Source organism: Canis lupus, chromosome 1 (genome assembly GCF_048164855.1).
Source record: "Canis lupus baileyi chromosome 1, mCanLup2.hap1, whole genome shotgun sequence".
In the NCBI taxonomy this organism is placed as follows: Eukaryota; Metazoa; Chordata; class Mammalia; order Carnivora; family Canidae; genus Canis; species Canis lupus.
Window position 1 is genome coordinate 12324735 of NC_132838.1, and position 288358 is coordinate 12613092.

Here is a 288358-nt window from a genome sequence, read left to right on the forward strand (position 1 = left end):
AGTTATTACAAATTAAATTACTACATAAAGTAATGGATATGTATAAGGCTCTCGATACATATTATAAATGTTTCTTCTGGAAATAGTGATTTTCACTTTCATTTAATGTACTTGAGTGACCACCTGAATTTCATTTTTGTGAAGATTTGTTGGTTTACTTGAAAATCAAATAATGCTCAGGAGAGAGAATCATATACATACATTTTATAAATGATCTTATCCACAGTTTCTGTCTCCAACTCTGTGACGAGAAAGATCACAGGATATACGGCAAGCAGATAAATTAATACAGACATTAATACAATCAATACAAAGTAGTACATCCAAGATATTCTATAGATCCATGTTGAGAAAATGAAAATTAATGCATTTATTTTCATGACTCATTTATTTTGTATGAGTTATAGAAAAAGATTATAACAAGCTCTAGTGAACCATATGTTATGCAGTGAATCCTTGGTAATACTTTCTATCTTGAATTGGTTAAAAAAGATAACTCAGAAAAGTCCATTGAGAAATAATACCTAAGCAGCCAAAGAAAAGATAGAAATCAAAATTCCAGAGTGATACCCAGAGATAATTTTCTTTGCTTAAATGTAAGACAAAAAAGGCTGATGGATTTAGGCGTTCCTTAGGCCTTCATTTGCTGAAAGCCTTCTGGATACCAGATCATGTGAAGGGCCTGGGGAATTATGAATATTCCAAAAAAAATACTTATTCTTAAACCACAATCTAATGGAAAAGAAAAATAATAAGTCAAAATGGACAGAAATTCTGTAATACCAATGGTGATGTATATTGTCAAGGACAAATGAAACAAGTATAGTTGGTTATATGAATGTATAATAGAATAATCTTGACATGAGAATGTAGGAAACTGAAATTTCCACAGAGTGCTAAAAGATACATATGAGTAGACAGAGAGAAAAACAAGAACTTTTCAAGCACTGGAAAGGGCTGGTGTAAAGATTTGAGGCAGACAGGAAATTTGGAAAACTAAAATAAGTGTAAATAGGATGTAGTGAGTTAGGAATATAGGAGTTAAGATTGTAGCTCAAGAATTAGAAGTCGAACAGCAGAAGGCTGTTGAAGAATTTAGAATTGATCTTAAAAAAATGCCCATTCACAAAAGAATTAAGAAAAATATTAAAGAAACAACGAAATAATCTGATTGAAATTCTGTGGAAAAGGTGCAGAACTGTAAAAGAAATCTCTTCAAAGTGTGACACTACCATTTGTGCATGTGTGTGTGTGTAATCACTGTAAATAGAACTTTGAGAAGTGGAAAGGATATTTTTGAAAAACTTCATAGTTTTCACATTTGCAGGTTATAAAAGCCATAATTTCCTTCATGAAATTTAGAGTGATATGAATAAACAACAGGTTTATTCATCTAACTGATTGATCTAAACCACTGTGAGAGTGGATGTATTTCTCACACGTAAACATCATCTGATTACTTGGTATAAATTTCTAAAATGTCTTAGTTTTACCTTCCTTCAGTAACAGTGGTAGACAAAGTCCTTCAAAGAAACAAGACTTGTACCATTTTAAAACAATACAGTAGATAAGAAAATAAAGGCAAACAGAGCCTCTTGGAGATGCAGACACGAATAGTAACATCACCCAGTTACATTTTTTTGTAACTAAATTTTGTCTCCGTGAAATTACACATTTCCTCGTGTTATTCAGAAAATCCTAATGATTAACCTATTAAACCTTAAAGTAGCTATTATTTCTACTTGACTATTTAAAAATTTAATTTATTGTGGTATAGATACAAAAAGGTGTAACTAGTACATGACCAATAGCACTTCTGTCTCCAGTTAGATTGTAGAAGTTTATGACAAAACACTGTAACGGTGAACAAAGTCAGATGGGTTTAAAATCTTATTTTTTAATTGATACTTATATTATTGATATCAATGATAAATGATTGGTATAGGGCATCATTGACACTAAAAGCTGTCAGAGAACTGTGGTTGTGAGGGAACTTGAACTAAAATCTAGAGAGGCACATGCCTTTGTAGGGAGCAGGAGCCAGGAGGCTGTGGTCCTGCCTGGGAGCCCCAAACCTGAGCAGGAGCTGGCCTTGGAGGCCCTGCCACCCTCAGAAGGAGTCTGGAAGAGGAAGAACCAAAAAGACATGCAGAAGTGTTTTTTCTTTCTACTCCCAGTCCTCCCCAAATCTTAGACTTTTTTGGCCTTCCTTATCTGGGGGGAAAAAAAATCTCAACTTTTAGCTATTCACATTTTATCTTTCCCCCTAATTTCTATATTGTCTTCTGAATTCCCAATTCTCACTTTCCTTCATCCATTAACCACTCCTTTAACGATTCCTGGTTTTTGCCCTAAGAGGTAGTTGTTTTATACCAACTCTGTCTCCCTGGTGCTGTGCAGCTGCTCCGTGTCCACTGCGGTGTGATGTCCCAGTGCAGGGGCGTCTCTGCTCAGCCTTAAAGTTCAAAGCTGCCACTTTATTTATGGAGGTGCTCTGGTGGTCTCCCCTGGGCCTGCACACTTCAGCGCTGAAAGATTTGGCAGTTGACACTCACAACTGTGCACTCATCTCTGCAGCTCCTATTGCTCTGGGGCTCTCCCAACTAAATTTCCTGCCATTGTGCCCGCCTTGATATTTGTCATCTGACACCCCAAGCCGGTAAATCTTCCATTTTCTGCTGTTTAATCTGCATGTGGGCTGATGAATGCATTCAGAAAAAACCAAGAAAGTCTTAACTCAGTTCTGTCCTTCAAGGATAGAATCTTAGGTTTTGATCTGCTTTTCACTGTGTCCCAGGAGTCTCTCCTGTTCACTCACAATTTAGCAGCCAGCTAGGGCTTGTAGGGAGTTTATATTCAGATTAGTATCTCATCCCTTCTTCTGCTAACTTACTCAAGGCTGGAACTCCAGCACCTAGAAAGTATTTGTTGACTGACTGGCTGGTTCCTGTTTCAACAGGGACAAGGTATCAACATTGCAAAAGTCTGCCTAAAGCCAGTACTCTCATTTAGATATTTGTGGCATTTTATGGAATTGGAAAAAGTTTTAGTGGAAATGTTAGAAAAAGAGTTTTTAACAGACCAGGAGGAAGTAACCTACTTCATAATTCATGGGCATCATTTGATTAGGAGATCATGAATAAAATGAGGCAAATTACACGATTCGGCATTATTCTTTATAAATGCCATCAGAGATGAGTTAAAGAATATATGTTCTCCTTGTAGAAAACAAAGATATTTTTCCAAATTCACTAAGAAATTGGTTGCTCTGCAATGTAGATACATAACAGTATCAGCTTTCAATCTATTCTATATCCAACTTTTATTTAACTAAGAATTATACATGATAAATGATTATTATATGATATTTTATGGTTCATTTTGTGGTATTACCCAGTAATTCTAGTTCAGAGCTTTTCTTTGCAACAAAATATATAAAGTATCAGGTTATAGAATTGAATAAAGTTATAGGTCAATGAAAGAACAAAGCAAAATAATGTTGCACATTTAATATGCATTTACAAAACACTAATTAGGGAGTGGTTATGTCTGAATCACAGATGTATTACATTTCGCAAGAGTTAATTTCATGCTTCTTCTAATACTTTATTTAAATGCTTGGTATAACATAATTGATTCACAATGTATGAAGGGCAGAACAAATTGGAATAAAAATATAAAGAGTCACTATTATCAATTCAAGTGAAGGTGAAACAACTTTAAAAATTTATTAGAAATTGACTTGAAGTTATGATTTTGCTACTAAACACTGAGTTCTTATTCAGGAACATAAAAAAACTAAGAAAATTTCATATATATATGTGTGTAAAAATATAGAACATTTTATTTTGTATACGTATATTATATATATATATATAATTTTTTCAATGGGAAAGGAACTAATTCAACTACTCAAAACATTAAGAGACCCCAATTAAAACCAATTATTTTTTCCCAGTAATATTATTTAGAATTTCCAAATCATTCGTTCAGCAATTCTTGATTATTTATTCAATTCAAATGGCAACAGCATCATAATAAGTATTTTTTAAAAGTTTTATTTATTCATGAAAGACACACAGAGAGAGGCAGAGACTTAGAAGCAGAGGGAGAAGCAGACACCTCACAAGGAGCCCAATGCAGGACCCAGTGCAGGATTCAATCCTGGACCCCAGGATCATGCTCTAAGCCAAAGGCAGACACTCTACCACTGAGCTACTCAGGTGTCCCTAGCATAGTAAATACTATGTTAAAATCTCTTTTTGTGTAATTTATCATCTCTGTGACCCATTAAAAGCAACTAATTTTTCTAAATCTCGGGTTCTATTCATTAACAGGAACAGAGCTCAGTCTCCTTGTCCATATGTGAGAATCAATTACATTCATTTTTATAAAGTACACACCAGTAGGTGCAGCCTCTAGTCAACACCAAGAAATAATTTCATTTGAATCAATAAATATTTTATTTATAGCTCACAAATTATTTACATAAAAAAAATCTCAGAAGTTCTAAACTAGAAGTTTAAACTCTAAAGAGTTAAAGCTAAGTCAGTTGGGAAAGCCTTTTACTGAAAACACAGGTGGCAGAGGAGTAATTAACATCAACAACTTGTGTTGTTCCAGATTGCAAAACTGAAAGATTACTTACATGTGCATTGGTATGAAAATAACTTGGTTTACAACGGTGAAATACAAGAAAGCAAAATATGGCTCAGATGATAATTCATAAATAACTCATTTATAAATTCAAATGATGAAACATCCAAACCAATATCAGTGCTTAGTACTTCCATAAATAAATTTGGTAATCTAGACCAATGGAGCTCTCCTCTTCTGGCTCAATCCTACTCTCAAATAAATCCCATGGCAAGGGCAGCCCGGGTAGCTCAGCAGTTTAGTGCCACCTTCAGCCCAGGGCCTGATCCTGGAGACCCGGGATTGAGTCCTGCGTAGGCTTCCCTGCATGGAACCTGCCCCTCCCTCTGCCTGTGCCTGTGCCTCTCATGAATAAATAAACAAAATCTTTATAAATAAATAAATAAATAAATAAATAAATAAATAAATAAATAAATAAAAAGTTTCCCATGGCAAGCCTGATGAGAAAATGCAGCGCATTGCATTTTTCTTCCAACTTTCAGCCTCCCTTGTGATTTATCAATACAACCATTCATTCTTCCTCCTTCATATTATTTTTTTCTTTGATTGATTGATTGATTGATTGATTTGAAAGAGAAAGAGAGCTTGAGCCAGGGTGGGGTGGGGCAGAGGGAGAAGCAGGCTCCTCAGAGCAGGGAGCCTAATAAGGCGCTGGATCCCAGGACCCTGAGATCATGAGCTGAAGGCAATTAACCACCCGAGTCACCTAACCACCCCTCCTTCATATTCTTCTTTAACTACTCAAACTTATGTGCTTTGACCCCAAATTAAGATAGCTCCAGGGCTTTTAAGAAACTCCTATTTTCTATTTCCTTTTATTCTATATTGGAATAAAATTTTTCCCCAGGAGAGACAATTTGTTCTCATGTATTATCTTTAATTTAATCCATGAAAAACAAAAGCCCTTTACCTTCACTCCTTTTTTTTTCCCTAAGCAATGTTTTGAAATCAAAATTACTACATTTTGTTGTATTTAATCATTATTATGTGATATAATTTCATTTTTTAAATATTAAGAACTTGATAAAGTCCAGAAGCTCCTTTGGTATACTATAATGATTGTTTAAAAAATCATGAATTAACTAATAAGATATATCTTTAAAAATTCTATATGAAATGCATAATGATGCAAAAGAATTATTGATTCATTTTCATTGTTACTCTCTGCAGTCAACAAAAATAAAAAAAAAATATCGAGTTTATGTTAATAGAATTTGAGTTTGATAAAGTTACTATAAGTATTTTCAGAAATAGTTACATATTCTATCAAAATATTAGAAGTATAGAGACCAATTCACTTTTTTCCAGTTGCTTTTAATGGATTTCCTAGAAGGACAGCCTGAGACAGGGATTCAAATAAATGTGATTAATTGAAGAGTGGCAAATTGGTCAGTCCACATATGTTCGTTCATTCCAAATGTTCTCCAATCTCCTAACAAGAGTTGAAATCAATTTCCCTTCCCTTTAAACCTGATTGGGCTCATGACTGTTCCAACCAAGACAGTGTGGTAGGGGCAATTTATGTGACTTCTGAGACTAACCTATGAGAAGAATAGAATTTCTACCTGGCTCTTCCTGTTGTGACTCATGCATTCAGGGTGTTCAGCTAACATGTAAGAAGTCTGCCTACTTTGACATCCCCATGCTAAAGGGATCATGCAGAAGGACCACAGAGACGGCAAGAGCTGTCTAAGGGACATCTCTATTCCATCTTGCAGCTTTCTGAGTTTAACCAGCAGCAGCGTGAACCAGCCTTCAGGGGATTTTAACCATCCAAATTACTGATGAATAGAACAGATAAAAGCTGTCCCCACCAAATCTTCTCAAATCTCAGTTAGTGGACAAAATGAATGCCGTTGTTAGAGAGCTATTCAGTTTGAGGGTGCTTGTAACACAACACTGTGACATGAAGGTTGCCCTTCTAGTAAAGAAAATAAAAAAGAGTGAGAAAATCAGAAATGGCTGAGCTAGACTGAGACTCAAATTTTGCCTTGCCTTAGGCTGATCCATCACATCAAATGTGATGACTGTAGAGTACAAATTACATTACAAAGGAAGGTGTGCCAGCTTGAGGTAAAGAAATTAGCCTACTTAACTCCCATAAAAGTTAGTCATTGATTTGGCATGCAAGGTGTGGGAGACCTGTCAGATGAGGTGGCTTCAATTGGTCAAGGGAAATACTTTGTAGAAGGCTTCTCGATGAGCCATTAGCAGCCATGTTTACAAAAGTTAATAGGTTCAGGTCAGTCACCAAAAGCATCTGTTATCCTGAGAAACCATGAGATAGAGATAACCTATCAATGAGTCTAAGTGATAACATATTAAGAATTCCTTGCAAAAAAAAAAAAAAAGAATTCCTTGCAGAAATAAAATAAAAATGTGGCTACATGGCATAGTGAAAGATGTACAGGATCATGAGATCAAAATTTGAGACTTGGCTTAATAGTAAGCTTGAGTAAATCACACATACTCTCCTTTCTTATTCATTAAACACCTATGGAGCATCAAAATCTGGCCCAGAATTTACATTTACAATTCAACTACTTATTTGACTTAACTGCTTGAGAAGGCATCAAGTACCTTCAAATTGAAAATGCTCAGAAACAGTTACAGAATTAATGATCTTGACTGAAAAATCAGTCTTTCACTGTTCTGTATTTTCAGTTGTACATGCCAGAAAAACAAGAGATATTCCTGGCACTTCTTTCCCAATTCACTAAGTTCTACCTTCTTAAGTAGCTCTCTGATGAATTTCATGTTTCCTTCTCTTCAGCTACATCCTTAATCCCAGCATACTATCTCTCATGTGAAGTCCTTGAATAGCTTCTTAAATTCCTTCCTAGATCTCCACCTAGATACTTCCAAATCTGATCATATTTCCAGCATGCTCAAAACCCTGCAAAGATGCTCCATTAGTCTTATGCAAGACGATCATCTTCAGCATGCCCCACAATGGGCATACCTCTCTTGTGTCTTGCATCTTCCGTAGATCCAACTTCCTTTTCAATGAGCCTGCCATACGTCTTTCTTACATTTTCTCCAGAACCAAAGCCTTTGCGTGGAATTCCCTTTGCACATTTATTTCCTTTTCATCCTTCAGATATTAGACTCATGATCAATTTTCCCCTTTTCCTTTCAATGTAGACTAGGTCAGATCTCCAAGTTATATCTGACACCATATACCCCCCCCTCAGAGTATACATCAAAGTCACAACTCTAATTATGTGATTATTGATCAATCTTTATTTTTTTCCACCAGGTTGAAATAATAATGAGAACAGGAATTGAGTTCATTTTTGTTTTCTAAAGTCTCCCCAGCACTTAATTCTATTCCCAGCAAATGGTAAACATCCGATAAATATTTGTCAAATGAACCAATCAATAAAAATGAAGTCATATTTTCTGACTTCAGAAACTTGTACCTATGGCTAATACTACTCTTTGAGAAAATTAAGGCCACTTACTTTCAGTGAACATTTTATGTTCAGAAAATCCTATTAGTTACACATGTACTTATTGCTTTTTCATTGCAAATGGACAAAATAAAGTACAAATGCTTTGCAATATAGATTTCTCTTTCAAAAATGTATTCAAATGCTTTAATATCATGCATTCCAAAAAATTACATGTTAATAATCGAATGTACTTAGTAATGTAAGGAATAATCATCAAATAATCTGTAAAAGCATGTAATTACTTTGTGCTGACATGGCACTTGTAATTGCTTGTGGAGGATGAATACTTGAGCACACATAAATAGAAATATAGAACATTGGCTTAAAAAAGAAAAAGACTTGAAGGCTATTTGTTCTCTGCCAGAATTAGCAATGTCATAACGAGGAAGAAGGAAGGACTGGATAGACAAGAAAATGACAGGAAGAGCAGAAAGAAAAGACTAGGGAAAGAAAAGTAACCAAAAAAGAAAAAAAAGGTATTTTTAGTTCCTAAATCTATCCATTTTGAACCTCTATACTAGACTAGTTACCTCAACTTTTTGTTTCTGAAAAAATAAAGTGTATCATCAATGAAAATGAAAGCATAATATTCCTGGATTGTCTTCAAATATGTATAGACATAACATACAATATTTTCACATGTATTTTGAAAAATCTAAATGATGTATAATGGAAAAAATCAGATTACTGCACAATCCAGTAACCTTCAATACAGGCTAAAAAAATTTAGTCTGTTGTCTTAGTTCAAGTGAGCTATTCTAAACGGCTCATTAGCATCTGTAATCCAAGAATGACACTGGCCCATCTATCAGAGAACATGTGATTAGGAAGCAGGGTTTTACTCTAAGGCTTCATTTTTTTAAATTTTGGAAGGCAGTGGGAGTGTCTGATTTTTTCATATTGAATGATTATGATACTTGTTTAGATAGAAAATGTGATGTGTACTCAACAAATGAAAATAGATGATAAACGAGGATCTTCTGAAAAATAAATCTATCTGAAAATTAAAGAAGTCTGCCCTCTTAAATACATTCCTGTATCTTTCTAGTTTGCTGATGCTTGAATCTCAGATCACCAACTAATTCAATATAGTTTTTACCTTAAAGTGGGTAGGGGTTTCATTTTGCTTAAGTGGACAGTAGAAAGTGGGGATGATATAGAATCAAGGTGTATTTCCTTTGATGTTAGTCTGAATTTGGTTGTTACAATTTTTTCCAATGTGTTACATGCTTTTCAGTAAATTGGGACATAACGCCTAGGAAAGAACATATTTTAGAAGCTTAATTCTGGCCATAGATCTGCATTCAAAATAATGCAGTGGGATGAATCTTCTGACAAGTTATGGTCAAATTTACAGTGTTCTAAATATTTTTAAATAGAAAGGTAAAAAATGTAAAGCCACTATGTATTAGCCAGGGTTTATCAGAGAAACAGGGCCAATAGAATATGTTTAATATATATGTGGAGGGATATTTTCCTGTCTAAATCTACTTATCTGTCTATGGGCAGAATTTTATTTTAAGTGATTGACTCATGATTGTGAAGACTGGCAAGTCCACATTCTGCAGGGCAGGCTGGAGACCTAGGGCAGAGGAGATGCTGCAGCACAAATCTGAATGGGATCTGGAGGCTGTCTCTTCGTCACACTTCTTCCTGTATCACGGGTCTAGTCCAGTTGATACACAAAACTTACCTCCACAAACTATACTCCTTAAATTTTCAGGAACAGAAAAACAATTTGCTAACTTATATGCCTTTTAAAGCACAGCCTAGGAAGAAAGTTGTGGCATTTAAGGCAATGAACAGGTTACCATTTAAAATAAATCCTTTGATGTTTAATGTTCCCGTTAGAGATCCTTGACCACTACATGTATGATGTATGGAATGGGAAATAACATGAAAATGAAACCCATCTGCTTATCAAATAACTTCTATGTTAGAGATGCCCATTGCTGACAATAGTTTTATTTTTCCTGAGTTCTGGGTAAGGAGTAAGCTGTAAAAGAGTAAGGAAAATGATCTAAAAAAAATCATGTAACAAACACATGCCCATATCAGTCATATTTAGCAATCGTTATATAGGCTTTATGCTCTAGGATTTAAAATTTAAAATATGTACATGAATAGTTCCATTTCAAACTGTTCTTTCCAGAACTCCCATGCCGGAGTGAATTACCACCATCTTTGCTGGAATTCTTTCAGTCTATTTCCTGTATTTTATTTCATGCTTATTTATTCTTAAATAATTTCTTATTTTGATTTATAATAGTAATAATATTGCATTACAAACTGTAGCTATAGTTTCATAATCACTGAAGAGACTTGGCACTACATAAAAGATATATTTAAAAGATAACTACTTGTCTCACAATTAAAACAAATAGGTAAGTTTTCACAATTACTCTTAAATAATCTTTTATTATATGCTGAGGTTGTAGATTACATTGCTACCACCCATGGAGAAATAATACATCAGGCTATTCATTAGTGTTGTAAACAAAAAATAAATAATGGATAATTCATTGTTTTCAAAATGGTAGAAAAATACATATTGATCCTCATGGTGAAGTTGTAAAATAAATTGTGAATAAGATTCTAACTCCAACTAAAAGGTAACATAATTTTCCTCTTGTTTTTGAATCTTACTTTCATGATAAGCATTTAACCTGAAGACAGATTAAGTGCTCCAGAATATAAGCAAACATAAGCAAAATAAGCAAAAATAAGAATGGCCAATAGAAAAATGGATAAAATATGTGAATGAAAATAGGACAAATAAAAATGCAAAAAAAAAGCTCATTCATATATTAAACATATTTAAAGCACTAATATTTTACTTGAGAATAACTATTTAAAAATAAATCTAGCAATTTTCTTCTCATTATATTACAAATCTGTCTTACCAGATCAATTGTTTTAATATGAAATTTTAATATAATCTCTAAACATATAAAATAGAACTATTATTCAACTATCATAATTTCTTTTACTTATAATCTCAACTCATAAAACACCTTCTGAAAATGACCTGGGAGAGTGTCCTAGAGAGGAATAGGCAGTGATATGGCATAATTTATGATGTGTAATGGTACGATATGGTACAAGAAAAAATAGCGCGCTCTATGTGCTACACAAGACACTTAGGTTTAAATCCCAGCATTGCTACTTCCTAGCTGTATCTGGTTCATGAAATTATTTAGTCTATATATGACTCAATTTCTCCATCTATAATTGGAATCTATAATATGAGAATAATAATATGAGGATATATATGGGAATAATAGTAATTATAAATTACTATGTATAATAAATTACTATAGCATAAATCTGTAATATGGGAATAATAATAGCAATACCTGGTAAAAGTGAGAATAAAATTAATAGGTGTGGAGTGCTTAAAATAGTGCCTGACTCAAAGTAAGTACTATAAAGCATTAGCTACTAACATCCTTAAAAGTAGCACCGATAACATTTCGGGTATTTTTTTTTCCAAAATAAGTACACATTTTCAAGGTGGAATTCAAGACTTTCCACAGTGTTGCCCCAACCTAATCTTTCAGACATCTTTATTATAAATATGCCTGTAAATAAACTAATGTTTAGCAGCATTAGTATATGCTTGAATTGTCAATAAAGCGTCAAATTTTAGCTTAGAATTTAAAACCTCTACAGGAATTTACTATCTTGTTGAAAATCTTTCTAAATTACCATCTTATTAATGTTTTTGAAAACATGGCTAATAATCTAATATTTAACGAAATCACTAGGTTATTTTGGGAAATAGTTTAATGTGATAATAAATATATATATGCTTTCTCTACTGAATCAAATCTATGCAGTGGTCATGCTGAACTCACACGCTTCATACGTCACAAAACAAACTAGAAACAGGTGGATTTGAACCTCTAATAACTTGTAATCATTTTCATATTCAGTAGCAAGTATGGAAAGGTTTTGTTTATTCAGATTAGACCTCGCTCTGCATGGTAATTCAGGACTGTGAAAATAGTCTTTGTGACCTAAAACTGCAAAATGATCTTAATGGTCAATGGGACATAAATGATTATTCAGTGACCTTTACACACTTTGTCAAAACATTATTCTATTATAAATGCGTAGGGAAATGAAAAAAAGTAATTACTTCACACACTGAAGTTTAAAATATTAGAAAGTTGGGGCATCTGGGTGGCTCAGTGGTTGAGCCTCTGCCTTTGGCTCAGAGTGTGATCCTGGGGTCGTGGGTTCAAGTGCCGCATCTGGCTACTTGCAGGGAGCCTGCTTCTCCCTCTGCCTATGTCTCTGCCTCTGTCTCTCATTAATAAATAAATAAAATGTTTAAAAGATAAATAAAATATTAGAATGTTGGGAATTAGAGCATTTTATTCTAAAATCTTATCAAGACTAGGTGAACAGTTCTTTCTTCCTCCTCATTATATAATTGACAGTAGGAGAGAACTTTCTTGGGGTCATTTAAATATTTTTAGTATGCCATTTTGTGACCCTACTCTAGCTTGCTAGTTTTACATTTTTGTTACTCTTTTAGTAATTATACTACAGATTTAAATACACATTTGATTTCTTAAAGTCTAATACAATTTAGCTCTATTACCATTTTCCAGAATATTTTTTCGTATGTAATTTCCAGCATTCGATCCAGCCTTACTATCCTTACCAGGAAATAAGGTTACATGACAGGAAACAGAGCAAAGAGCCAATACATGTGATATGCCCATGAATCCGAATAATCAGGCACAGTTTCTAAAATGTGTGTGGTTTATATAAACAAGAAATTAGATGTGATGATAAGGAATTGCATCAGAGAACTCCAAACTATGAAAAACATCAATGGAAATTTTTAACTTGAATAATGCAATAATTGAAACTTGGAGCTGAAGAAATAGATATAATAGCATTTTAAAATAGAAGAGCAAGGGGTATCCCTGGGAGGCTCAGCGGTTTGGCACCTGCCTTTGACCCAGGGCGTGATCCTGGAGACCCAGGATTGAGTCTCACGTCTGGCTCCCTGCATGGAACCTTCTTCTCCCTCTGCTTGTGTCTCTGCCTCTCTCTCTCTGTGTGTCTATCATGAATAAATAAATAAAATCTTTAAAAATAAAATAAAATAAAAAAGAGCAAATTCATGAACTGGAAGATCAATGCCAAGTAGGGTTTCTTCTGGCAATACAAATTTGGTTTACCATTCAAAAATCTAATACTGTAAGTTGCCACGTGGGTAGAATATATGAAAACATATTTGCATTTCAATGCTTAAAAATTCATCCAAATATCCATTCTTGAATAAAATCTTAGCAAATTAAGAATTGAAGGAAATTTGTTCAATATTGTAAAAAAGATGTGTTTTGGAAATTACAGCAGGATAATCCAATTATACTTTGCCCTCATATTTGGCAAAAATATTTGGGTTGTACAGAAGCCTGCTCTTTTACCGTCTTTGCCCATTACTGAAGCTTAATTGGCATTAGTTGTTTGTGTTGCAATCTCGAACACTCCATCTGGTGGCTACTTGAAGGTAGAAACTTGTGCTCCTGTGAAAACCCAAGCACACAATAACTATACTTGTAAATGGATTATTCTGGCAACCTTTATTTTTCCAAATCTCATTTATTTTTTATTAATTTGTTCTGAGCTCAGAGGTAGGACAAAAAGATAAAAAGTATGTAAATCTTAACAAATTGTATTTATAAACTTGGGAAAGATTATTATTTATTTATTTATTTATTTATTTATTTATTATTTTTTGAAAGATGATTTTCTTAAAAGATACATATCAGAATTTTAAGTGTACAGTAATCCATTTGACAACATCCAAATTAAAATTTTTTTATGTAAACAAAGAAATAAGAAACAAAATTATATAAATACTGCCTATCTTTTTGGATAAAACATTAACATGTAGGAATATTTACAGAGTGCCTACAAATCAATGAGGAGAAGTAACAATATCAAATAGCAATTATTTGAACAATATCAAATAATCAAAAGAAAGCAAAGGGAAAACTGGAAATAAATTAAATAGAAATATTTCTCACTCATTCTTGCAAAAATTTCAAAGTCTGAAATTATCAGTCATTGATGAGGATGTGGGGGAAGGGCATGCCTACATTGCTGGTGAACAAATTAAATGGATCAGCCATTTTGGAAAGCAATGCTGTTACAGAACACAATTGAAAATGCATAATTGTGCTACCAGAAAATAGATTCTCTTTGGGCAAATTTCATAATCTTTTATGTAAAATTGGAATAATATTGGTACCCATCATAAAAATATTAGAATAAAATATGTAATCTCATGCAAAGCACTTGAAATATATTCTTATTACAAACTAGAGGAAACTAATACCCATCCAAATGCAGACATTTACAAGTAAACATTGCAACATTAAAATATTCCTAGATATAATTCAACAAAATGCAGAGAATTAATTCATATGTACCCATAAAAATGTACCTTCAAAGTTCATTGAGACTTAAATGATATGGCTTTCTTTATAGTATGAATTGCCTTTATTGGTAAAAAGGCAGATCAATCCATGTTCAGCAATGGCACAGTGATAAAAACTGGAAAAGCAAGTTTGATTTTACTTACATTATTGCAATGGGGAAGGCACCCATGATCCTAAGATCAGTGTCTGACAGAGGGGTTTTCCTATGATATAGGAAGGAATAAACAAGTTACAGATGGGTTGGTTTACCACTGGAGCTCTTCTGCAAGTAGGGGAAGTCTTAGTAAGCTCATGGATTTTGAGACTGGGAAGTCCAGGATAAGGTACGAGGCAATTTGTTATCTAGTTGAGGGCTTTCTTCTTGGTTTGCAGATGGGCTGCCTTCTTGCCATGGCAGAGTGAGAACTCTCTTCCTCCTCTTCTAAGGGCACCAGCCCTTTCAGTTTAGGGCCATATGCCTTTATGGCTTTACTTAACTTTTATTATCCCTTCAGAGTCTTTATCTTCAAATAGTGTTGTATTGGGGCTTAGGGTTTTGACATATAAATTTGGCAGGGACACAAACATTTAGTCCATAACATACCCTGATGATCACAAGAAGTATTGGAACCATGAAATCTTGACAAGGACAATGGTGCATTTTTACTTCATTTTATCCTTGATGCTAATACGGTGATGATCTGGCACTTAAGCTGAGCTCAATGGCATTTGTTAGACTAAATTGAATTCCTTAGATAGGTTCTTTATATAATGAAGTGGTTTCTTTGAAAACTGTATATAACTGGGTCTCATTATTTTTGTTTCTTTAATCTAACATATGTTGTCTTAATTCGTATATTTAAACCATTCACACTTATAGTGATTATTGATATGGTTGGATTGATACCCACCATGTTTGTAACTCTATTTGTTGTATTTTGGGTCTCAATTTATCCTTTTTTTAAAGGATTTTATTTATTCATGAGAGACAGAGAGAGAGAGAGGCAGAGACACAGGCAGAGGGAGAAGCAGGCTTCATGCAGGGAACCCAACATGGGACTCGATCCCAGATCTCCAGGATCACACCCTGGGCCAAAGGTGGTGCTAAACCGCTGAGCCACCCAGGCTGCCCTCTTTTTATCCTTTATTCTGCCTTTACTGGTTTGGGGTGTTTTATGGGATTCCTCTCTTAGCAGAGCAATTACACTTCTTTTGAAATTTTCTCATGGCTCCCTGAAGTTTGCAGTGTATATTACTAATGAATCAAAGTCCACCTTTAAATAATAGCAGCTGCCTCACGTGTATTCTAGATAATTTGTAACACAATATTCCCAATTTCTCTCTTTATAATACTGCTGCTATTTATTCCAATCATCCATATGCTATTATCATCCCATATACTGTTGCTAGTATTTTACACAGTTATTTGTTAGATCAATTAAGAATTAAAATGTATTATATTTCATTTTCTATTTCTAATACTTTTCCTTTTTAAATGGAGATCCAAGGTTCTGAAATATCGTATTTTTCTTCTGCTTAAAGATCTTTTAGCATTTCTTATGGGGCAGTTCTGCAGTAATAAATTTTCTCATTTTGTGTTTTCTCTGGGAGATTCTCATTTATCGTTTAGTTTTTAAGGATAATTTCACTTAATATAGGATTCTAGGAATTTATTATTATTTTTAAATAATTTAAATACTTCACTTTCTTCTTACTTGCATGGTTTCTGACAAAGAATCTACTGTAATTCTTGTAACTACTTCTGCATAGCTAAGGTGAATTTTTCCCTCTGTTTTCTGCAGAAATCATTGTCTCTGGGTTTTTGTACTTTGAATATGATATGCCTGTGTGCACAGTTTTTGGTATTTAATCTGTTTCGTGTTTTCTATACTTCTCAGATCTATAGTTTGGTGTCTGTCATTGATTTGGAAATATTTTCAACCATTATTATTTGAAATATTTTCTTGTATATCCACTTTCTTCTTCCACTATTCCAATTATGTGTACATTATATATTTTCAAATTGTGCAATAGTTCTTGTTCTTGCTTATTCTGTTTTTCTTTTGTCCTGTGTTTTATTTTTTTTTCCTATTTTTTTTTTCTGTGCATTTCAGTTTTGGAGGTCTCTACTGACATTTCTTCATTTCACTGATTCTTTTCTTGGCTGGATCTAGTTTACTGATGAGCCCACCAAAGCCAAAGTGTGTATGATTTTTAGTATTTCCTTTTGATTCTTAGTTTTCACCTCTCTGCTTTGCATGACCCATCTGTCCTTGCATGCTGTGTACTTTTCCCATTAATGCTTCAGTATATTAATCATAGTTATTTTTTTAAATTTCCTGTATAAGAATTCCAAAATCTGTGCCATATCTTAATTTGGTTCCCATGCTAACTTTGTCTCTTAAGACGGTGTTCTTGCCTTTTATAGCCTGTCTTTGAGCTTTGTGTTGTTGTTGTTGTTGTTGTTGAAAGATAGACATGGTGCATTGGGCGGTAGTAAATGTGGTTATAAGCCTTTAGTACAAAGTTTTATGTTGACTGGTTGAGTTGGGCTGTGTTTAATGTTTGCTATATTTGTAGGTGTCAGAGGCTTTGATTTGTTTTTGTCTCTCTTGTTGTCTTTGGGTCTTCCTAAAAAATCCTTAAATAGAATCTGAATTTTATCTTTTACAGCTGTAATCCATTCATATTATACTGGAGTCCTGTTGGTGTGGTGGAAAGATGTAGGGTTATTTATCTTATAAAATAATGATTAAATCTCAGTGTTTCCATTGTTCTAATTTCCTTTGTTGTGACCTTCACAGCTATGATTTAGATTTTTTCATCCTTATATGAGACAGGAAGGCTGGAGGGGAGTGGAGAGAGAGAAATGCCCTGTCCCACCTGTGATAAGACTCTGGGAAATTGTTACCCCTTAGAGAGTAGGCTTTAGGTATGGAGAAGACTCTTGGTATATCTTGTATGGTAACTTCTCCCTCCCTGCCACCAGAGGGTCTTTCCTCTCTCTTACTGTGAGAACTTACTGGGTCTCCTTTTAAGTGAAATCTGTAAAAATGTGGGGTCTGATGGAAAACTGTGGCTCTTGAGTTTTTTGTTCTCATGCTAGTTCACCCATAGCCTCCAGCAATTTGTCAAAAGTAGTGTATGACTGTTCCTATCAGCTTATGGCCCAGTGGCTTCTGTTCCAGGTAAGCTTATCTGGGCCCTGGCATTCTGGATTTACCTGTTTCCCCAGATTTCAGGGGAAAATCACCCTGTGATTTCAGGGTGGTGATTTTTCCTGTGCCCTCAGTTTTCAGATAGTTGCAAGAAAGTTTACTGATTTTCAGGTTATTTGGTTTTTTACTTATTATAAGGACAGAAGAAAAGACTGCTTATTCCATGTTGGGTCTTTACATGAGCTCTTAATATCTTGATGTTATAAACACACTGAGTACTGGTCTCATTAGAAAAGTACCCTCTACTTGTGAGATTTGAGGGAAATGATCAAAATTATTTTTAAAAATTTGGCATGGCAACTGAAACTTTAACTGTAATACACAATGCTTTTGATGAAAAATTGCTGCAAGAAAGCCAGTGTTAAATGAAAAAGTCCTACTGATTTAAAAACTGTTAAATTGCTTTGCTATAAAAGGCAGAAAGACATAGGTCCAATTCTTGGACCTGAGCAATTTTTCTGCACCTCAGTATATACAGGTTCAGTTTTTAATGCCCACTTTATGAGATATATTCATGTACTGGCAGTGACCATTTTTCTTTTTTGTTAGTATATTATGTACCAAGTGTTATTTAGGCACTTCGAGTATGCAAAACAGGCAAAAATTTCAACCCTCACGGTGCTTATATTCTAATGAGAAGATAGAGAAAAATGAGAACAATGAATCACATATATAGTACACTGGATAGTAGTGAGATCTAAGGGAGAAAAGAAGTGGAGAAAGGAAACTAGGGAATGTAATTTTATAGCACAAACAGGAAAGGGGTCTTCTAAAAAAGGTGACATTACAGCAAAGCCTAAAGAAGGTCAGGGGTTCAACTTTATAGATCACTGAGAAATAGTATTTTGGGAAAAAGTAAGGGCAAGAACAGAGGCTCTGACCAGAAGTATCCCAAAATGGTAGAGACCCTGAGGAAAGCAGTGTCACTGGAAATGAATGCAAAGAGATGAAAAGTCAGAGAGTACAAGCAGGGTGGGCGGAGAAGACTTGTTGTCTAATTGCAGATTGCATCAGGTTTTGTAGAACATTTTAATATTGCAGGGACTTCAGTTTTGAATCTAAGTAAGACAGAAATCCATTGGAGAGTTGTGATCAAAGAATGGATATAATTTGACTTCGGTTTTAATGAGAGCACTCAGCCAGCTGTGCCTGTGTGGAAAGTAAAGAATTGAGAGAAATTGTGTTTTTTTTCTTCCTAGCATTTGCTACGTATTTATCACAAAATAAGGGGAGCTTTATTTTATACCAAGAGCTCTATGGCCATGACAAATGGGGAAAGTAGTGGACTCTGGCACATAATAATATTTTACTGGAAGAAGATGGAGGAAAGGGAAGGAATACAGAAAAGAGGCAGACCCATGTGCTCCATAGTCAGTGTCCTGAGAGTCCCAGGAGTACCATGATGACCTGGGGCTGGGGATAGAGGTCAATGAAGGAGAAGAGGAGCCAAGGGAAGGGGGTTGGGTAGAGTACTTTTACAAAAGTAAAAGACCATAAACTTGGAATTCTGCTAAGATTAAACTCTATAATAGCATTCTTATTTTGATTACAGTGTAATATCTTAGATTTTTCCAGATTCTCTGATACAACATTAATTTTTTCTTACCTGCTACCTAAGACATAGTTGCCTTGCTATTTAGTCTGAAAGTTCTTTAGCTTGTTTACTTGACTCATATATAATTTTTATTATACCCTGGCCCACATCCCCAACCTCTTCATATAAATACTTCTTTCAGACACATTAAAATGTGACCTCGTTTTCTGATAACTATGCTTCTCATGTGTATCATAGCACAGACTGTTTAGTAATTCAAGAATGATATATTTTATTCTTGCTGAATATAACTTTAATTTTCTATGGCGATCAATAAAAACAATATAAATTCCTTTAGGAAATGTGTCCCTGGGAGAGGATAGAAACATCGGTGAAACATGAAACTGACGAGAAATGAGAATCCAATAAACATTTGCCCATTAACTTGAGAGCACTTTGCAGCTTGTTGCTGCATTTCTCTAAATTAGGATTTGATATAGTGAGGCTTTATGAGAGATTTTCCCCTGTAAGAGCATTATTAAAGTTATTCATGCTATATCTAAAGTCCTAGATTATTGAGAATCATCATCTCTCTGTCAAAGCGAGTATTAACTAATTGGTAACAGGGGAATAGAAGGTGTGAAAAAATACACAAAGTATTAGAGGTAATTTATTTTTTGAAAGCAGTTGTTGACAGTTTGACATTACATTCAGTTAACACTTCTGGGGACATTTAAAATTATTCTCTCTGCCAGGCAGGACACAGGTTCTATGCTTTCACAAGACTTATGAACAGACCTTTTTTTGATTTTCTTTCCATGCATTTGAATTGAAAATGAAAACCATTGCTTGCTGTCTTTGTGGATGCTATATCAACATTTTTAACAGCCATAATGCCTTCTAGATACAAATTTAACATTTTACCTTTCAAAATGACAATTATTTTCAATATTTCAAATTTCTCTTTGGTTAAAGAGGGGGATTCCAGAATAAAGCTGAGAGTCTCTCCTGAATAAATTCTTGAAAGAAGGAAAGCTTAAGCAGTTGATGGGCATTATGAGAAAAGGCTATATTTCTTGAGTCCCTCTGCTTGCTAGTCTAGTGGCAACCTTTTCTGATAATGAAATTTTTGTAACTTAATTCTAATTTTTAGATTTAAAATTAGCTGAAACTGGTCTTCAATGGACTATTTTATAGGTTGTAAAAAAGTGCCCAATACTTTTATCTCCCTGATCCCATGGCCACAACTATGCTATCAACCCAATGTGTAAAACCTTAAATGATTAAGAATGGAAAAAATTTTGTTCAATAGAGATAAGTGTGAAACTGCAAAGTATTCATTGGCTGGATTTTACATTAAAAATTATTCTAATTACTTCTTCTAAGCAAGTAAATTTTGGTAGATGGAAGGAAGGATTTAAGAGCCTAAAAGGGAAGAGAACTATGGAAGTATAAAAACTGAAATCAGGGGGAGGAAATAAAGTTTAACTGAAATGAATGATATAGATGATTTTAAATCATTAAAGGAGAACTAACCATATTTTATCACCATATTGTGAGGCATGCTTCCTACCTCATCTGCCTTAGTAAGGCACCATCTTTCTTTGCACATACCCAATTTCAATTAATGAAGTACTTAGGTATATGTGTAAGAAATATACATGCATATAACTTGTCCTTTAAAATTTAATGGAAAGATAGAGTTTAAAATGAAATATCCATCCCAGTAAATAGTAGTTATCATATAGACACACAAAATTATGACTAAGATACGGATTTAATTGTGGTGTGGCTAGATATGATGTTAGATTCAGTTTATCTTTACTAAATAATTCTGGAAAATAATAGAAAGGAATAAAGTGTGTTATCTCTCAGTATACTGACTGCATCCTCTGCTTTTGTGACATCAGCAATTTTTTCCCCCAGGAGATGAAGTCACATAACTTTGTTGCATCAGAGCTTAGAAATCAAGTGACATCAACTAGCCCTTCAGAGCAGGAAACAAGATAATCTGGCCCACACTTGAGGCTAAGCACCTAACAGGCTATACACACTGGTAGTTAGAGAACCAGAAGAGCTATTCTCTCTAGCGCTTTAGTTCGCCTTTACAATTTATCAATGGAGTTCAAGAGTCCCATACTGTCAGCACTCAAGGGGGTTCCATGAAAGTAACTAGAAGTACTCTCTTGAGGAATAGAATGTTATCTGAGGACTCATGTTATTTATATCTATTTTTCTTAAAAACAATGTCTTGGGGATCCCTGGGTGGCACAGCGGTTTAGCGCCTGCCTTTGGCCCAGGGCGCGATCCTGGAGACCCGGGATCGAATCCCACGTCGGGCTCCCGGTGCATGGAGCCTGCTTCTCCCTCTGCCTATGTCTCTGCCTCTCTCTTTCTCTCTGTCTCTGTGACTATCATAAATAAATAAAAAATTTAAAAAAAACAACAATGTCTTGTATAAAACCAAAGATAATCAGGAACAGACAGGCATACAACAGAATGACCAACAATAAGAAATAACCTAAAGTCAAACTTGAAAACCTCAGAAATGATCTAGAAACTCTAAAATCAATATGGCACATTTGAAGAAAAAATAATTTCTAGAAGAGAAAAATACAATAACAAATTAAGAAATTAATGGATAAATTTAGTAGCAAATTAAGCAGAGTTGAAAAGAACTGATATATTTAAGGACAAGTCAGAGAAAGTCTACAAAGTGAGAGATGAGATGGAGAGAAAAGGAAGAATGTGGAATAACTACCATGTGTTTTAAAGGATTCACAGGAAAAAAAATAAAAAAAAAATAAAGGATTCACAGGAAAAGGAGAGCAAAAATGAGGCAGAAACAGTGTTTGAGTCATAGAATGTGCAGACTAAAACACCAATTCTCAGATGTAAGAATTGCAGTATATTCAATAAAAATAATAAATCCACAACTTATAAAAACTTCAGGAAGCCAAACAGAAAATATCTTTATTTTTTAAAAAGATTTCATTTATTTATTCATGAGAGACAGAGAGAGAGGAGGGGGGAGGCAGAGACCTAGGCAGAGGGAGAAGCAGGCTCCATGTGGGAAGCCCAATGTGGGACTCGATCCCAGGACTCCAACCTGGTACTCCAGGATCATGCCTTGGGCCAAAGGCAGATGCTCAACCACTAAGCCACTCAGACATCCCAAGAAAATATCTTTAAAATGAGCACACACACACACACAATGCAGAGTATTTTCAAAAAATTTAGAGTATAAAGTTGTCATTTCAAGAACAACAATGGAAGTCAAGAGACAGTCTAGCCTATGCTTGATAATAAATTCACCCAAATTCTTAAGATAACAAACTAATAAAATTTTATTTCTTGCTCACATCTCTGTTCAATTAGGACTGGATAGGACCCTAACTTGTGTATAGTTCCCTCTGGGATGTGTCACCAGATAAGAGCGAAGAACAGCAGGATTCTGAAAGATGGGTTTGGGAACTATGTTGTAAAGTGCCTTCCTTCACTTCCACTTATATCTCATTGGCCAGAACCCTGGTATATTGTTCATGCCTAATTTCCAAGGAGTCTGAAAAATATAGAAAAACACATGATTTGGTGATCCCTTGCTGTATTTCTGGGTATAGGGCACTCTTCCCTTAATGTCCCACAAAGAGAATGTAATTAACCTCTTTTTGAAGAGAGCACAAACTCACTCCCAGTCACCAAATTTTGTTTAAAGTTCAGAATCTATAAATAACATGTAGTCTTATCTTCAGGAAGTGAGAGAATTGAATAAAACAGTAGTTACTTTTCCATAGCATTATTGTAATACTGAAAATAATGGATTGACAAGTTTTCCTGCTGTGGTCAAGAGGGGACTAACTAATAATACTGCCCTACTCTTGCCTGTTTTTCTCTATAGCAGCTTCCTGCACTGTGTACATTACTTCTCATCTTTTGTGATTTATACCACATCTGAAGTAGACATTTAGGATTAGGCGGTTCTGAGGAAGCCATACATCTCTTAGCTATCTGCTACCAGTGGAAGGATGTGTTCCTAAAGGATGTATAAAATTAAAGTTTCAGAGGCTTTTAAAAAAAACCCAGGCTTGTGTTTTGACAATTTGGTCCTCTCAAAATACACATTGAATTTGATTTGTGCAAGAGTGTTTTCATCTGCCAATAATAATATCCAGATTTTTTTATATGTATCTGGAAAGTATGTTTCATTTCTTTCGTTTTTGGTTCTCTGTGTGTGTGTGTGTTCCTCTCTCCTTAATTCAAGCCTACCCTAAGCCTACAATTCTGATATTTTCCATGTGTTTTTTTTATTAAACTAGGTAATTTCATTGGTTACAACATCCTAATTATGTTATAACATTTTCCCTGAATCACTTTATTCAACTGAGTAATTTGGCTCATGCTTTGTCTCCCTAAAGCTTCTTAAAGTATAATCTGCTTTGTTTTGGGGTTTCTGACTTTAAGGCCTTAATTATCAAGCTCTTTACATTCCCATTCTCCCCCACCCCCTCCTCCCTTGGCTAAGCTCTTTATATTCCCATTCTTCCCCAACCTTCCCCCTCTTGCCCTTGGCTTTCAATGTGGTCAAAAGTTTTCTAAAATCAAGTCTTCATAAGGGCAGTCAGAGAAAGCAACATTCAGTTCTAAGCTTTCATCTTGTGTGTTACCTCCAGAGTTTAGGCTGAGCCAGCACCACCAATGTTACTGCAAGACAATGTCATTGGGTAGGCTATACAAATTACTGCATAGGGTAGTTTAATTGAACATTTTATCGTAGTATAACATGGATCTCCAGTCTATCAATATCTACCAGATTATCTAGACTCTTATCTAGACAGAGGATGCATGATACATTTCGTTCTTTAGCTGTTTTTAAATAGCTTCTTTTCTTTTTGTCCAAGATCACATAGGAAACCTGAATCTTAAGCTTGGGCTCAATTCAGTATAGGTTTCCGCCACTATCTGCAAGTAGCGTGTTCTATGAAACCTTTCATAAGCTGAAATGGCATAAAAACTAATCGCCATTAATTTAAATGGAAAATGTTTCGAGCATTCCCAGACCCCAAAAATATCTCTCAAGCTTTTCTGATATCTTAAGACACGTCTTGCTAATGGATGCACTAAATAAATTGAGATAAAGCACAGATGGTCACAGACACAGTTCAAATGTCATGGCTTGAAGCTGAGATGCTGATTGTAGTTCCTGGGAGGCGGCTGGGCTGTCCCACTCTCACTGCTCAGGTTAGCACTGCCTCTGTACTGGCTCTCTGAAAATCACATGCTGAAGGCTATTTGCACTTTTCATCTTTTTAACTAAGATAAAATCCTCTTCTGATTTCATTCAGATAGCAAAAATACATACTATTGCGGGTCTTATCAAACTGAAGTAGAGTAATGTAAACTTTTAAAAAGTGGGGGAATATCTGTAACTTCATTTGGAGAAAAAAATATATCCAAGTTTGCATGAAAGTGGCTTTCCAGTGAGATGTTCCATACACATGGAATTTCAGTATCACGATACACAAAATGAAGAAGCAGAGAGATAACAAAAATCAAAATTTAGTAGATAGATTACCAATTCCACAACCTCTTCATTTTCCAAATTTATCACATATTCTGATTCTTTTTTTTTTTTTTTTAATTTTTTATTTATTTATGATAGGCACACAGTGAGAGAGAGAGAGAGGCAGAGACACAGGCAGAGAGAGAAGCAGGCTCCATGCACCGGGAGCCTGACGTGGGATTCGATCCCGGGTCTCCAGGATCGCGCCCTGGGCCAAAGGCAGGCGCCAAACCGCTGCGCCACCCAGGGATCCCACATATTCTGATTCTTTATCGGGAAAAATTAAAGTCTTTTGAATCATTTTACACTTTATCCAACAATGAACTGATCAAGAGGAAGGATTGAGTTATTGAATCTAAGAGGAAACTATCTCACTTCTATTAGCAGAAAAGTTATTTCCACACTTCTCAATGTAAAAATTGAGCCTTGCCCCTAGGCACATAATGAGCAATCAATAAATTCTAGCTGATTTTTTTAAAGAAAAGAAAGACACATTGCTTATTTAAAGCCCATATATAAAACTAAGCCATCTGTATGGTTTTATTGTTCCCTGCGGTGGGGGAACTATCAGGGATTGCTAAAGAGATGGTTGTTTAAATATAAACATTGAAGGCCACCACATCTAAACATTTGAGTGTGTTTGCATGTAAACTGATTAATACATATTTAATTTATGCTCAATAGTAAATTAGAACTACCATCAGGACACACTCTGCTGAACTGAAAATTAAGAGAAAAAGCTAGAACATTAATTTCAGGGACCAGCTTGTATTCAAAACATGTCTAAATGCAGAGCTATGCATTTAAAATGTGGACTCTCTTCATGTAAGTGAAGCAAAATAAACTTCACTAAGACCCACTTACAAACTTACTGGAAATCCATTCAAGTTACTGATATCTTTCCCAATAGCTCTACTATATTACCACCCAAAATAATAATGTTATGAACAAATACTAATGAATTTATCATCCTTTAACTACAGAAATTAGAAGCCTTTTCATATTTAAAATGTTGCATATATATTTCTGAATCCCCAAATAAGCAATAAGGTAGAATTTAAATTCTAGGAACATCTCTGAAAATCTTAGATTGTTATATTTACATTCTTGATAGAAATGGTCATTTATCTAAGAAAATATCATTTATCAAAAAAAAAAAAACCCTTTTTGTACTTCTTAAAGAATGAGCAAAATCAATACAATATACCTCAAATCGGTGGTGGCTCTTACACATACTGGGAACAATATGAAATCTTCTAGCTATTGTGTGATAAGAATAGTCTGAATGCTTGATGAATATATTATGGTATGAATATTCTAGAAGATGGCTGAGATTTTTTCCCCTAACAATTTTAAACCACAAATGCCAGATTTAAGTATTTCAGCACTGGGTTAACCCATCACACAGAAGCTTGCTTATAGCAACTGTGCCAGACCTTCCCCTTAGACATTGAAATAGCATAGATGAGCCAGCGAAGCAGAAAAGCATTACAAACAATTTAGTTCAAGTCTTTTTTTTTTTTTTTTCAAAGAGGAAAATTGAGTCTAGTTAGATAAATTTCCAAAATCTCATAATTAGTGGTAATATTGAGATGGGCCTGATAATAGCACTCTAACATCTATATAGTTAGGGCCCCACATCAGATAAGTAGAGGGAAGGCTCTCCCGAGATCTTCCAAAACTATCTGCTCATAATATGGTAAAAAACATTATTGGAATATGTAATAATTTTACACTAATATAAGCTGATAATTGTCCTCACCATTAGTCGATCAATAAAAATATCAGAAGTATGAATGCAGGAGGTATTGAATTCCTAAAAGCATGACTCAGTTACCTATTCTTTCTATTTAAAGAGTCCCATGTTTATATTATTGACCCTGCAAGCATCAATTTTCTGAGATATTTGAGGAGTAAATAGAAAATCCATTTACATGATTCAATGAATGAAACCTCTGTCAACTAAAGAGTTATCTTATGAAGCACAGCACATTTCAGTGGCTCATTTAGACCTCTTGTTCTGCTTGGGATTGACTCCATTAAACTAAAGACTAAATATAATTGGCCACAGATCTAACATAAAATGTAAGGATAACCATTCTATTAGGCATCTGCTCTGCACGCACGGTTTTATGATCTACATTATTTTAAAGCATGTTTCTTTGGTTAATTTGAGTCATTTCAATGGAAATGGAAATGGAATATTACAAATTTTCAACAAACAGCAAAAGAATTTTTTAACAAAGAGATTACCTGCCAACAAAATTCAACATGTGAAGATTTAGGACAAGAGATTGCCTATAAATGACCATTCTTTCTCTGCTAGAAAGTAACCAATTACATGTTACTAAAAGAAAATATGACTTACATGCTTAGGCGTATAACAGATACAAAAATTAAGACAAACCATAACGCAGAGTATTATGGTAGTCCAATGGGAGTGTTTTAGCATATAATTATAATACATGGGCTGGTTTACACAACATCATCTAGCATTACACTTAAGAATAAACTGTTTTAGGGCACCTAGGTAGCTTAGTGGTTGAGTGTCTGCCTTTGGCTCAGGTCGTGATCCTGGGGTCCTGGGACAGAGTCCCACATCATGCTCCCCACAGGGAGCCTGCTTCTCTCTCTGCCTATGGCTCCACCTCTCTCTGTGTCTTTCATGATTAAATAAATAAATAATCTTAAAAAAAAAAAGAATAAACTGCTTTAAAAATTTAACAATATAGGAATGGACTAGATTAATTTGCTTAATCTGAGAAGATATTTTAAGAGATGAAAAAAGAAATAACATCAATTTTGAGTTCTTACTGTGTGCCAGAGTTTAGTACTTCAAGAAGTTTCCAACATAATTGATATTGTAGTTGTATGAGGTAGGTATACATGCCGAATCTCCAGCTGAGAAAAGTGAGATACGTAGACCTTGCCTATGGTCATAGTCAATAAGACAAAGGACTGGGGATTAAGTACAGGACTACTAAACTCCAAGGGTCAAGCACTTGCCTATTATGTGCAGAAGGGTACTGTAATGGGTGAAGGTAAAAGAGACTGGTTGACTCCTATGAGAGAAACTCTAGCCCCAAGGCAGTCTTAAAAGAACTCAAAGAAATGTTAACTGTTAACTCTGTGGACACAGAGACTGACTCATTAATAATTCACTGAAAAAATATCTAATGAGTTCCTAGGATGTATCAGATGCTTTTCTAGATGTTGGAAATATTAGTGAGAAAGAGGCAAAGTCCTTACCAGCAGAGAGTTTACATTCTAGTCAGAGGGGCAGGCACTAGATAAATAAATATATATTAAAGTATACATTATAATGCTATGAGTAAGTGATGAATAAAATGTTAAAACTATGATTACATATTGTGCGCTATATAGAGGCTAACCAGAAAAAGCATTCTGAGGAGATAATGTTGGAGCAGAGGCATGAATGAAGCAAATGAGATAGGGAGCCATGAGAACATCAAGAGGAAAAAATATGTTCTGGGCAGAGGAACAAGTAATAAAACCCTGAGGTAAAAGGATAAAAGTAATAAGAAATGATAACATAGAAATAATCAGAGGCGAGACCATGTATGACCATCTGAGTCTATGAGAAGAATTTGGATTTTGTTCTGTACAGTATGAGTATTGGAGGTTAGAGAGATGGGAGCTCTATGATCTTATGTACATTTTAAGAGGTTCACTTTGATAGCTGTGTGAAAACTCAATAGTAAATGGCCATGGCTTGCAATGAAGGCATCTATTAGGGGGCAGAGGCTTCCCTTAGAGGGATTAGGCTAGTAAAAAAAAAAAAGGATATATTGGCATTCTATCATTTCTGTGTGTCCTATGAGACTAGACAATAAAGATTAAGCTGGTGAGAAGTGGTCAGATTCAATATGCTTTTGATTATAAATTCAACTGTACTTGCTAATGAATTGTATATGGAGTGTGATTTTTTTTAATTGAAGAAAATTTCATGTTTTGATCTAAACATTCATCTTCTGATAAATACAAAAAAAAAACAGCAACAGCAAAAAAAGAAAACTAGAGGAGAAACAGATGTAGGGTGAGGAACAGTCGAGTGTGGGCATGTTAAATTAGCAGTGTTCAAATGTAGACATTGAGTAGAAAGTTGGATGAATGACTCTAGAGTTCTGGAAGAAGTTAAGGCTGGGGATTTATCTTTGTGGGATTCATTGAATTGATGTTATCTTTATGTTAAAAGATTTCACTTAAAGACTCAGTGCTGATTAAAGACCAAGACTTGAGGCCTTTATAATGCCTTGTTTTGGGAAAGAGTTGGAAGATTCAGTCATGGAGAATGAGAAAAAGTGGCAAATGATGTAAATAAAAGGGCAGAGTGTGATGTGTTGAACATGTGAAACAAGTGTTTCAAGAAGGGAGAGATCAACTGTGTCAAATGTTGCTGAGGGGACATACAAAATGAGGGCTGAGAATTTGTCATTGACTTTGGAAACATGGAATAACTGGTGGCCAGCAGAGGGGCAGAACTCTTAAGTTTCATAGTCCTAGTGGATATAAGGGGTAGAGAAATATGAACGATCCTTAACCTGAATTGTTTCAGAGAAAAGAGAGAAGTTCAAGAAAGCTGCACCCAACCAGGATAGGAGGGAGGTATTCCCTCTCCTGGAACAGCAACACCCTACTCAGGCTACTAGGTGAGGCCCCTCCTGACCCAAATCAGAGGGTCAGAGCAAGTTGCAAGTATGATGGTGGCAAAAAGAACATGTTGTTTGTAATGAAAAACTGGGATCCTTGGGGCACCGGGAGGGTCAGTGGGTTGAGTGTCTGCCTTTGGCTCAGGTCATGATCTCAGGGTCCTGGGATATAGCCCTGCTTTGGGCTTTTTGCTCAGCTAAAAGTCTGCTTCTCATCCCCCTCTGCTGTCCACCCTCTTGTGTTCTCTCTCTCTCTCTCTCATAAATAAACAATCAAACAAATATAATATTTAAGAAACCAAAAACTGGGAGTCTGAATTGAAGAATTGGGTTCAATATTTAGTTGCCTGACTTACTAATTGTGTTTAATCTTCACAATTTACTTAACTTCTCTATGCCTTATATTCTTCCTGTAACAAAATTAAAAAAAAAAAATAGTTCTAACCACATAAACTTGCTTTAAGAGCTTAATGAGTAGTATTTTGGTTATTGTTATCATTATGGCAACAATGGCAATAGGTGAGACCCACGGAAGAAGCACGCACACACGGAGCATCATCCCTCACACACCAGTCCATTTTCCACTCTGAAAGCAATTTTTATAAACTTAAATGTAAATTATTTTAAGTAACTTAGTGAATTTCCATATTATAAACATAATTACCATGTAAACATACATGCCTTGTTCTGCCCTTCACATTCTGGTCTCATCGAACTTGATAGTTTTATGGACAATATACACCCACGTTGCTCTAGTACTCCAAACCTTGTGTTCTCCTTTTAATGCTTGATTTGTGTAGATCCCACGTGTCATTTGCACACTCTGTCTGGAATCTTAAAAGCCTATTCTTTTGTGTATTTGTAATATTCTAGCTTAAACATCACTGCCCATGGAAACCTTTCTTAAGCTGAATATTTAGGTCATATCCCCCAATTATACTCCTTTGTAACTTTTTTGTTTTTTAAGATTTTATTTATTTATTCATGAAAGACACAGAAAGAGAGGCAGAGACATAGACAGAGGGAGAAGCAGGCTCCATGCGGGGAGCCCGATGTAGGACTCCATCCCAGGGCCCCAGGATCACGGCTGGAGCCAAAGGCAAACACTTAAATGCTGAGCCACCCAGGTCCCCCTGCTTTGTAACTCTTATTAGAGTTGTGATTGAATATTAATTTGAGTCAATCCCTGATTTATATGTTCCTCTTCCATAAATATAAATATATTATATTTATATAATGTATAAATATTTATATAATATATATTTGTATTTTTATATTTTATATATTATTATATGTAATTTATATAATTATATATTGAATTTTATATAAATTTATATTATATAATATATAATATATATTTATAAATATAAAATAAATATAAAGCTGAAACTGTGCCCCTAATTCTGAGAGCTTTAAGGAACCAGAGAAGTTGACAGTGCTGACAGGCTGCTGTTTCTATTGAAATATAGGTGTCTTCTGAGTGATATGGGATCATGCAATTAGGTTTTTAGAGATTCTCTCTCTCTCTTCTTCATTTTCCCATCTTTCCCCCAACTCCCTCTTTCTCTCCTTGCCTCCTTCCCCCTTTCCCTCAACTCTTTCCCCCTCTCCCTTTACCCCTTCCTTCCCTCCTTCCTCCCACTTATCCTTTTCCCTTTTCCTTCCCTCCCTCCCTCCTTCCCTCCCTCTTTCCTTCCTTCTGATACATAGACTAATTCATATCCTCTTGAATTTCCCCCCCAGTTTTGGCAGAAAATAAATAATTTTTAGAGTTTTAATTGGTAAATGTTGTACATATAGAGCAAAACCCCAAATCTGAGAATTATTCACTAAAAGATCGTAAGAGAAGTTGTCAGCATTAACATTTTTATTGCTTTCACATACAAGTGAATGATGAGTTCTATAGTAAAGCTGGCTCTAATTTACAAACCTGATCAATGAAAATTACCAATTTTATATTCATATTTAAAAACTGAAAAATTAGAGTATCATTCATAATCATCCAAATGTACAATTAAAAATTCAGATATGGAAATGAAACTAAAATATAACTCCATATCCTAAACTAATGCTATCTAAAGAAAGGTGTATCTCATGTGTAAAAAAATACATTATTCATTGAAAATAGAATGTTACTGTGATTGAAGGTCATATGATTAACACTAAAAAACATTTGACATATATAATAAAAGCTTTGTGATATTAATAATTTCAGCAATTAGTTAAGTATGAGGCAAACTAGGCCTTCAAAATAAATATTTAACAAAAATAAGCATCCATAGAGTGCTTTGTCAAGAGATAAGATTAGAGAAGAAAACAGTTTTATAGTATGTTATAGAAATTACAATTTAAATATGTTTTCATGTTACAACATGAAATTATCTAAGGCTATTTTATAAAAAGAATATGTCATGTATTATTGATTCTGTCCCTAATCTACGAGAATTCAAATACCAACAGATTTATTTACTTATAGAAAGAAAAAAATCTGTTCCAATACCAATCTCTGAAAACATATAGATCTTTTATTTAAATAAAAAAATTTTGGGGCCGAGTTCTCATGAATTCTCCCAGGAGCCACCGCTCTTCCTCTTCCCCCGAGCGGCCTGAGGTGACCTCCGGAGATGGTTCGCTACTCGCTGGACCCAGAAAACCCTACAAAATCATGCAAGTCGAGAGGTTCAAATCTTCGTGTTCACTTTAAGAACACACGTGAAACTGCCCAGGCCATCAAGGGTATGCATATTCGAAAAGCCACCAAGTATCTGAAAGATGTCACTTTGCAGAAGCAGTGTGTGCCATTCTGTCGCTACAATGGTGGAGTTGGTAGGTGTGCGCAGGCCAAACAGTGGGGCTGGACACAGGGTCGGTGGCCCAAGAAGAGTGCTGAATTTTTACTGCACATGCTTAAAAATGCGGAGAGTAATGCTGAACTTAAGGGTTTAGATGTAGATTCTCTGGTCATTGAGCACATCCAGGTGAATAAAGCCCCCAAGATGCGACGTAGAACCTACAGGGCTCATGGCCGGATTAATCCATACATGAGCTCTCCCTGCCACATTGAGATGATTCTTACTGAAAAAGAGCAGATTGTTCCTAAACCAGAAGAGGAGGTTGCACAGAAGAAAAAGATATCCCAGAAGAAACTGAAGAAACAAAAACTTATGGCCCGGGAGTAAATTCTGCATAGAATAAATGCAAAAAAAAAAAAAAAAAATTTTGGGATGCCTGGGATGGCTTCGTGGTTGAGTGTCTACCTTTGGCTCAGGGCCTAATCTCAGATCTGTGGATCGAGTCCCACATCGGGCTCCCTGCACGGAGCCTGCTTCTCCCTCTGCCTGCCTCTGCCTTTCTCTCTGTGTCTCTCACGAATGAATAAATAAAATATTTTAAAATAAATAAATAAAACTTTTGCAGTGTACTAAAAGCATTTAGTAAATTATGTATGTATATCAAACTTATTTAAAGATTCTCTTAGACAAAAGCTTAGAAAACATAAGTATTGGTACTGTTTTTATTTGAGTTGCTATGAACATATTCAAGATAAGTTCTCTGATTTAGGAAGAAAAATCAATCTCTAGGTCAAGAAGGATCTTCCTTTCTAACAAATAAAAGGGATTAGAATTATATTATCATTTTAAGAAGGGGGCGGCTATTTGTGCATGAACGAACTCTTAAAAGGAAATAATGCTGATTCACCTATATATTTTCTGAGGATTGAGAAACTAGTAGTGCAGCTGAAGGTTTAAGAGGAAGTGAAACATAATGAGGAAAACTCAAGTTATTTCCATCTTGCTCTTGACCTAAAAGGGTACTATTTTCATTGATATTGCTGAAATGCAAAGACAAAAATTAAAAAGACAAATCACTTGTAAAATATTCTTACATTTTCTTCCTGCCCAAACTGCCACTGGATGTTAAAGAATCTGGGATATTATTAAATAACTTCCTGCTTTAATTATTCAAATATCACCTTAATATCTTGAAACAGCTAATTCAGCGGGCTAAACTCACTGGGATCAGAGAATGTTTTAAACACTGAAACTCTATTATAACATTACAGCAACTGAAAATTATGAAAATAAGCTTTAATGGTCCATCTCATGAGAAATACCCTAGCTCTATTTTTTAATATGAGTAACCATTAGCACCCATTGTAAATGGTATCCTGGTAATATAAACTTTAAAAAATTTAAATTCTTTGTAATGAGAATTTGGCCATTTTAAATATGCTTCTCAAATAATTGAGGCTCCTGGCTTTGCAGTTCAATAATGTCCAGATAATACCACTAATGTATTTAAATGTGTAAAAATGTACCTCATGACTTTCTGCAGACCATCTTTTTATTTCATGAATGTAAATGGCCTCATTAGTCAAGATTGCCATGGGCATAAAGCACCAACCAGGCCTAAAAGTGCATCTTTAAATGCTTTAAGAATTCTTGGGCACCTTTTGAGAATTTAATGTTTTCTTTTTAACTGTCATTCATGAAATTAACAAAAGAAAAAAGAAAATCACAATGTAGAAGGAACAAGGTAAAACTCAGAAATTCATGTTGGAAATGTAAACGCGGTTCCTCCGTCTCCTAACTAGAGATACTGTTTCAAATTATTTGAAAAGATTTTAGTGGGAAATGAAGAGACTGGATTTTTGAAGTAACATCTCTAAGGGAACTCTTGAATAAAAAAGAAAGCTCAAAAAAAAAAAAAATCCTAAGGGAAATAGGAAAGTTGAAATGACAGAATTTTTACTACCCACTCCCCATCTGCCATAATCTTTTGTCATAACTTGTAATAAATAGCTGTGTTTCTAATTGAGATTCTAATGAACGCAAAGAGAGCCGGAGTGCGCATTCAGTATTCAAAGGGAAAAAAAAAAAAAAACATGAATCTTTTGAAAAATCTACAAACTGTACCGTTAATCAGTGGTTAATTTATAAATCAAATTAGTAGTCCCTCAATTATTATAAGTTTGCTTTTAAAAGATATACATTAGTGGTGTTCAAAAGTTGGGATGAGATCACCTGTTCTATCCAGTGGTAAGTATGTAGATATCTTAGCTCCTCCTTATCCACTAATCTATTTTAATGGGTGTAGGGAACCAGACAATTTTACTACTAATAAGGTAGGACCGCTGGCCTCATCACTCAACTCTGTCATCTTCTACTCATTGCTGGTAGCTAAAATCTCATTACCAAATTAAATGCTGTAAAGAAACTTTTCTTCTTTTTTTTATAACAAACTATACCATCTTCAGGCAAATTATATTATTGCATTAATAATAGGCTTTTCTCTAAGTCCTGGGAAGTCATGACCTCCCTGGGGTCTAAGTCCTTGAAATAACTAGAACATTTTTGATGACAGTGTTGAGTCACCAAGAGCAATCTAATTAAGAAGGAAATGCTGTAGTGAGGTCTTCTCTTCTGATGCTCAGTATATTGAAACCTGATAGGATGCCTAATATGTACTGAATCCATGATCCAGTCAGAGAATGAGGCTGGAGAAACCAAGACAGTTTATTTATTTATTTTTTTAAACCAAGACAATTTTGCCTGACCTCGAAGTCCTTACTTCTATCCAGCACAAGACATGACAGGACCGCCATCCTTGGGCCCTCGTTCATATGTCACATACTCACCTGAGAATTTGTTTGACTCTATTTTCCAAAACTGAAAATAATTTATTATTTCTCTTCTGCTGTACCTAAGTTGCTACGCCATTTTTCTTTATTCAACATTAATGATATAAATAAAAGTTTTATTTTGTAAATAAAATGTATTAAAAATGGGGGAATCCCTGGGTGGCGCAGCGGTTTGGCGCCTGCCTTTGGCCCAGGGCGCGATCCTGGAGACCCGGGATCGAATCCCACATCGGGCTCCCGGTGCATGGGGCCTGCTTCTCCCTCTGCCTGTGTCTCTGCCTCTCTCTCTCTCTCTGTGACTATCATAAATAAATAAAAATTTAAAAAAAAATGTATTAAAAATGAAACATTCATTTATAACGAGAGTAAATGTTGGATTTGTTAAAATCACTTTTGAGTGTAACAAAGACATAAAACCACTGAATGGAATAATGTGTTATTCTCCCTAAAGTTGTGGCAGAAAACAAGAGCAGGTTAATTGTTCCCAGGTAGTTTTGAGCGTTTTCCTACCATTGAATTTCTCACTCCACAATTGATCCATCTCTATTATGCCTTCTATTAGGTTTGCTTTCTTGAGGAAATCTTTCTCCATTTTTGGAAGCTGGAGTTCCCACGAGCATTGTAGTTTTGGAAGGATCTATCAATTTCCTCTCCTCAGTCCATCTAACCCAGTAGGGTACAATTATGTGGGGATTCAATGAAAGGGTCTACAGAGCATCATGTGTGGATTAGAATTAAGGTTCCTAGTACATGCTAACCAAAAACATGGGCAAATTGCTTAATCTGTATAAGCCTTACTTTCTTAAACTACAAAAACAGATAAATATAGACCTAACTTATTAACCTATTACAAATATGTACTCTGTAAAATGTTATTTTGAAAATATTTTGTGAAAATTTGCTTCTGTAAAGTCTAGTAGATAATGAGAATATACAAGTGAAGAAATATTGTGCCCTCTCCTTGTTATGGAAATGTTTCCTTCTTATTTTGAGATTCACACAAGTCTGTTAGGAGTTACTATATGGGGTGAGTTAAATCTTACAGAAATGATAAGTGAGGGCTCAGCTGGAAGCTTATATGTGGGGCACACAGCCCAGTCTTTACTTTTAGTGTGTATTTTGGGAAGCAGTGATAAATAATGGAGAGTTAGGAAAGAGAGGAGAGGAAATGAGAGCCTTCCCGGAAGATCCTTGAGAATATAATCTTTATCTATGAAAGTGATTATTACTAGCCATGTTTCTGTTTAGTGCAGCAGCATCTGTCATAAAATGGAACAGAATTATCTAAAAAGGAAATAACTGTGAACCTTCTATCAAGAAGTGAGTAAAATGTAAGTAGGAAATTAAGTTTACATAACTGTACATTTCACTTGTAGTTGAAAAGTGCCAAATTATCACAAAGACAATGTTCAAGAACCTAATCATGAATTTTAAGATAGAACTCTAATGCTCATCTTATTTATTTTCAATTTTAGTTTTTTTTAAGTTTTATTTACTTTGGAGGAGGTGAGCAGAAGGAAAGGGAGACAAATCTTAAGCAGCCTTGCACTGAGTGTGGAGCCTGATGCAGAGCTCCATCTCACAACCCAGAGATTATGACCTGAGCCCAAACCAAGAACTGGAACACTCAGCTACCTGAGCCAGGCAGGTCACTACCTAGTGCTCATTTTAAGCCACTGGGGACTAAATTATTTAAAGAAGTTCACACATTTCAGGAGTTCTTTTCCTTCTTTACCAAGTTAGTTCTCACATGCTCTTCAGGACAAATTCATGCACCACCTTTTACAGAAACACTCCTGAATATCTTAAACCATCACTCATCTCCATTCAACTGAGTCTGATTTAAATGCTGACATATTATGACATCCTGTTATAGTTGTTGGTTTACTAAATGGTTCCCTTTATGCTTTCCTCCATTGAAGTAGTATAATTTATTTTTATCTTTTTGCATTTCCTAGTACAGTACTTGACTATAATAACTCTTAACAGATGTTTGTTGATTTAATTAGTGACACTGTTAAGCTAAATTCATCTTAATGAAATACATGTCATGAAGATCCTGGAGATTTGAATAATGCCTCCACTCCAGAAGATATCCATATCCTAATTTTCTGAACCTGTAAACATGCTACATTTTATGGCAAAAGGGACTTTGCAGGTGTGATTAAGGATATAGAGAAGGAGATGGGGAGGTTATCCTGGACTGTCCTGGAGAATCCCAGATGTGAGGAAGGATACTTAAAATGGAATAAGAGGCAGAAGAGGGGGCACCTGGGTGGTTCAGTGATTGAATGTCTGCCTTTGGCTCGGGTCATGATCCCAGGGTTCTGGGATCGAGTCCTACATCAGGCTTCCCACGGGAGCCTGCTTCTCCCGGTGCCTATATCTCTGCTTCTCTCTCTCTCATGAAGAAATAAATAAAATATTTAAGAAAAAAAAGAGGCAGAAGGGGAGAGTCAGAGGGAGATGTCACTTTGGAGAAATGATCAGAGGTGATAGGTTGTTGGTTTAAGATGGAGGGAAGGGGGTTTTGCAAACTGGAAAAGCCATGAAATGGATTCTCCCCTGGAGATTCCAGAAAGATACCCAGCTCTGCTGAAGACTTGATGCTACCCTGGTAAGGCCAGTGTCAGAACTTGTAGAAATGTAAAATAATAGATTTCTGTTATTTTAAGCCAAAATTAGGGATGATTTATTATGGGGTCAGTAGGAAACTAATACATTTAGTCACTCTAATTGTACCACATATACATTGATTTTAACTAAACAGAAGGTCTAATATTTCCCATTGTCATTTATATCCACAAGAATAATAAACATTATTATGATCACTAATATAGCTTTCAAGTCTCTTTTCTGTAATTTTATTTTATTATATATATTATGATTGTCAAATGAAGAGCTATATTTTTTTAAACCCAAGATTTTTTTTTTTTTTTTTTTCAATTAACACTTGTCAGGGCACCTACGTGGTGCAGTTGGTTAAGCCTCCAATTCTTGGTTTCCGCTCAGGTCATGATCTCAGGGTCATTAGGTCTGCATCTATCCTGCTCTATGTTCAGCACAGAGTCTGCTTAAGACTCCCTCTCGCCTGTTCTCTTTCTCTCTCTCAAATAAATATTTTAAAAAATGAACATTTGCAAGTAAAATTTTGACCTCCTTTTCTTAGAAATAACAAATACTAAAATAAAGAGTAAATAAATTCCATTGATAATATCCATTACAATATTGGGCTTGCAATATGTCCAACACTTTTCTATAAAAATGGTATTGACTACTTGTTATAATGTTATTAAATAAGTCAAGTGGTAAATTATGCTAAATTCAAAATTAAGCTTATTCTATTTAATTTTATAAAATAACATTATCACACAATAAAGATTAAAGTTAGTAGTACAAGTCAACATATGCACATAAATGTTTCAGTGTGCTCACCTTTGTATATATTATGAATTATCACTTCTTGATTGAATTGCTATTTCTTAGTTATGCACTCCTATATAATAACATGGCTTCTATAAATTATTCCTCCCACATCTAAGTCATTTTAGACACTGTAGAAATGGAACTGTACACAACCCTTGTCCTTCAAATCACAAAGTTCCACAATATAAATGATGTACTTGTGCCAAAATATATATGAATCATATCTGAAAATAAAATGAATAGTTGATATTATTTCCATTTCCTGCATTTATTTATCAAAAAATCAAATTACTTGAACATGCATGATATCTGTGAAAAATAAAAATATGTCACTGAGAATATTTGTAATTAATGATATTTCTTCTAATGACCAGAAGCAGTTATTAGATGAATGTTTTATGATTCCATAAGAAGCCTCTTTACGATCCATTTATCAGAATGTTGCTATAATTGATGTCTACCTTCCACTTGACTGTAGTCAATCTGAGAACTAGGACTGGATTTGATACACTTAATGTTGTATACCCAGCCCTGGCCTAGTGACTGACACAAGGCTATTAGGAATCCGATGGGTACTTTTTAAATAAATGAATAAATTAATTAATGCAGTGCAAAACAGAATATTGAGAGGTTAGTAATTCTGAGAGAAACAATTCCATTAAACTACCCTGAAATTCTGATTATTCACTACATGCAATTATCTGGCATTTACCAAAATAATATGTTCATTATTATTGCCTTCTCCAATTTTTTTATTTATGGAATACACTTGTTAGTGAAGATTTAATTATATTTCACTTAAAAATAAACTGAGACTGAATTGTTATATGACTCAGCCAAGCAAAACCAACTAGACTGGAACTCAGATTTTTTCTGATTATGATAAAAAATAGTTTTCTTTGAACTAGATGCATGTTCCAAAAACAGCCTGACTCAAATATTGACATGGTATCTTTTGGTATTCTGGACTAGTACCTACTCCCTTTTATTTCTCTTGTGGGACACAATCAAGATCCTGTCATCCTAAGATCTGAAGAGCTGAAAGAGCACATAAAAACTGAATAGTTTAAGGTGACATATTCCAAGCCCATTAAAAAGTTTATATATCAACAAGCAATACAAAACCTAATGTGGCATCAATTCAAGGTGGAGAAAGAAAGGAAATGTGGCTGAGTTTATCTAAATGATGCCAACATCATAAATGCAATATTTGTATGAAAAAAGTTATCAGTAGATAGTAAAAGGTCAAAAAGGAGAAAATTTTAATGAAATCAGATAAGTTAGGCTTCTGTTGAAATCTTCAGATTTGTTATTTTAATAAGCCTCAAAAAGAGGATGTAGATTAAATTAAGTATACAGGACCCTGAGAATATTACTTAACTCTGTTTTAATCAATTTTATTAAATATAATTTATATAAAATAAAATTCACAAATTTTCAGTGCATAATTTGACTAATTTGGACAAATATATACAGTAAGTAACCACCATCATCATGATATACAGCATTTTCACCACTCATTCGTGCCGTTTGGCGGGCAATGCCCCTCCTGGTCCCTGCTAACTATAATCAGCTCTTTGTCCCTATACTTTTGTGTTTTTTACAGGTTCATGTAAGTAAAACTATGTACTCAGTAGACTTTTGTGTTCCGCCACCTATTGCTTTTGAGTTGCCTCTATGCCATTGTATGTATCAATATTTATTTTCTTTTTTGATTGGTTCTTACTTTCTATTTTCTACCAACTTCCTTGCCACATTTGAAACAAATAGTTTTATGTAAAAATACTTTAAGATAAATGATGTAGTTAATTAAAATTGATTGCTTTGATTTTGGCTCCAAAGGAAGGATTCCCGACTTTCTGCTGCCATGTCCCCCTCCCACTGATAGCTAAGTCTGTAGGACTTTGATTTTCATTATCCAATTCTAATGCAGGACCTAAAAAGGAAAACGCTAGCTCATTTCCATTCTTGACCATCTAGATTCAGGTGCTCCTCTTAGCTGATCTTTAATCCCATTACTATATTAGTTTATATACTGAAGATTGACAAAATTACCTTCTCAAATCTGATGGTTTTCCTGAGCATCTGACCCTCATCTGTCTTCTTCTTGGTCATATCATTTGTAATATTCCACAGATAAGTCTGTCAAGAACTGTGGAACATCTAAAATTGTGTGCTGTTTGCAAGTTAACAAGTTAGTCTGTCACATTTACAGGGATCCTGGTACAAGACATGAGACAAAGGACTTTAGTAGTCATGGTGGAGCAGAGAGCAGAAACTTCTATCACAACTTCAACACAACTTGTGTTGCTCCTTCTTCCCCTTCACGTCCCGTGAGGCAATATGGAGTGGCTCTGGTAGATGATGTACGCATGGTGAATTGTGTAACAGTTGAGGCACTGTGACCTTAGGAAACCCCTATTTTTAAAGAGACTACATATAAACCTGCCCAATCCTTGCCCAGATAGAAAAGTGACCTTAGTATCCTAGACAGTAGCCAAATGGGCCCTCTAACCTGCAAGGAGATACTGTAGCTGTATTCAGTACACCTATATCCTTAAAAGATAACCTAGTATGAGAGCTGCTACGGGAAGAGCAGAAGCATGAGAGACTCATGAAGAATCATCTCTTTCAACCCTGTCAAATTTCAAAATCCCAAAATGTGACAAATTCCTTAGTCTTTCAAAAGTGGTCCCCACTGATTTCTTTCTCTTCATTAATACTGTCACCCAAACCAAAATACATGAGAATCTTACCAGAGTTGTTTTGTTTTTTAATTCAAATGCAGTTGTTGTTTCATTCCTCGAAAGTGAACTTGTAAAGTCTAAATACTTTTCAAGATCTCCTCTTCTTCTGCAGCCTTATTGTGTATCCTAAAATCAAGTCTTTGGCATGACTGTCCTGAACTATGGTGGTAATTTGGATTGGTGCTTCTCAGAGTGTGGCCTTTGTTTTTGTTTTTGTTTTTGTTTTTAATAAATTTATTTTTTATTGGTGTTCAATTTACCAACATACAGAATAACACCCAGTGCTCATCCCGTCAAGTGTCCCCCTCAGTGCCCGTCACCCATTCACCCCCACCCCTGCCCTCCTCCCCTTCCACTACCCCTAGTTCGTTTCCCAGAGTTAGGAGTCTCTATGTTCTGTCTCCCTTTCTGATATTTCCCACACGTTTCTTCTCCCTTCCCTTATATTCCCTTTCACTATTATTCATATTCCCCAAATGAATGAGACCATATAATGTTTGTCCTTCTCCGATTGACTTACTTCACTCAGCATAATACCCTCCAGTTCCATCCACGTTGAAGCAAATGGTGGGTATTTGTCATTTCTAATGGCTGAGTACTATTCCATTGTATACATAGACCACATCTTCTTTATCCATTCATCTTTCGATGGACACCGAGGCTCCTTCCACAGTTTGGCTATTGTAGAGTGTGGCCTTTGGACCAGCAGGCATGAGCATCACCAGGAAATTTTAGAAATGCAAAGTCTGGGGCCCTTTTCAGACCTGCAGAATCTCTAGGGATGGTTTCCAGCTCTCTGCTTTACAAGTCTTCCAAGTGATATTGATGTGTATAAAAATCCAAGACCCACTCTTCTCTATTATCTCTACTCTTACCTTCCTAAGCAAATTCTGTTACCACAGTTGGCCAAAAGACTCTCACAAATCTGACAATATTTGATCTCTTTAAATCTTTATAACATCTTCATAGCCAGGGCATGAAGTCCAAGACGCAGCTTAAGGAAGTTCCTCCAGAAATCCCTTCTGGAAGACTTAGCCTGTGGAAAAACCCCCTTGATATCTTCAGAGCATCTGTGCTTCTTTTTTAATAAAACACTTTAGAGGTATTTATAATTTAGGTTCAAGTTAGGCTCACCTGGGGATGAATCTTTGCTTCACCACATTGTAACTGCATATCTTTGATGAAGTAACACATCCTCTTAAAACTAGCTTCAACTTCTGTAAAGTGAAGACAATAATGACATCCAGCTCACGGAGAGTATGAGTATGTAATTTAGCAACAGCTATTAGTCGTTAGGCACAGTGCATTCTGCTTTATAAGACAAATTTGGTTTTGGTACTTATGTATTAACTTCAGGTATTACTAATAGTATTTTTGATACTATGATTAATCATTATTATGACTATTACTCTGACAATATTTGACATATTTTTTTAAATATTTGACATATTATGTTGAAATACATACTTACTTAATTGTGCTCTTCCTAGCCTGATAACAGCAACCCTGACAGTGTGTTTTCAATTAATGTTTGTGAATTAAATTCAGTTAATATATATCATCAACCAAACATAAAAAAATACAGTATGAAGGAGATAAGCAAAAAAGTATAAGACCTGTATAAATAGAAGCGCATTCAGGTGAATAGCAGTTTATATGTTTGAATCACTCTAAGTAATAACAAAATTACAGGATTCCCTCACTATACAAAAGTAGAGCAATTTATGGAAACTTTTGTGAGTTGAAAGGGCATAAAGCAAAGAAGAAATTACCATGAATCTATATATGTTTTTGAATACTCTCAGCCCTCCAAAATAATCTCTCTTAGGTTTTCTTGATCCCCCTAGGACATGGATGCGCAAAATAAATTGAGATAAAGCACACCTGCCCTCAGGCAGGGTTCCAAGCTCTGGTGGTTTGATGCTGAGCACAGTTCGCGAGGATGGCGCCAGGTGGCGCTGCACTCGAGGCTCCGGGTGTGTCTTGCCTCCCTCCAGGAGGGCTTCCTGCTGACCTAATGTGGAATGCTTTTCACCTTTTTTTTCTACAAGAGAAAATCCTCTTTGGATCTCTCTGGGATAGCGAAAACAGGCACTAATGCGGATCTTTTTGTAAAACCAAAGTTGTGTCATGCAAACTTTCAAAAGTGAGGGATGGCTAAATTTCAGCTGGTATCAATTGGCCACTTATGTGCTACCCTTGAGAATACAAAGATTGATAAAACATAATTCTTCTCAAGAAGTTCAAGGCCTGTGAGGAAAGTCATACACATAAATAGATAAATTACAATGATGTATTGTATAAGGATAAGTGCTATTGAAGTTGCACAAAAATAATTTGATAGGAGCATAGCCTGGCCGGTAAGAAGTTGGGGAAATGTTATATCCAAACTCATAAAATAAGGTACCACATATTGAGGACATCAAAAATACAAACTGGCAGCAAAATGTACGATTTAGTCTCTTTAAAGCCTCTTCTTTACTGCCCCATAAAATTGGTGACAACAGCTTCCTGTTGTATGGAGAAGAAATAACTCACTCAGGATATATTTCTCATCCAATTGGGACTAAGAATTGATAAGATCTTGACAAATGTTGTGTTGGGAGGTTTGCCAAGAGATATTTCTAACCGGGTGGCACCTCAAAGAAGTAGGACATGTGAGTACATAAAAATCAGGGCAAGAACATGCCTGCCCTTCCAAGAGTAGAACTCATTAGCAGGGATGAGGTTGTGCTTCCCAAACAGGATCTATTTTAACGTTCTGCTAATCATCTCAGATGTAACTGAGGCCATCAGATATCATATATAAAAAATGATGACTAGGAACATTGCAAATTCAGTTATCCACAAAAATGAATAAAATCAATGTCCCCAATGAAGGTTTTTAATCTTAAAATTTCAAATATTCATGAAAATAAAAGGTCGAATTTTCTGGAGGCTTGAAAATTCACTTAGTATCTTAGTTTATATAAGACACTCCCAGAAAAAAAAAGACACTCCTTAAGACCTGAGAATTTCACCAAAACTTCTCCCTGAAAATCATATGACAATGTCATTGTAAATCAGGTTAAAATGGTGATTTTCCTTAACAGTTGGATTTTATAAGCATTCCATTTTTAAAAAATGTTTTGCTTTGCATTAATTTTCAAGTTGGACTATTCACTTATTGACTAGGTTTATTTCATAGAAGAGAGTGGCTTTCCAGAGTAAATGTTTTCTTTTAAAGCTGCACATCCTTCTAAAAAATGCTATGGAGACACACTCTAGGGTGCCGCTAATATAGAGCAGTATCTGCTATTTTCTATCACCTTCAATCACCACACATTTTCTTATAAAATGCAATCTGAATTGTATTTGCAAAGAGTTTGTAAGAACATACTGAAAATATTTGGACAACCAACTATGGGCAGGTGTCTCACTCAATGTAAATGATAGCCATTGCTCACAAATATCCTCCCATGTGGATTAGGACACACGTCTGCTAACATGAAGTTTTCAGGTTTTTTTGGTCCCCTTGCGCAACTAAATATGTTCCTGCATAACACTCCTGAATGCTTCAGGCCATATATTATTTTGCTGCCTCCCTCTGATGATATGTTACTATGATAAATCATCACAGTGCACTGCTGCTCTGATGAGCTGTTGCTTCAGCACACCATTGAAGCTGTCACATAGATGATGTATGAGAAAGGCATACTGATGATGTTTTACGCAAAAGATGGTGCTGCCCGGGGAACAAAAGGTTTAGGAGAAGATTCAACATAATTACCCGATAAAAGTCAACCCGCACACAGCATGCTAGAAAATGCATTCGTGGGTATGGTAAATCACTTCCCTTTAATGTGTGGTATTTCTGGTGCTCCTGTCATAAGCCTCCTTCCCTGAGCTGTAGACTGATTTTGTTTAAACATTTTTTTAAGTAGAAACAAAAGCTAAAGGAATGAAATTAAAATTTACCTGAAACTCAAATGTATAGATTAACTCTGAGAATATGCATTACTATCTACTATAGGTTAATTTGCCAAAGGAGTTAATTGGTGCTGAAAGTTTTCATTCATCATAGGAAAAGGAAATAATCTCTATTTGTAATAACTGTGCAGGAGGACTTTCCTAGGAAAATATCAGTGTCCTGGCAAAAATCAGAGATTACATCAGATTTACACTAAGCCCTTACCATGTAACATTCAAATGTCAGAGCTACCACCTATGACTGCTGAGACTATATACTAGATGATTGATTGAATCTAAAAATAGCCACCTGATCTTTATTCATCTTCCTACGGAAAAGGAATATAAGAATTTAGGAAAAATGTATTGTTTTTTCAAGTTCTCAGAGAAGTGAAAGATCAACTCTTTCTATACCCAGTTCTCATATGGTTGATGCTGAACAAATAATTGTTCATTTAAGATAAATGCCATAATTATCTGTCTCTTCATCATCTCAGTTCCATCCCAAGATGCAGTTCCAACCCAATCAAGTGAATGGGATGAGCAGAGAGCATTCCGGAGGAGGAAAGGCATTTCTTGTTCTCAGGTTTAGGATTTTTCTCTTTTAAATTTCATTCTGACTGAGGTCTTGCAAAGAAAGATATAGAGAAATACCTCAGAATATCATGCAAACTATTACTTACTATTTTACTTATTTTTTCCATAAAAGTAAGTTGCCAGGAAGTTTAATATTTGTTCATATTCTTCTTTTATTTTCTGTGAAAATTCATCAAGACTGGTAGATGTAGTTTAAGGAGAATCTCCAAAAGAACAGTTTTGAAGCTTGCATTTGCTAGAACTCTTAGAAAAAGTAGACTAAGCACTCAGTGTTATGCGCAACTGATACATTATTGAACACTACATATGAAACTAATGATGTACTAAATGGTGGCTAAATGAATTTGAACTAAAAAAGAAGAATAAAAGGACTATTACAACAACAAAAACAACAGCAAAAGAAAATGTAGGCTAGTCTCAAAAGAAGCCACTAGAGTTATTTTTAATGTTCACTTAATTTTATCTATCTATCTATCTATCTATCTATCTATCTATCTATCATCTATCATCTATCTATTATCTATCTATTATCTATCTATCTATTCATTCATCCTCCTGCAAAGTTCTTAAATTAGCTTTTCTCTGGAAAGTTGACAACATAAAATATCTTATAGGGTTTTGTTAACCTCATAATTCTGTTTTTAAAAATCTTTGTCTATTGTTCTCGGTCATTAAGAACTTACCTCAAACACCCTGACATCCTGAAAGATGCAAAAGAGCTGACCACTTGTTGGAATGAACTTTTAAAACCATCTACTTTGTGCTAGAAGTCAACCAATGCTCCTGTCAAATATCAACCCCCAGCCTGGGAACTAGTGACCTCTGGGGTGATACAGATAAGCACCGTATGACTCAATTTTTGCCTCTCTGACTGCTCAATATTTTGTATCAATAATGATATTGGAAGGGGCAGTCTATATGAGAGCAGCTGGAGACAAAACCAGTTACTTGCTCTTATTCTTGACTCTGGTCTTTGTGGTTCATATGTTTTGGCAAAGGTCCAAAAAATGTAGACTCAGAGCCTCAAGTATAAAATATCTAGGAATTGAATGCAGTCCACTGTGATCTGTCATTCAATAGTTTGGAAGGCTTCCTAAGTGTTGGGCATTGTGCTATAAAAAAATAACATCCCTAGGGTTGATAAAAAGAGCCATGCCACATTGATACGGTTTTCTTTTGTTACAAAAATAACTAGAATTATTTTTTCAGAGTATCTCTAGATAAGAAAAGACAGTATTGAAAGAGGTCAGTGGATGCCAGAATTATTCAAGAAAAGCAATATATCAAATAATATACTTGATATTTTGTGTGTAAAATAATATAGATTTTGTTTCATGCCATTTTTATATATGAGGGATGCTCAGATTGTATGAGAGTTGAAAATCACTTTTTTTTAATTCTGCCAACTTTTCTTAATTATAAGGAGTATGTTAGAAAAAAATGAAGGAAACAAATTTGAAACATGAAAGAAGAAGATCACTTTTTTATAGTAACTGTAAATATAGTTCTCCACTAAACTGTAGACGCTTAGGATCAAGCATATGTTCTTTTCTTAAATTCTCTTCACCAAGTCAACATCAGGAATCAAGTAAGTCTTGAGTAAGTGGAGAAAGAAAATCATTAGAAATAAAATTATGGAGTATCAACATCTATACACTCAGTACTCACTTTTAGCATAGTTTACAGGAATCTACACATCTACTTAGATGCATAGGTCAGTTTAGACAGTGAAGATAATTATAACATTACCCACATGTAGGTGTTTGGTAAATATTGGTTCTTTTCCTTGGAAAATGCAAAAGAATCTACACATGTGGATACAGTTTAGAGAATGTAAAACGCTATAGCCAAAAAACATCTTCATATGGAAAATTGGAGCATGCTATTCAAATATTGATAAGCATAGTATAATGGAAAGAACATGTACTTTGGATTCAGCTAGACTAGGTGTAGTACCATTCCAACCAGTTTGTAAAGTGTGAATTTTCTTAGTTTCTTCACATTTTTGAGTCTTACTACATGACAAAAATAAAAACACCTACATGGAAGGTTTGCTGTATGTGTATAGTAAAATGACACAATTCTAGCTGGGAGTAGGTACTCCAGGTGCTAGTTGCATCCTTAACTCAGTTAAGTTAGTTTTGCAGATGATTATTATATGCTTAGAATCAAGATATTCTGTTTTGAGGCTTCATTCTAGGTTATTAATATCTTTAGTATTGTCAAAAATATACATCTGTATTTACATAGCACAATTGCTGACCTATCTAGAACACAATGACAATTCAGAGCACAATACCAAATATAGGAGGGGAAAACGGTCATGATTTGAGTCTACAGAATTGGGAAATGGCTAAAATAATTATTAACACTTGGTCTGTACAAATCTGAAGCATACACTCTTCCGATTATACTAGGTATATGTGTGTGTATAATCTGCCTTTCTGTACTTTGCAAGACTGTTTCAACCTATCAGAATATGTCAGAACCTAAGTGACTAGCTTTTATATACTACTAAAGTGCTCCAGATATTATCAACTTATTTGCTGAGGTTCAAAACCATCATGTGAGTTAAGTAAAAATCTCCTGGTGAAAACTAATAAAAGATATATTTTCTATAACTTTTGTGATTAATAAAATCTGAAAACTCTATTTTCATAAGAAAACCTATAATATATCATTTCTGCACAATATGGTGTGTTTTTTAGAGGATGTCACTTTTCACTATCCTTACATTTGGCCTTATACGTATGTGGTTCAGCAATTAAGCAAAAGCAAACATTAACAAAAATAATTTTAAACAGATTGCAATCTAAAATAGGAATCGTGAAAATTGAACAGTGCTGCAAGAATGTTATTTAGCTAAAGTAGTAGATGATTAAAGTATTTCCAAAATTGAGGGAAAATAGAGAACATAAACAGAAAATACCTTGTTATAATAATTCTAGGTTTTAAATTATAGCAATTCAGCTGCTTTTTACAGGAGTGGTGATAATAGGTATCTTTGATTTTAATGCCCCAGTAAGAAATACCTTGATATTTGTGAATGTCACAAATACTGTTTTGTATAATCTACATTTATCTTTCCAATCAACAATATAGATATCTATATAACTTGAAAAATAGTTATCATTTCTATCCTCATTCATCAATATTTCAGAAGTCATTCCCTTGATAGTAGCCTTTAGTGTGAAAAATCTAAACAGAGTTTAGCATTGAATAGAGTTCAAGATTCACTAAAATGACAATTCCATTATTTTCCAGCTTCATTTCTTTTAAGACCATCCTAACTTTATTATAAATAGTCTGATTGATGCTTCAGGCTACATTACTTTGTTTTGCCTGACTTCAGTTTTCTTTTTTCATCAAATGAGTCTTGTTATAAATAACATGACCCAGTGAAGTGCAGTCTAAGGTGGTATCATTTTTATAACATGAGAACTTCATTTTTGCGTATAATACAGTTTTGCCATGTGGATTTGGAGTATGATAGTGTAGCAATATGCAAGCTTACAAAAAAAGATTTTTTGACAAATGTAAGAGTATATTACTTTGGTGTAAATCTTGTACTCTGATTTATTTTCTCATTAAATAACAACACCCTTAATACATTATAGCTAATAAAAATCTCAGCAGAATTGTTGTTCTAAATATGTATGCATCTATGTTGTAGAAGAAAAGGGAATTAAGGAGAAGAAATCTAAGTACTGCCTACTCATGATGCATCTCAGAGCAGAGTTTATAAACAGGACTATGGTTGCAATTGTTTTTTTCCTGTGGCAGTTCCCCTCTGCATTCACACACCAGAAAGCCTACACAAAGTTTGTCAACTTTTTCCTCTTCAAATATTCCTCCATAGCAGTTCCCACCATCTGTCTAAAGCATTAAGTTCTCTGCTTTCAACTTGGTACGTTTTTATATACATAAAAAAAGAAATGAGGGGCATTGAGGTGGCTCAGTTGGTTGAGCATCTGCCTTTGGCTCAGATCACGGTCCCAGAGTCCTGGGATCAAACCCCACATTGGGCTCCCTACTCAGCGTGGAACCTGCTTCTCCCTCTCCCTTCTGCCTCGCCCCCCTCTCTTTTTCTCTCTCTCGTTTTCTCTTTCTCTTTCTCTCTCTCTCTCTCTCAAATAAATAAATAAAATCTTAAAAAAATAAATTAGTGAACAGGAAACATGAAAGAGGTGGACTGAGTTCCAGTAAACAGGATTTAGGTTTAAAGCAAAGGGGAAAAAATAAGTATTTATAACCCAGAAGTGATGTTGATACATGTCACATTATTATTTGTAGTGAATCTTGGTTGTAGAAAGCAAAGATTCTGAACCACATGGAGTCAGAAAATTTGGTTGCAGCTCTGATTCTACCACTAAATAATATATGATATTTAGTAAATTATTTAATGGTCTTTGTTCTGAATTTCATTATATCCATAAAGGGGATACAGAGTTTGTGACCTTTATTATCCGTTCCAGCTCTAATGTTCTATAATGTTGGCATGATTTCAGAAGAAAAAATAGAGGCAACCCATTTTTGTTTCAGCACAATTTTAGATTGAAGGATTTTTCTGGCACTGTGTAGATTAAAAAGCTCAAAACAAAACTAGTGAGTCAGCAGCAGCTACAATACAATCTTGACTACGGGATAACAACCACTCAAAGGGACTATGAAATGCATCCATTTAATACTCTGCAATTTGTTCGTCTTCAGAGCTATGTTTTTGAACAAATCTATCTAATGCTTTGACCCTACCCTCTAATATGCTCCTGAGTTTCAGATGATCATTGAAACATGCAGCTATATTTTTTTCTTTGTGTTTCTTTATGTTTCATATTTTACCTTACTTTTTTTTTTTGGCAGTAGCAAACAGTATATTTGCCTATTTCATCTCACGTTGAATGGCCCACTATGCTCAAAATTGAATCTGATGGAAATTACCATATCAATTATCAAGCCAATTATAAAATACACACACACACACACACACACACACACACACACACACACACTGATCAACATCTGGCAAAGCAGGACTTCTGATTCTAACTAGCAAGAGTAGATGGTGGCAGACCAACAATCTCAATCAATCAATAATACAGAGATAATTATTTAAATCAGGGCTGAAACAAAACTTTAAAGTGTTGAGGTTCTAAAGGGAAAAGCGACTCAGAAAGGTGAGCTGACTTTCTGGGCGTAGTTCCTTCTCTGGGGACAAATGCTAAATCTCGGCACAGGACAAGAGACTAAAACTTCACGTTTTGTCACAGCGGAAGGCTATGACTCAGGATAAAGACCAGTAAAGCCCTTTGCGATCATTGAAAGTTTGGAGAGACAAAAATTTAGAATAGGGGGTCTCTCAAACTAGAATTAATAAGTAAACCTCACAAAGAGTTAAATGAAAAGTCCACTAAAAAACTCCACTTATCAGAAACAAAGAAATAGTCAAATTTTAAAAGTGATACTGTTTGGAAAAGCATCAAAACACTTTATATAGAAAGTCCAAATCTAAAAAACACTGCAATTGTAATTGAAGACAATTGAAGAAAATCTAAGTAAAGGGAAGGAGATTTCAATGTGCATAGATTGGAAGCCTCAGAATTACAAAAATGTCAATTTTCTGTAAATTACCTAAAGATTCAAACCAATCCCAACCCCAATCTCAGCAATGTTTCCTTTTTTTTAAACTGAAAATTGGCAAATTCAATGTAAAGAACCTATAGATACAAAAGCCCAAAAACATTCAAGAGAATTCTGAAAAGACCAAAACAAGAGTACTTGCACTACCATCTGTTAAGGCTGATTATAAAACTATAGTGATTAAAACACTGTAGTTGTGCGCCAAGGGCAGATAAATATATACATGAAATAGAATAGAGTTTGAAACAGATCCACTAAAATGGTCATTGAATTTGACTTTCCTTAAAAAATGAACATTAACCCACTTTCACATCACAAAAAAAAAAAAAAAAAAAAAAAAAAACTCTACATTGAGTGTTGGTTTACTTTGAAAGGTTAAATGATAATAAAAATTTTAGAGTCCCACATGGGAAAATATCTTCATATCCTTCAGATAACAATATTATATTTTTTAAAAAAGATTTTGTTTATTCATGAGAGAGAGAGAGAGAGAGAGAGAGGCAAAGACACAGGCAGAGGGAGAAGCAGGCTCTATGCAGGGAGCCCGATGCAGGACTTGATCCCGGATCTCCAGGATCACACCCTGGGCTGAAGGCGGTGCTAAACCACTGAGCCACCTGGGCTGCCCAGATAACAACATTATGTTAAGTTGAGCATAAAACATACTAGCTTTAATGGGAAAAATATAAATTGGATCGCATTAAAATTAAGAACTCTGATGAAAAGTCACCATTGAGTAAATAAAAATCTAAATCACGCAGTTGAAGGAAATATTTGAGAAATACATATTCAACGATGACTTAAAGGAATATATAACTCCTAAAAATGAGTCTTAAAATGACAAAAGTTTTAAAATAAATAAGGAATTTGAATACACATTTCACAAATGAAAATCCTAAAAGCCAATTAGTACATGAAAAGATGTTCAGTTTAGTGGTTGTTAGTGAAATGAACGCTGAAATTCTAATGGGACACTACCATATATTCACCTGAAAGGCTAAGAGAAGGGAAGCAGAGTGTATCCGCAAGCATGTGGAAGGAACCAGATCTCTCCTACACTACTAGTGGACGTACAAATTGTCCTAACCACTCTGGAAACCTGGCACCATCTAAAAATCTGAAATATATATTTATGAACTAGCAATTCCCAAGATGCCAGGATATCCAAAAGAAGTGCGTATGTATGTTCACCGAAAGACATAACCTATATTCTTAGGACCACTCATGGCAGCCAAATGAGAAAGAAAACAATCTATAAATCCATCCATAAATGGATGACAAACATGTGACACAGTAATACCATGTTGCAATGAAGAAACAAACTACACTTAACAACATGGATGGATCCCACAAATATAATGTGGAGAGAAGAAAGCCGAAACACAAATAGTACACAAATTTCATGATTGTAAAATAAAAAACAAACAAACAAAAAAACAACAACAAAAAAAAACAAATTTCATGATTGTATTTGAATCCAGTCCAAAACCACACAAGGTTGTGTGTTAGAAGTCAACATATACACTGCCCTGAGAGGAGGCGACCCTGGGGGAGCTGGGGACCTTCTGATTCCTCTCTGGTTACTGGTTATAATGGAGTCTGAGCTTGAGGAAAAGTCATTGAGCTCTAATTTATTATCTACTTTTCTCGATATATTTGTTCCAAAACTGTTTACTATAAAAACAAAAACAAAAGCAAATAGCTCTAAAGGGTCCTGTGTGTGCTGCAGCACAGAGCAGGCCGGGAAGCTGACTCTGAGGGCCTGAGATGTTTCTAGGGTGCACTCTGCAGGGAGATCCACACCCTCAGTGCAGGGGGAGGATGAACAGGGTCGGATGGGGATGGGGCGGTGGGGGGGGGAGATGGTGACCTGTGACCCGCAGTGGGGGATGCAGCAGCATCGTGTGGGACTCCAAGGCTGGAAGGTGACCCTCAGAAGGTGGGGAATAAGTCTTCATGGGGTGCACGGGGCTCTGGGTGGTGAGTAGTAGCGGTCATGGCAGAGAAAATCCTATCTGAGGACTTGAAGAAAATAAAGTGAGAAAGGGAGTGGGTGGGAACATTCAACAATGCGAAGATGGGGAGGATGTCTCCCATTTGACCATCCTAAATTCTCAGGGAAATTCTTCCCTAGAACTAATCTTAATCTCTTATGGGGCGCTTTGAAATTTGTTTAAATTTGGCATCTAAAAGCTGAATAGCTGCCGAAAAACAGAACACTACTTCTCTCCCCTTTCAAAGCGAGCACTACAAAAATACAACCCAGCACAAAAGATTCAAATTGCTGAGCTAAACATTTCGATTCACAAAGGCTTCTGCGTTCTCTCTTAACTTGTAGAAACCTTTGAAAGAATTCAGTGGGGGTAGCAAGCTTCTTTCATTTGTCATATTTATCATAATAAGAAATGAGACACATTAGAACATAGAAAAATCACCTTCTTGAGCAATTAAGCGAGGTTTAGACTTAATATTTTCCCAAATTCTAACACAAACACTTGGACTTTTTTGTTACAATGTATCATTTGGCAGTAATCAGAGTCATGGATGAAACTAATTAAATGACTATTATGCTTTGTTTCCTTAAGGTTGATTGAGATGGTAAGAATGCCTCAAATATTTACTTTATACTATGTATGCATATTAATTACTCTGCCTATTATCATCATAAATCATCCTTTCCACTAATGACACATTCTTCACACTAATAAGTGAAAATTACAAGAGCAAACAAACTAATCTATAGCAGGAAGGCACTTGGTGATTTAGTAAATGAGATGAAGCTGAGCCCTATGCATTCTCTCTCTAACAACTGTCTGGGTTATTTTGCTCCCCTGCCCCTTAAGATACCACAGGAAAGTGGGGGATATGCTTTTGCTTGTAAAAGGCCAGGCTATGGGGATCCCTGGGTGGCACAGCGGTTTGGCGCCTGCCTTTGGCCCAGGGCATGATCCTGGAGATCCGGGATCGAATCCCATGTCGGGCTCCCGGTGCATGGAGCCTGCTTCTCCTTCTGCCTGTGTCTCTGCCTCTCTCTCTCTCTCTCTCTCTCTGTGTGACTATCATAAATAAATAAAAATTAAAAAAAAAAAAAAAAGGCCAGGCTATGATGTCAACAAGTTAATCAAAGCTGAATAAGACAGAGCCTTGGTAAACTAGAGCTTTTCTAGAATGGATGTGGCCAAAGTCATACCAGGTAATGCATTCTCTTTCTTGGAATTTGTACATATTCCTAGGAGTCAAGAATGGCTTTCCCCATTGACAAACCCTTTCCATGTATACATATTACCGTCGTCAACAGAAAGCTTTCATGTTGCCAGAAACCATTCTAAGTTTTCATAATCACCAACCATTTATACCTTCCAAGCCCTTACTGGATAGGTTTCTGTTTTATTTCTATTTTAGATATAAACTCACCAAGAAATATAATCCCTTGCTCAGGTGCCCCCATAACCAGACAGTGATGGTAGGATTGAAACCCAGGCACCATCGGGGCAGCAGGGACTGTGTGGTTAGCTGATGAACTACAGGGCCCTTGCTTGAAAAGGAATTTGAAAAGGAGTCCTCGAAGAATTCTAGTCTCAGTCAGCTGAATTTTTCCTTTCTGGTGTTTCCACATTCGTTCTGTATAGCAAAGGGTATGTTGTCCGCTGTTTGGTGGTAGGAGAGGAGAGAAGACGTTGTAAATGGAGCTCCACTGATGAGGAGACCGTGGAGTGCACGCCCAGAGTCTCCAGAGACACTTTACCAGGCTTTTCCGAGGCGTGGAACCAGGGCTCATCCAGTGTCATCATCATCATCATCAGATGGCTTTCTGTTTTCCCTTTACAGGAACACATGATTTCTTGCAAGGTGAAAGCCTCATGATTTTTAATCACTTGAATGATTCCATGATCTTCAGAGTTCCTGTCCTGAGTGGCTGCAGGTGATAGTGCAGATAGTGTACTTGTTATACAATCGTTGCCTGCTGTTTTCCCCCAGAGAAGGAAGAGAGAGGACCTCAGATGAGCTGGGCCTTCAGCAGGTGCCTTTGAAATGAGAAATTCAGAGCTTTATTTTCTTTTTTCTCCCAAAGCACTCTGCAGCATGGTCCACAGTATTCTAGGAACTGTAGTTTTAAAAAGAAGAAACCATGATAAATACTCTAAATCAAGACATAATATTTACTATGAATTTTTTAGGAAGAGGGAACTCGCATTATAATTATAATTATACTCCTACTTTATTGTGTCTGTTCCATCATCCATCATCATGGTCACTGCTTTTGCTGGCTTGGGCACATGTAATGAAGAAAGAAGAAGATCACACAGAAAATCAATATATAGTTTTCATACAAACGCGCAGAGTAAATTAAATTGGTCTAGATTGAGTGAAAATTGTGCCTTTCTAGAAGACTGAATTTTCATATTTAGGAAAATATCGAAAAATAAACAGTCCATTTCCTCTTCTTTTCCAAATTTACTTTCTAGGAAAAAATACTTGCTAATATAAATCATCATGCTTTCCTTACTGCCTAGAATCCAAAGAATAGTGCAATCATTTTAAACTCAGTCTGAAACTAAATAATACTTTTAGGTAGCTTATATGAAATCTCCAAGTTTTGGGGGGTTTCTTGTTTTTAATTTTTAGCTTCTGGTAAAAAGTGAAATCAAATGTGTTTTGGGAAGGGATAATTAAAAATACTTAGATTTAGGAAGTCAAAAGGCAGAAAAAAATTCTTTTTAGATATGAAAATTGTACTTTGGTATATACAGAGATCATACATGTTTACATTCCTAGAAGTAAAGCTTGTGCAACTTTAGTTGAGATGCAGGTACAAACATAAATATGAAAACCGTGCAACCCCGATTATGTCCATTATTCCTCAAAATATGCTTATGTGTTAGCTGCATATGCCAATTCTGTGTGGAAAATACACTCACTGTAGCTATAAAATAAATTTCAGTAGGTGCAGGTGATTTTAGAAAACAAATATATTCTTTTTTATATTAGAATCACCATTGCTTCTAATAAAAATAATTTTTGATTATTGTTCCAAAGAATCTTTAATATATTCAGTGGAAAAAAAAAACTTGACACTTCATAGAATTTATTTATGGTAAAAGGAAAGCCATAGAATGTGTAGTGAAGTAGTGCTACGTTGTGGTGCCGAGTGTGGGGGGTGGGGGCTTCCCAGCAGAGAGAGTCTCCTGAGCCTGGTTGTCCAAGCCTCTTTGGAGTATGAGAACAAGTCTAGAAAGTGGCTCAGATTTTAAAGCAGATCAGGAAATTCGTCAGCAGAGCTGCAGAGGTTGGAATGCCCAAGACTTGAACAGTTCATGTTCAGTTCCTACAGTAAGGAAACTGCTGTCCCGCATAGAGAAGTGATAATTATGTGAACAAAAATAAAAATATTTCTTAGTCCATACTTGCCTCTAGACCCAACTTGTTCTCCACTCTGTTTCTGCAGAGAAAGAGCCTTTTAATCTAAAAGAGTCTCTCGAAATCTAATTTATCCTCTTGTGTCCTGTGCCTGGGGACAAGTGACAAACTCACTCAGCCTCAGTTTCCTCAAATATAAAATAGGAATAGCAGCATCTAACTCCCAGGGTTGTTGTAACGTTTGTATGTGTCACTGCATGGACAGCGCATGTGTGCTTAGCGCAGCATCTGGCACGTAGGAAGCCTTAGTAACATCACCCAATGTTATGTTATGTCAACACTAAATAAAAAGCACCTTGAGCTCATATATACTTACAAGTACAGTGACCACTCTCTTTCCTCATCAAAATCTAATGGTATCTTTTGCAACTCAAATATATTAAAAAGAATTTAAATTGTATTTATTTGAGAGAGAGAGAGAGAGAGAGAGCATGCGTGCACATAAGCAGCGCAGAGATGGAGAAGCAGGCTCCCCACTGAGCAGAGAGCCCCATGTGGGGCTCGATCTCAGGGCCCAAGGATCATGACCTGAGCCAAAGGCAGATGGTTAAACAACTGAGCCACCCAGGCGCCCCAAGTTTCTCTGATTTTAAAGTTTACGTTGTCCAGTACAATTTGTCCTTTGACCCCCTCCAATGTTTATAGATTTCCTAGCATCGCACTCAAATCACCCTAGCATCACCCTAAAATATGCCGTCCATACTCTGCATGTGGCTAAATCCAGTCATGGTTCCTTTCTGTCATCTGACCTGGCCACTCGGCTTCTTCGGACTTGGCTGTCACTGCCTTCTTGGCTTCCACGAAACTACATAATTCAGGTTTTCCTTTACCTGATCTTTAAATTTTGAGTATTTTGAGCCTCTTGCACTTTTATTTTCTCTTGCACTTTTTTAAAGTAAGCTTTTTATTTTAATTCCATTATAGTTAACATACAGTGTTATATGAGTTTTAGGTGTACAATATAGTGACTCAACACTTCCATTCATTACTCAGTGCTCATCGTGATAACTGTGCTCTAATTCCCATCACCTATTTCACCTATCACCCCTCCTTCTCTGGCGACCATCAGTTCTCTATAGTCAAGAGTATGTTTCTTGGTTTGTCTTTCTTTTTTTCCCCTTTATTTTGTTTTGCTTCTTAAATTCCACATATGAGTGAAATCATATGCTATTTATCTTTATCTGACTGACGTATTTCACTTAGCATAATACTCTCCATCAATCTATGTTATTGCAAATGGCAATATTTCATTCCTTTCTTTTTGGTTCAATAATATTCCATTGTGTGATATATACACACATCACATATTCTTTATCCATTCATCTGTCAATGGACACTTGGGCTCCTTTCATAATTAGGATATTGTAAATAATGCTGCATTAAACAAAGGATGCATGTGTCCCTTTGAATTAACATTTTAATATTTTCTGGGTAAATACCCAGTAATACAATTATTGGATTGTAGGGTAATTCTATTTTTTTAAAATTTTGAGGAAACTCCATACTGTCTCCCATGGTGGCTGCACCAATTTACATGCCCAACAGTGCACAAAGTTTCCTTTTTCCCCACATCCTTGCCAACACTTTTTTTTTTTTTTTTTTTTTTTTTTTTAGCCATTCTGATTCTGACAGATTCTGACAGGTGTGGAGTACTGTCTAGTTTGTATTTCCCTGATGGTGAGCAATGTTGAACATCTTTTCATGTCAGGTGACTGTGGGATGTCTTCTTTGGAGAAATGTCTATTCATGTCTTCTACCCATTTTTTTTTTTTAAATTTTCATGATAGTCACACAGAGAGAGAGAGAGAGAGAGGCAGAGACATAGGCAGAGGGAGAAGCAGGCTCCATGCACCGGGAGCCCGATGTGGGATTCCATCCCGGGTCTCCAGGATCGCGCCCTGGGCCAAAGGCAGGCGCTAAACCGCTGCGCCACCCAGGGATCCCTCTTCTACCCATTTTTAATAGGATTATTTGGTTTTGAGGTGTTGAGTGGTAACAATTCTTCATATAGTTTAGCTACCAACACTTTATGGGATATGTCTTTTGCAAATACCTTATCCCATTCAGTAGGCCACCTTTTAGTTTTGTTGATTGTTTTCTTTGCTGTGCAGAAGCTTTAATTTTGACGTAGTCCCAGTAGTTTATTTTCACTTTTGTTCTGCTTGCCTAAGGGGACATATCTAGAAAAGTGTTGCTACAGCTGATGACAGAGAAATTACTGCTTATGTTCTCTTCTAAGATTTTTATGGTTTCAAGTCTAACATTTAGATCTTTAATTCATTTTGAGTTTATTTTTGTGTATCATGAAATAAAATGGTCCAATTTCAGTCTTTTGCATGTTGCAGTCCATTTTCCCCAACACCGTTTGTTGAAGAGACCAGCATTTCCCCATTGTATACTCCTTCCTCCTTTGTCAAAGATTAATTGACCATAGAATTGTGGGCTTATTTCTGGGTTTTATATGCTGTTCCATTTATCTATGTGTCTGTCTTTGTGCCAATACCATACTGTTTTGATTACTTACAGCTTTGTGGTATATCTTGATATCTAGAATTGTGATACTTCCAGTTTTGTTTTTGTTTTCCAAGATTACTTTGACTATTCAGCATCTTTTGTGGTTCCATACAAATTTTAGGGCTGTTTGTTCTAGTCTTGTGAAAAATATTGTTGGTATTTTGAGAGGGCTTGCATTAAATCTGTAGATTACATTGCATAGTACAGACATTTCCACAATATTTGTTCTGATCCATGAGCATGGAATGCCTTTCAATTTTTTTCATATATACATATATAGTATTTAAACATTTATATTTAAAACATATAGTTTTATAGTTTTCAGAGTACAGGTCTTTTACTTTAAGTTTATTCCTAGATATTTATTATTTTTGTGCAATTTTAAATTGGATTGTTCTCTTAATATCCATTGCTTCATTATTTTTGTAAAGGAGTATAGCAGATTTTTGAACATTGATTTGTGTATCCTGAGACTTTATTGACTTCATTTAGCAATTCTAGTAGTTTTTTGGTCGAGTCTTTTAGGGTTTTCTCTATGTTGTATCATGTCATGTGCAAATAGTCAAAGCTTTACTTCTTCCTCATCAGTCTGGATGTCTTTTATTTCTTTTTGTTGTCTCATTGCTGTGGCTAGGACTGCAATAAAAGTGGTAAGACTAGACATCCTTGTCTTGTTCCTAACCTTAGGGGGAAAGCTCTCAGTTTTCCCCATTAAGAATGATGTTCACTGAGTCTTTGCACATATGACCTTTATTATGTTGAGGTATGTTGCCTCTAGACTTGCTTAGTTGAAGGTTTATTTTTTTTTTATCATGAATGGATTTTATACTCCGTCGAATGCTTTTTTCTGTATCTGTGAGCATCTTGTACTTTTAATATCATATATAAAGTTCACTCACCTATTATTGCTTAGATACCAATTGTCCGTCTGTATCCTGTGAAAATGTCTGTGACTTATTTTGAGGATGAAGACATATGTTCTTCAAATACTACTATATTTGTTAACAGTTTATTTTGTAGTAGAAATAAAGATGTAAGGTGATGCTTAGCATCACTCACTCAATGGGTTTTTTAAACAAAATCCACGGTCTTTTCTCTGCCTATGAGGACATGTGTGGTCTCATGGTTGCTTTACCTCTTCCACTGAGTTTTTATTAAGGGTTATTAAGCCTCTGTGAGATTCCAAGCTCATTCTGCTTGGGGAACCCATAAAACTTAGACCGACTCTGAGTGGGGCAAAAACTATCATGGTCCATGCTTCAAAGCATATAGGGATATAGCTTAGTGTGAAAGACAGACATTAAGTGAATGCACCAGTGAAATACTGTACTGTAGTAATATTTGCAAATATTACCATGCTGGAGAGGCACATGATATCATGAAGGCTTATAATAGAGAAGATTAATTTAAGCATTTAAATAAATCTGTCAGGTAAACAAGAGAGATATTATCAACTCTTTTAAAGATAATGAATCAGAGATTGAAAACATATGGTCTTACTAGAAATCAAAGCAATGCAAATGAAAATAATGAAATGCTATTCTTTACCTCTATAATTAGCAGGATTGGAAGATAGTATTAAATCATGGAGAGGCAGCAATGGAACACTATCTCCTGGAGTTGGGAAACAATTACTTGTATGTATCATGAACTTTCAAAGGCTTTATAGCTATCTAGCAACCTCTCAAGGGTAGGAAAAAATTTTGTACAAGCATCCTAGACTTCAATGTTATTTACAATTGCACAACTTTGACAACTGAATTGAGTAATGGCTAAATAAATTGTATTACATCCATATGAGAGCCAATTCACATTTAAATTTTAATGTTAACTACTGAAAATAGAAAACATGCATTGTATAAGGCAAAATAAATGAAGAGATTGAAAATCTATATACATAGTAAAATTTTAGTTTTGTATGATCACTGGAGACAAATATACTGAAATGATGGTGGTAATTATCTCTAGGCAAAGGGATGATCCATTGTTTTTATTGTTCATTTTTATTTTTCTATGTTTTTATTGTTCATTTTTATTTTTCTATACTTCAATTTTTTGATAAATAATATTTATGGACCATGACATAAACACTACATCATATAAGTACTTAAAGACCTATTAGTAGAGAAAACATACTCAGAGTGCAGGTTTCCTGGATATAGATGGAGACCACTCATCCAGTCAGAAAGCCATGCTGAAAGGAGACAGATTCGTCCTGAGGAAGGATAAGCCCTTCCTCTGTCAGAGGTTCTTTTCTTTGATATTTGGGTGGTACTGGATCATTATTAGCATGATGCTTAAAGATGCTGACAAGAGATATTTGAAACAAAGTTTTTGAATTATTAGTGAAACTCCATGGGCAGAATCAAATGATTCAATGGAACTTGTAATCTTAGAAAAGACCAATAACGAATACTAAATTTTAATGAAGTCCACAGTGTCACCGAAATGCATCATTTCATTTGCTGTTAACCTTTCTGATATGCTACTCAGAGGCCTTTAAATTCTTAGGAGAGGGTACCATTTAATACCAAGGACAGGCAACCATTTCATTTACATGAGTGCACTAACTGCAACATGGCAGAGGGAGAAAACCAGGGAGGAATATATGTGAAGCAATATGGAAAACTCAGAGGAAATAATTAGAAGCAAAAAGACAAATGAAGCAGTGTTTTTCACAGAATTTAGCAAGCTAGTGATACTCTTGTACATGTTTCAGATATAACACATCTTTTTTAAAAAAGTAAACGAATAAGTCTTTTTACAGATATCTGACAAGAAACATTATAATCGAGTTGCACGCAAAAAAGTGTTTATTCAAATGAAAGACAAATCATTTAACATCTCAGGAAAAGTCCTGCAAAGGGAGCAATTCAGCAGTGAGGTCTGAGTTGGAACACAAATTGTCAGAAACTGGCGGTGTTCAAAAGAGTGATTTTGCAACATGTCCTCTAACACATTTCATGGCAATAGAATATTGTGAAATCAAAGTTACACGTTGCAGCCCGGGTTCAGGATGAGCCAGGTGGCATAGTAGCATGATAGATGAATCAAAAACACAGCGCACTATTCCACACTGAACTGAAGTTTTGAGTTGATTTTATTTTTAGCTTTGTAGTTATTATAATGGGACTGAGAATTCAGAGGCAATGCTCCAGTTGAGAAGAAAATAAGTGCGGCAATAATCCTCTTGCTCTCCATGACTCCCAGCCTTCCCCCCAGCCAGGGCATCTGATTCATGCCGGGGCCAGGCACTTTGCTGAGTCCTGGTGACCCCCAAAAATGCCTGCTTCCTGAAGCAAGGTGGGTTTTTGTTTGTTTGTTTGTTTTTGTTTTTTGTCTTTCACTGCTGTAACAACTTCCCATAAGACGAGGCTTGAAAACAACACTAATATATTACCTCACAGCTTGTGTAGGTCAGAAGCCTGGTAAGCTTGGGTGGGTCCTCTGTTTTGTATCTCACAAGCCTGAAATCAAGGTCTCCCCAGGACCAGCATTCTCCCTTGCATGTGTGGGAAAGAATCTGCTAACTAGTTCATACAGGCTCTGTAGGATTCATTCATTGCTGAGGTCCATGATGCTTGATAGCTGCCCACTAGAAGCTAGTCTGTTCCTAGAAACTGCCCCCCACTCATTTTGGAGCGGCTCCCTCCAGGAGTGGAGGACAGGACCTTTTCATGCTTCACAACTCACTAATTCTCCTTTGCTGCATTTCTCTGACTTGAGCCAGAGAAAGTCCTCTCTTTTTAAGGGCTTCTGTGATTACCCATGAGAGTCTCCCTATTGGAAGTCTGTAACCTTAGTTACGTATGCAAAACTGTTTTTGTTGTTTAAGATGATATATTCAGAAGTTCCAGAAATTACAACACAGAGAGCTTCAGGGGGTTATTCTACTCTACAAGAATACTGAATGGATGTCAAATAACTTATTATTGACTTTCTTGTGTGTGTGTGTGTGTGTGTGTGTGTGTGTGTACTGAATTTATGAATAATTAGAATGAATTGAGGAAATTCAACCAGTCTTGTAATGTTTTGAATCTTTTCAGAATAGCTTTAATTGCTTGGTCATTTAGGATTTACCACAAAAATTATAAATCCATCAAATCTGTCAGAGCCACAGGATTTCAGAGAAAACTTACTGCATTTGCTCTGTTTCATTTATCAGTATTTTGACAAAACCAATAAACAAATCAGCTGACAAGAATTACTCAACCCATAGTAGCTGCTTTCTAGTCATTAAATTTAAGAAACCAGGCATATATTAATAGCTGATATTTTATTACTTTCTCTCTACCACAAAACACAAAATCTTTTCCTAAGCAGTTCTATATATTAAAAGAAGGGCTGGCATATATCCAGTTAGTAAAGATTGAGTCTATTTTGAATATAGAAACCATTTTTGTGATGCCAACCCAAGTGCCCTGAGTCTATATATTATTCAAGTTGGAACACACACGTTGGGCCATATGGTTTATATGCTGACATGCGAAGGTCTGTTTCTCACTTTGGAGCTGACCATCCCTCAGAAAGAATCTGGGGACCTTTTCTCCAAGGGGCTTAGCACCAGTTCAGCCTTGCTTATCACTCCAACCCTGTATTTTTAATTGGGTTCCTGCTTTTTTCCTCTTTGAAGAAGCTCTGTCTTCATATTAAGTTACGAAAGACAAGCTAGCGTTTCAGAATGTTTCCTTGTGCTAGCATCCTACTTTCCCACTGTTACTTTAGCAAATGACCACAAACGTAGTGACTTAAAAAAGGACTAAATTATTATCTTGCAATTCTGGGGATTAGAAGTTCAAAATGAGTTTCACTGGGCAAAAATCAAATTGTGAACAGGGCAAAACTCCTTTCTGGAGGCGGTAGGGGAAAATCCAATTCTTTTCCAGGCTCAAGAGGCAACCCGCATTCCTTTGCACATGGCCCTGATCCTCTGTCTCCAAAGCTAGCAAAGTCCAGTGATATGACTCTATCTTGGAGAACACCATTGTCTCCCTCTTCCACATTGAAGGACCCTTGTGATTATATTAGATCCATCAGTATAATCTAGAATGATCTCATTTTAAGGTTAGCTAGTTACCCACTGTAAATCTATTGGCTGCCTTAATTCCCCATTGTCATGTAACCTAACACATTTACAGATGTTGGGTATTTGGACATGGGCATCTTTGGGAGAACATTATTCAGCCTTCCATAGAACTGTTAGAACACTTTATGGTGATAAGTTTATCTGAAGATATCACCATGAATGAGATAACTGCCTGTAAAAAAATTTTTGCAAAGAAAAAAATAAGTAAAACTTATGTTAAAAATCTACCATAATTCAACACCTTGTCCTAAACATCACTTAATATTTCACCTCAGTTGGCTTTTCTTTCTAGGTTAGACCAGTATCCTTTTTCACTTTCAAATTTTCCAGTTCAGTTTCCTCCCACACACTGAGGGAACAGACATAAACTTTGTAAATATAATTTTTTTTGTAAAGAAATCAAAACTTGGCAGCATTTTTATATTACTCAAAATGATTAAAATTGAGTAACTCTCTTGGGATTTTTCCTTATCTGCATAAATCCAGATATATTCCCTTTACTGTCATTATCGTTTAAACACTGAACCATCAGGATGTTACAGTGATCCTCTCTCACATATGCCTGAAGCTACTTTAACTCATTCTCTCAGGGGAGGCAAAAAGATCTTTTAGAACAGAGACCACTCTTTTTACATTGTCTAATAGAGAAAGAAATCAGTCATAATAATGTTTTATATAGTACAGTTGGATAGGAAGATTGGTTTACAATGACTTAGAAATATATAAGATTCATATTTGAACTGCAATTCACATATACACTAAAATCTATTAATTGTTAAAGTATAGGCCCAGCACATCATTCATAAAAACATGAGTTATTATACATCACATAATCAGCAAAAACCATAAAGGCACTAAAGTTTTAAGAATTATATTTAATCAATGGTAATTATCATTTAAAAAGCAAAAGGAACATTTTAATAAACACCTCAAGATTACAGTTACAGTGCACCCTTAGGAGGAAGTCCTAAAATTTCCAGAGTATGGTATCTAGCTATCCATTCATCCAGTTATCCACAATGAGAGTCACACACTTGCTAATGATTTTATAGCAATTAAAATTTATAGGAGAATACTGATTTAGAATCCTTAGTAAATATACTTTTAAGACTCTACAATTATGAACACCTAATTTAAGTGACTTTAAAAAACTGTGGATTTCTGGCTGCAGCAAGATGATCAGCAAATACTAGAGAATCTTTCCACTTCACCTCTGGCTGAGCCGCTCCACTTTGTGCAACATATTAGATCTACCTTGATGTTTTTAAAAAAAACACCCATCTCCAACCAGTGCACTGTTTCCTGGAAACAAAGCTCTGCTCTACAAGAAGAATGAAGGTGGCTTATGGGAAAAGATCTCTTGTCCAGGAAGCTGAACACGGGAACACCAAAGAAAGCAACTTGTTGGCCTGACAAAAACCACAGTGGGGGCTCTAGATTTAGCAAAGCCAATAGTTATAGGCAAAATGAATTTTTGTGATATATTAAAGAATGAATTCATATTTTTGGCCATTTCATGGCATAATTACAGTATATTCATTGCCAGTGGTATGCAGGTAAACTGGTTCTCTGAAGTATAAAAGCTCTGATTTACCTATATCCATGATAAAGTAGTCTTACCACGGCCTATTTCATGATATCCACATGACATCACTGAACAGATTGCTGAAAAGTCATGCACACAATCAGCCCTCCTGAGCTGGTTGGAGCCAACTATAGCTACACATTACACTTTGAAAAAGTATTATTCAGTGGTTAGTGTATATCCATCATAATTAAATCCCAGTGTCAGACAGACTGGGTCAATAGTGCAACTCTCTTCTATGATATCAAAGAATTTAACACCCTCTATAAGCCAGTTAACTCATCTATTAAATGAGGATAATACCTTCTTAATGGTTTTGTTGTGAAGATTCAATTATGTAACATATGTGAAACATAATATCTACTGAATGCATTAACAATGTTATCCTCATTGTTGAAGATCTATTCTAGAGAATCATGGACTGTGCTACCTCAGATCTAGCATATCAAAGACAAGTGCTACAAAATATGATTCTTCTAACAAGCATGATATGTACAAAAAATCACATAGCTTCAAGACAAAGACACACACACACACACACATTCAGCCCAGCACCTTCAGAAAAACCACTATATAAATGCCTTTATTGGCAATTTTAGCCCTTAGAAATAGAAAAGGATGATAAATGTACAGACATGGTTATTATAAACATCTTTTCTCAGGGCACCTGGGTGGTTCAGTCAGTTAGACGTCAGACTCTTGGTTTCAGCTCAGGTCATGATCTCAGGGTTGTGGGATCCAGTGTGCATGGGGCTCCACACTCAGCCTGGAGTCTGCCTCAAATTCTCTCTCTGTTCTTCTTTCCCTCTCCCTCCCTTTCTCCCTCTCCCTCCTTCCTGTCTCCCCATGCCCCACATGCTATCTCTTTCTCTCTCTCTCACTATTTTATTTCTCTGTCACTATTTTATTTTAATAAATAAAATCTAAAAAAAATAAGCATCTTGTCTCTACATAGTTTGACTTGTTTTTCTAAAACATATGGAAGTTTTCCTTTGTAAAGACATTTAGATTAAATGCTTCAGAAATGGTTCTCTACGAGTCACAAAAAGAAAAAAAATCGTGAAGTATTTTGAAAACCATTTTGTTACACAAAGAATCTCAAACATACTATTGTGCTTGAAAAAAAAAATACTCATACTCTGTATTTCACAAAATTGGGTAACTTCTTTGCTTGAGAGCAAATGGCATTTTCTCTTAGAAAAAAAGTGTGACATCTATAAAAATGCTTAAATTTCACACTGCCCTTACCTAAAATTTGAATGCCATCCACATAATTATACATAGCATATATTACGAATCTATATGCAATAGAAATGATTATATGTTAATATGGATGCTATTTATGTAATTATAATCTAGATGCTATAATCTACCATATTGGACTATAATAAGCATAAGAGAAACAGATACTTGTGTGTTGGTGAAGAGTGGAAGACTTATGTTCTGTTTTTCTGAAATCTCATGTGGGTCTAAATTAATTTCTTTTTCCAAGATTTCAATACATGACTTGTAAGGTGTATTTCATTCCAGAAGGGGTAGGCTTGGTACTGATGACTTGAATAAATCCTAATATCAAGTCATTACTATTTTTTTCTAACTCTTAATTGCAGAAAATGTGTATTTTTATATACATGTATCCGTCATAATCCAAATCTATTTTATTTCAAAAGCCAAATAATGAGTTCAGATGCTCTGTTTTGATTGCAAAGAACATTGTTGAATTGTCTTTGATTCCTGAATTATAAATAGCATGTAGTGAGAGCTGAAGATATCTAGCAGTTCATCTAAAAATGTGTTTGCTTCCAAATTTGAATAGTGATTCCTGGAACTAGAGTAATGATGATAATAACAGCAATAATAGCCCTATTATTACTTGCTTTGTGCAAACACTATGTTAAATATATCTTTTAATTCTCTTGGAAATCCTATAATTTAGTGGTTATTGTTATAGTTGTGTTATAGTTGTGAAAACAGCCACAAAGCAGGGTAAAGTAATTTTTCATTCATAGCACAGACAACAAGTGGCAGAGCTGTGTTTCAATCTTCAGGTGTATGTAACTTCAACTTAAATAATATAAAACATTATGCTGGGTTGTCTCTTATTTTGATCTTTGAGTCAGTCCTATTTCTGTGACATAATTTGAAAGACTCATGTTATGTGTTGATATTCCTCCATTGTGAACTGTCTTTTATTTATTTTTTATTTTTTTTGTTTGTGAACTGTCTTTTAATCACCAAATATGTACCTATTATTATTTATTGCATTTGGCACGGTATCTGCTCTTCAGATGCTTAGAAAAAAGTAGAGTAGACACAAATTAAGAAACAACTAAAATTCCATATGATGAGAGATAAAATCAGGTTGAAATGGGAATATCTTCATCAGATATATTAAGAGATTGTTCAGAAGTCTCCCAAGGAAAGTGGCTTTCCAGTTGAGTTTTGAAACATAAGTAGAAACTAAGCAATGCAGTAATGGTAGGGGACCTGAGGTAAAGAAAATCAGAGACAAAAATCAGAAATGTATGAGATGAGATCACCTGACTCATTTGTAGATTGCTTCTGTCATAAAACATAGAAACGGAAAACACACTAGAGCTTTCAGCTAAAATATTTAATGTAAATATTAGGTAATTGCAAGACTTTTGGGCTGAGTGAGCTTCCAAGAGGACAAAAAAGACTTCTAGTGATTTTAGAAAATTGGGATGTCATAATATTTGCAAGAAACTAAGTCCAGTGATTTCAAGTGAATGCAGCCACTGCAGTAGGAGACAGTGTACAGGAGACATCGTCATTGTCACTATTAAATTTGTATCTGTTTTAGTCACTCTTAAATTTCTATATGTTGTCTGCTGAGTGTCACACACCTAACAGCTGATGTCAGAGGAACACTGGTGCTTTCTGCTTCTATTTCATCATCCCAATCTTTTACCAATGCCCTACACTGACAATTTCTAAATTGGAATACTGCTGGCAATGGTGTCTGAAAAATGTGGTCTCTAGCCCGTGAGTTATAGAGGAAGGGTTAATTACAAGTGTGGGAATAATTCTGAGTAATAGCAGAAGGCATCCAGCACAGAAGTCAAGGGTGCATGTGGCTAGGCAGTGGGAGAGAGGTAGAGAAATGGCTAGAGCTGTCCACCTAATGGGCACCATATATTGAGGAGGTGAGTTTTATTTTATTGCAGGGATTACAAGAATCCTTTGAAGGATCTTAAGCAGGAAAATGCCATGCCATGATCAAATCTACATTAAAAAAATAATGACAGGAGAAGATTTCAGGTTGAATTGTTTGGGATGGAGTGTGGGGAAGGGGAAACAGATGGGAGATGAGATTATTAGTAAAGATGCTATTATAGTAATGTAATAGGTACAAAACTAAACTATCATTCATGATAATAGAGAAAAAGTAACAGTTATCCCAGGTCTTATCAAGGAAGAATGTGCCTAACTTGGGGATTGGTGAATGAAGAGAAGAGTCCATGTGAACCCCCAGCATTTAGGCTGTATGTTGGGTTCCAGTATGTTTGCTGTTCTCTCATGGAGGCCATTAGGCTGGAGGTGCTGTGGCTACAGGGGGCAAGTTCTTCTCCTGGCTGATTACATGAGCTATACAACCCTTTCTAAACCTCTGCTTGTAACTAGTCCGCTCACATTGGCTAAATGAAGTCACATGATCAAGCCTTTAATTAATAGTGAATCATATAGGCTTTTCCCATTGCGTGAAAATCAATGCAAAACCAGTGGGCAAAGTTATGGGTTTATAATTCTACCAAGAGAAGTTAAAGGTTCGGAAAAATAATTTGACAAAGCATTACCAGTTTGCTGTATAAAATGGCTATACCATTCCCATGGTTACCAGCAGTCTATGGCCTCTACTTGCCCACATTTCTAGCAATACTTGACCCATCTTTTTTTTTTACAATCGGAAGAGTATGGGTTGAAATCTGTATGTTTTAGCAAGCATTTGTTGATTGAAAATTTGTAGCAATGACCTTTTATATTATTTTGAATCATTTGGAGTTTGCCCATTCATAAATTTAGGTTTTGTCTCTTTTCTTGCTAACTTCCAGGACTATTTTTTTTCCTATGTTCTGAATGTTAGACATTACTTTACCTTGCAAGTGTGCACATGTCATCTTTGAAGCAGCTCTTGATCTTTTAACCTTGTCTATACTATCCTTTTAAACAGAACTCTTTAGTTTTGATATAATCAAATCCGTTAATTGTTAGCTTTATGTTGTAGGGTGCTGTTTTTTTTTTTTTTTTTTTTTTATCTTGTTTAGGCAGTCCCGTGTGGAACATAATGATATTCTTCAAGTCACACTACCTGCATGGTAATATTTGTCACATTTATGTTTTTAATCCATCTAGAGTCAAAAGTAAGTTTCATCTTTTTGACAAACCAGTTTGCCTTAAACATTTACTAGTTCATTCTTCCTTTTGATTTTGGGCTACTTTGTCATAAGCTAAGTTATTATAAACTTGTATTTTCAAGCTAATTGAAACCTCCAATGTTTTCATATACCTTAAATGATAAAGTCTTTAATATGTAATTTATTCTTCATTTCTTCTGAAAACATCTATTGAGTTTCTATGTGTTAGGATTAAATACCATCTCTACCTTCAGGCATCTTCCTGGCAGGTATGATTGCTATCGATTGAGTAGTCACAAATGGATGGGGTCATGAAGGAGGAGGACCGGAGTGCTATGAGTGTGCCTATGGTGGTCTGGGGTCAGGAAATACCACATTGTGGGAATGGCATTTTACTTGAGAAAGCTAAGTAGGAATAAGATGTGGTGAAACGAGGTACATAAGACCTATGGAGCAGATTTCAAGCAAATGAAACACTGCTTTGAAGGTTCCAGGGTGCAAAGAGGTGGTGGGCTGCTTCTTTAGCACAGTTAAAGCAATGAAAATGACAGAAGTCTCTTACTGTTTGGAAGTGAAAGATGTCTTCTTTCCTCATGGGCTGTGATCTCAGAATTCGGGTGTATTTTAAGATTTTTTTTTTTTTTTGAGAGAGAGAGAGACAGAAAGTGAGCAGGGGTAGGGACAGAGGGAGTGAGAAAGGGAGAGAGAACCTTTAAGCAGACTCCCCACTGAGCACGGAGCCCCACTAGAGGCTTATTTCACAGCTTATGAGATCATGATATGAGCCAAAACCCAGAGTTGGACACTTAACTGACTAAAGCACCCAGGCATAACCCAGGTGTACGTTAGATCTCTGGCTACCATGGCTCATGAGATTGTCAGATTTTCTCATTTCAAACAAAAATTTATCATGATTGAAGTCAATTACTGGAATTATGCTGAGTGATAATCTAATATTTTTTCAATGCCAAGGCATCCAGTTATAGGTTCCTTACATAGTAAATCCATATTTATTTTGCCATTTGATTTTACACAGAGCAGTTAAAAATGTTAGTTTTAAGTACCAAAGTAACACTATAGAATTATGAAATTTATGAAAAATAAATTCCAGTGTTGAATTACTTTTAAAGGAAGCTTAAATGTGCATAATATATAGTCCTTAATAAGTTCCTGTGGTAATGATGAATAGATTAAATGAAACAATGGTAGCTCAGAGACTGTGGAACATAGATAATGTGGAACATAGATAATTTTATCCCAGGGCCATAAGCCTAGAACTAGTTATAAATCATTGTATAGTTCAATATACTATATGTTTATTGTTCAGATTCTAAAGAGATGAATCCAGATGACAGTCAACCATTTACATCCTGTTAGCACACTCTTTTCTTCATTTCTAAGTTGTGTTCTCAGTAATAAATTGATTGCTGCTTGGTTCAGCCACAGAATGGAGCACCAAGGGACCATGACTACAAAGTGATGTTAGAAGGTCAGCATGAATCATAGAAGCTAATTTGGACTCCCATACATGAAAAAAAGATAAAAGAGACAACCTATCCATAATTTTCATATTATTCCAGAGTGGAGGACTAACAGATAGAGACAAACTATTGATGTCATGCCAAGCATTTATTTTTCCAATCCACGGAAGTTTATATAAGCATATAAGTTATCCTTTTATGTTGCTATGGCAGTCTTTGGAGAATGCACACGAAATGTACTGCCAAGCCACACACAGGAGAATTGAACTTGTGCCTTTAGAGGGAGAGAAGATAGGAAATGTGGCAATTGGCCAGAATCGAGAGTACAGAAGGTTAAAAATAAAAATACAGGATTGGGATTTTAGAGACTTAAGCATTTGACAACATTTAGATGATGTTAATTTTGAAACAAGGGACTGAAGAAAGAATCCATGTAGTGCCATTATTTATACATCACACTTTAAGGAATAGAAAAAAGTGTGGTAGTTAAAGAAATATTTAAGCTAAAGTCAAACATGAAAACCAGAGGGCCTTCACTAGGGATAAGAAGAGGGCTAGAAGAATGTTAATTTTCTTTTTCTTTTCAAATAGGAGCGGTCACCCTGCAGTACAAATGAGTAAGGGAAGCAATTAGCATAGAGAGTTTTCAACTGTTGTTAAATGATCATAGTATTTGAAGGAGTCATAAAGTTTCAATCATTATATATGGCTCTTACATATTTTCAATGCACTTCATGGTCATTAACTAGCAATTAGCAGATAAAGTTTCTTACTCCAGGGAAATAGATGAAAATATGTTGTTTGCCCTCCTTACCATATGAAATCTCCCTTGTAACTTTATTTAGCTTGGAGTTGATTTAATTCCTTGTTTTTCTCAGTATCCAGAGAAGTCTAAACCTCTATGATTTGTACCGGTGTATTACAGAAATATTTAAAACATCCTTAAGAAGTTAGTGTTCAAACATTATTAAATATTTAATAGTAGAGTGGTAAAAGTTAGCCTTTGTTTCATGAGAATAGCATTACAGAACACAGCAAAAACTTATTAAGACTGCAGAAGGCAAGCACCACTAAAGTATGAGAGTGAGAAATTAAAATCATTGTCTCAGGGAAAACAATGACTAATGAAAATGGACTGATCATTGCCTTGCAAGTAAACTGCTTTTATTGACAACCGCATAAACTCACTACAGGAGGTAATGAGTGAGGATGGAAACCAACAAGAACATTAAATCTCAAGTAACTATTTAAAATGAGTATTATGCGGTTAAGTTATAGATGATGAAACTAAGAGGTTAACTTAATAGTCCCACAAAATAGAGGAAATGAGTGTCAGAACAAAGATTCTAAGTTTATCTGATTGAAAATGGACTCCTTTCCTCTGTCTTCTGTTTGTACTACATCCTCTCTGCCACCTTGTTATATGCATGAACAGCCCTAACTCTGGGTCATGCTCTAAGGATTCTGGCCCTTGGAAAACACAGCATGTCTCCAGGTTCCTGTAATGTAAGCTTCCAAACAAATATCCTCCAAAATGAGTGGAGTGATGGAATAAAAAGGAAAACCCAAATGTATATTGCTAATGAAAATTCTATCTTGCAGCAAAGCAGAAGTGATCATCCTATACTGCCCGTGTTATTTATACAGACAGGAATACAGAGGCACATTCAAATAGAAAACTGGAATAGTATTTAGTGCTTCTGAAATGATTCAGCAGCTGCTATGAGTGATTCACATCTATGAATTCTTGAACCTCAAACCTGGCTTAACCTGAAGCCTCAAACATGACTTGCCTCTTACTGTCTCTGTAGGCTCATGCCCAAGCCCTGTAACTAAGGGGAGACTCTGATGGAATGATCACAGCTCCAATTTCTATTGCTATCACTTTTCAGTATATTGAAAGCTGCTAAGTATTGGAATCAGCTGTACTAACGTTGCCATTTTATCACAGTATATTGAATTGGATTCTTTGAGATTCTTGTTTTCTAAATAAAGGAATAAATGTAAACTATGTGTGACAGGCAAAGCAAAGATCAATAACTTGTTAAGGTATCTTTGACATAAGATATTATCTTAAGATAAAAATTGTATAGAATGATTTAGCTTTATCACCTTCACTGGGCAGCATTTTTAAAAATGTTTTCTCATTTAGGGTGTGTGTGTGTGTGTGTGTGATAACAAATACATGCCTTTTAAATTGAACAATTTTCACTATTACAGCTATTTCTAGCTCAATATTTAAGTGCATTCAATAGAGGTTGATAAGCAAATTAAAGAAAGGAATTAATTTTAGGAGAGAAATATGTTTATTGGCTCATTCTTTTGCTTAAATTTTTCAGAAACAACTATCTAAACTTATCTTACAAGATGTGGTATTTGCTATATCCTTAGGTGTCTATACTACATTTGATACCAGATAGTTTCATCTGTGTGAAGGTCTATTTCAACCATATTTTTAAATTGATTTGATGCAAAGAGGTTTTTGTTGTTTGTTGTTGTTGTTGTTGTTGTTGTTTTTTGATGCAAAGAGTTTTGTATAGGTCATCAGTTAAATAAACTCACAGGCTAATATTTGAATAAAATCAATATATAAATAGTAGACATTTCCCATGATGCTTCATTTTATGGCAGTCTCAAAACTGTTGAGAACAAAGTAAGATTATATATAGCAGTGGTTCTCAAACTTTGGCTTGCTCAGAATCACCTGAAAGGCTTGTTAAAAGATATGTTGGGCTATGCTCCAAGTTTCTGATATATTAGGTCTGGAACAAGGTATAGAGTGAGACAATTTGAAGCAAGAATTTGCATCTCTAACAAGTCCTAGCAGAAGAGAACTCAACTCCTATTGAGAAGTCACTGAAAGTATGTAGCCACCAGAGCATTACATAAAATATTTCATAACAAAATTCACCAAACCTATCATAGTAAAGTAGTTGTGCACCCTTTTTAGAAAAATAGGAGGGACGCCTGTGTGGCTCAGTGGTTGAGCGTCTGCCTTTCGCTCAGGTTGTGATCCTAGGGTCCTAGGATCGAGTCCCACATTGGGCTCCCTGTATGGAGGCTGCTTCTCCCTCTGCCTATGTCTCTGCCTCTCTCTGTGTGTGTCTCTCATGAATAAATAAATAAAATATTTTTAAAAAGAAAAATATGATTTTAATTAAGTTAAAATTTACAATGTAGTTATTCCCCAAACATTCATTATGAGGTGAAGACATTTTATGATCTGAACATATTACTGAAGTATTTCTTTGAACTGATTAGTCAGATTTGAGGGGACCACACTGATGAGTCCTTTCAGCCAGGAAGTAACTCTCTAACCTAAGCTAGACCTTTCTGTTTTAAGCAAAAAGGCTAAAACTTTGCTATGCATGAAACCCGGAAGCCCAGGTGGTATTCTCCTCAACCTTTAGTCGTGAAAAAAAATAAAGACAAAACAAAAATGACAGTTATTCATTTATTTCTACTCTCTCTGAGATTTTTCTAATCTTATAACCTGATAGATTTTGGTCTTCTGTGACCTCTTGTATGACTCATTCGCATCAGATAATTTCTTGATGGGAGATAAAAATGGTAAGAACACAAAAAATAGATGAGACACAATGTTGGCCAGCTATTCCCTCATATGTGTTTGACTATGATCAATATGACAGAACTTGATGAAATAAGACTTTCTCAGTGTATCCCTGATACAGCTGAAGAGGTGATATGTTTGAACAAAACAAACTTGATTCATTAAGAGAAAATATTAATGTGGTAAGTTTATTACCTTACAATGAATTTCTATAATTAATTTTTGTTTATAAACTCTGAGGTAGCAAATTAATGGAAAAAGAGAGCCTGATAAAATAATCATTCAACAAAAGGATGAATTAAAAAAAAATTCCCTTTGACCAAATAAAAGACAAATTATGAGTTAATTATCCAGGAACTAGACCCAAGGCAGAGAGATAATGTTTAAGGCCCAGAACAGACCTAATATGTAGCTGATCAGTATCATGGGAAATAAAATTTAGAATCTTAACATATAATTAGGAAGCTTCTAGTTGATTTTCTTTTTCAACCATATTCCTCTCTCCTTGTTACTCGTGATGATAGCTTCTCTAGTTTGAGGTTGTAGCTATGGATTCATTTTATCAGAATCACCCAGCTCCCCTTTTTATATAGTCCTATAGTGTGAAATAATTTCAACAGTGTGAAAATTATAATGAGAAGGGGAATAGCCCTAGTATAGGTATCTGGGATTCACTATATATATATATTTTTTTTTCCCTTAAATTGGGGTACTCTATAAGCAGATTTAGCCACAGATGCTAATTATTAATTATCAATCATTTGCCTGGGCCAAATGGGAATACATCCGACTGTACAAAACACTAAACTGTTCAACTGTAGTAGTTAGAGAAGATAATCAGTGACTTGAAACAAAGGCTAATGATAGTTCTGTGAATAGATCCAAAGCTGGCATCTAGGGAATCTGGGGAAATGTGTGCAGAAACAGTAAAAATGCTCACTATAACAACTCCAGAAGTATTAGAGAGTAAATTCCACATCCTTAGTGGCAGAGAAATTCAGAATAAATGTAGAAACCCCACATGAATGTATTTAGTTCTATCTCAAGGGTGGAAAAATGAATCCGCATGATAAAATGACTGCTATGTAGGTAAAATATACATGGATTCATTGCAAGAAGGCTAAACATTTAATGGTGCAGATAAAAACTACTTTGGCCAAGATGGGACTGGACTTACTCTCCTACCTGAAGCAATTCCCAAACCAGACAATAGATATGAAACAAGAGCTTTCATAATGTTACACATCAGGCAATGAAGAACAAATTAGGTGAACCATACAATTTCCCCAGACATTTCACCTAAAAAGATAAGAGATAAAAAAAAAAAAAAAAAAAACAGCAACAGAAACAAAACACGAAAAATGCCCAAGGTCATTGGTGTTTAGATAAGTGCAGATTAAAACTAAAATGAATTCCTACTATGCATCTCTTTAAATATCTAAAACTGAAAAGACTGGCCATACCAAGTATTGGTAAAGATACAGAGAACCACTAATTGTGGCAACGTAAAATTGTAAAACTAGTTGTAAAACAGTTGGGAGATCCTTATGAATTTAAATATCCACCTACCAAATGACATAGTCATTCTACTCCTAGAGAAGATGGAAGCATATGTCCATACAAAGACATTTAGTTAAGTATTCCTAACAGATTTCATTTGCAATAACCAAAAACTGGAATCAACTTAAATGTCCACCCATAGGATTGTGGTATATTAATACAATAAGATAATACTCAGAATTAAAAAGGAAGAAAGTATGGATACAGATAATGATGTGGATGGATATTTAAATATTTTTATTAATGAGAGAAGCTTGATAAGAAAACATTTGATTCCATTCACATACAATTCTAGAAATTCAAACTAATCTCCAGAGACTTAAAGCAGACCAGTAGTTGCCTGCAGGTGGTGGAAACATAAAAGGTCAAGAGAACAAGATTACAAAAGGGTACAGAGAAATTTTGGGTGCTAATGAATATTTTCATTTTCTTGATTATGGTGATAAATATGTGTGTGAAAATATATTCTATACTTTAAATAATGCATATTACAGTTCAACTATATCTCAAAGCTGTAAAAAGTGTAAAACTTGAGGTTGTGAGGGCAATCTGGCTGTGACATCCATCATCCCATTAATCATCAGGGTTGATTCAGCTGCTCTGGCTGACTAGGCAAGTCCCCTTCCTCCCTCATGGCTCCACGCGCACCCCTCCTGAAGATAGGATGATGTGCCCTTGGTCAAAGAGGACAGCCTTCCCCCGATAGAGAAGGACTGATCTTGGTTGAGGGTATACCAATAGCCATGCTCCCTTGCTAGAACTTTCAGAAAAGCTCTTAAGGTCCATTTGTAGGAGAAAGTAGTCAAGCTTCCAAGGCTTCAGACACATCCAAATGAAGCACTGTATGTGTCATCTGCCTTTCTTTAAAAAATAAATAAATAAAACAGTAAAAAAAAAAAGTACTTTCAAACATAAGATATTTCTATTGGAAAAAGTAACCATTTTTTAGGAGAAAGAGACAAGTTGTAGGAATCCAAAGTCATAACCATAATATGTAAGAACCTTCGGTTCTATAGAACTCTAGGGAGTTATCTGCCCAATGATCTACACCTTTGGATTCATAAAAATGAATCTTAACTTTATGACTGAGAAGGTGGAAATAATTTGTCAGGAATAAACTCTACAATTTGAATACTTTGGCAGGAAAAAGAATTAGCAATAACTGGAAAGCTCATAAGAAAATTAGATCAAAGTTGTCCTTCAATTTATTTAGACTGACAAATTGTGCAAGCCTAGCTGTGTGAAAAGAAGTAAGTCATGACTGGGAAGTTGCAATGTTCAACATTAGCAAAGTCTATCTCTACATGTTGGTTGCTTCAAGCTATTATATTAAAGGTAAAATGGTTGAAAAATCTTATTTATTTATTTATTTATTTATTTATTGGTTGAAAAATCTTTGTGCCACTTGTTACACAGCATTACTCGCTGTGAGTTTGATTTCTCTGTTCAGCTTGAGAGATGTAGCATCCCATTCTTTGAAAGGTTCATAAAAAAATCTATTACTGCTCCTAGGAACAACTTGTGGTATATTTGACAGTAGAAGAAAAATAGAAAAAAAATTCTTACATCAGATGGTTTGATTACTGCCTAAAATTACTTTAAATGTGTCTGCAAGAATAATGACCAGTAAGACTAACTAATAACATGCATTTATTAATTGAAAGATAATGATGGTCTTTATGAATCCAAAATATCTGGGTTAAAATATGTAGGGGTAAATATATCACCATGATCCCAAAGAGCTAAAGTAAATTGGGATATACAGAGAAGGTTTGTAAATCAACCAAATTTTGATCAAATGAATTAAGACAAAGCCCACAGAGTTTAAAATTTACAACTCCATGGCAAAACGTATAAAATTAATAGGAATTTAAAAGGAACTGCAAACATTAAAGTACCCATTATGCTTGACCATCCCTGGCTTGTGTTTAATAAGATGTCATTATTTTAATAGTCTCATTATATTGACCTGCTATCTTTTAAATTCTGCCTTAGGTGAAATCTCAAACAAGGATGCAATTGTGCATTAAAGTGTATAGCATACAACCTTTATAAATTATGGGTAGAATTAAGTGAGAAGTATTTCAAAGATTATAAAAAGTGAAAGGAATGAAACATAGATTGTCTTATATGTCACTGTTACTGAGAAATTCTAGGGGTTTGCAACTTAAAATTATTAATATTGTAAAGAAAGCCAGCTTCTCAGTAGCCAAACAATAATAGCAAAATGTTATAATCATTTTTGTTACAGGAGAGGGCCTACAACCCCTTGACATGAGCAATGAATCATTTTACATCCATGGGGATGCCTGCAGATCAGGGTTTCTCTGCTCATAGACCTCTTAAAACCATCTCTGGTTTAGTTAATTAATCACTACTTAATGTTGTTCTGTTTATAAAATGAAAAAAAAAAGTAGAAAATTTGGATATAACTTGGCATTGTGAATCTTTTCTGTATATCTTATGGGTAATGAACTAAGTAATCCAAAATAGTGAAGAAAGAGGCCCACTCTCTTCTTGGCCCAATTAATACCCTTGACATCTCTTTTCTTGTTAGTGTACTTCAGAGAACAAAAGAGTTTTTTCCTAGGACTAGATTTACTTCTGTAGCAGTCTAAGTAGAACACTCAGTGGCTAATGTCAGTTTATATTTAAAATCTCCAGTAATTCTTTTAACTTTGAATTCAGAGCAGTAGAGTCGCTGTTAACTTCTAAGAATTCTTTCTGAATAAACTCAGGTCAACATTTGGAAGTATCCTCTTTTAATATGACAATGCTTTTCCTTCTTACTGCCCCAAAATTTTGATCCCAAACATTCCACCCTATGTCAAATTTTGCACAATTGTATTTACTTCACAAATAGGATAGAGTCTACATAGAGCCAAAATGATCACCCCTTTCTCCTCTATGTGTACTGTGTGAGCCAAGTGTGAATTCATGCTCTATATATGACTACTTTTATCCAAGCATTACAAAAATACATCCTGGCTCACAAATGTGACTGAGCGTGCTCTTCCACTTGTATGACATCAATTTGATGTGCACTGAGTACGGCCCTTTGACAAATAATCTTGCTAATAACTCATTTCTACCAGTTTACAAATTTTTTCTCCATAGCATTTCTTGTTTCCATTCTGGATATAACACATACCACTTTGAATGCACCTTCATAATTTTGTCTACTCTTCTAACTTTTGATGTTAAGTAATTCCATGCAGTAAGCGTATATTATTATGCTTATTCTGGGGAAAAAGCTACCTACTTATCCAAGATTCTGTAAATAATGCTAAGGTATTAAAAGTTCTTCTCATGCTATTTGGATAAAGTTTTATATATGGCACTTCTGTGGGAACTAGAGCTCTATGAGTTGATGGTTCAAAAAAATGTGATTTCTGTGTTGTACTTACCATTTTTTATAGCTGCTTGTGTGAATTATCACCTCCACAGAATCACCTGTGCAAGAACATACAGATTTACATTCTGTACTTGCACCAGGTCTTGATTATTTCCATTAATAAATTTAAGTTGTAGGGATCCCTGGGTGGCGCAGCGGTTTGGTGCCTGCCTTTGGCCCAGGGCGCAATCCTGGAGACCCGGGATCGAGTCCCACATCAGGCTACCGGTGCATGGAGCCTGATTCTCCCTCTGCCTGTGTCTCTGCCTCTCTGTCTCTCTCTGTGTGTGGCTATCATAAATAAATTTAAAAAAATAAATTTAAGTTGTAGTCTTTATGTTACTAATAATCACTGAATTTATACTTTAGTAGTAACCCACTCTTTCACTAGTAACCCAATTGATTGATTGAGGGTTTAATATAATACACTAATAGTGATGAAATATGCATGTTTAACAAAATAAAAAAAAACAGTGACACACAAAAAAAGATGTAAATTAACAAAATACTTTATTTTACTTGAATATTAGCTGAGACCAACTCAACAAAGCAGGCCACATAGCATGATCATTATTATTATTATAAATGTGATAGGGCTTCCACAAAAGTTATAATAAACCTTTGATTTCATTTTGTGAAATGAATGTAAGTTTTTGTTTCAATCTTTTTTTCCATATAAAATCACAAAACTGCACAGGGACCATCCAATTTAGAGAAACATTGCCTCAAGGACCTGCTGACTCAATGTTAGAAATTCATCTTCTAAGAGTAACCTTACAATTATTTTTTAAAAATTTATTTTAGAGAAAAGGTGACAGTAATCCACTTACACTCTCAAGCTGTATTCTACCTAAATTCTGAAAAGATTTTTCCATATATATATATATATATATATATATATATATATATGAAAGTTTCAGCGCATCTATTCAGTCTTAAAAAAAAATCTTGTTCAATCAGTAGTCATACCAAAGAAGTCAATAATACCATAGTTACCTGGAGATTGTGACAAAAAAAGAATAACAGGGGGGATTCCTGGGTGTCTCAGCAATTTAGCACCTGCCTTCGGCCCAGGGCGTGATCCTGGAGTCTTGGGATTGAGTCCCGCGTTGGGATCCCTGCATGGAGCCTGCTTCTCCCTCTGCCTGTGTTTCTGCCTCTCTCTCTCTGTGTCTCTCATAAATAAATAAATACAACATAAAAAAAAGAATAATTGGAAAAACAGATAATGAAGCATAGTAAACATCTATGCATCAACAAATATATAAACCTACAACTGAATGTGAAGCTGTTCAAGATTATTCATTTTGTTCCTATATGGTTTTCTTGGGGTCCACTTTGCTTATTTTTTCATTTTTTTATTTTTATTTTTGTAAAGGCAAGTATCACATAGATAAAGTTTATAAATTTCTATGATAAAAATAGTTATAACCAATCAGATAATGTTTTGGATCACACCAATATCTAAATGGGATAGAACAGTAGGATATCGAATGATCTCAAAGAAAAATAAATAGGAAAGTCACAAATCAAAACAAACAAAAAGAAGGGGGATAGACCTGTTTTCTAAACAGGGTAAGGTGAGGCAAGTGTAGCCTACAGAAGTAAATCTCATCTTTCCTGACAGTGAGAAATGAAAGCATTTCTGCACGTTTCTCCCCTCACATGTTTATTATCAGTACTGCCATAGAGGTATCTGCATAGAGAATTTGCAAAAAGGAATCTGAACTGAGCTGAACTGACACTACCTTCACCTTCTTGGCTTATAGCCAATGGGACTGAAATACAATGAAAAAACAGAGTTAATGGTAGTGTTTTCTACATAACACAGAAAAATCACCACTTTTTTTTTTTTTTAAGTCAGACTTTATTTTTCTTTTTTTTAAAATTTTTATTTATTTATTTATGATAGTCACAGAGAGAGAGAGGCAGAGACACAGGCAGAGGGAGAAGCAGGCTCAATGCATCCTGGGTCTCCAGGATCAGCGCGCTGGGCCAAAGGCAGGCGCTAAACCGCTGCGCCACCCAGGGATCCCAGAAAAATCACCACTTTCTAACAGGTTGTGAGACGTGCCAACAGCCCTTGTTTCAAATTAAATAAATACTGATGGGGGAAAAGGAAGTAAAAATGAGTGGTTTTCAAGTAACTTTAAATATTTATACTTTGAACCATAGTGTAGCATTCAGAATCTTTTTTTTTTCTCTAGATGGTGATGAGGCATAGCCACAAATATTAACAATAGTCATTACTTCATTATTAGAATTTTTGTAGTCTCTGGGATTCTCTTTTGCTGCTTTAAAATAAAAACTTTAAGTGAACCATTTCTTCCATCTGTTTTGTCAAATGGTAACAGAAAATATTGAATAACATTTTAAAGCAAAATGCTTGGTTCATGGAGAAAAAAGGGGAGAGTGACTGTCAAAACTTACAGTACTCTTACCCCTACCTCACCCCACGGTCCAGCAAAAGCTGGTTCTGCAGGTCATGTAGAGCTAATAATCACATATGAGTTGTCGGATATTTGAAATTTAAGAGATTTCAGATTCTTTAGAAATATTCAGAACATAAGTCAATACTTGATTTTATTAAGGAACTCTTGAATTTCTTACAATATCCACGTACATAGCTTTAAATGAGAAATCCAATAATCCTCCAACTGATAGCTGACCACAGCAATGAAATGGCATGTGGCTATTTTTGAAGTCATCATCAGTTAATAGATTCAGTCTGATTTGTAGCACTTCTATAATCAGATCACAACTCATACTTTAAACTGACATTTCCCTGGGATCCCTGGGTGGCGCAGCGGTTTGGCGCCTGCCTTTGGCCCAGGGCGCGATCCTGGAGACCCGGGATCGAATCCCACATCAGGCTCCCGGTGCATGGAGCCTGCTTCTCCCTCTGCCTATGTCTCTGTGCCTCTCTCTCTCTCTCTCTGTGACTATCATAAATAAATAAAAAAATTAAAAAAAAAAAAAGAAATATTCTAAAAAAAAAAAAAAAAAAAAAACTGACATTTCCCTTCTGCTCCTATTCTACAGAATTGTATTCTGTTCTACAAATTGTCCATTTTAACATTATTCTCCTAAACAGTACTTTTAGAGACCAGGAAAGACACAGGATATTCAAAGTCCCAGCTAATATTTTATAGTTCTCCAATGCTTGTTTGAAGTGAGACTGATCCTTTAAAAATGATAGATTAGTAAATGCTGCAAATCACTGTTTCAGAAGTCTATTTTGATCAATTCTTTAACATGAAAAATGTTAACATTATTCAGAGACTTTCTTCCAATATATATCAGTTTTTGAACAGATACATTTTTTCGGCCCTAGGCCATGTCTTATTTAGTACAATCATATGCAAACTGTGATTATAAAAATATCATAAAGATATCAAAGTCTGAATCATAGGATTTAGAAATACTGACTCTTCTCTTACTCTGCCATTTTCATCTGTCTTCTATGAAGATTCTGTATCATTCAAGGCAAGTGCAAGAATTGTAGAAGCCTGTCCACATGCTAGTTTGGAAAATCCTTTAAATTTGCAAATCCATTATTTTTGAAAGTCAACAGCATATAACCCAAGCATTGCTTGCACGATGTTTTGCAGAGGAAAGAAAGAGTTTTTCAGAATAAATAAATAATTGCTATTGAGGGCTGCTAATATGCCCACTATGGGCTGTAAGCATTTTAAGTGCATTAACACACTAATGCTAATAATGGTACAAGGTCATTAAATAGGAAAATTTAGTCATAAAAAGCACCAAGCAATAAGAAAACTCCCAGGAATAACAGATACTAACAGTTGAATTTCTAAACTCCCTTTCCTGGTTTTGTTTGTTGTTTAACTGTTGCCAATTTGAATCCTGTTATCTGAGACGTAACAGTTCTCACTCTCTTAGGGAACCTGTTTCTTACCTTACAAGGTAAGAATGTATTTCCCTCTACTTCTAAAATTCTATCTTAAAATTCCTAGAAAGTTGTAGCCAGTGACCAAGATGGCCTTATGGTTCTCAGCTTGACTAACCTTTCCACAGGCTTCTTTGTGAATCTAGGCCTCATCTCTTATAGTATTTACATTAGAAAATTTGTAACTGTAAATCCTTTCTTCACCCCTTTGAGATGTAAATTTTTAAAAAACCTCTTGCCAGTTTTACGATTCAGGATTTTATTTTATTTTTTTTCCCCCAAGGATCTGGGCCATCCCTTTGAAAAGTAATCATTCCTATCTTCCAGCATGTCAGAGGACAGAAACCTAAATTTCGAGGTACTTTGTTTGCTCTAGGTTATAAAAATCACTTGCTGTAAAGAAAAAAGGGAAGAGTTTACTTTTCCCTAAGTAGTTGCTAAGGCCAATTAGCAAACACAAATGGCCTTTGATACCCTCATTCCGGCACTTAAAATCTACTTAAAATCCTTTTTGCCCTTTGTTCCAGGTGAGTTCCGACATCTCTCCCTATCCTCTCCCTATCTCAATAGCCTTGACTACAGTCTTCCTTTCCTGCTTAACTGCCTGCCCAGACCAGTTTTTGTTTGAGATAGTGTCTCCTAATAACAACGTTGCACACACTTAATACTTTTAATTTTGAAAGCGTTGTCTGTGCACACTCTACAATGCATCTTCTGCACAGCTTGTATTTGAATAAGAAAAGTTCTTTGAAAGGACTGACTTTGAATTGTTACGGAACTTGCCCAAAGTCACAGTGAAACAATGACTACTATTTGTGGATTCCTTCACAAGTGTTAACTAGAGGTGTTCAGCCTAATGTCAATGTTAAATTATTTAGTTCCAATTACTGCTCTGTAATGTGGGGGATTCAGCTGCACCAGTAGGAAAGTCAGTACTTGTAAGTGGGGCAGGTTTCAGCTTTGAGAAGCAGCAGAGACTGTTCTAGGGAAATGATTTCCAGATTTTGTCTTTTGTATATGACTAATACTTTTAAAGGGAGATGAGGTTAACACTTGACTTTGAGTAAAACAGATTGCCCTCCCTAACGTGAGTGCAACTCATCAAGTCAGTTGATGGCCTTAATAGCAAACAGACTGAGTTCCCTTGAGGAAGACGGGTTGCTTCCAGCAGAGGGCCTTCAGACTTGAATGGCAACATCAACTCTTCCCTATATCTCCAACCTGTTGATCTGCCCTAAGAAATTTAAACACGGCAGCCTTCACAGTCTTGTGAGCCAATATCTTAAAACCAAACATTCTTGAGAGAGAGAGAGAGAGAGATTGGGGGAGAGAGATTTCTCAATAGTATCTTACTTTTTGGAGACTTTTTTTTTATGTATGTTGGTTGTATTTGAATTATAAGAATGTTTGGGGATCCATGTTATTACTAAGTTATCAAGTAGAAATGGATACAAACAAGTCAGTTTACTCAAATTTTGTTATAATTAGCTTTTGGAGAATCTTGATACTACAGGGCATTAGGGCATTTTTATATTAAAACATTATTCTTTATTTATCTGAAATCCAAATTTTAGTTAAGTGTCTTATGTGTTTTTTTTCTGGCTGCCCTAGTTTAGAGGAAAGTTCCAGGAAAGGTCAGAGGTACCAAATGATTGATTTCATTAATGTCCCCAATTCTTTACCCTTCAAAGACCTTTATCATGTGATTTTGAAGCTTTCATAAAGACAGAGAATTTTGCTCCCCTCATCTGAGTCTCTTTGGCCAGTAGAATGTGTTCTGCACTGCAGAACACAACCTCAGCAATATGTGTTTCTGTCTCCTCTCTTGTGTTCTTGTGCTTCAAATATCACCATGAAAGCACATTGGAGGATAAGAGAGAGGTGCTGCCAGGCTAAATCCAGCAGGTTGTCCCAGGCGAGGCCAGCCTAGATTGTCGACAGGCTGCTGAACCTCAGACGTGAACACGATCCCACATAAGATCAAGGGGAGATGCCTAACCAGACTCCACGGACCCCAGATTTATTACCAATAAACACTTCTATTTGAATGCTAGAAAGATTATGTGGCTGTTTGACATCCAACAATACTGTGGCAACAGTAACTTAGGTACTGGTTTATATATTAATTTGGTCCCTTGCTAAAGGGCATCATCCTGTAAGTAACCAATCATTATAGTAATGGACGTTAATAAGTAGAAGGGACTAATACTTAGGAAGATTTTGAGGTTTTTCTATGAAATGATGAGGACCCAGTCTAGACTTTGAAATACTAAAAGCATTCTTGAGTAAAACAGGATTTGGTGACAGATTACATATGAAGTAAAGTAAAATAAGGCATTGCAAGTGAAGAAAGGATTTCTGCTTTGACTGGACAGATGATGATGTTATTAACTGAACTGAGACAAATAGGAATAATAAACTTGGTGCACAAAGTCTGATGCAACAATATATTTTTTCTTAGATATTTTGAATTTGAAGTTTATCAAGGCATCTGGTTTTAGAAACTGAGTTCAAATTGTGTGTCAAGATCTCAGGATAGAGAATGAGATGGAGACTTAGATTTGAACCATCTTCATACAGATATGAAAAATCAGAACCTTCCAAGAAAAGGGAAGCTATTGCTGGAAAGCACTGAAAAATATTTCATTTAAAGAGGCAAGGAGATGAAGGAGAGGAATAAGAAGAGTATGCTCCTTTAAAAAAAAAAAAACATCTAAAGAATTCTCTTTAATTTCATTTCACCTGTTTTTACCCTCAAATAATGACTTTTCATATATTTTCTGTAATGTTCTGTTATCTGAAGGGTGATTTTTATACTATAAGCTATCGCACCATTACCAGGAATGGAAGTCCTCATTTGATTTTATACCCAGCACAGCAGAATTACTAGGATTACAAATTTCAGAATAAATAACATTTATTAATTTATTAATAAATAACAAATAAATATAAAATATATCTAGTATATTGTTAGGATTCCTCCACAGAGGTTTCATTTTGTTTTGTTTAGCTTTTTTTTTTTTTAATTTTACATGGTAATGTTTATGCTAGATCTGGGATTCACTACTTTGATACTCAGGATTGAATGAATCTTTAATGATTGAGAATGCTTATTCAAACTATATTAATAGCCTTATCTTTTTTTTGTTAGTCTGCTTGTTCAAAACAATAAATTTTACATGTGTGCTACATGTAATTCTTCATGCTTATTGAGTGGAAGAGGACATAAGAAAGGACATCTTCTCTTCCCCAAAGGAGTTTGCCATTTAGTAGAGTATTTCAAACATGTTAAACTAACCTTCAGATTTTTTAACTCAGCAAAAATATGTACAATGAGAGTACAAATTCATTGGTCATAAGGTTGAGCAAAGGCAATAATTTTTATTTTAAACATATCATTCTATCTTCTTTTGCTCTAAATTAAGGCCATTTCAAGCTAAGACTCTTGAAAACCACTCACCAATTAGAATTTTGCTACAGTAATTTGGAGCCATGCAAAAGGTACATTGAAAAAAACCCTTTTTGAATTGAAATGAGGACTTCAACTCTTTTATATGCATTCATAAAAATCCCCAAGAGCATAGAATCAGGAGTTCATACTTTGACACATTCTGCTTTTCTTTGTTCTGTGGGAACATGTGCATCCATTTATATGTGTGTATTTTGGTGTGACCTAGAACCTTTTTAGGTTTTTCAGATAATTGTAACAGTTATCTTGATAAAAACAAAAAAGCCCATAAGAATAGTACTCAATAAATTTACCATGCATTTATTTTTACACTATATCTATTTAAATGTTACTACATTATTATGATTATTAGGGAGCTAAATCATCTGCATGGACAATTGAATTTGAAATATTTCATCCAGAATTGAAATATACTTGGTAGATATAGCCCTAATCTGAAAACTCAGTTTTTCATTCTATGTAATGGACTCTGGATATTTCTGAACTATACTTTTTATGAAGTTTGTCATCCTTCTTCAGGAGGCTATGTATTTCTTCTACATGATTATATGATTTGTTTATAATCACCATCAAAACGCAAGGGAAGTTTTAGAATACAATTGGCATCATGCATCTAACTTAGTTCCTTTTTAGCACATTTTATATCATAAATATCAAACCTATTTCACATAAACTTAGCTCTTCACTGCCTGGAGTGTGAACATCTCATATAAAAGGTGAAAGAGCACAACACAGAGCAAAAGAATCATGGGTCATGTGAGCCACCATATATTTTCTAGTTGCTGAAGGGACAGGCAGCCTTGTAAAATCAGCTATTGTGTTCTAACTTGTCTCTCTTCATCCCTCTGTGTATTTTATGTTTATTTTGGAGGCTCAAAAGAGCTGTATTTATTTGCTTGTAGAATACAATTTATACTTTAATCTCCTGTGTTCAATTTTACATTTTCCAAAGTGCACTAAATTTAATAAATCTAAGTTAGCAGTTCTCCAATGAATACAGGCAATTGTCAACACTACATCCTATTTCTGAGCTGTTCAGAGGTTGTGGCACAGACTCTTGAATCATGACACTGGGGCTATCTGAACACATTATCAAAATGTTGCTGTTGCTTGCAAATGATAAACAATTAAAAATTAAATCATTTGATTTTATCTTAGCTTTAATTATAAGGCTTGAAAAACACAGTACATTTAGAAATCGAAGATTAAAGACTAAGAATACCTGCAGAAATATTCAAAGAAATATATTAATACATTTTCAGATAGTTCTATTATATGAATCCTTGAATTACATCCTGTTGCTCTGCACAAAAATAGTAAGTATGCTACTTGAAACAGTATGCATTTTATGAAGAAAGGAACTCTTTAAAAGTGAACTATATCCACAGCTTCAAAACAGATTTGAGAAATAAAAATAGAGGAATTTTTTAAAATTTTTTAAAAATATTTTATTTATTTGAGATAGAGCAAGCAAGAGCACAAATGGGGGCAGAGGGAGAAGCAGAGGGAGGCAGAGAAGCAGATTCCCCACTGAGCAGGGAGCCAGACCTGGGGCTCTATCTCAAGATCTTAGGATCATGGCCTGAGCTGAAGGTAGATCTTAACTGACTGAGCCATCCAAGCTCCCCTAGAGGATTTTTTTTTGTATTAATTCACAGAAGCAACTAGAAAAAGCAAGTATTCATGTAAGATCTTTTTAGTGTGATGTAAAAGCTTGTCCCTAAAGATATCAAAAATTCTTAATCAAGTAAAATAAATTTCATGGAAGCCATTATATAAATGTCTTTCTTACGAATAAGAAAAATGGTAAGGTATCTTTAAAGACCTTTTAAAAAAATTGTTTACATAACACTCTTTACACACGTGACCAGGTTCAGTAACACATTCAGTGTGAGTTTGCTTTATTTTCTGTGAAATATAAATAATTTAATTATACTAGCTATTGCAAAGGGAGAATAATCTCTTGGTTTGCAAAATATTCCATTGCTTGTTATTCAGAATCAACTCTAGGAATCCAATTTGAGTGTAATGGCATAATACATTATACATACACATAAACACATATACATACACACCTACGGAGATGGATATTTGACATCTAGCTACTTTTCCTTCATGAGTAATTCTAGTGGTATTTGCAACATTAAAAAACTTTCTAAATCCCAGTGGTTCACATAGTCTGATAAGTAAAACAATGCATTGAATTTTTTATGAGCTGTAGCCTAGAAAAATAAAACTAATTCTCAATATTAAATATTTGAAATAAGTTGCCTTTTATTTCTTTGTTCAGGTGATATTTCTTATTTTTAATTTGTTTTTTCAGAAAGGTAATTTTGCATAGTTCAGAAAGATTTTTTTTTCCTTGAAGACAGTACCCCTAGGTCACAGACTCCCAGAGGGTTTAAAGTTATTAAATATTTTCTTTATTCCCATATTTCAGCCTTGTTATCTAATTAAGCTATATTTACACTATACATACAAAAATAAATGAATGAATAATTACCAAGAAGTTTAAGATATTGTTTTCTTAATACATTTGCCATGATCTCTAGCCTTGGCAGAGGAATGGGTACAGAAGAACAGAAACAGACATTGTTCAACCTTTTATTTGTTCTTAGAAGAAAAGAATGTTTTAATTTTTATACAATTCACAGATTCTTACAGTGTCCTTGAACGTAAAATGCAGTGTAATATCACACAAAGTAACTTTCATTTCTCTGTGGGTATTGCCTGTAAAGCAGGGCAAAATTCTTTGAGAAGAAAAGGAAAAGCTTTGAACAGCATTTTTTAAAGTGAAAAGAACTCCATAACTAATACTTCCCATCGAACATATCTCCAAAGAGAGTAGAAGATCAGTACACTTAAATGCCCTGTCGTATTTTAATGGAAACTTATTTCTCCTGGGCAGACTTCAGCTCTTCCTGTGAAGCTTCTAGGCAGTTCTGAGGCACTATTCTTTGTCTTAATGCTTCAGTTCTAGTATAGGTGGATGTGGACAACTTTAGATTATTGCTAGCTCCAAATACTTCATTAATAAAATTACCACATAATGTTTTACTTCAAGAATTTGTGGATGCTTCGAAACCTGGGATCAATAAAATCCCTAAGAGAAATCTTTTCTTTTAGAAGTCTGATTATTTGATTTTTTTTTGGACATGAGAAATAATTTTCATTCAGTAGACCTAGATTTCCTAGAACCTGTCTTTTTAAACAATCTTTAACCATATAAAAACAAATATTTAAGCATAAAAATCATTAAATAAATGTGTCCACAGTTCAAAATTGAGTATTAAAAATGGAGCAGTCAGATAGTAATGAATAGTAATTTAAGCTTTCACATAGGGGCTGTACTTTGATATCTCAGAATAATCCTTAAGAACATGTCCATTAAGTGGACTCATTCAACATAAAATAATCTATTATTAAAGGGCTATGTTTTGGTGGTAAGTGTAGAGAGTTGTTGGATAATACCATCATAGGCTCTCTCTCTCTCTGTCTAATAGAAATAAAGAAGGAAAGAATGCATTTTTCACCTTAGAGTTGGCCAAATTAGTAATGTGTTGATGTATTTATAATCAATTGCTTCATTATCTGGAGCTCAAATTTTATCTTTTAATTTTTAAAACAAGTTTCTAGGGCAGCCCGGGTAGCTCAGCAGTTTAGCGCTGCCTTCAGCCCAGGACGTGATCCTGAAGACCTGGGATCGAGTCCCACGTCGGGCTCCCTGCATGCAGCCTGCTTCTCCCTCTGCCTGTGTCTCTGCCTCTCTTTCTCTCTCTCTCTTTTTCTGTCTCTCCCTCTCTCTCTGTGTGCCTCTCATGAATAAATAAATAAAAATCTTTAAAAAATTTAAAAAATAAAACAAGTTTCTATTAATGCTTTTCTAGACATAAAATAGAAAATGATGCAAGAACGCCTGAGCCAATGGAAAGAGTATTTTCATTCATGAATGGCTTCAGAGTTCTATGTTGTAAGTTATTTGAGTTGCCACCAGGATACAGACCACTAAGATTGTCCCAAATGACCATCAGAAATAATCATGTCAAGGGATGCCTGGGTGGCTCAGTGGTTGAGCATTTGCCTTCAGCTCAGGTCATGATCCCACGTTCCCAGGCTTGAGTCCCAGATCAGACTCCACTCAAGAGCCTGCTTTTCTCTCTGCCTATGTCTCTGCATATCTTTGTGTGTCTCTCATGAATAAATAAATAAAATCTTTAAAAAAAAAGAATCATGATGGCAAATAGATCGTGAGGATAGAGTACTTCTACTGGTTTGCCCATTTGACTTCATTTTTTAAAGGAACTGAGGAAAAAAGAATGTAAGACTTAGTTTGATAAGGTTCTGTTTATTTTGCAAATGGAGTACCTGCTGTTTGAAGTACTTTATAAGTATTAACATATTTAACTCTCTCAGCATCCATATAAAGTAGATTCTATCCCTAAGCCTACTGCATAGATGAAAATTTTGAGCCACAGAGAGGCAAGTCTCTTGCCCAGAATCACTCAAATAATTGGCCCAGATCCAGGAATTTACATCTAGAGGCTATACCTAGTGCTACTATGCTGTCCCTCGTAACAGCTGCTTTTGAAAAATCCACCTTAAGAAGTGTGTGCGTGCACGCATTAACAGCTTGATAACTCTAGTAAATAAAAAATTTATTTATCCACTATTGTTTAAATACTATATTGAATGTGTTGGGATTTGGGAATGTAGGGATGCTTTTACTTGATTTCTGATCGTGATCACTAAGTTCAAGGGTTCTGAGCTCTTACTGCTCCCTGAGGTCCCACTGAATTTCTCTAGTTCTTTTACTTTTTTTTTTCTCTCTGTTAGTCTGCTTCTTACCTTTTTCCTTCTCAATCATCAAAATGTCTTTTCCCTTGATCACTTTCTGCCGATGACTGCCCTTTAGTTTACCAAGAACAACCAAAGCAGTTAGAAGAGAATGTCCACATGTTCTCACTACCACATCAAGCCAATAGGCAATATGCCCTATTCTCCTTCATAATACTAGATATGGGCTATCTCTTTCTCTAAGGCCAACCATTAGACACTAGACCCTTCCTCTCTCACCTCAGAAATATCACTTAAATTATCTCCCTTGTATCAGCTTCTAAAAATACTGTCTTTGTGAAATATAATTTGGTGAAAAAACCTCCTTGACACTACATTCTCTTCCAGCTACTTCTTCATTTCTCCATTACTGTTGTGATATAACTGCTGTCAATGCCCTACTGCCAAAGACCCCCAGGAATACACCTGTAGGTCACCAAAGTTGGCTTTAGTTACTCATTGCAGCAAACATGAACACACACTGCAGAGTGGCTGGGTATCTTAGTAAGATGTTAGAAAAGGCATTATTTTTATTTTTATTTTTTAAAATAGAGCTACCCTATGACCCAGTAATTACACTACTAGGTATTTACCCCAAAGATACAAACGTAGTGAAACGAAGGGGTAATTGCACTCCAATGTTTATAAGATCAATGTTCACAATAGCCAAACTGTGGAAGGAGCCGAGAGGTCCATCAACAGATGAATGGATAAAGATGTGGTCTATATATACAATGGAATATTATTCAGCCATCAGAAAGGATGGATACTCACTATTTACATTGACATCGATGGAACTGGAGGGTATCATGCTGAGTAAAATAAGTCAACTGTAGAAAGGCAATTATCATACAGCATCATTCTTTTTTTTTAAAGATTTTATTTATTTATTTATTTATGAGAGATAGAGGGAGAGGCAGAGATACAGGCAGAGGGAGAAGCAGGCTCCATGCAGGGAGCCCGACGTGGGACTCGATCCCGGGTCTCCAGGGTCACACCCTGGCCTGAAGGCAGGCGCTAAACCGCTGAGCCACCAAGGCTACCCCATATGGCTTCACTTTTATGTGGAATATAAGAAACAGTGCAGAGGGTCATAGGGGTAAGGAAGGAAAAATTGAATGGGAAAAAAATCAGAGAGGAAGATAAGCCACGAGAGACTCTTAACTCTGGGGAACAAACTGACATTTGCTGTGGGGGAGGTAGGGATGAGGTAACAGGGTGATGGGCTTGAAGGAGGGCATGTGCTGTGATGAGCAGTGGGTGTTATATGCATCTGATAAATCATTGAATGCTACGTCTGAAACTAATGATGTACTATGTGTTGGCTAATTTAATTTAAGTTTAAAAAAGACATTGGAGCTTGTGTTAGATGATCTGGGGGAGAGTTCAAAAGAGCAGGGCTTTGCTATGAATTAGATGCTGTCAGGAAGTGAGGATAATTCCCTGGATATCTTAATCTTATCGAAGGCAGAAAGAATGAAGGTAAGATAAAGCTGTCTAGTAAGTTATACACATTGATAGTATAATCAAGGGTTAAGAGATAATTTAAGCTTCTTCAGAGAAAAATATTTAACAATATTATTATTTGCATCTAAAACTATAGTATCTTTGCCATCCATTAAAGTAGATAAATTATGAGATCTTCCTGTCTTCTTTCACTTTGTGAGAGCATACTTTGCCAATGTTATCATCTGCTTAGATGTAATAATTTAAATTTGTTAAAATATTTTAATGTACAAAATGCTTCACTCACATACCATAACCCTATCAGTTTTTTTTTTTTTTAAAGATTTTATTTATTTGAGAGAGAGAGAGAGGGAACACAAGGAAGGGGTGGGGACATAGGGAGAAGGGAAAAGCAGACTCCCTGCTGAGCAGGGAGCCCGATATGGGATACATAACCTGGATACATAACCTGAGCCAAAGGCAGATGCTTAACTGACTGAGCCACCCAGATGTCCCAGTTTGGGTTTTTGACAACAAATAATTCAATGACTACTTAGCAATGGCTCAAACCATTAGGCCTTTTATTATTTGCTTAAGTACAATGAATGATAGACAACTTAAAAACCACATCATGTTACAGCAGTTATAATTCTACAGTAAGCATTTTCTAAATAAAATTTCTTATTTTAATATATAGATTTCTACTAAGTGAATCTGTCCCAGTCCAGTCAGACTCTGTCATTCATATCATAGAAAAATGATAATTGTTGTTACAAACTATATAGATGCTTATTTGAAAAACGAATGGATTTCTGGAAAATTAGCTATTGCCAAGTCATATTCTGCTGGTGGAATAGAAATACCTTATGAAACATCTCTTAGAATTTTATAACAAAGAATGTACTGGTATATGGAAAAAGAACATCGTGATTATTGGCAGCTTGGTGATCACCATAGAAACTACTTCCAAGCTTGAATTATATGTATTAGCATTGCTATGTGAAAGTCTCATACTCTGCTTTGTCCTATTATTTTAATTTATCTTGGGCACTAAGATAATGCGATCTCTATGTAATATTCTACTTCTGCTGTACTCAAAGAGTTCATTTGTTATACACAAAATATATGAGTAATTTCACACTGTCATTTGACAGAGGCTAAGTTGGCCTTCATGTTATAGTCTCATAAAAATATAGTTTGAAAAAAGCATACCTTCTAACTTTGAAAGCAGGTACATTGCATTTATATCACTTTATTTTCCTTTAATCAGGAAAATCCTTTAGCTTTTAAAAATTTTTTGATCTTAACATTTTTGAAAAATACTCATTCACTATATCAGAGGTTATTTCTCAGTTTGGGTCTGCACCATGCATTTTCTGATTAGCAACACATCATACATATCTCTCAGGAATACCACAGAAGGGATGTTGTCTGCTGCTCAGGTAATAATATCGAGAGGCATTTGACAATAGTTTGTCCTAATGTTAGTCATCAGATCATTAGCTGATTAAGGTAATATCTGCCAGATTTCTCCACCATAAAGCTATTATTTTCCCTTTGTAATTAATAAATTAATTGTGGGAAGAAACCTGGAGAGTATGTAAATAGTATGATCAAGTATTAAGACACTAGTTTTAATATTCATGGATAACTTCCTCACTTTATTATCCTTTCAATATTTATTGATTGTCATTTGATTGCAAGGAAGTACATTTATTTATTCCTATTCTGTTTTATTATTGAAGTATAATAGCATACAGTGTTATATTGGTTTCAGGTGTACAGTATATTGATTCAGTAATTCTATACATTTACAGAATAGAAGAAGATATTTGCAAATGACACATCTGGTAAAGGATTAGTATCTAAAACCTATAGAAAACTTACCAAATCCAATATTCAAAAAATAAATAAGCCAGTTAAGAAATGGGCAGAGGGCATAAATAAACATTTTTCCAAAGAAGACATAAAGATGGCTAACATTCACACGGAATGACGTGAATCTTAATCCTTCTATAAGATTGCTTTTGGTGGGCAGCCTGCGTGGCTCAGCAGTTTAGCGCCACCTTCAGCCCAGGGTGTGATCCTGGAGACCCAGGATCGAGTCCCAAGTTGGGCTTCCTGCATGGAGCCTGCTTCTCCCTCTGCCTGTGTCTCTGCCTCTCCCTCTCTGTGTGTCTCTCATGAATAAATAAATAAAATCTTAAAAAAATATTGCTTTTGGTAGTGTGAATATTTAAACAATACTATACCCCTTACACTTGAAACTACGCATTACTCAGTGCTCACCACAATAAAGTGTAGTCACCATACAATATTATTATAATATTATTGACTATATTTCCTTTGCTTTAGTTCTCATCTGTGTGAGTTATTTACTTTATAACTGGCAGTTTCTATCTCTTAATGCTTTTCATCTATCTCACTTATCCCCCCTCATATGCCTTCTGGCAACCATCAGTTCCCTGTATTTAAGAGACTTTTTGGAAGTGTGTTTGTTTTTTAGATTCCACAAGCAAATGAAATAACATGGTGCTTATCTTTTCTAGTCTTATTTTACCTAGCGTACTACTCTCTAGGTCCATCCATGTTGTTGTAAATGGCAAAATTTCATTCTTTTTTATGGCTTGGTAATTGCACACACCTACACCCACACACAACATGTCTTCTTTATCCATTTATCTGTTGATAGACACTTGTGTTACTTCCATATATTGGCAATTGCAAAAAATGCTGTAGTAAACACTAGGGTAAATACATCTTTTTGCATTAGTGTTTTTATTTTCTTTAGGTAAATACCCAGCAGTGGAATTATTGGGCAATAAGGTGTTTCTATTTTCAATTATTTGAGGAAACTCAATAATACTGTTTTCCTCAGTGATTGCACAAATTTACATTGCCGACAAGAGTGCACAGGAACCCTTTTCTCTACATCCTTACCAATACTTGCTACTTCTTGTCTTTTTGATATTAGATATTCTGACCAGTGTGAGGTAATATCTCAATGCGGTATTAATTTTCCTTTTCCTGATGTTGAGTCATATTGAGCAACTTTTCATCTGTCAGCCATCTGTATGTTTCCTTTAGGAAAATATCTATTCGTGTCCTCTTCCATTTTTTAATAGGGTTGTTTGTGGATTTTTTGGTGTTGAGTTACATAAGTTCTCTCTGTATTTGGATATCATATATTATTTGTAAATATCTTCTCCCATTCACTAAGTGGCTTTTTTTTTTTTTTTTTTGGCTGTGCAGCAGCTTTTTATTTTGTTGTAGTCCTGATAGTTTACTTTTGCTTTTGTTTTCCTTACCTGAGGAGACAGATCCATAAATATGTCACTAAGACCTATGTCCAAAAGGTTACTGCCTATGTTTTCTTTTGGGAGTTTTACGGTTTCAGTCTCACATATAAGTCTTTAATCCATTTAAGTTTATTTCTGTGTATGGTGTAAGCAAGAGATCCAATTTCCTTCCTTTTCAGGTAGCTGTCCAATTTTCCAACACCATTTAGTGAAAAGACTATCTTTTCCCCATTATATTGTCTTGCCTTTTTTGCCATACAGCAATTGACCATATAAACATGGGTTTATTTCTGGCCTCTCTATCCTGTTGCATTGATCTCTGTGTCTATTTTTGTGTCAGTATCATGCTGTTTTGATTACTACAGGTTTGTAGTATATCTTGAAATCTGGGATTGTGATACTTCCAATTTTGTTCTTTCTCAAGATTGCTTTGGCTTTTGTGGGCTTCCATACAAATTTTAGAACTATTCTAGTTCTGTGAAAAATGCTGTTGGTATTTTGGTAGGGATTGCTTTGAATCTGTAGATTGCTTTTGGAAGTGTGAATATTTAAACAATGCTATATACATAATTTTGCATTGATTTATATTAGCATGGACTTACAAATTTTATTTAGTAGCTTATAATTCATATTATTAGAATTTATTTTGATATTCAAATTCTGAAAGACAATTTGAAGTGCTTCAAAAAAATCACCTTTCAGGGACTCCTGGGCAGCTCAGTGGTTGAGCATCTGCCTTCAGCTCAGGACGTGATCCCAGGGTCCTGGGATTGAGTCCTGCATCAGGCTCCTTGCAGGGAGCCTGCTTCTCCCTCTGCCTATGTCTCTGTCTCTCTGTGTGTGTGTGTGTCTCATGAATAAATAAAATCATTAAAAAATCACCTTTCTTATCTAGTGTAGAGACCAATTGGATCCATATTTTTAGCACTAACATATAAAGAACTTTATTGGCTGATCTCCATGGTGGAGAATCTGACAGAGGTACCAGTTTGTCCTCTCATATAGTAGCTCTTATCATTTCAGGAGAAGATGATATCCCAAAATGCTAAGGTTCTCACTTCCAGAAATTTTAATTTAGTGCACATCATTAAGTCACAAGGATCAATTTCCTTAATGATTTAGGTAATGCAGGAATCACATTCCGAAAAAATTTTCTAGCAGATGTGCAGTAATTATGTCTAACTCAACTATTGTATGACCAGCACCTATTTTACCATAGAAGCTAAATGAGCACTTCTAAAATTAAGAATAAATGTTTAGATTTGGGAAAGCTGGACTGAAGAGTGAGGAGGGATTTTGACATGAATTAAGGCTATTTTGAATAAGAGCTTTCAACCAAGACTCTACGTTTAACCAGCATTTTCTGAACCTCTACATAAAAGTGTTAGAATGGATCCAAGAACTATAGCCATCTTTCCCTATTTGCTTCTATATTAATTGACTGAGAGGATTTCAATTACAAACATATGTAGTAAGACAATTATTGTAACAATATTTGTTTTTCAGTCAGTGTGTTCAATACTGAATATTCATTTTTAAGAAATAGCTTCAGATTTTAGAACCTGTCAATTATACTTAAATCTTCTACTTCTAAGGTTTGCAAAGTGCCCAAAGTATCTATTAGGATTTCTGTTGCAGTCCTGTTTGGTCTACATATATACCTTTATCATGAACTAATATTTAAAAGTTAACAAAGCTTTGCCTACTTCAATGTGACTATGAACCCATTTCACATGTTTTCTCATCTAAACACTTTAGAGCTAAGCGATCATGTTTTCATGGATTTTTTTCACCCTGTGGTCACTTGTTAACCTAGAGGGAAATGATTAAGTTTTAATCCATCTATTGAATGGGCAATCCATATATGTTTAATAGGTGAAATGATAGGATCATGCAATTAAGCTTCAAGTTATGGCAATTATAATAGTGTTAAGAAAGAATGCTTTTAGTTTAGTTCAGGTTTCTGGTCCATCACTTGACGTTTTTGGAACATTGACCAATTCCTCAAACCTCTTTGAGTTACACTTTCCTTCTAGGTGATATGCTGATAATAATACATGTCCTCAGAAAATATATGTGCAGTAATAGTAAAACTGACTTCATATTTAAGGAACACTTGTGTGATTTAGGCCTCCCCTGATATAATTACGAATAATGAAAGTAATCATGCATAAAGCATATTAAGAATAAGAAATACTTTCATTTTTAATTTTTATACACTATTTTACTAATTATCTTCAATTTAGAAGCTAGATATTAGCCTAAGTTTCAGATGAGGGAAAGTGAGTATGAGCCATTTTTAGGCTTATACCAAAGAGACTTTTTTTTGGTCTCTTCCACATGATCACAGGCATATATATATTCCACTACCCCACCAGGAAATGAAAGACTAAGTTTTACTAATTTATTCTCTCTGCTGAGGGAAATAAGTGCCGTCAAGTACAAAGGTTATGAGATCTGTGTTTGTCATAAACCCCTGGCCCTTGTTAACTTCTTACGAGACCAAGTTCTAGTAAAACCACAACTCACCTCTGACACTCTTGATGCTCAAAAGAAAAAAAAAAAAAAAGCAACAGCAACAGCAATTTTTATCTGAAACTAGCACCAAGAAAATCTATTTTATCCCCAAATGTGAAATGGCAAAGCGCGGCTCAATTATCTTTATGAAATTTATAAATAAATACATCTATGAACCCCTAGATGTGGTACAGGGCCAAATTCATAACTGATATATTGCCCGAGAGCTGAAGAATGGCTTAATCTTCAATTGGCTGTGTTTTCTGGCTGTAGAACATGTCAAGGAAAGGATATTTTGGAGGCCGAGGCAGGTGGGAAAGAGTACTTCGAAGTGAAATAACAAGCATCTTCATTTATGTCACTTATATCCTTAGTATATTGCACCTTTTCTGTCCAATCTAAATAAACTCCTCTCTCAGAGGAAAGACTTAAAGTTGCACTTTGATTTCCAGTCACCACAAGACAAAACCATCCAGACACCCTTGAGAGAAAAAACACAAAGCCTTCTTTGTAATTATCCAGCTTTGGTTCCAATTGCTTAGGCATCCTGCTCACTCTTCATAGGTGTTTCTCAAGTTTGAATGAATGCACACCATTTATTTTCACTGGAATTGAGGCTTCATTTATGACCATATTTGTTAAAGGGATCACTGAGCTGAATAAATCAAACCATGAAGTGTAGAGTGTGTACAGCTTGCTGTCAAGTCAGAGGCACAGGAGGCCTCCGGTGAAGTTAAACCATCGTTTAAAGATGAAAGTCCAAAAAGGCAACTGAACATTGTGCTGAAGTCTGAGGGACAGAGATCCCAGCTGGCAAATGCATGCTGGACCTCCGCATCTCCTCATCCCTTCTGCTTTAGAAATCACATCTTTTCTTCTCTCTCTATGCCACAGTCTAGGTAATTTCTTCTGTTCTGTCTTCTTTCTGTGGAGCCTCTCTTGTGCAGTATCGAATGTCATCTATGCTCCAACTACTTTCTACCTTTAGGATGTTATCCTTCACTTAGAAATGCACAATTTGGTTCCTTTGCCACTACCTCCAGCATTGGCGATGTCTTCATTCACGCCTTATCCTCATGGTAATTTCCTTAAACATTTTATACATGGCTCTTTCTTTTCACATTTTTGATAATTCCAGTATCTGAACTTCCTGGAGGGGGGTGATGGTTTCTGTGAAACTTCTCCTTCACAATGGTTTGTCTCCTGTATTGGGTAGTTTTTAATGGTTCATTCATATTTGATTGAAAATAATCGAACTATGGGCCCAGCTGGCCTCAAATGATGTTCACACCTGAATGGATGCTGGCTTAATACTTAATGCTGCCTTCCACAAGGTCTGGAGGCATTGATAGCTGTCGCAGGGCAATTTCAATGTTCCTGTCTGTTTACAATTCATCTTGATGGTATTCAGCTTTTAAAATTTTTTTTTTAAATAAAATTATAGGGCTTTCCAGGATTTTCCTTACACTATCAAGAGAATACAATGCAGTAAAAAGTAGAGAAACAGCCGAGAGGGTGACCCTCTGAATACGTAGTTTGCCGTACTGCTAGGATATTGTACATTCTTAGGACAATGGACACCCTCAGACGCATAACAGGTGATGAAATGGAACATGGTGTTTAAGTGTCAGATTACTGAAATATAAATATTTGTCTTCTCACTACTTTGAAGCACAATTTAATGTCATTTTCCCCATTAGGATTTTTTTTTTAATAGAATAAAGAAGACTTATACTCTTTGTAAGGAAACTAAAGCTTAATTAAGATGGGAGAGCCTGATTTTGAAATGAGTTTCAATTGTCTTCTTATCCTCCCAAACCGGAACACCATTTTCTTTGAAAGTCTACGATAATAGAAAATATAATGGGCAAAATATTTTTTTCTTTTTTCTTCTCTACTGCTTATTCCACTCGTCTCCTTGGATAAGTCATAATTGTTCTGAGTTTCAATTTGTCTCCATTAGAAAAGGCACAACAATGCCTTCCTTGGGCAGTTCACAGGCATGTGAGAAAATTGAAATCACAGATTTTTCTGAAACTCAAAATGACATATCAATAGAACATTTTTATTAAGATAATTTTATATAAAATTCAGTCACTTAGAAGAAGATATTGAACTTTAATTACAATGGAATTCATTTTCTGTACCAAGGGTCAGGAAGTACAAATTGGAAACCAAGTTGGTATTACTACCATGGTTGAGAATGAGAACTAAAGAACTAGCCATTGCAAGTCTCAGGTGTTTTATCAAGAATTTGGGAAATTATTTTATTCTGCAATAAATTAATTTTCACAGTTTCTTAATATTTTTAAACACAGCAAAGCACACATCAAGAAATCACGGCAATAAACTAAGCTCTCATATCATCTTTCCTAGTTTCCCAAACTGATTCATATTTTCATATTCTTGTGCACTTTGTATACAGCCATTCACTTGTATAGTTATGAAGTGGTACTTTCCTTTATCTGCTCAAAAAAAAAATCTCAAATAGTACTTTAGCAGACTAGCTTCCTGAAAGCCAGTGCTTGAGTTGAACAAAAGTCATCTCTTCAGGTTCTGACATACATTCAGACCTCAAGGTTTTACTTGATGTCTTATTTCCAACAAGGCTAAATGGAACTACACTTTCAGGATTGATTTTTGTAGTTAATTGAATTAGCATTTTAAAAACTATTTTATGTCAATCTATTCAAGTGCCTCTTATGTAAGTAAAAACATTACAGGAAAAAAAAGATCCAATTCTGGTTAATATAATTATAATAGAGCCTCATAAATATGCACTGATAATTTCATCGAAAGTTATGTTGGATATTTTACTTATATGAATTGCTAATTTCTCTAACTTTTGTAAAAAAAATTCTGGAATCTATTGTAAAGAACAGCTTTGCAAATGTGCAGTAGCATTTTTCAGCATTCCCACATAATTTAATTGTAGAGATTGCATCTAGTAGCCATAATTATCTTTTAAAAATGTTAAAAGCCATTTGCTTCACTTTAGCATTTAGCCTCAGATTGTGTATGTGTGTGTGCATACATATGTTCATATATTGCTTAATATTTATATGCAATTTGAAACATAATACATATTACATTTGTGTAGTAAGTTCTTTTTCCTTTTTCCCTTTATTTTTTGCCTTTAAAATCATTACAGGTAAAATGCAATTGCTATATAGTTATCTGATTGGTCTTAAAAAGTTGATTACTTTTGAAGTATTGATCACATTCAACATACTGTATATGCCAGATCTTGATATTAAAAAAATAGTGTTTACTCACAAAAAAATACAGCATGAAACAGTAGTGAAGCATATTATTTTTACGGCTTATAAAAATAAAAACCATTAGCATTATTTCATGAATTAATGCAATAAAAATGTTAATGTCTTTGAGTTACTGTCTTTGAGTATGAGTATGCTACACTTCTCAACATTCTCAGTAATTACATAGCTATTAATGTATTTTTTAAAATGCTTGTCCATACGAGCTTCAAATAATCAGATAACTAATATCTAAAGTTGAGTAGAAAGTTTATTAACACTCATTTTATGAGTAGATTATCACTGACAAAGCAATAGTATCCTATGTATATTACTTATTAATCTCTGATGGCTTCTTCATTTATAAAAGGCTAAAATAAGCTACAGTAAGATATTGGAAGTACTTTTAAGTCATCAAAACAAGAGTACAGGATAGTTTTCATGTTAAGTCAATATTATTGTACTTTAGTTCTTTGAAGCATATAAATTATTAATTATACATATGCCACTCATGACTGACAAGACCTTTGAACTCCCTAGAGCCACACACTATTTCCTCTGGATGTCTAAAGATCTCATAACTTACATTCATTATCATCTTACAACAGGTCTCCTCTGCTCCTGTATAAGGAGGCTGGGATCAACTAAAGACCATCTTCCACTCAATCATCATCATGAGTGGGAAATACCTGTTCTTTATCTGTAATCCCTTGCCCCTACTGATATCCTTAATTTATATTAATGACCGAATTGTTTTGAATTCGACCCTAACCTTTAAAGACCTTCTAAAAATGATTGTTTTTGCATAGTGGCTTCACTCAGTTATGCCAATTGTCTCTGAAAATTCTTTCCCAATTTAGGATACTAATTGCATGTTTTTTTTTTTCTTAATGCATGTTTCCAAAAACAGACATTATCTGTGTTTACCATATAACAATACATATAATCAACCTTATTATATAATTTCCATAATTTTCCATAATAAAGCCTTACATTTTTTACAGCATTTTACAGTTTACACAGCACTTTCACTTAATCAGCTCACAAGCCTCTGAAACAGACAGGATAGTAATTAACTCAATTTTAATCATGAAGATATAAAGGTTCAGAGAATTAGAATGGCATCCAGGGCATAGCAAAAATGTGCTAGAACTGGCTTCTGACCCAGATTTTATAAACCACAGAACAGGGCTACTTCGTAGCACACCACACTAATACTGAAGGCCAAAGCTCAGTGACATTTTGTAATCAATAATTCAAACTCCACAGTCTCTGTTAACAGATCACATCTACACAATAAAGATAAAATGAAGCAATTATTTAGATAGTTCAGCTAAATGCTTTACCCTTCATACCAAAATCCTTCTTTTTAAATTAAATTTTAAAGCAAATATTGCTCTCTTCAGTCAATATCAGATATTCTAGTCTTATGGCTTATCAAGAATTTGCCAAATGACAATAATATATTGGCATTAATAAGGTACTTTTGGACCAGTTTTTTAACGTTGTTTCAGACATACTTCCCGATGCCCCCCATCTCTCTCTCTCCCTCTCTCTCTCTTTCTCTCACACACACACACACTCACTCACACACATGCGCACAGATACATGACCTTTTACAGTTGAACTCTGAGCCTTTACAAGCTAACATAACAATGCAAAAGTATCAGAATGCCACACACACTGGCTGTCTTGTTTTTGCTTGAAAAATTACCCCTAGAACTGTACTTCACAATGGCTGCCAAATCAGAGTCAAAAAACTCCTATTTTTCTTGAGGGCTTAACCCACTCCTCTGAAACAATTTCAATTACACTCAAAATGTAAATGTTATTACTCCTTTTTTGATCTTTTGGTATGTTGATGATTAGCTGACATCACTGCATTAGCTTTGCCTGCCAAACTTTCATACAGCATTGTATGTACACATAATATACATTATTAATAGTTTTTAAAACTGTATAACAGAAAATGAATTTCCTTCTCTATTGTCATATACACTGTGCCTCCAGCCATCCCTGACCAGAAAGAGTTAAAACGCTGAAGCTTTCTTATCAACTTTAATTAGATCAACTGTAAATAAACCTTTAGTGTTTTTAAAACAATTAGGTTAATTAAAAGTTTGTTAAGTCGATGTCAAATTAAAATTGAAAATTTGAAGATATTTATAGCTCGTGCTTAAAAACTTTAAGACATTTAGATTGTTTTTGCCTCTTGCAATATATTTAAACTTATTTTAAGCTCTCTCAGATTTTATTTTTGGATATAAGTAGCAAGTCTATTTGTAAGTTCTTTGGGCATGTGGGCCATAACACAAATATCACTCACACCTTATATAACTACACTTCTTACATGAGAATGATTGCCGGTGCCTGTTCATCATCTAGTGTATTAAATGTAATTGTGCATGAAGTTAAAATAATTTAAAACATTCTCAGAGGGCAGAGTGAAAAGGCAGCTATCATTACCTAAACAGGATTACTTCCTGTCGGTGACCTGCAGTTACCTGACCACAACAGCTCTCAGTCTGAGGTGAGAGCTTCTGGTCAAAAGAAAAGATTTACCAGCTTCATCTAATTGCTTATAGGAAGAGCTACTCATTGCCTTCACAGAGGTAGTCTTTTCTTGTCGTCCTCTTAGTTTTGGTCTGCAATACACTATTGCTTTAACATAGAAACTGACCTGTGGAACCAGAATGATAATTTAGGCTTGATCAGCAAAAGCTCACTTTCTTGATACGATTTCATTTTCATATTTTTTATGCTGACTCAAAATTATGCAGTGATAATTCAGAATTGGGGCTTGGGCACATTTCCTTGACAAGGACAGTAACAAGTAAAATGCAAACATTTTTAAGAAATTAAAGTGTTAAAAATATGCATTACTTTGTGCACCTTGGATTTCTAATGGTGCCCCCATATAGACAAATGGAAAATATTTAAATTTATTGGTTTCTGAGACTACTGTCTGCCCTTGAAATTATTAAGCCATCACTTCCCATAATGAAGTAGATCCTTTACTTTCTACTGGTAGCTCCAAGGACTTCATACCAGGGAGTATCACTGGGATCTATATTTAGTAGTGTGATAGAGCATAAATTCCTTTCATGTCATTATTTGATATTCTATTCATACCATCTTTATAATCATGAGCTTTCCTTTATAAAGCAATTTTTAGAAGTGAAATGTTGGTAAACATTTAACAACGGCTCTCCAGGAAGAACAGGTAGTGTTTGCTGATATCCATGGTTATCTAGATATTACCACAGGGCTAACTTCAACCCACCAAAATGCTATCTCTAGAAGAGGGGTTGAGAAGAGATGTAGGTCACTAGTTCTTGGCAGTTGTTTCTAGCTGGTTCTGGTATACCACTGAATTTTAATAACTAGCTAACAGGTGTTTATATAAATGTTTTTGGAGAATCTCCTAACTAAGTTTAGCATTGATTTTATCAATCAACTATTTCAGTGTCTCTCTCAAGTACTATGGAGATAATCATATCTAGCTTTCAATTTCAGAAGAAAAAAACTAAAATAACCAATCTACTCCCATCACAGGTAAGCTTAGCTAAAGTATTTCCTATAAATTTCATCTAAATTGGGAACATTCCTTCAGCCATCTTAAACATTTTTAAAAATACCATGAATCAGTTTTAATGGTGCATTGATGTAATTGTTCACACATAAAAGAGCAGGTGGATATATGCAAGAATTTCAAATCTTTATTTAAATTTGAGCTTTTCCTTTCCCAATCTGTGACCGGCAAATATGAAAAAAAAAAAAAAAAACAAGAAAAAATATATACTTAAAAACAAGAAAAAGCAAGGTGAATGATGTGATGTTTCTTTTCTGAAATACATTCAAACCTCCATTTAGTGATATGTGCAACAATCAGCAGTTTTGACATCATAATCCAAATGTACTGAACTATTTTATCTTCCTGCAGACAACAAGGGGATTATTACAAAACTGTTTTCTCAGCACCTTGCTGATTTAACACCTATATAATTCCTGAACCGCACTCTGCTTTTATTGAATTGGGTAAGTGTATGGTGTATTTTTTTTTTTATTTGAAAAACTTACATTGACTTACAGTCACGAACAGAACCTTTTACTGTTACGAGTTTTTCATATATATGCATATTAATCCAGCAAGAAGCAGATCTATCTAGTCCTGAAACAATGTTTACAGAACTTTATTCAAATGAAAGGATTGTAGATAATCATTTATTGAATTATTTATTTTGATTAAGCTAAGGGCCACTTTCATGTACTTTATTTCTAAAGAGGAGCTACAGGTTTACAAAATCCTAGTTTCTCCTTATGTAATCAAAATATTGATATTCTGATTCCAGTGTTTGTCTTTCAGAAAGAAGCACTTTTAAAATGTAATCTCCTTTAACAGTAGTCTACTACTTATAGATTTATCAGGAACCCAATAAATTATTTCTCAAAGGAGAATTGAAAGAAAAAAATCATTCTTATTGAAATATATGCACATTAAACTGGTACTATTCTAAGAAAAAATGATTGGTGGAAATATTATTTTAGTCGTAAGTTTCTTATTCTGAGAATCCCATCTCAAACTTAAACACGTGATCACTGGACACTGCTTTTCTCATTTGGCACATCTAAACCAGTACAGAAATCCTGCCTTACCTGGTTAATTCTTGAGGAACAAATTTGCATTAAAATTTAAAGATTTTTTTTGAAATTTATAACATTCCATTGTTTAAGATATAGTAAACAAAACAAAACAAAACAAAACAAAAAAAACAACCCAGCCTTTTACTCAGTATGTTTACAGCAAACGAGGCTGGGGAAAACAAATTCTCAAAAGTCTTTGGAGCATAAATAAATCTTGCATCAAAACAAAAAATCTCAATTCTCTCTGAAATCTTTCTAAGTTACAAAGATTTTATTCCACTGTTTGTTTGGTACATTCTAATGGCTCAGATGAACAACTTCTATGTCCTTGTAGCTGTGTTCCTCTCTGATATATGAACTACAACAGGGCTCAACTGCTCTACTATTTTTTTCTCCATTTCCATGCTTCATTTCCTTCATGTGGCTCAGACTGGAGAAAAATCAGCATGTTCTGACGAGCTTAATGCTATGAGGCAGTCAGATGGACCTGAATTTAGTGGAGACTGGAACTCCAAAATAAATATAACACCATGTGTCAAATAAAAAAAGAAAAGATAGTCTCCTGTATAAATCAGAAGAGATAATACAAATCAATGAATAGACAGCAACTTTTTTCATACCTATGCAAGCATCTCAAAACGACTGCAAACTTTAAGAATGATTTACCTTTTTCTTATTTGGAACACTTCACAATTTATTGGCTAAACAATGGTTTATGTTGCCTTAAACCAAATTTTATTGGCTTGTATTGGAGGATTGGGGAGGATTTTCTAAGAATTTATATATTGCTAAATGAAATATATTTGCTAACCAACAGCAATAAAATTCTGCTGGATTCTATAATCTAACAAGCTAAAAGCATCACTGGAAATTAAATTTGTCCCAAGTTTTGATATGCAGGAAGTTCCAGGACTTTTCAACGGCACATCGTGTTCTATTCTTCTCACTGGCAGGTACCGTGAAGGTATGTACAGGGCACGCTTGGTTCACGGACAACACAGGGCACTACTTACTCATAGAGGTTAGGTGCTTTGCAGGTATCTGAGAGTTGCTATCTATTCACAAACCACTGAGCATTTCGTTTTATCAAAAAGCCTTCAAATGCTCAGAGTCTGTGGTCAGTGCAGTCCCTTGGATAAGTCTAATGAAGATATGCTTCACCAAGGCAGAAACCGAAACAGTTAAAAATGGAGAAGTATTTACAACCGTTTTCTCTAGTAAGTCGAGTTCTTGTTTTCTGTATGGAGTGGGTTTATTTTTTATTTTTTTGTTATTTATTTATTTTTTTTTGCTTTGACTTTTTCTTCAGTACATTTTCAAATGAGGGTTCCAGGGCTATGAGTACAAACTCTCCTGGCCGGTTCCATACATATCTGCAAGTCGTTTAAAGCGAGGCCCCCAGTCACTTAGGTAGTCATAATTCTGATCAGAGTTTGAGCTGATGGAATCTAAGGAGCTGAGTGATTCAGCCACTGAGCCATTTCCTTCAAATGCGTACGTCTGCAAGGAATCATAGGGGGGAGCACAGGGATCGACATCTGCTTCTTTCAGTCGTTCCCAAATAAATTCCCGAAAAATGACATTATCTGGGATGCTTTTAAAAGTTGGTCGACTCAAGAACTGAATTTCTGGAGTCACATCCCTCCGGGTCTTGGTATCTCTGATGACGTTGAGATTTCTGAGCGCGGCCATGTCAAAAGCTTCTGTGTCTTCCTCTCCCCCACCTTCGTCGTCGTATCTCACGATATTTTCTCTGATGTCTCTCTCCTCATCAAAAATGAGAGGCTCTTTTTTCCGTCTTCTCATGGTGACAATCAGGAGGATCAGCACTAAAATCAGGAGACAGGAAAGGGAAAGTTTCAGTAAATCACCACCGACTGCCCCTCATCCCAGTGATATCAGGCCTATGATCTTAGAGATTTCCTCAGCTTTGAGGGGAAGTGAATGGGCCACCCACCTGCATGGGAATTCATGTGCTAAAATGCCTTTAAAATAGGATACTTTTATACATCAAGAAAGCCTTTCCCACACCTGTTTGAACTGATGTCTCCCTCTTCGCGGCCAAAGTATTTGTTAGAGCAAATTGATGGGCCAGTTCAGCATAAATATAATAATTTCAAAGCTAGGCAACACAAAGGGTTTTTTTTTTTTTTTGAACTCCTTAATTGCTGGAAAGGCAAAATGACATTCATAAATGTTTCAGGTCGAATCTAACAACTGCAATTTCAGAAGGAAATGGATTTCAGCATTTGGTCAGGTTCTTTGAAGAAATGCCCATCCTTGTCTAAGAAACTCCAGTGTTAAATAAAATCCAGTACATCAGGCCATATACGAAGATTAAAAGCTCAGTTTCTATAGAAAACGGAGTCTCACGTTCAGTATGAATTACTGAACTTGGTCTTTACACGTTATACCTGGAGAGAGATTATAGGTTGTAAGATTTTCAGCTGAGTCCCTCCTCCCGCCCCCCAAAAAAAAGATTTGTCAAAATTAATTAATAATAAAGCACATGTTTGCATGGAAAGCAGAGGACACCAGATACACTGGGTATTGCTAGAGTTGAACCCATCTGAATTTACTCTTTGTATTTTTTAATAAGTACACACTCATAAGAAATACTCTGCTCCACTCAGGCTATAAGTGACTGAATGCTAGCTGAATTGGGAACATATCAGATTTCATGGGCACTTGAATTAAGTTATAAAAAAAGTATTCTTCAATTTTAGGATTCAAAATATCTAAAGATTTATCTTTAATTACCTTCTATGACATGAGCCAATTTTTTTCTTGAACATCTAAAAGGCCCAAGGGAATCATTACTCTCTGCCTATTTTTTTTTTGAAAGACACTTGAAATATTTATATTTAAAATATCTTTAAGGTTTTACTTTGGCATTAAGAATGCACTTGAAAATAAAAAAACATAAAGCCAAGAAGGACATCACTCTAATTCAGAGTAACTAAAAGCAATGACTAGGGTAGACTTACTCCATCCTCTACATCAATCTGCCAAAAAAAATCCAAGCACTTACTTAAGTAAGGCCTTTTCTGGTGTGGTATTCTGGCATGGACCTTGAAAATAAATATACAGCTTTGCTGTCAAAATGGCCTTGGACAAAAGTCTAGCCTTTTCACGTAATAGCTGTGTGATCCTGGGCAAGTAACTCAAACTGATGAAGCCTAGCCACATATGATAATTTTAGACCGTGTTCCCAGAATAAATTGCAGAAATAGGGGAATAATGTAAGTAGAGTTAACAGAGTGCCAAGTGCTTGTTTGTGTGCCAAAGAGAAATTTTCATTGTTATCCTCTGGCCAACCATGAACTTCAACTCAAGATTTCTCCTCTGATCCAAGAAAAACAATGAAATTAGGTAACAAGCCAAGTAGGAGTAGCAGCAAATATATTGCAAGGCATGTGCCCTACAGATTAAATGAGAGAAAAGGCAGTAAGGTGAAAAATGAAGGTCTGCAAACAGGACCTATCATTTGGCCCTCAGAAGAGTTCTCTGGGCATGTTCCTGTTTGACGGTTGTCTTGGCATGTGAAACAACCTGCCTATGTTCAACGAAATAAAATGCAATAGGTAGCAATTAAGTCTACCACTTGCCTCAAAGCCTTAGCACTGTCTAGAACACTATGAGCCTGGTGCTTCTGTAGAAGATAATTGAGCTACAAGCTGAGAGCTCAAGTGACAATTTGCTAGTTCAAAGAAGGACACGCCAGTAAATTTTAAGACATATGGATGAATAACATTTTGGATTTATGTATAAAATTAGCTTCTGAAACTTTTTACATAGTTCTCCCTTCCCCCCAAATAAAAGTAACTTCAAAAGAAAGAAAAAGGGTCCAAATAATACTTCTTGAGAAGTCAGAGAAAATGGAAAGGGGAGTATTAGAATCATGATGAGTGGATAGGTGGAGGTAGGAATATGACAAATCTGTCACACATACTGGAAGCAGAATTGAGGGGGAGCAAATATCTAACCAAGTGCAAGAGAATGTAAGAAACGAATGGGCATTAAAGTGAATGAGGCTATGAAGAGGGTAAGAATTATGTAATGATTAGATGCTATTTTAATTTAAATCATTACTTAGCCAAAATATTTCAAAATTCTCAATTCTCTTTCCTTCATATAATTACAATAAATCTTGTCACTTAAAATATAATATGTAATGATTGTTTTATGTATTTTTCTGCTTTATTTGTCATTTTTATTTTAACATATAAAACAATCCCTTCTTATGTTCTGTTGTAAATGTATTTTCGTGCTACTGGTATACTTACTTTTTGACAGTCAAGTATAGTGCTCAGTAAAAGTGAAACATGAGAGAACCCATAGGTGTGCCAGCCCATAGGTTCAGTACCTATTAAGGATATTAATATCTTATAGAGTTTATTTTATTTCTCAATCTTGCCTGCAGCTATAAAAAATGAAGTATTTTAGAAGGTTAGAAAATTTAACATTTCAATGACTTAGGAGAATATTAATTTCTAAGTACATGAGCACATATAAAAAATAAAATTTAACCTTTACGTAGAACAAGTATTAAGTGCTCTTCAGGGTCTATGGAGATAATCCCTGTATTAAAAAGAATATTTTCTGCTTAAGTAAGCACAAGATTATATAGTTTAAGAGGCTTTTCTCATATGTCTTTCCTGTCATGTGGATGATATTTCTGAGAGGAGAAAGAAGAGATTTATTCTAGACACATGGCACTTAAAATACGTTGGTTGTTCATGAATTTATACATATGTTTGAAAAATCTGTGTCAACCATTTATTACATGCATTTGGTATGATGATATAATGTTGCACACAGAAGCAGGCAAAGCTCACTTCCCTATGGAACTTGTAATGAAATTAGCAGACAGATAGTAATCAAATAATGAGACACTGAATTTAAAAGTAGAACTGTGAGAATTATTCCAAAAGAGGGAAATGAAATGTGATCTATTAGAGATCTACAGTAGAAAAAAACAGGTCCACACAAGGCAGATGTATGTAAGATTTATGTTCCTGAAGGCTGAGGCTAGGATGAGGGTGGAGAGGCGATATGGAAGATTATTCTTGGCACAATCAAGTAGTGGGCAAAGGTTGGAGCCCACAAGACTGGGGAGTAAAGATAGCGATGGGAGATAACCAATGTGGTTTAAGGATTTCACGATATGATCATATTTGTTTCTCAAAAAAAAAAATCTGAATGGACTCAGGATAGGAAGGAGGAAAGAGAAGGTGTTAGGAAAGCAATTAGAGCAGCAAAAACATACTGTTAAATTTCTGGTTTTAGGATTCAGTTCTTTAACTTACGATTCAACATTTTTGAGTATTCCAGTTATATAGGCAATAGTGCTGGTTATTGGCAAAATCATAAGAGAGGATCCCTCAATACAAGCACCTCAAACATGGTAGCTATATATTTCCAAAAAAAAACAAACAAAAAGAGATAAACATAGTATAAATTATAATGCAATTCACTGTGAGGAAATACAGACATACAGGTGCAAAGAAGTATGTAGCCCAGAAGACTACCCTTCTCCCAAACTGAAAGAAAGAAAAGAGAAAATAAAGAAAAACACAGATGTGTAAAACACATAGCATACTACAAATTAGTGGACCCTTATATTCTCAACATCCTGTAGTCTGTGACAGATACTTACCCATTTTTATATAATAGTCTTGAAAGTATTTCAGTGCCACCTAACACTTCCTAGAGCTTAACACAGCATTATTAGCCCCTACAAATAAGAATTCCCCTCTCCAATAAACTTCCACCATCAGTTGTCTTATTTCCTTAAAGACAGCAGACACTTTAAAAGTCATCCAGGTTTGCTCTAGAAGCACTTAGAGTGTATTCTCAGCTGCTGAATTCAACACCTCATTGTCATCCCGAATCCTTTGCACTGGATTTTCTAAGCCTAAAAATGTCTGAATTCTCAATGCTCAGTTTCGTTCCTGGAATTAGGCAGAGTTCTGCAGATGTGGTACAAATTGGTGCCACTGCTAGATAAGCCTACTTATATTAAAGAAAAACTATTTTCCTTATTTCCAATTTTGAGTGAAGTTCATTTAAAACCACTCAGTCATGTGAACTACCATCGAACCAGTATTTTTTTTTCCATCGTAAAACTCTATAAAAGGTTCTTGCTTTAAATCAAATTGCAAGACCTTATACCTGTTAAGTATCACTTTGTTAAGTTTAACCTATTGTTTAAAGACTCACCAAAAATTAAAGTCAAAATTTCTTTTAATTCAACATTTTTTTACCGGGCATTGACTTTCTACAACTGTAATCCTGGTTGGTGGTCGGTGATTTTATTACCTATGGATGTGTCTTGAGCACAAAAAGCAATACATGACAGTAAATATGCACTCAACAAATATTTGTTAAATAAGGTAGGAGTTGGAGATATGCAGATAACTCTTGCCATTATGAAGTTTAATATTTTATATAAGAAAAAATAATTTTTATATAATAGATTATTTAGCAATACAACATATGCTATGTAAATATTTAAGGGAAGGTATGCTTTGGCCAGGATACTCAGAAAGAGTCTCACAAAAGAAATGACATGGAGGTAAGACTTGAAGGATAAGCCACTATCACCGCAAAACACTACTTTCTCTATGGTCTCTATGAATAATCAGAATTTATTACTCAATGAAATGGTGGTCTAATCTTCACTACCCAACATGGTAGCCACTAGCCACATGTGGCTATCGAGCTTTTGAAGTGTGTCTATCCCTATTTGAAACATGAATTGCGATGTGCTTTTAGTGATGTAAGACAATTTTTTTTTTAAGATTTTATTTGTTTATTCATGAGAGACACAGAGAAAGAGAGAGAGAGAGAGAGAGAGAGAGAGAGGCAGAGACACAGGCAGAGGGAGAAGCAGGCTCCATGCAGGGAACCCGACATGGGATTCGATCCTGAGTCTCCAGGATCACGCCCTGGGCTGAAGGCTGCGCTAAACCACTGAGCCACCCGGGCTGCCCTCAAGACAATTGTTAAAGTAAAATAGATTTTTATTGATTACTTGTTAAAATTATAATAGCATATATTGGATTAAATATGTTATTAGAATTTATTTCAATTGTTTCTTTTTAAAAGCTTTGCTAATGAGGCTACCTGAAATTTTAAAATTACATATGTGGTTTGCACTTGTGAATTATATTTCTTTGGATGAACTGAAAGATTAAAAAATACTAGAAAAATCTTAATTGCGTATGATCTTAAGGTGTACTACTATAAAATTTTATTGCCAAGTGACATATCGAACAGCAAAACAACTATTATACTACAATTATTACTGTGTCTATTAAGGTACAACTGAAAATGACTTATTCTAACTTAAAAATCTGCTAGTACAGTCTGTATTCAAGTTCAGCAAATTTATTATAAATGATTATTCACATCCACATGCAAGGAGAGCTTAGCCCTTCGATAACTTTTTTTTTAACTTTTCACTCTTTTGATCCTGCTGATTTTCATAAATCTTACTAAAATCTGTTACGTTTTCTCCATTTGGTACTAATTTAGTTTCACTAATTTTCTTTTAATTTTGAAATTGAACTTTGGTGGCTTCAGATCAGAAACAACCATGAGAGAGAAACATCTCAACTTCTTTCAGTGTCACTTCCAAATTCCCACCACTCTCGCCATGCCTCGAGCTACATCAGAGTTCCATACTCTCACCAAAAAACAGGTCATTATTTTCTAATCAATAACTTATCTTCAACTACACTTGATTTTACTGACTTTTTTTTTTTTTTGTAAAAATAGCCTATTTCACATTTCCATAGTCTTATCTTTATTGCCCCCAAACCAGAGAATCTGAGTTTTTCTGTTACTCCTCTGAGAATAAAGTCTGTCAAGACCATTGTGTGGTCTTGACATCTGCCCAATCCAATGAGTACTAGTCAGCCCTGAGTTTACATGGCATATCTATTATATTTGACACAGAACTTCAATGACAGAACATGATATGGGTGAGTTTTCTTGAATTAATAGAATATTACAGGAATTCTTACAATTAAAAAAAAAGTTTCACTGTCTCCTCTTAAATCATGGTCTGGTGGCTGCTCTTGTCTAGGTAATACTTAGGGTAAATCTTCCTCAAAATCTGTACTTGGCTTCTTCTTTTCATGCAACAGTCTTTCTATATGAGCTCAATGAAACCCAAGAATTCAACTACTTTCTATAAATGGCAATTGGTGAGGTCTCTGGCATATAAATCTCCCATATATCTCTCTGAATAAATCATGCCATATTCATAAATGACTATTCATCATTTTACTTATAATAAAAGCATATGGACTGCTCAGAATATAGTAAATAATATATGGCAATTATAATTTTAACTGTTACTATCATTTATTTTACTGTAATAACTTTTTGCCTTAATGTCTATTTCCAGATTTAAACCCATTAAGTTTAATCTGTTTTAAAACTTGCATTCTTTTCTCAAAAGAATACCAAACCAGAAACTTCCAGGTCATCTTTCATTCTAACTTCACTTCCTCCTTATATTTATTTCTTGCTCATCTACCTTAATGAACCAACTATTATACAGCATAACCCCTGGAGTGTATCTCAAATCCCTTCTCTAAACCCACATTGCACTGAATCTTTGCTTCTATTTACTGAATATGTCAGCTTAGACAGGATATTTTACTTTGCTTTGGCTCAGTTTCCCCTTCTCCAAAATGGAGATAATAGAACTTAACTCAGAAACTATCTGAAGGTAACTTTATAAAGATTGAGTTTACACATTTATAAAGTTTTAAAATATATGCAGATAATAAACACAATAATAGGTCATATATCATAAACTTCTACAATAAAATCTTAAGCAATACAGTTTCTATTTCTCTGGGTCTTGATAAAATTTGAATCATACAATGGATACACAAAAAGAAACAAATTTCACCTTGTACTCACATGTGATTTTTGACAATTCCCTGTTAATTTAGTTATCTAGATATCTATGCTATTCAATTTATTGGATGGTAATAGAGACAGCAGAACTCTTCTAGAGAAGCTTAAAGTATGTGGCAAAGACAGGAAAATGAACAGAATGTGATAAATACTATTCACAAATCATTCCAAAATATTTCTCCTCCTTTATTCACTATATTAGGCCCTGAGAATACACTGGTTTAAAAAGAGAAAGATTAAGATCAGTACTTTCAAGGTGCTCTTCAATTTGAGCAGAGCAAATAAATATGTTTACAAACTGTGATAACTGACACAAAAGAAACCCACAGGTTTCATGATGAAGAATTGCAGGTGTTGGTATATAGCATGCCCTGGGCACCCTTGGCCCATGCCCACTCCAGCTTCAACTCTTTGGCCAGGGTATCCCAAGCATGGCATGCCCAGGGACCCCTCTAGATCACATATGGTCTAACTCTAGCTCCAGCATCCCACTAAGGCAGCCCCAGCATTGTGCCCAGGATCCCTAGCTTCTCAGACAAGCAAAAATAAAGGAGTTCATCACCACTACACCAAACTTCCAAAAAAAGTTAAAATGTCCTCTGTAAGTGGAAAAGGCCATAATTAAAGATATTTCACTAGTAAAGGCAAATATATAACAAAAGGCAGTAGACTAGCCGCTTAAAAATCTAGTATGAAAAATGTAAAAACCCAAAAAAGATGTAAATTATGGTATCAGCAACATAAAAATGTGTGTGAAGGGAGTACAAATGTAGTACTTGTAGAATACATTGGAAATTAAGTGATTATCAGCTTAAAACAGACTGCAATATTTATAATGTTGGTATAAGTGTACCTCATGGTAACCAAAACCAAACCTGCAAAAGAACCTAACAGACCAAAAACCTACAACATATACAAAAAAGAAAGGAACCCAAAAATAACAAAATCATCAAACTACAAGAAATCAAGAGAACTACAAAACCATGCAGAAGACAATAGCAATAAGTATATACCTATTAATACATTTTAAATGTAAATGGACAAAATGATCCAATCAAAAGGCATAGGGTGGCTGGATGGATAAAACAAGACCCATCTATATGCTGCTTTTAAGAGTCTCACTTAGCTCTAAAGACACATGCAGATTGAAAGTGAAAGGATGGAAAAAATATTCCATGGAAATGGAAATAAAGCTGGAGTAGCAGTACTCATATCAGCTAAAATACACTTTAAAACAAAGAATGTGACTCCAAGAAGACAATGTAACGTTTGTAAATGTCTATGCACCCAGCATATGAACATGTAAATATATAAAGCAAATTTTATCAGATATAAAGGGAAAAACTGACAGTAATACAAAATAGAATACCCTACCTGAATCAATGAAATGGATCATCAGACTGAAAATCAATAAGAAAAACAATGGCCTTAAACACCACATTAGACCAAATGGGCTTAACAGATATATAGAGAACATTTCATCTAAAATCTTCAGACTTTTTTTTAAGTGCATACTGAACATTCTCCAGAATACATCACATGTTAAGCCACTAACTACAATAAATTAAAAAAGACTGAAATTATATCAAGTATCTTTTCACCCACTATATATGAAACTAGAAATTCATTAAAGAAGATAACTAGAAAAATAAAATGTGGAGAACTACGCATGCTACTAAACAATGTGTCAATAAAGAAATCAAAGTGGAAATAAATACCTTGAGATAAATGCAAATGAAAACACAACTTTTCAAAATCTATAGAATATAGCAAAAGCAGTTCTAAACGAAAAGTTTATAGTGCTACAGGCCTACCTCAAGTAAAATCTCAAATAAGCCATTTAACCTTACACCTAAGAGAAAATAAACAAATTCAAAAATTAGAAATAATCTTAGTGGAAATACATTAAATAGAGACTTAAAAAATAGAAAAGATCAGGCAGCTCCGGTGGCACAGCGGTTTAGCGCCGCCTGCAGCCCGGGGTGAGATCCTGGAGACCCGGATCAAGTCCCACGTCAGGCTCCCTGCATGGAGCCTGCTTCTCCCTCTGCCTGTGTCTTTGCCTCTCTCTCTCTCTCTCTCTCTCTTTCTCTCTATGAATAAATAAATAAAATATTTAAAAAAATAGAAAAGATCAATGTGGAACTAAGAGCTGTTTTTTTGAAAAGATAAAACCATTAACCTCTAGCCAGAGGTTTCAAGAGAAAAAGAGAATCTATACAAATAAAATTAAAAATAGAAGTCACACTGATAGGGACGCCTGGATAGCTCATCTGCCTTTGGCTCAGGGCCTGATCCCGGATTTCCGGGATCGAGTCCTACATCGGGCTCCTTGTATGAAGCCTGCTTCTCCTCCCTCTGCCTGTGTCTCTGCCTCTCTTTCTGTGTCTCTCATGAATAAATAAATAAAATCTTAAAAAAGAGAAGTTAAACTGATATTACAGAAATATAAAGGGTCATAATAGACAACTATAATTATACACCAACAAACTGGACAACCTAGAAAAAATGATAAATTCCTAGAAACACAACCTTTCAAGATTGAATTTTGAAGAAATAGAAAATGTGAATAGGCCAATTACAAGTAATGACATTGGATCAGTAATTTAAAAACTCTCCAAAAAATAAAGAGGAAGGAATGTTTCCAAATACTTTTTACAAGGTCAGCATTACCCGGATACCAAAACCAAAGGCATCAAAAGAAAAAAAAATTACAGGCCGATACTGCTGAAGAAGATAGGTACAAAAATTCTCAACAAAGTATTAGCAAACCAAATTCAACAATACATTAAAGGAACTATACTGCATGGGGCACCTGGGTGGCTCAGTTGGTTTATAGTTCTTGATTTCAGCTCAGGTCATGATCTCCGGATCCTGGAATCAAGACCTGTGTTGGGCTCCCAGCTCAGGGGGGAGCCTCCTTATCTTCCTTTCCTTCTGCCCCTCACCCTGCTTGCTCTTTCTTTTTTCCTCTCTCTCTTAAATAAACCTTAAAAAAACCATACAAAATAACTATACCCCATGATTATGTGGAATTTATGCCAAAGATGGTTCAACATCTGCAAATTAATTAACATTACATACCACATTAACAAAAATGAAGGCCAAAAATCATATGATCATCTCAGTAGATGAAGAAAAAGCATCTGACAGAGCTCAAGATCCACTTGTGATAAAAGCCCAAAAAAGTAAGTACAAAAGAACTACACCTCAACATAGGAAAGGTCATAGATGACAAATATACAGCTAACATCATACTCAAGGGTGAAAAACTAAAAGATTTTCCTCTAAAATCAGGAACAAGACAAGAATGCTCACTCTTGCCACTTTTATTCAATATGGTACAAGAATCCCTAGCCACAGCAATTAGGCAAGAAAAAAAAAAAGGCATTTAAATTGGAAAAGAATTAAATTGTCACTATTTATAGAGCATGTCCTGTATTTGTGTGTATAGAGCATGTTTCTGTATACAGAAAACCCCAGACTCTACCAAAAACTACCAGAATAAATGAATTCAGTAAAAGTCACAGATAACAAAATTAACATGTAGAAATAGGCTGCATTTCTATACACTAATAACAAGCTATTAAGAAAGTAATCACATTTACAACTTCATCAAAAAAAAATACCTAGGAATATGGGCAGCCCAGGTGGCTCAGCTTAGCACCACCTTCAGCCCAGGGCTTGATCAGACCCGGAATCGAGTCCCACATTGGGCTCCCTGCAAGGAGCTTGCTTCTCCCTCTGCCTGTGTCTCTGCCTCTCTCTCTCTCTGTGTGTGTGTCTCTCATGAATAAATAAATAAAATCTTAAAAATAAAATAAAAATACTATCCAAAGCAAATTACAGATTCAATGTAATTGCCTCAAGTTACCAACGTTATTTTTCACAAAATTACAACAAGAAATCCTAAAATGTTTGTGAAACCTCAAAAGACCCCAAATAGTAAAAGCAATCCTGAGAAAGAACAAAGATAGAGGTATCATGCTCCCTGGTTTCAACTATACTACAGAGCTATATTAATCAAAGCAGTATGATACTGGCACAAAAAACACATAACAATGGAATAGAAGAAAGAACCCAGAAATAAGCGTATACAAACTGAAACAGACTCATGACAAAGTTGGCATGAATATACAACAGGGAAAAACCATCTTTTCAGTAAATGGTGTTGGGAAAGCCTGACCACTTTCTTATATAATAAACAAAAATAAACTCAAAATAGATTAAAGACTTAAATGTAAGAACTGAAATCATAAATCTCCCAGAAGAAAATATTGTATGCTGTTTGACATTGATCTTAGCAATATTTTTTTTGGACCAGTCTCCTTAGGCAAGGGAAATGAAAGCTAATAGAAGCAACTGAGAATATATCAAAGTTTTTGCACAGTGAAGGACAATGTCAACAGATGAAAAGGCAACTTATTGAATGGGAGAAGATATTTGCTCATCATATATTTGATAAGAGGTTAAAATGGAAAATACATGAAGATCTTACACACCTTAATATAAAAAACAAACGAGCAAACAACCCATTAAAATGGGTAGAAAACTTAAATAGTAATTATTCCAAAGAATACATACAGACAGCCAACAGGAACATGAAAAGATGCTTAACATCACTCTTCACCAGGAAAATGCCATTCAAACTGTAAGATTATCTCACACCTGTCAGATTGGCAATTGTCAAAAATATGAAAAATACTGTGTTGCCATGGATGTAGGGAAAAGAAAACCTTGCACACTCTTGGTAGGAATGTAAATTGGTATAGCCAACTGTGGAAAACAATATGGAGATTCCCCAAAAGGTGAAAACTACCATAAGATCGAGTAATTCCACTTCTGAGTGTTTATCCAAAGAAAATGAAAGCAACAAATCAAAGAGATATATGTTTTGAGTAACCTCCATACAGTGTGTACGCCATATATATACATGTATATGTATATATACACCTGTCTACACACAATGGAATACTACTCAGCCACAGAAATAATGAAATCTTGTCACTTGCAACAACATGGATGGGTCTAGAATGTATTATGCTAAGTGAAATATCTCAGAGAAAAACAAGTACTGAATGATTTCACTTATATGTAGAATCTAAAAAACAAATTGAAACAGACTCATAGGAAACAAACTGTGTACTACCAGAGTGGAGAGTGAGGGGGAGGTGGGCAAAATAGGTGAAGGAGACTAAGTGATATAATTCTTCAGTTCTAAAATAAAACATGGGAATGTAATGTAAGGGAATATAGTCAATTTTGTAGCAAATTTGTATGGTGATATATAGTAACTAGATTTATAGTGGGGATCATTTCATATGAAAATGTCAAATTGCTATAAGGTACACCTCAAATTAATAGGATATTGTATGTCAAGTATACTTCAATTAAAAAAACAAAGAATTGTGGTTGTGAAAAATGTTTAATCGGTAGGTAAGACATCCCCTCTGAGAAGGTAACACTGAAGCTGGTCATAAAGGTAGTGTGAGCACACCAGGTGAAGGGATTCAGGAAGAATCTTCCAGCAACAGGGTGGCATCTTTCAGACTAATGGAAAGGCAGCTGTGTGGCTCTTCCTACAGGATGAGTGAAGGATTAGACAGCCTGATACCTTCAAGAGGTGAGCAGGTGTCAGAACATGTCTTGCTTTGTGGGCCATGAGAACCATTTGGATTTTTATATAAGTACATTTGGTGCTTCTGAAATGTCTCAAGCAAAGCAATAATTTATGTTTTAAAAAGTGAAATGATAGGAAAAATACAGGGGTACTAGTGCAGTCTGGTGATCAAAGACAGATGTCATTGGAAGTGACATCTAAGCTAAGATCTAAGGATGAGAGAATTCAACTTGTCATTTTGTCTGGATCTATGTGCTGTAGAATAAGAGATATATGCAGATCCTCAGTAACAGAAGGCTAGAATTTGAACTTGTACTTATGAACTCACTCTATTATTTAGTCACAGAGAATATGAAGATTTACATATGATAAAACCCAAGCATGTGAATGAGGTAAATTAGATATCAACTATAGCATTTTTAACTAAAATTTAAGCTGAATTTTAACAACGAATGCAATATCCTTGAAATCTCTACTGCAGTTTTTTTTTTTACTCTATCTTTAGATAGATTTGGAAAATCATACATTCAGATTTATTTTTTTTTCTTGAGCCCTTATAGATCTCCAGGGCTATTAACCCAAAAATGTAATTTAAGTATTTTAAGTGTGTGCCATATCCACTTTATAGAAAAAATAAAGAGGCTGGATTTCAGATAAAATGCTCCCAAATCATATAATCTTAAGAGATGGGAAAATCTGGGTCCAATGGAGATACTACTTATGGCTAAGACAAAAATAAAATAATACATTCTTTTCCACTAATGAGTACATTCAAATCATTCATGGTCTCATTCAGCATGCAGATAGGACATGCCCTCTACATGGCATATCAGCATCTTATGAGGTGCTACAGACATAATAAAATAATACTCAGCCTCTGCAAGCAGAGTCTACTGGAGCAGATAGACAAAGAGACAAACTAATGATACAGCCATAAAGGATGCTCTGGGATATACAAAGTGCTATGGGGCATGCAGGAACGATACTCAACCTGGACTCTGCCAAAGCAAAAAGAGGGAAAGTTGTTCCAGACAGAAGGGACAAGGCAGGTAAGAGCAGGTAAGACAAAGCAGGATGAGTCTGAGAAAGAGCAGCTCCATAATTTGGCTGAAGGTGGAAATGGGAGGGAGCAGTTAGGTCATAGAAAGCCTGTGATTTTCATCTGTGGACAGTTTGGAGCTATGGCAATCTTATTTTAAGCTAGTGTGTGTCATAGTCACATCTGCTTTGCAAAAGCTTACTCTGCCTGTGATGCAGGTAGATTGGACCTGGTAGAGCCAGGTGACTGTCGTTATTCAGGAGGGTGACCGTAGACCCGGGGCAAAATCAGGTGCAGCATCAAGGGACAGAAAAGCATAGATTCAAGAATCAACAAAGTAAAATTCATAGTTTTGGGGAGACTGATTGGCTGTGGGAGATGAAAGAGAAGAGTCAAGGCTGATTGATTCCCCCTCAAAAAGCATGGAAGTAGAGACTAAATCAGGAGGTGAGCTAGGGATCTAGGAAAATTGTTCAGGATTTAATAATTCTATTCAAATTTCTAACTCCAGCAGTCCGTTAGAATGATGAAGGAGCCTATCTAGAGATCTGCAAATCCTCTGCACCTAAGAGATGGCTGCTTTCCATGCCTCGAAAACAGGGAAGCATACATTACAACCCAAACTGAGCTTCCGCTTACCCCCCCAAAAAAGGTATCACAGTATTCCTCTCCATTAAATGTGCAAGTTAGAATGACTTGAGTATCGAGACAGACATAAAACTGACCTAACTACCATGAATATTGTGTGTACAAAGACAATCGGTACACTATATATTTTGGTTGTGATGAAGTATAATCTCAAATTTATCATATGCAATTCTTGATGTGTTTTCTCAAGGTTGGAAGTAATTGGAGGATCCTATAAATTAGACACTCAGAGTTCACCAAAGAAGTGTTAAAGCTGCTCTGTAAAGCAGATCAAAGATTCTGCTAGCTCTAATTTGGCAGTACCTGGGCTGAGATACCCACAGATCTTGCCCACAGGGATTTCCCAGAGACACACAACTCTGTCATATTGGAAAACATGTAGGGAAAAATACCTTATCAAGGACATCCACAAGGCAGTCTTGGCTGTGTTTGGATCCTGGCTGTGACACCTTATAACTCTGTGCATGTTCCTCTAATTTACAGTTTTCTCATATAAAAAGTGGGCGTAATACTATTTGCTAGTACCTGCCTCGGAAATGTGTTATGAGAATTAAATTAGACCATGCTCACTTAGTATGAGCTAATTAAATGTAATTCATTTTTTTTTTTTTACAATGCTTGCACTTGTTTGAAAGACAAACACAGGTGCCACCATAAATTAGCCACTTCTGTCCTTTATTATCACTAGGACTGCTATATCAAGTATGTTCTATCATTATAGATTATGATGGGGGATCAATCTTTTACATAGTGCTATCATATTGTTCTCCGCAATCATACACACACACACATACACACACACACACACACACACACACGTATGGTTTTGTTTTTGTTTTTGTTTTTTTTACTTAGGTAATACTATGACTTACAAAACTAGGAAAATACTTTCCTGTTGAACAAAATCATGAGTTGCCACAGTAACAGAGGAGCAAATATGGTTCAGCACTCCGTAGATCAAGAAAGAAAAGTGAAAGATGCATGACAGCTAAATGTCAAGCTGGCCATCCTGGACCCACTGAAAAAGCTTTCCAATTCCATGTAGTAAACAGTGGTTTCCACAAATGTCTTATTAAACCTGAAGCTGGGCCAGTCTAATTAGTCCCAATCATGGCTAAAGCATGAGGAGCTAGAGGGGACGTTATAGGACTTCAATTACTTGGGCTTAAAGGTCCAACTATGGAAAAACAAAACAACATAGTAAATTCAGTGACAATTTTAGTGTTCAGGAAAATGCAAAGGCTAACAAAGAAACTACCTGTGCAGTCTAACAAAGAAAATAGCTACAATATTCTCTGGATAGATGTGCAACATTTAATACTGAAACTGTATTTTAAAACAACTGAAATTCTTTCTGTTCATTTTTTCAAAATCCAGTAATAATTCAGTGCCAATCATTCATAAATTTTTCTTTTTTTTCTTAAAATATTATATGTATTAATTTCATCGAGAGAGAGAGAGTGCACATGCACAAGGCTGGGGGGCAGAGGGAGCCCTATGGGGCTCAATCCCAGTACTTGGAGATCATGACCTGACGTTTAACTATTGAGCCACCCAAATCCCCCAAATTTGTTTTTTTCTGAAGTGCTTTCAGCTTGGTTGAAAAATTACCATATACGTCAACAATTATGAATAACTATGATAACAATGCATAACAAAAATGGTGTTGGGGTGGGGCCCCTGGGTGGCACAGTCTGTTAAGCATCTGACTCTTCATTTTGGCTCAGGTCATGATCTCAGAGCTGTGAGATGGAGATGCACGTTGGGCCCTACACTGAGCATAGGACCTGCTTAAGATTCTCTTTCCCCCTTTGCCTCTCCCTCTGTTTCTGTGTGCACTCTCTCTCGGTAAATGAATGAGATCTTTGAAAATTGGTATTGTGGCAAAATATTTAGGCAAACATTAGAATGTTAAAGTATCTTGCCCCATATTGATGAAATGTTTCCACTTATAAAATAATTGCATCTGATTGATAACTTTCTCATTAACTGTGAATATGACCATAATCTCTCCCATTCAAGTTGTATTCTGTGTAAGTAAAGGAAACTTCAGGCTCTAATTTTTGGATCATCTCTTTCATTTAGGAATTCAGATACAAATAAATTAGAAAGGGTGAGAACAAAGTTGGGATGGGAGAAAGCTCAGGAAAGAGTTTACCCATCAAGTTAGAAGGACGCAAACATGAAGTCAACACAACCAACTTCAGACAACATGACTTTCCAATTTTTAGGAAAGACTGAAGGTGAACAATTTTTTGAAAAAATATTTTCAAGGTATATTTCCTTTATAGTTTCATCCAAAAGCAGTGATTGACCATAAGGTGTTCTAGGATCTGATGGCCTAATGGCCATTAGCTTGTTATATGAACTCCTAAAATCCTTGAACCTAACTGTATTTCATTTTCCCCCTCTGAAAGTTTAGGTTAAAACTGATTTCTAAGATGCCTTCTATGATGAATACTCTGGAAACTTCAAGGCATCCCTTTCTCTCATCTTACAAATAGCTTTAATTTGAAACATCACTGGCACACAAACTTGGCATACAGAGAAGCACCTTTTCTTTAAGGGTGGAAAGCCCAGGTGCTTAGATTTTATCCTTAGACTGAACTAGATGTCAAGGAGTTCTTCCCTATTTCTACCCTTCACTTTGTTTTTTTTTTTCTTAGCAATATTTATTCAGAAGTATAAAAAGGTTGAGTTCCAAATCCTGGTATCTAGTGTCACAAAATAAAATTCACCTTGCTTCTTGAGGTGTAAAATACGAGTCACTTGTGCACTAGAAGTCATGATCCATGCTGGGCTGTGCATCTCATCCACACCTCCCCCACCCAAATACTCAGTCATGTTGGCTTTGGTACATGTTGTGTGAAAACCCAGAGTCTGTGATTGAGGAGACAGAACCAAAAGAATATGAAAAGTCCAAATTGTCTGCTTCTAAAGACTCAGTAAAAAAGACTAAATTCAATTCTAAACAGAAATACCAGTATTTGAACCTACTGATTACTGAGCCACATCCTTACGGAGAAATAAAAGCCAATGGTTCCCAAATGAATTTCGGTAAAATAGGCTGTTTTGACTTATATTTTTTATAGACTTGGGGAAACTTTAAGAAATGAGTAAAATATATGACATAAACACCTTATCTTAAAAAGTGGAACAGGTATTCCTACTTTGGTATCTGTTAAAGGAAAACGCTCAAATTTTACTAAATTTTTATGAAATCCACAAAAGTTATAATCTTACCTTGAGATATATGTACAAATACACACATATACATACACATACACTCATATCATATGCAAGAATGTAATCTAATAAAACTCTATTTCACTTATTTCTGGCGACAGCTAGGTAATGATTCTTAACTAATTACATCCATCAAGCAACCTAACTTTCAAGGAAGCCCTAGGTCAAAGGTAAAAGTATATTCTAACAATGAAATAGGTTTCATTAGATAGATAGCATTAAAAAACAAATAAAAGGTAATTAGCTGTTGGGTATGATTAAATTCTGGAGAATACAATTTTATCTTACTCTTTTGAAGTATGATGTAATCTAAATTGTCCGTGATAAACTGGTGAAGTTAAGTTCAAAAAGAGTCATCCATATACTAACTACCTTTGTACTGGTTCCACCTTTTCCTAAATTTACTCTAGTCCTTTGTGCTCTACTTTAATCAGGCTTTAGCTGGGAATTACTATTTCTAATGAATTTCTGAGACTTTCTGCCACCTATGTGAAGCTAGTTGAAAAAAAATTTTTTTTTCTTCTTTCTAGATTTATTTGGTTAGCTGAAGTTATTGAAGACAGTAATTTCATTTGTATGGAATGACTTACAGGGTATTAGTAACTAGGTCTTAGATGGTTAATAGGTTGAGAGCTCACTTCATCAATAACACTTAAAAGTTATTGTATGTTCAGTATATAGTAAGAACATGATTATCTCATTTAATTTTTACAACCACCTTACAGTCTAGTTCTATTATTTTCCCCTTCTACATTAAGAAGCCAGCTTTGTAATGTTCCCCTGGTGAAAAACTAGTGTATGCTGGGAGCAATAATAAAAGCTAGGTTTACCTAACTCCATAAATCTTGTTTTCAAACATTACACAATGATGACTCACATTGCCAAATTCTGCCCTAACAAAAATATATTATAAATGGGTTCACAAATTATATTAGACCCCAAGAAAACTCACAGAACAGTCTCAGATGTAATATTAAATGCTTGTTGTCCTTGCTGTAGGAAGCTGTATTATGAAAGACAATGCAGCTAAGGAATAAACCCTTTACCCAATGCCCATCTTGGATGTCTCCCAATTTTTAAAAGGGTACTGCATAATCTCTTATAAAACTGGAATTCTAATATACGTTATAAATCTTATTTAACCATGCACTAAAGTAATCATGGAGAGTATAATTAAATATGTTAATTCTTGGGAAATTATAACTCTTGAATTGCTGAAATTGAAATCTTTTCAAATCTGTGAATAACTTAAAAATCTACCTTAACTCTTCTCTGAAAAGAGGAGGGATATAAAGCCATCATTTCCAAAGTAATCACATTATCAAAACAACTCAGAAAAGATTCTGGGCTAATATATCTCCTCTGTAGGGTATTTTAAAACAAACAGCTGGGATGTGGTAAATTTGAGAAGAAAAATCAATTTTAAACAGTCATTTAACTTCACCACTGCTTTAAAAATGAAACTGATATATATATACATATATATATATGTATATATTTCTGAGTTGTATTTTAAATATGCCATTGGAAAGTGTGGCCAACGACCACGGGTTGCTTGTGGAACAAAACACCATTGAACAGAATATTTGCATATGTTCTCAGAAAGGTGCTGATGGCAAAAGAAAAAAGTCACGGTATATGGTTGGTGTGACGGCTCTTGCAGCACAAGCCCTGAAAATAGTACCTACCCAGTAATGTCAAGACACAGGCGAGTATGGCGATCAGGGCTCCCGTGCTGAGGCCGGCAGGGAGGACATAGGCCTCCGCATTGCAAGTCTGGGCTATCCCATCGGCATCGCAGTCACAGACACGGATGGTGAGGGTGTTGGTGCTGCTGAGGGAAGGCGACCCACTGTCCACGATAAAGATCGGCAGATAATAAACAGACTGTTCTTGTCTCCGGAAGCCATTTCTCCTGGTGAGAATGGAAGCTGTGTTGTCTAGGATAAAGAAAGCAAATGTGTAACACGAGATTTCTGAGGGACTCAGTTGGGCCAAACTTCATCTGATTTAAGGGGGTGGGGGGCTAGGTGAAATAGGTGAAGGGGATTAAGAGGTACAAACTTCTAGAAGAAAAACACACACACAAATTCATATGATTTAAGTCATTCTGTTTAGTGTCTTATTAGTTCTATTTTTTGTTAGCTCTATTACCCAAAATGAGTTCATTTTAATACATTTTAATGTATTTACGTCATACTACAGTTAGGACCAAAGGGAAGAGCTATAAAGTAAAACTGAATATGAAAATTGTCATTCATCACTTATTAATTGCAACTTTGTAAAAATTACACAGAGAATACCCTTTTATTTCTACATTTCAAACCATACACTCACAAAGAGGATGATTCAAATTAACAGGTTAAATATTTTTGCAGCGTCATCAGATAGTACAAATAAAAAGCCCAATCTATCTCTCTTTGACAAATCCAAACCCAATATAGAAACAAGCAAAATGAGACAATCCAGCTTTTTTTGAACTAAGTATACATAGATATGCAGAAGGGGAAGTATTGTGTAGTTTTTAAAATCCAAATTGGTGTATATCCTTACCCAAACCCCATGTACATAAACATTTGTCAGTGATAAAATAGGTCATTTGTATTTAATTTATATTCAATATTCTATCTAACATTTAATTATGAAACTTTTACCGGTGATCAATGAGTCTGTATCACATAACTGTGATTTCCATATCAGAAATAATTTTTTATCTACCAGCAATTTACCCAGCTAACATCTTAATTAACTAATTAGAGAATTTATGTGATCCTTTAAATTTACAGCCATAAAAACATAAATGAGGAAAAGAGATCATAGTTTCATCTAGTGCACTTTAATATGTATCTCCTTTCGAAGCTATTAAAAAGATATTTACCCAATGTTTATCATAAAAGAATTAACAATGCTCTAATGAAAGAGCAAGCTGAAATCTATTCCATCCAAATAGCACAAAACAGAAAGCTCACAGGAGACTGGAGAAAACACATAACCCAAAATTACAGATGTAGCAGAAAGAAAATTGTTCGATTTTCAGGTTCCATCTGGTAAATTTTTATGTAAACAAATCTTTTATTTTAAGACATGAATTTGAGGTGTTCATTAAAAATATGTACATGAAGTTGTTGAAGGATATTGTTTTCACTATGTTTCTATACACTTAATAGTATCACACACGTGTCTATTTCTTTACCTCCCAATCATTAAGATATTATATGTATTCATGATTTGATACATACAATTTTTTTCAGAGTTGTTGAACTGTAATCTAACCTGTTTGGCTTCAAGGAGTGTGTGCACACACAGACACACAATGAATTGAGGCACACGTGCACAAGTGCCCAGTATGTGGAAGAGAGCCCTATGCTCAGGAATGAGATCACAAAATCCATCATGTTCTCTATGTAATTCCTCTGATGGAAGATAAGAGCTGATCTTCTCTTATGCAACATGTTTTCCTCCAAGATAGATGCTAGGGAGGTCTGGGCTTGACTCAGGGAAATCTTTCTATTATGTGGCAGTGGGGATGTCCTATAAATCCATACATTTTAGTGCATGTACTGTCCAACTATCATGGTGGTACTGGATGATGACACATGGGGGATATATTGAGACTCTTCTTGGGAATGTCATAAAACCCCTCTCTGCATTTGTGCTGGATGAATCTAAGTGCTGAGAACTGTCCCAAATATGATTAAGTCAGAGAGTTTGGGATTACCCACACAGAGAATGCTCTTCCTTTTATATTACTAAAGGGACAAGATAGTGTTCTCATTTGCAGAGAGTGAGATCAGGAAAAATTCTATTTTCAGACTGAATTTTTGAGGTCAAAGTTGGATTTTCTGCACTAAAGAAGATGGTATAATGTCCACCTCCTGAGTAAGTCTTTTTAGATGAGCCAATGTTTGACTCGCAAATCTATTTCTACATTTTTTCCCCTGGAATCTTATTCACATATTCAAACTGAAGGAATTATATTTCCTGTATTGTTAAGAAATACTCCTCTCTCTATATATATCAGTTGCAAATGCCCTTCTGCAAAAATAAATACCTTGAATGAAAACACCTGTGAATAAATTCAAAATAAAAAAAAGATAGGTTCTCCTACTTCCTTTAAAAGTTCTTATAATTTCCTATATGCTGTCTATATGTCTATAATTATATATATAATTGTCTATATGTTATTTATATATATGATAATTTATATATGCCTATGTGTCAGTCTATATACATTTATAAAATGTAATTATTATATAAGGATGTCTGTGTGTGTGTGTATATATATATATATTTAAGCAAAACCAGAATATACTTACAGGTATTTGTCAAAATTGTTCATAATGACACTTATGGAACTGGTAAGACTGCTTATTTACTTTTGAAGCTTCAAAATGAGATTTAGGATGACAAATTCTTTTGTTCTTTTTATATTTCCTCACATAAGGAATATGTCTTTTAATTATGTGCATAGATTAATTCTATTTTCATGTTAAAAAATAAAAGAATAACCGATACTACTACTAAAAAGTCAAGTTGATTTAGGTTGAAATCAAATTAGAAATACCAATTATTTTCTTAATGTCTCAAATCATACCTATGTAGTATAGGCTTATTAATACATTTAGCTGGACCTCAAAGACTCAAAGGTCTAGAAGAAAAGTCAGAGAGAGATGAATCTGGCTTCTTCCCTATTTGGACTGAGGCCTGAAATGATTTAAGTAGCAGCTGCTGCTTCATGACAGCAAATCCATAGATAAAAATTACCTGAGGGGCTCATTGCCCTTTAATTAACGTCCTTGCTAGTATGTGTGTGTATGTGTGTGTATGTGTGTGTACATGCATACATATCTCCATAATCAGCATTCCTGAGCAAGAAAAAGTAGTTGTTTAGAGAGTCTGTACCTGCTGCCTCCACTGGTGACAATAGTACCTTACCTTTGTTGTCTTTCAATGAAAAGTTGTGGTTATTTGTTGCATCAGTTGTTAAGCTGAAATAAAACTGGTGTCCATTCGATGGCTCATCTTTATCAACAGCACTGATCTTCTGGATAACCTAGAGGTGGAGAATTAAAGCATGAAAGCATGTTGCTGTGCTCTGCTATGTTTTGTGTGACAGGACAGAGCAATTTTATATCTTATAATAAATATCATCTTCCTAGGAGGAAGGACCAGATGTACTAACATGAACCTAATCTAAAAAGAGCTCTGAAAAACAAATCATGTCCCTTTGAAAACTCATGTTTGCATTTACTTTTGTGAATCTGAGAAATAAGCTGTACCAACTGATGGCACCAGCCCAGTTCACATCACAGAATACCGCACAATATGGATGAGTAGAACAAATCACACCAAGATTAAACTATACTTAATTCTTAGAAGTTCCAGGTATGCAAGCCCTGTTGTGTAAAATGGGAACAGCCCAATCAAGTCTCATATGCTAGATTTCTCCTTAAAGGAGGAGTCAAAACCCTCCACCATTTACCATGGCTTTTATAATGTTTACCTTTCTTCCTGAGAAACTTCATCATCCCAATTAAACCAGAATTTTAAAATTCCTTCAATATTAGTTTATGCCACACATCAAAGTGTTAGTTTTGCTGAGACATGCTGATTATGTTTTATCTTAAAGCTGGAAGAATTTCAAAGGCAACTGCTGCTGGATATTTTTATAGAAATCACAAGCTAGGAGCCTGGTGTGCTGAAAGCTCTTACCTGCCCTGGCTGGGCATTTTCACACACAGTGGTTTCATACTCCATAGCAAATTCGGGGGCGTTGTCATTGATGTCGAGTATAGTAATGGCCACATAGCCTCTTCCAACTTGAGATGGATTCTCTAATAAGGAGGAAAATGTTTTATCATTTCCTCTGAGGCTAAAGTTATTATTTCATTGCCATTTTACTCAAGCAACTCCTATTAAAAACAATTAGAATCAACCAAAATGGTTGATCTCTCTAAATCATGATTCTAATACGAAAGTGACTGAACTTTGAATGGAATGTAGACACATAACACTAGACTTCAAGGGAGCAACAGAAAATTTGATCCAAATGTAGTACATGTGTGTAGTTATTTGAGTCCCTGATGAGAAAAATCATTGAAAGAATGAACAATAAACCATGAATTTCAACATTCTTTGAAGCTTGAGTGCAGATTTGTATGACTGTACATATACATTGCATATGCACATATACTATATATGTAGATAATATGCATAACATATAACATTTTATATTTTATAACATTTTATAATATTTTTATATTTTATGACATTATAAAGAATTATTATAACATAATTATGCATTGTTCTTTACATGTTTTCCGTAACAGGGGCTAAAATTACTTCAATGTCAAAATGAGAATCTGAGTGTATTAGTTATAGATCAATTTAATACTCTTTGTAAGCTACTGGACCAACTCTAAATCAAAATAAATGCAGCCTAAAAAATAACACTACAGAACAACAAGCAGCCCTCTGAAGGTATTTCAGGCCCATTATTTTACAGTAATCTCTTTTCAATAACTTTTGAGTGTCAGCAAATAAAATTAGTGAATATAAATATATTTCACAGGTTAAAATTAGAGATTTTCAAGATTTTGCTTAATTTAAATAAGCACCCAATACAACTCAAGCAGAAATAATTACCAGATGACAACCCATTCTCTACTCTCAATGTCCTCCATCCTAACATAATGTTAAACCTTACAACTTACGGCTCTCCATTGCAAGAACTGTGATATTATGAATAGCATTTGTCTCTCGATCCAAGGATTTGGCAGTTGTAATAACTCCACTGTTGGCATCAATATTGAAGTATCTCTCCAAGTCTGTGTTTCTGTCAATTGAATACCTAATTGAACATTAAAGAAGAAAGAAAAAAAACTTCAATATTTATGTTTGATTATAATTTGCTAAATTTATTTCATTAATTGCATAGCCAACCACCAAATCCTGCTGACTCCACAATCTGTTATAGTATTAGCATAAATACATGCTTAGTCTGAAACTTCACCAATGTTATAATATACTTGGTTCACAACTGCTTGTCAGTAATCTTTTTGCTTTTCTGTCAGTAAAAAATAAACACCCTAGTATAGTTATCTTCGCAGTGGATTTGAACTAATAAAATAAACTTCAAATTTATTTTATTATTATTTTGGATTCTCCAAATCACTTACTATAGATTTAGTAGTCTTTATCATGGTTATAGGTCCCTGTAAATGAACCATCTATAGACATCTTGCCCTTTCACATACGCTTAGTAACATCATTTGTCTTGACAATAAGCCTGATCTTAATCCCTCCATTTAAAAAAAAAAAAAAATCTCACTCAAGATCTTGAACAGGATTCCGTAAATATATTTCAAGGTAGAACTCTTAAAATTACATGAATATTTTGGTGTGTAGAGGCATTTTCTTAAAATATCTGTCATCCAAATATTAGTGAAAAATGACTGTTCCACCTGAATTCTTATTCCATTATACTCTTATATGTTCCATACACAAAATTTGCCCACCTCCCACTACTGTTTTCAAACACCATGCCCCTACTCCCAGTAGTTCTAGTTGAGTGAAGGAACCTCATTTAAAGACATAATTAAACAAAAGAATAGACAAGCAAACACATACCCAATATAACATATTTAATGTTTCCATAGTTCTCCAACTATTATTAGAATCATCTACTTCTAGCCTGCTGTACTACAAAATGCTAGACATATAGCAAGGGAAGAGAAGGCATGAGAAAATTATAAAATTAATCATAAACCAACAAATACTGTCTTTATCCAGCAATAGGTATTTGGGTATTGAGAATATTAGGAACTTCTTTCTCTTTCGGTTTCTATTTTCTTGATGCCAAATGAAACAAAGTTATCAGCTGAGGGAGCAAAGAAGAGAAGATAGTTTGAGAAAGAAGGAGAAGTCATTTTTTAGAAATGACAAATATATATAAATATAAACACACAAATGCACACAGACTAGAGAATGTATAATAGAATGGCTAAGCATTGTGGATTTCCACTTTGAAATTACATTCATCAATTTAATGAGACCAGTCATCCTCTTTTTCTGTTTTGCTCTGTTATCATCCATATGTTTGAAGGTGCACAAAGAACATAGGATTGGGTTTAACAGTCATGGACAATGGAAGGAGAGACAGGGGTATAGATGATAGAGGCATGCACACAAGAGTAATAATAATGAAGGCCCACAGTATGTAAGTTGCTAAGGAAGAACAAAGGAAATAAACAAGGGACCATAGATTGATATCGAGAAGCTTCTGACAGCATCAGTAGATTGTAAATCCCTATCAGGTTGCAGAATTCCTAGAGTGGGAGGTGGTGGACAGGGAGATTCTTGAAGCAGATTTTCAATAGTAGCATATATATAAGAGCTGACAAGTCAAGAGTATTTTATAAAAATATACGTCTAAATCAAGGCAGAAGAACATCACAGGAGTCAAGAAGACCAAGGAAGTAAAAGGAAACATGTTTAATGAGTCATCAGTGTAGTTCAATCAGTGACCAATCATCATGCCAGGAGTTACTCTAGGAAAGAATAAAATGCTCCAGGGACTAAAATCCTCAATGAATTAGTGTGATTACTGTATATTTGATGGTTGATATCAACATGGAAGATTCTAGGTCTGACGACGCATTCCACAGAAGAGTTGAGAGCTTTGCAGGAAAAAGAAAATCAAATTGTTTGAAACGATAATGGCAGTGTAAACAAAATGTACTCATACTTCCAGGATCTCTGTGTAGTACGTAGGATATGAGAAAAATAAATATTGGCTCTTTCCATATTCTCTTTCTTACCATCCTTCTATTATAACTGTCTTCATTCATGTCAAAATCAAACCGTTCCACTTATTTTGCACATCTCATCTGTTCTGACCTCAAAAATGTTTTTCCTTGCAATAAGATATTTTTCCTCTGTACTTTATTTGAATTGAAAGCAAATATATTTTCTACTTTCAAAAACAAATTCCCTCCTTGTGTGTCCAGTTCATTGTTGGCTTTCTGATCAAATCCATCATTCACCTCCTCTTTGTTTTCTTCTTACTATCTCTCTCACTCAAATATGACTGATCACTGATTCCTCTTTAAAACACATTCTCCATTTGCTTTTATTAGTGTCACATATTTTTTGTGTTTCTTCTTACTGCTCCTTTGCCATCACCTTGGCTAGTTCACCTTCCTCTCTGTGACTTTTTCTTACTTAAACTCTCTGAAAACTCTCCTGCAGGTCCTCTTCTCTTCTTCATATAAAATGCTTTTCCTTTGCAATTCACACAGTTCATGGCTTAAGTAACTTTGATATTTTTGATTACTCTCAAATTTACATAAAATATCCTTTGCCCATCAGACTTCCATATTGAATTACCTGCTTAATTTGACCACATGGATATACATCATGAGCTGAAATGCAACATGTCCTAACTGATGTTATAATTCCTACAGTTTCCCAAGCCTCCACCTCTCCTACTCTTTCCCTTCCAGGTAAATGACACCACCAATCACTTGGTTGTTGAAACTAAAAATCAAGAATTGGTTGGTGACTTGTTTTTCTCTCTTACTCTTGCATCCACTTTCTCAGCAACTCCCAATGACCACACACTTAACCTAGATTTTGCATTTTTTTATTCCTTATCATCATACTTAGAGAAAACCAAAACCTGATCTCTTAGGCTATGATGAAGGGTGTCAGGGCAGATGTAGGGAGAGAATGAGCTGTTGGCTTGAGAAGAGCTGGAAGATCTTGGCAAGGACACTGTCTAGAGCACTCTGAATGGCACTTGTGCTTCTTAACCACAGGGACTTGGGATCACCTAGGATTAAAGGTGTTTCCTATTTTCTACCAGTCCCTCTAGACATACAAAAAACTAGATTTTATATATGTGGCACTCACTACTGTATAAAGTTACTTGAGGAAAGCAGTCCCTCAATCAAGAGAAATAAAGAAAATATGGGCACTCTACAGAGTGAGGCATACCACAAGTCTCTCAGGAAGGCTGACTGAGCCAAAAGAAAACGAAGACTCTAAAGAAGTTTGAAGGGGCACTATCTTTGCAAGTCTGGACCCACTGGCCTCAGCCCTGAGATGTTTGATGGCCTGAATAAACTAGAGTCTGAGTAGAAAGGATCAGTGTTTCTCTAACCACATACTAAAGTGAACTTCAGTGCATCTTCTGGTGCTGTTAGGAGTGTGTGGACTCATCATGATACCTCTAGGTTCTGCAAATCACAGCCTAAAAAACTTGGCCTTTGTCAATATATGTTGGAGTAACCACTTAGAGAAATCATTTCTGTATTTTTGTTGCTACAGTAGTTAAAGCTTCTGGCCTATCCATTTATTAGACAGACAGCTCAAAATCTTAATATCCAACCCCAATCCTTTTCCTGGGAGTTGTAAACTGCTCTAGATACCTGCACAGCATCCTCGGCTCAAACTCAATCTCAATATTTTTAAAAGCAGATCCATCAGCCTTTCCCCCAAACTATCCCTCCTTCAGGATTCTTCCATTTCAGAAAGAGTTGAGTATTTAAAGCATAGTTTACATTTTTTTTTCTGAATCCTCAACTATGAAAGGTCATGTGTGATGAAGATTTCTATTTCCATACCTCCTATTCATTTGCCATTAATTCTTATTAATAGAGCCCTGCTTCTGTTAGTGGCATCCATGTGTTCAGCTGAGCATTTGCTAGTCTCCTAGGTAGATGTGCTATTCGTGTCCTTATACTGAAGTTTTAGCAAATGAGATGAAGAGAGTTGAGTAAGCATCATGAAAAAGTCCTTAAATGATAACAGAGCTGTTAATTCAGTTGGTGTTCGATTTCTGCCCCTTCCCCTCTATCTCACCTGGGACATGAACACAATGGGAAGAGATCCAAAAGCCATCTTGTAAATATGAGGTGATGAGTGCTTGGTATGAGAAGCCAAGGCCCTTGATGACATTATACTGCCAAATTATCAGTCCTTGGGTGCATCACAACTCCAGACTTCTCATTAGTAAGTCATTAGTGTTAAGCTTTGTTGCTACTAGCCAAGCACAATTTCTAACTAGGGCAAACAGGTACTATTATTGTGGTATTTCAGTATTGGATACTAAAGTCTCACAGTTGATTGTGGATGGAGCCAAGATTCAGAACCATGTCATCTGAGCCATCTTTCCATTATTTACCACAGTACCTATAAATGAGCTTTTAGTACCTGCCACTTACAAATGCAGCTTCTTTTCACTTTTCCCCCAATACTCTCCTATCTAACACTGTCTGTCAAACTGATGTTTTAACTGATTAATAAGAAGATCACATGTGCCTCCATTTCTATGCCTTTCCCCATGTTGGTCCTCCTATACTTCACTTTTCTCCCTTTCCAGTTATTGCAGTCCTGGGATTCCTTGAAGATAGTCCTCTAGTATTAAAGCAGCAAGCCTTTCTAATTACATCAAAGAAAAAAAAAAGCCTTTTTTTTTTTTTTCTCTTTTTACTCAGGGTGTCTCTGAGGCCTCGGACATGGAGCAGGCACAGAGGGGCTGTCTTGGCTTCTCTAACTCATCCCCGTCTTTCCCATCTTTGAATGCCCTTAGAGCCTTCACTCCTGAGACTTAATTGCCATCCTGGAGAACCTCACTCCTGCCTAAAATCACAGACCCTCAGGCCTCAGAGGTTTGGGCTTCGCTTGAAAACAGCAAATGGTTCAGGATGTGGTTGATTTATTTGTGAGGAAAAGGAAGGCTCATGGGACAGGGTCCTGCCATACATTGTTTTGAAGAAAATGGGTAATGGTTTTAGAGAGAAAGCCCAAGAATAGTATCAGAGAGCAGAAAGGTTTAAACCTAAAAGCTAAGATTTTTAAATTTTTGTCAATCCAACAGTTTTCTTCACCCTCAATCCACACACCTTCCCTGTTGTCCCCATAGTATGTTTCTCTTCTATCACACCAGTAATAATTTCAGGAAATATCATAAAAAATAATATAGTATAATGTGATGTGACTAGAAGTCCCCAGGATTCGAAGTCAGGAGATCCTGAGATGTTAGCATAAGGCTTGATCTATCAGTCATTTAATCCCTCAGCTCAAATTTATTAATCAGTAAAGTGAATTGAAAGGGAGAGTTCAAAAATTTTGTATGTGTCTGATCTTAGCAATTGTCCTATATTATCACAGATAGTCACCGCATATTTCTGTAACTCTAATTTCCCTAGGATCAAATAAAAAATTAGGGCACTTAGTACAGGGAAATCAAGGATGTACCTAAAGCATATTGCCAAGAAAAAAAAAAAGAATAATTCTTAGTCAAAGCAAATTCTCTGAAATTTAGTTCATTAAAGCCATTCTGTTTTAAAAATATAACAAACACATATAATCCATAATTGGCCTTCCTTGGTTTGTATAAAGAAAATAGGCTGTCACTAAAATTCTTTAATGTTTAACGTAGTGAACAGTTGGAGGACACATATTTGGATCTCCGTGTTCCTTAGATCTTACATCTTAAAAAAATTATTTTACTTTAATTTAAACTAAAAACAAAAACCAAAGCAAACACAATTTACAAACTATGCTTTTTTAAGAAACCCTGCAGTATGTAGGATCTGTGGACTTTGTGCTCACGACCACAAACCACACAGTAGGAATTAAAGGACAAAATTTATAGCCACAACCCTGCTACTAAGCTACTGTACTTATTTGGGCTTTCCATTCACCATTTTTATACTCTTCTGTTTCTTTAGCTGCAGAATGAGAAAGTCCTACGAGATGATTTCTACTTTTCAGATTTAATATTAGATTTTTAAAATAAGTTTTTGTACACGATTATCTTCTACAGCTAGAAAACAAGAGGGCTGGGACCACATGTTATACATCTATATGTGCTCAGTGTTCTGTACATATGCTATAAAATGAATTCCTTAATAAACACTTGTTATCATTGCTGCTATTCCATCAGCTATGGAGATTGATTAAAACGTTCTTCCCAAGTATCATTCTTATTGCCCAGCTATTGATATGCATGTCAATGCTCTAAAATAGGATGTGTGGGTGAGTGAGCTAGATTAACAGAAATGTCTCAGTGCTACTCCCAGAATGGCAAACAATAATGTGATAAATATACCTGGACAAGTTGAAACAATAGAAATAGCTGAATGATTTGAGTTGAAACCTTAATCTCTCAAGAAATGTGTGTGTGTGTGTGTGTGTGTGTGTTACTGCAGGTTCTGATACATACTTTGCTAAAATTGAGGAACCACATTTTCTGATTGTGTGACTGGGGACAGATTTACTATAACGAAGGGCTGATGATGCTTGCTTTGTAGGACTTTAACAAGAAATGTCCTCAAAATAAGATACCAAGTTCCATACTTAGAGATATCACTGCATTCTCACCCACTTCTGATAATGGCAACTCAACAGTCCTATGGAGCCTTAAACCTTCCCAATCTCATGCAATCTTGATGGTACTCACAATCAAGATGCCCAGAACTTCCTGGGTAAGAGACGGGACACACGTCCTAAGGCCAAAAAACTTTCCAAGAAACCGTGAACCTTAAACAGAGGGCCACGAGAAAAGAAAAGGGTTGGCACGGGTTCATCCCACTGCCGCATCCTTAAAAGACTATTTGCCCATTCTTGCTGCTCATATTAAAAAAAAAAAAAAAAAAAATGCACTCCTCTCTTTTCTGAGGACTGGCTATTCAGTTTTTCCTTTAGCTATGTGAGCTGTCCCCAGTTATTTCAATAAATTCTTTTTTTTTTTTCAGTTACCAAGGCCAATTTCTGTTATTGCAACTAAAGAATGCTAACGAGATAAGTATAGGTCCTTAATCTTTCTACCTCACATATACTTCCTAAAGACTCACACCAAAAACATAACAGATTTTGTATTCTTCTATTCATCATACTTGTGGAAAATACTATAAGAGACAAATCAAGAGGAATGTAATCTTCAATAAATTCATTTTACCTGGAGTCTTCCAGAAAACTAACTCAGAAGACCTTTGTTTGGAGCAGAGTTCTAATTCTAGAGCAATATAATGTAAGATGGGAAAGTGGATCAAATAGATGAGGAATTCCCTATTTAACACATTTGAAAATTATCTCTGGATATTAAGCACATTACTATAACAAAAAAGCACATTTTTAAAATTTTCACCATACCTGAACACGCATGCACATATTTTTCATTTTTTAGTGACAGTTATATTAAATTGGGTGGGATTCTGAAATGGATTATAGCTCATGTTTTTCTGATGGAATTGATTTATGCTACTGTTCACATGAACCACTATTTTTCTGTATGTTCCTAAGATTCTTAGAAAAATCAGATAGTAACAAATAATTGAGATTAAGATAATATGTACAAATATATGCATGCATACAAGCTCCTTAAAAAACTACACACTGAATTATTCAAACATCCCAAATGTGTTCATACTAGTCACACTACATAATGTAATACCTGATACTATTTTATCACCTTTTATCTGAGAACATACAATACCAGAAATGCCAAAAGAGCCTGCAGGTAAGAATCATTATTGTAGTATCCTTGAGCATAAATACAAATGTAGTTCTGTATTTAAATTGCTAGAAATGCTGAAAACAATCCCCATTAATTTTTATGAAACCCTCTTCACATCTGATCTTATTTGTAATAATATCATGTTTCAATCCATTGGCTATTTTTAGCATAGAGACTTTGGGCTTGCACTGCCTATAGAAGTAAATCTGCTGATTTCATAAAACAGCACTAGACTCTTAGGACATAACTAAATAAAACATAAACGGACTTTGCATAATTTTTTCTTGGTTTGTCAAAATCCTGCCATCTCTCAAAGCCCTGTTTATGCTATCCCCCCCTTCAAATAAAACCTCCTGTCCAGTGAGCTCAGGGTGATTACAATTTATCTTACAATTGGCCATGTTACAGCTTTCTTTCCTCTCTCGTTTTAACTTTTATGGGATCTTGTGTTTTCAACCAGATAGTAAGTTCCTTGAGGGTCAGAGGAAATGTTTTATTCATCTTTGGTTTTTCTGTCACTACTTGCCCCAGCACTGTGCACAAAGCAGATTCTTGATAAATGTATGTCGACGTACTACACAGTCCCCCAGTGCTGACATGAGGAATGAAGAGTGCTCTAGACTAGAAGCTGCTCTTACAGTGTCCACCATCTCACTGATGAAAAACACAGAAGTGAGGTTTCTACCATCCAGAAAGATGATTAAAATCACAAGTAGAACATGACCTGTCCTTCAGTTCAACAGACAAACCCTGATATTTGGCTTTTGGGGCCAAAATCTATATGAAATAGTAAACAACTACAAAAACATAAAGAGCCAGAAATATGCTGGACTCGGATTACCTACTTTTGCTTTCAAAAAAGCCTCTTCTTCTTCTTCTTCTTCCCCCCCCCCCCCCCCCCCCCCCCCGCCGGCTAAGGAATGTCAACTATTATCTAATTTCCACTTTTGGTTCTAGTTTCTAAAGATTTTTTTTTTCTTTTTTCATGAGAGACACAGAGAGAGAGAGGCAGAGACACAGGCAGAGGGAGAAGCAGGATCCCTGAGGGGAACCTGATGTGGGGCTTGATCACAGGACCCTGGGATCATAACCTGAACCAAAGGCAGATGCCCAACCACTGAGCACCCAGGCATCCCAGCTTCTAGTTTCTATATGGGAAGAGGAAAATAGGTATACATGACATGCTGGGGAGGTAACCCATCTGTATGCTAGGCAAGCTATAACAAATATATAACATTTCATAATGGTGTTATATTCTGGATAAGCACTGGGCTCTGAGTTTTTAAAAATCTTTCTACCTACTGCTATTCTACTTCTAGATGGTCACAATGCTTTCATGGTGATGTAGGTACCACAGTCCCTTTAAAGAAAGGGCACATGCACAAAGAAGTTACTCATAGCTTTGGCTGGTGTCAAAAGTAGGTAAAAATAAAAAGTGCTGAGCAAGGCAGGGATCATGCAAGAAGAGGATCTCAATTTTGCTTGCTGGAGGAAAGTAAATATATTTCTTTCTAGAATTCTAGTTTCTCACTCCACATATTGGTAAATATTCCAAATATAAATAGCATATGCTAGATTTTAGCATCATACTACAAAAAAATGTCAATAAATTTAAATACTAATTATCTAACTTTGCGTCCTGGTTTACAATTCAAATACTATTGGCCTAATTTTAAGCAACTACAATGAAACAAATACTACTTTTCCATTCCTCTAAGAACCACAGTATTTCTAAAGGTGTGAGCACAAAGCTCACAACCCTGAGACTCTTCAGATTCTATCTCAATCTGGAAATTCACTTTTCCTAGGATCTTAGCAGACTATGCCCTCTGCCCATCCATTGACATTTGTTGAAGGAGGGCTTCCATTTTGATAAGTACTTGAGTGTGCAATACTAACACATATTTATGCCCATTAAACTATGTAATATCATCTATATATTGGAACATATGTGACTACAAGACAAATTTTAATACAGATTGCCAATACAGTTGCTTGTAAAGTATGTCTCCTTCTTTGACTTACTGACCTTGCAACAAAAATGGGATGGAAACACAATAAATTGTAATAATAGCAATGTATAATGATAATACCTCCTAATACTTAAGTCATGATTCTCAGTTTAAAATTATCAGTTACTTTCCCTTTATTCCTTAATCTTCAAAAAACTTGGGATAAAGCAGGGGTAGGATTTGCTTTTCCTTTTTACCTGGCATATGGAAACTTAGGAGGCTAAGTGGCATCCCCTAGGTCACTAAGCAAATAACAGTGCTGAGAAGAGAACCAGTCTTCTAGAGAATGCACAAGAGTGCACACCTACTCATCAAATTATAGTATGAGGAATGTGGCCTTTTAAAGGAGACCACAAATAAATAGGAGAAGAGAAATGTATCAAAGACAAGTCCAGAAAAAAAAAATCAGCTACAAGTGACTGAGTGACCTTATAAAGATAGCATAAAAATATTTCAAGAATACAAGTATTAAATAGTAAGTCAAGAAATTAATTTTGCAAAAGCAAAAGAAATATGTACACAGACATCCAAAACATTTTAGTCCACTTTGAACAAAGGTTATACCTCTTTAATTGTGAGATATAGGTGTTCAAAAACAGATATAATATTAACCTCAACTTTCAGGTCACCTTCATTAGCCTTAAAAAAATAAAAATAGGTAAAAATAAATTCCTGGCCAGTCTCTTTCATTGATGAAGGCCACAGAGATCTTTACCTCCAAGATCTGGAGGTCATTTCATCTCTAAGTGAAGTCAATACCCACTTAGTCCTCCTCTTCCTTCTTCCCCAAATTATTATATAATGCAGCATTTTTTCAAATAAATATTATAAAAAGTGAAATATTTATGTGGAGAGACATTAACAGGATGATACACAAGGAAATGGGTAAAGGAAGAAAAGAAGAAACAAGATTTCTTAACTTCTGTCATTCAAGTACTGAATTATGTTATGTAGTAGTATCTCTTTTTTTATATCCCATGCTTCATGAAGACATTCTTTTTCTCCCCATAAAATTAAATGATTTAAGCAGGAATCAGACTATTCAGGAGTAGCTGATCTATGCCTAAAATCATGTTGTGTCTGATTGTTCTTAAGGGAAGGAGAGTTACCTGTGTCTGTAAGAGATGTGATGCTATAACAAAACCCAAATTCAAGTGTGTGCAGGTCTGCAAGACTTGGTGGATGGGGCTGAGCTGGCCAGGAAACTGTTTTGACAATGAAGGCTGGACAACCACAGGGGGAAGGGAAGACTTATTCTATCTGCTACATTTGTGACTTTCAAATGTTCTATTGCACAGAAGATTATATTCTTAGGAATAGTTTGTGATCACTGTGTTAAAAATAGTACAGCCAATCCATATAGCCTGAATTTATTGTGTAGATAGGGAAATGATGAGTATGACTTCATTTTTGAACTAAAAATTATTTTATGCCAATTCTTCACTAGACTATGGTATTATCATCAGACAAAAGAGAAGGAAAGAGCCTAAGTTTACTATTTTATGGAGGTAAAAGATTATGCTTTTCTTAACTAAGAATCATTGTCTAAATTACAGATATTTTTCATGATACTTTGTAGTCAATGTCCAAACTTAGCTCAAAAGCATTTAGCATTGCCAGAGAGAGATTCAAACTAAAAAGCTATGGTTAGCTTGTAGGCTGAATATATCTGAATATAAAACGTTCATTGATTTTCTATTTTATCAGACTTTGTAATTGAAATCCAAAGTGTCACACTGAAAAGTTTCACTTATGAATGCAAATAAAGACGTGTAACACAAAGAAATTTCTCTGTAAAATATTCACTTAAGACATAATGTATCCTATCTATGCACACACACATACTAACACATGCATACACAAAAACATACATGTAGACCTTAGGTTGTAAATCAGAAGTAAAATGTGTGAAATTGAATGTTGTGGTATTTTGAAATGTTTACCTATCATCACTCTTTAGTCATAAAGAGATCAATTGCTTAGAAACCATGTGCCTAGTCTTGATACAGGACTATTGGTAAAACACTTGAAAAAAAGTCCTTATAGATAGTCTTATTTAGTTTTTTGTAAGTAGAAACAATAAATTAAACTATCCTATCAGAACAGACCAACAGGGAAAATGATTTATTTAAAAGCTAATCCCTAATTTAAATTGTTTATAAAATGAGTTGTCTAATATACGCATATATCCTACAACGAGGAGATGCATCGCTTCATCTTTGAACACAGTCTGCTTTGAAAGAGCTCAAGATAATTGGTTCAATAGGAACAGCAGCTCTAGCTTGTGGCTGATAATGAATGCCTAAAAATATTGCTACATAATAATGGCCTTGGATAATCACGTGAAACATTTTTGGATCAGTAAAATGTTGAGTTGTTCTGATCCTGCTTTACTTCTGCTGCTGTGACTCAATGCATACACAAAAATGGTCTTCATTTGCTATGAACCAAAAGCATCATAATACAGAAACATGAGTTGTGAATAAAGCGCACTGTTGTAAAATCGCAGAAGAGGAGAGCAATGAGATTTACCTCACAGGGCTGTTGGAAGAATCTGGGTCATGAGCTGCTACAGTGCCAATGATATTCCCAACTTGGGTAGCTTCTGACACCTCCATGGGGTACAGAGGTGAGGAAAACACGGGGGGCTCATCCACATCTTCCACAATTATCTTCACCGTTGTCGTGTCGCTGAATGGCCCCAAGCTGAGAAAGCGAGGGTCGGCATCTTTGTTTGCAGCTTCTATCCGGAGTGTGTAACTTGTTTTGGCTTCAAAATCCAGGTCCTGTAAAAGAAGTTATTAGGGAAATTAAATTACCAATAAAATAGTTAGCTAAGCAGAGCTTTTTTCATTTATGCATGTCAATAAGCACAGAAAGGACTCAGCCATGAAAATGCACCATCAGCATTCACAAATAATAAATAATAATGCCAATCGTAATCCTTGCTGCTTTTCTGGCTCACAGACAATGGTAAATGCTTCTGAGCTAACTTAATCCACTGTGCTGCTGTGCATTGCACGGGCAAATGCAAGTCTTTAGAATATCATCTGAAAGACAACTGATAAGATTGAAAACTCTTTCCAAAAGAGACATCAATATAATATCCTTCAACCATGTAATTCAACTGTACTATCCAGGGGTGTACATTAAAAAGAAAGAAAAATATAACTTTCCACTGGATTTTTCATTTAAAAGGTCATCTTTAGTGATTTCAGGGACTGCATTACAATCCCGAGCCTTTAGGCCCTCCAAAGGCAACCATACAGTTTAGGGGGGATGTGGAGTCTCTGCCCTCTGAAAATACAGCCAATTCTCAAAGAAGCACCCAGAATTTCTGTCTCCATAATTCTTCTACCCCTATGCACCATGTGTCTGTTTGTATTTGATGGTTGAGAGTTATAGTCCAAAATCTCAGTTGTGGAACTTTCAAAGAGTGATTAACACTGCCAACACTTTACTCAAAAATAGTGACCCAACTTAAACCATTTGGTAGCTTTAAAAAAGTTCTAAGAGCAATTAAATGTTGTCCTAGGAAAGCACCATCTGTGAAAAAAAAAGAGTTATATACACAATATGCTGAAGTTGTTTGTGACAATAAAATGCTTCTCTTTCTTCAAAGGATACAGAGTCACAGATTTTTATGACTTTCAATCTCAATCTCACCACTGAAAAACTGTCCCAAAATATTCCTTACATTTCAATGAGATGAAACAAAAATACTTTTTTAAAGTGAAGACATGGACTGAAATGCTATTAAAAGTAAAGCACGATTTGTGACATACTTAATTATCATTTCAACTTAATGGTTATGTAACAATAAAAGTCTTAGGGAAAAGGGGCTAAAATGTAATGTTGAGAATTGTAATTCAGCTTCATCTATTGTGTTCATGGGCATGGGTGTGCACACATGCAGGTATGTATTTATTCCAACCCACCCCAAAAGGTGTGAGGCTGACTAAAATAACACAATAATATTGTAGTTATATAAATAGAAAGTTATATATATATATATGTATACACTGTTTATGTACATAGACATTATATGTATGCATATTTAACAGTATATATATGTACTATTTATATAAAACATAACATAGGCACATAAACCCATGTAGATACGAAATATACAAATATAGATGTGTGTGTATTTGCAGATATATATTACATAAAAAAGTTTCTATGGCTCATCTCTGATTAATACTGAGGGAAAAATACACAAATCAATACTCAAAATAAGTTTACAATACTGAGATCAGGGAGCATTTACTGAAATGTTTACTGGCTTCACATCTGTCTCATCCAGTAGATTGTAAGTTCCAGACTGTTTGCTTAATTGCTAGCACTCCCAGTGCCTATTATGAATTCAGCACATAGAAGGGACTCAATAAATTCTTGTTGAATTAGAAAGAAAGAAAAAAAAAAAACTTGACCACAAATATCCAGGACACAGAGCCTTAAAATTAAACTATACCTTTGCCCTAAGGAATCCTGATGGCCAAAAGTAGGGAGTGGGGGGAAGGAAGAGTCAGGTACACTGGTTTTCTTGACCACAAAAAATTTCTTAGAATAGCGACAGGAAAATGCAGTTTTAATTCTTTCTGAGCTTTCAGATGAAGATGCAGGGGCACATGGTAGGCAGTGCCCAGTGCCCTACACATCACCTTATTAACCTTATTAAATATCACCAAATTCAGTGATATTTTTATGATGCTACCTTTTTTGTCTGTTACCTAAAAATATTTCTAGCCCAATACTTCTCAACCAAATGTGAGAATCAGAACTACCCAGAGGAGTTTTCAGTCTCCAGGATCACGCCCCGGGCGAAGGCAGGCGCTAAACCGCTGAGCCACCTGGGCTGCCCTGCCAGAGGAGTTTTCAGACACACGTATGGCCCCTTCTAAGACGATTCTGATTCAGCAGATCCAGGATGAAGTACAAACATACATATTTTCAAAAGGCTCATTGGATAATTGTCATGAAAACCCTCTTGGAATAAGGCTGACCTCTGCTTTAACATTGTCTTATACCATACACGTAGTCCAATATTTAATGTGGATATCATTAGGAAGAAAAAAGAAATTATTTACCTAAATTCACTTAAAAGACTCTAAACATACTCACAAAAAGCTTGGATATTAACCTTGTGCACTTTGTTCTTATATTACTTATAAAACTGACAGATAATGAGAGAAATCTTATTTTTATATATTATGTGTCTTTATGTATGACAGAATGTGTCTTAAAAATCTTGTTTACCATCTCCTTTTAAATCAATTCAAAGCCACTACAACTTTTTAGATATTCATTCAGGTCTATCAAAAGGGATGAGAAGTATTTCTGTATTCAAGTAAAAGTTTGACTGACATATGAAAGAAAAATTCAAAATTTGCTGCACAAATGAATGCAATTATTTTATACCAACTTTTTTTTAATGTGTCTAAAAGGCAACAACATGAGGTATAGACATCTGGATGCCACTGAGTCATAATGAAACACAGTATCACGCACGATGATTGGTTGCCTAAGAGCTATTATGAAAATAGAGCAATAAAAGAATTCATATGAAAGGCTATGAATCAAGATTACAGACAGAAGAAATTGCTACACAAAATGATTTTCAGAGCAAATCAGAATAAGGCAGACATCGAGTTTTCAAAGAGGGGTGTGGTGTGACAGATAGGGTTGTTAAACACATTGAGAGAAAGCTTTTGCAGTAGAACTTTAATTCCTATTCCTCTTTCTTATTGACTTCTATATAAGCAATATGTTCCATAACTACTAGATTTCATGAACAGAGTTTTATTTGGAAAAAAATTTAGGTAAGACAAAGTAAAGGAAGTAAAAGGAGGAAGATAAAGGTAATGTTTATTTTTTAATTTTTTTAAAGGTAATGTTTAAACAGATTCTATCCAATATTGGGACTATGTATCACAATGAGACTATATAAAATTGGAAATTAACCCAAACCCTTATTACACTGTGGCTCACAACAGCAAGCAATATGGGGGATGAATAAGAACCTGGATTCAAATGGGAGTCAAACAGACCCAAACCAGTGATACCATAGAGCTATTCTGGACCTGCAGAAGCTGTGCTTTCATCTGTCAAGTGACATGTATGTCAGACATGCTGAGAGAGAGAGAGAAGCAGCTTTTTTGGTATATTATTTCCTAGACTAGAAAATAGGGCTGTTTACATATTTTGCCATCAGAGATGATGAACTTCAGGGTTGAAAAAAAATCCCAAAAAACTATAGAGAAAAAAATGATGGTTAGCAGAGCATATGTGGGTGGGGGATGGGTGAAACAGGTGATGGGGATTAAGAGAACACTTAACTTGATGATCACTGAATAATACGTGGAGCTGTTGAATCACTATATTGCACACCTGAAACTAATATAGCACTATGTTAGCGATCCTGGAATTAAAATTAAAAAAACTTTAAAAATAAGTATTATAATCAAGGCAGGGATGAACAACCTTTTCCTGTAAGGAGATAATACTAAACAATTAGGCTTTTCATGTTGTATATTCTCTGCCACCTGTCAATGAATTAGTGTGGCCAAGTGCCAATAATGCTTCATTTACAGGCAATGAAACATAAATTCTCTACAACTTTCACGTTTCACACAACACCCATCTTCCTTCCATTTTTCTCAATCACTTCAAAATACAAAACCACCCTTAGCCCCTGAGCTGTACAGAAATAGACAGGGAGTTGTTTGTCAACCCCTGATCTAAGGAACCCAAGGTAATAAGCTTTTCCCAGACTAGATGCTTACCCTTCTTCCTGCCGTCTCTCTTACTGCAATTAAGATGAACTATTCATGATAAGTAGGACATTTTGTGTCTTCCAGTTGATATCACCATCACCTGCTGGTCCTTCTTTCCCATAATTTTGTCTTTCATTTCTCTAGTTGAAATATCATGGAGAACCACTATCACCTTCTTTATGAGTGTCCCCCTAACTTCCTTACCTAACAAATAATAAATCTTCTTTATACGAAAAGCTAACTATGAACAAGAAATTCTATACACATCTTGAATGTGCATTTAAAAAAATGCAAGGCTGGTATTATCCATCGATGTGAGAACCAAACATCAGGGAGTTCTAGTGACAGTTCAAAGTTAACCTGTGTAGTTGGCAAAGATACACTACGTGAAGACAAGGCCATGTCCACCCACCACCTATTCCCTTCCTGGTATAAAAATCAGGCTCGAAGAACAATTAAGGTCTCTTATTGTATGCCAGTATCACATTTAGGAATCTGCCCACCTAACCAATCTTATAGGTTTGCTGTAAAGTATTCCTAAATTTAAAACACCTAGAACATTGACTGAAACTGAGTAATTGCTGTATAAATATTCGCTTCTTCCTATTCTATTATTCTTAGTGCCTTTATTTCGTGCAAGATAATGAGGAAATAAAATGACACTTAAGACTATGCCTTCCTCCTCTGTTTCCCCATGACACCTAGGCCTCAGTAAAGTCAGTTTGCAATATGTGTCTTGAATTAAAACAAAACAAAATGAAACAAAAACTATCATAAAGAGTGAGGTCTGGATAGTTTGTTCCCCTCCCCCTGCCATTTTTAGCCTTTTCGATAGTAAAACCTAAGTTAAAACATAATCTTGAATCCATTTAATAGATTCACTGCACTGCATTTGTCTTTCTCCATATAGCTTGGCTTCTGGTCTATAGCCAAATGTGCTCTCATTAAGCTCAATGGCCTCCTTTTAGATCTTGCACTTTTGGGCAATGCTGGTGTTGATGTTTAGGAATTGATCCAAGTTAAACTCTTCTTTTGGAAATTGTTCATTCTGCTCTTCTAAACATGGCATGGTACCAACAGGGCTGATTAGAGAGAGAGTGTGTGCGCACATACACACACGTGCCTGTCTATATATTTAGTGTCTATGTCTAATGTGGATTTTGTACAAAAGCACTAAGATTGTTTGTCATTTTTAAAGACACTTCTTTTTCTAGAGATTCCAGCTGTCTTTTGGATCAAAGCATATTCTGCTGCTTTCAATATCTTCCCTACATGTTGATCAAACCAATAGAAATCTTTTCCTCCTAAGTAAAGGAGCTTAAATGAGGTATCTATAGAAAAAGAACCCTCAATCACAATTTTTTCCTTTACAATAATTTTACTCAAAATAAATCTACTGTACAGAATTTTAAAAGTGATCTACAACCTTGAAAAAGGTCTCTCCGCAAGAATAACTTTGTACACCTAAATACAAGAAGAATTCTAAAATTATCCCCCCATCAAGAACTTTTCAAAAGCAAAACACACCTTTATTATGTACAACTGCATTATTCCTTTGTTTTGTCCCTTCTCTGAGTTATGCCTAAGAAAGTCTTAATGTTTCCCTCTCAGCCCCTGGACTCTCATTTCTTAGAGCAGTGACTTTAGAAAACTTGTAAGTCCATTCTCTGCCCCTTTGAGATGGAAATTTTTTTTAAAAAAGGTTCTTGCCATTTTTACAGCCCAAGAATGTCTTCCTCAAGAAACAGGGAGTCATCTCTTTGAAATATCATCACCAAGGAAGAAAGGGCTGCTGTGAAGAGTAAGAGCCAACTCTGTCTGAGCCTTGCTCCAAGCTATAAAACTACCTCCTGTTGTGAAGCTACAAGAAATTTTACTTTCCCTTTAGGTAAAGTCAATCAGCACATACAGAAGCCCTGTTATCCACCCACCACCCAAATACACTCCAGCACTTAACTCGCCTGCCCTCTCTCTCACCTGAGTTGAGTTTAGACTGAATTCTGGCCTCCTTCTCCTGTGGCCACATCCTTGAAGTCTGTCTTACCCTGTTTAAATTTGTCCAGTGCAATTTTTGCCGACAGTTGCAAGTGACTTCTGCATCTTCTGAAGATTTTATTTGTCTTGAAATCTTTCGTGCATCATGAAACCTATATGTGGATTTGGGCAATAAGCTGTTTTTTATAGAGAGAAAAGGGAAAATGTGTTCCAAATTGTGTGTGTGTGTGTGTGTGTGTGTGTGTATGATTCTATATTTGGATGCACCATGTTGATGCATTAAAAATATGTAAGGACAAACAAATCATCTGAAAGTGAGCAAAATAAGTATAAGCAAATTTGGAATAAGCAAAACAAGAAAGACTTCTGGGTACCACCATGTCCAGTTTATATTTCTATGAGAGTCATTATTTTGACTTTTCAAAAAATTATGCTTTAATGCAACTCTTTATCAGGTATTTCATACAAATATTCACATTTTGCAAATAGACTACTATTTATACACAGAAAGTATCTAGTGCTCTCTAGGTAAATTGGGACCCTAACGAAGATATTATGAATAACTGCAGAAATGTTTAAAGCCTGAAATGTTAAAGTATGTCAACATATGAAGAATAAAGTAAGGATATAAATATCAGGAATAATTATTTCCATTATCTAGCCACACAAGTGTCCTCTGGCTTCCATGAGTATTAAATTAACATCTCCTAACCTAGATACTAGCAAACAGAAGCAATTAAGCAGATACAACACATCTCCATTTCCTAAGTTAAAAAAAAAAATCTAAGACCATCAACTAAATGTACATATGTTTCAGATTTTTAGTTGAACCTATCTACAAAGAGAACCATAAACTGCTAAATGAATTCCCTGTTAACAATACACATTTATATAGGCCTTAACATATGCAGGTTTTCATTCTATGAGTTTTACAATATTACCTTATTAACTGCTCACACTCATTGATTCTCACAAGATAATACTGTCAGATAACACAGTTCTTAACAGATCATTCTGACAAATCTGGAAACTGAGTCAAGGACAGATTGAGTTTTTTTTTTTTTTTTTCAGATTGAGTTTCTTGCTCATAATCACACAGGATGGTTCCAGGGTCTTTGTTTCCACAGACTAAGAAAAAACATCAGAATGAATTGGAAGCATGAATCAGGTAATCTAAAACAAGCAAAAAGAATAGTAGTGAATCTCAGGATGTTGACAAAGGAAGAAAGTAGGATCAACCATATAAAACTGATGTAGTTTATGCTGCAATGGTGAGAGAGAAATTGAGGGCTGTTATCATCAAAATGTCTACTGTCATCACGTATTATTTCAACTAGAGCACAGAATGCCTAAATCAGAAACTCCCCAGATTCTTATCCATATCTAGTTAAGTAATGTCTGGCTTTCTCTTTTAGGTACTGTTGTCTGTATGCCACTCAACAGAAATGTTCCACTATGACTTCTGTATTAATGTCCTGTGGCTGCAGTAGCAAACACCACAAATTTAGTGTCTTAAAATACATCAATTTATTGTTTTATACCATTTTGGAGTTCAGAGGTCTAAATCAAGGTGTTGGCAGGGGTGTGTTCCTTCTCAAGGCTTCAGGGAAGAATCATTCCTGCTTCTAAAAGCCACACGAGTTCTTGGCTCACAGCTTCTTCTTCCATCTTCAAAACACATCACTTCTTCCCTCTGGTTCTGTTCCCACATCCCTCATCTAAGGTCCTCATGATTAATTACACTGAGCCCAATGAGATAATCTATGAAAATCTCCCCATCTCCACCCCGTTAACTTAATCATATCTGCAAAACCCCTTTTGTCATACAGGGTCAACTACTCATAGTTTCCAGAGATTAGGACATGGGTATCTTTGAGATGCATAGCAGGGGTACACTATTCTGTGTACCACATACTCCCTGTGAATTTAGGCTTTTTTTGGTTTCATAAGCAGAAAATAGAAAACAAGCCTTGCAAATGACTATATTCTTTCCCAGTGTAACATAACAGCTCAAGCAGAGCTATTTCCCAGCATGACTAGACCCAGTGACTTCCTGTGGAAGGGCCTCACACATTTTCAGGCAACCTGAATGCAGATTATGACCCAAAGGCAGTTTAGCTTCTATTTTCCTAGGAGCCTTTACCAAAGAGCAGCTAATATTAACTTATTTTGACCCACATAATTATTTTGTGAGTAATGCAGAAACAGGAGAGAAGACTACAGCGTAAGTCAGCAGACCTGAGATTCTTTTGCCATTTCATGTATGTGTGACCCGAAGATTAAATTTTTAGTTTCTCTGGAGCACCGCTGGGACTCAAAACCTTTTTTTCTACTTTCCCAGCATCCACAGTATTTTATAGCTCCTCTCTTTTCATGTGTGTTTTTTTCCACTCACTTCTCAAACCTTCGCTGGCCTGTCTTGCTTTGATGTCTATAACGTGGCACAATGATATGCCAATTCTTGATGTCAGCTTCAAGAGACCTTGTAGCTTCGATTCTTGCCACTCTTGGAACAAGGCCAAGTTACCTACTGGAGATGAGACACATTTATACCCCCCCTTGTCCCAGCAGACAGACAGACACCTCCATAGAGGCAGACCCACCATGCTGATCAGGAGCTGGCCACTGACCCAAGTGTGAGCCTACCTCAGGTCAGCAGAAAAATCATCTGGCTGAACTTCCATCAAATTGCTAACTCACAAAATCATGATGTAAAGAAATACTGTTGTTTAAAGTAGTAGATTTTGGGGGTAATTCATTAAGTAGCAATGAATAGTTGATACAGCTATGGAGAGAAACAAAAGTTGGTGGCTTCAGTTTTTGACATCATGTGGCAGCGTATTTTGATATGATGGCAGCAGATACAGTGAAAATGAACCAAAATAGCCTCGAAATGACCAAATGAAATAGTGAGGGAGAGGTCATATCCAGACATGTGAATTTCTTTGAATTCCAGGCCCTTGGCTCTTCTAAGCATTTCCTTATTGGTTTATATTTTATCTTTATTATCTAAAATAGATTCCGGAATCCATCAGTTCCCTCCTCTACTGATAATACGTGCAATTCCTTTTCTTTATCTGAATATATTTATATTTTAGATTTCCTTTGTGGTTCAGTTACTTATAAAGTCTTTTAGAATACCTCAGTCCTGGAAAAATAAAACAATTTCCCTTCTCAGAATCTTTTCCTACCCTGCTAACTTAAACTTTTTAGTTTTACCAAGTAATGTTGAAAGCATTCTTTCCCTTACTTTATTATATTTTTTAAAGTAACCTCAATGCCCAATGTGGGGCTTGAACTCACGACCATGAGATCAAGAATTGCCTACTCCACCGACTGAGCCAGCCAGACACCCCTTTCCCTTACTTTATATACATGCGTTAGGGATATTCTCAAGTGCCCCTTTTAATTTTAATTATCATGCATATGGTAATGCCTCCCAGACCTAAGTTTGTACTCTAGACCTCTGCCTCGAGCTGCAAATCCTTACTCATGACCTCCTAGACATTATTATCCAGATACCACAGGCACTTCACACGTATTCTAAATCATAATAATCATCTGTACACTCCCATTTGAAAGGAATGGCACAATTATTCATCTAGTTACTCACACTGGAAACATTAAGTTTTGTCCTTAAATTCTCTCTTCAACTTTCTTATACAATCACTAAATCTTATCTCTTTCTTAAATATCTCTTTCTTAAATATGTCTTTCTTGGAAGCCTACCCATCGAAACTAATTCAGGAAACAACACACCATGGAAAAAGACAGAAGTAAGGAAAAAAAATTGTACATTATCTGTGACTTGTACTAAGCAAAAAAAAAAAAAAGTGATGGACTCACTGGAAAATGTCTTTGGCATATACATATCAAAGCAGAACACTGCTCTGATAACTGTCAAAATCAAAGCAAACAGAAATACTCCTAAGTGAACATGGCCTTTGCCTCTTTTATCAAGACTATCATGTGTTGACATTTATATTACTATCAACGTCCTTCAAAGAGTGTCAATTTCTTATTTCCTTTTTAAGCCCCTAAATTCTTCTCTAATCTTGGCTATTCAAACATGGCTAAGTTTATATCTTAATAAGTAGATTGCCTATATATACGCACACATGAGCATAATGATGAAAATGATATAAGGATCTACTTAAATATACACGGTAATAATGGGTTGAATAAATTGGAAAATATAATCTGAAATTCAGAAGTTAACTACAGTTACCATATTAATCTTATCACAGCCACCTTTAAAACCAAAATAATCCAAAATGTATGCCTTTTCACAGTCCAATGAGAAATGTCTTCGTTCCACTTTAAGAAATGTGCCTCCACGGCACCAGGATTAATTGAATAAAATCTTTTGAAAGAAAAACATAATGATAAGAAGACATATAAATTAGAAATGTTGTCAGTTTGATATACCTCCACCACACATCAGCAGCATTTTACGAAGTGCTGAAATAGACACTTGACTCTGGGAATTAGCTCCTCCTTATTGCAAGTAGGAAACAAAGGACACGTTTCAATAACAAGATAGTAAACCCCAGAGCTTAGAAATCCTTGTGGCAGAGTTGAAGGCTGAAAGGAAAGCATATAGTCTAACTCTTCCTGCCCCCCCAGTGAAGGCATGCGGGCCTCCTTATCAATACTTCTATAATAATGCTCTATTATTCGATGGCTTTGGCTTCATTCAGAATTTTTAAAGGTATGAATATAAGGAGATTATGAAGATAACATAGGGCTGGCCAGAAAAAAAGCTTAAATATACTATTTTGACCGTGAAAATGTGATCCTCCAAACACCATCCATATGCCAGACATGAATGTGTACTCATCCTTCACAGGAAATACATCCTGAAAATGCTCATTTTTTACTGCACTGTAACTGTATAGTAATGTATTTTATAAAAGCAAAATCCCATATTTAATCCCTACTGAGGTCTTATATTGAAAACTGAAGCACATTAGAAGACAGATTGTCATATCTCAAAGGAAAAATAGGAAATTATAGTTCCCATGTTGTAAATTATGATGCGAAAATGTAAGCAGAAAAAACTCTAGGTGTAAAGAAAGACAGTTTTCACTCACATGGGATAATATTTATGTTTACACTCTGTGAATTTGGAAGCCCTGTGCAACTGGGTATAAGGGTTATCATTAAATCATTCATAAATGGCCAAAGCAGCAGCTTGTATTCTGTTTTAACTGTGAAACACTGTATTATCATCATAATTTAAAACAATATTTAAACTATACAATCATGTTTCTAATTCTGTGAAAATACCTACAAAAACCTTTAGCCTCGGGGATTCTGGCTATTTGGGCATATTTATAAACATTTTCTATATAAGACATTGGAGCAATAATAGCATAAGTGAAGGTAATCTTTCACAATTCTGTACTTATTTTTCTCTTTCTAACATATCTTTAAAGAGATTGTTTTCTCGTTCTCTCTCTGCTTTTAGGTTCACTTAATGCAAAGCATGACATGTAAATGTTTCCAAATATGATAACAATTTGCTCAAACTGGAATAAATCTCATTATAACCATGACAGCGCATTGTTTCTGACAAAGCAATGAACTAAAGTTTTATTATACTACAGAGAGAAAATAAGTTCACGTGATAGTCAAGCATGGTCCACAGGTACAAAATAACCTATTTCCAAAAGAAATATCTATATAAACAAAGAGTGAAACTCAGTTATCCCAATGTGAAATAATATTTAGAGGCATTCACAATCATAAGAACAAATACATATGTCAACATCCTAGCAGTGCCTGGTTGTAAATGTTTTCCAATAGTTTGGAGAGACTAGAAAACCCATCAAAAAATGGATCATTTTTATGGACTGTCCATTCTATTGTTTATCTAAATGAAAATTTAAAACTATTCTAAGAACAATGGGAGAATGCTTCATTTGGTTTTCTTTAGAATTTCTTGGTTTTAGTAAGAATGCTCTGTGACTCAGGTTCAGAAATCCATTCTGGATTTCATAGATGATTCCACTATTCTCTACCTGCTCATACACATTTCCACGTGCTGTGAGGAACTTCTGGTAGCATTTTACCTGGAATGAAATCCAGAACCCCCCCTTCACTGAAATCGTAATAAATAAAACTGAAAATTAAAATCCTGCCTTGAGGACCATATGCAGTTGTTAGTTCTGACAGAGGGAATCAGAAAATCTTAAGGACAGACCTCCTTCATTCTGAATAAAACCACTCTAAAGAGGCTAATTAATCTTTTTTTAATGTTAAGCAAAAACACTTCTGAAATAGAGACTCAAGATCCTATTGGGTTCATGATGGAATATCACTTGGATTTAGGTTTAAAGACTGCCCTTAGGAGGTTAGCAGACTACACTGCTTTAAGATGGAAGATTTTAGGGGTAGTGGGCCAAGTATAGATATTCTTTTCATGAAGCCGCTGTCCTTAGATTGAAGATGAAAGTTCATAGAGCAGTTTTATGAGCTATCGTGAAGCTTAACTTACTTTTGTAGCTACTATCATGACTGAAAATTCTTGTTAATTTTAATAATCCTTTAGTGAATTCTTTTGGAATTTCTATGTATATAACCTCATTAATGATTATTTTACTGCTTCCTTTCAATTTTTTGTATCCCTCTCTCTTCTTCCCTTAGTATAAGGTAGCTTGCTTTCAACCTAGTTGGATTAATAAAGTGTTTTTGAATCTTGAACAACAATTTAAAGAAAGGGTGGATCTGAGAAGCTAGAAAAAGGTTGTGAACTCAAGAGCTATTAAAACAGTTTTAGAGTGAGCAATGATAACCATCCTTAAGATAATGCCAAGGAGAATAGAAAAAACATACAGCCAAGAGCTATTATGGATCAAGGGGGAGCAAAAGAGAAGCTAGAAATGACTTCAAAGCTTTAAGCTTAAAAAAAAAAAGTGTGCTATTTGACTGTGACCAGAATTAACAATGAATTCCCTAAAACTTTAAAAAGTAATATTCAGAAATTGAGGATAATTTTTAATCACTGAATTAAATATATCATATATATTTTTATGTACATGTTTGAATAATTTGTGCTTTCTTTATATATGAAATGCACATACATGTTCAATAAAAATCAATATATATTTTAAAATTCTAGAATATGAACAGATTGATTTCAGTTGACTCTTTGAAATCTTTGAGCAGCACTGTACCTTATTGCATTCCTTTTATTTTAGACAACAAAACAAAACATTTTGCCAACAGTTGGCCTATCCTAGTTATTAAAACTTTTTTACACAGATTGTCACCAGCTGAGCTAAAATAGCAGCTGTCCACTGGAAATAATTGCAGAAATGTTTTGTCCATTGGCCTGAAATCAAACATATGTTTTCCTGTAACAATTAAAATATAAGTTTCTTTATTGACACATGTTAATTATTGAAGAGTGTTAATTACGAAAGTTATACACCTGGATTATCAGACTGGCATAAAATTCCATTATTTAGGGGGTGGGGATTTTCACATATCCTATATTTTAGTATTTTTAAATAGTTGAGAAAATAAGACTATATTCTGCAATAATTCTTTTGTTTTTAATTTAACATTTGTCAAAAACGTCTATACAAAGCAGAGGGAATAAATAACTCATTATCCCCCATATCTAATCAGTAGTATGAGCTAATTTAAATATACCATGACAGAGTCTTCAGTTAGGATTATAGTGATTTTCTATCTCCTTTACACTTATATTTAAGGGATTATGATAAGCTTTACAACTTTTCATGCTCTGTATGAATTCTTCCAACACTTCAACTAGTATAAACTTGGAAAGGGAATAATTGATAATGTAGTAAGTTTTCAACATTTTGGTTTCTATTTCCAACTTTGCACTGTTTTCACATATATGGACTGTTTGTCTAGTTGCTAACAAAGATGTGTAGTTGATTTTAGGGTTTCCTGGAAGAGTCAACAAAGAAACACATCTCTCCACATAAGTCATTTAAAACAGTTTATCTGGGGAGGCAGATGGGCGGATGGAGTGATTGGGTGATGGACACTGAGGGGGGCACTTGACGGGGTGAGCACTGGGTGTTACACTGTATGTTGGCAAATCGAACTCCAATAAAAAACATATATATAGGGATCCCTGGGTGGTGCAGCGGTTTGGCGCCTGCCTTTGGCCCAGGGTGCGATCCTGGAGACCCGGGATCGAATCCCACGTCGGGCTCCCGGTGCATGGAGCCTGCTTCTCCCTCTGCCTATGTCTCTGCCTCTCTCCCTCTCTCTCTCTCTGTGACTATCATAAATAAATAAAAAGTAAAAAAATACATATATATATAAATAAAATAAAACAGTACATCTGTCAGTGTGCCTTGCTGTCACAGAACTACAGATAAGGGCTATGGCTTTACTCAGAGTAGACTAGTTAGGGCATTACTATAAATGTCATTCAAGATTTTCTATGATTCTGACACCTAAAAATAAATGCATAGTTTTTTGTCTTACAGTTAAAATAGTAATAGCTCCACATGGTCATTTGTTTTGACTAATACATTCTTTCATCAAAGCAAATGTGGCTTTGCCACATTAGTGGCACTAATGCCACTAATGCCATTAGTTTGGTGCTACCTTCAAGAAAACAAAAATAAGGAAAATATTACCTTTTGTATAGTAATGATTCCTTCCTGTGTATCTTTGTCAACAGAAATCTTGAAAATCCCTAATCCATCACCATCCACAATTTTGTATTCCATTTCAGCATTAGCTCCTATATCAGCATCAGCCGCTTTGATTCGGGCCACAACGGAGGCCACTGGCAATGACTCTGGGACGTTATACTGGTAAGACCCTGTAAAATTCACAACAAGAAATGAACAAACTACATGAAAGCTAACCATTAAATACTTAACTATTTGGCGGTTTGCATCACCTCCGCTTAATGTCTTTTTATATTTTACTAAAAAAGATGCTATAGCAATAGGAGATAAATGACAAGTTTCATATAGACTCAAGAAATTTCTTGGCAATTATCTAATAATAATTAACATGTGACAACAGAAACAGCCTGAAGAAAGCATGATAAGAGCCTCCGTTCCTGTATGTCATGGTGAGAAATAAGCTATTTTCAATATTAAAATAAATTTAAACTAATCATACATGAGATTAACATATAACCATTAAATCTAAGTAATTAAAATATAATTAATATAAATATTAAAAAAACAAAAACAGTATAGCTTAGGCTTCAAATGGGCAAATATGAGACTAAACAGTTCTGATTACTTATCGTTAGGATTTACATAACAGTGTCTTTTACTAAGAAAGTTTCAGAAAACTGGACAAGGGAGTTGATGAAAGACCACATTTGTCTTGTTTGAGCTCATAAATTTATCAGGAATAGGAGTTATCTCTGTGGGTTGTATGTAGAACTGATCTGGGACAACAGCCCAAGAGCAGAGGCAATACTGTTTGAACAGAAGGAAAGAAAAGGAAAATAGAAAGAGAAGCTTTTTAACTTTCTTTTGTAAAAATTCCTCTTCACCATCCTGCAAGAAAAAAAAAAAAAAAAAAAGCCTTGGAAAGCAGATGACCATGAATCATCCCTTCGAAACTAGGAAACTCCTCAGAATCATTTTTCTCTAATCATCTGTTTTTTCCTGCTTCCTCCACCTATTCCATTCCCTTCTGGTTGTTAAATGCAGTGTCTTTTCACTTCTTTGTGAAAAGAAAAGATTCTCTTTGAAGGAGCAGAAGAAGGAAAATGTATCCATATGAAAGGACCACATTTTCAGCTCAGAATTATTATTATTAGCAATTTTCTAAATTTTGTGAACAGTCACTGATTAAAAAAATAAAGACAAGATATGCTGATGACTTTTGAGTGACCCTTTTCAGACATCCAGAAGCATCCTTAGTAAACTCCAGAAACTTTAAGGATAGAATATTAACTACACATGGTAAAAAGAAATCCTGTAAAAATGAAAAACCTCATGACATATCCTTGGCTTCCCTCACTTTAATAAGTATGAGAGTATCTAATAAGCTAGAAAACCTGTCCTATACCTTAGCAAATCATGACAACTGAAATAACAAAAATTCTAAGTATCAACTCCTGTCACTCTAGGCTTAAAGAAAAATAGTTAATTTTATTATGAGCCCAATATCATTACATCATTGCTTTGCTTATTCTACAACCTTCCTCTGCTCTCCCATCGTAAGCTATCAAGAGCACAATTAAGGATAAGTTCATTTTTTTTATGAATGCTAAACTTAATTTCACACTTTATTTTGTTAGGAGGTATTACAATGTCTGTAGTAGAACTATTATAAAATATTGCATATTAAAATATGTAAAATAAAAATGAAACATCCAAAGATGAAGTATTTGCAGGAAAATACAGTGACTTTCATATTTGCAGAGAAAGCTTCCTTGACATTGTTCACTTCCAAGATCTGTTTTTGTAAGGGAGCTTAATTACTCATGACTATTGAACAAATGTTTTAGAGACATCAGAGTCTATACAATTTCCTTATTTCCCTGAGCGCTATAAAGAAATACCACATACACTTATAAAGAAGAAAGAAAAAAACCTAAAAGAGAGTGAGATGAAATGCTTTTCTATAATCAAGGCATTTCTACCTAGAATTATTTTCCCCTTTTGTCATCTAAGTCAAAAGCCATTTTGGTCACAGAAACTAAATTGAGGGCATGTGGTTTTCTGGTTCTTTGAATTGACTTCTTTTGAAACAGTGAATGTTTGCACAAGAAAGAGACGGTAAAACTGCTAAAGGAATGTTTAATGTGCATGAAGCAGTAAAAAAAAAAAAAAGTGTGGAATATAAAATGAAAAAAAGTTTAGCGCTCTTCTATTTTTAGCTTTAAAAACAAATCAATACTTTTAGGGGCACCTAGGTGGCTCAGTGGGTTGTGTCTGCCTTCTGCTCATATCATGATCCTAGGGTCCTAGGATACAGTCCTGCTTCGGGCTCTCTGCTCAGTGGGGAGGCTGCTTCTTCCTCTCCCTCTGCCTTTCCCTCTGCTGTGCTCTTTCACTCTCTCTCTCTCAAATAAATAAATAAAATCTTAAAAAAATAAATCAACACTTTTAGTGTACAGAATACATGATATGCATCTGAATGTTATAATTGGCAAAAAACCTTATAACTTACAAAGAACATCTTAGAATGAAAAGATGAATATATAAATAAACTTAATAACTGGTATTAAGAATGAGAACCAAAGAAAAAACATATTATATTGAAGACAGAAGTAATACAAAGACAGGACTGCCTCTTTTCACTTTCAATACCCTTACTATTCTACATTTCTGAATTAAAACCATCCCCCGATAAAACAAAACTATGGGAAAATGTAGTAAGATAATCACTTGTTTGAGAAATATTTGGAAAAATTTCCTTTCAAAAGACAGTTCCAGAGGTTGGCAATGAAAGTGAGGAACTTGCAGCATTAAACAAAACAGCTTACTTCGAGGAAAGCGAGGTGGGTTATCATTGACATCAGTTAGGGTCACCGTGACTGACGTGGTTCCTGAGAGTCCTCCATTTTGACCAACCATATCCTTTGCCTGAATAACAAGCAAATACTGGTCTTTAGCCTCTCTATCCATGTTTGGAAGGGCGGTCTTGATGACTCCTGTAAAATTTCAAATCCCAGTAAAACGCATCATGAATCATTGCATTTAATACTATTGAAGAACACTGATACAGGTAGCAAGTCACTCCTGAGTTCCTGCCATTTATTGTTTTATTTTAAATAGTCTTAAAGCCTATTCAAGACCAAAGGGACATAATAATTGCATATGTGATTACAAAACACATAGAATGCTGTAATATGGAAAAGCAGGGCTTCTCAATATTGGATAGAGAGGATTATCTTTCAGTTTTATGAAAATACGGTTTGGAAATACCAACTTACAAATAAATAACATGAACTCCTCACCTAGAATAATGCGCAGTCACCTGTCAGGTACATGACAATGGAACTCTCCTTCTCTTTCACCCTCTCCAACAACTTAACTCCCAGGTGATGTGATATCACTATAACCTTTCAGTTATGGTTCCTACTACCTCTTTTTGGGCAAAATGGCTGAAACAGTCCACAAAGAAAAAAATAGGAGTGATTTATGTTTAATAAGAAAAATACCATTCCAAACTATGGTTATGTTTGTGGATGCGGTTATGAGATGTAGGATGATCTCAAGCCGTATGGAAAGATCTGAGAAAAAGTATTAAAAGTATTAAAAGATGAGAACGACTATGTTAATATAAATCAGGAACACTGAAAGCATTCATGTGTTTTGTTGTTTGTTTCTAATCAATTGCACTGAATATTGATCACTCTTAGGGCTTCAGTGTATGAGAAATAGATTTCAGAGTTCCATTTTGCTCAATGGGGAAACTTGACAGAATAATTGTGGAGCAGTGAATTAGTTGTATAATTATTTAATTACTGCCTAGGTATATTAGGCAATAATATTTAATTATGGGATGAAATTTAATTTAATGTTATATGTAAATACATAAAATGATATATATATACCTATTACACTTAGTGTATGTACATAGAGGTGATATCAAATAAAAATGTATTTAATATTGATCAATATAGACCTTGGAACTAGCAATATGAGGTCATCTTTACTAATTAAATATAAATTCAGAATTCTACTTAATTATTTCTTGCAATTTCATCTTTTCCAACAAAGACTGTCTTATCTGTCCACCTAAGACCAGAGATGGAAAGATATCTAATCTATTTTATTAAACAGATTCTACTTTTTATGGGGAAGTCAATTTTAAATCCTCACTGATTCAGACCTGAGGAAGAGAAACTCTAATATCATGGACTTCTCAGTAGCAAAACCAAGTTGCTTGATAAAAGATGGCTCTTTGGGGATAAAATAATTGCAAAAAAAAACTATTTAAATTGGGATGAAAGTTCTTTCTTTCTTCATATTTATTTTTTCCCTCATGTTTAGCATAAAAATGTCATATCCTCCAAATTTATAATCTTTTAATAGCTGCCAATTTAAATCGTTTAAAGGATGATTATTCAATGTACACGTAATAAAGGTGTGCTATATGTTGCATATAATATGTGCTATATTTTATTTACAGTGTATGTTATATCAAGTATGAGCCTAGGAGAAATTATATGAGGCCTGCCCTAAACTTCATAATACTCTACAGTTTGGTAACTATTCTAGGGGTGGGAAACAGATGAGAAAAGCCTTTCAAGAGCATAGGAAAAATTTAAGCAATGTGTTATTAGTTCCCAAGATTCCAAGTTAAACAACACTCATACTGTCTTAAGTAACCATATTTTTGTTTAGTCTAAGCACTAGCTATCAAACACAAACACACCCACACACATACCCAGATCAACGACACATCAGTATTTTAAGTATTTAAATTATACCTTTTTGATTTAGGACTACTCAAATTTTTTTGTTTTAAAATATTGACTACTCTTTCTTACCGGGCAGTGTTGATACAAGCACACAGTAACTCAGGCTCAGTTAAAGTTCCCCACTGAATTCTTTTGGTGATCTACCCACTGCTTATAGTTAGTATGTGAAATATCAAGGCAACATGAAAATTGTAAGAAATAGTCACATACTAATCTGGTTTGATTGACTAGTGTCTAATAAATATTCTTACTGTCATAATGACTCCATGTGTATTTCACATTTGTTCAATACTTCTGTTAACTGTATAATACAATGAGTGCTGATCTCAGTAATAATGTTACTGAGCATAAACAGTCTTTGTCTAAGAATTCTGGTACTTACATCTAAGTCTTTGTCTAAGAATTCTGGGACTTACATCTCTCCATCTTTTTCCTTTCTTTTGTTTCTGATGTTAATAATCCTTTTGTGTAACTTCTTTTTAAAAATATATTGAGGATTGGCTCTTTTGATCACTATCATTAAATGATAAAATATTAATGAGTTTTCTTTAGAATCATTTCCTATTTGTTCAGGTTCTTTATTTTTAATGTCTGTGCATCTCATTTTTCCTTCCAATATCAAGAGGTACAAGTGAGCTTTCATCTTTATACCTTTATGATGATGGAGAGAGCCTTACTATCTCAACTAATCAGCAAGGAAAACACTGCAGCCTCATCCTCTCATGGTTTTGCTTGGTGGCATTATTTTTGTAAGGAAATACAACATTATTAAGAAAGAAGTCTGGTAGTCAAAGTTACTTATTTTTCACACCTCTAATTGTTGCTTTACAAGTGATCTTATAAATAGCACTTTTCCAAAGTAAAAGTCATCACAAAGTTTGCAAAGTAACCAGGTGGCAAAGGTAATTTCCAAATATCTCAAATATTAAACATATTTTTGACAAGAATAGAATTGGGAGAGAAATGAATTTAAATAAGGACATTCAAAAATAATAGATTTCCAGTTCCATGACTTTTGCTAGCTCTTTACTTTTAAGTAAAACTGGCTACATTTGGAAAAGAGTTCTCATGCACTGGATCTGATTTGCACTTTGCTATATATTATAAAGAAATACAGCAAATTGCTAATGCTACATCTCTAACGTGATAAAGGCCAGTCTTGTTTAGCCAGGTCCCTACAGGTCTGTGAGATTTCCATGGAAGACAACAACATTATTTAATCTCAATATCAGTCATTTTAAGCCACTTACGATGAGAAGAAGAATATATCCTATAGGTCCTTAGAAAGTAGATTAGCTCAGATTTTAAACTTCCTGAATGATAATTTTTAATAGATTATGTCACCTGACACAGTAACCCAGAACTTTCCATTATTTATAATACCCAGTCACAAAAAAGTGCTGTGCACTTTAAACATAAATTTATTATCACTATTGCTCAACAACTCTCTGGTATTTAGTCTGGGAATTATTTTCAGATGATTCTTTAATTTCCTAACAGCCACTGATTTTTTTAAGCATATTCTTTTACCATGAAACTTCTGAAGAATTTATATATATATATATATATATACACACACACATATACATATATATATAAATATATACACACATATATATATATACTAAATATACACACATATATATATATATACACTAAATGTAACAGATAAGAGCTTGTCCTGAAATCAACCCCTGTTTAGGGAACCAAACAATCACTCAGATCTTGGACTGGTCTCAGATGTCCACGCAACCACATGACCTATGTAACACAGGGCTACAGGGCTTCGTGTCGTGTGCATCTGAAACATATAGATGTACATAGTGACTCTCTTTCTATTAGTTTATATTCTTTCTAAATTTCACGTCTAAGTCTTATTTATATTTGGTCTGTTTTCCTGTAAGTGAAACAAAAAACAGAACCATAAAAAGTCAGAGAAGAACCAATAATAGCAAACATGGAAGCTTCTGGAACTCTAAACAATTTCAGAGTTGGTATCAAATATAGTATCCCTGAAGAAAGGACTCTTGGAATCTGTGAGAGGACATCTTCAGCCAGCAAGCCCAACAGGAATGAGGGTCCTCCTCCACAGAATGGAATGCATTTGAAGGGCATATTTGGGAGGGGGCTTTGTTATGAGATATTACTTATATAAAATTATGATGTAACAAGTGGTTATGTAATATATGATGCAGGTATTGTGTAGTCACACCTTTTAATGTTTAAGAACGAACTCTAAATGACAAGAGGTGTTTATCATTCAATCCATTTTTCAGGACCAGCTTCATGACCATGTGACCTGTGCAGGCACACAGGTGCCATGCTTTGTTTCTTGCCCTGTTGATACTATCCTATTAATTTTAGAAGAGAGGGTCTGCATTTCCATTTTGAACTGCAAATTATGTAGCCAGTCCTGCCATATATCAAATACTGAAACAGGGATCTGCTTCTTTGCAGGTTACAGAGTAGATGAACACCTTAGAATATCCATAAGCCTCCCAACAGTTTGTAGTCATTATGGAGATAGGTGGTGTGAAGCTTTGCAGCTCTTTTAATGTTGCCTTATCCTGCTTCTAGTGCCATTCTGTTTGCTTATTAACAACAAGTTGTTAGCATTGGCTTTTGCAGCTACTCACATTCTTATTTTATGGATGGAGAAATGAACATAGAAAATACACTTATCCTATGGTCTTTTGGCCTGTGAGTGGTGCCATAGGTGTAATATGTGATTGGAGGTTTTAGCCATGTTAGGTTCATGATGTGTGATTAATAAATGGTAATGGGTATTATTAACATTAAGAAAAAAGAAATCATAAGTTAACCTTATAGAAATGTACCTAACAGTGATTCCCTGTGCCTATTTTACAAAATCTTGGTTTAGCATATTTTCAGTACTTTTCCTATCAAAACTTTTACTTTCTTCTCAAAAACTCTTAGATTTAAAGATTCAGAAATTCATGTATTTCTCACACAGATAAAAGTCAGGCTGACACCAAGTATGAAGAATAAGTCAAACTTGATTTACACATTTCCATGCCCCTAAGGATTGAAAGCTTTCCATTTTTTTGTGAAAAAAAAATACATTTTCTTTGCAATAACACACTATCCATATTAAAAATTAGCAGAGAACAAAAATTCTCAGGATAACTCTGCACTAATGACTCTAGAAAGAGAAGTCCCAATGATTACCATAATTACAGTATGAAAAACTCTAAACAAAACAAAATAAAACTAACCAATTCATCTCCTACAATACACAATCCTTGAGATTCTGAAATTAGAATTAATTTGAAATACTAATAATGTGATCCCATGACATAGACTATTGTCCACTTGCTCAATCAGAGGCCATAATTCCACAGGACTTAAATAAAGACTATCATCTTGCCACAAAGCTAAAATCACACGCCAATCATTAGTACCAGCAAAATATTTAACCCTAGGGATTAGTACATGCTATTTCTGGACAGGTTATATAATGCAGGAATGTATAATTTGTGAGCAAATTGTCAGAAACTTGTCAATGTCTTTGGAGGCTTAAAAAGTAGATATATAAGGGAATGGGTGGGTGTCTGAATTTAGGCTTCTCAGATCTATCATTAAATCAACCACAAGTTTTACATTCATAGGATTCATATCATAAATCAAATACTTTTGTTTACTTCTCCTTCAAGACTTGCTTAATCAGAACTGTTTCTTCTCTGTTAGACTTTCCAGGTGGCTTCCAGACTCTACCCTGACTTTAACATAAAATATGCAAAGTAGTTTCTGTAAAAATTCTAATGGTGAGTTAGGATTGAATTTATTTTTCTGTTCATGCACATTACAACCACCATTCTCAAAAGACATTTAAAATATTTATCCTCCACAGTGATTTGAAATGAGTATTACCATTTATAAATATGGAAAACAGTATAAGTACCATTAAAATAATAATTTAAGGTCCCAGGCACTATCCAATAATCATGAACTTGGCTGTTTGAAGAATACTTTTCTTCATGATAAAGACAAAATTGTTACAATATGGAGAAATTTTGGATTTCATGGTGGTGAAGAAAATCAGCGACATAGGCCACCCATCTTCACACTCACCTCTCTTCCCTCCACAGAGAGCCAGAAAAGCAGAATAATGTTATTTTATAACCAAGACAACAGTGTTCCAAATTATAGTCTTACTTAAACTCTTTCAGCTTAAAAGTAAAATAGAACATCTAGCCAACCAAACGCATATTCTATCCAGAAAGTCTTACAACTCATAAAAAATATGTTTTTTCTTCTAAAATTAAAAAAAATCACTTAATTTAGTTTTTTATTTAGCAGACCATCATCCTAATTGGTTTACTCAGGAAAATTAGTTTAAATGTAACAGACTCTGGCAGGATAAGCTGAACCTCCTACCTATTCTACTGTATGGCAGGTGGGGGTTTGGCTTGAGATTTACACTTAACTACATATGATTCCTACGTGAATTAGTTAAAGAAAGCAAAACGAATATAAAACTTGACATAAATAATAACATTTTCTTATGTAATCAGGAAAAAGCAGCTGAAATACTTTATTAGTATATCATACTTTAATTTTGGTAGAAATACTGATAATTGTAATAAAATATTCTTAGAAGATGCTAATGTTTCTATAAATAATATGCTGTTTAATAGCACAGTACACATATGGAGAGAAGCACAATAGCAATGTAGTGTTTGTTTTCAGTGCCAACTATATTGAATAAAAATAACTAATATCAATTCTGTGCCAAGGTATAAATGATGACATTATAAGAAGAGTCAATATCAGTGTTTACCTGTCTTTGGTTCCACTGAGAAGTATGGTTGTCCTTGCAGAATGCTGTAGACCACTCGGGCACTGTTGCCATATGTAGGATCGTCAGCATCCGTGGCTGTCACTTGTACCACTGAGGTCCCTACATGCCAATCCAAAAGCCAGTGAATCAAAAACTTCAAACTGCCACAAAACAGAATGACTCATAGAATGCTGAACACGCTACATTAGATTTGTTTTTAATTATTTTCTTTTTTCTTATTTCAAAGCATATGAAAAATTGACATATTTTTTGTAAAAGACAAACCCAGAATGAAGATAAATGCTAATTAAGCCCTCAGAAAGATTTAAGGGATACAGAAATATGTTAGCAAAAAAAAAATAAGATTGATGATGCACATTAGGAGGATACTCAGAATTGGAAGGGACTCAAATTTTGGGCATCTCATCCATCAGGGTCAGGTAACAAGTTTTTATCAGGAGCAGTCTCTATAAGTCTCAATTACTGTCCAGAAGGCCGTGTGACAAGTAACAGCATCTTGACACCCAAGTCACTGAGGGGATCTCACTATTACAGCTGAGTAGAGCCAACAGAAAATGAAACTTCATTAATTGAATAAAAAAAAAAAATCTGATGGATCCACTTAACTGGATATTACGTAGCATCTCTTCAAGTAATAGTTTTAGTTTTCATTTGTTTATATGAATTGATTTAAAAGCAAAAGCATAAAATGAAAATTTAAACCACCTTCTCACAGGAGAAAAAGTATGGCAGCTTTAAAAATTGCATTATTAGTTGTTTTCTATATTTCATGAGATAGAATGTCCCACTGCTTCTTCATTTTACCATGTATTCACTCATTCCATATGGAAAGCATTTATTGTGATGTGTTCTTTTTATTTTCATTTGGAGCATAATCTTAAAAATGTTACTTGTGTTTACTTAATTTAAGCGCATGCTATTTTATCATTTATCTCCTATTGACAGGAATGGAACAAGTCTCTTTTTGTATTCTTCTAAGGTTTTAATTTGTTTCTTTTTTTAAATTTGTTTCTAATAATTTATTGAAAATGTTTTTAAATCTAACATATCATTTCAATATATTTCTAAAGAGATTTCTCTAAGTCTTTAAATAAGTCATCAATGTCCATTTTGTTACAAACCAATTGTCTTTTCCACACTATGGTTTTCCTTACCAGTCCCATCTTCTTTAAAAATGGGTGCATATTATATAGCTATAATATAGCTTTATAATAAAAAAAAGCTATGTAAACAGCACTATTTTTAAATTCTAATTTAAAAAAAATTGACAGACTTTATTGCACCCTGCAGATACCTGGTAGGACCGTATAGTGAATGATGCATATTTTAAAGTATTTTTAAAATTAAATTTTGAGTATTTTAAAATGTTAGAATTAATGGCATCAGTATTCTCTAGTTTCCCTACAATGCACTATCTCTACAGCAATATTCACTCTCGTGACATACTTAAGTACTGATTTCTTACTTTATTGAAAAGGAAAGTGCCTTAAACAAAATAATCAAAACTCCTTTAGTAATTTGGTTGTATATGATTTTTTTCTAAAGTGTTCACTAAGAAATTTACTTTATACATACACATACACACAACACACATGCACACATATTTTTAAATAACTTTAAATTGTCCATGCTTATCTATGGTCTTCTGGAAATGAATGAATTATCCTAAGGGCTTATTAGTGTGTTTTCAATTTTGCAGTTAGCATTCAACGAAAAACACAGCCCTGAATATTAAACACTGAATGCTTGTGCTATATATACTGTACTATTTGGTTAGAATTAAACCCTTTGATAAACTACGAATAACAAAAATAACTTGTATTTGTGCATAATAATCATGCTGTTTCATATCAGAGTGGTATCACTGAAACCAAAAGTACAGCACATTATTTAGCCTCTAAATGAACAAAGTTCACATTAATCCAGTTCATATGGCTACACCCTATGGAGCAAAGGAAACCTGGAGCAAGCCAGTGAAGCATAGCCAACTTGCCCACATGAAAATTATGGAATTGCTCAAACACACCTCAAAGCTTCCCGTTTTTCTAAACATTACTATTTGGGGAGGACAATGTGCCTTCTCTTTTCTCTAAAACCTGCAAATCTTGTTGTGGCTGCTGTCTTCATAGCTGTTGTTCTTGTTGTTAAGCAACAGCCAGCAGCACTGAAGATGTGGGAGGTATCAAGAAAGTGTGAAGAAGCCTGTTTGGTCAAAGAAGTGCTCACATGTAAGCTAACTATGGTGAGATGCTTCCATTGTGGTTCAGAATTTTTCCTGACCACAAGCATCTATTCTTCTGGTTCATTTTCTGTTTCTATTTCTTCAGCAGCCAGGGCAACGGTGCCCCATATAATTTTCATTCTCCCATCTGTTGGAAATTTAGGGTCACTAAATTGTGATTCCCCTAAAGGGCACACATAATACACATCTTTGCAATTCCACTTCCTAACACAGTAGATCTGTTGACTGAAGGCTGGATGGATGAAGCAACCTTTATTTAATATAAAACAAATCACACTGGGTAAAATGTTCGCCTGTTAAAAAACAAATTCAATTATTCTTTAAATAAGTGTCTTACTTCAAAACTAAAAATGACAGGAAATAAATATATAAATCAACTGGTCTATTTAAGCACCACATTTTTTTTTTACTGTTTTGTAAGATCATCTAAAATGACATACCAGCTGAAAATTATTTCAAAGGTATCTGACTACTTTACAACTGAGTTTTTATTATTTGACATACATAAAGTATATACCACACTCTACTTTCTATTTTTCCAGCAATGGAACAATGTGAAAACCCCTCTGAATAAAACAGCCTTCATGATTCTTTTCTATACCTCAAACTGAGTATCAACTTTGTTATCAATTCAATATAAATTTTCACGCATCTAACTTTCTGGAGAAATTACAAAAAACACGAGTGGTGGTGTGTGGAGGGACATCTGTGTGTTCAAGCACACTCTACAAGCAAACAGGTCAGCTTATCTAAACATTAGACAGCCCGCCTGAAACCTTGGCCACAGGATTCTTAGAAGAGCAAATCATTAATACTAACCAGGAGAGAGAAAAGATTCTCACAGGGCAGTGTCTGGAAGGATTTTCTTTTTTAAATTCCTAGGGGTACTTTTATTTTTTTTTTAAGATTTTATTTATTTACTCTTGAGAGAGAGAGAGAGAGGCAGAGACACAGGCAGAGGGAGAAGCAGGCTCCATGCAGGGAATCCGACATGGGACTTGATCCCAGGACCCCAATCATGCCCTGGGCCAAAGGCAGATGCTCAATCACTGAACCCCCAGGTGCCCCTTAAGCATTTATTAAATTAAATATCACACTGAAAAAAGACTAAGACAAGAGCAATGTACTGAAGATACAAATCCCCGGGGGAAAGGAAAATTTTCCAACTTTTCCATATAAATCAAGTAATGATTGGAATCATTAGATTTGGATGCTGGCTTTTAATGTCTCTCAAACTTTCCCCTCACCTTCACTAGAAACTGCTGTACCAACACTCCTGTGATTTTTTTTCAGCACCTATGATGATTTGGTTATAAAAACGAACCCCCCAAAATCAGAGACTGCCAAAGCAGCATGCTCTTTACTCACCCACTGGAGACATTTCGGGGACCCCCGCCGTGTACGGACCATCCAAGAATTTGGGTTCGTTGTCATTGATATCCTGAATCTTGATGACGAACTCGGACTCGGGCTCTACAGGCTTGTTGGTGAGCCTGTCCAGCGCCTGGGCGCGGAGCGTGTAGTAGGCCTGTTCCTCCCGGTCCAGCCTCTTGGTAGCATGAATATCCCCAGTGTTCTCATCAATAATGAAAATGGAACTTGCCCCTTCGCCTGACAAGATGTATTTGATGGAACCATCTCCTTTATCAACATCAGAGTGAAGCTGGTGAAAAATTCATGTGAGATGAGATTAACTTACAAGAGAGTCAGCGATATGGAGATACGTAAAAATAATTCTTATGTCAGGCAGCAGCACATGAAATTTTATTGTTCTTGGAAAGATAAGCTGATGCTTATTGTGCACAGCCGAGAGGCTGTGAGCATGTGTCAGCTTGCACTGGTGAGCAAGACAATTTCATTTCTTCCTGTAAACAGTCTCATTTCCAAAGGTATTTTCTATCATTCCCAAAGTTAGGAACTCGTGGTGGTGTTAATTTTTATTTGGTCTGTCCTTGCCAGTTTTAGCCATCTTCTTTGGAACAGAGCATTCAGTAAACATGTATAATCGGTTGATTTGATCTTACTCCAAGCAAAGGGACTCGCTATAGGACATGTGCAAATTTAGATCTAATAAAGTGTCTATTTAATATGCTTAGACACTCCCACATTCTTTAAGGACACCAGCCCCTCCCACCCTCTGTCCTGATTAACAAGTATGGATGGATGTCCGGTCACCAAATCCGCCTCCGGATCCTGTTCTAGATTTTAAAATTTGAAGCCGAGAAAAATTACACTGCTCTCTGAAGTAGGAATTTTAAATCAGTATGTGCCTGAGACTTCAACTCAAACCTTTCTTGAAATACCAAGAACTGCATTAGATTTGCATGATTAACCCCAGCAATCGGCGGCAGGGCCAGCTCCCACGGATTTGCATTTCGTATCTGGGACTGTCCCTGCTCTATGTCAGAACATTATGTTGAACAGAGGAACCTAAGGAAACTCAGACATAATTATACATTTTCCTGAACTTCATAACCTGAAAAACACAGGACTCAATCTGTCATCTCCATAATCTTTCATCCCCTATAACCACTATCATCTGGACTTCGAGTAATATGAATGCAAAAAAAAAAAAAAAAAACAAATAATAAAGGCCATTCATTGTCCTACAGAACTATGTTTGCATTCTTTAAAAGATGAGGTGCTAAGGACATAAAATACGGAAAACTACTTAGGGAAATGTGCATGTCGTGCATTTTCTACCTTCTGTGCTGGGTGTGGAGGGTACTGCTTTTGGCACCGTGACTTCTGCAAGTGATTCTTCCAGTGTACTGTCACAGCTGTGTCGATACTCTGCTCCAGGATACTTAAGCACCTGATTTCTCCCTTAGTTTCTATAGTTTTTATCAGGACTAAATCATACAAAAAATTGACCACTGGCACAAGTTATAATTTCGATTTGTTCAGTGTGAAATTATCTAGTGGATCACCGTACCGCGTGTTTATCACCCTCCATCTGGGAGAGTAGAGTTCTTGAAATAGGGCGAATTGCCTAATCTTCTTAAGTCATTCTCAGGGTTACGGTTGCCTCTGTATCTCCCTTGAAGAAGAAAGCTAGCTGGAACCACTACAGCTGGAATTGCTGAGCGCTTCCTATGTGTCAGGCACTATTCTTAATGTTCTCTACATGGTAACTCATTTGGTGCTCACATTGAATGACTTCATTATCCGCATTCACAGATAAGGAAACTAAGTTAAAGAAAGGCTATGTGCCTCGCCTAGGGTCACATGACCAGTGCTCTGTGGCTGCACCAGGATTAGGAAACATGGGGACTCCTGGAAAGCTCCATCTCCACTGTCTGCAAGACGGTCCTGCCTCTGGAGAGGTGCTGCTGTCCCATGAGCTGGGGCCATCAGAAGCTGCAGCAGAGGACCGTCCACCCCTGATCATCCCCCAAGTCATAAAGAAGCTCGGTGCTTTGAGCGGTTTCCATCAACCCACTTTATGACTCAGCAGAAGGGTTCTTTCTTGGCATTATGAGCAGCAAAACACTCGGCCACCTTCAACAACACAGAGCAAAGAACTTGGCTCCTGAGACAAATGCAGATGATGGAAGAAAATAAGCTGTTTTAAGCTGCTGACAGCTCAAGTACCCCCATCCACCCCTCTACACACTTCTCATAGCCACTCTCAGCCCATCCATGAGCCCCAGCCCCCACCCCTCCCGCAGCCCATCCATGCCTCTGGCTGTTAGAAAAGTCTACACGCCACCATTGACCTTGGTGTGAAACAACAGAGGAAGATCCAATGACCACAGGGACACTCAAGTGACATACAGGTGTGTCTTTAATCAAAGGCCTTCTACATCTCTAAGTCTCATTAGGGACTACCATTTATAGAACCAGCCCTTATGATTCATTTAACTAATTCCTGTCAACTAATTGCTGTTTCCATGGCATGGTGATACAATGCTCCTGTAGTATCCAGGTAAGGGAGAGAGGACACATTCCTTTTCAGTACACAACACACATTAAATTCCGGAGTTGACCTTCACCCTGCGCTCTGACACTGTGTTTTACATTACGTGGCATTGTTAGCTGTTCTCCATCACTGACAGCATAAGAGCTCAAAGGCAAAAAAAAGTTCAAGTTGCATGTTTCTCTAATCATTTGGAAATCAGATTTCTTCCTTCCTACCCCTCCCAAACACACACACACACACACACACACACACACGCACACACACACACCCTTCTGTCTCTGGAGCTCTGAACTTCATCATCCTTCCTATCACTGACACTTTTCTACCAGCTAGGACCATCACTAGGCTTGTAATCACTGCCAGAATTCACAAGCAGAAAATTGCTTTGAGTGTCCTTGCAAGGTTAGTGTAAGCATCTGTAGTTAAAAGTGGATGACCAACTTTGAGATGCTTAAGATGGATACCTAATTATCAGATGCATTCAGACATTTAATCTGGGAGACTGTGCACTAATACTCTAATCTTAATAGGCAGAGTGAAACCCACGCTGTTAGGGAAAAACTATTATATTCCTCTACTTAAAAAAAAAACTGCTCAGCACAGAAAAACTTGCAAGTGCAGAACTAACAAATGGCAACTTTAAGTAAAACACATCTGTGCAGATGCTCTCGTGCACTTGCATGCACACGCAGGTACACACAGTCCTTGTCAATGACTACCACAGAGCAGAGAAGCACTATTGGCCACACACAAACTTATGCGCAGTAAAAAGCAAACAAGCATCCTTTGGTTCCACCATATGGCAAATGAAAAAAAAAATAAATGGAAAACAAATATCTGTACTCTTATTTTGGACAGAGTAGAACTTGAACTGTTCCATCTATTTCATTCATAAATACCCTGCTAAACATGGTCCTGTGATTAATCTAAACAAGAACAACAAAACCTTGATTCCTTATGTCACCACACAAAACTCACCTTTACTGCATGGATTCCTAAGTCCCCTTCAAAATATGTGTTGTGACTCCAAAGTAAATATTTACACTATCATCATCATCATCATCTTTACTCTTGCAAATAAACACAAACAATGAGGAGTGCACGCACATGTATGCATGTGCATGTGCGCGCGCACACACACATCTCTTAGCTGGGTCTAGCTCATGATGCAAAAGAATCAGAAGAGAAGGAGACACAATCAGTTCGTGTTTCCTCCATGTCACCCTGACAGCACTGTGTATGGTAACAATGTAAGAAAATATCACACTGTGTTGGAATCTTCATAAGCTGCATAAGCCAGGAATGGCAAGCACCCTTTAAATGTGCCCTAAAATGTAGTACGTTTAGCAACCCACTGTGGCTCCATCATCCTCTGCTTGACAGAACAGCTACCCATTACCCCATTATCTCTGATAGAGCAACTCTTCCCTTTCAGTCTTGCAGAACAATACTAATTTAGAATCTTAAAGTCTTTCTTTAGAGCTATTAGAAAACTCTCCACTTATTCTCCATTTTGTGTGTCAGAAATTATCTCCCTAAAATGTACATTGAATTATATCACACCTCTCATCAAGTACTTTTAATTGTTCCCCAAGGTTTAGGGATGTACCCCAAATTCTAAGCATGGAGCTCCATGCAGCCATATGCTAGCTCCTTAGTCTCTCTTTTCCATCACATCTCAGAAGGCACTCTGCGCTCCGGGCATGTTGGATGAGGACCATGTGGCCCAAGCGTAGCAAGTTGCACCATCCCTTCCAACACAAGTCTTCCATCATCTTGCCTATCAACTCACATCCAGCCCAGCTCCCTTTTACTGAAGTCTTAACAATCTTCTCATTTTCCCCCATGGCATGCTGTTTGCATTTCTCTGATAGGATGCATTTAATTCTGCTTTATATTGAAAATTGAGTCTAGTTGTTTTCATATCCAATCCTTTCTTTAATTTATAAACTCCTTGAGAGCTGGGTTCTTTTTTTATCACCATTTTCCACATTCTCAATAAACAGTTCATTGTCTCAAATTTAGTAAATTTATAATCCACTTTGTAAAAGAGCAGTGCTTGTACTTCAATTTCTATCCTTTTACGTTTTAATAGCATTAGGCAAAAAGAAAACAAACTAAACAAAAAACATCCTGTATCTCTGGATTGTTCCCCTTAATGCTCTGACCTGCCTAGACAGAGCCCAGATAGCTCATTTTGTATGCCCATGGTACCATACGGCACATTGTTTTGTACTTGCACATTTACACATCTCTGTTCCCCAGGGGACAGAACCCCGTAGGGGCAGACATGCTTTCCTATTCCTGTTTCCCTACACACACACACACACACACACACACACACACACACGGGCTGGTAGAGGGTTTTATAGACCTTTGGATGCCCTTGGATGGAAGACTCTCAATGTTCTTAACTTTTTTTAATCTACTATTTAGTTTTTAATTAAGATTATAAAGACCAAAACTAAAAACAGATCAATGCACTGCAGTTCTGATAATTTTCTTACATCTATTTAATAATCAACTAGGGCCTGATACAAATGACCTGGTCTCATACTGTCAATCTACCTTCCTAAAGAAGAGTCTGAATATGGTGAATAAATCTCAGTTTAGCAAAGACTAAGGTAAAAAAAAAAAATCAATTCAATATGTTGATCAATTTTTCTTCCCATTATGAATATCTTAATTCTGCTGGTTATTTGATCTTACAGATAACCTTGTCTTTCAGCACTTCCTCTGCAAAATGGAAGTAAAAAATACCTGTATTGGGACTTCACTGAACAATTGTGACAACTACTTGAGGTGATACAGAACACAACTCATTAAGGTAAAGCACTATAACATCAGGATTGTACTTTGTAATTTAACACACTAAATTTTCATGTGGCAAAAAAACAAGTAAATCTAGATGTAAGATGAAACTATTTGGAAAGAGATAATATTTATCATGAAAGCTTTGACACTAAAAAATAAAACACTAAAGTCAACAAAGGTCTCTGATCCTCACTGACCTACTTATGATGAAGATGGAAATAATTAAAGCTTCTATTCAATTTTCCTTATAATGAACATTTGAATAAGAAAAATGCAAAAGTCATTATTACAAAAATATAAAAATTCATACTACTACTACATCTGTGTACAAAAGTGGAGTAATGATGGCTGAGAAGCATGTTAATCAATTTGAGAATGATTGATGCTAAATATTAACAAAGGATTTCTAAGGTGACTTTCCTACCATTGGCTTATTATCGATACCCATTTTTTTAAAGTTTAAAAATACATTAACTGTTAGAACTCATGTGATTTATGAAACTTAGCAAGGTTAGAATTTTAAATGTAGAGGGCAGATTTAAACAATAACTGGTAAAAAATAAAACTGCTTGTATATACACATTCCAGGCAAGTTTTCTTTTCTCATTATGCTTTTTAATAGAAATCTTCCACATGCCACTGGATACCATGTAATTATCAAGTTGTTGAAGAAATATTATAGATGAAAACAAGTGTATGAGTCATTCTTTCTGGTTGAAGTATTTCTAATTTATAATTATCATTGTGGTCCAGGGTTATGGAACACAATTTACTTGTGAAGCATCTCTGATGAAGATGCATGGTTTAAAAACTAAAGGTACTAATTACAAAACAGAATAATACAGGAAAGGGATACAATCCAGGAAGTGCTTACATAAGGTCAAAACTGTCAAAAAAAGTCTCATTTTTTTTTTTTTTAGCCAACATTAGGTAAAAAGGAGGAACTACTCAGATTGTTTGGTTTGGTTTAGGTTTTTCTCTTTGGAAAAAGTCCCACACTAATTCAGTGGCCATGAACATTCATTCTAGGGGCTTAATACTTGCTTAGTAGTTGAGAGGTTCAACTGCTAGGTCACCATGGCAAAGGAGCCAGAAGCATGGCTACTGAATCTCCACTCTGCCTTTATTGTGATGCCTTGATCACTCTTAAATCATAGTTCATTCATCTGTTATAGACTAGCATCCATAAAGGTGTAGTCGGCCTTGCACATTAGAGGGAGGTTAAAATGTAGTGATGCATTTGGAAGTATTTTGTAAAATGTAACTCTCTATCCATATTTATAAGTTCACATATAGCAGTACAATAGAATTATCTGCATCCCTTAGAGGGGAGAATCTTGCTTTTATTGGTAAAGGTTCTACACTTATGCCTATGGCGTGGTTACTCAGAACTTCACACTAAGAGCTGCATCTTTTTCATTAAGGACCCAGTGATAACTCAGAAAAGCATTCTCTATTCCACACAGCTACATGTGCCTCCCTAAAGAAATCTCCACAGAGCTCATCGCATCCTTTCTCCAAATGCTGTCTCCAGGCCACATCCAGAACTTTCAAACAACGTAAGGAAATCTGCCTTGAGTCAAATTGTAACTGATCAAAACTCCTCCTTGTCCAAAGCCTCCTCTTCCAGCATAATCATGAGCACATCATGTTCTCTACTGCAGGGCTCCCCTGTAGTAACTTGCTCACTTAGTTCTAAACTCTGAGTAGTCAACCAGAAGCAAATGAAAAGCAAACCCCTGGAAATGTCAAGCTTTTTGCTCAAGAGGATAATGTTCAATCTTGCTTTTGAAACGGGGGCTGGTTGTACACAAAATGTTACAGGAGGCTAACACAGTGCTGCTCAATATGGAGTCCAAGGACTGGGTGCCATCTGTCTAAGTCTAAGGAAGTACAGAAAATTGAGAGGAAAGGCTTAGCAATTTTCATAGTCATTTAATAGAGCAATTTAATGTCTGTTAAGCCCAATAATAATGGGAAAAAATGAGGGCTCTATTTTCTAAGTAATTCATTTTTAATATAGTTACAAAGCTATTAGGAGGTTATAATAAAGTATGTTCTGTGTTCTTAGAAAAGCCCAATAAGCTTGCAAATAAACAACAAAAACTTGGCCCTTCACTGTAGATCAGTTGAAAAGCACTGGGCCAGTGGATAAAACTTATGTGAATGGTCTTTTGAATGCTTCTAGGCAATAATCAGTCCAAAACCCTTTTCCTGTCCTAACATTAGGCAAGACGGAGGATACTATCAGGCAGGCACAGGGCAACTGAAGAGGCCATTTTTAAAACTTGCACAGATGTTCTGTACGTGGCATTTTGGAGAAGGCATTCAGGTACACGTTGCAGAGGGCAATAACATGACATGTTTGCCAAATATCTCCTGAAGTCTTCTGCATTGTATTGCCTTGTGCATTCAAAAATACAAACAATAATGGTTAACAGAAACGTAATTCTGGAGTCTACGTTTGGGGAAGAAAACTTTGATGCTTGTTTAATTTAAAAAGACAGTACTGTACACTATCTTATCAGATCTGATACAAGGATTCTACATGTCCAGTGTGATCTGATAGAGCCAGTGCGTGGACGAAGGTACAAGATACGGAGGAACACAGAATTTCAGAGATAATGTGGAAGTAGGCGGGTGAACAGAGGAAAGGAGCTAGGAGCTAGTCCAAAAGGAGAATAAGACTGTAACCGGTCATCCTTATGCTTATTAATAAGATCTTAGTAAGAGGGGCAGCTGGTTAAACTTTAAAATCACAGTAAGTATATACATTATTTGTAATCTGTGATATTTGGTAAACTTGTTTTCAAATATTGTCACTGAGTATTTAATGTTTGTCTAGTTAATCCTTTCTGGCATCTTTGTTAAAATCACATGTATCCCTTGAGCTGTTATTAGAAGTACCAGGTGAGAAGTAGCCCCTTAGCTCTTGTGCCTGAACTGAAGAGATACAGATGACATCACTCTTGTGCCCAAGCTGGATTGTCCTGGAAAAACAGAGATTGGATCAAGTCTGTTTCTGTCTCCATCTAGAAACTCAACATTTATTAATCATCTATTAAAAGTGAGTATGGAGTATCTCCTATAGGCCAGGTGTATGGGTGTCTATTCATGAAGACAAGAGGGGCAGGGTAGCAAGGGGTAGCCTGAAGCACAGAGTCAAACGCTGCCCATTTTCATGAGCTCACGGAGAGAAAGGCTGTCAACGCAGCAGGCTATCAGTAGACCAGGTTGAGCAAACAATTGCAACTCTGATGACCATGAAAAAAAAAAAAAGCACCCACAGAATGCCAAGAAATCATCTGACAGGAAAATCAAACTGAGTTCAGAGGTTCAGGGAAGTGCTTTTTAAAGAAATGATATTTAAGTTGAAACAAGAAACCTATTACTAAGAAACGGTTTGATGATGAAGGGCAAAACTTGATTTCCAGGAAGGTACTTGACTAAGGATAGAAAAAATTCCTTTTTAGAAATCTTCAGACTGTGTAATACACAGGATCCACTACTTTATAATAGAGAATGCTTTCTGCATGTGATATACCAAAAGAGGCTTTACAGTGTAAATATATCACTACCTATATTCTGTAAACATGTTTAAATAATTAAAAAAATTAAAAAGACTACAGAACAGTGCACCTATCTTAACCTACTATTTGGCTAATGAACGTTATTATTTATTGAAGTTCAGTATGTAGGTCTCCTGTATCAGCATTACCTGAGATGCTGGTTAGAAATGCCAACTTCTGGGCTCAATATTAAGTCTACAGAAATCTATTTGAGTTGGAACCAGGAATATGAATTTTCAACCAGCATTCTGGATAGAAAACTTCTGGTCTAACACATATAACCACTCACATGCAAACCTCTTTAGACCAATAATGTCCTGCTTTAAATTATTCAGCACTTTCAATTACTCTGTATTTGTAATTTAATCAGCAAACGAATACTAAATAAAATTCTCTGCCTTGATTTCTTCACCTATTTTACTCAAAAGAGAACTGTCCCTTTTCTAACCAAAGGTAGGAAGGAAAAGTTTACAGTACAGATTTCTGTATCCATCCTGGTGGTTAGAAAAAGAATGAGTATCAATTGTAATCTGAAAATCAGCTGCAACCACAGGGATTGCACTTCATCCTACTAACTTTCCTATAAATTCCTCCTAGAGAAGAGGTATAACATGTTTCCATAGGAGCTGCTCTCTGGATGGATTACATGCGGTAAAGGGAAATTAGTGGGGCAGGAGGGTTGTCTCTAGGGGATGTCAAGAAAGCCTCTGGGGTCCACTCACTTCCTGAACCTGCAAAACACTGGAAGCGTTGGTGGCTGGTATGTCTCCTTTCTTGGGGGCATCCGACATCCAAACCAGTGGGTGAGGGAGTGATTTGAAATTCCCTCTTCTCCCCTAATTCAGGGAAACTATGAAGAACTTTTCAGATCCATGGCTCCCCAAAGCTGAGCCATGTTCTAGGTTGCAACTGATTGCATGTTCAACACGTGTATCTGCTCCAACCTACTTCCTTCCCACCCTCCCAAGCGTTAAATCCAAGAATGCCAGTAATAAATATCCTACAGGAACATGTCTCAGAGTCTGTTTCCTGCAGACCTGACCTGCAGCATGCACACAGGTAACCAGCTCAGCAGCTAATGAGTGGCAGAGCTTGGCTCTCCACGGACATCTGTCCTCATGCATACCACAGTCTCCCACAGAGGCACAGGAGAGTGAGAAGCCCATTTACATAATTTGGTGAGAGGTGTGTACTTGTAGATCAGAAGCCGCAGCAGCTGAAGCAGCAGCAGGGTGGCAAGATTCATAAAAGACATAACCCTGGGCAGAGTGCTGCTTGTTTTTTTTTCAGTCTGCACCTGATAGACTCTTTTTTTTTTCCATGCTCCCAACCACTTTGATTTCTAGAAACTTCACACTGTGAGTGAACCAGTCACAGGAGAGGGGAGGATTCACTGTGGTGTTTTCATTTGAGAAGAGGAAGAAGCAAAATGCTCTTAACTCCGTGAGCCCAGAGCTAAATCTGCATGCATTTCTACTCATACGAGATCCTTGTTCTCCACACTCAGATGTGAGTGTCTTATGTTCACTCAAGTGGTATGATGTCCAGACTTAGTACGGAATTGTTCAGTCAAAATATGAATCCAGTGGCCTAGGCCTTTAAGAAACAAAACAAAACAAAACAAAACAAACAGAAAAACCTCTCCAGGTCATACTATTATGCACCCAGTGTAAGCATCACTGGCCTAAAAGAGAAAGAAATAGAGAAGAAGGTGAGGGAAATGTTCTTCCATTTTACTGATATTATTGCTTTGAAGAACAGGAAAAAGCAGGTTTATTAACTAGATAAAAAAGAGAAAAAAAAGCATGTCTATGGAGCTTAGCCAATAATTTGCTTAAAGGGTGCAAATTTTAAAATCATACCTCAAAAAAAAAAAAATCCCTGGCCAAATTTCAATAAACACAAAAGCTTCCTAAATGAAAAAATAAACCTGTTTCACATGACAGGACTCTCCATGGGATATGTAATTGCCTCATCTAAAATATAGCAGGTTTAAGAAATAAAAAGACTGTATTCTGGCTCAGGTGACCTAAGAAGAGCTAAGCCATGTTTTCTTCCCCAAAGCAAGATATCACTCAGAAATACATGAGAAAAACAAGGTTCCTTCTGAGCCTTCTTAGCTAGTGCCCAACACAACCACAGTGACTGCAAAATCCTGGCTTCCTACCCCTCACAATCTTGACTGCAGTGTTAATGCCAGAAGGGTAAAAGTTTCCATAAACAAATGCAATAAAATTAGTAAAGCTATAAGAAGAAAAGAGAGAAAAAGGAACATGAGAGTGAAGTGGAAGGGATGCAGTAAAGCAAAGTCATTAGCTAGTTGATGCAAGAGCGGGACATCCTCAAATAGCTCTCATCTCGCAGAGCCCAGAAAGGCATCGTTGGTTTTCCCAGGAGGACTCCTCATGGCTGTCTATCTTTGTTTACAGGTTGTTCTGGTATTACCAGCAGGACTCCAAGAGTATCACAGAGAGAGAGAGAGAGAGAGAGAGAGAGAGAGAAGGGGGGGGATGGCCACATACCCACTGGTAGTTGCAGGCAAAGGAAGATAAGTGACTACACTGCTTAAGAATGATTTTTGCAATTCTTCTTAGCTTTTAAACTGATGATGTTCTAATTTAAAAAATGTAATGTTATCTGAGTACTTTCTGAACAGCACATTTATTTCATAGTAGGACTCTGTCCCTTCTTCTCAAAAGGGTATTAAATGTTAGAGCTCTACTCAGCTCTCCATGAATTCACAGGACTGGGATTTAAAATGAATAAAATAAGTTCTTTGGCAGCATAATCACAATTGCTAAAGTGAATCAGAATCATATTGAGACCAATCACGTCTGTATTAAGCACCGTGGCACAGAACAAGAACCAGGGAACCTGGGGCTAGTGCCATGGATACTGCTCCCATGTTGGACAACCCCTAAACAACTGGTATCACCTGGGGACTTTGGTTCATTTATCTACAAAATGGACTGAACTAGGTGGTCTTAAACGTTTCCCTTTTATTCCTCAAACACTATATATCCCCTCCAAGTAAATATGGGTTGAACCAGAGCCATCCATCCAGATTCCTTACACTGTCTTACCCTAGGAACTGCATAAGACGTTGAGAGCTACATTTTAGGTTATGATAATGCCCTAGCTTAAACTAATTTATAGAATCACATATAACAACTCTGTAGTTATGCCGCCTTGGGAAAGAGTACTTTAGAACACGTTCAGATTATCGTATCCTCGGAAAAATCCCATAGATTCCTAATTCTTTTCTATAATTTCAAAATGTCTGTTTTATAGTGGCTCATGGTGGGGAAAAAGGCACTTATTTATTTCTGGGCACTTGGGAGGATCTGTTTTGCATATGCACAATGGCTCACAATCTGGTTAAAATAATTCAACAGAATTAGTTTTTAATTTAAAAATCTATGTCAAGAACATACACAAGCTATCTTTAAAGGGTATGTCAAAATAACATGCCACCTAAACACAACTGTTTGGACAAGTGCACTTATTTAAAAGGAAATATTCATGGCACTTACTTATAATTTGTCTGATAACACACAAATTCAATTAGTATCACTTACAAATATACACACTAAGGAAACCCATTTGCTCTTTCTTTCCCTGAGATTTACAACGTTATACATTTTCTCTGTACTTCATCCTGTCACATTACGACACATGATTCAGATGTATTATTATATTTCGGTTTGAAAGAGTACAAAGCTGTACTGTGACGATAATGATTTCCTGGTAGAAGCTGGCTATTGATGGATGCTAATACAAGAGAAACCTTCCTGGAGGGCATCATGGTGGGTGGTTATTTCCTCCTTGTCTTCTATGCTGCTTCTATTAACAAAAACTTCCTTCACTGTGGAACCCAAAGAAGAAAAAGAATACCAACTGAAGTTCCTTCTTTTTAACTACCTGTGATTTAAATAAATAAAGAATCCCATAATGGAATCGGCCTGTGTTGTGGCATCAAATATAAAACGCTAATCACTACGAGTAGCTGAGTCTAGACTGCAAAACTATGTGAAATGGGACCAATTTAACCATGAAGTTATAGTTATGACAAAATTTTCTTGCAGGCTTCATCCACTCTAACTCAAAATCCCACATTACTTCTGTTAAAGAACCTTGCTCCTCTATTCTTTTCTGTAACCTTATATTTCTTTGCTTTATATTTGCAATCCTTTTATCCACCCTGCTTCCCATATTGTTTTATAGTTCTCTTATCCAAATAGCTAATAGTGAGAACTAATATTTATTGAGTGTAATTATGTGCCAGACATTGTGGTAAAGGGACCTTTAATTCTCTCAACAACCGTCTGTGGTAGGCATTACTGGCCTAATTCTATACATGAAGAAGCTATGATTTAACGGGATTAAATGTTTGCCCAGGCTTACTCAATAATGTCCCAGACTTGATCTGAGTCTTACCAACAACACAGAGTCTGTACTGTACCCATTCTTACCTATACTGCGCTGTGCCCATTCACCCTCTCCCATGAGAGACGAATGACCTGGGAGATTTTAGAGTCTTGCACTCTCTCATTGAAAAATCCAGCTATGAGTGAGTTAAAACATGGTTTTATAGTGACTGAATTTTCCAGTTTTTGCTTCTGATCCCTCCATGTCCTTTGCCCCCTCCCCCAGTTGTGGATTTCCAATATTCTCCCTCAAAAGTCTGCCAATCCTGTCATTTTGTCCCTACTCCATCCATCTCTACCCTGAATTGGATTTCATTATTTCTCATATATGTTAACAGTCCAGAAATTCAACTTTATGAAAAGCTTGAGGACTCTTAACTCTTCTCCCCTCAACATCTCTAACACACATTATTACATGGCTGCCATGTTCACCTTACTACACCACATTCATTTTATTACTCTCCAGAGCTCAGGGTTATGGATGGCTCCCTACAACTTTCCAGACTAAAGATCAGCTTAGCATTCAATGTCTCCAATGGTATGAGCTCAATGATTCTAATGTGCATGATAATCATATATTCCAACACAAAAAAGAACTTATATTACAATTTTAAGATGTCATTAATTGTACCTGGCATCACAATTTCTAAGGGCAAAATGTGAAAAAAAAAAGCATCTTACAACAGGCAGAATGTGCTGCTTTTTGGTTTTTATCCCTTACTTCTAACTTCCCATATTCTTCTACATTCCCCTTCTGAAATGCAACAGGCTTTGCAAAGCAAGAATACATTGCCTAAGGCTTTCTACAATCAAATCCATCGGATTCCATGCCAAAATTATCCATATTTTACATTTATCTAACATGAAAATCAAGGAAAGCCAAGTAAAAGTGAAAAGAGCACATGAAGCATTGAATATTATATGTTGCTCAAAGAAACATAATGACAACAGCTTCAATAAATGATAGCATTTTGTTTAGTACTGCCGCAGCATGCGTTTTCTCTGAAACATCTTTCAAGATAATCTTATTTTTATTTTCTTTACAAAATCAAGTCTCCATTGCAATCACACTGAGTGACAGTACACTTCTGTGACAAGTACAGTGTGATCTGACGTTTAAGCAATTTATAGTTACCACCACTAACAAAAATTCTGATCTAATTTCTGGAGTTCCAATCTATAGAATGGATGGTGATAATACTGTTTAGAAGGGCTTTTAATCCAGTGAAAATGTTTGTTTTGGAATGAAACAGAAATAAGTGTATTCAGTGAAATTTACCATACATATATTTACATAGAAGAAATGTCTTAACAAGTCGGTAAGAAAGAGACTAAGACATCTACCCCTTCCTCACGAATACTCAAGTCATAAGGAATAATTAGTAATTCCTTTACTACAAATGAAAGAGAAGAAGAAATCATAGCAGGATGATCCATGGAAGAAGGCAGAAGAAAAGCCATTAAAGCCTTTTGGCAGGGTCTCAGAGATGGGATGGCCAAGGACAGAAAGTCAGATAAAGGGGATTTGTTTTTTTTTTTTTTTTTTTTTTTTTTTTTAAATTTTTTATTTATTTATGATAGTCACAGAGAGAGAGAGAGAGCGCGCGGCAGAGACACAGGCAGAGGGAGGAACAGGCTCCATGCACCGGGAGCCCGATGTGGGATTCGATCCCGGGTCTCCAGGATCGCGCCCTGGGCCAAAGGCAGGCGCCAAACCGCTGCGCCACCCAGGGATCCCTAAAGGGGATTTGTTAAGAGGAATGCTATATGGCACTCTTCATGGCCTCAATTAACTTTAAAAATGATTTTTTTTAATGTTGCAGGATTTTTTTTTTTTTTTTTGGATGGCCATTAGTAAAGAGCTGAGTTTTGAGGCAGGCCAAACAAGATCAGGTTGCATGGATGAGATGTGTCCTGGAAACTGAGGGGCAGTGGACAGAGTGAAGAGTGCTCTTCTCCTGTCTGCTGCTCTAGAGGGCCCAGAGCTACATCATGATGCAATTCTGCTTCCACATGGGAATATAAAAAAGCTGAAAAGAGTATTATTCTAAAATATCATATTGTATTAATCATATAATTATTACCTTAGGAAGAAGATACACATATTCTCCAATCTGTACTATTTTTTGAAAAATGTAAGGCAAGAGAATTAAAATGGAAAAATGACTAACACCCAGTCCTAGAGTGGAATACTGTGTCCTCTTTCACCTACAAGCTTCTGCGAGGGGATGACAATGGACCTCTTTCAAGGTTTAGGCATTTGATTCTTCACACTTGTACTCAACAGACACGGACCTCCTTTTGAGCCCTAGAGGGCACATTGATTCAGTCCTCAGGAGGAAAACCCTCCTTTTCCTTTTTGTCTCTCTTCCACATCCTCTAAGAGGTCTTGCATATGTTCACCATGCTTTAGAAAACACTGGCTACAGCAGCCATGTGGGGCTCCACCGAGTGTGGCTGGAATTTCTAAGAGCCATTTTTTAGCCTTAGGGGCACTTCAGAAAAATATGTAACAGACTAACATAAAATAAATAGTTAATGTGGTTTTCAAAACTCAATATCCAAGTACCATATAAACAAATTAGTATGCTCAACAGAGAAGGTTATTTAGTCAAATGTCACTTAATTAAAAGCCAGAGATACCAATTTAAAACAAAGGCCAAAGAGAAACAGATGAAGAAAAGGAAGATAGGAGAATATATATAACTATTAAGGCAGAGGGAATCCAGATTAGCCAATTTGTATTTGTTTTCCCACTAATCCTGTTATATTCTAAATAAATTATAAAACTCATGACAGGATTTGCTGGAAAGACTCTCAGAGTGAACATTAAATTATTATTATATATTATATCATTTAACATAGCCTCTAAGAATCCTAGTGGAATGTCTGGCATCAGTCTAAATAGATAGTGACAAATAGTGGAAAGGAGAACATAGTCTGTGATCAGAATGCCTGGGGCCAAGGCTTGACTCCATCACTTATTAGCTATGTATGTAACTTTATTTCAGCTTTGACTTTCTCATATAAAGAAGTTAACTAGGGGAACGTCTTCCCCTCAACCTCAAAGAGTTTTTGTAAGATTCAAGTGAGATAATGTGTTAAAAATATGGCTTATTGAATACAAAATACTAAATAGATAGCAGTTTTTGTTATGTTAGTGCTATTTACGAACTCTACATAGAAAGGACAGTCTCAGGATCAAAATATCTTACCAATTCATATGCATATATGAATACAAAAAGCTGATTAGATGTGTAATACTGAAATACCCACATGCAAATATAAATATATGCATATATATACATATACACTCATACATAAACTCAGAGATACTTTATGTTTCAAATGCAGATGATAAGGACTAAAGATCTGAGTAGATTAAAAGATGTTTCATTCCTAGTTTTCAGATTAGATTCTTGTTGAGACATTTTGCAAATTTATAAGATCGTTGCCTTAAAAGCAAGAACATTAATGAAATCCTTAAACATTTTTCTTCATAGTTCTGAATGCACTTTTGTAAACAGATTTTCTGTTCCAGGTGTCTAAATAATATACTACATTACACACAGTGACTCACTTAAGTATGCACTCCATAATTTAGTGGATGCAGTTTGAACTAATCCATTACCTTTCATAAACAGTCCGTAACAGTGGCTTTACTACAAATCATATGAAGAATACTTAATGCAGTATTTTTTAAAAATAGTATTTCTGACTACCTGGATGAACAGGAAAAGAGGATGAAGAAAAAGGAACGTAAAAATCAGTGTATTAGAGAATACTTGCTTTTACCCTTCTCTCCCAAGGGAACCTTTTATGACCAAGCTGAAAAGTTAGCTCTTCTTCACTAAGTCATCAATCCTACATGCTTCACCATCAGCGAGGTTCAAGAAGTTGTTATTCTCACCTATTGTCTACGTTTAAAGATTTGAAGGTTTCATTAATGAACATCTTCATGTGGATATCCCCCAGGCAACTTCAAATTCAACAATGTCAAATGGCAACATAATCCGGTATTTCCTGTTTTGAGCCAGAAACACAGATACACTGTTCACTGTATAACACTCACTATGTGCTTATGTGCTGACACTGTAGACACAACCATGATAAGACAGGCAACCTCTCCTCTCTTCTGTATCTTTCCAGACATTCTCAGCTCCACATTTATAACTCAACATCGTGCCTACTCCACTTTCCCAATAACTGCTCTTCATCTTATCCTTTTTATCCTCATTCTGCCATAGTTCAGTACCTGCCATCTCTTGCCAGGAATATTTAACCATCACTGAACTGATGCCTTCCCTCTTCTGCCTCCATCTTGCCTCCTTCAACTGAAAAGCCTTTAATAGAAGCAGAGTTGGCCTTTCTGAAACCCAGTTGGCTCAAAACCAACCTTCCAAAAGGCAAGGAAAAACAAAAAGAAAACAAAAGAAAACAAAAATTCCTTATGGAGTACATTAATGTTTCGTGGTGTGGCTCTTGATTCGTGGGTGCCACTGTTCTTTGGTCCTCTTTGGCCATCTGAATCACTTGCAGACCCCTAAAGAAATTATATTATCTCCCCAAGCCATGTCTTGCACAAGCTACTCCTTTGGAACAGGAACATCTTTTTCCCTTATCCCATTTATTTAGGGACCACCCTCTCATCCTTTAAGGCTCAGCTGAAATATTATCTCCTCTTTAAAGACTCTGCCCTGATTCCCTCAGGCTGATTTTTTGTGTTCTCGCCTTTAATCTTTCTTTGCACATTTATAAAATCCACTGTCAGACAACACTGAGGGTATGTGTAAGTTTCCTCACACTACTGTGACCTACAGAAAGGACAAGAATCTTTTTATATCTATATCCCCAGTATACGGCTATATGAGTGTACAGGCCACGTACAAAGGTTTGATCAAAGAGTAAATTAATGCACACCTGAAAAATACCACAACAACATGACTTCTTACAGGACCATTACAGACCATGGAGTTCTATTTATTATTATTTTGGTGTTTCCTTATTCCTTAAGTTTGGTTTTCAACAGGCAAACTACTTTAGCTACAGGTGAAATCTGGAAATCTAAAGCTGGATAGGATGAAACGGTCCTGAGTAGATTCTTCCTGAAGACTGATTCTCATCTGACCAACCACCTTAGACTCATTAAGACTTTCACTGCATCTCAGTGAAAGCAGGTATAGCTCTTCTTCTCGTTCTTTCCATTTCAGGACACACACGAATAGCATTCACTCTGCTCTTCTCCAGATTGCACAAGCGTCTGGCAAGTGGCATGATGTGAGAAGTCTCGCTGGTCAGTGAGGTGGTGACTGCAGGAGGCTGTGAACCACTAGAAGCTTGAGCATTTGTATTAGTTGAGCACACAGCATATGGCCCCCTATGAGTTCTGAACTGGAGCATCTATACATGTACCTGCTCATACCACATGATATGGCTTACAGCTACACAATACGAACTTAACACATTATGTGACACATAGGGTTTCTTCTGTCATTCTTCCTTCCGTCCCTCTGTCCTTTTCGTTCTTTTTTTCTCCTCTCCCCCGTCACCTTTAATTTCAGATACTATAGGTGTTACGTAGGATAAATGGATCCCATAAAGTACCTAAAAGCCAGCCCTTCAGTGATGATGATCCCAAGTGGTTACCTGTTTTTAAGTTTTTTGGTCTCTAATGGCTTGAGCCAATGATATAGAATTTGGCACATAGCAGAAATGGCTATAGGCAATTAAAACTTCCACTGTGTTCAAAGATTTTTGAGGGGCAGGGACTGTGTGCATTAGTGGGGCTTAATAAATCTTTATTGAAATAACCACCAATTATTCTGGGTGCCTATTTTAGCCGAGCCTCTGCACCTAACCAGCCACTGCCCAGATGTTTCAACTTTAATGCACTGTCCACTTAATGAATCTGGATCAACTCCTGTTTATACAAGCTTGTTTTCAGCGTGTTCAAAACAAGGACAGAGTTCAGTAAAAATATTGGAAAAAAAAACAAAAATCCTCACAGCTAATATCTATCTGCCTTGCTTCCTGCTTAATTTTAAGGCACAATTTCAGTGTTTTTGTCTTGCCAGAATGTATCCGGCTAAAAAGCGAATGTGATTTATTCTTCTCCATTCTTCACACTAACTGCTTACTCCTTTTGCCTTGAATTTCACCAACTTATTCAGGAAATATATTACCTATATATCTCCTGAGTGCACAGTCCTATTAGTCTCAGTCTACTTAGAAACTGTGGTTTCTTAGCTATATTCATCTGTGTAATGTATTTTAAAAATACTTACATCAGACCATCTGCTCAGTGCTGAGAATGCAAAAAATGAAAGACACAGATCCTGCCTCTAAGAGTTCATCCAAGAGAAGAATCAGTCCAATAAACAGGTAATTATAGCTCTGCCTTATTACACTGTTGTTCCTGCCTTTATATATCTAGACAGCATATCCAGTCTTGCACGGCACAGAATTCAAAACTAAAGCAGCTTTACTTTTGTTCTCCTATCTACACTCTGATCGCTTAGCCCAAATCTCTTGAAGTTTAGACTACAAATTCCTTAAAATGTGTTACTGATATTTGAAAACTACTCTCCATTTTCATACTTTTAAGCATACCCCTGTATATCTGGTAAAAGGAATGGCAAAAACTCTATAAATTCTTGTTAAATTACATTGAACTGACACCAAAAGCACCTGTGCCATCGGTAGCAGCTGCCGTAACAGCCACAGCAGCCACAGAAATGGCAACACAGAGCAGTTGGCAATGCCGCTCCAAATCCAAGTTTCAGTAATCCTTCTTAGAAGACCTAAAGGCACCTAAACATATGTGTCACAATTTAATTCGAAACATCAATGAAATATTTTGCCAGAAAAGTTCTTTCTTTCTACATATTTATATATACATGCATACACACCCATCAAATCTCTACTAAAATTAAATTTTTGATTAAATTTTCTAAGTATTTTATGCATGACTTTTGCCCTGCATTATTAAAAAATGTTGCTTATAATAATGAGCCCTGAATTGTGTTAGCAAAAGCAAAATATGACAGTCTTATGTCAGAAATAATAAGTTTTCATTGATGGGCAGGAAACCAAGGAAATTATCTGACCCAGAGAGGTATCAACACTTAAAGCAATCCTTTTACAACATCATTTCGAACAAGAAACCAATCCCTTCACAGACATATATTAATATATTCAATTAAACATTTTCAGTAGAGATTTATGGTTTGCTATGCAAAGGTGGATTTATTCTGAAGCTAATGCACCTTAAGATTTAAGGCTCTGTACTTGTACAAGTCATTCCCAAGACCCAGACACTGGGGGATGTTGGCACAGCAATGTAATCATAATTTTGTATAATATCCAAAAGCATTTTTGTGTATGTATATACATATTTTTTTCTTATGAAGCTTTAGAACCCATAAAAATTATATCTTTCTCCTGGTTATCACTTTTCTTTTCAATGTTAGGTATGCTCCTGAAATGTCATAGGTCATATCAGAATGTTTAGTTTGAAAATTATTTCCTCATCGATCTTCATTACACAATTAGGTAAATTCACTGTAGAAACAAACCTGAATATGTGTTAAACACAACAGTGAAAACTTCATCATTACCTATTCATGTTATAACCATATTAATGGGCAGCTTTAACTCAGATTAACGACCACCAGTTACTTTATGCCAGGTCATATCTGTGGACCTAGAGAACCAAAGATTTTGCATGCCAGTGGAGGAGAAACATGTAGTTGCAATGAACACAACAATTATTTATAACGTATTTTAAAGTCAATGCTCAGTATCTTACTATAAATACAGTATTTAAAATTTTTGTTGCCCTCTTTATGATTACAGATTTTATTTTGTATATTTAAAAGTTAATTTTGTTGTAATCTTTTAGTTCCTCGTGTAGGAAATGAATCTCCCATTTTAAAAAATTTTTAGAGAGAAATAGAGAGAGAGCACACACGAAGTGGGTGGGAAGAGGCAGAAGGAGAGAGAGAATCTTAAGCTAGCTCCATGTCCAGAGTGGAGCCCAATGCAGGACTCAATCTCAGGACCCGGAGATCATGACCTGAGCTGAAATCAAGAATCAGATGCTTAGCTGACTGACCCATCCACACACCCTAGAAATAAATCTCCTAAATCACAGTACTTCACCATCGTAATTTTCATGTTTTCTTACTATCAGAATAAAACTGGTAAGTATCCCATCCATGATGTATACAATGAACTCTGAAATTAATGCCATGAGAAAAATATATATTAAGTTCCCTAAACACCATTAGATATTTTCTTATTAAATTTTGTCATTTGTTCCCTGTCCCCCTATATATAGTATCTACTACATTGGGTATAGTTATCTTGGAATGCTGGCTAAGAATTTACTATTGAATTTTCTACAAATAACCATTTTGAGTAAAGAATGTGGTTATTAAATGACCAGATTTTGCCTCAACAATGAGACAATCAGTTTCATGCTATCACTTTAACCATTCATATTTTAACTAAATTTAACTAAAGACACTATATAATCTTCTCTACCAGACTGGCAATATACCTTAAGAAGAGAATCTAATTTTCATTCTACTTCTATAGAGAACTATATACAAGTCCCTTTGGTCCGAGAATTATCCGATATAATTATGTATATTTTTAAATGACATATATATGACACATATGCTTGTTCTGAATGTACTCAGTGTTCTCTAATAATTAGTTTCTTAAGAATTAGATTACATACAACATACTGGATCCAGTCAAATCATAGTTTACATGGGTTGCTTTGCAATTGGCCTATTATAGTATAAATTAACCAAATTCTGGTTAACTGAAGATCAATCCAAAAGCCATTAATTAAACTGCAGTTGCTACAAATACCATAAAAGAACACAAGTTCAATTTCCTTATTATCCATTTCTCTACTTATCTATATACTGAATACTTTGTCCCAGAAGAGACTTGTGGTAGCTCATAGAGATACTAGATATAACAAGATAGCATAAGCAAACAGCAAGAGCAACATTAGAATACCAAGTGTGCCCCAAAAAAGGAGGGGGATGGATTTAGTAATAAGGAGGAGTCAAAAGATGCTACCAAAACTTGATAACAAAAAAACAAAAACAAAAACAAAAAAACCTTGATAACAAATTAAGTTCTAACCATTCTGGCAAGTCAAGGATAATCTCTGTACAGCAGACAGAGAGATGGATTTCCTAGGACTTCATTTCTCATAGTATATTTGAAATGACCTTTGTCATTACACCAAAGAACACCTCACAGGAATTATAGAGCCAGCCAGATAATCTGATTCCCCTTTCTTCTCTGCTATTACACGCTGCTCACTCCAACCAGCCACACTGGTAATTTTTATTCCCTCAAACATACCAACCACTCTCAGCTAAGAGTCTCTACTCTTGCTGTTTTCTCTGGAATTTATTCTTCCTGGGTGTCCACTGGATTAATTCTGCCTCTCCCTTTGGACTTTGTACAAATACTTTTCATAAAGCTTACCACCCTTTTAAAATATTATGATCTCTCTATTGATACTCTTTATTCCCATCCCCTTATGTATTTTTCTCTACATGATGTATCAGTTTCTATCACACTCTTTATTTTTATTTATTTGATTTTGCCTCTGTCCCCTATTAGGTGTAGGTTCCATTGGTGTCTTTCTCCATCTGCAAATTCAGCTGATATCCCTGTTGATATATAATAACTTATTCTGCTCACGATATCCATTGAAAAGGCCAAACCGATAAAAAATGACATCAGACATTTGTGAGCACTCTTTGCAAGTCTAAGTCAGTGTTCTTGTTTTCTTCAGCTCATCAACGTTCTTGAGTGGCCATTAAGAGATGGCTTATAATTTCCATAGAAATTTCTGTAAATTGTCCAGAGAAATCTTTTGCACCACTAGGGGTTAGTATTATTATAGGTAATAATATTAACTATACTTACTATAATAATAAATTTAGTATTTATAAACTAAAGTTAGGATGCAATTATTACTTATGGATTGTAGGTCAGCATTTTATAAGAAACATGGTTGCTATGTTTGTGCAATTCAATTAACTATTTTCAGAAAGGATCCTGTATTTTCAGTGATATTCTGAGTTTTCAGAATATCAACTATGGCTACTCATTTCATAATTATCTTACTGTTAATTTATCTTCATCATTTTCAATTTACATTTCCTCTGTCCTATTTACTTCTGGGGATTTGTTGCCTAATAACTTAATATTAAACTGTTCATGCATTGTACTCAAAATAGGACTCATGGATATTCTCTTTACTAGAGTAGATACAGTGGGTCTTTAATATCCCAGATCCGTATTTGTGAACTTTCCTACTCCCTAAAATGTATTTGTTCTTGGTCATTCATGGGACATATGCAGCAGCAAAGAATTTGAGTCTCCTTGTTCATCCATGCCTACCTAAGGTTGAATAGGTCAACACTCTGCCTTCTGTTTCAGCTCTCTATTGCAAACAAATGTGCTTTTCAAGTCAATGTAATGCCCCACGTTCATATTTTAGTGTTTTTTGTTGGTGCCCTTGCTGTTTAAAATACACCACTCCCCACCCCGTGTATTGCTGAAGTGATACCTGGGGTTCCATAATATGCCTTAGAGAAAGAAATATGTGCGCTAGTTAAGTTTGTTGGGGCATGAGTTACACTGCCACTGGCCATGTGTTCAATGCTAACAGATCACTGATCATCCATCTACCTACATATTTAGATGTCTTTAAACATAACACACGGGATCCCTGGGTGGCGCAGCGGTTTAGCGCCTGTCTTTGGCCCAGGGCGCGATCCTGGAGACCCGGGATCGAATCCCACATCAGGCTCCCGGTGCATGGAGCCTGCTTCTCCCTTTGCCTGTGTCTCTGCCTCTCTCTCTCTCTGTGACTATCATAAATAAATAAAAATTAAAAAAAAATAAAATAAACATAACACACATAAAGTTACGAGTTATCACAGGATGAAAATGTGACCAGAGGCTCACAAGAACCTAACCCTGTATTTCCCCCAGGAGCACTGGTTCAGTATTTTCTAATTCAGTGTTCATGGTAATTTTGTAGAACATAATTACCATAAATAATAAGAATTAATTGAACATGATAACCACTCATCCCAGAACAGAAAATCTTGTTCTGCTTTAAAACTTTTGTCATCCTTAAACTCCATTTCTACTTACAGATAAAAATCAACCAAGAGAATATAGAAAGAGGGCCCTTTGCACTGCTTAAGACAGTAGCTCTTCCTCTTAAGCGTCAGATATTAAAATGTGGTAGAGGAAGGTGAAGGAAAAGAGGAATAGAGGGGATAGAGAAAAGGAAGTGGGAAAGGTAAAAGTTAAAAAGAGCTTGAATTGCACATATTTTGTATTTCCTTCTTTCTGGTAACATTGCCTTTTAAGACGTCTATAAGGTTGACTTGTAAACACAAAATTATTTTTTCTCATGTGAAAGAGCTCTAAACTTGTACCAAGAAACCACATTCAAATAGTCATAAAATGCTTACAGTAAAAAGTTATCATATGTACATTTGCATATATTTACATACAATGTATATGTATAGTCAGATTATATTCATACTATTTTAGAGAAAAATTTAAATGCTATTAACCTTTTTTACTTAAATCAATGTTTTTCTTCTCAATTATTTTTTTTTTATCATCTACTAACTAGTTGCCATAAAATTCAGCACATCTGAAATACATAAAAAAGCGAATGATTGAACAGGGCCAATCTAAGTAAAGGGTACCAAGTACCATCGTCAAATTTGTGGATTCAGTGTCAATTCTCTGATAAAATGTTAAAGATGTAACAGTGAGACAGAATTAAAGCTTCACAGATGTTCCTTCCAAAACACTGAAAGAGGCTGTCAATTCTCCCCATTCTATCACATCACAAGCAGTTCTATGCTTGAACTTTGTAGCTTCACTGACTTCCAAAAAGTATTGGTGAGGACCCAATATGACTTAAATGGAGACCATGTTAGTGCAACTGAATCAGCATTAAAGGTTTAGAGAGGCAATCCTCTTATTCACCTTTCTGCCAAAAGGCTGTTCCTAGCAGGAAGCAAGTAAGGCAGGTAGGTAAGGGCACAGGATTTAAGGACAAATTCACTCTCAGTTTTAGCAAATACTAGCCTTGCTCAATTTTAGGCAAGTTCTAACCCTGAGAGCAAGAGCTTGCCTAAGGATGAGGCCCTGAGGATACAACATTGAAAAAGATGCTCACTCTCATTCTGATGAGTAGAATTAACAAAACAAAACAAAAAATACCAAAACCCCAAAAAACAAACAAAACCAAAAAAACAGAAAACAAAAAACAACAAAGGATGGTACATATGCTTGGGAACCAAATTAAACCAGTTTTCTCTGTGCAGGTCTATATTAGTTCATGTAATGTGCTTTTGAATCAGCCCAGCACCATTGCTTGATAAAAATGATGAACACTTAGCTATAGCTTTTTATTTTATTTTATTTTATTTTATTGTATTGTATTGTATTGTATTTAAGATTTTATTTATTTATTCATGAGAGGCACACAGAGAGAGAGAGAAGCAGAGACACAAGCAGAGAGAGAAGCAGGCTCCATGCAGGGAGCCCGATGTGGGACTTGATTCCGGGACTCCAGGACCATGCCCTGAGCCAAAGACAGGCACTAAACCACTGAGCCACCCAGGGATCCCCTAGCTTTTTATTTTAAATCAGCATAGGTATATACAAAGGAAAAGCCACTGACTCCCTGAAAAATAACAAATTAAAATCACTGAATGGCTGATGACAAATGAGATACAATCAAAAGTAAAACAAATATGAGTAAACACTTGTTTCTCTAAGCAGACATTGTTATGAATCCAACAAAAGGGACACTTTAATAGTCTTGTGTCCATTTATTTTTACACCCATGTGTCATGTTTTATGTACTGATTTTTAAGTTGAAGAATAGTTACTCCTGTGGTGTATGGGAGCAGGGTATGATTTATTAGAATTTTCATATCATATATGGTAGGGGATAAAGGTTAAAAAATCACCCTAAGGTATGGGGTCAAGCTATAGTGAAGAGTTTGTGAAGCCAGGATACATATTCTCTCAACTACATGTTTGTATTTGGATGGATAAAATATAAATTTATCCATCTGAATGGATAAATTTGCTCCAGCCTGAGAAGTGTTTCTTTTCACCTATAAGCTAGCCTCACTGCAAACATCATACAAGAAGCATCCTATGAGCTTTTGGGTGGGTTTAGCATTCATTTTATCTAGAAACCTTGAGGTTTTTCATGGTCAAATTGTATAGAATTTGCCCTAAGCCTCACATGGCTTTCATTTGGATGTAGTGAACAGACATGATTATTTTTGTACATGAAAAAAAATACTTATCTGAGCTACAGAAGCATTTCCTCAGCTTTATATTGTAGAACTGCATTTAAGGACGCCCTTCTCCCTTTGTATCACATATTCTTTGGGTGATTTATTTCAACATCTTGTCTTTCTTTTTTTTTTAATTTATAAAAAAGGGAAAAATAACCTCTGGCCTTCTTTTTCCCTCTAGGTTTTCTTTAATTATATTTGAGAACACCTGCCTGCCCGAACAGATTCCTTTGCAATGACAATTCCTAGAAGCTGGCAGTATTTCCCAATATGAACATTCTCTGTTCCACCTCTTGTACATTGGTAAAACTATCAGGATTGTAAAATATTTGGTTTCTCTTTATTTATCTAATAATATGAAGGGGGAAAATACCTGTTTATACACATATTCAAATTACAGCAAGATGTTCAATACCCTTTTTCTCTTAAAGTGTCAGAATTTTACTACTCCAAAAATTTTATGCAAGCAGTATTAATTCTCAATACTTAGGCCAGAGATGTTGAAAAAGAGTTCCATTTTTGGAGCTAAAATGAATTGGTCAAACTCAAGTTTCTGAATTCAGAATCTAACGAGTATAGGATAGGTAAACCCAAGTAATAGTTTGAGCCAAACTTCAGACAAAACAAAGATGAAGTTCAGAACTAAGGTATAGTCTTGAAGAAAAAAGGGCAGAGATTAAGAAGCAATATCATTTACCCAGTTCTATTAAGTATCACTGTTATTCAGTAGAATCCTAATGATACTAGAATCTTATGCCTCCTTGGAAACTCTCAAAGATGTCATTACCTTTCTAGATTTGGAAAGTATTTGAGAATAGCAATCCTCTGTGTATGTGAGTATGGATGCTCTGCTCTTTCTGCAAGCGTGTGGCTTGAAAAGCTGTTTTATGTAATTTTAAATCTGATTTGATCATCAATGTATAATACTTAAAACAGCAGCGAATCCTGAAAGCATTTTTATGGTACATATCAAAGTATTATTTATCAATAATTACCAAGAAAAGCATAGAAGTTGCAAATTCTGTTCCTACCCTAATATTTTATAAATATAACAAGTAACTCTTCTTCCCATCAGAAATAACTTCAAAGCTTAATACTTTCTATATTTCAAAGCACTTTAACAGATGTCACCCGTTGGAGATTCTGACTCCATCTACTGTCCCCTTGTGATAAAGAAATAGGGAGAGGTAATTTAAAGGACTTGTCTGTCTGTGGTCACAAAGTATGATAATGTGATGAATCCTGCTTAGGTTATCTTTGTTTTCGCCTTAGTCTATAGATAGTCTTAAAAAAATATAGTCTCTAAAAAGAAAACACCTAACTCAGGTCAATTATAGAAAGTAGAGATTGAAAGCAAAGTAAAAATATGTATCACTATTATTAACAGTAACAGGTAACCCTGAATGAATGTTTTCCATGTATCTAATATGAAGCACTACATTTATCTTAGTTTTAACAACTGTAATACATATGGCTTATTAACCCATTTTAACAGAGATTAAACTGACATAAATTAATTGCTAGTTAAATGTTAATGCTGAGATTCACACTCAGATCTTCCTGATTTATGAATCTGACATAGTATTTAACAATTAGGCTAAACTTCCTCTCTATACACTCACATAATCTACCACTCATACTAGGTAATATATCCAAAGATGATCACAAAACATACAAATTGCTGCATAATTTCCGTTTTTCCACAAGAAAATTAAACAAAATATTTGCATCCTACTTTTGTAAAAAGCCCTTACTTTTGGGGTCTAATCTCTGTTTCCTTTCATCCTCTTCAAGTTTATCAGAAAACCAACTGAAATATTCCTATCTGTTGCACTGAACACTCCAGACAGCTCCAAAGTAACCTATCTCCTTCCCCCAACCTCTTCTCTCTTTATTTATTCCTCCTGATGGGTTTATGACAGATTTTAAAGCAGGATCAGGCCATTGTAGGAATTCTAGAGGTCACAAAATCCATGATCCTGGGTCATCAGGGTGGAAGAAGTATCATTCAGATGAGGTTTGTCTCTTGGGCCCCACATCTTTCCAGGAGACTGTATCTTGGTAATGGTCTGAGAATTGGTGGTAGCTTTAGGCACTCCCAATGACAGCGCTGAGGAAATCGTGCTCACCTGGATGCATCCGATTCAGTAACATGGGGAAAATGCCACGTCCTGGCCCTAGAGCTGTGGGGCACGTTAACAATGCCACAAGCTATCTTTCTGCCTGGAATGTATGAAAAAGATTGTTTTAACTTATAAAACCAAAGAAGAATGCAGAGACAACTAATGGAAGGGTATGAGAAAGCCAATACAGGCAGCCTGTGAGGGAATTTTCAGTGTGCTCTGGAAGGGGAGTTACTCGACTCCTCACATTTAACATTTTTCTGATGAAAACAATATGTGGAGACATCAATTTTGGCTTTCCTCATTAATATTCAATTTTATGATAGATTCATTTTGCATATTCACTATCTTATGACCATATATATTTAGTTTCAAACCCTGATTCTTTGCATTATTTTCTTCAAGAGATGATAATAATGCTAATGACAATGAGACTAGCCATGATAAGTTATGCAGTCGTGCCTTGTGTTAACGGAAGAATTCATACTGAGGGAAATAATCTCAGTTTTTCTTGTTTTGATCTGACTGGATCAGTTATAAATTACTGAAGTTTAATCCTGATTATCATATTTTGAGACACTGAGAAATAAGCATAGCTAAGTATGAGGGAAATTCTGGAAATCATGTCATAAATGAAATGTTTAAGATAAATTCCTTAATCTTTTAAAATATTATTTAAAATGGGGGGGTGCAAAATACCTGCCTTCAAATATTTTGTTTTTTTTTAAGAGCATTTATTTGGGGGAGAGAGAGGGAGTGCGTGTGTGTGCTCAGGGAGGGGCAGAGGGAGAATCTGGAGCAGGCTCCCCACTGAGTGTAGAGTCCAATGCAGGGCTCTATCTCAGGCCTTTGAGATCATGACCAGAGCAGAAACTGAGAGTCAGATGCTTAACTGACTGAGCTACCCAGACGCCCCTGCCTTAAAATATTTTAACAGCCAAATAGAATTCAAGTTCCTAAAAATAAGACTTGTCCTAAAACTAGTATTTGTTGTCCTAAAAATCTTCTCACCACACCCCACAGCATCACAGTTCCGTGAGTTTCCTGTGCACTTAACAGCTACCAACCCAGTACGTATGTCCAGGGCCCACGTTTGTCGTGGACAAGATCCCTTTCCTCATGAAGCTCACTCACTCTTGGAAATACACTCTCTCACTTTTATACTTTATTTCATATTTTCATATTAATTCTATCTTTTGATGCTTGCAATAGCCTTGTGAGGCTAATATTGTTGTTCCTATTTTATTAGTAAATGAATGGGAAAATAAGTTATTTGCTCAAAGTCACACCATTCTCAAGTGCTGGAGCCAGTACTCAAACCCAGATCACATGACTGAAATGTGTTTCCACCACCATTCTTGCCCCAACTAACAGACAGAGGTTAGTAACAGAGGTTACAGAGTAACAGAGGTTACTTGATCACCTATTAAAGATATTGAATAAGAATCTCTCTGAATTCAGAAAGAGATTATGTAGAATGAGCTTTAAAGCCCAGGCAGCTCTAATACTATAAATAACTTTAAAAAATAATATATTATTTTTATTTTTGATAAAGAAGTTGATATTTATATAATATTTACATTTCATCAAGGATCCATGTGATTTGCAAAAAAAAATCTTTGTGATAATGCATATTTGATAACCAAACAAAAACAAAAACTGTTTTTGCCAAATTCCAAGAGAGGTCATTGCTTGAAAAAAATAATTAAAGGGTTATTGTCTAAAGTAGCTTCAACTCCTTCTTCCTTAAAGCTTCAATTCCCCAAACGTCCTTCAGCCCTGGGTAGAAAGTTAAAAATGGAGTACTGTGAAAAACTGGACTTTGTTAGTATGACTGGAGTTTATAAAAGAATCAAACATAAGTCAGAAACCAGACAGAGCATGAAGGGAGTAGCATTAAAAAATATATGTACTATAAGAGATTAATAATTTGAATATTAGTTCCCTATGTTTTTCATCATAAATTCCATTGTGAAATCTCTAAAAAAAAAGATTTTATTTATTAAAGAGAGACACAGAGAAAGAGAGAGAGAGAGAGAGAGAGGCAGAGACACAGGCAGAGGGAGAAGCAGGCCCCACACAGGGAGCCTGATGTAGGACTTGATCCCAGGCCTCCGGGATCATGCCCTGGACTGAAGGTGGTGCTAAACCACTTAGCCACCTGGGCTGCCCTCCATTGTGAAATCTTAATTGGATCTAAAATAAAGTGCACCACACCTCCTTCTGACCCTAACCCCAAGTCCTCATTCATTTGTATATATTTTCCCACCATCAACTGTACTCACATTTCCAACAAATGATCTAATCAATGGGGAAAACAGTCTTGTTTCAGATCATTACACTCCACAACTGCTCTCCCAAATTCACTGAACACAGCTGTTACGCCACAGGTAATGGTCTATTTGCAAATGATATAATGATCAACCAAAAAGATAACTTCTCCTTTATCGTGAAGCTTGTATTTTTAATTTCAATGTCAAGCTTTACAATACCATCCCATCCCATCATTTGATACTCATCTTTGGAGAAAGCATGTTTCCAAGGTCGTGTATCTGCTGTACAATTCAAGTTACTTTATTTTAGATGTGGTTCTGTATCTCTTCCTAGACTCCATGTGTGACTAGCATGACAAGTAAGCTCTCTCCATGTGCCAGAGCCATGTGATATTCCTCACCTAACTCTTCAGCAATCATTTTTAACTACTGATAGCTTCACTTTTCTTATATATAATTACATTGAATACCAAGGACTAGAACTCACCAGTATCTACTTCTCCTGAATAAGCAAAATTAGTTAGCTGCCTAAATTCAGCTCTGTTATGATTCAGTTGAGAAAATTATATAAACTCTGTCAAGGATAGAGTGGGTGTGAAACACAGAACTGAGTTTCTCAAATATGTTATGAAAAAGAAAATGCTGACTTTTATTTCTTCTTCATTTCAAACCAAGTGCAGAATGTGTAATCTTTTACTCTCCACACACATTCTGCTCCAATGTGGACCTTTAAATGACTCACAAATCAGAAAAAATCTAATTTAAGTAGGGTTTGACTAATTTCACTAGTGATCATCACAAATCTTTCAAACTCACATCTGTTGAGCATTATGTATGTGTTGTCCAAATCTTGATTGTGTGTTTTCAGTTAAATACCTTAAAACATGTCAGCATTTTAACTAAGAAGATAAGTAAATATTCTAAGGGAAGCATTCTTATCAGATAATTGCACACTGTTTACACACAAAACTTGCTGGAATGATGTTAATCATTTTGGTTCTGGTAATTACCATTCCGGTAACATAGACCCATCTTGAGAAATTAGTCTTCTGCATTTATCTTACGGAAGACAAGGATTCTAACTTGGCTAGAAAGTAGATGGCCTCACAGTACTATCTTGTTCTCTTACCCCCATCCCAGTATACACACTCTTTTGGGCTCTCTCTTTCATTCACTCACTCACTCTTTTGCTTTTGTAATGACAGTTCTAAAAATAACTCCCAGACTCTTGGCCTGAGAAGACCTAAGGCTGGCTGAGTCCAACCTGAGTATTTTCCTGGCCATTTCTTTTTCTCTAGATGTCATTTATTGGGATGTGCTCAGACCTTCCCTTATACTGAAATAGTAAGCCATGGGATGCAAAAGTAAGCTAAGCTGACTTTGGAGATAATCATGCTCCAGGCTGACCTAATGCTCTATGGGCCTACACCGGCTCAATGGAATATTCCACTGCAGTGTGGAATCAGCTAGTTACAAAACTCCTTTCTTTCTTTTCTAACCCCTCTGAGATGGGCTACTGATCATCCCACTTGAGTGAAAGGGTACTTTTATGACATAAAACTCCTTATGTATATTGTATATTTCATATACCAAAAATGAGAAATTGTAAAGGATGACAATTTTTTTAAAAAATGGGAAGTCCTAAATACTTTCTTCCCAGACTCTCAACAGTTTGTTCTTTTTGTACACTCTATTCTGAAAGTTTCAGTTCTACAGTTCATCTTAAGTATTTCTGTATCTTAGCTAAATATCATTTAATCTCTCCATTATTAGCACTGTTTATTATTCTAACCATATTCAGTTTTAAGTCTTGTCAAATTTTAGTAAGTACTATCAAATGATTTGAGAGCCCCGTTAATGTATTTTTCTTTCTTGAATACATGTATGTCATTTTAAAGGTAAAGTTTTCAAAAAACATATGTTATAAGAGCTTGGCAATAATATAACATAATCTGATACTTTGCAAGAAGGCCATATATTTTTGTAGAACTAAAACTTACTAACATTTTTTCCAGAAATGTACTTCTCAAAATTGATATTAGCATCTAGATTTATTTTCTAACTCTCTGAATTATAGTTCTAATGATTGTTCACTTACTTTATGCTTTACTTCCAAAAGTATCAATAACCTCATTTCTCATAGGAGAATGGCCTACTTGGAAGGTAGCTTGGAAGTTTTAACTTGGAAGATTTAATCAGCATTGACTATGAAAGAGAAATTTCATAGGCTCTAAAAGGGATCATTAGGAAAAACCATCATTACTAAATTTTTTCAAACACTTACTATAATTCTATATCCATTGTTTAGATTTCAATTCTCCTGTGACTATATTAAAATCTATAATGTTCGACTGCACTCTCTTCAGCTACTTCTACTTAAGCAAATCCTGAGTGTCTATTATTTTCTAAAACAATGGTTATTTACAATTACAAGGTTTAAGCATTTGTGGCGCACCTCCCAGCGTAAAAGACTTCTTTATATATTTTGTCAACACTGGAGGAAAAAGCTCTTGTTGTAACTCTAGATCAGCAAACATCTTAAAATCCTGGACTGTAGAGAATATTATTGCCTGGTTCAAAAGAAAAAAAAAAATCAATTTCCCTGAAACAAACTAAATTGATGTGCTTTTGAGAAGATCAATTACCATACCACTCTCTCATCCCTAAAGATGGACAATGGCATCGTCCAATAAAGTCCCCCTCAAACGAGTTGTAGAATTTATTCCAATTCACAGTGACAGCTTAGATAATTCTATATCCCCTTCAAGATTTCAAAACTTTCACTTTTTTTTTATTTTTATTTTTTTTTAGCAAAAGAATCTAGCAGATTCCACCTTAACTGAGCGACCAAAGTCAATATCACTACTACGGAATATATCAACTTCTGTACTTCTTGACAAAATGCATTGAAAAGTACACAACATCCCTTCTGTGGCATCCTTAGCAAAACTACATCACTTAAAATGTCTCCATTAGGAAGAAACGTGAAACTAAGCCAGACTGTAAAATATGCTACCAAATAATCAAGAATGACAATGAATGACTGGAAAAGACTAAGGAAACAAGAGAAATGCAGGATGTGATACCAGGTGGGTTCCTATAAGGAAAAGTACTTTATTGTGACAACTGGGAAATGTTGAATACAATTTGGTGATGAATAAGTAGTATTCCACCAATGTTAATTTCCTGGTTTAAATAGCAAGGATAGTCATGGATGATACTAACATTTGGAGAAGCTGGGTTTGGGAAGAGTACACAGCAACTTTTTGTAAGTCTGAAATTATATTAAAATATCTTAAATGTTTACCTACTTAATCTCCATTTTACAGTGTGAGGATAAAATTCCATTATGCCTTAGAGCATTGCTCATAATAATAAACTTGTAAGTTTAACCTAAGGTTTCTATTTACTAATCTTTCTACCATATAAAGTTTCCCCCAAAACAATTTTAAAAGACTCTGTCCTACTTTCAAAGAAAGTGATTTTTTTTTGTTTTGACTTGAAGATTGTATAAAAGGATTATGAAATCACAGAGGCATGCCAGGTATCCTCATATAATCATTTGTTTAACGGATCCATGAATTAGTTCCTCTGTCTTTGCCACCTCCACAGCTGCAGATTACCTGTAGAATTTACTGCTTTCCAATGCCATCTGGTTACCTGCTTGGCTTATCAACCAGATTAAATTTTATGAAAGAGAAGAGTTTCTGTTTTTGTTTTTGTTTTTAACTCTTCTGGCACAAAACTATCATGAATAGCATTGGAGAAGGGAGAGAGAAAAAAAATGAGAGAACACAAGACAGCTTTATAGCATGCCAAAGAGTATTAGAGGGATGTAACATTAGGCATATTTATACAAACTGCAGTTTCTCTCCACTGATCATAATCACTATGACAGATAATCAATATAAATCATGTGAAATGATTAGGATGAAATTTCTTCCAATATAGTTCTTATCTATATATGCTTGAACCAGCAAAGGCTTGGTGACTGTCCTGCTATTTATCTAATTCTATCATTTATCTTGGTGAGTTTCAGACACTGCTGCAATTTCTCTGATTCTGTATCAATGAGCCTGCATATAAATAAAGCTTGTCAAACAATTATAGTGCACTTACTATAGAAAGGCCTGATATCATCATTTTAGGTTATCTCTTGTCTTTTGCACTTAAAAGTGCATCATGCATACAATGTGGAAACACAATGGTACAGAATGAGCATTATTTCAATTTTTGCTTCTCCCACCTCCAAATGTATGACAAGTAAAATATGTACAAAAACACGTTAAAGATGACATCTTTAAATGACTTTGATCAACATAATCAGAAAATTTAGAGCTAATCTAGACTATCTAGTTTGACTATAATTAGGTTGATAACTGTAAGCTCCCTCTCCCCCATTTAAGCTGTATAGTTTCACCTGATAAAGCCTTTGGTAATTAGAACCTTCATTTCTAACCTAAGATAACTTTGAAGAGAAAATGAGCAATATTAAAGTGTATTAATGGTAGGAATTTTTTCATGTTAGTGGCAAAATCTGATGTGTTTTATTTCCATTGTAGTTTAAAGGAAATAAACAAGGACTCTGAATTATTGATTTCATGAGAAGAAAATACATTGAAGGGATCCCTGGGTGGCGCAGCGGGTTAGCGCCTGCCTTTGGCCCAGGGCGTGATCCTGGAGACCCGGGATCGAATCCCACATCGGGCTCTCGGTGCATGGAGCCTGCTTCTCCCTCTGCCTGTGTCTCTGCCTCTCTCTCTCTCTTTCTCTCTCTCTGTGACTATCATAAATAAATTAAAAAAAAAAAAAAAGAAAATACATTGAATACTTTAGTTAAATTAGAATATTATAAGAGAAAAAATAACTGCAAAAAAGAGTATTTCTAAAAATCTAAACTTCTTTGTATCCCATACAGCTGATACATGTCCAAATTCCTTCCAAAGCCACCAGAGTCCCACATTTCTATCAGCAAAGAAACAAAAAGAACGAGGTTCTTTTTAATTCACTCTGGTTATAAAGATAGCATGAAAATCGGTTTTCCATACACAAAGAGGGAAAACAAACTATTTGCTTTCTTCTAAGACTGAAGCCAACTTTAAGTAATCTACATAGTTGGAGGACACATTTGCATTTTTCCCCTTCCATGGAATGGAATTGCTACCATGATGAACATGTTCTTAAGTAATTAATATTTGTGATTATTTTCTTTTGTGTATCTAGTATAGATTTGCCCAGCAAAGGAATCTAATTCAGAACTCAAGTTTTAAACACACCCTATTTTTAAGATGAAAATTTCTCAGGGCACCTGGGTGGCTCAGTCAGTTAAGCATCTGCCTTCAGCTCAGGTCATAATCCCAGGGTCCTGGATCAAGCTCCACCATTGGGCTCCCTGCTCCCGGGGAACCTGATTCTCTACTCTCTTTCCCTCTCTCTCTCTCTCTCTCCCTCATTTCCTCCCTGCCTCCCACTACTCATTTTCTCTGTTCCTCATAAATAAATAAAATCTTTTTTAAAAAATGAAAATATCTTCTCTGGAACACTGAATGTAGCTTCAGTTTTCAGGAGACAGAGAATCTCTTGGTAGGAGATATTGCCAAGGTGTAATTAAATGCACTAAAAACGCTCACCAACACTTTCCAGCAAGCTTAAATTTAGTTTTTATTTATTTTTTCCAGCAAGCTTAGATTTAAAGCAGAGTGAATCCCGCACTGCATTTCTGTATATGTGATTTCGATGGGGGGGGGGGGCACACACAGGTATAAATCCTCCCTGAATGAGGGAAGGAAGGGGAGTAGCAGAAAAGGCAAGAGTGATGTTAACAGCTAGTGAAGCGGACTGTGGAAGAGGCACGAAGCACACATTTCAGTGAAAGTAACAGCCCAGAGCGCAGGGATCAGCTGGCAGCCCATTATAGTAGGAGAGATGAAAAACACTTAATACCTGTAACAGAAGCCAGTGGTTCTGTCGACTTTGTGTGTGTGTGTGTGTGTGTGTGTGTGTGTGTGAGATGGTTAGGGGACATTAAGTGAGAAATGCCAAGATGCCAAGGTGAGGAAAAGACTAATCTAGAAACACGCTCTGTGATGCAATGAGATGGCTAGAAACTGCTACTTCCTGTGTACTTCACATAGCCAATTCAGGTGGCATTAAGTTACAGTGGGAAGGAAGAGACTCTCCACTTCATTTTTCCTGTAAAAGGACAGGAAAATGGGCATAACCTAACTAAGAAATACTCTTAGGGAACGGTGCACTATTACTCTTTAAAACGGTACTCTGTGCAGCATGGTGACTATAGTTCATAATATTCCACTGCATATCTAAAAATTCCTAAGGGAAGTGATCTTTAAAAGGTTCTCATCATAAGAAAAAATAAAACTGGAAAAATGTAAGTGTGAGGTGACAAATGTTAATGAGGCTTACTGCAGTGGACATTTCACGATACATACAAATATTGAACCACTATGTTGTACGCCTAAAACTAATACAATGCTATATATCAATTATGTCTCAATTAAAAAGAATCCTGCTACAGTAATGTCTGTGATGGTTTCCTTAAGTCTATACATTTGGATTCTGCAGTTTAGTTTGCATCACAAGAACAAGGTGAGATGCTGGTGATAAATGTGAGATTGTAACACAACCAAGAAATGTGTACCGTGAAGGTCTCTTGGTGAGGGTTTTAGAAGACCTGCTGGTCCCCTTCAACAGACTGCTCTGCTTTGATCTTGACTTATGTTAGTCAGACCCAGTAGATGGTTAAAATAACAAGGTCACAGCCATCTTCTGACCTCATTCTACTCAGTGTCCTAAGGACCAAATCTTATTTACTGTACATTTAACTGATCTTGCTGCCCACCAACCATAAATGTGATCTCCAAATTAGAAGTTCTAAAAAATTATAGATGATTTCTCTGACATGTGAATTCAATATAGGATTATCCACTTAAGCACATTTTTGCCATAGTCTAATCATATACAAATACAAAAATATGCTGTATTTCTAAGCATAGCCAACACAGACCATTCTCCTAAATATCTATAATATGTTTAAATAGTCTTTAGCACATAAAATAATGCCTGTTTTCACCTGAAGGATCACAAATACAATAATGGACATATAACACAACAGATCATCCATATTCCATCATTTTATAAACAATATGTAGTAGATAAACAGAATGTCTAGGTTAAATATATATATGTTCCAAATATTTTGATTTCATTCTCAGAAAGAGACTTCAATTATAGGTTATCACTCTTCCCATTTTGCGGATGAGGAAGCTAAGTATTAGCAATATTAGATAATTAACCAAAATTCTACAACTAGTAGGAAGTGGCAAAGTCTTCAATTGAACTAAAGTTAGTTTGACACACACTGTACATATCCATTATGTGATCAAATTAAGGTATCAAGTTTATCACGGACATTATTTATATTTTCCAAATTAAGTAATGGATTTTTGTCAGGAAGACCAGGACTCCAACTGTCTAATTAGCTATAGGTTAAATACATGTCTGTAAAACATAATGATTGTATTCCTTCTTTTTTTCTCATGAACATCCGCCTCTCCATTTTTCATATTTCATCTACAATTTCTTTTTCATCTTTCTATGTCTTGTGAAAACTTCTGGTCACAGTCATTACCTTCCTCAACTTACAAAAATAAGGAAAATATATTTATTCTACATATCCCAAATGATCGAAAATGTACTGAGGTCAAAATCATTATAATAACTGTTTACTGAGACTGCCAACCTAAGGAGAATCATTTCATCATCTCACATATACAATCTGAAGTATTCAAGTTCTCACTACCTCCTTCCAAGCAAATGTAAATTGGTTTTTTGAAGGCTTCTGTGTCTTGTCTATAAATTCCCTCTCCATCTCAAATTACTTTACTGGCTTTTTCCTGGACTTGTCTGTTTTCGTCAATCAAGGCTTTGTTGTTTCGTTTGTTTTACTTTTTAACCGACTTATCATCCTGGACATTCTTTTACTGTGAGTGGCAGTACTGAACTCCCAATATACAGCCTGCAAAGGATAAACACAAACTTGTTTCCTGTCACATAAAATCTACCAAGCAACAGTTTCTGATTAATTGAAAGGGAAGCACAGAACATCTCTTTTACTAATCAAGAGACCACACAATTTCTCTTAGAAAAATAACAATAGCATTGCCTAGTAGCTTCACATGCATTTGGAATTTAAGTCACCTAGGGGTATGTATTTTTGTTATTCTAAATGGCCTTACAGGGATTATTTTGATAGAAGTGTTTTCAATTATGATACAACATTTTTAAAATTAAAAATAAGGGTATTTTAAAATTTTTAAAAGATTTTATTTATTTATTCATGAGAAACACACAGAGAGAGAGGCAGAGACATAGGCAGAGGAAGAAGCAGGCTCCCCATGGGGAGCTCTGTGTGGAACTTGATCTCAGGGTCCCAGGATCACGCCCCGAGCCAAAGGCAGATGCTCAACCACAGAGCCACCCAGACATCCCAGTTTTTAAAATTTTAAATGACGCTCACTTTGAAATGTCAACCTCATTGCAGCAACTCCATTTATGACTAAATTAATGGGAATATTTCAGTTGCCTTTAGAAAACTTTACATTCCCATAAAAGTGTGATTTCACCTCATAACTACTGATTCTTTATGAGTTAGCTGAATATTACATACCTATCTGCTGAAAAAAGTTTGATGAATCTGTTAAATACGCATTGAAATGAATGAAATTAAGGGCCAAATTCCGTCAATAACACTGCATGATGATTATCGCTCTCACTTTGTTTACAAGGAAATGAATGAGACAGATTGAGAGAGAGATGGTACTACTGATAAAGGAAGAATGGCCATAAAACATATATGAAAAAACTCCTTGTGTACCTGTGTACTTACGTGTCCTCTCTTAAGGCACAAAAATGCTACCACTGGGCCACAAAAAAATCCTAACCCACATCCCCAGAAACTCTTAACTTGTTCAAGTCCTCTTTGTTTATAATACAGTATCAGTCAGTATTTGTAAAATATAGAAGCATCAAAGGAAAATAATAATAAAGTTTACCTTGACTCATGTAGATACCCATCAACAAAAACAGATTTTTCACTTACTTAAGATGTGTTCAAATGAAACAATGACCCATGGTTTAAATAGCAAACATTCTTCCTCAGTCATTCAAAGTTGAAAATTTCACTCATGGATAAATTCATCAGTTTGCTGTCCTTCATTTTTATCAGGAATAGACGCATAAAACTGGCAAAGTGAAGAGCAGAAGTGCAGATGTATAGATATCCTGCCGGCACGCACTACTTAGAAACTCTTTACCAGCACTCAGCACCAAACTGAGAAATTCAGGAAATCTTTACTAATAAATGACCATAATCAAACCTGCCAGTAGATTAGAGACTGGAAACAGTCTCTAAAGATATGAGGATGGTAGGGACATGCTCTCTTGAAGGGCCCTTCAGTTCAGAAAGCACTTGACTGGAAAGCCCCTGCCCAAATATTTAGACAGAAAGAAGCTGTGAAAAAAAAAAAAAATCCCGATTTGGCTACCCCTAGGCTACCAAACATGCGCCACAAACTGGCCACTTGTGGTCTGATATCAATTAGAAACTGACTTCTGTTCCCATTCATTTTTTTTTTAACTTAAAGGAAGATCTAAAAAACAAAACAACAGATCCATCAAAACAAGACCACCGCTTAGAAAAGTGGGTTAGAACCGCTCATAATTGATGGACAACAGGCTCAATAATTTCACTTTGCAGTTTAAAAACTGCAAGTATCAAAAAAGGATATATATAAGCATGAAGTTAGTATGTATATCATTTATACAGTACTCTCCCCTCCCCCGCAAAAAAGAAGCTTAAAAGAATTAACTGCATTATACACACCTACTACTCTTCATTTATTAGTGAATAATCTTGTTCTAATTGTGGAAATAAAAGTTTTATTAGTAGGCCACAATCATGATAAACTTGGATCTGTAAAAAAAAAAAAAAAAAAAAAAAAAAAAACTTGGATCTGTAGACTCCTCCTCTGTTTCTAGAGTGGAGCATCACTCCCTAAGTTATGGATTCAACATCTGGATAACAATCTGGACTCTAATTTCAGAGTGGCTAATGCCAAAACCTTCATGGTCTATTTCATCGGAGTAACAGTTTATGCTTTCCATCCCCAAAGCAAAAATAGCAGCTCTCCATCCAACCACAGACATTCACAATCATCATTTGTGACTTTGAAAGGCCAAATGCCCTACCTTTCCTACATAGAGAGGGTCTGAACCCATGTATTCCTCCAGCACAAAGAACTGATTCCACACCCAGCTGCGCTTGGTCCGGGACCTCCCTGATTGGAAATAGGGCTTTGATCTGGACCTGGAGAGCTCTGCTTGACTCATCCCAGAGAAACACAGGAAAAGCGCTATTAGCTGCAAAAAATGGCAGAGCTCCACTTTGCCCAACTTCATCTTTTTTTTTTTCTTTCTTTTTCCTGTGTAAGAAAAAAACCTTGACAAGAGAAAAGGCACAGTTCCAGTTGGCTTAGTAGCTCTTGCCTCCGGCAGGGTGTCAGCTGGGAGTCCAGAGATAATAATTTGTAGAGTGTTCGATTGCAAGGGGTCACCACTGCTGAATAACCTTCGCCAAAGAATGGTGTAATAGGTACCTAGCAGAACAAAAAGAAGAGCCAGTGTCAGAAACCAAAACACATAATAACTTTTAACTTTCATTTACTAACTTACTATTGATTTTCCCAAGATGACATTATTTGCATAATCATTAAAATATTAATTAGAAACTTACACATTTACAGTAACTGTTGCCCCATTTATAAATCCCATAAATGCCACTGATGCAGAATTATCCTCATTCCCTAACACAATCTTAAAATTTTGTGTTTCTTCTAGGCATTTTATTTGAACATAGGGTTTACTTAATACAAATGGAACATCATTTTAAAAATCGTTTTAATGCTAGCTTTTATTTTTTTTCTTTTATATTACAGTCAGTCTCATTCATTGGTATTAGAATATGAAAGCAAAGCAACTCAAAGCAGGGATTTAAACAAATGGGAAGGACATATGCTGGTTTAAATCTCTTCTGTGAAACTGTAAAGAGAAATAAAGAAGTATGAGGTGATTCAAAACTGGTTGATTGATTCTGAGTCACAGAACACCAGCTGTTTTGATGTGTTCTGATTTGATTGTGATCAGCTGCCAAGCTCAGTAGTTTCCATTTTCCACCCTTCAAACCTATTGTCATGTCTGCTGTGCAGCATGTTCAGTTACGTTATAGCACAAATATTTATTGAACGTCTTACAGCATGGCTTGTGCATAGTAGGGCCTTCTTCCCTAAATATTTATGGACTTGAACAGATCATTAGAGAGGTAAGAAAACCCCACTGTATTTATAAGACTGGTTCGCAGTGAGCGTGCATCCAGAATGCTTCAATAGAAGCACAAAAGCAAAACAACTTTTATTCTAAAGTCTACTTATTTCAGATACAGAATTCTTGATTATGTAAGAGATACAAAATCAGTTACAAGACAAACTTCCCAACATACCCCAAAACACAGAGGAATGGGAATATGGCAAAAGGCTTGCTTAAGTCACCAGGCTGTACTTTGGTTTATAAATTCACTTGACTACCTACAAATAAATCAACAATTCGATAATTAAGGTGAGGGTTAACATTTGCATTTTTTGAGAGAGAGAGGAGGAAAAAAACAGTTCAAAGGATATGAAATCAAAAGACAGTTTCTTATCAAAGTAGAAAATACAGTCTCTATATTATCAGCTTTCCCATCTTCTACCTGTCTGTCCTATAACAAGAGTGTCTGTTACTCATGAGATGATTTCTGACAGTAAAGTTGCTTATGGAAAATGCCTTATCTAATAGAAGAAAAATGAAACATATTCTATATGTTAAAATGACCATTAAGAAATGGGTTGCATTGACTTTGAGCTCTATTCAAATGAACATATTCGTGTTAAAAATATCCCTATCAAGTTCTGAAATTCTAAAGGGCATTCCAGAAGAATCCAATGTACAGCTAATTGATGTATGCTGAGAACCACCAAAATAGTAAACTATTATTGGAGCATATTACTGCTGTCTGTGCAATGAACACCTTCTGCTAAAATCTAAACCTCTCATCTAAGCATCTAAAATGAATTTGGTCCATTTAGATAGCACTCTGGAAGGCTTAGTTATTCTAAGACTTAGAATTATAAACAAGAAGTAACTTGGGGTCATATCTTTGTATTTCAATGTAGGTCCCCCTGCATTAGTTGCAAGTTCATTGCAGGGAGGTCTCAGCTAACCCATCTGAGAAGACAGGTTATCTGTAGTTAAAGAAGGTAAGTAGGTGCTTAGACTGGGAAACAGAGACTGGGATGGACTAGTCTATGATGAGCCAGGAATCATGGCCAAGAACTCACAGTGGATGACCTTTGTAGGAATGGCTGTTAGCATGCAGAGGGCCAAGATCATGAAGTTCCCTTCACACCAGTGGCAAACCAAGTTCTGGTGGATGGAGATGGATGGCTTAGAGTCGTGGTGACAGGACTGTCTAGCAGGTGAGACCTGTAGCCGAAGAGCATTTCAGTTCCACTGCTCTACTTCCTCACGAGAGAATGTGTTTTCTCATAAGAACAAGGAGATAAATACTTTGGTCCTGAAGATGATTCTCTTAAACGTGATATAGTTAAATTATATTACTTAAGCTACTTTATGGTTCCAGTGGACTTGATAACATTGTTACATGATGAAATGCATCCAACTTTTAAGACACTAAGTAGCAAATGAACTTCTGGAATTCAAAATTTGGGAAGTTATCAAAAGTATACACTGAAAAAAAACTATAAGCACCTGCATCAGATAAAGATTCAAATGCTGACTCTGTCCTTAGCCATGCATTCTTGGACACATGATTTACATTCTAAGAATAATTCCAGAGATGAAGCCTTAAACCTCTAACATACAAAATAAAGATGGTAATTGCTTCTACTTTGTAGGATTAAATAAGCAAATCAGGAAAAATTAAGGATGGTGCCTGACACAACTAAAAGCCCTAATTAAAAAAAAAAAAGCTGTTGGGAATATTATATTTTTTAGTTTGATACTAGTGATGTGAAAGTTTGTGATGTTTTCATTTTAACGTCATTTATAGGAAAATGTCTTAGACAACTCTTGCAATGAATGAAAACATTCTAGATAGCTCTAATCTCAGTGCCAGAGAACTATATGGATCATGAACCCAAAATTCTAGATGAATATAAACAATGGCAGCAAATTACTTTAAAAAAATGTAATACTTTCTTTCCTAAAGGCATGTCCTCTGTGATTTTTTTAAGTCAAAGACTGGCATCAGAATTGGAGAGATCTGAGTTCACTCAAAATGTTTACTAATAAGAAAAAGAAAAATAATCTGGACCAGGAATAGGATCACTGAGGTGTTTGCTCTAAAACTTCCTCCATTTGCTGTATGACCTTGGATCGTTCTGGGATTTTGTTTTCCACATTTGCAAAATGAGGGAGATGAGCTAAGTTATAAAATCTTATTTTTTTTTTTACAGATGTAACTTGTCTGCTTTTGACAATTATATACAATTGGTTTTGTTGGCTTTTTTAAGCTGTGAAAAGGTGCACATTGTTAATAATTAAAGGGTAGAGAGATTTAAGAAAGTCACAGGAATGTAAAAGAAGCATTTTTCACATTTATGAAATTTAGCATGAATATTAACATGAGACGTTTAAATTACTCTTGCCTCTTGAAGATCATTTCTCTTCCACACAAGATTGTGAAGTTATCAAACCAGCCAGAACATATAAAAATTGTGAGACACAGAACATGCAATGGGTCACTTTATAGTCACTGAGTTAATATTTGTGAAAGAAACCAGAGAGTTCTGTACTTTCCTATTTAAATCAAGGGTTTTAAAAGACCTATTATCAATATATACCTTGATGGACAGAAATGTCCACCCTTTGTATCATAGTATCTAGAACAGAAGCAGACACACAATTGACTCTTGGTACACATTTATAGAATGTTTCCTTTCATTATGCTTATTACTTTTTTTTTAATATGGTAAATGAATCATGTAAGCCCCTATACAAATTCCTTGGTAGCTCTTCCATGTTTATGGGTCACAATCACTTTGAAAAAAAAATCCATCATATTTCTCTGCAGTATTTGAAGTACCTGCCAGGCTTTTGAGTCAAATTTTCCTTGCCTTTCCTGAAGTTTTGTTAAGAGTGCACAAGGATACTTTAACTGACTTTGTGTACATTATTGGAGGATAAAATTATCTTTTATGTAGCAAATAAATGATTCTATTATACCCTTTGTAGAATGCTCTTAGAAAATCAAAAACTCACATGTGAATGACGGTGATTGGCATAGGGGATTTTTATATGTGTTCAACAACAGTTGTGACAGTGACTGACTGTGCCAGGAATGAACACCTGATATGGCAGGGGCAAAGTCCCAGGGCAGGTGCTCCTTCATCAGGCTTCCCCAAATCCATGCTTTCCTTCATAATATCTGGTTTTCAAGGTAAAGGCCAGTACAACAGTTCAACCCAACTCATCCTGACCTACATTGAGGCATCATAAAAGAAATGAAGGGCCCTGAAGCATTACAAAAAACCTTTAGTTATTTGTGGTCTTCAAAGAGAAGTAATCAAAATGTGAACTTGGAACTTGAGATTTCCTACACAAGTAGGCTTTCTATCTTCCCACAAATATCCACACATATAAAGGCAGCACAGTAACTTTTTTTGCATATAAATGAATTTGAGCACAATCCATCACACATGTCATTTTTTTCACAATGGGTTAAATACTGACTCTCACATCTGTGCCCCGAAGCCAAGCCCTGCAACCTTCCCTGCTAGGCTCCCATACTGTTTATCTTCTCCCTTCCTTCTGCCTCTTGAGTTTTACATGCAGGCATTAATAAGGGGAAAGTCACATCAGAAATAAGCAGAGACCCCTGCATCCAAGCAGCGTCATGTGTCATTGCATCCTCTGTGGGAAAGCTGAAGAGTGCGACCCACTGGAGGTCTGGAGAACTGACCTGTTCACTGTTGCTGGCTCAGAAAAAAAAGACACTGCAGAGCAATGATGTGATGTGTTGGTACACAGGTTAGGTAACTTCTACAGATCTATGTCAACTTCCAGACAGTTACAAATGTGTAGCATTATAGCTTTGAGGAGAAAAACAGCAATAGGTTCTATCTGAGGAGAAAACTGAATAGTGGCCAACCAGATGTCTGAAAGACAGTGGGCTAATAACCAACTGCTACTGGGTTAATAACCTAAAATTTAAAGATATATACATTATATATCTGAGTAAGATTTAAATTGTTCTCTGATATTTTAATGTTAATACTTGTAAGGAATCAATCCCATTTACAACTGAACCAAAAACCATCAGCAAGTAGAAATAAAACTAACCAAAGAAGTGAAAGACCTATATTCTGAAAACTATAAAACACTGATGAAAGAAATTGAAGATGACGAAAAGAAATGGAAAAATATTCCAAGCTCATGCATTAGAACAGATATTATTAAAATGTCTATACTGCCCTAGCAATCTACACATTTAATGCAATCCCTATCAAAAAATAAAACTTGTATTTTTTAACCTTTTTTTTTTGCCAGACTAAAGATAAATGAAAACCACAACTAATACCATGATCACAACACACCTTAATCAAGAGGATACAGAATGAATCCTCAAAAAAGAAATTTAAAATGGAAAGGAAACGGGTGGTGGTGAAAATCAAACAGTATTTACTAAATCAACATCATTTATGTGACCTGAGATCACTTTACCATGCTACTTTTTTGTTCCAATTATTTTTGTTCAGCTAAGTGGCAAAGAATTATTTCCAAGTAGAGAGTCTATTATTCATTTAACCTTAATAGCTGATATTATTTTACCCCAACAAATTCATTATTATAAAATTTTCTTGATTTTCTGCTCCACTTCACATCTCTGTGAAACCACTTTTAAAAATCAGATCAAGTGACTACCATACTCTTAATACAGTGTTTTGATCATACCTAAAAACAATGGCTAAAAATCCCTTAGTGACAAAAAAATATTTTTTTATGCATCAGCATGTCAACTGCTAACCAGTATGAGCATAAATGTTGTAGAGCCTGTTCCATTTAAATTAAAAGCAACATGCTAAGCACATGACCAGGAGCATGAAATGTATCATACTCAGCCAGTTCCATTAATATAGAACCATGAGTAGTTTTAAACACATGCCTAATTATCCAATAATTTATATATGCTAAACTGCTTCTTTAAATGCCTTCTAGAAATAACTTGAGCTATAAAATATGATGATCAATTATGTTAAAAGGAAATATATTGCTATTTTAGATCTTGTGGCAAAGTTAAAGTGGAATATATTCTTTGCAGTCCAGTATAAGTAACCGATGGCTTGTCTCAGGTAAAGACTCTCAACACAGTTTCTCTAAATGACAGGCAAGGGACAAATGCTTATGCTCTCTGTGTCTGGAGTTGCATCAGATGCAGGTCTGAGACTGTTTTGAAATATACTTTATGTATACCACACTAACACATGGTTTATTGTCTAGTGGTAATTGAAAGATTTGAAGAAGTTGTGCCTCTCGTTAAAAAACAGGTATAATTCACAATAATGTGGAACATGATATCCCCAAAATACATTCAGTTATTTGCATTTTCTAGAAAAACAATTGTAAGAATGACATTTGAGGAGCCAGTATATTTGACAGAATATAATCAATGAGAATTGAAAAATCCATAATGGATGAGGGCCAAACATCTCTAAATCTAACTGATATTCCCTAAGATGTTTTGCTCACTAACCTATAAAACATAAAAGTACAAAAAAAAAAAATCATAGTTGTAACAGTAAAAAAACAAAACAAACAAACAAAACTCTTGCTGTTGGCCTTTTGGGAAGAAACTGCCATTTCCAAGACTGCTTTAAAGTTGAACTACATTTTGACAAGAAACATATTTTTAATGGATCCTTATGAAAGGAGAACAATATACATGTTCAAAAGTGGAAATGATACCATTTCACAGCAGTGGTTAGAGGGCACGATGACAATATTACCATGGCTCTAAAACAACCTTCTATATATTAGTTCTTTTGTACAGTCTGACAAAGGATGCCTTTTAAAAATATTCCTTGAGTATTTAATAGCATTATTTAAGTTCAACAAAAAGACTCCTCCTGATTCATCCAATGCCTTTTTTTAAAGACTTTCATTTGTCCTTGTTTTCCCCAGGACAGCAGCCACCTGTCACCACTCAGGTCCTCACTGTGATTTATCTCTGTACACAAAGTTAGAGTAGTCTGCTTTGTAACAAGGATAATACCTACCCATTGTTACTTTTACTTATTTTTAAAGTAGAACCACTTAATACATCTGGGGAATGCAAAAGAGAGAAAAGGTATTCTAATCTCCCATTCATGAATGAACAGATGTCATAACTCCACAAATAGAAAGAAAGTAATCCAGGACAAAGAGTATTTCAAGAGCTGCGGCCACACTGTTTTTTTTTCTTTTTTTTTTTTTTTTTTTCCAACCACCACATACGAGCAGAGCTTTTAAGGATAAAGTTTATGGGACAGAATGTCACGTCAGTGCTGAAGAAGGTAATCACTTGGTACTTCTGAGGGCTCATGTTGGAAAAAAGAAAAAACAACAACAAAAAGAAATGTAAAGAAGTCCCTAAACCCGCTGCTCCTGTTTGAAGATTCCTTGAGTGGTGGGAACACAGAACTGTAGCAGACATTAGAAAACCCCAAGGTAAGGCAGTCTAGTCTTCCTTTGCTAAGAAAACCCAAATCTACAGAATTCCAGTGAAATGCCCAAGGTCACACAGCAAGTTATGGATGGCCCTGGGCATGACTGGTTACAACAGAAAACTTAAAATGTCTGTTAAACATTTCTCACTCGGACACTAAAGATCTTTATTTCAATCTATCATTTTTGGAATGTATCATATTCTCCAAATGCCGAGGAAAGTAAATTTAATCCTATTCAAATTTCTATATGACCATGAGTTTGAATTCTCCATGTAGATCATCAGGATTCCTATCCAGAAGGGGTCAGGAGCACCCAGTCAGGATGGGGGTAAAGGGGTCCGTGGTTTACGATTGTAATTTATATGTCACACAAAAAGCACTGAGAGGAGGATCCAGCTTTAAGATCACCTCTCTCTGCAAAAAATTAAAAATAAATAGTAATATTTAATAGTATTAATAAATAGTAATAGTTAATAGTTAATAAATAGTAACTATTTCCACTGAATGTAATCCATAGCTCATTGTTTTAGAAACAGGGCACCAATTCAAGAAATATCCTAGGATATAAGGATGTATAGGTATGGTTATGTGGTGGTGGTGGTTGTTGCTACAAATCCTGTATTTGTAAAGGACTGTCTGCTCCTAACTTCTTATAATCATTCTAGATTTAATATTGCCATCTTTAGCTTCTACTATGAAACACACTACCATTTAACCTCTTTTATCCACATACCATTGAAAGTTTAGTAGTAGCTTCAGTAATGTTAATACTGATCGAACAGCCCTCTTCTCTTTTAGTTAAAAGGCATAATTTTTTACATTTTAATTAGTGAGGCTGGGGACCCTCTGCGGATGTGTGACTTCTCACGTAAAGAAACTGTGATCAAATCCATTAGCTCCCCGGGCCAGATAACATTACAACCACAGACCACAACCTCCTACCGTTAACTGGCCTAAATATTCAGGCAGGGGCCCTGGAAATGAATCACACAGCCTGTAGTGTGCATCTGGCTATCAGACATGGAATGGAGAACTTCTCTACGTGGATTACAGAGCCAATTTCAACTAAGCACAAATAACTTCTGTCACGAGTAAAAGGAATGAAAAAGAAAGGGGAGCAAGAGTTGATACTTAATGAGAAGAAGCCGGTGTGAATTAAAAACAAAAATGACAAACCACAACCATCTGAGCCATTTGCACAGTATCGTACATAGTATTATAAATAATACATGTACTATACATACGTATGTACAATTATAACAGTAAAATAATATGTGAGGTGGTTTACCTTTGTACTTCTGCAACATATCTCCGCTATGTCAATTTTAATTTTTAATTTACCTTCACTTTTACATTGAGCTTGGTATGATTCATGTGACTTCAATAAAAGGAATTATGTTTCAATAGACATTCTGCAGAAGAACCTAAAAGAAATTCCAAGCAGAATGACAATCTAGAGTATAATCTGAGATGAATATATGGACAGATGTCTGCATAGTCATTTGCACTGATAATTTTGTCAGTGAGGAATCTTGCAGAACGGCAAGGGGGAAATGTTTGCAGGGGTAGCTTTCTGCAAAACCAGCAAATCCCCAGAGGAGGCACTCGAGTATTGCTGGTTACAGCTAGATCTGCTCTGCTTGTCAGAGGCTGAGGAGATGGTCACACACAGGACTCTGATCACATGTCTTTTTTTCCTTGTCCTCAGCTCCCCTTTGCACCCCATTTAGAAGCAACTGATTCTTTCATGCCAAGGAGAAAAGCTTCCATCACAATCCCTTTGCAAAGACGCTAATGTGCGTTATTTTAGAAGTTTCTGAAACTCCCGTTTTAAACTAAGGCTTTGAAGACTTCCAGCCAAGTTAAAAAAAAAAAAAAATGTGTGAGAGAGAACCGCGATATGCTGATATGCTACAAACCACTAACACAATAAATCCAAAGCCTTTATAAAATCAAGGAAGGTTAAGATCCCTCAAGCATAAATATTCACAACACTGAGCAATTTATGTGCTTAGTACTTCATAAAAGATTTCTAAAAGATTTGACAAGAAAGTATTTGACTCTATACAAAGATGTATTCACTTCCTCATATCAGTATACCTTCTGAGAAGTTTATAACTGCTTTGCCATCAAAACAACTAAAAGGCTGGATGATGGGTAGACCGGCAAAGAAATCACGCCTGAGGAGACACAGTGGGTTGATTTTTAGATCTAGGAAGGCTGAACGGTAGCCAAAACTCAGTATGCTTCCCACCCTCTCCTTTTCATTGGACACTAAAAACTAGAGTCAATTCAAGGGTAAACTGCAGTAATACAGATGCTTAACAATTACCCTTCTATTAGAAAAAGAGGGAAAAACTCTCTGCTATTATATACAAAGACTTAAGAGTTGTGAGTCTGTCAGCTGATTGTTAACACAATTCTAATGACCTACTGCAGCCCTTAATCACAATAGTATCTCACGTTGTAAGCTCACAATGCCCTTTTATTAAAGCTGCAAACCCTAATAGCTTCTAGCAGGGTGATGGTCCGCACTACTGATTATTATTTTATTGTTCTATCCAGACTTTACCAGATAAGACTATTAACACGGAATGCTACCTAATTGTTCCAGCCACTCCACCCCATACTGAACACTAACATAGAAGCCAGACTTCACAAAGTTGTCACTTTCACTACTTGCCTCAATTCTTCTGCATTTTCATTCATACTATTTCAGATAGCCCCCCAAACGGAGAAAAGGACTCTTAATGTATTTTCCTTTTTCATCTAGTAACAAGAGCTTGGGTAAACAGAAAGTCTAGCTATTTTTTTTGGGGGGGGGGGGAAGTAATATCTGGTGAGTTACTGAAAGCTTCCAATGTAATCACTTCTTTCCTTAGCACCCCCCTACCCACAACTGACCTGTCTTTATAAAGACACTTAAAACTATTTAGATGTTGCTGGCCGTGTATCAATGCGAACTTTCCTTTAAAAAAAAAAGGGGGGGTGCTACTGTCCCTAAACTCTTTTAAAATATGAGCCTGATTTTTTTTTTAATGTATACTTGTCACTTAGTACCGGCCGTACACTCACATTTTTCTATTTTTCTCCCATAAAGTTCTGCTGATCTACTTCAATATGGAAAATGACCCGAACACCTGTCTGCTTATAGGAATTAGGGAGGACGAGTCCTACTTAGAGATATTTCACTCCGATGATCTAATAAACAGAAGATAATCCCCGGCAACATTAAAAAAAAAAAAAAAGCGTTTTAAGCATATTCACGGTTCCGTTTGCAGATCCCCAAAGCCTCGAGACGCCCGGTCCTCGACGATGTCTTCACGGGGGCCCCAGTGCCCTCCGCTGGGGCAAGTCCCCGCCGATCTTTACTCACCCGAACTCACGGCTAAGAGATCCGGAGGGTTTAAGGGTCTACAACGCGAGGGCAATTCGGCAGCAGGTCCTTCCTCGGGAATCCACGCCCGGAGGCTGCACACCGCGAGCCGCCGCGTAGCAGGTGCCCCGGACGCGTCCCCCTCGCACTCGCGGGAACCGAACCGGGCGCCCTTCCCCGACGCGAACCCGCCCGGGGCAGGTGCAAGCCAGGCGGAGGGGGCGGGCGCCGAGCCGGACGCACCGCGGCGGCGCGAGACCAACTGCGGGGGGCGGGGGGGGCGAGGGGGGCGAGGGGGGCGGGGAGCGAAGCCCCTCGGGGAGCCGCACCTTCCCGACAGGTGCAGGAGCCGCAGGCGCAGCCCCCTCGCGGGCTCGGACCGGGCGGTGCGGGCGGGGTCCTGCCCCCGCGCAGCCCGGGACCCGCTCCCCCGACCCGGCGCGCGCGTCCGTCTGTCCGGCCCCGCGGCGGGAACTTGGGGACGCCCCGGCAAACTCCGCGCGCAGCCCCCGCCCGCCCGCCCGCCCGCGGCTCCCGAGGCGGGGCGCGCTCACCTGGGGCCTCGCTGCGCTCCCGGCGGCGTCCGGCGCCCGCGACCCGCGACCCGGCCTCGGCGTCCGAGAGGGCGCGCGCTCAGGCCCCGGGCGGCCCGGCCGGGAGGGCTCCGCGCCCCAGGCACGGCCTCGCCGCGGGCCGCGGGCGCCCCGGGCCCCGCCGCCGCCGCCTCCGCCGCCTCCGCCGCCTCCGCCCGCTCCGAGGGCCCGGCCGGCTCGCCCGCGCGGCTCAGGCGCAGGGTCCCGAGCGAGCGGGGGCGCGCGTCCGGACGGAGGGCGCGAGGGCGGGCGGGCGCGGGGCGCGGAGGCGCTGAGCGCGGCCGGCAGCCGCCGAGCCTCGGGCCCCTCCTGCGGACCCGGGCGGGCTACCGGGAGGCCGGGCGCTCCGCCGCCTCGCGCACCCCCGCGCGCGCGCCCCGCCCCCCGCGCACCCCGCCCCCCGCGCCCTCCTGACGGATCCGCGCAGCCCGAGCCCGGGGCGGCGAAGCCGAGGGGAGCGCGGACGGCGGGCGGGGCCGCAGCCCGCGCATCTCTCCGCCAGGTATTTGCATCTGAAAGCGCGGAGCTGCGGGAGAGTTTCGAGAATCTTTTTTTTTTTTCTTTTGCCTTTCCCAGCGCCCTCCCCTCCCCCCCCCCCCGACCTGTCGCAGAACCGTGATCAGCGGAGCTCCTGAGGCTTGAAGGCAAAGTCATAAAACTAATCAGAACTTACCGCTTCCCTGCGTGCTAGTTGTGCCCCCTCAGCCTCCGCGGACCGCCCTAGTCCTACTTCCCGCGCTTGCGGGGCACGTTCCCCGCGCGGGGCTCGCGGGGGCACAAGTTGGGCGCCGCGGGGCGGGCGGGGGCGCCGGGCGGGCCGGGGCAGGGGATCGGCTCGGCGAGAGCGCGCCCAGCGCGGAGGGTCCTCTCCTGTGCTCAGGCCCCGGATTGAACCTGCTGCTCGGGCGCTGTGTCGCGAGGGGTACGGAGGCGAACGGATCGTCTCCAAGTGCGTTCGTTTTCATTTTCCTGATTGTGCCCGCGGAACTTGCCCTGCTTCCCTGGTGCATCCTTAGCAGCGACTCCCAGTGTCCCACGTCCGGGGGGCGGGGGAGGGGGGGCTCGTCCCCGTCGGCATCTCTGCTCCCCTGTCCTTTCGCGCACACACTTGCTCCCTCCCCTCCAGGCCATCCTGCCCCTTTAGCTCGCGATTTTTCCTCTCACGTAGTTAGTATTTACAACTGCGTGCCATGCTCAGAATGCTAACAGCAAAAAGAAATTTGGGAGCTCCTGTTAAGTTCCAGATACCTAGCCATGCTGTTTATTTAACGTTGCTTCGTTTTTAAAGGTCTGTCTCCGACCCCAGATCTCCCCAAGTCCAGGCCTGCTTGGATGGCCTAGCATAGGCCACTTGCACTCGAGTGTCAAGCCGTTGCCCGAACTCAGGATGTCCAGAACAGACCTATTTCTTCTTGGATGTCACCTTGGGTTTCCGCAGGCATCTCTGCTCTGTCAGGGACACTATCATTCTCCAGGTACCCAGACGTTAAAACTTGGCTTCATCTTGGAGGCCTTTGACATGTTTTTTCTGCATTAAATCCTTAATTGGGGCGTCTGGGTGGCCCAGTCAGTTAAGCATCTGCCTTGGGATCTGGTCATGACCTCAGGGTCCAGGGATCCAGCCCCACATGGGTTCTCCTTCTGCCTCTGCCCTGCATCCCCTGCTCCTGCTCTTTGGGACGAGGGCTCTCTCTCAAATAAAGAAATAAAATCTTAAAAAAATAAAATAAAATAAAATCATTAATTATTCTGGCTAATATCATACATTCTAGAACTTCACATTTTTCTGATAGCCTTACATGCATTCGCCTTGCTTTGTCTAATGAACGCATCGCTGGGATGGGACCAATTCTTAGCATTGTTCTGCGCTAAAAGCTTCAGGAAGACAAGGATTGATATTCGGTGTGATCAAGACGGCACATATTTGGGCCATAGTAAATATCTGTTAAATGAAGAAGCCAATGTTTGTTTCTTATCCAGCAATTAACACAACTCTGGGGACACCATGCTGTTTGTAAACTGCTCAGGAGATTGCCTGGCTCCTTCATCTGTGCGCTAGTATGAGGAAACAAGTACTGCACCATATTTGTTTTAATCAAAGGAAGGAAAGGGAAAAAAAAATTCTGGAGACCATTTTTTAAGGGTTTTTTTTTCCCCCCCACACAATTTATCCTTTTCTTATCATGTGCTTCCCTATAAATATTGATCACAAATTTGGCTTCCATCTTGAACCACATGTTTCTATATGATTTGCCTTCTTTTTAAAAAATTTCCTTAAATCATAACCTTTACAGGGATTCTAGAGGGGGCTAAAATGAGTTCAATTAATCAGAAGACTGATTCTGGTTTTCACAGTCACAAGACATTCATCCTCTAGGATGTGTGCCTCTTTGGAGGACAAGATTAAGAATGGAGTGATTCAGATGAGAACTACGCACCCCCCCCCCCTTACCTAGGACATCAGAGATAACCTCTGCAGAGATGGCCCTTAAGCTGAGAGCTGATGATGACAATGAGTTGCATTTGTGACGATCTGAAGGGAAAATAATCCGGTCAGAATACACAAAGAGAAATCTCTGCAGAAGGCAGGAGTTGGGTGTGTTTGAGAAACCTAGAGTACTGTAGGAAGAGGAAAGTCAAGATGGATTAAGTTGGCGTGATGGACCAGGGACAAATCTGCAGGGCCATCTAGGTGCCTGAGAGGTGTTTTTTAATTCTCAGGATGAAGCCCAACATTAGGAATGACATAAACAAGAGTGCCACAGATTTAGGCTATGGTCAAGTCTAGAGACAAGACTGTTTTTTTAGATTTTTCTGTTCTCCCCTTCTTTTCCTAAAACTCTCTCTGGCTGATTAGAAAACCTAGTTTCCTGAGAAACACAAATAAAAATGTACTGTACTAGATAAATCCTAAGGTGCTGCCAAATGTTTAAGATTCCATGAAATACAAATGTAAGTCATAATAGCATATGCTTACTTATGAAATTTCATAATGTTTCCATATAATTTTCAAATTTATGTTCTAATATGTCTAGTCTTATATATAATAATATTTTTTCAAATCCCCTCAGTCAAAGGTTTTATTTCTTCAGTGTCATATAATGCTGTGCACAAATTTGATAAATATCCTTTATTCTTCTCTATTAAAGAAAAACCCTCCTGGGGTACCTGGGTGGCTCTGTCGACTAAGCATTTGATTCTTGATTTTGGCTCTGATCATGATCTCCGGGGTCCTGGGATCCAGCCCTGTGTTGGGCTCTGCACTCAGCAGGGAGTCTGCTCCTCTCTTCCTCTCCTCCTCCCCCCATTCTCTCTCTCTCTGTCTCTGTCTCTCTCCCTCAAAAAAATAAATGAATCTTAAAAAAAATAAATAAATAAAAACTCCTTTAATCAGCTGTATGAGAACTATGCTTTAGAAAAGGAAATATCAGAGAATGTAGGAGAACTCAGTCATGCTTTTTACCAGTATGGATGGTATTTCCCTACATGTTTTAGCTCTCAAACCAGATTGGGTACAAATAAGAAAGTTCTGATACAATTGCTAATTAGGTTAGATTCATATTCATTCCATCCTGAACTTACTCTAAAGCCAAAGGTGAGTCTCAAAGACTTGCAGCTAAGAGCAGAAGAGAGCTAACCATTGAGAACTAAGTAGTTCTAGAAATTCAGGGGTCATGGTAGGAAAACAGAAGTGACAGGAGATAAGAAGCACCTATGTAAGGCAAACTCAAAAAGTGGGCCATTTACTTTTTTTTCTACCATAAGTTTATGGGTACTATATTTTTTAAAGGTGTTTTTTTTTTTGTTTTTTTTTTTTTCTGGAGAGAAAGAAAGCACAAGCAAGGGAACAGCAGGCAAAGGGAGAAAGAGAAGCAGACTCCTTGCGGGAGCAGGGAGCCCAATGCAGGGCTCAATCCCAGGACCTAAAGATTATGACCTGAGCTGAAGGCAGACACTTAACCAACTGGACCACCCAGGTGTCCCTAAAATATTTTTTAATTTTGTAATGCTAAGCATTTCCTGCGGATGTCTATGTTCTTCAGTTTATTTTATCTAATTAAGTATGCTTCCATCTTCTAGAAAATAAAGATCTTAATAGGAGAGATTCTAGCTCAATATACTCATTTGCTAATTAGTTAAATATCAACTGACAACCTTCTGGATGATGGGATACAAAGATGAATTTAGGATGTATTTCCTAACCATAGGAACCTTCCAACCTATGGTGAAAATAAGGAGGTGCATGCATCTCCATATACCTTGATAAACATGGTGATGAAGTATGCATAAATGTCAAGTGTGGGATCACAAAAAAAGTGGCCACATGACAAAGTCTTGAATGGGGAGAGAAAATGTTTGGAATGTACCATGAGGGCAATGGGGCATTGTAAGGAATTTTATGGAATTTTATGAAGGAGAATCATTATCATAATTTCAGTAGAAGAAGGAGGCTTGGCAGGCTTTTTAAGCCATTTCTTGGACTGGAAATGAGAAAATGTTTAGGAAATTGTTCGAGAAATCGAGATAAGAAATATCTTGTCCTGAACTCTATTTGTGCCACTAATGTATGAAAATCTCTTGAATGTAATTAGAAAACCTATTTCTTTCTATCTATCTATCTATCTATCTATCTATCTATCTAATCATCTTTAAAGATTTCTTGACATCAGTTATCAGCAAAGAAGCATAAATGAAAACTAATAAAAGGAATGTGTGCCTACAATTAGCATCATAGAATCACCCCCCAACCACATCCAACTGATGACTGTATCCCTCACAGAATACTGGACTGGAAGAATCAAAAGTCTGAGCTAATATAATAATTTTGTTGCTTAGGGTGTTCGCCCTGCCTCCCTTCTCATTATCCAGAAAGCCTGTCTGTTCAAATGAATACTTTCAGAGTATATTACTCAGACTTTTTTTTTTAATTATATCTATTTATTCATAAGGGACACAGAGAGAGAGGCAGAGACATAGGCAGAGGGAGAAGCAGGCTCCCGGCGGGGAGCCTGATGTGGGACACCATCCCAGGACCCTGGGATCTTGACCTAAGCCAAAGGCAGATGCTCAACCACTGAGCCACCCAGTATATCATTCAGCTGAAGGGCCCTGAAGATATTCAGAGACAAGAGAGCTACTATATCAGCGCAGAATTATTTAGAAAACGCAAAGATATCTATTGGGATCTAAGGAAGTCATTCCTTAAAAGCTTCTCCATGTGAAGAGGAGGGCATCAGGCCTTGCAGAAGGCCTTGCAGAAGCCTTTCGAGTGCAGGATGCTCAGTGATCTGAGGTCCAGAGAGAACCAAGTGAAAATCTACAGGGAAGATTTCTCTAAGACTCTCAGTTTGCACTGCAAAGATTGTGCATTGGCTTTGAGATTGCAAGTAGGTAACTCCCCATGCAAACCATTTAGAAGAAACCCACAGAAAGGAAATGAGAACAAAATGACATAGTGTAACTGGAACCCAAAAGTGAGGAATTCAGGTTTCCCCCTATCTAAGCAAAAGAGGTAATCCTGGCTATTATTTCCAGTTTTCTTCAGGTATTGGGGCTTCTCAGGGCTGAGAATACTTGTGCTAAAAGAAAAAGAAAAAAAGAGAGAGAGAGAGAGAATACCTGTGCTGTTGTGGGTCAGTGGTTATTATTTGAAAGTATAAATAGAACTTTTCCTGCTACCTGTCTCTGCATTTTCTTTCTGAAGAACAAACTCAAACAGATAAACAACTGATTTGGTTTTGGTATTAAATTCCAAAGCAAGGGAACACTTACTTATTTAAATAGTGTATGATACTACTGATGTGCAATTGTATCTCTGGGTTCAGAATAGTTGGAACACAAATTACTTTTTAAAAAGCAGCTCAATCAAAATTGTCAGAAATAATATAGCTAGGCCTGTGCTGTCTCTTGAATTACAGTTGTTCTATAAAAGCCTTCTAAAACCTTTAGAGGAAAAGCAACAATGCAAATTTCTGCTAAACGTTGCACTATCACTCAGTGACAAGCTATAGAATCTTTTGAAAACTGTGGATTTTCTCAATAAATTCATTTCAAAAATATTTACTGAGTGCTAGCTACACTCCAAGTCTAATGCCACAAATTGCAGACACCACAAGGGGGAGTAAGGCCACGACCCCACAGAATATTCCAGGCACATAATTATTAAAGGGGAGAGAAGAGACTAAACTCTGTAAAAGAACAGTGCACAGTGAGGCACCAGATTTGAAGAAGGAAGATAATAGTTGCTATTGGAAAGTCCTAAAAGCATAAACCAGTGTGACATTTCACTTGAGTCTAGGATATGATGAGTATGAAGACAGTAGGATACAGCAGGAAAATCAGGAGAATAGTCACAGAACTTTATATAATCTCCAAAGAGCAAAGGGATTTAATGGGGGATTTTTTTTTTCAGATAAAATTTGATTTTCTCTGCTCACCTAGACAGAAAAAGGGCTCCCTAAGCATGCATTCAGTTGTTCCCCTTGTATTTGGGACACTATTCCTCCATCCATGCCCACTGAGCTCCTCTGAGCAACACTAACCTGATTGTTCCCTGCATGGAGATCTGGAGAGCTGGCGTGCTCTGGGTTCTGTAGGCTTTATAGCTGGTGCCACTCAATTATATTTAGTACTCTCTTAACACACATAAAATGTGCATGTAGGAATGACCCTACTTCTAGCAGCTGCATGGAGCTATGTGACTTTGAGGCTGAACTCACAGTCAGAAGGAAAATCCAGGAGAAGAAAATATGAGAGATTATATACTATAGGAAGAAAGATTAGATGAAATGAGCCAGTTTCTTCAAAGGTGAATTTTGAAGAAGGCAAGCATGCTTAATAAGTATTGAAGAACCACCACCCTAGAAGATTCTCATGGTTAAGAAGAGCAATAGTCTTTTTATGAACTTCAACTACTTCATGCTCAAAGGTGAAATCTGCAGCAGTCACTGTCTTTGTGAACTGCAAATGGTTCCACTTTCCACATTTAGGTCTGAGTGATTAAAAATGGATAGAACAAGCATCTCTCCTTTATTTCATTCCCAACTGACAAAATGGTCACTCTAAAGTCCGAATTAAGGGAGGGCCCCTTACTGCAAAAGATCAAAAAAAGAACAGGCTTGATTCAGACTGACACAATTATATTAGGACCAACATAAACAAACAGATTTTGTGGACAAATTAAGGCACACCATTTCCTAATGCATTCATGTGTTCGTGTGAGAAAAGTTGTGGTTGAAATGTGTACTCATTATGCCATGTTTATTAGCTAGCGCTTTTCACATTTAATAGTGACAAAAAATGTTTTAGTAACTTAAAGACTTCCTTGCAAATATATCTGTGGATGCAAATACTGGTCTGAAAGGGTTAATGAGCCTTAGCAAGCCACTAAATTACCATTAGTCACTGAGGATAATTGGACTCAATACCTTATGCATGAAATGACCTACATAAGACACCTTTGAAGACATTTAAGCATATTCCCTTATTTTATCAATGATGAAACTGAAATTCAGAAAGGGAAAGAGATTGGTTCATATTCTTATGATACATTTCAGGTATGGGAATAAGAATCAAAACCCAGTAATAAAAGCATGCTGATTGGTCCATACTGCAATATCCAAAGCAGGATTCTTAAAGATCCTAGATAGTCAGACTTAATTATTTGATATTTTGCATTTCAAATACCAAGGATTTTTTTTTTTTGCTTAAATTTCATAGCTTTTCTAAGCAATGGAAAAATAATTTGGTTGTAGCCTTTCTCATTTTTAATAAGATATTTTTAAAAAGGGTTTTTTAATTTATTTGAGAGCGAGAGAAAGTGCACAAGCAGGGTGAGGGGCAGAGGGAGAGGGAGAGAATCTCAAGCAGACTCCCTGCTGAGCAGGGCTGGATCTCATGACCCTGGGACAATGGCCTGAGCTAAAATCAGAGTTGTTGGCTTATCTAATTGAGTGATCCAGGGGCCCCTTAATGTGATATTTTTTATAGGTCAGACAGTATTGACTTTAATTATAAAAATTGAATGTATATTATTGTACATTATATATAAACATTTATAGTTAATATATATTTACTTAGAATAATATACATTCAATTTTTATAATTAAGTATATGCTTATATATTAATATATATAAGTACATAAGCATATACTTATATATATTAATATATAAACATATTCAACTTAATATAGTCAATTGAATATATGTAAATATATTCAATTTAATTATATATATAAATATATTCAATTGAATGTATACTATAAACAATTCTGTTGATTATATATTACATATAAATACATATTTTTGTATATTGTATTAAATATATATTTTATATAACATATATGTATTTATATATGTATTGAATGTCTTTTTATACAAGTCTGTTGACATGAATCTCCATCACACCTTAAAATTTTCTTGAAATACTAATATAAATCACAATTCTCATTTTCTTAGGAGAATAAGATTTGAATGAGTCACTTGCTTTAGGTAAAATGCCTATATTTTGGAGCTCTAAAAAGACAGTGGACTAGCTCATGCCAAGCAAGCCATTTGCTGTTAGAATCCATATTGATTGATAATTCAGTTCCTTTATCCTATGAGATATCTAATAGTTTCCACCTAAGAGCTAATTAAAAAACTAAGTAAGCTTATTTTAAATATATTTATGAATAACGATAGCTCCATGACTTTTTAGAAAATTATTAGATACCTTTAACCATTCAAATATTCCTCTATAGATTAAAACAAAATATAGATTTCTAAATTTCTGGAAAACAGTTCCTGAACTGACCTTGAAAATTTGCCTATCTCCTGTCTGACTTAATACAAAAAAGAGCAAGACCAATAATGTTTTAATTTGTTTAACCAAGGTGTACCAACTAAGTGCTCCTCTGATTATACCCAGCCTCCACACAAGTTTGGCCCATGTAGAGTTTTTTTTTTTTGTTTTATTTGTTTATGTACCTTCCAGTATTTGTTATTGGAAGATTATGCATGCATGTTTCTGACTTCTCTTCTATATACCAAAATTCTGACCAAGTTAGGCTGCAATTTTATATTATAAAGTGTAATTGAACTTGAGGACTTTCTATATCTATTTTTTTCAAAATTAATATGAAGGGTTCCAGAACATATACCAGGTCAATAAAAGTATAGATATTGGAATTGACTTTTGTCTGTTTGCTTTGTTTATTTGTTTTAAGGAATAGACATCTGCAGGAGTTATACATCTATCAGTTGTATCATATCTCATTTATATGAAAGGATGCCATGGTTGGAGTGAACAAATTTGCTTGTGAAACACAGCTTGCAAAAAAAAAAAAAATCAGGTTGCTGTTTTTATGTAAATTATTTAAATTCAGTGCCCAACATAAGATAATCGGAGTAAGATGAACACATCAAATTCAAAGGAAAAAGTAATCAGTGTGAAATACTCATTTTGGCCAAAAAATAAAAATAAAATAAAGAGCTTAATAATTGCTTTCTAAACTTTCTGGACTTGGTATACAAATTAATAAGAAAGCTCAGAAGTAACAGATGTGAAAGAATGAAAAGCATAAATTCCTTCACACTTCTGATTAACTGAGCTTGAGTGTTGAGAATAAAAACAAGGAGGGGAAAATGTAACTTTTCTACAGTTCTTTAAGTCCATTAAGCACTAATTGGGAAAGATTTTTTTTCTGGCAGTTTCATCAGGAAAAAAAAAATGGAAGAAAAGTTTCTCCACACCTATTGGGATAGAAGGCACAAAAGGCCTCAACTGTGTGGGGAAACATGTCCACACTCCCATTAGTGGAGAGCTTTTATTTTACCCCTGTCCACAGGAATTCAGTCCCCTTTTGAAACTTATTGTCCTTAGCTAAGACCCTTGTGAAAGGCAACAGATGTTGCTAAGATAATACCAGCCTGTCTACTATCCTATTTCGTTTTTAAATGAAGAAATTGAGAGAGAGAGAGAGAGAGAGAGAGAGAGAGAGAGAGAATGAGACAGAGAAAAGAGACCATCCCTTGCTTTAAATCATTGGACCATTTTGCACTTGAGCAAATCTGTTTGCACATGCTTTGCTGGCCCGGCAGAAAGGACTGGGCCTTTTACATTCAGCTTGAGGTCAGTCCTAATGTGGTGTTCAGTGGTCCTCACGCCTTTCACAGGAAGCAGCTGCCTCTGATTGCCAGAACAAATTGAGGTGATTCAAGCCACCAGCAGGGCATAAGTATAACTCCCATTCACTCAGAAGGGAGGGAAAAGCACAGAACAGACCAACCGGGGTTGTCCACAATAAACCGTAGGATTAGATTTGACACACTGGATATTAAGACATGGTCATATTGAAAAGTAGGCCATAATGACATAAGAAACTACAAGATAGTTATACGAATGACAATAAGAAAAAAACAGGACTTGCGCATTTATCAAGTTACACCTAATTATTAAATGCCTTATATTTCTGTGTCTTCATGACACCTGAGGAATTCTCACTGTCACTAGACAGATAACAATCTCTTTAGGTGCACATGACACATGTGCTGAAGACATTTATAAAGAAAAATAAAATCCATTAAGCAGGAAGTGATTTTAAACAAAGTGAAGGTTAGGCAAAGTTGGATGGATTGTCTCCCAATTTAAGTAAAAGAATATATAAGCAGTTTAACAAGATGGATGTATTCCAAAAACAGAGAGTAAAGTATTGCCAAATAATAACAGAATTAATTATATAAAGTCACAATAAAGTGATTTAAATGGCACTATCATTTTAAATCAGGGCTTCTGAAATGTTTTTTTTTAAAAGGAATTTTAAGAGGATGTTTTTCAAAGACCTCATATTTACTATTAAAATAAAATGTCCCTGATCCATTCATTAGGCATATATTATCTAAGAATAAGTGAGATTCTTTTCTTTTTGGATGGAATTGTATTCCTTAAATTAATATTGTCAACTGCACACTTTTCAGTTCCCAACATTTATTATTGTGTTAAAAGTTCAGGGTAATTATTCTATGAGCCCTATTCAATCCCAGATCTCCCATCTATAGATAATGCCGAAATATTTATATGTTAGAACTTTTGTTTTAGAATATTGTTCTTCCTATCTCCAGTAGAATTGCAGTTATTGAGGATGGGTAATATTGCCTGTTCATTTGCTACTCAGACAGTAAAGGAATTACGTCTAAATATTAAACTACTTTAAGATATAATAGCATCATAAAAATAAACAAATGCAGATATATGAAAGACATTGCACATTTTTCCAATGGTCATTAAGCTATATATAACATATTTTTCAACTAAGGTAGTTCCTTACCTCTTAAATTATGAGGGACAAATTATTTTCATCAGTGGGAAGTCATTGGCCTTTGCTTTACTAAAGTGAACGCTGACCTTCAAGTGAATTTCATGGTCATTTAAATAGGGACTAACTCCATTATTTCTGAAAGGATGATCCAAATACTTAGTATTTAATATTGAGCTCTTTCTTCCATATGACTTCTATATTTTGTTTCTCTGTGTAGCTCATTTCATGATTGGCAATTTCCATATTCTTCAACTTACTTCTTTCCTAATAGATCTTAAAAAACTATCCCCTACCAGGAAATTATGTCCTTAAAGTCTAGAATTCACATGGACATTGGAATTTAGCCACAAGTTCTTTTGATGTGTGTTAGATGCAAATAGAAGTATTTCTTCAAGATATACACACTATTAATAATGAAGATGGGGAATGATATCTCTGTTTGGGAAGTTAATTACCCTGCTGATACTGGTGCTAATAGCTCCGTACCAAATATAAATTCAGTGTATTGATCTGTTAGAGTTGAGTCCAGAGGGTATCTGGTAACACAATGAAATTTACAGTGAAATTAGCAGCAAGGAAGTTAGTTCATGACTATAAATTGTCATGGAAAATAAACAAAGACATTTGGCATAGGAGAAATGGAGGCAATGATGTACTTTGAGAAAAATTACTTTATCAATGCACCTCTCAAATCCCTGGGGGCAGTATAAAATATAAATAGAACATTATTTTTCAAAAAAGCAGATGACCTGTAGCTAGTGAAACAAGACAGGACAATGCATTAAACATTCATAAGTAGGTTTTTTATAGAATAACACTCAAGGATTAACAACATTTTTAACCTGCATAACTCTAGGCAACCGGATGTGAATGAGAGAAAATGATCCTAAAGATAATTAGAGAGTCATATGAGGAAGAGTGGCATCTGCAGTTACAGTACACTAGCTAGGATAGAATTACACCAGCTATCAATCTTCATGCTTGAGGGCAGAAACTGCTCACCAGATGGGTCAGGAAGATATTCCCCCCCATGGTATAATATTGTGAAATTAAGTATATGATGGGAGGTTTATTCCTCTTAGTGAAACATCTGGTATTGGCCACCAGATGAGATGCACCCTCTGTCTGCTCAGGATGGTAACTCATATTTTTTCTCACACAAGGATTGCTTGTGTCAACTGAAGTCATATGATATTTCCTTTCATGTCACAACCAACTCTTCAACTCCTAAAGAATTTTGAGTTTCCGGGCAACATCCGAAGGAACACATGGTGGGTTATTTTGGAAATAGTCCCCAATTATTACTGAATGTTTATTTATCTTTATTGAATAAATAATAATAATACAGAGAAAAGATGGAAAACATCCACTGTGCCTATGTGGCTAAGACTGGCAACTCCCCATCAATACTAATCTTTCTCTTGTAGTAAGTATGTGAAAAGGGTACATTTCTCAGCCTGCCTTGAATTGCACAAAGTCAGGAGCCCAAGTTCTCCATGGAATGAGTAGGACTTACTTGTGCAATGTCCATTTGTCCTGCATATGAGGAAATCCCTTCCTCTACTCTTCTGTTATTCCCCTTCCCGTTGTCTGAAAGGACTGTCCAGAGTGGCATTGGAAGCTGTGTGGAAAATATGGCTGAGCCATTGTTGGCCTGTGTCACTGGCTGGTTTTGTTGCTCGGAACCTGCTTATCTAAACATTACCTGAAAGACAAATAGCCTTCTATCTTTTTGATCCATGGCTTTTGGGTGCTCTCCATCATCAGTTTGCCTACCTTAATGCCTTAACAATTTTTATTTTCACCTGTTCTGTGTTTCTGACATAAGAATTCAGAATCTCTAAATAACTGTAGGTAGAGTACAAGTGCAATTATTTACTTGCTTGATGTAATATTTAAAAATGTATTAAATACATGCAACTTATTCAATTTAAATAAATCCTACTCAATTTGTTTCTGTACTTTTCTTTTAAAATCCTTCCCCTTCTTTTGCTAATGCTAGACTGAGGTGCTCTTCATCTCATCACAAACTGTCTATGATTGGGCATATATCGAAAGTCAATAAACTTGGAAGACCATTTATTTCACCAAAATTGTAGGATTCATATCAGAAGCCAAGAAGATGGGTATGCAGTTTATTTCTTGGCTGTGATCTCTATGATTTACATTATTGGAGTCATTTATACTGGAGCTTTGCTCTTTGGATTCAATCTTAATAATGTATTTTGTACAATCATTGATAATGTAACCGAAAGCAACCTTAAACATGGAGCTGATTTTAAGCAATAAAAATTTGATGTTGAGTTTTAAATTGTTTTTCTATATTTATTCACTCACATGTCTATATGTTTTAATTTTAATTAATTTCATTTTAAGAAATTTAAAATGTACTGCTTAATTCTACATGATTTATAGCAGCTGTCTTTATCTGTAACGTGTGCTCAAAGGAATCTTTTCCAGCAAATGAAGTCTGTACTCAGACATCTCACTTTACATACCATGGGGACTTACTTCAGCATGACTGTTCTCAGTGATAAACCCAAACGAAAGACAACCAGGAGAGAAAAGGAAATCCAGTGTAGAAATTACGCAGTAGGAAGTAGGAACTCTGATTATGTATGTGCATACATATATATATATATATATTGCATATTAGATATAATAGATACAGACAAAACATATATATATTCCATAATTAAATAAGTTAAAAAATGAATAAAATAATGTATATAACATGTATTAGTAGTATGTTGTACATATTATATTATTTTCTAAAACATTTTTTCTCTACTAGAACCTTGTGTAACCCCCTGTGATACTCAAAAATATATAATATTTCTGCTTTCCTCAGAAACATATAGGCCTCCAGTAGGGGGTCTTCACTGAGCAGGTGCACAAGTCTGTAACAATTTTAGAAGGCGTAAGGTGACTTAAAAAAAAAAAAAGACTACCATTAAAAGTCAAATGAATTCAAGAAAATTCAAATAGTACAAAAAGTATAAGTAAAAAGTAAATATTTCTCCTTCCTTTTGATTTCCATGCCGTCTCTCCAAAGAATCTTTGACAGTTCTGTGCAGACCTAAACTTCATTTTTTCTCCCTAGGGAATAGATTTCCTCAGCCCAAAAACAGCAGATACAGAATGATCTATGCACAACTGAGGTCACCAGGTCTGGAGGTCATCCTAAAGGATAAAGTTTGCTTGTGCTATGACATGCCAAGTGCAGAACTCCCAAGGGAGCTGTCCCAGGAAGTTCTGGGAGGGTTCTATACTTGGATGATAGAGAAAAAACTGTATTTTATTGGCACTGGTCCATTACAGGTTCATAAAGGAATCATAATGAAAATTTCAAGTTCAACCTCAAGATTGGTCTAGCAATCTGAGGTGAGTAGGGTGGCCATATACCACGGACTTTTTAAGAGAGACCTCTTTGAAAACTTTTTTTAAAAGTGTAAAGATGTCTGGCTAAAATAGACTCATGCACATCTACCCCAATAGCTTATTATTTATTACAGTTAACTTCTTTTTCTTATTAACACTTTCCTTCTCTAGAAATAGTGATCAGTTTTGTTTGGTTTTCCCAAGTCCTGTCTTACCTGGATGTCCTTATCTTTTCTTTAAAATGCTTCACCGATGTTTAATTCAATCCAAATTGATTGAATGGGATGCTGGGGAGGGGAGTCTCTCCAGTTCTGAGGTCCTTCTTTCCCTACTATCTATACCCAGAACAGTGCCAGAACATTTCCCAGTGACCGTGCAATCAAGAGATGAGAGGTCATTTGTTTTATAAAAGCCCCCAAATTAATGGAATTTCAAAATAGGCTATCACATAGAAACAAGTCTTGGTTGTCAGCGTAAGGGGCACCTGTTTGCTTCTGAGGAACAGCAGCAAAAAAGGCAGATATTAACACTTGCTCAAAGACCTTATGCCAGATTGTTATCATTGGAGTGGGTACATTAAGTGGCTTCTTAAAAGTGATGTGGGAATGTGCCTGCATATTAGTATCTGCTCTACTGATGTGAACTTCATTTTATTGCCCTGTATGGTATCATATCCTGTCACGTCCTATCACACATGAAGTATTGTGAACAGCTGTGTTTTATTGGCAGATGATGTACACAGTACATGTTTTCAATGGTAGCATTCATTCAAGAACTTTTTTTTTTACGTTTGCTAATAAAGTCCACTGATAATACTGATGCCTCTATGATCCAATTACCTCTTCTGTAAATCACAACAGAACCTCCTTTATATTTTTAATGGCTTTTTATACCAGCCAGGATTGTGCCATAAAAACAAGTTAGTATTGACTGGGTGGGGGAGGGAGATGTGCTTTTAATGCTGATATCACTTCAATTGAGACTAAAGCTTCTTTGGGAGATACTCAGTGTGTTCCAAACCAAATTCATTGTCCTCTCTCAAAACATTCAGTCCTCCAGAGTGAAGTTCTCTCTTTTCCCTATTTGTTTTAAAGATTTATCTATTTATTTTGGAGACCAGACAGGGGCAGGGCAGAGGGAGAGAGAGAATCTGAAGCAGATGCCATACCCCAGAGTGGAGCACGATGCTGAACTTGATCCCAAGACCCTGAGATCATGACCTGAGCTGAAATCAAGAGTTGGACCCTTAACCAAATGAGCCACCCAGGCACCCCTCTCCTTTACTTATTAATACCATCCCTATGATGGTATTAATATCCTCCTCCTCCCTATGAGGAGGCTGGAGTCATCTTCTCCTAGATTTTCCTTGTCCCCAACACCCATAGTTAGGAACTACCCTTTTCTCTCCTATCCACTGTCCTCCTTCTCATTCTTGCATCAGTGCCTGGCTTCATTCCAGCCATGTCAACTCTCCACTGGATTATGGAAGAAACTTTTCATGAGTCTCCCTGCCCACCCTTTTTTTGTTTGCCCCCCTTTTTTATTCCTTACACTACTGCTAGTCATTTTCCTGAACTAATCTGGATGATGCCAACACCTTCTCCCCAAAACTTGAAGAATATCCTTATTGCCCAAGGGGATGGGTTAAAATTCCTAAGTATGGCATCCAAAATGGCCCAAGGAATGACCAATCCTGCCTGTCAGCTCCACCTGGAGGCACACTTCAGTGCTCATATCAACTGCTTATTATTCCCTGAACATGGCCACATTTTTATGGCAATTAACTTTGTTCAGACTGTTTGCTTTCCTACTATATCAAAACCTCATTCGACCCTTAAGCCTCTATTTAAATGTTATTTCTTTCATAAAACCTACTCTGAATACTGCTGTTAAGAATTGTTTCTCCTTGGGGATCCCTGGGTGGCTCAGCGGTTTAGCGCCTGCCTTCAACCCAGGGCATGATCCTGGCGTCCCAAGGATCAAGTCGCAAGGATCCAGTCTCACATCAGGCTCCCTGCATGGAGGCTGCTTCTCCCTCTGCCTGTGTTTCTGCCTCTCTCTCTCTGTGTCTCTGATGAATAAATAAATACAATCTTTAAAAAAAGAATGGTTTCTCCTGCAATTCTATAGCATGTTATTTGTTTTCTAATACTTGAGATAGTGATCATGTGTATCTATCGAGCATTTAGCTTCTCACAATATATGTTTTCAGTAAATATTAGCTGAGCTGATTATTACAGGGTTTGGAGAGATAGCAACACTGATTTGAGACTTTTTCACCCATGTGCTCCTATTCCGTATACGAACAATAAAAAAAAAAAAAAATGAGATGACCTGCTAAACTTAGAAACTATAGAAACTAGGAAGCTGGCTAATCAAGGCTGTGAGAGGTACACTGAGAGCTATGGTAGGGGTCCCTTGCCCAGCCTGGGTCCCTTCCACCCAGTTAATAATGTTGAGTTATTTTATACCAGTGAGCTTGACTCCTACAAGACCCAGTGATTTCTTCCAGAATAAGTCCTTTGTAATGGTCATTTAATACCCTGAAATGAAATTCACAGAAGTAAACCCACCTGTACACTTAGAGAAACTAAAAAACAAAAATCAATATTATGTTCCAACAAAAAAATAAATGAGACATAAAAAGCAATTTATGCTAAAATAATGTCTATTTCAATATGTAAATAGTTGGGGTGAGGCAAAATTTCCCCTACCAATGTCCACAGTATCTACGTGGAAAATGATGGATTTAGATGCATCTTGGAAGGGGAGAGGGATTGTCTTTTTTGGGGGATCCAGACAAGCTACCCCTGGCTTTTTGTGATATATTCAGAAGAAACAAAGTGACTAACAACTAGTCTCAGAAGCAGAGTGTGCTCTCTTTGTTGTATTTAAGAGCACAGAGGTAGCTGATCAACATTGAATAGAGACCTGGGAAGTCTCCTGGAGTTAGCATAATCCGAAAATTAGGGAAGAACACAGAGTGTCCAAAATGTGGCTCATTTGCCTTAAGAATATGCCATTGCTTATTTCTTTCTTCAAACCTATGGTCTAGTATTAAAGCAGTCCTGCAGATGATCCTCTAACTGGGAGTTACAAAATCAGAGTCTTCTGCATTGTATTTTCTTTTCTTTTCTTTTTTTTCTGATCTTCCTATTTCCTCAGAATTTTCCTTTTTTCTTTTTTTCTTTTCTTTTTTTTTTTTTTTTTTTTTTTACCTGAATGGATTGCAAGGAAGACAGGTAGGGACAAAGTAGCAGGCAAGTATGATTCCTGCCTGTGTTGATGTTGGTGTCCAGGTGGAGGCACCATGAGAGCAGAAAGGAGATATTCTGGGCTTCTTCCTTCTCTGGAGAGCCCATTGAGCTGTCTCCCTATTGGTAATAGCTTCCTAATGAGGCTTGAAATATAATTAAACTCTAGGGTCAAAACTTTTTAGTCGGTAAGTCCATTAGACATTGTATAACTCAACACTCTCATTTTACAAGTGAGGAAAATAAGTCCCCAAGAAGTTATGTGACCCCCAAGATCCTTCAGCTTGTGAGTGTCTGAGCCTGGCCTGACACCCACAGCAGCTGCCTTCAGGTCCAGGGCTCTTTTCCTCATAAACTCTCAGACTCTTTTAACTGTGGGTGGATTTAGCTCTTCCAGAACTCTGCCAACACACAAAGCCTTTGTAAGCCACCTTTATTTCCTCAAATATTTTTTTCTTCCCATGTTCCCCTCCAGGCACATTTCTTCCAGTAACCTGTAGAACAAGAATAAATATAAAAATCCATGAATCCTCATCTGAATTGGCCTCCAGAATATATATCTTTCTTCTCCTTATATATCTATATTCTTTATGTTCAATCAGTGCTCCAAGCCAACTGGTTGGACTTGGTAGAACACTAAACTCTTTCCTACATTAGGCTTGGTGCCTTATTAGGCTTGTGATTATTGTTGTTTTAAATATTTACATATTCATCTGTACAACTGGGGTAATAATACTTGTATATCATAGAGCTCCTGAAAGGATCAAATGGTAGTATGATGGCATTCGGTAAACTTTAGGGTAATAAACAAATATCAAATATCTACCTTTCCTTACATTCAATTTCATAGTCATAATAAATGCACTCTGGACCCTCCCCTATTTCAGGGTAATCTTAGGCAAGCTGTATTTCCTCACTCTGCTGAAAAAAATAAACCTTTATTGCAGAATTATGGGGAGTAAAGTTAAGGGATATGAATCTTTTAGTATAGGACTGGGAACATAATTCAACATATAAATAGGATGATGATGATGATGATGATGGTGATGATGATTATTATTATTATTTACCTAAAACCTCTTTAGTTCTCTGGTTTTCCCTCTTCATGTCCTGATACCCATCGAATTTCCGTGATGTATTTGGATGGGTCATTTTGTTCCTATTTTAGAAATGCAGTATCTTGACTCACAAAGCTATTACTGAGCCATCCTGTAGAATTACTCAGTGGCCATAAATGAGGCAGATGAAGAACCAGGTAGGACATTCCTTTACCCAGTCAGTCATAGTAGAATAGTGGACACGTTGAATACAGCATTTGATTGCTGAATGCAATTTTCACCTCTTTCCCAACACTTTTTATAATACACTTGAGCAAAATGAGATATATATGGAAAAGCTGAATATCTTGTTTGCTCACTATGCATATTGTCATTGATAAATCCTATACCATAAAAAAAGAATTTAAAACAGAAAGCAGAGGGATTTTCTCCTGAAATACCTCATCTTAAAGCTGACATTTTTGACAATAAGCATGTGAGAAGGACAATTTAAAAAGAAAAGGAAAAAATATCATTCAACATTGACGTCTTCTTTTTTTCCAAATTAGATACTCTGATATCTGTGTGCCCCACTCCTCACATTGAAAAGAGAGTAGAGTCTTGCCTCTCTAATGAAAGAAAAAAAAAACACACACAGAATAAAAAAATTGAGAAATATCACTAACTGATGTTTCTTCATTAGAACATCGTCTAATTAAAATCCGATGCTGACGTGTTTGTGGTATTATCATTTTCACTTATTTCCGCATATTTACAAACATACCTGAAAAGGGGGAGCCTCCTCTTATATGTAGAATTCATTTTTAGAGCAATCTTTTCACATTGTCTATAAAACAAAAAAGTCTGAGGGAATGGAACTTTTCATTGTGCTGGATTTCCAGGCATTGAATCCCTTAAATAGACTACTATATAATACTACATTCCACCTGAATATAACATTTGTATAATGTACTCATTTAAATTCTTCATAGATAGAAGCATTTTCCTCAATCTAAAGAAAATCAGACTAGGCACAAATCCTGCAAGAAATCTGGAGGTAGAAAATGGCTCATCTGTTTTTAAACACTAAAGCTCCCTCTTTCCCTCTTTAAACACTCCAGCTAAGGGCTAATCCCCACTCATTCTCTTTAAGTGATTATAGACACGAAACGGCCACAATTATGTTGCTGCATATGAATGTGCTGTTTGATGAATGTAACTCCAACAATCACAAAGCAACAGAAACAAGGAGAAAAATGCCATAAACTATCATTTTTTTTCAAATTGCCACATTGAAGCAAAATGATCATATACATACTCAGACCAGAAATGCCCAACAAATAAGATCTATTAGAAAGAGGATTTTTATCATAAATGACAATGATAACTTGGTATTCTACTTCCTATTATATGAATTAATTATTACGTTTAGCCCTTGGACTGTGTAGTGTGTGTGTGACGCATGCTGTTTAAAGTGAATAGAGAGGTATATGCAATTAATACAAATTGTAGAGAAGGTATGCTAGTTAATGAAAACTCAGACCTTAACTTAGAATCTGAATTTGAACCTTGCAATTTGCTTCAAAATATGAACTAGGGGAAACACTTTTAATTTATCTCTATTATATTTGGCAATTAAGTCGATGTCCTCTTACAAAGTATGCACTGTTGCCCCATCCAGTGGCTGCCTCATAAATAGCCACTCTTCCTCCCTGAGTAAGAGAGTGGGGCTTGGTACTAGAAACACAAGGGCAGAAGCTGTCCCTGTGGCAGCCATTCACGCAGGAGGCCATCATTTCCATCAATAATTCGGCCATCTGCACTGAGCTGTGGGGCAAACTCACCAGAGTGCCAGAAGCTCCAGGGCCACCACCAGATGCTTCATCATGTAAGGGGATCCACAAAGTCAGCTATGCATTCATCCAAACTATGATAGGGATGAGGAGACACACATCCAGGTTAATAAAGTTGGGTTGGTGAGAGGAAGAGGAAAGAGGAGGGCAATGAAGTGAAAAAGACTCCAGATGCAGAAGTTTTTCCTCTATGTTAGCTGACTGAATATGGATAACTCATTTAACCCCCATTTCTGTATTTTTTAAAACACGGATGGTTATGTTTTCCTTCCTCATACAGTACTGTAGGGAGAGAAATGACAAATTCTAGGTACAGTACATTAACTGGAGAAAGGCAAAACTTCAACAGAAATGGCAAGATTCTGTATCTGTATTCTGCAGGCCACATGTCATTTTTCTATGTCCCTTATATGCGGGCATGTAGGCATAAACTCAGAGACCTAATTTTAAAATCAACATAAAACCACAGGAAAATTAAAAATAAATAAATAAATAAAATGCAACGATAGAATCAACCTGTCAGGGGTTTGATGGAGGTATAAGAAGTCATACTAGTCTGTGTGGCTAGAGAGTGTATTTTTTTTATTATTCAGTTGTGGGCATTTTCTTTTCTTTCTTATTTCTTCTACCATAGTATCTCAATTTAGGGAGTTGTTTTTAAATAAGTTAGATTGTTTCTATAAAATGTTTTTGCAGATCCTAAATACTAAGATTAATATAAAAGCAATGCTATCATTAAAATGACATTAGCAAACTGAAAAAAAACAGGGGGGGCGGGGGAAAAAAAAACGCTGTTTTTTAACTGTTTGGGATAACAGCCAGAGGTCTGTAAGATGTCAAATTACTCACCACTGTAAGTGAATACAATTTTCTCACTTCTTCTCCTTTCAAATCCTCTCAGAACACGGACACTTCTATTGTCTTCAAGTCTTATAAGAAGATATTATATTCCCTTTTAACAGAATTTCAAATATTTTCCTTCATCCACTCCTTCCATTTCATTCATGCATTCATTAAAGAGTTATTCATTGTAGGCTTAGCTTGTGACTTGGCCCTAACTAGTGAAAGGACAGCATTTCTGATGCCCCATAAGAGCTGGTAGTCTAATAAGTGAGAAGAATAGTAAGTAAAATTGATTATGATATAGTAAGGATAAAGATAAGCTAGGTTTTGTGGGAAAACAGAAAAGTCTTAGCTATCCTAAAATATGTATATTTGAGATTGTTTCCTAACAAATGTATCATTCATATTAAGCTCTGGAGAACGAATATAACTCTAACTAGGATCTATATAGTTAACATCATATATAACTGTCATATAAACGATGAGGATCTTTTGGTAACTTGGTTTACAGATAGATTTATGGTTCTGAAGTGTGGGTAGAAGTGCCCTGGGGTCTCTTAGACTTTTTCAGGGATTAGTTAGATCCTGTCTGGCTACATATCTGTGTGAGGTTGGATTTCCTTCATATTTTTAAAGCAAAATAATGTATCTTATCAAATAGAATGCAGAAGGCAAAGAAGAGAATCTGTGTCTTTTTTTTAAAGCCAGATATTGAACAGATTTTCACCCATGTAAAATAATAATGTACATATACTTATCCAAATAATATTTTTACATAAAGTGCTTATGTTGACATGTCTATTTTTAAAAATTAGCTTATGAATCCATATTTTTAAAATATTTATTTATTTTTATGATATAGTAAATATCAATAAGTATAACACACATTAATGAAAGTTCTTAAGGTCCTTAATAGTGTTTAAAATATGAAATTATTCCTGCATTTAGGAGCTCATTATCTAATAAAATTATTTAATCAGTTATATGACTTTATATTTTTAATGCTTTTAAAAGTCACATTTCAGAAAAATCAGAATTTCAAAGAATATCATTTTTGTTTTTGTTTCACATGAAACACTACATTTGATGAAATAACTTATTAACTACTTTTTTGTTGTTAATTAACTTCTTATAAATACATCTCTATGAGTCAAAATTTTCTAAAAAATCTAATTCCTGATTAGCATGTCTATTGTTATTATTGTTCTGTTTGCTTATTTTATATTTTGGTGGATTGGGAGACTTCGTTTTTTTATTGGCACAAAAATATATAACCATATAACACAAAATCTGTCATTTTAACCATTTTAAGTATACAATTCAGCATCATCATACATATCCACAATGTTGTACAAACATCACTATTTCTTTTTTTTTTAAGATTTTATTTATTTATTCATTGGAGACACATAGAGAGAGGCAGAGACATAGGCAGAGGGAGAAGCAGGCTCCATGCAAACAGCTCGACGTGGGACTCGAACTTCGGAATCCGGGATCATGCCCTGAGTCAAAGGCAGGCACTCAACTGCTGAGCCACTCAGGCATCCCAAACATTACTACTTTTAAGCTCTATCAACAACCCAAACAAAAATTCTATGGCCATTATAAAATTATTGTCTATCCTTCCCCCCAGCACCTGATAAGCTCTAATTGTCAATGTGGATTTGCATAGATATTTCATATAGTGGAGTCATACAATATTTTTCCTTTAGTATCTGTTTATTTTGCTTAACATATTGTTTCAACATCTATTCATGTTGTAGCATGTGTCAGAATTTCATTATTTTTTTCAGGCTCATTATTTTCAATTATATGTATATGCCATGTTTTGTTTATCCATTATTTGCTGATAAACACTTAGATTGTTTCTACCTTTTAATTATAAATAATTGTGTAATTAAAATTGTACTAGTAAAGATCTTTGATTTACAATGGGGTTATGTCCAAATAAGCCCATCATAAGTTAAAATTATTGTAAGTAAAAAATGCATTTAATACACCTACCCTACCAAACATCATAGCTTAGCCATGCCTACCTTAAACATTCTCAGGATACTTAAATTAGCCTACAGTTGGGCAAAATCACCTAACATAAAGCCTATTTTATAATAAAGTGTCGAATGTCTTGTGTAACTTGCTTAATACCGTACTATACCGTACTGAAAAAAAAAATGTTGTCTGGGTACAGAACAATTATAATTATATCAATTGCTTACCTTTGTGATTGCATGAGTGATTGGGAGCTGCAGCTCCCTGCCACTGCCCAAAATCATGAAAAAGTATGGACCACATGTTACTAGCCTGCAAAAAGATCCAAACTCAACATTAAAAGTACAGTTTCTAGTGAGTGTGTATCAATTTTGTATCATTGTAAGGTTGAAAAATCATTAAGTGAACATTGTAAATACAAAACATTTGTGACTATTCTAATTTTATTTTATTTATTTATTTATTTTTGTAAATCTCTAATAGTGGAATGGAAAGGTAATGTGGTAATTCTATCTTCAGCTTTTGAGGCATTACCAAATCGTTTTCTTTGGCAACTGTACTATTTTTTATTATTACCGGTAACTTTCTCTTTTTGTTTTTGTCTTTCAAAATTTGATTTACAATGTTTCTTGATGTGAGTCCCTTTTAGTTCATCTTACCTGCAGTTCTTTGAGCTTCTTGGGTATTTATATTGATTTTATTTTAGTGGTTGAGCTCTTGGATATTTCTATTATTGTCTTTCATCAAATTTGAGAAGTTTTCAGCCATTTTTTTTTTTCAAACATCCTGTCTGCCCCTTTCTCTGCTTCTTCTCTTTCTGGGACTCCCACAACGTATATGTTGGTTGGTTTAATGCTATCCCAAAATTACCTTTAGTTCTATTTACTTTTTTTCAATCTGTCTTTTTTCTATCCTTCAGACTTGATCATTTCTATTGCCTATCTTCAAGTTCTCTGGTTCTTTATTCTGCTTGTTCACATCTGCCTTTGAATCCCTCTACTGGAATTTTCATTTCACTTACTATATTTTAAGCACCAGAAATTCTTTTTTTCCTAGGTTTTGTATGTCTTTCTTGATATTTCTGTTCTATTTGTACATCATTTTCTTAACTTTTTCTGCATCTTCCTTTAATTCTTTCAGCATCTTTAAGAGAGCACTTTATCTAATAAATCTTCCATTAGGTCTTTCTCAAGGATTTCTTTTGTTAATTAATTTTTTCCTTTAAATGGGTCACACTTTCCTGTTTTATTTCTTGGATTATATTTTGAACATTAGATATTTGAATCTAATAATGTTGTTTCTCTGGAAATCACATTGTCTCTGCAGTTTTGTGTTATTTTTAAAAATTTACATTTGTTTATTTTGTTATTATAGGCTGTCTCTGTGCTGAGAGTCAGCCTGAGTTTAAACAGTAGGTATTCTCAGGTTCTCCTGAGCCTATAGTTTTCTCTGGTCACATGCAATCATTTTCTAATTTTTTCTGTGTATGTAGTTGTTCTGAATGTGCTAGTCATTAAAATCTAGCTTTCAAAAGGGAAAAAGGAAAAAAATGAAAGGGCAGATACTGAGTACTGACCCTTTGAATTTCCTAGAAGTCACTTCAACAGAAGGGGGAGGGGCTTGTAACAATGGGGCAGGTGCAAAAAAATGGCTACTTATTCTTTGTTTTTTATCCTCCGTTTTTATTTCTGTGATCAGAAGCAGCAATCACCAATGAAAACACAGACTCACCAGTTTTAAGACAGGGTCCTTTTGACCTACCCTGTCTCCTGCAAAGTGTGTGAAGCTGATCCAGGAACACATGCATGGTTGCCTGCCAGGAGGCTGCAGGATGGGGGATTGGTAGCTACAACTGTGCTCAGAGCTAAAATTGACTGAAATGAAATGCAATTTTTCCTCCAAGCCTTCCCCTGAAAGTTGCAAACCTTCAATACACTCCAGAGTTCCAAAAAAGTTACATCAGATAGATTCTGCTAGTGCAATTGTTATCTAGTTGGGAGAAAATTCCTGCAGCTTCCTACCTTCCAGAACCATCTTGTGTATGTGTTTTTAATTTTTATATTGTCTTGATAAAACAATGCTTTTATCTATCTATCTATCTATCTATCTATCTATCTATCTATCTATCATCTAATATCCTTTCTCTTGTTACTATCTTTTGGTTGGAGAGTTTAATCCATTTTCATTAAGCAATCACTGATAAGGGAGAATTGATTTCTGCCAATTGCTATTTGTTTTCTTCATATTTTATAGTTGTTTTTTGGGGTCCCTCATTTCATCTAATAATGCCTTTTTTATTAATGCCTCCTTTTGTGTTTAATTTTTTTGGGGTGTTTAATTTTTTAAACAAATTCTTGATTCGCTTCTAAATTCCTTCTGTGTATATTTTTAAAATATTATGTTGTGATCTTCAATGGGATTGCATTTAACATCCAAATTTAATAAGTCCAATTCAAATAGATACCAACTAAACTTTAATAAGTATACAGAATCCATGGACCTATCTATAAGCTTTGACTTACTGCTCTCCTTTATATTGTTATTACAAGGTATTCCTTTATATGTTATATGTCAAATAGCATAACTTTATGATTTTTTGTTCATTTATCTTTTATTTTATTTCTTTTTTAAGATTTTATTTATTTATTCATGAGAGACACAGGAAGAGGGCAGAGACATAGACAGAGAGACAAGTGGGCTCCTTGCAGGAAGCCTGATGTGGGACTTAATCCCAGGACCCAGGATCACAACTTGAGCCAAAGGCAGATGCTCAACCACTGAGCCACCCAGGCATCCCAGCTCAGTTAACTTTTAAATCCTGTAGAATTTTTTTCTTACTTATATCTTACTTATACTGGCAATAGAGTGTCTTATAATTTCTGTAATCTAATTTTTACAACACTGTTCAGTATTGTGAGAAGAATTAGCCATTCAGGATTTCTTACTGTGAACTAAATCTATAATGCTAATTGCCTTGTCATTTTTTTATACAATCAGGTCTTAAAACTGAATTGGTCATGAAATGTTCTCTTCTCAGTTTATTGTCTATTAACTATAATTTCACACCCACCTTCAATATCACCTTATTATACACAGACAAGTGAACTGAATTATCAAGCACTATGAAAATCTAAATATTATCAAATAATAATTTTCCATTTTATACAAAAGTAACTTTAACTTATTTTTGTAAGTTGTTAAATTGATAAGATTAAAACAAGAATGGTGCTATTATGACACCATTGATAATTATATCACTGACTCTGAATGAGTGTTTTATGTTTTACTTTCTCCAGATTCAAATTAGTAATTATAATGGATACCTATTTAAAGGGAAAAATAGCACCATTTATACACTAAGATAATTCTTTTATTCTAAAATTCTCTGATATATGTAACATTTTAATGAAGTTTGGATATTATTATTGTATGACAATTGATATTAGAACATATTTATAAACCAAAAAAAAATTAAGTACTTATCTGGCATCAGTTTTATTATATAAATCCTTTTTGGTTTCTAATACTGAAGGTACTCTCTAAAAGTTTTTAAAGCCTAAGGCAATATTTAAAATAGGTGGGTTCCCATGAGTTTTAGGACCATAATGCAACACACTCTTAGCTAGTACATTCATCTACTGGCTTCTCCTTTCCTATGTCTGTAATTTTTTTAAGTTACAGTCAATTCCTTTAAGTCTGTCAACAAACATAGGCTCAGTCAACTCAACATGCTAGACTACATTAAGAAAAGATAAAAACTATATGATCATTTCAATAAATGCAGAGAGAACATCAGACAAAATCTAACATCCATTAATGATAAAAACTTCCAACAAAATGGGTAGAAAGGGAACATACCTCAACATAATAAAGGCCATATCTGACAAACCTACAGCTAACATCATACTCAACAGTTAAACTGAAAGACTTTCATAAAGATCAAGAATAAGACAAGGATGTCCAGTCTCACCACTTTTATTCAACATAGTATTGGAGAATGTAGCCAAAGCAATTAGGCAAGAAAAAGAAAAGGGCATCCAAACTGGAAAGGAAGGAGTAACATTGTCACTATTTGCAGGTGACATGATGCTATGTATAGAAAGCTCTTTCATCTCCACCAAAAAACTGTTAGAGCTAATAAGTGAATTCAGTGAAGTTTCAGGATACAAAATCCACATGTGGAAATCTGTTGCATTTTCATACACTAATAATGAACTCTTAGAGAGAGGAATTGAGAAAACAATTCAATTTACAATTCCACCAGAAATAATAATTTACCTAGAAATAAACTTATAAGGCACTAAAAAAATGTGTACTCCAAAATTTATTTAACCCAGTAACATTGATGAAAGAAATTGAAGATGACACAAAATATATTGTGCTCATATATTGGAAGAATTAATATTGTTAAAATTGTTAAAATGTCCATACTATCCAAAGAAATCTACAGATTTAATGCAACCCCTATCAAAATGTCAATAGCATTTTTTACATTTTAGAACAAATAATCCTAAAATTTGCCTAGAATCATAAAAGATCCTAAATAGCCAAAGCAATGTTAAGAAAGAAGAAGCAAACTGAAGGTATCATACACTCAGATTTCAAATTCTATTACAAAGCTATAGTAATTAAAGATTATGGAACTGTAAACACACACACACACACACACACACACACACACACACATCAATCGACAGAATACAGCCCAGAAATAAACTTGGGCTTATATGGTCAATTAATCTGTGACAAAGGAGGCAAGAATATGCAACAGGAAAAAGATAGTTCCTTCAGGAAGCAGTGTTGGGAAAATGAGACAGTGACATGGGGAAAAAATGAAACTAGATCACTTTCCTACCCTACATACAAAAATAAGCTCAAAGTGGATTAAAGATCTAAATGTGAGACCTGAAACTATAAAACTCCTAGAAGAAAACATAGGCAGTAATTTCTATGGTATTAAGTGTAAAAACATTAATCTAGCTATGTCCTATCAGGCAAGGCAACAAAAGCAAAAATAAACCATTGAGACTACATCAAAATAAAAAGCTTTTGCACAGCAAAAGAAATTATCAACAAAACAAAAGGCAAATATCGAATGGGAGAATGTATTTTCAAATAATATATCTGGTAAAGGGTAAATATCCAAAATATACAAAGAACGTAAATAAGACCAATTAAAAAATGCTCAGAGCAGTTAAATATACACTTTTCTAAAGAAGACATATAGATGGTCAATAGGCAAATGAATAGGTGACTAATATGACTAATCATCAGAGAAATGCAAATCAAACTACAGTTATATATCACTTCACACCTGTCAGAATGTCTATTATCAAAAAAACAAGAAACAAATGTTGCTGAGGATATAGAAAAAAATGAATCCTCTTGCATTGTTGCTGGGAATGTAATTGGTGCAGCCCTTGTGGAAAATAGTATAGTTTCCTCAAAAAATTAAAAATAGAATTACCATCTAACTCAATAATTCCAATACTGGGTATTTATCAAAAAAATGAAAGTACTAATTTGAAAAGATAGATGAAGCCATATATTCATTGCAGCATTATTTATAATAGCAAAGATATGAAAATACAAAAGTATTCATGATAGATATATATGATGGAATATTACTCAGCCATAAAAAAGAATGAAATCTTGTCATTTAGGACAACATGGATGGACCTAGAAGGTATTATGCTTAATAAAATAAATCAGGTAGAGAAAGACAAAGCACAGTATGGTTTTACTTACATAAGGAATCCAAAAACAAACAAACAAAATAGAAGCAGACTCATAGATACATAAAAAAAAAAGAAACTGATGATTACTTGAGGGGAGTTGGGTAGGGAATGGGCTAAAATAGGTGAAGGATTTAATTAAGAGGTACAATCTGGTTATGAAATAAATAAGACATGATAATGTAATATATAGCATATGGAATATAGTCAATGATACTATAACAACTTTGTATGATGACAGATGGTAACTAGACTTATTCTGGTGGTCATTCCATAATGTATCAAATCAAATGGAAGTCTAGATCTATCCATTTGTCCCAAATGGCAATCATGTCAAATCACTATATTGTACACCTCAAACTAATATAATACTGTATGTCAATTATTTAATTAAAAATGAATATTTGCCTATTTGCCTGGCTTTTTACCTTATTTGATATTATTAGGTTCTACTATGTGCTAGGCATTGGGATAAGCAAGTTAGATTTTAACTTTTTATCAAAAAATGGACATATTCTAATTTAATTTATTTAAATAATCTCCTACTGTATTTCTCCATTACATTAAATCTTCTACAAGCTCAAATTGACAATTTTCTAGTGGAAATTATACCTTGTGGTTTTCATTATTAAAAATAATTCTGTAATAATTAGTCATGTGCATATATCATTTCATATCACTTATTGCTATGATAACTTCCTAGTAGTTTAACTACTGAATTGAAGCTCTAAACTTTATGGCATATTACCAAATAATTTGTTCTGGAAACACATGTTTATACAGTTACTAGTTGTGAAATAGAATATATACACATATTGAAAAGCAACTCCCATTTTCTGCATCTCCTAGCCCCTACAACTAACAATCACATTTGTATATATACCCCATTTTATTCATTTATTCACCTATCGATGAACACTTTGGTTGTTTCCACGTCTTGACTATTGTGATCAATGCTACAATAAATATAGGAGTGCAGATATCTCTCCAAGATCATAATTTCAATTGTTTGGATATATACTCAGAATTGGAGTTACTGGATCATATGGTAGTTCTATTTCTCAATTTTTTGAGGAAACTCTATAATGTTTTCCATAGAAATTCTAGCAGTTTACATTCCTACCAATAGCACACAAGGGTCCCCTTTTCTCCACATCTTCACCAAAGTGCTATCTTTTGGCTTTTTGATAACAGACATTCTGACAAGATGAGATGATATTTCATTGTGCTTTTGATTTGCATTTCCCTGATAATTAGTGTTGTTGAGCATTTTTTCATATACCTGTTGGCTATTTGTATGTCTTCTTTGGAGAATATGTAGTCAAGCCCTTTGCTCATTTTTTAATCAAGTTATTTGTTTTTAGTTTGTTTTTGCTATTGAGTTGTATGAGTTCCTTATATATTTTAGATATTAACCCATTGTGAGATACATAGTTTGCAAATACTTTCTCCCACTCTGTACATACCTTTTTCACTTTGCCAACTGTTTCTTTTGCTGTTCAGAAGCTTTTCAGTTTGATGTCATCCCACTTGTCTACTTTTGCTTTTATTGCTGTGCTTTTAAGGTGTCATATCTAGGAAATTGTTGCCAAGATCAATGTGATGAAGCTTTTCTCTTGTTTTCTTATGGGAGTTTTATGCTTTTAGGTCTTATGTTTAAGTTTTTAATCTACTTTGAGTTTGTTTTGGTGTATGGTGTTAGATACTGTTCCATATTCATTCTTTTGCTTATGTATATCCAGTTTTCCAACATCTTTTTATGGAGAGACTATCCTTTCTCTGTAATGTGTTCTTAGCATTGTTGTTGAAGATTATTTAACCATATATATTTGTACTTTTATTTCTGAGCTCTCTATTGTTTTCTTTTCTCTATTCTGTTTTTATGTTAGCATCTTACAATTGTGCATCTTCAAAACATTTAAATACTATAATCATTTTGAACCTACCACTTCTGGCAGGACTTATGTCCATTTTTAATTAAGATTGACATAACAATTGTGTACAATATGGCAGATTATCAAGGTAGTTTACTGAATTATCAAAAGTTTTCTGTTTCAGAATGAAGTAGTGCCAAATTAGTATGTCACTGATTTCCCCTCCTTTTATTTAACCATTCATGGGTGCTATAACGAATCTACAAAACAAATACAACTCTGATCAATTCTTTGGAATTAAGCAAATTTAACAATATACTTGAATGACATTCTATGGCCTTTAGCATTCTGCTTTACTTTTGAAGCAACTTCCTTTTAGCATCTATTCATAAAATTCTCTTTGCTCCTATTAATGAATATTTTCCTTTAGAAGGTTACATCGGAAGGGGTGTAACATTTTACAACTGATTTGTGAAAATAATCCAAAAGAGAGATCCTCTGTAGTGCAAATAGGAAGTGATTAGATAAAATGTTTATTAGGACTACATTTTTATAGTATAAGATATTGATATTTATTTCATGAATAGTCAATAAAATATTCATCATTTTATACTAACCTCATTTCCAAATTCTGTATTGCAGCTAAAATCATATTGCATTTTTACAGAAGTATCAAATTTTATTAATTCACATAAAACTTCATACATTATATGTAAATATTAATATATGAGTACTGTCTTATTTGTAAACTAAGTGCATTATAGCTACAGAGAACTGAATATATACTTTTAAACCATTTCCACATATAAATATTCACTTGTTATTTACAAAATAATTAGAATTTATCAAAACTTTTTTTCAAAATATTCTCAACAGGTCGTCAGAGCTGGAATATATATCTTTAAGCAACTTCTACAAATTGACATTCATTTACTATATCTAAAATTACTAGAATTCATCAAAATGTCTTTTAAATTTCTGAACGTCATTACCAAAATCTAAATATATACATATTTTTATTAAAATAAAACTTAAAAAATAAAGAGGACAAAGAACTATATATATATATATATATTGCATCTTCTTTATATAGATGCACTTTCTGTATATATATGCTATATAACAAAATATTATTAAGGCATAAAAATAATGAAAGCTTTCCATTTACAACAACATGGATGACCTAGAGAGTACAATGCTAAGCTAAATAAGTAAGTCAGAAAAGACAATTATCACATGATTTCACTCATATGTGGAATTTAAGAAACAAAACAAATGAGAAAAGAAAAAAAGAGAGAGAGAGAGACCAAGAAACAGACTCTTAGCTACAGAGAACAAACAGATGGTTACCAGGGGGGGTCTGAGGAGTGGGGGTGGGGAGATGATGAAATAGGTGAATGGGATTAAGAGTGCATACACCTACATGATAAGAACGGTGATGTATAGAAGCATTGAATCACTATATTGTACACTTGAAACTAATATAACACTTTATGCTAACTATACTGGAATTAAAATAAAGTTAATTAAAAAGGGGGAAAATAAATAAATTTACGTGCTTAAAAAGAAGTACTACTCTTAATGGGTTTAGTCAGTTAGACAACTAATTCTTCAATTACAGCTAAAATAAATAGCCAGTTAAGTCAGTGAAAAATAATGATTGAGAAGTAAGTCAGAGCAAGTGTGAATTAACCATTGTTTAACTCAGTTTCAGCTAACACAAATGAAGCATTGTGGAAATACACAATGTCTTAGATTTCTTATTATTGACATGGGGACAACACATTCATTAAATTTAGCAAGCAGTTCTGTTAAGCTTGAACTACGCAATTACTCAGACACTGTCTCCAGTGTCCTCGCAAGGGTTCCCTTCATTTTGAAGCCACTTGACTTTTGGAGATAACATGATCAAATGCCATCAATTATTCTTATATCTAGAAGTTTTTGACCAAAATAATACACTAAACAAATAAAATGATTAAGTAAACAAATAACTAAATTCATTGTATTCAAGCAAAAATGGATGATTAAAAAGGTATAGTAAGGTGCCAAAATAAAATAATTAACACAAAACCTATCTAGTTATAATTTTCTTAAGTATAGTGCACTGTTGCAAAAAGTGAGTGTTTAAGTGGCACTACACATATACACTGTGTATATACTGTACATAAGCAAGTAAAATATGATGTTGGAAAACTTTGGAAAAATATAAATATTTTGGAAACAAAAAAATTCAAAATCCACTTTAAAGAAAATGTATGCAACAGGATATAGCACATATAACTTACCAACTTAGAGTGATTTTAGTTAATGGTAAAATATTTAAGTAAAAATTGAACAATTTAATCAATTGTGTCCATAGTTTTGTTTATAAGAGGCCAAACCACTAGATTGAGACATTTTATTTAGCAATTTAGTATTCTACCAACAATTTTAATAGAATTATCACTTACTATAAATGAAAGGTGTGTTTTCATCCTGAAATAAATTAATTTTGATTTGAACGAGCAATCAGCTTCATCTCAATCACAAATAAACTTCCTATATATTTTTTTTTATTTAAAGGAGCATCTTTATATAAGATTGTTGGGCAACATGTACAATTTCTCCTTGAGTCGCTATTAAGATTCACAGAAGCTTTTTAGCTTATTTATTTATTTTTTACTAAAAAAATTCTTTAGCTGCAATAAAAGAGTATTCAAATTGGTGACTTCTCTTTTTGTGCCATTAGATAATAGACAATGAAACATTTCTTCCTTTTGCATTTTGCTATTCTTTTAACAATGCTCTACTTTGAGACCTTGTTAAAAAAATCAATATTGTATATACCCACACACTAATTTATGAATATTTATATTTGATTTCACAAATGACATCTACTTTAAGGAATACAGACATCCTTTGAGAAATTTTCACAATGCTTACAAACATTCAACTAGTGGGTAAGAAGCAATCTTTTCCAAAGCAGATGGAACTCCTACTTCTTGTTTCTAATACTTTATAGTGAGGTTCCTTTTCCCCATTTTTTTATGTCACTACTCAAGGTCAATTAAAAATATAAAACTCTAATATGAAATTGAATCATTATATATTTAATTAAAGTTCAACAAAATTAATGAAATGCAATCTTTATAAATGTGACAGGTATTAGGTAGTCTCAATGTCTGTAATTTGCAAATAGTTTGCTGTTTAATGTATGAGTAGGTATCCATTTATTTTTTAATAAAAATGGTACAATAGGAATAATCTCAGTAGTTAAAGAAAACTTCAACAGTATGTCTGCAAATATTTGGTCTCAGATATTTGTAGGCCTTACATACTTAAGAACTGAAATACATTAATGATATTTAAAAATATCATTAACATATTAAGCTTATATTAAATAAAACATAAAGTTAAACCAAATATACAAATTATAAATACCCAATTAAATATAATCACTTAAAATGAAAGGAATACTTAGGGGTGCCTGAATGATTTGGTCATTTAAGCATCCGACTCTTGATTTTGGCTATGGTCATGATCTCAGGGTCATGAGATAGAGCCCTTCATGGGGCTCACACTGGGCAGGGATCTGTTTAGGATTCTCTCCCTTTGCCCCTTCCCCTCACTCACTCTCTCTCTCTCTCTCTAAAAAAATAAATAAAAATAAATAAAAGGTGTTATTTTTACTTTATCATTTACACTTTAAAGCCTATACAGAGATATTTTATTAATGTTCTTTGCAGTAAGCCAACAACTTCTGTTAACCATAAAAGAAGTAAAATTTATATCTTATTTCTTTAAAGTATATTAAACAACACTGTAATTACTCCATAATTTTTTATTTTTAATGGACATTTAGTTATTTTTAACTTTTCATTATTATATTTTCTTGCAATACTCGGACTAAGCATTTTAGTATCTGCAGAGAAATCAAATTTCTTGTGATGAATGATCTAAATGTAAAGATTCTTTTTAGGACATGCATTATTTTCACACCAAGGTTATTCTATTAACAGTACCAGTAACAAGAGCTTTTATAGCTATCAATCCTGAGGCATTCAAGGTCGTGAGTGTGTGAGGTTCCTACTAGCGGCTATTCTTTCTTGTGCATTCCTTAATTAATAAATAGATAACTCCATCATCTCCTCAAATATTGGCTCAAAAGTCACTTTCTTTTAGGCCTATTCTGACTCCCACTTAAATGTCAAATTTCTAGGATTCCATACTCTCCTTATTTAATTTTTTCTATAGCCTTTATCACTTTCCCACATACTCCATATGTATTCTAAGAACAGAATGTCACCTCCAAAAGGACAAGCTGGTAAATAATTTTTGGTACAATTTTGAACAAAACAAAATTTCTCTTCATGTTTATCATAACTGCACTTCTGGAACTCTCAGTATGTAATACACCCACAAAAATGGTGGGATATCTCTCAATCAGAGTTATGTTCTATACTCATATTATAAGTGAATTTTTCACTTATTGAGCTCCAGAGAGATATTTGAAAGTCATGGCAGGAGATGGGACATTTCAATGAAAGGACTTCGTTCCACATTTTAGAACTTCTTCCACTGATTTCTACCCAGTGGATGCCAGCAACATTCATCCATCAGCCATGACAACTAATAGCCTCCCTCTATGTCCAACCCCTTTTAGATATGGTGCTGCTCCTATTGTATGTCCCTGTTTAGCCAGGAAAGACATTTTTTTTTCCTCTACAACATGAAGAAATAAAGACTAATGACAACATAGTTTTCGATTTTGGTGATTAAAGACTGGAATATGTTCTCATCTGATGAGCACTGGTTAATCTGCAAAGCAAGGTCCTGTGATGAGAGTGAGGGAAATTAGGATAAGTTTGAAGAGAGTTGAGAAAATATAACCAAACACTCCACTCCGTGGAAGAAGCAAGAGTATAATAGAGTAGGAAATAAGGGAAAGGATGAATCGAGTGGGAAAATTAGAGAGGGAGACAAACCATGAGAGATTCCTAACTCTGGGAAACAAACAAAGGGTTGCGGAAGAGGAGGTGAGTGGGGGGATGGGGTAACTAGGTGATGGGCACTAAGGATGGCACTTGATGGGATGAGCATTGGGTGTTATATGTTGGCAAATTGAATTTAAATAAAAAAATAAATGTACCTTTTCAAAGACAATAACAAAAAGACTAGGAAAATAAGTATATACATAGATATAACATATCCATAAGGTTACATACTTATATATGATATACGTAATAAATATATATTTATAAATAGATGCATATGATTTATTTTTATACTCTATATATGCATATATAATTTATAATGATATATATTTAATCAGATATATATTTATATATATATATGTCTGTATTTATAAAATCAAAGGTCCATCAGTTTAGGGAGGAGGCTATACTCTTTGCAATCATATAGGTTTTTTTAGCACAGCTCAGCAGACCTAGTATAGGCTTAGGGAATGCAGATATTGGGTCTATTCAACTCTGAGCTTAGTCCAGGTGGCTATAACTAGTGAGAAAGAAAAGTTGAGATTATTCACAAAAGTAATGTCAAGGAAGAGGCCCTGGAATCTGAAGTATGTAGGAAATAATGAGGAAAAAACAAATTAGAGGAAGGAAGAGGAATTTAGGATTTGGAGATCTCAATAATGATGAAAATCAGGAGTAAAGATGAAAATGTTGCAGAACAGTTGGAAGATCTGAATCATGTTGTGTGTAGAGGATGTTTGATTATATGACTTCAAAAAATTAATCTTTATACGCAAAATCTTTCTCTGAATCTTAAAGCTACTTTATTCCTTATTCATTGCCCTGCACCTTATTCCCCACTCCCCACCCCAAGTCTCATGTGGAACTTTGGTTTACTTACATTAGAATGAAGAGTTGCCTAGCACATTCACTGTTTCCAAGAGAAAAAAAAAAAAGAGAAAAAGTGTTATGTCTTATCCTGTGTTTTCTCACTGTCCATTGGGTATACTTCTCAGATAGCATCAGAAAGCATTGCTGGACTGACGCCTTATGTTTTCCTATTCAAGCTTCAATTTGGCAAGGTTTTGTGTGCTTCAAGCCAATGGAGTAAGGGAGACCATTTTAACATAAGTGACTTTATAGCATTTGTTTTCTGAATAGAAAGCTCAAGCACCAACCCGGTAGAGAGGAAAAAAGCAAGCAAGGCTATGCTTCTTGGTTCGTTTATGTTAGATTAATGACAGAATTCATAGGCCTATTTCCTGTGCTAAAAATATTTAGGTACCTTAGTTCTCCTTGACTGGGGTATCTAGTCTCGATAAGCCAGGGTATCTTTTTCTGTTACTATGCTAAAAAGGGTATCTTTTTCTGTTACTATGCTAAAGACTTCAGAAAAAAACTTTAGTCTTCAGCAGATACTAAGAGTGACATATTTATTGATCTTTCCCACAAAATTTAATATATTGTATAAACACTTCACAGGATATACTTTATCAATCCCAGGGTTTCTGCCTTTATTCTAGCTTTTACAATTTTACATTATGCATAAATGAGAGGTACTTGCAGTAGGGTAGCAACAGAAGAGCAAGTATGCTTTGGTCCCCTGAAAATCTTATATCTATGCAGTGGGAGGGCAGCTTCCAAGTTTTCTGTTGGCATAAATTCCAGTCTCTTACCAGGGGGAGATTGTGGCACAGAACCAAATCATATCTATACCATCTGCTCCAATTGGCAAGGCTCATGTCAGCTGCCAATTGCAATTCTCAATTCAGCCCCAAAGGTCTTGTACTTCCTTTTAGATTATTGTAATGTTTTATAGTTTTCAGTATTCTTATGAGATTTAGTGTTTGAGTCACTTTAGGTGATTTTAAAAGTTGGTAGAAGTTTGGAACATTTTAAATTAAAACTTACAGGTATATCATTTATAAGTATTATGTTTTCCTCTTAGGTTGCTATTATTGTTTTATATATGTTACCCATTTTTATTAAAAGTTTTTTCTCTAATTTAGTTTCCTTCAAAAGCTACCAAATTTAGAAAAATCTTTCCACCACAGGAACCAATAAATATTTGCCATTCCTTTACCTTAGTTTTTTATTCACTTGAGTTTTTTTTTTTTTCTATAATGTTTAAGATCAAGCAGTTAAATTAACTTTGGCTAAAATTATGTTCTCTGATTTATTGTGCTATAACTGCAGGCATGTTACTTAAGCTTTCTAAGTCCATCTACCCAGGATTATAAAAACCTAATAGATCCTGAGCTTTATCAACATCCATAGTTACATTCTAGTTTTCAAATTACTTGGCTTATCTGAAATTTTTGATAGAAGTTACTGTCTATTGGTATTTATTCATACTTTTGCCTATGATGTAACATACCACCCTGAGTTTGTTCTGCATATACCATTCTGCATTCCCTTTTTTTCTGTCCATTCTTTATTTTTTTTCCTTTTTTTCTATCCATTCTTTAAATATTAGCATTCCCTAAGTTCTCTCTTAACCCTATGCTTACTCTCCCAATAGAATCTTAATTGCTTTTATATATTGAATTTATAATAATTCCAAAATCTATATCTCAATTGGAGTTTCTCATTAGCACCACAATCTGAATATGTCCCAAACTCAATTTATGTAATCCAAAAAAGCCTGCCCTTCCTCTGACCCTGTTTTTGAGAAGTCACCATCAGTTAGCCAGACACTAACAGGAGAGTCATCTTTGACTCCTTTCTTCTTCTTGGTTCATTAATTAAATCACTGACTCATCTGCTTTGATCTCTAAAACATTATATGATTCTTTCTCTGTGCTCTTGTGTCTGGGACCTTCTTACTTTTCAGCTGGACCATCCTAATAATATGCTTTCAAGTCTCCAAGCCTGCAGATGTGACCATATTATTCCTTCCCCAAGTGGCAAAGATTCTGAAAACATGGTTTAGCTATATTATTGCATTGATTAAATGCTGTCAAAATGTTTCTTTCATAAGAATAGCTTTTGGGTAATTTTCTAGAACTTGCACATTAAAAATATAAAATAGTTGTATAGTTGAAAGAATGCTGATAGTTGATAAGAAGTATTATTTTCATTCTGTTTGGCAGGATCTACACAATGTTGCACAAATGCTAATAAAAACAAAAATAGTGATAAAAAAGAAAAAAACAAAAAAATCTGAAATTATAAAAGTAGATGAGGAAAATACATATGTATTAATTTGGGTTATATGAACTAATTCACTCTAAGAGAATGCAAAAATAAAAGTTTATATGAACAGTTTGCAAAGTAATTGAGGATTATATTTCTAAAATATAACTCAATCAATCTTTGAGGTAAATAGAGAGGGAACCTGAGAAAGCAATCGTAAAATACAAAAGCAATCACAAAATAATTAATGAAGCAGAATCACTTCATATATTAAGGAGAAGATAATCTGCAATGAATTTATGAGAGAATATTTGAATATAAGAAGTTTTTCAACCTTTAGAAGAATGTGTGATTTTATATTAGAACACTAGTAGGTGAAGTATGTCTTCCTACAAGCATACATAGTGAAAATGCACAGGAATAGTATGATGGTCAGAATCATAGTTAAGAGAAGACATCTATGCTCTAATCCCTATAATCTACGAATATTGTAACCACAATGGCCCAGAAAAGTAGGAGAAAGACAGATGGTTGGTCAGAGAGATGTGCTGATGCTAGAAGAAGCATGAGATGGGCAATGAGAAGAACTCTGCTGTTGGTTTTGATATGAAGAAAGCCATGAGCAAAGGAATGTGGCTGGCTTCTAGAAGCTGAGAAATTATGTCAGTTACCAAGGAACTGGGGACCTCACTGCCAACAACAAGAATAAACAAGAAAATAGATCCTATTCTAGAGCCTCCAGAGAGGAACACAGCCCACTACACGTTGATTTTAACTCTGTGGGACTCAAGTCAAACTTATGACCTACAGAGATGGAGTAGATTCTTCACTGACTTTACCTCAATATTAGCACTTATATTGAAATTGTCTATTTACATATGTTGCCCAAGTCTGGGAATTCTAAAAGTTTAGGTATATGGCATAATTATATACTATATCACAATACATAGCACAATGGATAACACATGGTATAGTTTCTCAAATATTCCCTGACAGAAAATGCAAATGGATGATTGAAAGAATAATTAAATAAGTGAATTAACATATACATATATAGAACTAATAATATTTTTTCTTCCTCATTTTATATATCAACAGATGTGATAATATCTTTAGGCCTTTTTAAAATTGGTTATTTGGGGCACCCGGACGGGTTAGTCAGTTAAGAATCTGACTTCTGATATTGATCAATATCATGATTTTAGGGTTGTGAGATTGAGCCTCTCATTGGGCTCCATGCTGGCCATGAAGCCTGCTTGGGATTCTCTCTCTCCTTCTACTCCTCCCCAACCTCCTTCTCCCTCTCAATAAAAAAAAATAAAAAAATAAAATAAAATAAAATAAAAATAAATAAATAAATTCAGTTATTTATTTGTGAACTAACAATTTTTTTCCCAAATAGTTTTATTGGCTAAGGGAAAATGGCTATGAGGAACAATAGAAGAAAAGGTTATTGATATTATTATTTGTACTCTATAATGAATTACTTGTCCAACAAATTTCAATTGGAAATTTTAAATGTATTATCACTGATATTATTCGGTGATTATTTGTAAATTGGTAATCATGTATGAGTCGCACTTCCTGTCAGAATTTGACTGTCTCAGTAAGTGAATCAGTGAGACCTGTCAATGAAACAAATAAGTATATAGACCTGGTGTTGGCTATGCTTTAGGAATACAGTTGATATTTTATCTTTAAGTTTTAAAGATAATTTTCTGCTATATCTGGTCTGCATATTGTTTTTTTTTCTTTGACAGTGGTCACCAATTCACCTATTGGGACAAGTTAAATTTCTGGCAAGAAATGCTACTCATTCATGATTACCAATTTTATTTAGCTAGCTAGCTTAATAGATAAATAGATAGATAGATAGATAGATAGATAGATAGATAGATAGATACAGATATGGATATAGATATAGATACAGATAGACATCTCCACTAAGTGTAAAGAGTTGAATGATAAATGGATCACAAATTGGCCATAATTTCTTGAGGCTTGGCCCTAATAAAGCATCACCTGTATTCTTGCTTACTGTGATTCGTATGTTTCTTTATTACTTCTTTAATAAAATAATTATGAAATTTGAAAAATCAATATTTATGTGAAGGCTGAATCATTTTTAAATATGAATGTTTTTATGATGCAAATGCAAATTTCTATTTTTTAATAAAAGGAAAAGGTATTGCTAATTTGTCAAAGTCATCCAGCTCCTCTTCATCTATGTCCTCAACTGGCATCAGATTTTTTTTTCCCCACCAATGGAACCAGCGCATCCTAGATGCAATCTCCATGATTTCACCCATTAAAATGCTTCCTAATTCAGATTTAAAAAGAGAAGAGCTAGCTCACTCTGTTTGAATAAGCCCTAGTTTATTACAGGCAATGAGATGATCAAATAAAAGCCCAGCTGAATCTCAGTTACAGAAGAGATCTATTCATTTATTCTGTGCACTTAAATGAAAGCTGTGTCAGCGTATGATGGTAGTTCAATAATACTAATCTTGATAACCTATTATATTTTTATAACAATTATCTTTCTTTCTATTAGACATGTAAGTGGACTTGTTAATCCATGCCACATTAAAAAAAAAAACAAAATAACTTTTCTTTCCAAGAAGATTAATAAATTTGCCCTTACTAGTTTTGTAATTAAAAGAGAGAGAAAAAAAAAGAGAGAAAATAGAATGTAACACAAATCAGACAAAAACAACTACTGATTTAATTCAATTATATATAAATACAATTCATCTCTCAATTTCACTAAGGATGCTGATCAATAATTTTACCTCTATTTGCTGACTGAGGCAGAGATACTGGGCAAGGTTTGGACTTTCTATCCATGAATAAATAAACTCAATACTGCTCTACTACAATATATAAGGATCAATGAGTACTGTTCCTTTTATAAATCTGTAATTCACTCTTGATCAACTGGTAGCTCAAGTATTGCTCGCTTATCAGAATTAATCAGTTCCTGAAAATTGACTGGATAATGAATTTTTAGATAGTGGGCATCCATATACCATTCATTTACATAGGAAATGTGATAATATATTTTCAATCTTTGCAAAACCTCAAAGTTTTTCACAGATCTTAAAAACACTGTAAAATAGTTGTGCAAAACCCACAGAAGAGTTGTAAAATACAAATTACCCAATTACTTATCAATTAAATAACTGGTATTTTTTTGTATAGCATGATACTGTATATATTATAAAAAATATATTCACTTTTTTAAAACTACAATATATGCTATAAATACTATGACTTTGTCACTTAATAACAGATCACACCAGTTTTATGTGATGTGATTAAAATTGTACTAGGACAATAGTTAAACTGTGATGGATAGTCATCCAATTCTACTGTTATTAAAAATCAAAATGATATGATAAAGATACATAAGGAATTCAAATAACACTAAGCAAAATTACTACTTAATGATGGTTGAATTGCTTAAGTGAGGTTTGGTGATGATAAAAGAGAGTCAAATCAGTCACCATGCATATGGGTGGCAGATCACAGTGAGCGCCAGTAAAGGAGCAACAATAAGAGTCAGAAATTCATCAATTACCAAATCCAAGAAACCTGTATTTCTCAAGATTCTTGATAATTCCAAGAATCCTAATAGCTTAAGACCAACTTGTCATTACAGAATTTTTTTTGTCATTACAGATTGTTTAATGTGATGCATCTTCTCATGCTGATTATTCTCATTGAGATTTTAATTCATTACCTAAAATTTCAGCTAAATTATTGTCATCCAGTATTCATGGCTATCCATCTTCCTCTTCTTCCAAGCAATGATAAATTTCAAATTAAATATAATCAGGACTAAATTCTTCATTATTTTATGCTAACAGTTTGTGGAAAATTTTGAGGTTTTGTATAGATTGGAAATATACATTCACATTTCCTATTTAAATGAAATGTATATAGATGCCTACTATTTCACTTCTCAGAGTAGGGTGGTCAGATAGTTCATCAACACTTGAAAACTAAGAAACAAGAAAAAAAATAGTTTCTCTCATTCTCTGATCTTTACTTTGATACTTTTATTTCCTAAAGTGTCTCCTCGATGCCAAAACTTTTTTGTAACTTCTTCATTGAATCAATATTATCCCCATTGTACCCTGGACCAAAACCACTTAGAAAATTCTGTAAAGGTGGTGAAGACAACTTGGTCCAGAAAGTTGCAATAATCATGAATTAGGAGGCCAAAAATTCACTTCAGTATTATCCTGATAAATCAATAAATCATTTTTAAATCGATACGTTCTGGAGGTGCTATTATCAAGGAACACAGCTTTAAGATTTTCCTTCTCATGTTATAAATTTCTTCTATGTTGAATGACCTCCTTTCTCATTTAGGCTTTATAACATGCATGCTATATAGCAGGTTGTGAACTCTACAACATTATTTAAAGGGCCTTGCAGCTTTTGGAGTCATATGATGACAAAGGTTGACCTCCATCTACACAATCTCTACCCAACAACAGGGTGAGCCTATCTTTGGGCACTGAAAGTGTCAGTAGCTTTTTCTTTTCATCTTCTGAGATGACCAGAAAAGATGTCATTTATTTCCAAAGTCCCCTATCTTAACAAATTAGAATATCTGCTTTGCAGTGTAGTCAATTTATACTAATTGGAAAGCATAGGGTAGCCTTTCTATATAAGTTGCTAAACCATCACAAAGTTGCTTTGAAATTCAGTCTTTCAATTCTTTCTTTGTTCTATCCTTTTCTCCCCCCCACTTCAGCTCTACAAAGTCTTTCCAACACCTTCCACTTTATCAACAAGATGTTCAATGGTACCCACACTGCCCTATGGCTTTTCAATCTTCTGTAACAAGGTTTATCTGGTACTTCAAAAATATTACAAAATGTTCAAGTATCCTACTGAGAACATTCAGAACCAACAAAACTTTCATGAAAACTTGTGAATGGTTAAACTTTTTCTAGATACACACTGCTTCAATAAATTTATTTTTTAAATTATAGTTGACACACAATATTACTCTAGTTTTATCTCAGTAAGTTTCTTTACCAAATTTTCTATTTTATTAGTTTTTCTATGCCATTTTATTCTCAGGATTTTCACTTCATATTACTTTACTTATTTGTTTATTTATGGAGCCCAATGTGAAGCTTGAATAAACTTACAACCCTGAGATCAAGACCTGAGCTTACATTAAGAGTCAGACACTTAACTGACTGAGCCACCCAGGCACCCTGACTTTTTAAAATTTTTATTTAAAAATTAGGTGCCTATGAAAATGCTAATGTACAAACACAACTAAAAAATGCAATTCTTTCAGAAGTACAGCTGAGATATGACTGTAACTCACCTTACAACCTCTTTCTTGGATTTACACAACTTAAATGTTTGCCCTTGTATGAGCTTGCAGATTTGTTGTAGCAGAGATTGAGTTATGGATGAATTTAACAAGTTGTTATGGCAACCGAAAGAGGACAGTGAGGGGTTCCTATGTCTTTTTTTTTCTCCAGGGGTTTTTAAATAAATTCTAAAACAAAGATGAAAGGCACTTTAGATGAAGTCAATCTGGTCCTCCCCAAATTGAAGCAACTATTTGTAACCCATATCCATATCACCAAACAAAAACAAAAACGAACGCAAATGCTCAATTAGGAGCCAAAAGGTCCATTTTTAGTTTCGCCACTGAGAAGCTTGTTAGCAACTAGATGGGCGTAACTAGATGACCTGGATGATATCTTCCAATCCTGAGAGTTCTCAAAACAGTAACTTTTGATCTTTGACAAGCCATGTAATCTGATAACTTTAAACTGTGAGATCAGATTAGACTTCAAAATCCCTGACATTTCCCCGTTTGGTTTTTCTTTTCTTTTTTTGTAGCCCAGGCAGCATATAAAAACACTCTCTCTGGATTCCTGGTTGGCTCAGTGGTTGAGCGTCTGCCTTAGGCTCAGGGCCTGATCCCTGTCCTGGGATCAAGTCCCTCATTGGGCTCCCTGCAGGAAGCCTACTTCTCCCTCTGCCTATGTCTCTGCCTGTCTCTCTGTGTCTCTCATGAATAAATAAGTAAAATCTTAAAAAAACAAAAACAAAAACAAAAAACAAAAAACACTCTCCCATATACTAACCCTAATGCCTTAATTGGGAGATTAGTATAGAAATGATTTAAGTTTGTTTAGCAAAAATTTTGCCTACATTTGTCATTCATGTTCTTACAAATCAAATGTGTATTATTTAAAATATTTTATTTATGGCATTTATTCACTTTGCCATGATTATATTTGCCTTATTTAATTTGTAACCTACTTATCTTCCTTTCTGCATAGGTTATGAACTTGTAAGGAAGATGAATTATATAAAATTCTTTAGATTTTTCATAGTACCTATCTCATTAGTGAACAGGGAGTCAAATTCTACAATCCTTGGTTTCTAAATTTGAAAAAGATGTAGAATTTTTTTCCAACAATATAATCTCCCTAAATTGAAAATTCAATGATTATGTCAATTTGTTTAATTAACTGATTATTTTTATGATTTTAAAAAGTTTTATAAGATGAAAGTTTTATATCATATAATGCAGAAGATAAAAAATTTATACTAAGGCTGAAGATTTGTCTTATTTCTCAATGACAAAAGAACACCTGCTGTTTTCTGTTTATTTTACATTTGTTAGAGATGTTCTACATGAATCTGTTAGGATGAGTCACTCTTAGTAGTTAAAATATGCCATGCTATTCTGTCTTCTATCTAGAGAATGGATAGTTATTTAAAGGTATTAGGTATTATTTAAATGCTATTAGTATTTCATAAACAACATAGCATAAGGCGGATCATTTAATAACTGATGACAAGGAATATGACTGAAAAATCTTCACAATTCTGTTCAGATTATCTCTATCCAAACCAATTCTCTGTAGGAAATAATGCCAAACAATAACACTATTAAATATGATGGGATTTCTTTCAACCAAGCTTATTCAGGAATGATATTTTAGTTTTTTGCAATTGAATATAGCAGAAATTGATTGAATTTTTCTCAGTGCCTGCAGTGCAACAGCTCAGCAATAATTTACTAAAGGTCTACTGTGGCTCTTAAGAAGGCATTTTATTTAACAACAAATGTGTAAACTTGATGTTATTCTATGCATTTCCTGTGGCTTCAAACTATGCCAATAGAGAGAACTGGAAGAGAGGGAAATGATTAAAGAAAAAAAGAACTATATGATGTTTTCAACTGACTTAGACCATGCAAGTTAAATATTATGACCTTGATTTAACCATTAAGCCCCCCCGCACCGCTTAAACTCTCCAAATAATTGGTCTTACTCTCTATATTACACTTTACATATTATTATGTATTATATCATTCTCCATGATTGAAGGAACAGTATATGAACTAAATTGCGTCTCTCCTAAAATTCATATTTTGAAGTACTAATCCTCAGTATCTCAGAATGCGAGCTTATTCAGTGATAAGGTCTTTAAAAGGTATTAAGTTAAAATGAAGTCATTAGACTGGGCCCTAAACCAATATATCTAGTGTCCTTATAAGAAGAGCAAATTTGGGGATCCCTGGGTGGCGCAGCAGTTTGGCGCCAGCCTTTGGCCCAGGGCGCGATCCTGGAGACCCGGGATCGAATCCCACGTCGGGCTCCCGGTGCATGGAGCCTGCTTCTCCCTCTGCCTGTGTCTCTCTCTGCCTCTCTCTCTCTCTCCGTGTGACTATCATGAATAAATAAATTTAAAAAATATATTAAAAAAAAAGAAGAGCAAATTTGGACATAGACACGTATACAGAGAATATGTGAAGACAGAGGAAGAAGGTGGCCATCTGTAAGCTGAGGAGAGCCCTTGAACAGATCATTCCCTCACAGCCCTCAGAAGAAACCAACATTGGCAACATTTTGATCTTGGGCATCTAGTCTCAAGGGTTAAGAGAAAATTAATTTCCCTTGTTGTAAGCCCCTCAGTTTTTTATTTTTTATTTATTTTTTTGCACTTTGTTGGAATAGCCCTAGCAAATTAATACAGAAAATAAAGCAATATTTGTATACAGATGGTCTCTAACTTATGATGATTCGACGTTGATTTTTTTACTTTTACAATGGTGTAGAAGCAATACTTATTCAGTTGAAACCATACTTTAAATTTGGCATTTTAATCTTTTTCTGGCCTAGTGATATGAGGTACAATGCTCTCGCATCTTGCAGGGCAGTGGCAGCAAGCTGCAAGTTCCAGTCAGTCATGCAATTGTGAGAGTAAACAACTGATTCACTGACAACCATCTGTACCCATACAACCATTCTGTTCTTCACTTTCAGTGTGGTATTCAATAAATTACATGAAATATTCAAGGCTTTATTATAAAGATGAGCAAATGATCAAAGAGAACACAGAAGGAAAGACATGGCTAAAATAGGATACCAAAAATAAAGATGGGACATAGTAGTTACATTTTATTACCAAAGAGGACATCGTGAAATTGGACTTAAAATGAGTAGAAGTTTTATAGGTTCAAATGGGAATATGATCATGCATGGGTATAAATGCAGCAAGAGGAAGGTATTGACAGGACAATGCAAAGTCACATGGGGAGTAATGAGCTGGAAAGTTTAGAGAGTTAAGGTTGGGGAAAGTTGGTAGTTGGTAGGAAAGATTTAAAAAGGGAGATTTGAAAAGTCCCAAATCATTTATATTTATTTTTTAAACACACAGGAGACTTCCATATGCTGACTTTTTTAGACCTAGTTTTAAGGAAGATAATATTCCTGGTCCTTTAGATAGAATTGTAGTGAAGGGAGGACAGACTGGAAAGAAGTCCCAGAATTCCCGACTTTGGGATTACTAAATATATGAAAATGTAGTCAGGGAATTTTTTCATTTCATTAATGTTTGCTTACTTGCTTTTATTCTTAAATTTGTTGAATGTCAAATATAGGAATGCACTCTAATTTTGTCATGTGTTCAGTAATGACTTGCCCTATTGTAGAGAAGAGAAGGAGAGAGGGAACAAACACATATTACTCATGTCCCATTCAGCCTTCTAAGGTGTTTGGATTCTTTAAATGGAAACTGATGAATATAAAGAGGTTAAGGAAGACATAGATTAGATGGTTTGGATTAGATTTTTAGTGTACATGAGACTCTCCTTGATGGTGTGCTAAGAAGAAAAAAAAAAGGGAAAAAGAAAGAAAAAACATAATTCTGGGCCCTACTTCCATAGTTTCTTGTTCAGTTGGTATAAGATGGCAATGCAAAGCTGCTAATTCTAAACAACACTGGTAATATCAGTTTAAGGAAAGGGAACTAGGAATAGAAAATACAATGGCAGCCAGGAGTACTTTCTGAGAGATCAGATTGTGTTGTTTGTTTTTGTTCATATAATGGAGGATACTATGGGATATATTGGAGTCTCCACTCACTCTTAATTTAGGAATTACATAATTTTTTTCTTGCTTTTCTTATTAATCACTCTATATCCTTCATCTTTCCTTCTTTCTATTCTTCTCTTTCTTTTCCCCTATTTCTTTTACTCTCCATATTTTCCAGATTTGTGACAATCAAAAGGAAGTTTCTAAAAAAAGTGTCCATAAAATAAGAAATTTTATTAAAACTCACTTTTCTTACTTTACATCCGAAAAGAAATGCACCAGGTGTGTTATTCATACCTACTGTCACATCATTATTGATTTTATTGGATAAAATCCTATAAACTTATGCATGGATAAACTTTTTTGATGATTACTTTCATTAGCTTAAAAGATGTATACATCTAGATGTGTTTTTAAGAAATTGGTATGTAATTAGAAACTAAATCCCAATCAAGGAAAATTATGCCATCATGTATTAGAATAATAATGCAGATTCTATAAGATATTTAACAGCAATTATTATGTATTGCTGTGGTTACTTAGAAGTTCACTATTTTTATGAACATGTCAGAACATTAGCAGATAGTTACTGTAGTCTAGTAATATGAATGTTATCTGTTTTATGTGATTTTTAATAAAGTGTTGCAATATCCAGTGGTAGTTGAAAGTACCTTAAATAGCTCTTTACCTCTGGTAAACTTCTGTAGTAAATCACAGAAAAATAATAATGTCTCGGTTATTCATTTCTAAAAGTACTCTTATATCCTACAATTTTGCTCTACAACTCATGATAACTTCTCTTCCAAAAAGTATTGTTTGAAGTATAGACATCATATAGTGTTCTCAGAAGACTCTCTCACTCTCTTGCTTGTTATATATCACCACTTGACCAAAAAATAATAGCATTTTTCAGAAATCGTGAGCCTCTTATAATTCAATTAAGTTCAATTAGTTATAACATAATCCCATAAATTCCTTTAAAAGGCAACTAGAAATAGAATCCATAGAAAACTACATAATTCATGTCTCTTCTGAAAGGAAATTTAAGGCAGTAAGAGATTATAGTAAGATATATTAAACACTTAATTCCCAGACTACGTCTGTCTATGATATTTATACCTAAATGTGCTAACATATTTATTCATTTGAATTACCTGCATTGTATGATAGCAAACAGTGAGAAAACATACCTTATTTTCCTTGTATGTATTTCATTACTGCTTGAAGAAGTAAGTCTAGGGACATGGATAGCTATAGGAATAGCCAGCTTTCAGTTATCATTTCTAAAATCCAACAAAGAGACTTAACTGGCAGTTGCAAAAAGATATCTGATTAAATTTGGAATACCCTTGGCGAACTGTCAGCAAACTGGATAAATCTATGAGCATTTTTCACAAAGGATTTCTATATTTTTTCATCATTGATTTGGGGTTATTCAAATTCAATGCATAAAATAACAACTGCAGTTTTCTTACTGATGGTAGATCAAATCAATTCTATCTGACCTACTAAAAACTACCTTTGTCTAGTATGGAACAGGTTTATGCAGAGATTAAACAGGAATTTATAATTACAATAAATCATTAGTAAAATGTAATTGTGAACAACAACAACAACAAAAATCTAACACTGAGGAGTCGTTCGAGAGATTCAACTATAACTCACTGCCAAATTAAACTTGGGGTCTTTTAGATGCAGCTATTATCTTCTGGAAAACAAATAAAGGAGAAATAGTTAAATAAGTATGATCTCTGTTTCAATCAATCTGAGTTCACAGGGAAAGCACTGAGATTGTTCTGAGGCTTGTCTTTTCTTCCAGAGAATTTCAGTTGATAACCTACTTTCTATGAATTTTATTGGTCTTGCAATTAATGAACAATACAATTAGAATAGCAAATATTTCTAATTTATAGGCTTGTATATCAAGTTTTCAGAGTATGTCTCTCTTTATGTAACCTTACCAAACTTCTTTCATCAGCAGCCTTTTAGCAAGCTGTTCCATTGGGAATAACATTTTTACACTTTTACATTTTACATAAACATTTTGTGCTTGGATATCTAGCAAGCACATCATTATCACCCATAAAGAGGTATATTAAGACATTGTTTCAAGCATCTTGTGACAGTGATGCTACAGAAACAAAATGTCAGAATTTGAGGACAATTTCTCAAAATCAGTAGGATATTTATACTTCATGGTAGATAGAATAATGCCCCTACAGGATGCCCATATCGTATAATCCTTAGTTCCTGTAATCACGTTAGTTTAAGTAGTATATTTGTTTCACACAGCTGCCATAAACAATTATCACTAAACAGAAATTTATTCTGTCATTGTTACGGAGTCCAGAAGTTGAAACCAAGATGTTGGAAAGATTGATTCCTTCTGAAGGCTCTGAGAAAGTGAGAAAGAACCTATCCCCATCGCCTTCTACTCTGTATCTCTATGTTTAAATCTTTTCTGTCACTTTTTTTTCTGTCACGTTTATGGACTTAATCTTAATTGGGCCTAATCCAGGGTGATCTCATTTTTTTTTAACTTTAGTTACAGTGACAATGGTTTTTTTAATTTAAATAAAGCCAAATTCTGAAGTTCAGGTGAACATATCTTTTGGAGGCTAAACATGGCAAAGGCGACTTTGCAGTGTGATTAAGTCAAAGCACTTGAGATAGGGAAATTATTCTGGATTATCTGGATGGGACCAATGTAATCACAAAGATCCCTATAAGGGAAAAGGGGAGGCAGGAGAATCAACGTCAGAAAGAGAGATATGGCAATGGAAACAAAAATGAAAGAAAGAGACAGAGAGAGAGTGACAGAGATAGACCTGAAGATGTTGTACTGCTGGCTTTGAAGACAGAGGGATGGGCTGGGAGCCAAGGAAAGCAGACAGCTTGTAAAAGCTGGAGAAGAGAAGGCACAGAGTCTCTCCTAGAGCTTTCAGAAGGAACATTGTCCTATTAACATTTTAAATTTAGGACTTTGTATGAATTTAAGCCTTTAAATTTATGGTAATTTGTTATAGCAGCAGTAGGAAACAAATACATATTCTTTCTCAAATTCACAATGAAGTTTCTACACTCTACCTTCAAATATTAAGAATCTTACAAATTGTTAAAACTCAGATTTCTATGCTACAGTGATGATATACTTATAAATTAATTAGCTACTGAATTTCAAAGTCATCTTTACAATAATTTATTATTAATGATGTTTTATAAATTTATCTTTGTTGACACAAAATCAGTATAGAATTATGAAAAAATTAAACCCTAAGTATAGATTTCATCTGAGAAATTAACTTATTTTTCTTTTATAGACACACCTGACAAATTATTATTGTCCATGGATAGCAATTATGTTTCATCAAATTATGGGACCAACTTAATACTAATTGTTCTATTTAACTCCACATTGCTTTCTAATGCAATAGAGTTATATATATATAGGAAAAAAATCCATTACACTTTCACATCTGACAGGTTTTTGCCCCACAAAAAATTTCAATTTATCTGAGCACTAACATTGCAGCTAACAACAATTTTGGAAAGTTTAATGCTAATGCAAAAAAAAAAAAAGAAAATACCCTTGCAAAATTTACCACAATTGTTTACTTTCTGAAAATGAGCACTAAACCATTTGCATAACATCTGCACTGCTTGGAGGGTTGAAACACTAAAGCAATTAGCTCTGTATTCTATAATGCATGTTGCAACTCAAGCAATGTTGAAGTTGAGCTAACTTAATATTTAGTTAGAAAAGAAAAGTCACTTTATTTGCCCTTTGCTATTAGTGCTTTTTAACTACCCGATCATGGTTAATGTGTTAAGAATCTTGTTTTCAAGATAGTTCAAGGAAACAGCATTTTAAGAAAAAAATCTCTCAGGGACATTCATTTAGTCTTCCTAATATGTGTTTGTTTACATCTATTTTATGTTCTTGAGTAGTACAGATTTTACACAGCAGTTATAGTATAGTAAATAAAGCTGTGAGTCTACTATAAGAAATTATAAGAAAAATTTGTATCAGTGATATGACAAGATAACAATGTTATTCTAGGTTAGATGCACTGACCAGTACTTCTCAAATTCTACATAAATACCAACCAGTATCGACAATTCCATTTTAAAGAATATATAGCTAGGCAATCACGTTTCATTTTGTTTTTTAATAGTCATAAGATTTGACAATAAAGTGTTTTCTGATTTGGAAATGTATTCAAATTGACAATTTAAAATTTATTATTAAACCACATTAAATTCTGTATTAAAATCACCATGATTAGATGTACTATACCTTAGGTCTAGATACATCATTACCAGGTAGCTATATGTATTCTACAGGTAAACTTTAGTAATGCAAATAAAATATAAATGAGTATTAAAAATCCTGCTATAATGGAAAGGCAGGAGTCATTTCACAGCTCAACAGGGCAGCATTCAAACAATTCTGTAAAACTCCTAAGAATGCTAATGAAATATGAAGCAGATATAATAACATATATTGTTATGCATGGCTATGCTTACTAGAAAGAAAGAGAAGTTAGACATACCAGCCAAGAAAACGTTACTGATAGCAAAAAGGGTGGGCTATCAAGCTGATGAGGGCGGGGTAGGTTATCCTGATTTGGGGGGAGAAGTGTCAGGTGATAGATACAGAAGTGATTACTGGGGTTCAAAACTCAAAACAGTGTAAAGAAAATGGACAGGGATTCTAGGTTGCAAGATGGGGAGTTAGAACCAAAACCTCTGCAAAACCTGGGACTCAGAAGAAAAGGCTCCATACCTTACAAAGAAAAGATGAGCACATCCATCTACTAGAGGCAAAGTAAGAAAGCTTGACTAAGTCCTGTGTCTAAGTCCCAAAGAGTAAAATACAGTAACATTCTCTTGAGACGCTGACAACCACCGATCCATCTTCTGTCAGGTTTGAAATGAGAATTTGCACTCCCTACATGGTGAGGGGAAGTTAAAACTTGGGATATTTGAAGAACAAGCTAACATCCACAGATCTGGTCATGTTGTCTGGCTGATTATGAAGTGCCTGGCCGGCATGTAGGGACCTTTGGAGAGTATCCACAGTGGATATGTAATCTCATATATCTGAGTGCCTTGACATTCCTCCCTCCCAAGACTCCTTGTTACCAGTAATGTAATCTTGTTTCAAGTTCCTGAACATCCAGTCAAAATCTTAAGCCACTTTTTGGTTCATGCTTAGGTCATCTCTCTTTCCAGGCAAAGTGAGTAACTAGATGTGTTAGTCAAGGCTGAGCCTCAATGAGGTAGTTACACTGTTAGTGTCATCCTGAAGCTGGTACCCTCTATGAGACAGGGCTTTCTCTAAAACCAGGGTTTCACATATTTTCCACTATAGTAAATGAGTCACAGGAAGCCCTCTGGAGATTCAAAGATTGTAGTATTGAGGCAGAAGGAGGCAAGATGGGAGTTCTAGTACAAACTTATTTAGCTTTAAAATTTACGTATAATTTATGCTATAGAAGCTATTTCTAAGGGACCAGGATCAGGCAGGAATGCTCCTCCACACACCCAAATTTGTATCTAAGTGAATCAAATGACAACCAATTGATGCTGAGCAGGTTTGTTTGCAAGGACACCTGGAGTTTCATAATTTGGCATTTAATCATTTTGGGAATTTAATAGCAAAGCAAGCAATGTTTCTCAAAAGTAGAGTAGTTCTTTGGAGAATAGATATGGCTGTGCTCTAAAACTTTATGTGCAGCCACTGGGGTTCAGATACATATGCCCGATCAAATTTGCATAAAATATCCTGTCCATTGATACACACAACAACCAATTCTATTGGTTTGATTATAAGGGCCAAATGTTATACCTGCTTATATTCTAGTCTGAACCAACCAGGAGCTTTTATTATTTTTCTTGTTCTGCCTTCCAATTAAAATACAGCTTTCTGGGTGCCTGGGTGGCTCAGTCAGTTGAGTATCCAACTCTTAGTTTAGCTCAAGTCATAATCTGAGGGTCATGGGATTGAGCCCCGCACTGAGCTCTGCATTCAGTGAGGAGTCTGCTTGAGATTCTTTCCCTCTCTTGCTCCATCTCCCTCTGTTCCTCACCCTGCTTGAAATTTCTTTCTCTCTCAAATAATAAATAAATAAAATATTTAAAAATACAGCTTTTTGTACTACTTATAAATATAATGTTGAATAATTTTAATTTTAAAGTATGTTTCTTCCTAAATCCAAAGAGCTCTAACAAGATAAGCCTGCTTTTTAAAGGAGTAGTGTCATTTGTTGTGATGAACACTGGATATTATATGGAAGTGATAAATCACTAAACTCTACTCCTGAAAGTAATATTACCATATATTTAACTAACTAGAATTTATTTTTTAAGATTTTTATTTATTTATTCATGAGATACACAGAGAGAGAAAGGCAGAGACATAGGCAGAGGGAGAAGCAGGCTCCATGCGAGGAGCCCAATGTGGGACTCGATCCCAGGACCCCAGGATCACGCCCTGAGCCAAAGGAAGATGCTCAACCACTGAGCCACCCAGGTATCTCAACTAACTAGAATTTAAATAAAAACTTGAAACAAAGTAAAGAAAGTGAAAGAAAGAAAGAAGAAAGAAAGATGATAGATAAAGCAGTAGTATCACATAGTACAATGTCTTTCTTTAAGATGTAAGCATAATATCCAGATACATTCCAGACTATTGTAGACCTCTTTTCTGCACAGAAAGTTTATCAAGCCCCAGTATTTTCACGGGATTCATTTCTGTTTTCTAAGCCCTGATGCTTTCTGTTCTCTAATTTCTATTAACATGCTATCATCAAAAGAATAATTTGCTTGATGTTATTCTGATGAAGAGGACAATTAAGTTTCTTTTGGACTAAATTGTAGACAGAGTCATAGGTTGATGCAAGCCTGAGATAGCACAATGAATAGAAGTGTATTGCTGTACTTGCCATGTATAAACCTCAAGCAACTTCTATTGTGTTTGGTTATTAATCAAGAGGGAGGGAAATAAACATTCACCAGATCACTGGCCATAACAGATACCAAAAGCTGTTTATTTGCTTTAGTAAAATAGCAACTGGAGCAATAACTTCAGTTGGAGTCACCAGTTAATTAAGTTTAGAAATTTGGTTGTTCTCTAACCTCTTGCCATCTTTTGCACTTACAAAAATGGACAGTTAAAATGGAAATGTGATAGAAAATGTGACTACTTTGGGATCATTTTAATCCTTATAATAAGATTAAGATCTCTGATGCCCCATGGATATACAATTTCTTTGCTAGGGAGAGCCTTTGGAAAGCTCAGGAACTAAGGAGCTAATGCAGTGAAATTGTGGTTCCCCTAGGAATACTGCTAATCATATGACGTAAAAGCACCATTTCATTCCCAACATCAAAATTGGCTTCCATTCTGACAGGTGAATCAATGAGTTATTTTTGGTCCCAAGTTAATGTTGTTTCAGATGCATAATCAAGTCAAATAATCCTCCAATAATATGTGCATTTGTATTTTCCCAGTTCATAACTACTCCAGTAAATGGTTGGTAGACTATTGAGAAATGTGAGAAGAAAGATTCAGCGCACTTATGATCTTTGAGGTATCTGAGCTTTACTGATCCTCTCTGCAAATAGGAGATCTGCCATGATACACAGGCACAGGAAGCCCTGAACAACTATGGTCTAGACTAGCAGGGAAGAAGACCTTCCCTGCAAGAAGCTTGCTTTCTAGAAAGAATGAAAAAAAAAAAAAAAAGAAATTGAGCAATGCACAATGATAGAAATCAGTGAAATATTAAATAAACTATAAGTAGAGCATTAAAAATGCAAATAAAAGATGATATAAGAATACACATCAGCAAATATTTTTAAATTTATGAGAATGTTCTGTAAAAACTTTAATACTATGGGCAATAGACAATTTTCTAATGACAATATTAAAAGTATACAAACTAATTCAGAAATGAATAAAAAAACTACATAGGTTTATAATCATTGAAAAAATTGGGTAAGTCAAATAAATCATTCAAATTCTATCAACAAAATGAATGATTTGGACTTTCAAAGGACATGTGATCAACATGTAATCTTGTAACCATTGATCCCAAGGTTATGAATACACACAAACACACACACACACACAAACACACACACAGAAATATATACATATTTACAACCTACCTTATAGATCTTGTATAACTTTTATGCCAAAGACACTTGGTAAAAGAAAAATTATATTCTATGGTCAATAAGACACATAAGTATAAAAATTATAAATAGAATATTAACAAAATTAATTCAGCATATTGTGTTTGTAAAATCTGATCACAAAGGACTCATCCCAGTTAAAGCATCTAAGAATTATTTGACATTAGGAAATATGTATTTTTGCCACATTAACAGAATAATGTATTATCCTGATTAATGCAAAAATCATTTAATAATACTGAATATATGTTCGTAATAAACACTTGGAAATATGAAATAGAAATTTCTCTGTAGATCCAATATAACCCCTATGAAAATTCCAATGGCATTTCCTCATGGAAATGCAACAAATAATCCTAAAATTTTATGAACCACTGAAGAGCCTGAAGGGCCAAAACAATCTTGAGAAAGAAAAACAAAGCTGGAGGCATCATGCTCCCTGATTTCAAACTACATCACAAAGATATAGTAATCAAAACAGTATGGTATTGGTATAAAAACAGACACATAGATCAGTGGAACAGAATAGAGAGCCCAGAAATAAACCCACACTTATATTTTTAATTAATGTATAACAAAGAAGCCAAGACTATACAATGGGGAAAGAACAGTCTCTTCAATAAATAGTGTTGGGACCACTGGACAGCCACATAGAAAATAAAACTGGCCCACTATCTTATACCATACACAAAAATTAATTCAAAATAGATGAAAGACTTGAATGGAAGACCTAAAATCTAAAACTCCTAGAGAAAACATAGATGGTAAGTTCCTGGACATCAGGTTTTTTGATGAATTTTTTAGATTTGGCACCAAACGTAAAAGCAACAAAAGCCAAAATAAACAAATGAGACCATATCAGACTAAAAAGCTTCTGCACAGCAAGGGAAATCATTAACAGCATGAAAAAGAAAACTACTGAATGAGAAAATGTTTGCAAAGCATATATCTAATAAGGCATAAGTATCCAAAATATATAAAGAACTCCTATAACTTCGTATAAAAACACTAACAACAAGCAATCCAACTTGAAAATGGGCAGAGGATCTGACTAGGCATCTTTCCAAAGAAGACATACAGATGAACAACTGCACACGAAAAGATGCTCAACATCCCTGATCGTGAGGGAAATGCAGATCAAAAACACAAGGGGATATTGCCTTATATTTGGCAGAATGGCTATTATCAAAAAGACAGGAAGTGACAAATGTTGGCAAGGATATGGAGAAAAGAGGAACCCTTGTGCATTGTTGGTGGGGATGTAAATTGGTGCAGCCAGTATGAAAACCAGTATGGAGTTCCCTCAAATGATCTACTAATCCCACTTATGGGAAAGAAGAAAATAACACTAACTCAAAAAACATATGCACCTCTATGTTCATTCCAGCATTATTTAAACACCCAAATATGGAAACAACCTAAATGTTCATTTACAGATGAATGGACAGAGAAAATATGGTATATATTTACAATGGAATATTATTCAGCCATTAAAAAGAATGAAATCTCACCATACATGGCATGGATGGATGTTGAGGACATTATGCTAAGTGAAGTAAGTCAGCTAAGAAAGACAAATATTGAATGATATCACTCTTCTGTGGAACATAAAAAATGAAAACAAAAAACACAGATATAGAGAATAGATTGGTGATTGCCAGAGGTGGGGGGTGGAAAAAATGAATGAAGGGTTCAGAATGTATAAACTCCCAGTTATAAAAGAAATAATTCATGCAATGTGATATTATATATCAATTACACGTCAAAAAAGGAAACTTCTTTAACTCGACAGAAATCTATAAATAGAAATTCTATGATTAAAAACAATCTACAGTAAGCATCACATTTCATACTGAAATTCTAGAGGTACAGCAGGCAGTGAACCTAGTTTTTGCCTCCCATTACTACTCATGCTTGACATAATACATAAACATGCGCCATAGCAATTATCCTCACATCACATAATTATAGAGTTTGAAGGAGTTTAGAAAGTGTGTCCTTCCACCTCTTTATTTTACTATGAGGAAACAGGTCTGAATTGACTAAAGTGATTTGTCTAAATTTACTCAACTAGTGATGAGAGGAACATTGACTCAAAGCTAGTGTTCTGTGAAAACAGAACGAAACGAAAGTCAGCTGAAATCATGCTCGTTTATGTCCTCTCTCATTAAAATGAAACAAAATACACACACATAACAGTTGTAACTAATCTTGTTTATCAATTGTTTATTACTCATTTTACAATGGATATTAAGCCCAGAATCAGACTTTATCACTTTTATCTCAAAACAATAAAAGAATAATTGAAATGTACAAAACATAAGTTTCTTTATACTAATAAGATAGTTCCAAACTGTGCTAGTAAATATGCTTTGTTATATGAGGAAAATGTAAAAAAATGGAAAACCACTCTAATTTCTATATTAAATTTGAGTGGTCTATCAGTTTTGTTGACAAATTATAAAAGCCGGGAACATAAAGTGCAAGTTTGTTAGGAACCAGAAACTCAAAATATTTTGTCAGAATCCAGCTAGCACTTTAAGTCTTTGGCAGAACTGAACATATATGCTTAATGCAGCTTCCAGAATAAAGAAAAATAAGTTTGAGGCACATCTTTTAAGAAGTGTCGTTACCTCTAAATGAAGGCTGTTATTATCCCACTTCCTCTGTCATGCGGGAATAGATACCTAGGTTTGAGAGATCATGCAGTTTGCTTAAGATGCTAGAAATGCGAAAACTTAAATGAAATATCCTGATTTTTAACAGCTTGAGCATGTCAAATAAATTTCGCCCTGGGGGACCACTCTCATACAACTTCTAACCTCTCCTTTCGACTGTGAGAATTTTAAATTAGTACTCATAACTTAACGAACTTCTTATTTACATATTGCATGCTTTGCAAAAAACATATTGGAGCAAAATTGTCCTTTCCCTTTATTTCATTTCATTTCATTTCATTTCTATTCATTCATTCATTCATTCATTTACATATCATGGTTCTTATTAGTTCAAAGCTTCTCAAACTATTGAAATAGACTAAGAGATCTAGGGATTGATATACTTGTAGGTAGTACAGAAATAGAGAAAGGAAAACTTAATAACTGATGTAAAAGCAAAATTGCACTGGACACATGTTAAAAGTGTCAGGGAAGACTTCATTCAAGACAAAGTGTCAAGACTAGATAGAGGAGAGACTATAATGGAAGAGAGATTCAACTCAACTTGATGAAAAGAAGGGTTTTAAAGTGCTGAATTTAGCTAATGGGAAAGTAGCTAATGGGAGGACAGTAGTGGGGAAGATGTTCAATGTGATCAGGCCATCTGTGTTTGCTAATTGTCACTATGGAAGTTCGGTTTTTGCCCTCTCACAGACTGGGGAGGGAGGCACCCTATCTTCTTAGATGTTACATTTCAAAGGGATAATTCCCAGGTTGTAGATGATTTACGTCTAAAAACGGCAGAGAAAGAATCTACATCACAAGTTTTCTAAAGTAAAAGTTCTAAGGAAGTCAGGAGGCCTATAGTCAGGTAGAAACTTGTCTCCAGTTTAGTCAAGCTAAATATTAAGGAAATATTAGGCGGCCACTGATAACCATGACGGAAGTGTAAAGATTAAGACGATCTTGGCCAAGTATATTAGGTGCTTTAAATTTCCAAGGACACTAATTTGAACAATAAAGTAGATGGCCACACATTCTGGTTTAGTGAAAAGAAGCTTAATTCCATCTATTAATACAGTAGACTAATTCTTACTTGCTAGAGAAGATGGATCTCAAAACAGAAACTGGGGTGGGAGTGGGGACTCCAGGGCCAATAGAGGAAAAGAAAGGAAAAAAAATGGAGTTGAATTTTTACCTACACTATTAGTGAGCCTCACATGGCTTCTAATTAGAGAATGATTCAGATATATACATACATATATACACATATACATATATATTACATACACACATATATTATATATTTA

At 35.4% G+C, this 288358-nt stretch overlaps 1 protein-coding gene across 5 annotated transcripts; it reads right to left on the reverse strand.

Moving 5' to 3' along the window:
* Window positions 1–106945: 106945 nt before the first annotated feature.
* CDH7 (cadherin 7) lies at window positions 106946–227521 on the reverse strand. Of its 5 annotated transcripts, none has more exons than XM_072820850.1 (12): window positions 227427–227521; window positions 215929–216335; window positions 174518–174812; window positions 170887–171006; window positions 164142–164309; window positions 161317–161504; window positions 146451–146704; window positions 134096–134232; window positions 133095–133216; window positions 132318–132435; window positions 129071–129322; window positions 106946–109721 (listed from the first exon to the last, which is right to left on the reverse strand). In XM_072820850.1, the coding sequence occupies exons 2-12, from the start codon at window positions 216136–216138 to the stop codon at window positions 109228–109230; spliced, it is 2358 nt and encodes a 785-aa protein (XP_072676951.1). In that variant the 5' UTR covers window positions 216139–216335; window positions 227427–227521; the 3' UTR covers window positions 106946–109227. The 5 variants fall into 5 exon arrangements, with proteins under 5 accessions (XP_072676951.1, XP_072676961.1, XP_072676971.1 ...); XM_072820860.1 differs by lacking the exon at window positions 227427–227521 and adding an exon at window positions 226873–227054; XM_072820870.1 differs by lacking the exon at window positions 227427–227521 and adding an exon at window positions 214781–214922 and having other exon boundaries at window positions 215929–216065.
* Window positions 227522–288358: the final 60837 nt, after the last annotated feature.

Coding starts and splice junctions, on each gene's coding strand:
- CDH7 (XM_072820850.1), bottom strand. CDS start 216,138: ATGAAGTTGGGCAAAGTGGAGCTCTGCCATTTTTTGCAGCTAATAGCG. Junction 133,217..134,095: donor AGTTCTTGCAATGGAGAGCC/GTAAGTTGTAAG, acceptor CCTCCTTATTAG/AGAATCCATCTCAAGTTGGA. Junction 132,436..133,094: donor AAAATGCCCAGCCAGGGCAG/GTAAGAGCTTTC, acceptor CTCCACCTCTAG/GTTATCCAGAAGATCAGTGC.